This window comes from Physella acuta, unplaced genomic scaffold (genome assembly GCF_028476545.2).
Source record: "Physella acuta isolate Inbredline_101_S28 unplaced genomic scaffold, ASM2847654v3 ptg000230l, whole genome shotgun sequence".
Lineage (NCBI taxonomy): Eukaryota > Metazoa > Mollusca > Gastropoda > Physidae > Physella > Physella acuta.
Window position 1 is genome coordinate 189,026 of NW_026731749.1, and position 288,358 is coordinate 477,383.

The 288,358-nt window shown below is 36.9% G+C and overlaps 12 protein-coding genes, 1 long non-coding RNA gene and 1 pseudogene across 39 annotated transcripts in view; 5 read left to right on the forward strand and 9 right to left on the reverse strand.

Annotated features, from left to right (window-relative positions):
* The window catches only part of LOC131938050 (potassium voltage-gated channel protein Shab), a 55,647-nt gene extending 51,995 nt beyond the window's left edge, over window positions 1-3,652 (reverse strand). For both annotated transcript variants that reach the window (XM_059295915.1, XM_059295914.1), the window contains exon 1: window positions 2,961-3,652. In XM_059295915.1, coding sequence (XP_059151898.1) covers window positions 2,961-3,004 — 44 coding nt within the window. In that variant the 5' untranslated portion in view covers window positions 3,005-3,652. The remainder of the gene's footprint in view (window positions 1-2,960) is intronic.
* A 32,820-nt stretch (window positions 3,653-36,472) lies between these two features.
* Window positions 36,473-42,347, forward strand: LOC131938052 (uncharacterized). Its single transcript, XM_059295918.1, has 6 exons — window positions 36,473-36,574; window positions 40,372-40,449; window positions 40,593-40,774; window positions 41,119-41,222; window positions 41,521-41,650; window positions 41,789-42,347. The coding sequence occupies exons 1-6, from the start codon at window positions 36,473-36,475 to the stop codon at window positions 42,345-42,347; spliced, it is 1,155 nt and encodes a 384-aa protein (XP_059151901.1).
* Window positions 42,348-105,136: 62,789 nt separating this feature from the next.
* LOC131938055 (single-stranded DNA-binding protein, mitochondrial-like) lies at window positions 105,137-105,816 on the reverse strand (annotated as a pseudogene).
* Window positions 105,817-108,890: 3,074 nt separating this feature from the next.
* LOC131938041 (ribonucleoprotein PTB-binding 1) lies at window positions 108,891-120,470 on the reverse strand. Of its 4 annotated transcripts, none has more exons than XM_059295883.1 (16): window positions 120,347-120,470; window positions 118,344-118,410; window positions 117,726-117,947; window positions 117,360-117,610; window positions 116,845-117,027; window positions 115,805-115,913; window positions 114,822-114,902; window positions 113,560-113,672; window positions 113,353-113,412; window positions 112,404-112,671; window positions 111,747-112,224; window positions 111,577-111,621; window positions 111,345-111,429; window positions 111,084-111,170; window positions 109,375-109,872; window positions 108,891-109,271 (listed from the first exon to the last, which is right to left on the reverse strand). In XM_059295883.1, exons 1-16 carry the CDS (start codon window positions 120,449-120,451, stop codon window positions 109,128-109,130), a joined length of 2,796 nt encoding a protein of 931 aa, XP_059151866.1. In that variant the 5' UTR covers window positions 120,452-120,470; the 3' UTR covers window positions 108,891-109,127. The 4 variants fall into 4 exon arrangements, with proteins under 4 accessions (XP_059151866.1, XP_059151865.1, XP_059151868.1 ...); XM_059295882.1 differs by having other exon boundaries at window positions 111,084-111,173; XM_059295885.1 differs by lacking the exon at window positions 108,891-109,271 and having other exon boundaries at window positions 109,673-109,872; window positions 111,098-111,170.
* Window positions 120,471-124,540: 4,070 nt separating this feature from the next.
* On the reverse strand, window positions 124,541-131,192 carry LOC131938036 (spliceosome-associated protein CWC27 homolog). Of its 3 annotated transcripts, XM_059295868.1 has the most exons (12): window positions 131,027-131,192; window positions 130,652-130,758; window positions 129,233-129,298; window positions 128,623-128,832; window positions 127,994-128,236; window positions 127,579-127,682; window positions 127,136-127,205; window positions 126,755-126,871; window positions 126,546-126,667; window positions 126,040-126,170; window positions 125,385-125,616; window positions 124,542-124,955 (listed from the first exon to the last, which is right to left on the reverse strand). In XM_059295868.1, exons 3-12 carry the CDS (start codon window positions 129,272-129,274, stop codon window positions 124,802-124,804), a joined length of 1,425 nt encoding a protein of 474 aa, XP_059151851.1. In that variant the 5' UTR covers window positions 129,275-129,298; window positions 130,652-130,758; window positions 131,027-131,192; the 3' UTR covers window positions 124,542-124,801. The 3 variants fall into 3 exon arrangements, with proteins under 3 accessions (XP_059151852.1, XP_059151851.1, XP_059151850.1); XM_059295869.1 differs by lacking the exon at window positions 130,652-130,758 and having other exon boundaries at window positions 124,541-124,955; window positions 125,385-125,610; XM_059295867.1 differs by lacking the exon at window positions 130,652-130,758 and having other exon boundaries at window positions 124,543-124,955.
* LOC131938037 (protein SREK1IP1) lies at window positions 130,606-139,621 on the forward strand. Of its 5 annotated transcripts, none has more exons than XM_059295874.1 (6): window positions 130,606-130,706; window positions 135,873-135,980; window positions 136,324-136,395; window positions 137,155-137,289; window positions 137,669-137,732; window positions 138,534-139,621. In XM_059295874.1, exons 2-6 carry the CDS (start codon window positions 135,968-135,970, stop codon window positions 139,015-139,017), a joined length of 768 nt encoding a protein of 255 aa, XP_059151857.1. In that variant the 5' UTR covers window positions 130,606-130,706; window positions 135,873-135,967; the 3' UTR covers window positions 139,018-139,621. The 5 variants fall into 5 exon arrangements, with proteins under 5 accessions (XP_059151857.1, XP_059151856.1, XP_059151853.1 ...); XM_059295873.1 differs by lacking the exon at window positions 130,606-130,706 and adding an exon at window positions 131,353-131,476 and having other exon boundaries at window positions 135,879-135,980; XM_059295870.1 differs by lacking the exon at window positions 130,606-130,706 and adding an exon at window positions 131,381-131,476.
* A 187-nt stretch (window positions 139,622-139,808) lies between these two features.
* Window positions 139,809-151,087, forward strand: LOC131938038 (thimet oligopeptidase). Of its 3 annotated transcripts, none has more exons than XM_059295877.1 (18): window positions 139,809-139,885; window positions 145,044-145,222; window positions 145,355-145,494; window positions 145,655-145,773; window positions 145,986-146,117; window positions 146,334-146,371; window positions 146,495-146,607; window positions 147,171-147,225; window positions 147,314-147,478; window positions 147,756-147,917; window positions 148,251-148,316; window positions 148,474-148,578; window positions 148,735-148,842; window positions 149,057-149,130; window positions 149,761-149,992; window positions 150,313-150,444; window positions 150,641-150,757; window positions 150,950-151,087. In XM_059295877.1, exons 2-18 carry the CDS (start codon window positions 145,073-145,075, stop codon window positions 151,031-151,033), a joined length of 1,992 nt encoding a protein of 663 aa, XP_059151860.1. In that variant the 5' UTR covers window positions 139,809-139,885; window positions 145,044-145,072; the 3' UTR covers window positions 151,034-151,087. The 3 variants fall into 3 exon arrangements, with proteins under 3 accessions (XP_059151860.1, XP_059151862.1, XP_059151861.1); XM_059295879.1 differs by having other exon boundaries at window positions 139,879-139,902; XM_059295878.1 differs by lacking the exon at window positions 139,809-139,885 and adding an exon at window positions 144,358-144,495.
* A 480-nt stretch (window positions 151,088-151,567) lies between these two features.
* LOC131938039 (armadillo repeat-containing protein 7) lies at window positions 151,568-158,289 on the reverse strand. 2 transcript variants are annotated; one of them, XM_059295881.1, is made up of 7 exons: window positions 158,202-158,289; window positions 152,996-153,094; window positions 152,668-152,736; window positions 152,399-152,465; window positions 152,070-152,140; window positions 151,798-151,889; window positions 151,568-151,701 (listed from the first exon to the last, which is right to left on the reverse strand). In XM_059295881.1, exons 1-7 carry the CDS (start codon window positions 158,248-158,250, stop codon window positions 151,627-151,629), a joined length of 522 nt encoding a protein of 173 aa, XP_059151864.1. In that variant the 5' UTR covers window positions 158,251-158,289; the 3' UTR covers window positions 151,568-151,626. The 2 variants fall into 2 exon arrangements, with proteins under 2 accessions (XP_059151864.1, XP_059151863.1); XM_059295880.1 differs by lacking the exon at window positions 158,202-158,289 and adding an exon at window positions 157,812-157,972.
* A 10,792-nt stretch (window positions 158,290-169,081) lies between these two features.
* Window positions 169,082-219,049, forward strand: LOC131938056 (microtubule-associated serine/threonine-protein kinase 3). 11 transcript variants are annotated; one of them, XM_059295921.1, is made up of 28 exons: window positions 169,082-170,517; window positions 171,698-171,818; window positions 188,561-188,735; window positions 190,404-190,492; window positions 193,618-193,729; window positions 204,707-204,779; window positions 205,131-205,221; window positions 206,522-206,709; window positions 207,608-207,628; window positions 209,311-209,386; window positions 209,559-209,663; window positions 209,921-210,025; window positions 210,372-210,470; window positions 210,642-210,768; window positions 210,870-210,952; window positions 211,073-211,161; window positions 211,394-211,568; window positions 211,685-211,776; window positions 212,092-212,172; window positions 212,348-212,418; window positions 212,577-212,804; window positions 212,993-213,220; window positions 213,495-213,679; window positions 214,993-215,192; window positions 215,357-215,496; window positions 216,082-216,222; window positions 216,354-216,565; window positions 216,688-219,049. In XM_059295921.1, the coding sequence occupies exons 1-28, from the start codon at window positions 169,280-169,282 to the stop codon at window positions 217,717-217,719; spliced, it is 5,577 nt and encodes a 1,858-aa protein (XP_059151904.1). In that variant the 5' UTR covers window positions 169,082-169,279; the 3' UTR covers window positions 217,720-219,049. The 11 variants fall into 11 exon arrangements, with proteins under 11 accessions (XP_059151904.1, XP_059151911.1, XP_059151908.1 ...); XM_059295928.1 differs by having other exon boundaries at window positions 213,495-213,634; XM_059295925.1 differs by having other exon boundaries at window positions 206,546-206,709.
* Window positions 219,050-223,778: 4,729 nt separating this feature from the next.
* Window positions 223,779-226,729, reverse strand: LOC131938029 (peptidyl-prolyl cis-trans isomerase FKBP1A). The gene is made up of 5 exons (XM_059295852.1): window positions 226,586-226,729; window positions 224,990-225,037; window positions 224,804-224,893; window positions 224,662-224,684; window positions 223,779-224,183 (listed from the first exon to the last, which is right to left on the reverse strand). The coding sequence occupies exons 1-5, from the start codon at window positions 226,620-226,622 to the stop codon at window positions 224,055-224,057; spliced, it is 327 nt and encodes a 108-aa protein (XP_059151835.1). The 5' UTR covers window positions 226,623-226,729; the 3' UTR covers window positions 223,779-224,054.
* A 2,307-nt stretch (window positions 226,730-229,036) lies between these two features.
* On the reverse strand, window positions 229,037-241,457 carry LOC131938032 (alpha-N-acetylglucosaminidase). Of its 3 annotated transcripts, none has more exons than XM_059295855.1 (22): window positions 241,297-241,457; window positions 240,007-240,064; window positions 239,598-239,755; window positions 239,009-239,190; window positions 238,727-238,874; window positions 238,247-238,317; window positions 237,954-238,115; window positions 237,703-237,768; window positions 236,405-236,468; window positions 235,944-236,014; window positions 235,621-235,695; window positions 235,269-235,347; window positions 234,470-234,619; window positions 234,078-234,220; window positions 233,608-233,680; window positions 233,009-233,101; window positions 232,006-232,196; window positions 231,295-231,478; window positions 230,963-231,006; window positions 230,641-230,698; window positions 230,323-230,422; window positions 229,037-229,868 (listed from the first exon to the last, which is right to left on the reverse strand). In XM_059295855.1, exons 2-22 carry the CDS (start codon window positions 240,062-240,064, stop codon window positions 229,708-229,710), a joined length of 2,331 nt encoding a protein of 776 aa, XP_059151838.1. In that variant the 5' UTR covers window positions 241,297-241,457; the 3' UTR covers window positions 229,037-229,707. The 3 variants fall into 3 exon arrangements, with proteins under 3 accessions (XP_059151838.1, XP_059151840.1, XP_059151839.1); XM_059295857.1 differs by lacking the exon at window positions 233,009-233,101 and adding an exon at window positions 233,246-233,335; XM_059295856.1 differs by lacking the exon at window positions 241,297-241,457 and adding an exon at window positions 240,842-240,861.
* Window positions 241,458-244,170: 2,713 nt separating this feature from the next.
* On the reverse strand, window positions 244,171-254,628 carry LOC131938033 (alpha-N-acetylglucosaminidase). Of its 2 annotated transcripts, none has more exons than XM_059295858.1 (22): window positions 254,480-254,628; window positions 253,958-254,015; window positions 253,526-253,683; window positions 252,934-253,115; window positions 252,663-252,810; window positions 252,197-252,267; window positions 251,908-252,069; window positions 251,652-251,717; window positions 251,107-251,170; window positions 250,701-250,771; window positions 250,275-250,349; window positions 249,954-250,032; window positions 249,369-249,518; window positions 248,840-248,982; window positions 248,600-248,672; window positions 248,027-248,119; window positions 247,236-247,426; window positions 246,355-246,538; window positions 246,062-246,105; window positions 245,656-245,713; window positions 245,338-245,437; window positions 244,171-244,793 (listed from the first exon to the last, which is right to left on the reverse strand). In XM_059295858.1, exons 2-22 carry the CDS (start codon window positions 254,013-254,015, stop codon window positions 244,633-244,635), a joined length of 2,331 nt encoding a protein of 776 aa, XP_059151841.1. In that variant the 5' UTR covers window positions 254,480-254,628; the 3' UTR covers window positions 244,171-244,632. The 2 variants fall into 2 exon arrangements, with proteins under 2 accessions (XP_059151841.1, XP_059151842.1); XM_059295859.1 differs by lacking the exon at window positions 248,027-248,119 and adding an exon at window positions 248,264-248,353.
* A 4,989-nt stretch (window positions 254,629-259,617) lies between these two features.
* Window positions 259,618-266,584, forward strand: LOC131938053 (alpha-N-acetylglucosaminidase-like). The gene is given in 18 exon segments (XM_059295920.1): window positions 259,618-259,635; window positions 259,742-259,923; window positions 260,061-260,139; window positions 260,141-260,209; window positions 260,520-260,593; window positions 260,710-260,871; window positions 261,176-261,241; window positions 261,397-261,460; window positions 261,734-261,804; window positions 262,116-262,190; window positions 262,430-262,508; window positions 263,024-263,144; window positions 263,254-263,272; window positions 263,896-264,079; window positions 264,396-264,439; window positions 265,064-265,121; window positions 265,782-265,881; window positions 266,397-266,584. Coding segments are annotated over 15 exon segments (1,275 nt in total). The 3' UTR covers window positions 264,408-264,439; window positions 265,064-265,121; window positions 265,782-265,881; window positions 266,397-266,584.
* Window positions 266,585-267,984: 1,400 nt separating this feature from the next.
* LOC131938030 (uncharacterized) lies at window positions 267,985-269,481 on the reverse strand. The gene is made up of 3 exons (XR_009386270.1): window positions 269,407-269,481; window positions 268,720-268,880; window positions 267,985-268,094 (listed from the first exon to the last, which is right to left on the reverse strand). It is a non-coding gene; the product is annotated as an uncharacterized LOC131938030 (long non-coding RNA).
* Between the last annotated feature and the right edge of the window lie 18,877 nt (window positions 269,482-288,358).

A 288,358-nucleotide genomic window follows, 5' to 3' on the forward strand; every position in this document is an offset into this window, starting at 1 on the left:
GTGTCGTTCTATAAATCTTGAGTGTGTCGCCTTTTAAATCAATCATGGGCGTGTCGTCATATAAATCATGAGTGTGTCGTCCTATAAATCTTGATTGTGTCGACTTATAAATCATGAGTGTTACGTCCTATAAATCATGAGTGTGTCTGTGTCGTCCTATAAATCATGAGTGTGTCGTCCTATAAATAATGAGTATGTCTGTGTCGTCCTATAAATCATGAGTGTTACGTCCTATAAATCATGAGTGTGTCGTCCTGTAAATCTTGAGTGTGTCGTCCTATAAATCATGAGTGTGTCGTCCTATAAATCATGAGAGTGTCGTCCTATAAATCATGAGTGTGTCGTCCTATAAATCATGAGTGTGTCGTCCTGTAAATCATGAGTGTGTCGTCCTATAATTAATGAGTGTGTCGTCCTATAAATCATGAGAGTGTCGTCCTATAAATCATGAGCGTGACGTCCTATAAATCATGAGTGTGACGTCCTATAAATCTTGAGTGTGTCGTCCTATAAATCATGAGTGTGTCGTCCTATAAATCTTGAGTGTGTCATCCTATAAATCTTGGGTATGTCGTCCTATAAATCATGAGTGTGTCGTCCTTTAAATCATGGGTGTGTCGTCCTATAAATCTTGAGTGTGTCGTCCTATAAATCTTGGGTGTGTCGTCCTATAAATCATGAGTGTGTCGTCCTATAAATCTTGAGTGTGTTGTCCTATAAATCATGGGTGTGTCGTTCTATAAATCTTGAGTGTGTCGCCTTTTAAATCAATCATGGGCGTGTCGTCATATAAATCATGAGTGTGTCGTCCTATAAATCTTGATTGTGTCGACTTATAAATCATGAGTGTTACGTCCTATAAATCATGAGTGTGTCTGTGTCGTCCTATAAATCATGAGTGTGTCGTCCTATAAATAATGAGTATGTCTGTGTCGTCCTATAAATCATGAGTGTTACGTCCTATAAATCATGAGTGTGTCGTCCTGTAAATCTTGAGTGTGTCGTCCTATAAATCATGAGTGTGTCGTCCTATAAATCATGAGAGTGTCGTCCTATAAATCATGAGTGTGTCGTCCTATAAATCATGAGTGTGTCGTCCTGTAAATCTTGAGTGTGTCGTCCTATAATTAATGAGTGTGTCGTCCTATAAATCATGAGTGTGTCGTCCTATAAATCATGAGTGTGTCGTCCTGTAAATCATGAGTGTGTCGTCCTATAATTAATGAGTGTGTCGTCCTATAAATCATGAGCGTGACGTCCTATAAATCATGAGTGTGTCGTCCTATAAATCATGAGCGTGACGTCCTATAAATCATGAGTGTGACGTCCTATAAATCTTGAGTGTGTCGTCCTATAAATCATGAGTGTGTCGTCCTATAAATCATGAGTGTGTCGTCCTATAAATCATGAGTGTTACGTCCTATAAATCTTGGGTGTGTCGTCTTACAAATCTTGAGTGTGTCGTCGTATAAATCACGGGCTTATCTTTCTAAAACGAGACATATGCAGACATGCCCGCTCGTATGCCTGAACAAAAACTCTACTTCCCCAACACTAATTTAAAAAAAACGACTCTACTTCCCCTGCCCCACGAACCACCCACACACTATATTCAGTCGTACACCCCCCGGCGCCTCCCTTTCCCCGTACCTACATTTGTTTCACCTGAGCTCATTATGCTAATGACTGTAATTGATGCGCCGTTTGTTCTCCCACCATTACCGCCCTGAGCCTAGGCTTGACATTAATGACACATTATTTCAACACAATTATAATCACGTGACAAATATGTACATTAGGTCGTCTCATTAAAAGGTAATGGGAGGGGGGGAAATCAGCCGGTAAATAAAAAAATCACGTTTAATGATCGCGTATCTGTATATATACGTGTCTTGCATGTGATGTATTTCACATATGTATGTGTACTGGTGTAAATGTATGCGTGTATATGTATAAAAACGGATGTATCTCGCATGTTGATGAATCTATTCACAGGGCTGGATAGTTAATTAAGTCCGTGATTAGTTCATCAAGGTAAGGCGGGTGCACATTGCACATGTTTTCCTCACTGTTTTTAATGGGATGCTAAATTTAATCTTTAAAATAATGAGAAACAAACGTTTCATTACAATTAAAATATGGGAAGTCCTGAAGTTGAACCTCATTTTTATTTGGCTTTAAGTTAAATGCTACTAAGTCAAATTTTTAAAAATGGGTATGTTTTTAAAGCCCCCACCCCCTCCCCGCTGGAGGTGTATCTCCATCCCTACTCTCCTCTAAGGGTTACATGAATCTTTTTAGAGAGGTTGGGGGGGGGAGTTGGCTTAGAGCGCCAAATACTATTTGCACGGTCCCGTCTATTCATGTACAGCTGTGCAAGTGTGCACATGAATACGTGTTTATGTAAATATGTATGTGTGTTCGTGTGTATGTGCATGGTATATTTGTACACAAGGAAAAACACGAACACAGGTGTTACAATAGTGGATACACACGAACATAGGAAGGACACATATAGACTAACACGGACACGTATGTACACGTTCTGTAAGGGATACAAACATATATGGACACACACATGGACATATATGGACACACACAAACACACACAAATATGGAGACGCACATGACCAAAAATGGACATAGCTGAAGATAAAAACTTGGACACACATAAATTCACACAAAGATAGAGACACAAATTGCTACACATGGACATATCTGAGATACAAACATTGACACCTTGACACAAGGACACACATGAAAGAGCTGGACATAAATGGATACACATGTTCATACACATAGACACATACGAAAACAGCTGGACACATAAATATAGACACACACAAACATAGACACACATAAACATGGACACACATAAACATAGGCACACACAAACATAGACACACGAGGACACAGATGGACACACATGAACAAAGCCCGACACACACACACAAACTTACTCATTAGTAACAGCGCAGGTCCCGCATGTGCCAACCTGGATCATGTATACATGTCGCTCAACTTATCCATTCTTTAAATCTTTATCCATCGAGTTCTCATCCATATATTTCATCCATTTATCATCTACTTCTGATCGATTGATCGGAACCAGTTTATTCGAGTCGAAGTGGATGAATTGATTTTGTCCAAGCTCATAAGTTCTCGTTCAGTCATCACATTAATCCACTTTTACATAAAAACTACGAGAATCGATGAAAAAAATACGTAACAAAAAAAAACTTCGAAAAATCGATGGGAATAGTGTATGAATAAACTACGAAAAATCGAAGGGAAATTCTCTTTCCTAGTTAAACCTATACGGAAAAAAAGACGAAAAAACGTTTTCGTTAATCAGAGTTTTAAATTAAGTCCAGCTCGATCAGTCCTCCGCCAACGAGGTAATTAAGTGAATTAATTAATTAATAAATGAGTTGGATACAACCGGGATGGCCGGAGCAGGAGGCGAACAGCAGACGAGAGTAAGTAGTTCCCGTCGCACCCAGTTAAAGGTCGGTGGAGAATTATCGTCAGGTAAACACGACGTGCACACAACTCGATCAATAAGAAATGAAACGATGGCGGCGTTGTACGACGACGACGACGACGACACACAAGCAGCAGACGACGAACCTTAGCTTCCAGAGCCGTTTGTTCAAACAGGAAAAAATCTAAACCTCCTCGGAAGCACCGTGGTTGGATATGACGAAAAAAAAAATCTATTCCGTCTTGGATTCCACGCTTTCCGTATTATTTTTTTTCACTCTCTGAGTTAGATATTTAAAACTTGAGAATCCCTGAGTTTTCTAGTACAACTATACTTATAATTAAACAAATTAAGATTTATTTTGATTTTTATTTTATTGAAATAGAAGTCTAGAACCACAGCAAACGTTGCCAGTACACGCCCCCAGCACACGAGAACTCGGTAGGCTAGAGGCGAGCTCCAGAACGTCGTCCTACGGAGCCAGGAGGGGATCGATCGATGCCTCCATCCAGCTCTGCCGCCAAACCAACACACGAATGTGTGGGCTACACAAAACTCGGGTGGGGGTGGGGGGGGGGGAGGTGAGGAGGGGAGGGGGAGTAGATCAAACAAAGAAGCGACCTAAGAGCCGGGGAGAGGAAGTTGCTGATAAAATATTGAAAGTACAACAAGATCCTGTTGTTGGTTTTTTTTTCTCAAGCACTAATCTGGCGAAAGTAGCCGCCATTTTGTTCTGCGACTAACAGGAATAATTCGCTTGTCTTTGGCACCGTCGCCCACCGCCCGTCGCCCGCCGCTCTTTAATTAAGCGCTTGTGGCCGTCCGTAGTCAGATAATGGCTATTTATATGTTTCTGGCCGTCCATAGTCAGGTGATGGCTATTTATGTTTTGGCCGTCCATAGTCAAATGGCTATTTATATGTTTCTGGCCGTCCATAGTCAAATGGCTAGTTATATGTTTCTGGCCGTCTATAGTCAGATAATGGATATTTTATATAATGGATTATTTTATATTTTCCACCTAGAACATCCCATCACCACGTGACCGGAAGTGTTGGCAACTACCATCCTCATCACCACATCGCCACACGGCAGGGTGAGACACGACAGCTACAGCGACAAGAACAATCAATCCAACGCCCTTGTAAAAGATAAGGAACAATCTAGTGTCCTTGTGCCCTTGTAAACGATTGATACAATCTAGCGCCTTTTAAAAGGCTATTGGAGCAATCTAGCATCATTTAAAATGCTATTGGAGCAATCTAGCATCATTTAAAAGTCTATTGGAGCAATCTAGCGCCATTTAAAAGTCTATTGGAGCAATCTAGCGCCATTTAAAAGTCTATTGGAGCAATCTAGCGCCATTTAAAAGTCTATTGGAGCAATCTAGCGCCATTTAAAAGTCTATTGGAGCAATCTAGCACCATTTAAAAGTCTATTGGAGCAACCTAGCACCATTTAAAAGTCTATTGGAGCAACCTAGCGCCATTTAAAAGGCTATTGGAGCAATCTAGCACCATTTAAAAGGCTATTGAAGCAACCTAGCACCATTTAAAAGGCTATTGGAGCAATCTAGCGTCATTTAAAAGGCTATTGGAGCAATCTAGCGCCATTTAAAAGACTATTGAAGCAATCTAGCGCCATTTAAAAGACCATTGAAGCAAGCTAGCGCCTTTTTAAAAAACCTTTTGAACAATCTATACAATACTCAGGCGAAAAGATTATCAGAAATTAATTTACTAAAATTAGCTACACAAATAGGCCAATATTTTTGTCAAATATTTGTGAATTTTATAACAATACTGCAAAAAAAAAGCGTATCATACAGTTTATATAACCAAGTATACTTTATCACTACACTTCTAGTGCCATGTATAATATATCTTTAGAGTTTATAGTACTAAGTATAACGTATAATTACGTTATATAGTACCAAGCATAATGTATCACTACAGTTTATAGTACCAAACATATTGAATCACGACAGTTTATAGTACCAAACATATAGTATGAGCAGAAAAATCTAGAACCACCACGGCCTCCCCTAGGTGCAAGGCTTACATCCACATCCCCTCTGGTGAGCAGAAAAATCTAGAACCAGTACTCACGTGCGCCAAAGCCCGCATCAAAATCTTTGATGTGAGCGCCGCACCCTGGGGAAATGACCCCGGGGCTTAAAGCAGAATCCACGCACAGCTCTTTGCCCACCCCTTGCTCTAGCCGGGCTTTTGTACGTCGACTAATTCGGAAGCGACATTTATTTTGAGGGTAGGACTGTGGACAAATTCGGAAGCGACATTTATTTTGAGGGTAGGACTGTGGACAAATTCGGAAGCGACATTTATTTTGAGGGTAGGACTGTGGACAAATTCGGAAACGTCATTTATTTTATGGGTAGGACTATGGACTAATTCGAAAGCGACATTTATTTTGAGGGTAGGACTGTGGACAAATGCGGAAACGACATTTATTTTGAGGATAGGATGGTTTACGAATTCGGAAGTGACATATGTTTTATTATATTTTCCGGGGTGAGGGGGACGACGACACTAGTAAAAGTATGTGTTTTCTATAAATATTATTTCGTTTGTAGCCCCCCCCCCCCCTCCCCCGAAGAAATTCTGATTGCGTGGTCTGACGGCATGGTTGGTACTTGGCCCCTGACTACACACAAACTGCATTACAATTCCTAGCAGTAAACCGGGACCTACACCAAAAACAGAATCAACAAACGCCCCATTCACCCCTGACAGCTGACCTTTGTAGTGAGTACCCGTACTCGCTGACCTTTCACTATCCCCTGACGCTTCCAGAACCTTCCGCTGGTGCCAACAACGTGTGTGATTAAGTTAAGAAGCACTAAAGTAATTACATTTTGAGATACGCTGGTTTAATCTCACTTACAACTTAAAAAAATCACACAAGTATAAACGGGCCCTGGGAATTCGACTGTCGAGAACGACAGCCATCAAATATGATCGGCTTCGACGAAATGTCTAGCTTTGTATTTCAATTAATTTTTTTAGCGCAATTTCCATACGGACAATTGCGATTATTAACTCGTCATTTCTGGATGTATGAATGGATGGATGTGTGTCCGCAGCTTTAAGTGGTATCTCCTCCTCAACGAAGCAATATCGAGGACTAGTTCCAAAAGCAAATATGTTAAGCAAGTTCCGAGGATGATTGTGGGCCAAAAAAACTCCCGGAATTCCTTCCTGAATTTCCCGGAAAAGCCAAGAAACCTCGAAAAAATGCAGTTTTTGGCCCATATCTCGACAACCAGACCACTTAGCGACTTGAATTATTTATAAATTCCTGCCATAATTTTGAACAATATTGCCGAAGAAAGTTTTCAAAAATATCCTTTCGTTCGGTCACAAAAAATTAATTAAGAATTTTTAAACTGAGCATCGTGTAGGCCTAGGATGATATTTTTTATTTTAACTGAGCATCGTGTAGGTTTTTAGCGCAAAAAATATCCTTTCGTTCGGTCACAAAAAATTAAAAATTGTTATGGATAACATAAGGAAATTGCGCTTAAATTGTCACTAGACTTTTTATTAACTTGTTTAAGCTATAGCTAAAATTATTGACGAAGGGATTCTATAAAATGTTTTGAATTTTAAGAATTATTTGTAATAATATATTAGTACGGTATTCGCATCGGAATGGAAACGATGTCGTACCGTGGTAGGTCACCAGCTATGGCTATAGATGTCGGTGGTGTCACCACTTACAGTTCTATATGTCGGTGGTGTCACCACTTACAGTTCTAGATGTCGGTGGTGTCACCACTTACAGTTCTAGATGTCGGTGGTGTCACCACTTACAGTTCTAGATATCGGGTGTCACCACTTACAGTTCTAGTTGTCGGTGGTGTCACCACTTACAGTTCTAGATGTCGTTGGTGTCACCACTTACAGTTCTAGATGTCGTGGTGTCACCATTAATAGTTCTAGATGTCGTTGTGTCATCACTTACAGTTCTAGATGTCGTGGTGTCACCGATAATGGTTCTAGGTGTCACTATGTCACCATTAATAGTTTTTGATGTCGCCTTGTCACCATTGATAGTTCAACATGTCGTGGTGTCACCATTCATAGTTCTAGATGTCGGGTGTCAGCATTCATAGTTCTAGATGTCGCTGTGTCACCATTAATAGTTCTAGATGTCTTGGTGTCACCATTAATAGTTCTAGATGTCTTGGTGTCACCATTAATAGTTCTAGATGTCTTGGTGTCACCACACGATCAAAATAAATACGTGTCACCATAAATACCACAATCCACGAAATCTCAATAACACTATCATAATAATAAACTCGATAATTCTAACTCTATAACCCTAAACAACAACAAAATATGAAGTTATTTTCTCTGACAACATAATTGCAACCAAAACCAACCCAACATGATACTAAATATAGTAACACGATTACATAAACATCATGAAAACAACAGTTATCCACCCCCTCCCCCACCCCCCAGACACGTAGCGAGAGATTGATTAAACCCAGTTCTGATATTAAAGCGGTGAAACCGAGTTCGACCAAAGCGCACCCCCCAGCGAGCTATCGATTGGCCAGAGTTCTAATGGCGAGATGATAACACGACCATTTGACGCGACTCGGGACAACAACTCGCTCGGTAGAACGCACACGGGCGCGACATCAAGACAAGCCAAACATTCTTTGATGTGGGGGTTTTTTGTTTGGGTCGTCTACATTAGAGATGATTTCATTCCGTCATATTCACACTTGTTTTGACACCCGTCCCAACACATTAGTCTGTTCATTCATGGTACTACCCCAATCCTGCTGGCATCCCAGAGTTTCTTCCAGGCATCTACACTCCCTCCGAAGAAATTCTACCGCCCCCCCTGAACGAAATGGAATTTATCTAGAAAATATATAAATATATACTTTTGACAGTGTCCGTGCACCCCCGGAGAAAAAAGTCTGTTAGAAACACTGATCCCACCCGTAGCCCTATCTGATACCATCCCCATCCTGCTAACATCCCCATCCTGCTAACATCCCCATCCTGCTAACATCCCCACCTGCTAACATCCCCATCCTGCTAACATCCCCATCCTGCTAACATCCCACCCAGCTACCATCACTACTCTGCTACCACATTAACCTGCTACTATCGCCACCCTCCTACCATCCCCAACTATCTAAAATCCTTACTCTCCTACCATCGCCACCATTCTACCAACCCATTGAGCTACAACTCCACCCAGCTACCATCCCAACTAGCTACCATCCTCACCCTGCTACATCCCCACATTCCCACACATCAACCATCCAATCGAGCTACACTCCCCACCCATCTACACTCCCCACGGAGCTACCATCCCACACATCTACCATCCCACACATCTACCATCCCACACATCTACCATCCCACGGAGCTACCATCCCACGGAGCTACCATCCCACGGAGCTACCATCCCACGGAGCTACCATCTCACGGAGCTACCATCCCACACATCTACCATCCCACGGAGCTACCATCCCACGGAGCTACCATCTCACGGAGTTGCCATCCCACACATCTACCACCCCTCCCATCTACCATCCCACGGAGCTACCATCTCACGTAGTTACCATCTCACGGAGCTACCATCCCACGGAGTTACCATCCCACACATCTACCACCCCTCCCATCTACCATCCCACGGAGCTACCATCTCACGTAGTTACCATCTCACGGAGCTACCATCTCACGTAGTTACCATCTCACGGAGCTACCATCTCACGTTGCTACCATCCCACGGAACTACCATCCCCCACCCATCTACCTTCCCCACCCATCTACCATCCCCCAGCCATCTACCATCCCGCTAGAGTTGTATCAGAACAACGGATCAATAAATGTGGATGAGCTCGGTAAATCGGGCGCGTGCTGTCCAGCCAGGGAGGTCACGTGTTCCGTGTATCGTTGACCCGCGAGAATCTCGTCCTAAAAATAGATGGACACCACGTGGTGATGGGAAAGTCATGAATTTTTTATTAACGCGAGAACCCGGCGAGAAATAAACACAGCCTTTCCCGCGGCCTGTTCAAGTTGCAGACGGTTCTATCAGATTAGAGAGCGGGGCTAGACGACTTAGAAAGTTTCTACCATTTGAGCACCGTAGCACCACCACCATCATACTCTCCTCCCTCCCCCCCCCCCCCCCCCCACCCCAATCTTGTCTGTGACACTATAGAACTTAAAAGTTTTCGTCGAGGGAAAAAAACCAAGCATTTGACTTAACTTGTTCTAGGTCAGGTAGACTGGCTACAACTTGTTTTTGTATGATGGCTAAAACTTGTTTTTGTATGATGGCTAAAACTTGTTTTTGTATGATGGCTAAAACTTGGTTTTGTATGATGGCTAAATCTTGTTTTTGTATGATGGCTAAAACTTGTTTTTGTATGATGGCTAAAACTTGTTTTTGTATGATGGCTAAAACTTGTTTTTGTATGATGGCTAAAACTTGTTTTTGTATGATGGCTAAAACTTGTTTTTGTATGATGGCTAAAACTTGTTTTTGTATGATGGCTAAAAGTTGTTTTTGTATGACGGCTAAAACTTCTTTTTGTAAGACGGCTAAAACATGTTCTGGCTAAACCTGCATTAGACAAAAAATTGTGGATTGTGATTGCATGTGTGGATTGCGAGTGCGTATTATGTGATTGTGTCTAACAGTGGATTGGATGCTAATTTCTCCAACTGTCCCCAGTGGTAACCCATCTTATTGTGTCACCTTCCAACTGTCCCCAGTGGTAACCCATCTTATTGTGTCACCTTCCAACTGTCCCCAGTGGTAACCAATATTACTTGTGTCACCTTCCAACTGTCCCCAGTGGTAACCCATCTTATTGTGTCACCTTCGAACTGTCCCCAGTGGTAACTCATCTAACTTGTGTTTAAAATCCCCAATTTTTCATTTTATTTGATGTAGCAGAACTCGAAGTACCTGCTTCATAAAGCTCCAATTAATTCTACCAATGTATTTAAGGACCTACGTTCTATATTTTGAGGTGTAGGGTAATGTACCCCTCAATATTTTAGTATGTTAAACAATGATCTAGCTTTGTTCTTATGTTATATCTACCTTTTGTGTATCAGCAATATCGCCTAGATAGGTTCTGCTCTTCATCCAGCCCTCCTCCATCCCCCAAACACACACACAAACACAATTCCCACATTCAAGTATTAAATGGTGCATCTACGTATGTGATAATATGGATTTTCAGATCAAATCGTCTCGGCTATTTATGTAGACTGTTTGTTAGATATAATCTGGTACGTGTCCTGGGTGGTGAGTTGTTTTTGTTTTTTGGTTTAAAAATTGTTGGGAATGTGTCATGACAACATTACAATTTGTGTTACCCACCATGGTACAAGTACAAAATTTACGAATCACGATGGCAATGGGTTGTGAGTTTAAACGAGTCTCTAAAATACAACAAGACTTATAAAGTCGTCATTAAATAGCATATATTATATAGGCCTATATATATATATATATATATATATATATATATATATATATATATATATATATATATATATATATATATATATATAAACGTAACTTAAGTATGTCTAGGTTTTTAAAAAAAACAACACCGTTGCAGATTAAAATGTTATGTCGTTATTAAATAGCATATATTATATAGGCCTATATATATATATATATATATATATATATATATATATATATATATATATATATATATATATATATATATATATATATATATATATAAACGTAACTTAAGTATGTCTAGGTTTTTAAAAAAAACAACACCGTTGCAGATTAAAAAGTTATGTAAAACGCAATCACCACTTAACGAAACAAGCGTCCATGAATGGATCAAACAAAGCCGGTCCAATAACACCTACACAAAAATATTGTTCTACAGCACATCCTGGAATTATACAACCCGCATACCGGGACAACACATCCCGGGGAAAAAAATAAAACGGTTTTCCGGCTACACCACTTAGAGCCGGTATGAAACAGCGTCATCAGCCGGTCGATCGAAGCACAATGTGAAAAATCGATAGTGTGACATCTACTGAGTTTTAAAAAAAAAGAGGCTTGACTGCTGGTGAGAGAGATTCAACCGTAGGAGTTGAGATCGTTTCAAATCTAACTCGCTGTATACCGATGTCAAGATGTGGTTGTCGAGCGCCAAACAAAGGCAGGCTCATTGAAGGAAAGCGGCACGGGAGAGATCGATAAACAATTAGGGCGAGGGAAATATAGTTCAGATTTGGAGGTGTGGAGATTTCTGGGTGTTGTTATTTTTTTTTTTTTGGGGGGGGGGGGGGGGGGAGATGCAGGAACAGATATCACATGTTGCAAGGAAGGTCAGAAATTAAGTTGTTTTCAGGGAGATATTTGGGAATGGGGACTTGCCGGGTATCACCGTGCATGTAAGGTCAGGAGTTATAATTTTAGGGGAGATTGGGCAATGGGAGTTTTATCAATGAGCAAGGTCAGGGGTTACGATTTTGGGGAGGTTCAAGATTGGAGGAGTTACGTTATAGAGATTTTAAGGTCATGAGGTAAGATTTTAGTATAGATTTGGTATAGGATAAGCTAAACCATAAAGCTTTCTAAGGTCCAGAGTTGTGATTTTAGGGAAGATTTGGGATTGGAAGAGCTGCATCATAGATCAGGTCAAGTCATGAGGTAAGATTTTAGGGGAGATTTGGTATTGGATAAGCTACATCATAAATTTTGTAAGGTCCGGAGTTGTGATTTTGGGGGAATATTTTGGGATTGTAGGAGTTACATCATAGAGCAGGTCAAGTTATGAGGTAAGATTTTACGGGAGAGGGGCATGATGGTGAAAGGGATAGAAAAATATGGAAAATTGGTATATATGGGAAACCGGGAGATACTAGAAAATGGGATTGTACGGAAACTGAGGTGACACGGAATGTGGGGGATTATTGTGAAATGAAGGTCAGGAGTCGAGGGTTTTTTTTCCGGAGATGTGGGATGAGAGCTTGTGGCTTATGCGGAAAAATATTGATCAGAATAAATTTCCGACAGACACGAGATTGGTGCTGCAGGCTTGTCGAGGGCATTGAGGATTGGGGAGGGGGGGGGGCATGGGGCAGATACACTTGTGGCTTACCTCTTCTTATAGAGGGCAGTGGGGATTGGGGAGGGGGGGGCATGGGGCAGATACACTTGTGGCTTACCTCTTCTTATAGAGGGCAGTGGGGATTGGGGAGGGGGGGGGCATGGGGGAGATACACTTGTGGCCTACCTCTTCTTATAGAGGGCAGTGAGGATTGGGGGGGGGGGCATGGGGGAGATACACTTGTGGCTTACCTCTTCTTATAGAGGGCAGTGAGGATTGGGGGGGGGGGGCATGGGGGAGATACACTTGTGGCTTACCTCTTCTTATAGAGGGCAGTGAGGATTGGGGGGGGGGCATGGGGGAGATACACTTGTGGCTTACCTCTTCTTATAGAGGGCAGTGGGGATTGGGGAGGGGGGGGAGATACACTTGTGGCTTACCTCTTCTTATAGAAAGCAGTGAGGATTGGGGAGGGGGGGGGGGAGATACACTTGTGGCTTACCTCTTCTTATAGAGGGCAGTGAGGATTGGGGAGGGGGGGGGAGATACACTTGTGGCTTACCTCCTCTTATAGAGGGCAGTGAGGATTGGGGAGGGGGGGGGGGAGATACACTTGTGGCTTACCTCTTCTTATAGAGGGCAGTGGGGATTGGGGAGGGGGGGGGAGATACACTTGTGGCTTACCTCTTCTTATAGAAAGCAGTGAGGATTGGGGAGGGGGGGGAGATACACTTGTGGCTTACCTCTTCTTATAGAGGGCAGTGAGGATTGGGGAGGGGGGGGGGGGAGATACACTTGTGGCTTACCTCTTCTTATAGAGGGCAGTGAGGATTGGGGAGGGGGGGGGGAGATACACTTGTGGCTTACCTCTTCTTATAGAGGGCAGTGAGGATGGGGGCATTAGGATGTCGATATGTCGCCATCGTCTGAGAGTTGCCCTAACAGTGATACATACTGCGACAGTTGATATGTGGCCAATGCTAGAGAGTAGCCTAATGTGACAGTTGATATGTGACCAACGCTTGAAAGTGACAGTGGATAGTTAAATTCTTCATCCACAATGTTTTGTGTCTAGTACAGTAGCGGAATCGGGGGAGGGGCTGAACGGGCAGCAGCCTGAGGCCCTAGATTTTCAGTCTTTCGAATTCATCAATATAAGTTCAGTTTTTATTTTCTCTCAGTTTCCAGAGCCCCGTTAAAGTAATGTTATGTTAGTTATAAACTATAAACAAATATGGTTTTGTTGTTTTAATGAAAGTTATGTCAACAAAATATTTGAGATAAAAATAAAGAAAGCGAAAAAAAATCGTTGTGACCAGTTTTTAAACATTTACTTCTATGTTCTTTTTATCTGATCCGTTCTGTTTTCTTCAATGTTATATCTTCTTCACCTATCTCTGATAACCATTTAGACTTTATGGGCCAATCATTAACAGCCTGTCTAAACACAAGCTCTTGCTTTTTCTTAGCTCAAAATGTCTATCAATGGTTGGGTTTGAAGTTAAATTATGTAACCCACTTTTGACCAGTTTTTAATGGAGCAATTTGTTATATTTCGAGATGTACACATATCTAATGACAAGGCAAAATCATATAATTTTTTTTTATTTAATTCATCACTAAAAAAAATAATTTAGCTTGTTGTCTCACTTTACCGCATTTAAACACAAGCTATCGCTCAGTTTGTTGAGTTGGTGTTGACGGTGGTGGTTTACAAATCTGAGAGCAAACCAGGACGCTTATAACTCGCTGATAATTGTCGTTTAGTGGTGATGTATTGTAACCTCCTGATAGCTTGTTAAACACATTAATTGTCGTTTAGTGGTGAGGTATTGTTACTTACACACATAGATTGTCGTTTAGTGGTGATGTATTGTAACCTCCTGATAGCTTGTTAAACACATTAATTGTCGTTTAGTGGTGAGGTATTGTTACTTACACACATAGATTGTCGTTTAGTGGTGATGTATTGTAACCTCCTGATAGCTTGTTAAACACATTAATTGTCGTTTAGTGGTGAGGTATTGTTACTTACACACATAGATTGTCGTTTAGTGGTGATGTATTGTAACCTCCTGATAGCTTGTTAAACACATTAATTGTCGTTTAGTGGTGAGGTATTGTTACTTACACACATAGATTGTCGTTTAGTGGTGATGTATTGTAACCTCCTGATAGTGTGTTAAACACATTAATTGTCGTTTAGTGGTGATGTATTGTAACGTACTGAAAGAATTTTAAAACACGTTTTAATATATCGGAATTCTTACTTAGTAAGAAAGTCATAAATCGAAAGAATATATTTGGTAGTAGTTGCTTTTAAACTTAAACATCAAGTTACTATATTGTTACAGTTCCTAGATTCTAAATAGAAAAAAAATTAAAACATAAAAAAACAACTTTAAACAAGTTCTTATGCTATTTGAGTGAATTTAATTAATCATCACAGCTTGAAATAAAAGCAGATATTAAAAATCAAAACTGCAAGTGTAATATAGAATTAAACATCAGAAGTACAAGCATCAGTTGACACCGAACATCAAAACTTTGAGTGTAATGGGGCATTAAAAATCATAAGTACAAACATCATCTGACATGCCCATTATATTTCATGCCCAGTACGAAAACATACTATCTAATCAGTGAGTAACGAGCGCACACATTAGAAAAAAAAACTTTTCGATATCCCTGCACAGATTTAAGTACCATATTTAAATATGTGATTTCTTTTATAAAAAGACTGAAGGACTGAAGGGGTTCACGAGTATATTATTGATAAAAAAGGGATATTTTTTGTTATGTTGTGTTATATGGAGTTGGTGATACTCATAAACCGTGTTATATGACGCTTTTGTTTTACAAATTCGATTTTATTTGTCTCTCCCCCCCCCCCCATTTTATGGGGGGGGGAGACAAAATAATTTGGATACGTTGCAGGGTGTTTGTAGTGTATGGTAGGATTCCTCAAGTTACAAGTGTATAGGGAGCGGTGTGTGGGGAGCGGTGTGTGGGGAGCGGTGTGTGGGGAGCGGTGTGTGGGGAGCGGTGTGTGGGGAGCGGTGTGTGGGGAGCGGTGTGTGGGGAGCGGTGTGTGGGGAGCGGTGTGTGGGGAGCGGTGTGTGGGGAGCGGTGTGTGGGGAGCGGTGTGTGGGGAGCGGTGTGTGGGGAGCGGTGTGTGGGGAGCGGTGTGTGTTGTGAGATATGATTCCTCAAGTTACAAGTGTGTGGGGAGCGGTGTGTGGGGAGCGGTGTGTGGGGAGCGGTGTGTGGGGAGCGGTGTGTGTTGTGTGATATGATTCCTAATAAAAGCAGCAAAATAGAGTTTATTCTTTTCTTCGACCTCAGCATGTGTACGGATAGTGTGGTTAGCACTATGACCAGCATCTTCACTATCCCGAACAAGAAAGGACCTACCCCCACCCACCCCCACACCTACGGACTCAAGTCCGGATATTAAACTTGATATTTGAGGATAACACAGATTCGACCAAATATCTGCCTGTTTCTCGAGTGTACAGATATAGGCTGTCCATAATTAGCAGCTGTGGCAATTTCAATGCGTGGATCGCTTTGAATAGAGTTTCAAACCTGATACGCATATATAGTCATTTAAAAAATGAATCATTCCGTATGGCTTAAGCTAATGTGAGCTTCGATTCATTTGTTAAGTGCCTGATTAGTATGATATGATGAATGCTTTCTATTCTATAAACCACGTGATACTTAATGTTTTTTGATGGGTGTTAACTGGTAACAGTTTTAATTTACAGCTGCGAACATTGATGATGTAGAGTGTTGTAGTATAATAATTTTAAAATAGATACGATCCACAATGTATATTATATATATATATATATATATATATATATATATATATATATATATATATATATATATATATATATTCATTTATTTATTTGGGATAATAATGACCCAATAAGTGGCTAGTTGCTACAAGTTCTTATGCCATAATAGTCGCAACCCCCTCCCCTGGATATTGTACAGCTAGGGACCCAACCAAGCCTTACCCGCTTCTGGTACAGCCCACACATCCCCCACCTAGGATGACGTGTGTCTAGGATACATCAGCTTACCTATGATGTTTGACACACACATCCTCCATATAGGATGTTGTATGTCTGACACACACACACCCCACCCATGACGTTGTATGTCTTACACACACACCATTATGTGTATCTATCACACATCCCCCACCTATGATGATGTGTGTCTAGGATACATCCCCCACCTATGATGATGTGTGTCTATCATATGTCCCCCACCAATGATGTATGTCTGACATAAACACATCCCCCACCCATGATGTTGTATGCCTAGCACTTCTCACCACAGTACACTAGTCAGCTCAACACCGCGTCCTACCCGGACAAAACGAATGTCACGCCAGCACAACGCAGGTAAACACGTACATTGGATGGGAGAGTCGGCCATCGATTTGTTTACCCAATTCTCGCAGTTTGATCTGGCCTCTGACGGTTATTGATGGTAGAAAAGGACCAGCGTAACGGGTCAGCCCGGGTTGAATAAATCCTGCCCGTTAGGGACCCCCAGGGGTCGCTGAAGGTAAGAGTTTAAATTGGATCATGGGGACCGCTCTTGTTAAAGGGATCGCATGGTTGCCGCGGGCGTGAGGGTTACGGTTGTCACGTGATAGGCAAGGGCTAATGGGTTAGATGTATGTAAGGGTTGGAACTAGCAAGGACCTAGGCTAGGCTTCTAATGGTACAAAGGGCAGTGTTCTAAGCAAGGATTGTAACGGGAGAAAGGGCAATGACTTACGTAAAGCTTTAAACGCCACAAAGGGCAGTGACCTAAACAAGGTTTCAACAGTAAAAAGGGCAATGACCTAAGCAAGGCTTATAATGTTACAAAGTACTGTGACCTAAGCAATACTTCTAATGGTACAAAGGGCAAAGGTCTGAGCAAGACCTCAAATGATCGATACAAAATTAAGACTAGCCCTGTCTTTAGACGTCCGACGTCTACTGACGTCAAAACGTCTCTCAGTGTTTATGTAGATGTAACAATTCTACAGACGCTCTCTTAAGCGTTCAAACGTCCAAAATCAACAGACGTCCTAAGTTTACAGACGTTCTGAGTCTACAGACGTCCTAAACCAACGGACGTCCTAAGTCTGTGGACGCCCTAAGTCTACAGACGCCCTAAGTCTACAGACGTCCTAAGTCTACAGACGTCCTAAGTCTACAGACGCCCTAAGTCTACAGACGTCCTAAGTCTACAGACGTCCTAAGTCTACAGACGTCCTAAGTCTACAGACGTCCTAAGTCTACAGACGTCCTAAGTCTACAGACGTCCTACAGACGTCCTAAGTCTACAGACGTCATAAGTCTACAGACGTCCTAAGTCTACAGACGTCCTAAGTCTACAGACGTCCTAAGCCTACAGACGTCCTAAGCCTACAGACGTCCTAAGCCAACGGACGTCCTAAGCCTACATACGTCTTAAGCCTACAGACGTCCTAAGTCTACAGACGTCCTAAGCCTACAGACGTCCTAAGTCTACAGACGTCCTAAGCCTACAGACGTCCTAAGACTACAGACGTCCTAAGACTACAGACGTCCTAAGCCTACAGACGTCCTAAGCCTACAGACGTCCTAAGCCTACAGACGTCCTAAGTCTACAGACGTCCTAAGTCTACATATGTCCTAAGTCTACATACGCCCTAAGCCTAAAGACGCCCTAAGCCTACAGACGTCCTAAGTCTACAGACGTCCTAAGTCTACATATGTCCTAAGTCTACAGACGCCCTAAGCCTAAAGACGCCCTAAGCCTACAGACGTCCTAAGTCTACAGACGTCCTAAGTCTACATATGTCCTAAGTCTACAGACGTCCAAACCTACAGACGCCCTAAGCCTACAGACGTACTAAGCCTACAGACGTCCTAAGCCTACAGACGTCCTAAGCCAACGGACGTCCTAAGCCTACAGACGTCTTAAGCCTACAGACGTCCTAAGTCTACAGACGTCCTAAGCCTACAGACGCCCTAAGCCAACGGACGTCATAAGCCTACAGACGTCTTAAGCCTACAGACGTCCTAAGTCTACAGACGTCCTAAGCCTACAGACGTCCTAAGTCTACAGACGTCCTAAGCCTAAAGACGCCCTAAGCCTACAGACGTCCTAAGTCTACAGACGCCCTAAGCCTAAAGACGCCCTAAGCCTACAGACGTCCTAAGTCTACATATGTCCTAAGTCTACAGACGCCCTAAGCCTAAAGACGCCCTAAGCCTACAGACGTCCTAAGCCTACAGACGTCCTAAGTCTACAGACGTCCTAAGCCTACAGACGTCCTAAGCCTACAGACGTCCTAAGCCTACAGACGTCCTAAGTCTGTTGAAGTCCAGCCTATAGACACCCTAAGTAGCATTAGTCTGGCAGTATTAGCCCTGATCGTTAGATCAATACCCGTCACCCGTACCTGGGCCCGGGGAATTGGGTCACGCTGCCGAGCGTGGGTTCTAATCTCGTTAATGTTCTCCCAGCTCGGCCGGCCCACAAACACTTGGATGAGAGCGTCTTTTAACGAGATGTTGGTGTCCCCACGCCCAGTGGAGTAACAACTATGGCATCGAGCAATTTCGGTTTCTGTAAACTTGCGTTATGGTTTGAATGTACAGCATATATCCTAAAAATATATTTATTTTTTATTAAATATAAATAAGTTCTAGAATAAATTGCAAACAGCTATTTTACTTAATTTTATTAAATATTTTCTTTAATATAATAAAATTTGGAGACGTAATTATAAATACAGAACTTAATTAAAGAATGTCACTTATCTCCCCTTCTTTTCATATCTGCCGCTTCCACTACCTTAAAAAAAATGCCTATATTTTGGGGATAAGGGCCCCATACCTCCCAGTCTTTAATTGTCCACGGGCCAGGCCACACCTACCGTGGTTCGAGACCAAACCTACCCCGGCGCTAGGATACGCATGCACGGGTGTCAGGCCACACCTACCCCGTGCAAGGCAACACCTACACGCTCATACACGGGAGTGAAGCCACGCCTACACGTGCATCAGACCACGCCTACACGGGCATCAGGTCACGCCTACACGGACCACAATCCAAGCCTACATGAACCTCAGGCCAACCTAGATTTGCGTCAGGCCACGCCTACATTTGCGTTAGGCCACGCCTACACATGCGTCAGGCCACGCCTACACATGCGTCAAGCCACGCCCACACGTGCCTCAGGCCACGCCTACAAGGGCGTCAGGCAGCGGAACAAATCTGTCCAGGGGACGGAACTCTTGTGATTCTCTGACACAAAAAAAAACCAACGGGACATTAAACATTGAAGCAGGGCACGTCCAAAAAAATCTGCTCCTTGGAATAATTTAACAGAAAATGTAAAAGAACAGAAACACTGCTCACGGGATTAAAAAAAACGCAACAAAACTTTACGACTATTTTCTACTAGATTGATCCTAACTCCCCCCCCCCCCCCCCCTATAAAGGAAATGATTTTATTTGTAAAACATGCGGGCTAGCCCAACTGCAAAAGATAAAAAAACAAAATTCCAATAGCGAAATGCGCATCTGTTGCAATGAGTGTTTAAAGCACAAACACGCATATAACACAGGTCCCTATCCTCCGGCCAATCGAATCGTATTCTCTAGCCATATTTCTACGTAACATTGTCTATATCAATCCACTGTCACGTCCACTTCAAGTTCCCCATCACTGCCCAATCAATAACCTGTCGCAAGTTATCGATCACCTATCACTGACCCATCAATAACCTGTCACATCGATCACCAATCACTGTCCCATCAATAACCTGTCACGTGTAATCGATCACCTATCACTGTCCCATCAGTCTCCGTCAGAATCCCACCAATCCCCAACAATACCCCATCGTTCATCTATCACATTGGCAACATTATTGAAGTGAACTGTCCCCCCTGCTGGGGTATGGGCCGCCAAGCAAAGATCTCCAGAGTCCTCTGTCCTGCTGGGGTATGGGCCGCCAAGCAAAGATCTCCAGAGTCCTCTGTCCTGCTGGGGTATGGGCCGCCAAGCAAAGATCTCCAGAGTCCTCTGTCCTGCTGGGGTATGGGCCGCCAAGCAAAGATCTCCAGAGTCCTCTGTCCTGCTGGGGTATGGGCCGCCAACCAAAGATCTCCAGAGTCCTCTGTCCTGCTGGGGTATGGGCCGCCAACCAAAGATCTCCAGAGTCCTCTGTCCTGCTGGGGTATGGGCCGCCAACCAAAGATGTGACATTTTCTCAACCGAACTAGCCCATCTTTGTAGTTTAAGTTTCTAGGCCCCGTCGTCTGGTTTCTTGGTCGACCTCTTCGGCGCCTCCCAAATGGGGATCTACGTGTTTCAGAGTAACGGGAATGAAACCAATGTCAGACGCCTTGTTTTATTAATTACCCGTGTACACAACGTGTTTATACAATTTTTATTGTCAGCTACTGACTTGTCAGAACACACATATACTTAAACAGACAAACACACAGACATATAGACACACCAATTATAGGAACCATACACACTCATACTCATCACACTAAGCACACTCACGCACGCACACGCGCACACACACAGACGCACATACACACACACGCACAAAAACACGCACACAGACTGGCGAGTAAGACAATTATCCTAACGCCGGCTCCTGTTAAATTCTGATCCCTCCCGCCTTAGAAAAGATCGACCTGCGCCATTGAATGCCCTGATGCCCCATTCCGGACAAATTTGTCCACTCCTGTGTAGAACCGCCCCCCCCCCCCCCCGGAATCTTTTCCATCCCCTCCCCTCTTCTTCCCTCCGCCGGACGCTCGCCAGAAATATCTGTGTTAAGTGCCGGCACCGGTCGCCTGCCGGTCGCACAACCTAGTCCTATAGATGTGTCGCCTTGAGCGCGGCAGTGTCGCGTTGAACGCTCGGCATCGCACGGCGTTCGTCGTATAGCGCAGCAGTGTCGCGTTGAACGCTCGGCATCGCACGGCGTTCGTCGTATAGCGCGGCCAGCGTCGCAGTCTTAAGGGGGGGGGGGGGGGGGAATTAATCAACAATTTAACGGGGGGCAACAGCTCAACGTGGACACTCCTTATCATAAGTAGAACTCGGCCTCAGTGACGTCACAACGCGGCCAGATTTGGAAAGGCGTTGCGTAATGATAGGGTGCGGGGTGGGGGCGGGTGTTGAGTGTGTAACAGGGGGGGGGGGGGTCAGGAAAATAATATTGTAAAGTTTGTGACGTCACAGGCGAGAAAGTAAGGCGAAAAATCGATACAGTGTATGAGAGATAAGGGGAGGGGGGGGGGAGGAAGTGGAGAATATATGCAAGTAGATCGTAGAGTAGCTGACAGAATGGATAGTTGTGAATCTATCAGATACTTGAAAAGAGAATCTCTAAATAGATCGCAGAGAATCTATTTGAGCAGATCGCACAGAAGAGAATCTTTCTGTGCAGATACTACAGTAGATAGCCTACCCCAGTAGATCGGACAGTAGACAGTGGACAAGTTTGGACTTTGTGTCAGGTCAGGGTGAGAGAAAAAAAATACGTTAGATCAAATCATGAATATATAAGAGAAGAATTTTTTGGGACCAAACCACACCGGACTTTCACTCCACCCCACCCAAACTACACCGAAATATCTCACCCCCCCCCCCCACCCAAACCACACCGTAATATTCCCCACCCTCAAATAAACCACACCGAAATATTCCCCCCCCCCAAACAAACCACACCGAAATATTCCCCCCCCCCCCCAAACCATACCGAAATACCCCCCCCCCCCCCCAAACCAAACCTCACCAAACTATCAGAGAGTAGACCGTAGAAATCAGATGCCACCGTCACGCTTGTGAGGAGCCCGTGGGTACAATGTTTTTATTGGCCCGACGGGGCGGCCAGTAACTGACGTCATCGGGCTTGATGAGCAAAACCTGATGGAATTTTTTAAAAATTAAAATAAATTAGTTTAGAGAAGTATTCGGCAGTAGATATTCATTGCGGAATATATTGGTCACTTTAATGTGGGGGTACTGAAGGTATGGCCACTTTAAGGTGGGGGGTACTCAAGCAGTGGCGTAGGCAGGGGGGGGTTAGGGGGGTCATAACCCCCCCATAGACCCCTCGGTATATATAAAAAGTATGAGGGCGGGTGCAAATTGAAAGTTTGAGGGGGGGGGGGGGTGCAAATCGAAAGTTTGAGGGGGGGGGGGGTGTAAATCGAAAGTTTGAGGGGGGGGGGGGTGCAAATCGAAAGTTTGAGGGGGGGGGGGGTGCAAATCGAAAGTTTGAGGGGGGTGGAAATCGAAAGTTTGAGGGGGGGGGGGGTGCAAATCGAAAGTTTGAGGGGGGGGGGGGGGTGCAAATCGAAAGTTTGAGGGGGGGGGTGCAAATCGAAAGTTTGTCCCCGGGTAAAAATTGGAACCCCCCCCCCCCCCTTGAGACGATCCTGGCTACGCCACTGTACTCAAGGTATGGGCACTACCATGTGCGGATACTAATGAAATGTTGAATTACACCTCTCAGATCCTAAGACTTGAACAACCCATTAGGTATATTAAGGATATGGTGGAGCGAACGTAGCCTGTAAGGAATGAAACGGCCGAATACAAAAAAAAAAAAAAAAAAAAAAAAAAAAAAAAAAAAAAAACTATACCAAAGTGACAAAAACATCCAAGTTTTTAAGGAAGTGGCATAAACAAAACAAAAATCTGGACATAATAATAGTAAGCTAACCAGTGTCCTGTTTAATAGTCTTCTTATGTCCTACTTTATGTCACCTACTCTAAATGTCCTACCCTAAATGTCCAAACAAATATGTCCTACTGCGCCTAACTCTTAATAACCTCTAAGTCCTATTGTTGTACCCGTGTCTCCTATACACTACAGCATATTTCCTATCCCCAATGTTCAAATATCCGACCTCCTGTCCTACAATTTATGCCCTAACTCATATGTAATAATTTATATGGTCTACAAATATTGTCATGCCATATATGTCCTACCAACTAAGTCCTACCATTTATGTCCTATCATATATGTCCCACCATCTATGTCCTATCATGTCCTCCCATCTATGTCCTATCGTGTCCTACCTTCTATGTCCTACCATGTCTTATCATCTATGTCCTACCATCTATGTCCCACCATCTATGTCCTACCATCTATGTCCCACCATCTATGTCCTACCATCTATGCCCTACCATCTATGTCCTATTATGTCCTACCATCTATGTCCTACCATATATGTCCTACCACATATGTCCTATCATGTCCTACCATCTATGTCCTATCATGTCCTACCATCTATGTCCTACCATGTCCTACCATCTATGTCCTACCATGTCCTACCATCTATGTCCTACCATGTCCTACCATCTATGTCTAGCCCCCAGGTCTACCAGTTCGTCTCGCACATCCTAATGTCCGATCGCAACCCCGTCATCCCACCCCACATAGATCAACCTCCACCCCATCCAACCCCATATATATATCAACCCCCACCCCTTTCCCCTATCTACACCCCCCGCCCCGCGCCAAAGTAATGATTTATATTCTACACAACTCGATTCTGTTATTCTAAACCCATATCGATACCGCTATTACCCCCTGTCTTCCATATTTCCCTCTTTTTACCGTTCCTCCTTCCTCTATTCCCCACCCCCTCCTCCCCCTCCTCCCGGCAATAGTTAATCGATCGATATCACTTTCCGTCCGTTTCTCCGAATCCACCCCTCCCCCCTTCCGGTTTAGATCGATGCTCAACCCTTATCGCATATTCGACCTCTACAACCACGCCCCCTTTATCTTTGACTCCTAAACTAAACCCCCTCCCCTCTAGCCGCCGTCCCTCCCCCACCCCCCACAGACACAAAACGAGGCCTGTGATTATAGATTTTGTTAACTTGTTTGACAGATTTGTACCAATGGTTGGAAGTTGGGAATTTAATCAATGGGTTGGGGGAGGGGGGTGGGGGGGGGGGGGAAGAAACGTCAAAATAACATTTGTAACAATCGCTTTATGGGGGAAATGACAACTTTGTGACGTCGGTAATATATGGGGTTTATAAGAAAGGGGAGGAGGAGTGACGGGGGGGGGGAAGGGAAGTCGGGTAGGGGAGGGAGAGTTAATTGAATGTTAACATACCGATCGTGGTAAGTCACGATTGTTAACCCACGTGATTTGTATAGCACGTCACCAGAGTAGCAGATCACGTGGTTAAAAACTTCACTACTATAGATCACGTGATTTGTGTACACTCCTGGTTCATACAGTCAGCCATTCAGTGCACACTATAATATCTCTGTCTATTTACTCGTCCCATTAGTTTCAGCAAATACTAGATTGTTTTAAATATCAAACATGGCGGACTGAATTGTCAAATGATCAAGTTCTGAGCGAACTAAATGAAGTGTGACCAGGTCATGTTCGCTGCCCAAAGATCAAGTTTTGAACAGATAAATTTCGTGGAACATCAGCGTTCGTTCAACTAAACTTAATTGTCACTAAAAGGAATAATACCACATCGAATTAATTATAATCAGTCACCCTCAAGCCAATGACCCCACACACACACACCCACCCACACCCCCACCCACACCCCCACCCACCCCCACACACACACACATATATATATATATATATATATATATATATATATATATATATATATATATATATATATATATATATATATATATATATATATATATATATATATATATATATATATATATATATATATATATATATATATATATATATATATATATATATATATATATATATATATATATATATATATATATATATATATATATATATATATATATATATATATATATATATATATATATATATATATATATATATATATATATATATATATATATATATATACATATATAAACATATATAGACATATATAAACATATATATATATATACATATATACATACATATATATACATATACGTGTATGTATGTGTATGTATGTATGTGTGTATGTATGTATGTGACTGTTTGTATATATGTGTGTATGTATATGTGTGTATATATGTGATGTCCATGCATGCGCATGTGCGTGAATGAATGAATGTGTATGTAAATATGTGTGTGTATATATGTATGTATATATATATATATATATATATATATATATATATATATATATATATGTATATATATATATATATATATATATATATATATATATATATATATATATATATATTACTCCATATATATTGATGTATATCCACTTGCTGATATTGACTATATGCTTGGTTTTTTTTTAATATTACTTTTTTTTTTCCTTTAGATTTTTAATGGAATTTTTGTTTTTGTTTTGAGACCATTAAGGGAATTAACACATAAAAATCACTTTACTCTTGGATGAAAGATTTATCTTCCCTTGAAATCATTCACATCGTCATAATTTTAATTTTAATAAAAATTTCAATACTTTTCTATAATGCAATTCTTATTGTGAGTTTCACGCACTGTTTATTCTAGAGTTACATTCATTAGAAAATCAATCATCTGGGTAAGCAAGGGCGATATTGTTCTTCGTAGCAGTGGCTTCTATTTTAAGTGGAAGCTAACGGCCTTAATGGCACGGATGCAATTAGTGATGTGGATTGTCGCAGTGGCAGTGGATGTTCGCAGTGACAGTGGATGGTCTTAGTGTCAGTGGATGGTCTTAGTGGCAGTGGATGGTCTTAGTGGCAGTGGATGGTCTTAGTGGCAGTGGATGGTCTTAGTGGCAGTGGATGGTCTTAGTGGCAGTGGATGGTCTTAGTGTAAGTGGATGGTCTTAGTGTCAGTGGATGGTCTTAGTGTCAGTGGATGGTCTTAGTGGCAGTGGATGGTCTTAGTGGCAATGGATGGTCTTAGTGTCAGTGGATGGTCTTAGTGGCAGTGGATGGTCTTAGTGGCAGTGGGTGGTCTTAGTGTCAGTGGATGGTCTTAGTGTCAGTGGATGTTCGCAGTGTCAGTGGATGGTCTTAGTGTCAGTGGATGGTCTTAGTGTCAGTGGATGGTCTTAGTGGCAGTGGATGGTCTTAGTGGCAGTGGATGGTCTTAGTATCAGTGAATGGTCTTAGTGGCCTTAACTGATATTATTGGCAAAGGATGCTATTAGTGGAAATAGATGGAGGCGCTAGAAGTGGATATTTATCTAGCAGTCGATGACCCAGCACTAAAGCGTACCTGGCACAATTACCAGCATCGCTCATCCCTCAACTATTGGCAGAGCTCTCGTGTCAAGTGTCATTAGAGTAAAGGTCGGATCTGGCAGGTCTCATTACCGTCGCTGTCAGGGTTAGAACTGCTGACTTTGCATGAGCAATCTGCTTAAAGTAGCTTGTAAGGAATTGTTTTCGGCTTTTCTTTTACATAGACTGATTTATAATCTACCAGAAAACACGCACACACATATATGTGTGTGCCTATACATATGTGCATATATGTGCATACATATATATGTATATATACATATATATATATGTATATATACATATATATATATGTATATATACATATATATATGTATATATACATATATATATGTATATATACATATATATATATGTATATATACATATATATATGTATATATACATATATATATGTATATATACATATATATATATGTATATATACATATATATATATGTATATATAAATAAATAAATAAATAAATATATAAATAAATAAATAAATAAATATATATATATATATATATATATATATATATATATATATATATATATATATATATATATATATATATATATATATGTATGTGTGTGTCTCAAGTATAGTTGTTAACTTGCCAAAATCGAACCTTTAGACGTTTTGAAATTGGGACCACTTTCTCTGTATTCCAACAACCATTATTCTAGTCATACTCTCCCCCCCCCCTTCCCCTCCCCAGCTATCTAACTTCTTCTGGTCACACAGACGCCCCACCCCTCTCCTCCCCCTCCTCACCAGCAACTAGTGAAAACAGGTGCTTATGTCCGGGCACGTGTGGGCTGAGCACTCCATCGATTTGATTTCTCTCGAAATACAGGGTTAAAAATAGATATTTAGACTTTATACCCTGGTGGCCTTTGATGTGATCACACTTCCAATGCCTGCGTGTGGTTTCCTTCGTGGGTGTTGGGGGGAGGGGGGGGGGTAGGGGAAGGGTCATCCATTATAGACTTCGCGCGATTTATTGGATTTTTTTTTACCCACACTCGTTTCTCTATTGTCCAATTTCGTGAAAATAGATCCCAGACTCATCGCATTAAAAACATTCGAGCTTACCCCCACACACCTCACTTACCGTAAAATAACAAAAGACTTACGACAATTATACATTTACAAATTGCGTTGCTACATTAAGATTCCAATTCACGTCCCCCCGACACTTCACCCAATTTTTAACAAACACCACAAGCCGTAAAAAAAAAAGGTCACCGTTGTGGGATAGGCCACAGAGCAATCGCTAGTATTTAATCTTGTTCTCTCTCGTTCCATTATTGAATTTGGTAAATTTTTTATTCGATTTTAAAGACTTATGTAATAGCTTATTAGATTAAAAATAATATATATTCTTGCACTGTCATCTGTCAAATCTGGAAAGTTGAACACAATCTCTGCATTAGAAGTGGCGTCGAATTTGAGTTACAAGATGTGTCACAAACCCACAAACAGACAATGTAAACTAAATAGAAGCTTATAAAAAACATGCTGTGTTGTAAAGCGTGTGCACTGTGCAGTGTGTCGTGTGTTGTGTGTAATGTGTAGTGTGTAGTTCATCCATTGTGTGGTCACCTGAACCAACAGTTGCACATCGTACCCCATCCCGCCCCTTTAATCCTCCACCTCCCCCCCCCCCCACACACGGCGTGTCAGTCGATACCGCAGGAGTGAGGGTGTGGGGATGGGGGAGGGGCTCTAATACCTACAGTATTGACGGGGGGGGGGGCTCTAATACCTACAGTATTGACCCGGGGGGGGGGGGGGCTCTAATACCTACAGTATTGACCCGGGGGGGGGGGGGGCTCTAATACCTACAGTATTGACGACGTGTCAGGGCTCATCACGTGACAAGAATGGAATTTAAAAGCATTTAATGGGAGCTGTACAAGTATCGATCGCTTATTAGATCTAGTTGATTGACAAGTATCGAGTACTTATTAGGTATAGTTGCCTCATAAGTATCGATTACTTATTAGATCTAGTTTCCCCACAAGTATCCATTACTTTTTAGGTCTAGTTCCTTCACAAGTATCGATTACTTATTAGATCAAGTTCCTTAACGGATGTGTAGACTGATGAGGCAGGGCGGGGGTGGGTGAGTCTATATAGTGTGTAAGGGGGGTGTAAAGGGGGTGTCAGTGTAAATATAGCTCGCTGACAATGTGACGTCACTAGACTGACATGCCACTAGACTGACATGAGTGACATGTCACTAGCCTGACATAACGGAGATACCACTTGAGTGACACGCCACTAAACGGACATGATTCTTCATGACTCTAGCTACAGCCTAACATAAAGGTCCATCGTTCTGAAGTTGTTTACGTACATTTTCAATTCGTTTATTTTTTTTAAGCTTTCAAAACTCGACAACTTCTGCAGCTCATGAAATATGGATGCTAGTCTCGCGTGATCTAGGCTCACAACACGAGAGGTCAGTCATTCTCGATACAATGTCAGAACAATTAGGGCCAAGGGGGTCGACATGTTAGGGGGGAGGGGGGGAACACGTTAGTGGCGATGGACAGGTTAGTTGGGGCGGGGGGGGGGGGAAGGTTAGTGGGGGATGGAATGTTAGTGGGGGGGGGCATGTTAGTGGGGGATGGAATGTTAGTGGGGGAGGTACATGTTAGTGGGGGGGGGGGGCATGTTAGTAGGGGGGGTGGACATGTTAGTGGGGGATGGACATGTTAGTGGGGGTTGGATATTAGTGGAGGGGAGGAATAATTTAGTGGGGGGGGGAGAGAACAGGTTAGTGGGGGATGGATAGGTTAGTGGGGGATGGATAGGTTAGTGGGGGAGGGGGGCGGGAAGAACAGGTTAGTGGGGGATGGACATGTTAGTGGAGGGTGGATATATTAGTGGGGGAATAGGTTATTGGGGGGGGGGACAGGTTAGTGGGGGGATGGAAAGTAAGACTACACTAGAACCCACTTCTGAAAACAATCACGAAGTACTTTCAGCAACAGTGTAAGACGTCCAGTACAATAATAGCATGACAACATTTCGTATTTTAAAAGAAGACAATCATAAAACAATAAAACAAATTTAAATATCTGAAAAAGCAATACCTTAAAAGCACACAAAACAACGATAGGAAGTGGAATATTTGAATATACTTAAAAAGAAACTATTTTCTTGTATTCCTCGGATTTGCTTTATTCACCACTTGTAGAGTTAGTTCCCCTAGTTTCACATTCGTCTGATTTATTCATTGTAACGTTCGCCCTGCGAGATTTAAGTCCCCTCATTCTCGATTCTATTGTTCTGGTTTTTATGCTTATACAGTTGTCTTTAATTCCCCTTGTTGCGTGCTCCATATGTAATTAACTCCCTTTCCATATTGTTTTGTTTGTGTGTTCTTTATTTCTTTGCAATAAATTCAGCTACCTTTTATTATCTTCCAGTGTATTTGAAACATATAATTTTAGGATCGAGGTAATCGTTCACTGTAACATTTACCACAAAGCTGAACAAAAATAAACGAGGAGGCTAAAACCTCAATATCGACGCGAATAACAATGGTCGTAAAAAAAATATAACATCAATTATCAATTTGGTAAAGTTCGACAACCGCTGGGTTCAAGCCACGGGAAGGCATACACATTTGGCCAGATACATTTTTTGAAAAGTTGCCAATTTAAAAAAAAATGAAAATCCAATGTGGCAGCTCTGCTGTAAGCCACGACTTAGTGTAATGGGAGAGTTCATGTCGAGCACAGGGTAGGTCGATAAAACTATTCACGTCTAGTCTCGTCGTGGCACGGGGTTGTGGGGACCGTATTCTCATTGAGGGACGGGATTGTGGGACCGTATTCTCATTGAGACACGGGATTGAGGCGACCGTATTCTCATTGAGGGACGGGATTGTGGCGATCGTATTCTCATTAAGGCATGAGATTGTGGCGACCGTATTCTCAATGAGGGACGGGATTGTGGCGACCGGCTTTAACAGTCGGTGATTGTGGCAAACAATGATGGTATAGGAATAAGTAGAATGTTGAGTGGAGGTGAGGGGGGGAGGTGGCAAGAGGTGATACAAGGCTCTCTATCCATAAAGTAACGACCCACACACAAACATAAACTAACATCATCTGACATGTTCTCAACTTTTATTTATTACGTTATAAAAAAAACAAATGTTTAATTAAATTAGAAATGTTTTTGTTGCTGAAAAATATGTTGCTGTTGTTTTTGTTGCAGTTAAATATTAAAAGCATGTTTTTTGGTGTTTTTTTTTGTAAAAATTATTCCAATTTTTAAAATATTTTTTGAAATCAACATGAGTTGTTGTGTGTGCGTGGGGGGGGGGGGGGGGGGCGGGGTGGCACAACCCAGTTGCTATCCCCATGGGCCCATAAAACTAAAACAATAGTTCAAGCGAAGTTACAACTATTGAAGTTTCATTCGAGTCGTTTTGGTAGTTACACGTCATATAACCTCAAGTTTATGTTTTAAAATTCTATAAAATATATGTCTATGGTGTACATACACATACACACACACATTATATATATATATATATATATATATATATATATATATATATATATATATATATATATATATATATATATATATATAATTGTATTTTAATGCTGTATATACTGTTGAATATGTCACTCTTAAACCCTCAAAAGATCGTAGCTAGTTACTGTAAAATTTGTCCATACTTATGGTGTTTGGCTGATCAGCTAGAGCAGGTATAAAGAAGCTACAGTAAAGGCCATCAATAAAGCGACTATGAAAGTTGTAGAATATGTTACCGCCATACGAGTAAACCATATAACCGTATGCGACGTTTCTATTGAGTAGCTACGTGCGATCTAATCCCAGCCTTAAAGCTCCTGCAATTTTCAAATACCGATACATCATTTCCTTAATACTTAATAACATGGCATGTCAATACTAAGAACAGTAATCAAGTTATTTCCATTCTTTAAAATAACGGCAACGGTTATTTCCCTGTAATAACGGCTATAAAAATAAAACAAAATATAAGTTTTTTTTTGTTTTTTTTTTAAATGAATAAAAGGTTATGATAACCTGCGTTCGTCATCTATTGAATAAAGGGAGCTAATACCGGCCTGACATTTATATAGATATATTTTTGAGATAATCTCAGCAGAATGAGATAAACGTTTTGATAAGTGGTGAAGAGATAGATTCAGAGCCTGACATTCAAAAACCGATAGTGCGTCTCCCACTACACCTCCCCCCACACCGTCACGTCAGCACAAAAATAAACACCTCCACCTCACCAATCTCCCATCAACCCCCACCTCTACATAACATTATACATATCCACCTCCTCCAGCTCCTGTAAGGCCACCCCTGACCCCCTACCGTTAGTTTTAATTATACATATACACTATTCCCACCCCCATCATACCATCCTCTTCCCCCCTCCCCCCGCCTTGTACAATTATACACACCCACCCTAAGACTAAACCACAAACCCTAATCCCACAAAACCCTAAGCCCACAAACCCTAAGACCACAAACCCTAAGCCCACAAAACCCTAAGCCCACAAACCCTAAGACCACAAACCCTAAGCCCACAAAATCCTAAGACCACAAACCCTAAGCCCACAAAACCCTAAGACCACAAACCCTAAGCCCACAAAACCCTAAGACCACAAACCCTAATCCCACAAAACCCTAAGCCCACAAACCCTAAGCCCACAAACCCTAAGCCCTCAAAACCCTAAGCCCACAAACCCTAAGCCCACAAACCCTAAGCCCACAAAACCCTAAGCCCACAAAAACCTAAGCCCATACCACTGCGACACTACCCTACCACGCCACACACCATGCAGTGACGTGTCTAAACACACCAATCGATGACAGGTTTTTTTTTTTTTTTTTTTTTTGCTGTATTTTTTTTCTTTAATCTCTTTTAGTCTGCCTGCATGTAGAGGTAACTGAACTGTCAAAACTTTACAAGTAACTTTCATCTTTGACAAATCGAGGAAGTTTGTGGGGGTTCACCAAAGTATTCAACTTTATATCAGATTTGTGGGGAATCCTACAATAAACACGATCAAAACAACAGAAAACAATATCAATATTGTTTTCTGTTGTTTTCTTGCCCCCCCCCCCCCCCCCCCCTTTAGACTGCCTGGTATAAGGTTGATAAGAATGAGGACCAAATCACCTGACTTAGTACTCCGTCCCTCTGGTAGCTGTGATAAGCTTGCTCCCCCCCCCCCCCCCCAGTGTTTCTTCCAGACTTTTTTCTCCGGGGGGGGGGGGGCACTTGAAATTTTCGGGGGAGGGGGCGGTAGACTTTCTTCGGGGGGGGGGGCGGACACTGTTAAAATTATATATTTTCTATATAAATTATATAGATTTCATTTCGTTCGGGGGGGGGGGGTGGTAAAAACATTTCGGGGGGGCATCGCCCCCCCCCCCGAAGAGATGCCTGGAAGAAACTCTGTCCCCTCCCCACTCTCCACACACGCACAAACACTCTTTGATTACCCTCCCCCACTCCCCATGATTCCCCCAAACCCTCCCTCCAGTGTTCGGTAGTTTTTCCGTGCCCGGGCATCCAGTTAAACCTCACGTGGAGGCTGTCCAGCCGTGACACGCTCAGTGGTTCGTAATCTTTTTGCAGATACCCGACCCCACCTGTTTATACGCGCAATTACCGGACCCTTCTTAATAGTTCTATCGTCCGCACTGACAAAATTCTATCGTGCATCGTACGAGTCGGGTGTGTGTCTTGACCGAACCCCAGAGACTGACACACCGAACCCCTGGAGTTTGATCGAACCCCGGTTAACATCCACTGGTCTAGCGGTTCTCAAACGTCGTATCACTGCGCTCCCTTGAAAATCCTAAGCATTCTGGCACCTCCCAACGCCCACCCTTAACCGACATATCATACACATACACACACACACGCATACACACACACGCGCATACACACACACACACGGAATAACTGAGTTATGAAAGAAAACAACCCAGAGTATTTTATCATTTACACACACAAACACATACACACGCGTGTATGTAAGCGTGTGTATGTAAGCGTGTGCATGTGTGGGTGTGTGGGTGTTAGTGATTGAGTGTGTGTGTATTCATTCGTACACATGAGATAAATGAGGGCAGAGACCTTGGTATTAGTACCAAGACACTTGAATAATTTAAAAAGCAGAATTAAAAGAAGGAACCGTCTACACGGAACTTTAAAGTTGAGTGGAGTGTATAACTAATGAGTGGGGTGTATTACTGATGGGTGGGGTGTATTACTAATGGGTGGGTGTATTACTGATGGGTGAGCTGTATTACTTTGTGTGCCTCTCGCCAGACATACACTTAAGCCACCCCGGCGCGTCTTGTTCATACTTATAAAAATGGTTAAAAATGATACTTTACTTGGAGGGATGATGCCCTGGGAAGCATAACGATGATTAAGCAAACATTTTTAAAAGTCGTCAAATGAGCTAGTTATTACTGATAATGGTTTCTGTTTAAATTATAGGTGAATTATTATTCTCAATTTTTGAATGAATTGGAAAAGTCTTATAAAGTTTTTTATTTCCATTTTTAATAAACTCATAAATAATAAAAAAAATTTCTGGTTTGCTGAATTAGAATTTTGTCATCAGTTTAACAAGTTTTTAGATCATCATGATAGGTTCACTCCCTTGGTCTTTACAAATTTTTAACTTTGAAAGAAATTCACAGAAAATAATCTTCAACATAAAGCAGTTGTAATTATAATTATAAGTTGTTCTTGAAACCATATTACAACAACTTCATGCATTAATTATCAACGAAGCAGCTTGGAGAAAAGTACTTAGCACGGTAGACAGTCAAGGGATTCTTCTTCTTCTTCGTTCTTAATTTTTTGTGTTGGGAAGGATCGAGCCTTATCTGCCAGAGGGTTTGAACTCCAGACTTTTTTTTTCGAATTTATCAACCATGAGCTTTGCCGACTCGACCATGCTTCCATCACAATTAAGGATTACGTGTCAACTGGTTTTGCGCCATTGAGGCCATTGACACCGATTTCGGCCTGCTTTTCTTTTTGGATTTGCTTCTAGATCTATAGCCTTTGTCCAACCAAGAACAAACTACAAGGCAGCAGTTGTTTGATTTTGGAGTTGTCTCTCCTAGAAGAGTGGCTGTCCCCAGCTAACGAGCGTCATCTGCCCGAGGGTTCAAACTCGAGACTTTTCGGTTTAGCAACCATGAGCTTTACCGACTCGACCACGCCGACCCCTAGTCAAGGGATGTAGAATGGGGACTTGCCCACTCCATGCCCTCCACCCACCCTCTACATCTCTACACCCCCCTGTTTGATTTATTCCCACCGACTAAGAGTCTGTCTGTATGGGTACCGAACTCATGACTTCCATTTTGGCGCACGGTTCTAACATCTAACCTTAAGGGACGCAGTCCTGTTGATTCTATTACAGCATGCGGGCTGGATGTTACCAAGTAAATATTTTTACAAGGGGGAATTGAAATCTTTTTTTAAAGTGAAACTAGAAGTAAAGACACTTGAAAATTATTGTGACAAGTACGATCGACAGGTAAAATATAGTGACAAGAATGGTCTACAGGTAAAATCTAGTGACAAGAATGGTCTACAGGTAAAATCTAGTGACAAGAATGGTCTACATGTAAAATCTAGTGACAAGAATGGTCTACAGGTAAAATCTAGTGACAAGAATGGTCTACAGGTAAAATCTAGTGACAAGAATAGTCTACAGGTAAAATCTAGTGACAAGAATGGTCTACCAGTAGCGTAGCGAGGTGGGGGCGTGGGGGACATATGTCCCCGGGCACCGACCTTAGGGGGCGCCAAAATGGGTTGGAAAAATAAAAATGAAAGCTTGTGGGGGGTGCAAATCAAAATTTTGAGGGGAGGGGTGCAAATCGAAATCTTGAGGGGGGGGGGTGCAAATCGAAAGTTTTCCGCGGGCGCCGGGAAGGGTCGCTACGCCTCTGTAGTCTACAGGTAAAAACTAGTGACAAGAATGGTCTACAGGTAAAATCTAGTGACAAGAATGATCTACAGGTAAAATCTAGTGACAAGAATGGTCTACATGTAAAATCTAGTGACAAGAATGGTCTACAGGTAAAATCTAGTGACAAGAATGGTCTACAGGTAAAATCTAGTGACAAGAATGGTCTACAGGTAAAATCTAGTGACAAGAATGGTCTACATGTAAAATCTAGTGACAAGAATGGTCTACATGTAAAATCTAGTGACAAGAATGGTCTACATGTAAAATCTAGTGACAAGAATGGTCTACATGTAAAATCTAGTGACAAGAATGGTCTACAGGTAAAATCTAGTGACAAGAAAAAGAGCTATATGACATAAGTGGACTTTTCCATTTTACTGTAACAAGAAGCAGACGAACAGGAACACTCTACTGCACCTAGCCATCGAAGGAACAACAAGATCACTCTACTGCACCTAGCCATCGATGGAACAACAAGAACACTCTACTGCACCTAGCCATACAACTACTCACAGATCGGCCTCCAGGTTGGGCAGGGGCTGGTACCTGACCTTCGGGTAGTCCAGTGAGATGAGCAGGTTCTCCTCAGACAAACTCTCGGTCAGTGCACACGACTGGCACTGCATGACGCTGGACGGCTCACGGACATCTAAAGGGTCACACCAGGTCACTGGTGCCAGGCAGGTCACGCGAGGTCACGACAGGTCACCGGACAGTTCACTACAGGTCTGTGTCTTCACATGGTTTCAGGATCGAACAGCTGCTTAAGGCTCCATCAAGTTTTTTTTTTAATTCTAGCTCGAAGTTTTATAAAATCGTGTATTTGTTATCAAAAATTGAAAGTGGGTTAATTTATTCCAGAGACCAGAAACCATTTTCTAACATGAAATGTTTATTCCAATCCAGATCTTGAAAGTTTTTATTAAAAAAGTCGCATGTAATATGTAATCGGTTACATTGGTTTTATATAATATAAGGATATATATATATATATATATATATATATATATATATATATATATATATACATATATATATATATATATATATATATATATATATATATATATATATATATATATATACATATATATGTGCATTATATATACATATATAAAGACATATATACACACATTATATATATATATATATATATATATATATATATATATATATATATATATATATATATATATATAAGGGGCGCGGTAATTGAATAAAATTGTTGTTTCATACTAAATGCTATAATGTTCGCCAATGTTGTTGCTAAATATAACATACAATCATCTTGTACCCTTTCACAACGCCGCCACTTCAAGAGTGGTCTAAAAATAGATCCATCAAGAAATCACGGGTGTCCTCCCCTTCCCCGTGGCGGCACCTGACAGCACATGGACACACGAGGTACACGACAACTTTCCTACTGCGCATCACGTGTCGGCCCACCCCGCTGACCCAATCAATTCGAGCCGTTGGACGAACCAAAAATAGAAACCATCAATACCGCTTCTAATGCCGTAAAACAAACCGGAGAATTTATCATCTTTTTACATTCATGACGGATATTGACAGAAAGATAAACATTTTTTTTTTTTACAAATGTTTTATGTCTACGAGACGATATCGCTGAAATAGTAGGATAAATTCGTTTCTTGGAGAGAAAAAAAAAACCCAACGTCAACAATAGACAGGGCAGAATTTCTCTCCCTTGACAGTACGTGCACAAATTGCTCGGGTATTTTTTTAATGCACCACCGTAAATCCGACGCCTTATCTAATCTGTTGGATACACAATTACATTGATTTTTTTTCCCTAATTAAATAAACCCGAGTCAACAGGTAGAATTAGTAAAATATTAATCAGTTATGTGCGTCGGATGTCCCCACGCACAACTATCAAAAACTTGGCGACATGCTGATGTAGTTATCGGTTTGTATGATAGTGTAACTATATTCTATACTAACCAATTTCTAAACTTTCTAGCTACCAGATACAGTCAATAGAAACCACCCACCCACCAGATACAGTCAACAGAAACCACCCATCAGATACAGTCAACAGAAACCACCCACCCACCAGATACAGTCAACAGAAACCACCCACCAGATACAGTCAACAGAAACCACCCACCAGATACAGTCAACAGATACCACCCACCAGATACAGTCAACAGAAACCACCCACCAGATACAGTCAACAGATACCACCCACCAGATACAGTCAACAGAAACCACCCACCAGATACAGTCAACAGAAACCACCCACCCACCAGATACAGTCAACAGAAACCACCCACCCACCAGATACAGTCAACAGAAACCACCCACCCACCAGATACAGTCAACAGAAACCACCCACCCACCAGATACAGTCAACAGAAACCACCCTCCAGATACAGTCAACAGAAACCACCCACCAGATACAGTCAACAGAAACCACCCAGCAAATACAGTCAATAGAAACCACCCACCCACCAGATACAGTCAACAGAAACCACCCACCAGATACAGTCAACAGAAACCACCCATCAGATACAGTCAACAGAAACCACCCACCAGATACAGTCAACAGAAACCACCCACCAGATACAGTCAACAGAAACCACCCACCAGATACAGTCAACAGAAACCACCCAGCAGATACAGTCAATAGAAACCACCCACCCACCAGATACAGTCAACAGAAACCACCCATCAGATACAGTCAACAGAAACCACCCACCCACCAGATACAGTCAACAGAAACCACCCACCAGATACAGTCAACAGAAACCACCCACCAGATACAGTCAACAGAAACCACCCATCCACCAGATACAGTCAACAGAAACCACCCACCCACCAGATACAGTCAACAGAAACCAACCACCCACCAGATACAGTCAACAGAAACCACCCAGCAGATACAGTCAATAGAAACCACCCATCAGATACAGTCAACAGAAACCACCCATCAGATACAGTCAACAGAAACCACCCACCCACCAGATACAGTCAACAGAAACCACCCACCCACCAGATACAGTCAACAAAAACCACCAGTCAACAGAAACCACCCACCCACCAGATACAGTCAACAGAAACCACCCACCAGATACAGTCAATAGAAACCACCCACCCACCAGATACAGTCAACAGAAACCACCCACCCACCAGATACAGTCAACAGAAACCACCCACCCATCAGATACAGTCAACAGAAACCACCCACCAGATACAGTCAACAGAAACCACCCACCAGCTACAGTCAACAGAAACCATCCACCAGATACAGTCAACAAAAACCACCCACCCACCAGATACAGTCAACAGTAACCACCCACCAGATACAGTCAACAAAAACCACCCACCAGATACAGTCAACAGAAACCACCCACCCACCAGATACAGTCAACAGAAACCACCCACCAGATACAGTCAACACAAACCACCCACCAGATACAGTCAACAGAAACCACCCAGCAGATACAGTCAATAGAAACCACCCACCCACCAGATACAGTCAACAGAAACCACCCATCAGATACAGTCAACAGAAACCACCCACCCACCAGATACAGTCAACAGAAACCACCCACCAGATACAGTCAACAGAAACCACCCACCAGATACAGTCAACAGAAACCACCCACCAGATACAGTCAACAGAAACCACCCATCAGATACAGTCAACAGAAACCACCCACCCACCAGATACAGTCAACAGAAACCACCCACCAGATACAGTCAACAGAAACCACCCACCAGATACAGTCAACAGAAACCACCCATCCACCAGATACAGTCAACAGAAACCACCCACCCACCAGATACAGTCAACAGAAACCACCCACCCACCAGATACAGTCAACAGAAACCACCCACCAGATACAGTCAACAGAAACCACCCATCAGATACAGTCAACAGAAACCACCCACCCACCAGATACAGTCAACAGAAACCACCCACCCACCAGATACAGTCAACAAAAACCACCAGTCAACAGAAACCACCCAGCCTTCAAACAACGAAGCCTAGACGGACACAAATATTGATCAGCCTGACGAGGAATGCAGCTGGTGGAGAGGACGAAAGACAAAGTTGCTCTGGTCAATCATGTCTGCAGTTGGTTGAGAAGGTAGGTACGTGGCTGGGTGGGTGGGTCAGTTGGTGATTGGGTCAGTTGGTGATTGGGTCAGTCGGTGGGTAGGTAAATAGGTTGGTGGGTCAGTCGGTGGGTGGCTACTGACGATTGAATACTCATGCCCTTGACCTTTACAGTTGTATTAGATCTGGCTAATGAACGCCCATGCCCTAAATAAGTTTATAAAATTCGTTGACATGACCTTGACATATAAACTTTCATCTATTCTGCATGACCTTGACAATTTCATTTCGTCTGGCGACTGGATATTCCTGACCTTGACCTAAATGTATTTCGTCTGGCTTAAATAAAATAGACATCTGATTGATCCATTGATTGAGCTCAGTTTACACAGGCCTCAGTGTGAGCTATTTGTTGACTTGTCCTCTCTATGTCCAGCTAGCCTGTGGGCATCAGAAGCTTGTGTCTAGCAAGTATATGTTCAGCAAGTCTGTCCAGCAAGTCTGTGTCCAGCAAGTCTGTGTCCAGTTTCCAGCTAGTCTGTGTCAAGCAAGTCTGTGTCCAGCTAGTCTGTGTCCAGCAAGTCTGTGTCCAGCAAGTCTGTGTCCAGCAAGTCTGTGTCCAGCAAGTCTGTGTCCAGCAAGTCTGTGTCCAGCTAGTCTGTGTCCAGCAAGTCTGTGTCCAGCAAGTCTGTGTCCAGCAAGTCTGTGTCCAGCAAGTCTGTGTCCAGCAAGTCTGTGTCCAGCAAGTCTGTGTCCAGCAAGTCTGTGTCCAGCAAGTCGGTGCCCAGCAAGTCTGTGTCCAGCAAGTCTGTGTCCAGCAAGTCTGTGTCCAGTGTCCAGCAAGTCTGTGTCCAGCAAGTCTGTGTCCAGCAAGTCTGTGTCCAGCAAGTCTGTGTCCAGCAAGTCTGTGTCCAGCAAGTCTGTGTCCAGCAAGTCTGTGTCCAGCAAGTCTGTGTCCAGCAAGTCTGTGTCCAGCAAGTCTGTGTCCAGTGTCCAGCAAGTCTGTGTCCAGTAAGTCTGTGTCCAGTGTCCAGCAAGTCTGTGTCCAGCAAGTCTGTGTCCAGCAAGTCTGTGTCCAGCAAGTCTGTGTCCAGTGTCCAGCAAGTCTGTGTCCAGCAAGTCTGTGTCCAGCAAGTCTGTGTCCAGCAAGTCTGTGTCCAGTGCCTAACAAGTCTGTGTCCAGCAAGTCTGTGTCCAGCAAGTCTGTGTCCAGCAAGTCTGTGTCCAGCAACTCTGTGTCCAGCAAGTCTGTGTCCAGCAAGTCTGTGTCCAGCAAGTCTGTGTCCAGTGCCTAACAAGTCTGTGTCCAGCAAGTCTGTGTCCAGCAAGTCTGTGTCCAGCAAGTCTGTGTCCAACAAGTCTGTGTCCAGCAAGTCTGTGTCCAGTGTCCAGCAAGTCTGTGTCCAGTGTCCAGCAAGTCTGTGTCCAGTGTCCAGCAAGTCTGTGTCCAGCAAGTCTGTGTCCAGTGTCCAGCAAGTCTGTGTCCAGCAAGTCTGTGTCCAGCAAGTCTGTGTCCAGCAAGTCTGTGTCCAGTGTCCAGCAAGTCTGTGTCCAGCAAGTCTGTGTCCAGCAAGTCTGTGTCCAGCAAGTCTGTGTCCAGTGCCTAACAAGTCTGTGTCCAGCAAGTCTGTGTCCAGCAAGTCTGTGTCCAGCAAGTCTGTGTCCAGCAACTCTGTGTCCAGCAAGTCTGTGTCCAGCAAGTCTGTGTCCAGCAAGTCTGTGTCCAGTGCCTAACAAGTCTGTGTCCAGCAAGTCTGTGTCCAGCAAGTCTGTGTCCAGCAAGTCTGTGTCCAACAAGTCTGTGTCCAGCAAGTCTGTGTCCAGTGTCCAGCAAGTCTGTGTCCAGTGTCCAGCAAGTCTGTGTCCAGTGTCCAGCAAGTCTGTGTCCAGCAAGTCTGTGTCCAACAAGTCTGTGTCCAACAAGTCTGTGTCCAGCAAGTCTGTGTCCAGTGTCCAGCAAGTCTGTGTCCAGCAAGTCTTTGTCCAACAAGTCTGTGTCTAGCAAGTCTGTGTCCAGCAAGTCTGTGTCCAGCAAGTCTGTGTCCAGTGTCCAGCAAGTCTGTGTCCAGCAAGTCTGTGTCCAGCAAGTCTGTGTCCAGCAACTCTTTGTCCAGCAACTCTTTGTCCAGCAACTCTTTGTCCAGCAACTCTTTGTCCCTCAACTCTTTGTCCCTCAACTCTTTGTCCAGCAACTCTGTGTCCAGCAAGTCTGTGTCCAGCAAGTCTGTGTCCAGCAAGTCTGTGTCCAGCAAGTCTGTGTCCAGTGTCCAGCAAGTCTGTGTCCAGCAAGTCTGTGTCCAGCAACTCTTTGTCCAGCAACTCTTTGTCCAGCAACTCTGTGTCCAGCAAGTCTGTGTCCAGCAAATGTATGACCATTGTGTCCAGCAAGTATGTGTCCGGTGTGTCCAGTGAATATGTGGCCAATACGACTTTCAAGAATAATTTATTAACTGACATCTTTGTCAGTTTAACTTTTTTCTTTGGTGGGGGGGGGGGGGGGGGGGGGTTCTCGTCGGGTTAAACCAAAACTCGTCCTTTGCTGCCTGGCTAAACCCTGGTAGTCAGGTTAAACCCATTGTCACCATCCTAGAGTATCTGGTTAAACCACCTCACAACCTAACCAGGATGATAAAATTGCCAATATCGAGGTCTAAATCGTGATCTTGTTGTTAGAAATGCCTATACTTGTTGCGTGTGTCACGTGTAGTCATTAAGGGTGTGAGGTTATAGAATGTGTGTAAGATGTTTCTGAGATGTGGGGAATGTGGGGAGTTATATGTAGGTTGTGTGAGATGTGTGTGGGTTGTGTGAGGTGTGTGTGGGGGTTGTGTGAGGTGGGTTGTGTGAGATTGTGTGGGTTGTGTAAGATGTGTGTGGGTTATGTGAGATGTGTGTAGGTTGTGTGAGATGTGTGTGGGTTGTGTGAGATGTGTGTGGATTGTGTGAGATGTGTGTAGGTTGTGTGAGATGTGTGTGGGTTGTGTGAGATGTGTGTAGGTTGTGTGAGATGTGTGTAAGTTGTGTGAGATGTGTGTAAGTTGTGTGAGATGTGTGTAGGTTGTGTGAGATGTAGGTGAGGAATGTGATGTGTGAATATATTGCACCTATCATTTGAGGAAAATGCGTGTCAATGATGGTAAATTACGAGTTAAAGTATAATATGCTTTCTATTTTATGGTATTTGGATATTCTGTTCAGCAAGATAAACAATTCTGTTAATGGGCTTTATTTTTTTTATTATGATTTTTGTTTCCACAAAAATTAATTTCACCAGGTATAGGTCCCAGGGTGGGTCAACACGGTAGCAGCCCCCCTTCCCCCCCCCCCCCTCCCTATTCTTCCAGAGCCCCTATACACTGGAAAAAAAACCTGCGGGCCACTACGACAAAAGTCATTTCAAATTTTTTAAAAACATCGTAAAAAGTGTAAGTCAGATTCTCGACGCAAGACTCCATTATACTCAAATCCCTAGCGTCACTAAACTACGTCATCAGCAGACGACTTAATACCTTTAGCGTGTGTCAAAATATAGAACATCGTTTTACGTCTGCGTATATTTACATTTTAGAGTAGAGAGAGAGAGAGATAAAATTTAAAAAACTGTAACCTTACGATTTCACAGACGTATTCACAAAACGAAATAACGAAACAAACCATCCATTAAAAAAACCGAAATAATCTCACACAGAGGTCACGCCTGTCCAGACAGAGGTCACGCCTGCTCCAACATTGCATCGATCTAATCCACATTAAAAAAACTGGAAATCTCATCCAACGCGATTATTTCACCTCTATTGATCTATCGATTACCTAATATATCGTTAAGGCGATCAACTCGAGCGGCGATACCCCAGACAGCGTCGATACTTGCACGTGCACGCTCGCGCCAAATCACATTTTCAGGTCTGGGACCAGCACGTTAAATGTGACCTTCACTGTGACGTCAAGACACTCTAAATGTGACGTCACATCACGTTAAAAGTTACATGGCTTGTCAGGCCGTGATGTAATTACCAGCGGCCTCAATCGTTTTTACGTTTGGTTGAAAGCTGACAAGCAATTACTAAGTGATGAATAGCTTCGTGACTATAACATACAAGAGCACAAATGCGCACACACACACATGTATATATATAAAAAGATATATATATATATATGTTAAAATATGTACATATAAATGTATATATATATGTATATGTCTATATATATATATATATATATATATATATATATATATATATATATATATATATATATATATATATATATATATATGTGTGTGTGTGTGTGTGTGTGTGTGTGTGTGTGTGTATGTATACATATATTCATATATACATATATACATATATACATATATACATATATACATATATACATATATACATATATACATATATACATATATACATATATACATATATACATATATACATATATACATATATACATATATACATATATACATATATACATATATACATATATACATATATATATATATATATATATATATATATATATATATATATATATATATATATATATATATATATATATATATATATATATATATATATATATATATATATATATATGGTTGTGGATGTAAATACGCAAAAAATGTTCTCTGACACAAGCAGCCAAATTTTAAAGTCATTTAACCACAATACACTGTTTTAAAAAAGTGCATGTCCTGCCTAGTTCCACTCTATAGAAGTGATACGACAGCGGTGCACGCTGCACTCACCAATGACACTTATAACATAGCAGGGCTCACCCCTTTGATCGCTGAGTAGGACACTTGTAACTTTTCACCTTAAGGGAATACCACTCTTAATTACACCACAATACCGCATCAAATGTCCACCTTTTAACGTTCACCGCATCATTCAAAACAAAATGACCACTTTTAATTACACCACTTAACCATATCAAAAGTCCACTTTGAACTACACCACAGCCTAAATCAAACGAGAGAAAAAAAAATCACTTTTAATTACGCCACTATCTTCACAGACCAGGGAATGAAATTAATGAATATTGAACAACCTGGGCAGCGGTGGGGCTATATATAGCCCCGCCCGATAGGCTCCAGTTGAAAGTGAGCACTGACAATGAGCACACGTGAATCACTGACTATGAGCACCGTGCTCATCCACTGATCGAGCTCATGCCTCTGGCACCGTGGCACCGCGCGTCATCCGGCGGGTCACGCATGATCGCGTCTTGTGATCCACTCGGGCGGAACCAGGGCAGTGGGATGTGACGCTGCAGGTGGGATTAAAGACGCAAGAAGTGTGTGTGTGTGTATGACTGTGTGCGTGTGCGTGAGTGGGTATGTGTATGTGTGTGTGTCTGTGTCTCTGTGTGTGTGCGCGTGTATATTTGTGTGTCGGTATGTTTGTTTGTCTGTGTGTTCGTATGTTTGTGTGACTGTGTCTCTGTATCCGTGTGTGTGTGTGTGCGTGCTTGCAAGTGTATGTGTGTGCGTGAGTTGGTGTATATGCATGTGAGTGTGCGTGCGAGTGTGAGTGTGTGTATGTGTGTGTGTACGTGTGTGTATGTGTGTGTACGAGTGTGTCTATGTGTGTGTGTGTGTTTACGTGTGTATGTGTACGTGCATGTGTGCGCTTGTGTGTGCGTGTGTATGCGAAGAACATTATTTGTAATCAATCGGGTGACTCACTCTCCTATCAAGATGTTTTCTCCTACAAGAGTACACGACTTGTGGTAGCTTCTTCTTGAAACTGGGCGAGATGTTCTTGACAAACTTAACTTAATGAAACAAATATCAATAGATGCAGCAGTAAAGAAAATGTTAAGCTGCCTTGCATACTGAGTGAACCGTCTATGCAAGGGAGGTAAAAAAAAATCCACTTGCACGAGTTATTCCGCCTTACCGCGCTATAAATAGACATGGGGAAACGGGTTGATGCGGCAAGTGATAGATAGACCTATGTCCGCATCTGACAGGTTCTTATTATTTGCCTGATTAAATACTCGTCCGTCTTAGATCGTATGTCCATGTATCTTTTATCCACTTATCCATCCTGCAATATTCATCCAGCTACATTATCCACTTAATCGGACTAGATTATCCATTGAATTTGCCGTGATCATCCACTGCTAAATCTGCCTAAATTAACTCCTTAATCAGCCTAGATCATCCACACAATTTTACTAATTTATTAAATCTGCCTAGATCAAATAACTCCGATTAAATTATTCATTTAAGTTGCACAAATTATCTACTAAATCTACCTAGATTTTACATTCCAATGCCTGCCCACCTTTCAATTTTCTCCTAATTCCCGTCCTCCCCACCATTCGTCTGTTTAACTTGCTATCCCAAAACGTAAATATTAAATCTATTTGACAGCACAAACCCTTCAAAGTGTAATGATAAAAGCTTTTTATTTGCACATTATTATTTTTTTTGTTTGACGACTGATAAAGGGAAATAACCATTAGAATGTTTACACAACTAGATCGATGAGTTGTCTTTTCTTTGTTTTGCGACCTTTTAAATGATTCCAAAATTTAATCCAGTAAAAGCTTTGACCACAGCGGGCAGAAGATAATTTAGGCAGTGATGGAGTCTGTCAATGAGTGACAACAACAATGGTCGGGGAACAGGGTGGGAAGAGTTATCTGCCCTAGTAGATTAAGTGCCCTGTAGGCTATTAATGACGTCACATGCTAGGTGTGGGAGGGGGATGGCTGACTGTTTTCTTCTACTGACTGTTCCTCATGTCCAGCAACCCCCCCCCCCCCCGCATTTGTGTATATTTGGGGGAATTGTGTAACGGGAAGAGAAGGGTAGGGTGGGTGTGTCGTTTAACCGGGCCTAGGGTTGGGAGAGGGGGTTGGAATTCATGCAGAAGCTCTAACACAGAATAATCCAGACCACGAGTCGAATAGCTGTTTATCCGCCATGATGCCATATTTTTATAGGGAGGGATAAAGTACTGCGGTTACCTTTTAGCTTTCAAAAAACAAATGATTTAAAACCTGCATAATTATTGAATGCCTCCCTAAAACCATCTGTCTGTTTCTATCGAGCCCTTCTTAGGATCAATTATGAAATTTTGAATTTTTTTTTACAACCACTGGATGTATAAGACCTTTCTGCCATTTTTTTTTATTGATGGGTATGTCAGTCTGTAGTTGGTGACATATTTTGTATTGCCATGATGATTGGGGGGGGGGGGAGGGGGTGTTTCTGTTGTCATGGAAAACACAGAGAAAGCTAAAGTTATATTTGATTGTGTTGTGATTGAGTGATTTGTGGCCCAGTTGCACGACAAGCTAACACAGAAAACACCTACACACCTTGGCGATACATTCACATACACACCAAGGCTAGGAACTAACACACTAAGGTGACTCACATATATTGTAAAATATTGTAATCAGTTGTGAATTTAGATAATTAGTTATTTCTGCTGATGCAAATATAGTTTAATTTCTGATAATTTTCTTCATGAGTTTCAGTTGATTAAAGGGAGAATTTCTATTTAGAGGGAAGTCACTGGGATTGTCTTCTTTCATTTGGGTTATATTTGAGTTACACCCCCTGTTTATTTGCTGTGATTTTTATTTCCCTCCCCCTTTTTTTTCGTTTTAAAGAACTCGGTACTAAATTGTTAAACTAGGCAGAGATTCATGGTGGTGGTCATCTCTGTCCTGAACTATACAATTCTGGCCACAACCACACAACACAACAACTTCCAACTCTACCAATCCTACTCCTTGTTTTAAAGCATCTCTTCAGAGGGGCCATGCCCCACCCCAAGCAGTACACCGCCACCACACCGAACAAAATAGATAAAAATCATACAGAAAATATATACTTTAACCTGAATTAATAAAAAAACATCTGTCATATTTTCAAACACTTCAATTGGTATTCTTTAGCCGGACATGGAATTTTGTTTCAATATAAAACAATTATTGACCAAACAAGCACGCAAGGGTTAATATAAAAACAGTTATTGACCAAATAAGGACGCAAGTGTTAATATAAAAACAGTTATTGACCAAACAAGGACGCAAGGGTTAATATAAAAACAGTTATTGACCAAAGAAGGACGCAAGGGTTAATATAAAAACAGTTATTGACTAAACAAGGACGCAAGGGTTAATATAAAAACAGTTATTGACCAAAGAAGGACGCAAGGGTTAATATAAAAACAGTTATTGACTAAACAAGGACGCAAGGGTTAATATAACAACAGTTATTGACCAAACAAGGACGCAAGGGTTAATATAAAAACAGTTATTGACCAAACAAGGACGCAAGGGTAAATATAAAAACAATTATTGACAGAAATGTAACCCAGAGATCCCTAAAGAGCGGGGCGTTAAACCGCCGCACGTGCACGAGTAAGTGAACTTGTTACTCACCCTCGGTGTGTGCTCAGCATCCATGTCGGGGAGAGAGACGCTCGTCTGCAGGAATAAAAGTCATTCATTAAGTCGTCTGATCGAAATGTTTCATGTCATATGGTCTATTATGGTCAGATACATCTCTCTTATGGTCTATTACATCTGTGTTATGTCATATGGTCTATTACATCTATGTTATGTCCTATGTCCTATGGTCTATTACATTTTCTTTAACATCTGTGTTATGCCATATGTTATTACATATGTGTCTATTACCTCTGTGTTATGTCATATGGTTTATTATATCTGTGTTATGTCATATGGTATATTACATATGTGTCTATTACATCTGTGTTATGCCATATGGTTTATTATATCTGTGTTATGTCATATGGTTTATTATATCTGTGTTATGTCATATAGTCAATTACATCTGTCAAATGTTTGCGGGATTGGGAGGGGGGGTCACCTAGGTCAGCCAGGATCCGTAGACTAAATACGTATCCAATAACTAGATTAAAAAAGAAGTATATGCTGTGGTGGAAATAAATAATCCAATTGACTTTGTGTTGTATTTGTTTTTGTACAAGTGCATGGTCTTCCTGAATAATAGTTTGATAATAGAGATACTCCTGGCATGAATGTTAAGTCACCCCCTCAGCCTCCCCCCTCCTCTCCCTGCCTCTTGGCAACAATATCTGCGGAGCTTGTATAAGGCGACACCTAGGGATAAAATCTACATACTGCAGTAGGCGGGACATTAAAAAGTGTTTGCAAACAAATATTCGTCGCACTCAGATAAAGTTAGTGATGGTTAAGTCACATCCATACGACCTAAAATTTACTGTTTGTTAAGTCACATCCGTTTGACCTAAATCTTATGATTGTTAAGTCACATCCGTTCGTCCTAAAAATGAGTGATGGCTAAGTCACATCCATTCACCATAAAATCTAGTGATGGTTAAGTCACATCCGTTCGTCCTAAAAATGAGTGATGGCTAAGTCACATCCATTCACCATAAAATCTAGTGATGGCTAAGTCACATCCATTCACCATAAAATCTAGTGATGGTTAAGTCACATCCGTTCACCATAAAATCTAGAGATGGCTAAGTCACATCCGTTCACCATAAAATCTAGAGATGGCTAAGTGACATCCATTCGCCGTAAAATCTAGTGATTGCTAAGTCACATCCATTCGCCGTAAAATCTAGTGATTGCTAAGTCACATCCATTCGCCGTAAAATCTAGTGATTGCTAAGTCACATCCATTCGTCTCAACCCAAAAATTTAGTGATGGCTAAGTCACATCCTTTTACCATAAAATCTAGTGATGGCTAAGTCACATCCGTTCACCATAAAATCTAGAGATGGTTAAGTCACATCCATACGACCTAAATCTTGTCAGTTCGCCCATGAGGTTAGGGATTATTCTAATCTTGTTTATGGCGGCTTGATACTTTGGGACTTGCTTGTAAGCGAACGTATAAGACGACCACTGTTTTGATCAGCATCTATATTTGTCTATTCCTTGTTGTGGTGTGGGCTAGGATGGGACAAACCGGAAATGAATAATTTACTTATATGGCCAGGATTGAGCATATCATATTTTTATTGTATTGTTATTGGGAGAGAGGAAAAAACTGGCTTGCCAAAATATCTGTTTTATGTTAGTTTTAGGTTAAGAGATAGAATAATGATTAATCACATTGAGGTGTGGGGTGGGGTAGGGGGTTGGGGTCAAAGCTATGCTAAATATCAGATAACATTGAATGATTGTATTGTCTGGTTAATTTAACCTCTGGGTTTACAAAATATTATGTGTAAGAATGTGGCGTTTGGTTAATTTAACCTCAGGGTTTACAAAATATTATGTGTAAGAATGTGGCGTTTGGTTAATTTAACATCACAAAACATACTCTGTCTAAAACTTGCGTAGGCATGGTCCGCCTTTGTCAGGGTTTATTATCGTGTATGATTTTTTATAAGTTTCAAATTTTTATGGGCAACGTTGCGTTTTTAAACTCGTTAAATTTTTGTAATCGTCATGTTGTTTTTTTTAAAGCATTGTCGGCTTTTGTTAGAAGCAATATTTTTATACAACGAAGTTGCATGTCGAAGTTTGTGTGTGTTCAACTGTCTGCTCTTTCTACTCTTCCTTCTTAAATGTCGTAAGCTCACGACAGACAATCGGATGAATACTTTAGTCGTGCATGCTGTAACTACCCAACCAGAAACGTAATGGTTCCCTTAATGCAGCCATCAGACAACCTAATGACATATCTAGATTCATATACATACACACACACATATATATATGTATGTATATATATATATATATGTATGTATATATATATATATATATATATATGTATATATATATATATATATATATGTATATATATATATGTATATATATATATGTATATATATATATGTATATATATATATGTATATATATATATATATATATATATATATATATATATATATATATATATATATATATATATATATATATATATATATATATATATATATATATGTATATATATATGTATATATATATATATATGTATATGTATATATATATATATATATATATATATATATATATATATATATGTATATATATATGTATATATATATATATATATATATATATGTATATATATATGTATATATATATATATGTATATATATATGTATATATATATGTATATATATATATATATGTATATATATATATATATATATATATATATATATATATATATATATATATATATATATATATATATATATATATATATATATATATATATATATATATATATATATATATATATATATATATATGTATGTATGTATGTATATATATATGTATATATATGTATGTATATATATATAGATATATATATATATATGGATATATATATATATATGGATATATATATATATATATGGATATATATATATATATATGGATATATATATATATGGATATGTATATATATATATATATATATATATATATGATGTAACTGGATATCAAAGGCCAAAGCTCTACCCACGCCACCTTTCCCATAAACCACGTTATCACAAATCAACCTGGCCAATGCTATTGATCTGAAGACAGTCCCAAGTGGCAACAGAACACTGAGAGCTATTCACTGTTGAGTCCATATTCGGCCATATTTGTGCTCGCCTGCCAATGTTGGCGGCCACGGGAAAACTGGCCGATCAAAAGATGAATGTTTTACGGACATTGATGCTGCTTTTTTCTTGCGCGGGATGTCCGTCGGTATTGGGTGAAGGATTTTGTATTGTCGTGGCGATCAGGGGGTGGGGGTTGTCTGTTGTCATGGAAACCACAAAGCTAATTAAATCTTTGCGCATGTTGTGATTGTGTCTGTGTGTTGTGTCTCAGGCGACACGTATATTCGTGTAGTGTACATATCACGCTCGATAATGGGGACTAAATCTTGTTGATAATGGGGACTACATCTTGTTGATAATGGGGACTACACATCTTGTTGATAATGGGGACTACATCTTGTTGATAATAGGGACTACATCTTGTTGATGACTACATCTTGTTGATAATGGGGACTACATTTTGTTGATAATGGGGACTACATCTTGTTGATAATGGGGACTACATCTTGTTGATAATGTGGACTACATTTTGTTGATAATGGGGACTACACATCTTGTTGATAATGGGGACTACACATCTTGTTGATAATGGGGACTACATCTTGTTGATAATGGGGACTACATGTTGTTGATAATGGGGACTACATCTTGTTGATAATGGGGACTACATCTTGTTGATAATGGGGACTACATCTTGTTGATAATGGGGACTACATCTTGTTGATGACTACATCTTGTTGATAATGTGGACTACATTTTGTTGATAATGGGGACTACATCTTGTTGATAATGGGGACTACATCTTGTTGATAATGGGGACTACATCTTGTTGATAATGGGAACTACATCTTGTTGATGACTACATCTTGTTGATAATGGGGACTACATCTTGTTGATGACTACATCTTGTTGATAATGTGGACTACATATTGTTGATAATGGGGACTACATCTTGTTGATAATGGGGACTACATCTTGTTGATAATGGGGACTACATCTTGTTGATAATGGGGACTACATCTTGTTGATGACTACATCTTGTTGATAATGTGGACTACATTTTGTTGATAATGGGGACTACATCTTGTTGATAATGGGGACACATCTTGTTGATAATGTGGACTACATTTTGTTGATAATGGGGACACATCTTGTTGATAATGGGGACTACATCTTGTTGATAATGGGGACTACATTTTGTTGATAATGGGGATCATCTTGTTGATGACTACATCTTGTTGATAATGGGGACACATCTTGTTGATAATGGGGACTACATCTTGTTGATAATGGGGACTACATCTTGTTGATAATGGGGACTACATCATGTTGATAATGGGGACTACATCTTGTTGATAATGGGGACTACATCTTGTTGATAATGGGGACTACATCTTGTTGATAATGGGGACTACATCTTGTTGATAATGGGGACTACATCTTGTTGATAATGTGGACTACATTTTGTTGATAATGGGGACTACATCTTGTTGATAATGGGGACTACATTTTGTTGATAATGGGGACTACATCTTGTTGATAATGTGGACTACATTTTGTTGATAATGGGGACTACATCTTGTTGATAATGTGGACTACATTTTGTTGATAATGGGGACTACATCTTGTTGATAATGGGGACTACATCTTGTTGATAATGGGGAATACATCTTGTTGATAATGGGGTCGACATAACTTGATGGTATGGGGATGACATTTTGTTGATAATGGGATTTTAATTTAGTATCGACACTAGAAATTACATTAGTCAAATATAAATATAAGACACACTACATACAAGGCCAAGTACAGACCAGAACGAAGCAATCTCTCATCTTCTTGCAGTTGCGGGTAAACAAATGGTCAGGAAATAAAAATCAGAAGGGGGAGGGGGGAATTGTAATTGCCTGCTCTACTCTTAACGACATTTCTCTCCCCCCCCCCACCTTAGCCCTTCCTTTCCTGTCCTCGTCAGTAATAAACAGTAGCAGACGAGAGATGGGTACATGCGGACTAGCCGGGCACGTGCGCCAAGATGGTGAGCTTGGCCTCCGCTAACTAGATGTCAACTAGCCAAGTGGAACTAGAATTTTGCTCTTTTGTTTTTAAGGGGGGGGGGGGGGGGCGGTCCATAGAATGTCAACTAGCCAATTGGAACTAGAATTTCGCTCATTTTTTTTTTATTTGGGGAGGAGGGGAAAGGGGGGGGGGGGGGGTCCATAGATTTCAGTTTTTCTTTCTTTTTTTCCCTGATACTTGTTTCTTTGATTTGTTAGCATTTTTGTTGAATTTGATAATTTTAAAAAACAACTTTTAAAAATTTAATTTTCCCCTATTTTTACAAAATTCAGAGATGCTTAATGTTCTACGCTACATATCTGTATCTAACTATTGCTCTACCTCCAATGTACTTCCAAACCCCCAGGCCGTTCGGTCATTAAGCCTGTCGACCTTCTCGACCTTGAATTCTCCCATTACACGCCCCCCCAACCCTCTTAACCTCCCCCCCCCAGCAGTCCAATAGCCTGTCTCCCCCCCCCCCCCCCCCCTGAGAGAACAACATCTGTCCCTAGTGCCTGTACAGCTATCATTAGAAGGACAACAGCGTTGTATTACGGTCGCTCGGGCAAATATGCCTCTCTGTTTTACAGCGGTCTCTTATTGATTGGTCCTAGTTGCCAGTAGAAAAAAAATTCTTCACTTATTTCCAATTATTAAACGAACGACAACTCTCATGAACACGAGGTTGGCTTTGCCCAAGTCAAGTCGTGTCCCTTGGCGTTTCTGCAATTTCTCGACGACATTAATCATTTTTGTAGTTTGGACTAACCGTTGTATAGTACACTAAATGGCTCACTTTTATGATATTTAAGTCATTGCCCCTCGTTGTATTTTAAGGTTATCTTCCCACTGTTGATAAATATGTTTATCCATACCATCAATATTTACTTCTCTCGTGTGTTGGGTGATTTAAGATCTGTAACTGCAGACTGGGTCGTTAAGGCGTTTTGTCGTTTCATACAATCAACCCAATGCACACGTTAATTTAAGGTGACGCTTTCGGAACACGATTTTCCTCAAAATCTAATGTTCATCAAGTTTCATCTTATTCCAATAAACTTCCAAGTTTCTAATTGAAATGTGCATCTAATTGCATCTAATTTTAATTTTAATCCAATATTCATCGCATTCTAATGTATATTCAATTTTTATGCAAATCTAATGTAGGCCTACATCCAGATTCATCGGATTATCGTGTATGTCCAAGTTACAGTTAGTTTTATTGTAGTCCTACATCAATGTTTTATCCAATAGTAATATCCATCCAACAACGTTTACTCTAAATCCACTCCACCCAACGAACTCCGATTGAAATATTTCTCTTGACTCGATTCTCTATAAATAAACACCCATAAACGAATCTAAAGTTACTTCCCTTCATGACCTTACATTCTTGACCTCACACTTGCATCGCTTCCCCTTGACGCGTCTATTAGCTTTTCCCCCTTCCCACGCCATCCCTAACGCCGCCTATATTTACGTACACACCTAGTTATGTCACCTTGATCTCCCTAACATCTAATTCACTTTCCGCTAATTATTATCTCGCCTACTTAAAAACAATAATTATTCCACATCACCGAATTTCTCATAAGTTTCCCTCAGGGGCAGTAACTCGGCGAAACCTCATCTTCCCCAGAACCTTACGACAGGCGGCAGTAAAAGAAGCGAGGAATCACCTCTGACGTAATTAAAGAATATTTTTTTCTGATACCCGAGAGTTTTCGGTGGGCAACACGTCACAGACGTGCTTCTGCATTCGGGTCAGATCATATAACAAATGGAGTTGGTTTAATTGTGGGTGTCAGAGATCAGCTTTTGTAGAGGTTTACAGTAATAAATCAGTTGAACGGGGCAATGTATTTTAAAGGTTATTGGTGATTGAAAATATCATGTTTTGTTGGGAATTTTTTTTTTTTTTTTTGTAAAACAAGTTGTGTTCATGTTATAGAAATATCGATCCTTCAGAAATAAAATTGTGTCAGTGTTTTTAAAAAATCAATATTGTAGAAGAAAAAATAGTGTCAGTGTTAAAGAAACATCGATAATTTAGAAGAGAAACAAATTGTGTCAGTGTTTTAGAAATATCGATACTTTAGAAGAGAAACAAATTGTACCTGTGTTTTAGAAATATCGATAATTTAGAAGAGAAACAAATTGTGTCTGTGTTTTAGAAATATCGATACTTTAGAAGAGAAACAGATTGTGTCAGTGTTTTAGAAATATCGATAATTTAGAAGAGAAACAAATTGTGTCTGTGTTTTAGAAATATCGATACTTTAGAAGAGAAACAAATTATGTCAGTGTTTTAGAAATATCGATACTTTAGAAGAGAAACAAATTGTGTGTTTTAGAAATATCGATACTTTAGAAGAGAAACAAATTGTGTCAGTGTTTTAGAAATATCGATAATTTAGAAGAGAAACAAATTGTGTCTGTGTTTTAGAAATATCGATACTTTAGAAGAGAAACAAATTATGTCAGTGTTTTAGAAATATCGATACTTGAGAAACAAATTGTGTCTGTGTTTTAGAAATATCGATACTTTAGAAGAGAAACAAATTGTGTGTTTTAGAAATATCGATACTTTAGAAGAGAAATTGTGTTAATAAAGTAAAGGAAGCGTGAAGCCCCGTGAGATCGATACATCAGGCTGAGGAAAGTTGCCAGAGCAGATGTTTGACGTTGTGTATGTTGTTTTAGTTTGATGTTTTGTGTGTATTTGACGTGTTGTGCTTTCGACGTTTGTATGTTCCACGTTTTCTATGTTCTAAGTTTGTTAGTTCGACGTTTGTATGTTCGACGTTTGTAAGTCCGATGTTTCTATTTTTGACGTTTTGTGTAATCGGTGTTTGTATTTTTGACGCTTTTTATGTTTGACGTTGCGTTTGACGTCTTGTGTGTTCGATGTTTTGTACAATCCCCCAAAATTGTGTGGCCATTTGTTGTTTTTTTTTAATAGGCTTGCTTAAAATGTAAGATTTGTGTTAATACTTTTATTAACATTATCATACTTTTAGCCAACATTTGAATAAGTGGGTAGTTTTTTTTGTGTGCTATTTTTTTTTATCTAACTTGGTTTTTCGTATTTTTTATGTCTATTTATGACGATTAACTTCTCAAAAGTGCTCTCAGTTTTAAATAGTACCTGGCGCAAATTGGGGATAGAAAAATAGCCAGCCACAATCCTTTCAAATCTACACACAACCCCCCCCCCCCCCCACCCTACTTGCTCTATTGACCAACAGGTCTTTAAAACATTCACGCTCAATTTTTTTAACCGTCTAAAGGTCATTATCTGTTATTGACACAGCAATTATTCATGGCGGCCTGGCATAGCCTGGTGCTACTATCTACAAAAATGATCTAATTACATGCTTCAATATTTGATGTGTGGATTACAATGTTTGTAGTGTACACTAGCTATCGTCAACGATTTAAAATTATCAAAAATTCCTTCAGCACTTATAATTTGAGAGACTCATTTCAATTTTTTTTTAAAAACATAATCGACCTAAGTAGTGTATGTTCATAGGTGCGGCTTAGAATCCACAAATTAATATACAATTATATATATATATATATATATATATATATATATATATATATATATATATATATATATATATATATATATATTAGGGCGACATAATGATTTAAACGTACAAACAGCCTACAACAACTGTAGGTAAACGAATGCAACAACTAAAGATATAAAAAGGTGAAGGTCACCTGTAGTTCTCAGCCAATGAACGTCGCCGGAAGTCCGAGATGACCCTGAGGTTCTCCAGGAGCATGACGTGGGACTTGTCCACGTGCTTGATCATGCTCGTCTCATGCAGGGCTAGGTGGCGCCACGGAAATCACCTGGAGCCCAGGCGGAAACAGAGCCGTCTGCTATCATCTGGTAACCTACAGCTCATCCACACGCGGCACCAGGCGCCATTTTGCGGGGGAGTTTAATAAAAAAAAATAATCCACGAATATTTCTGTCTGGAATATTTTTTTTACGTCAGCGATGAAGATCCCTGTCGCCGGAAATGTTTGTTTATTTCCTTCAACATCGTGAAATTTGTGTTTCGTTTTTCTGGAGAAAAAAAAAGAAAAAAATTATCTTTTTTTTTACGATGCTTAAATTATTTATAAAGTATGCTTCAATTTTTTTTTTTTTAAATGACAGACATGAGTCCAAACTAAATTAAATCTGGTTGAGTTTGGCCCGTTCTGCTATGGGAATATTTACTAGTAAAAACCAAAGTTCAGGGTCATTAGTGAATTTTTTTGTCCTTCCGGATGAGATTTTTTTTTAAAGAATAGATTAACGGAAGTGAAAGAGACAAGACTCATGACAATACAATTTACACGTGAAAAACGTGTTTGAGTGTGTGCAAGATTTTCGTGAGACCTTGGGTGGGTGGGAAGCTGAGACAACCAGCCGTCTCGTGGTGCTGGGGTTTTGGCAGCCCGTTTTTCTCTGGAGACTTGTGCAATGGTGTATGCCGGAGTCAATATGCTATGGTCAACTGCCAAAGTCAACTGCCAAAGTCAAGTGCTGAAGTCAACTACCAAAGTCAACTACCAAAGTCCACAACTAAAGTCCACAACTAAAGTCCACAACTAAAGTCCACAACCAATGTCATCTACCAAAGTCAATTACCAAAGTCAACTGCCAAAGTCAACTGCCAAAGTCAACTGCCAAAGTCAACTGCCAAAGTCAACTACCCAAGTCAACTACCCAAGTCAACTACCCAAGTCAACTACCCAAGTCAACTACCCAAGTCAACTACCCAAGTCAACTACCCAAGTCAACTACCCAAGTCAACTACCCAAGTCAACTACTAAAGTTAACTACAAACAGAAATTACGTGATAGTATATCAATACAGCACAACTAGAAAACTAACAGAGAAACTACTTTATATAACCATCAAAACATTTTAGTCTAATACATTTTTTAAAATAAACATCGAGCGTTTGGTTGTTTAAACAACGTGGCTAGCTGTTTGTCGTCTAAACAACGTGGCTAGCTGTTTGTCGTCTAAACAACTTGGCTAGCTGTTTGTCGTCTAAACAACTTGGCTAGCTGTTTGTCGTCTGAACAACTTGGCTAGCTGTTTGTCGTCTAAACAACGTGGCTAGCTGTTTGTCGTCTAAACAACTTGGCTAGCTGTTTGTCGTCTAAACAACTTGGCTAGCTGTTTGTCGTCTAAACAACGTGGCTAGCTGTTTGTCGTCTAAACAACGTGGCTAGCTGTATGTCGTCTAAACAACGTGGCTATCTGTTTGTCGTCTAAACAACGTGGCTAGCTGTTTGTCGTCTAAACAACGTGGCTAGCTGTTTGTCGTCTAAACAACGTGGCTGGCTGTTTGTCGTCTAAACAACGTGGCTGGCTGTTTGTCGTCTAAACAACGTGGCTAGCTGTTTGTCGTCTAAACAACGTGGCAAGCTGTTTGTCGTCTAAACAATGTGGCTAGCTGTTTGTCGTCTAAACAACGTGGCTAGCTGTTTGTCGTCTAAACAACGTGGCTAGCTGTTTGTCGTCTAAACAACGTGGCTAGCTGTTTGTCGTCTAAACAACGTGGCTAGCTGTTGGTCGTCTAAACAACGTGGCTAGCTGTTTGTCGTCTAAACAACGTAGCTAGCTGTTTGTCGTCTAAACAACGTGGCTAGCTGTTTGTCGTCTAAACAACGTGGCTATCTGTTTGTCGTCTAAACAACGTGGCTAGCTGTTTGTCGTCTAAACAATGTGGCTAGCTGTTTGTCGTCTAAACAACGTGGCTAGCTGTTTGTCGTCTAAACAACGTGGCTAGCTGTTTGTCGTCTAAACAACGTGGCTAGCTGTTTGTCGTCTAAACAACGTGGCTAGCTGTTGGTCGTCTAAACAACGTGGCTAGCTGTTTGTCGTCTAAACAACGTAGCTAGCTGTTTGTCGTCTAAACAACGTGGCTAGCTGTTTGTCGTCTAAACAACGTGGCTAGCTGTTGGTCGTCTAAACAACGTGGCTAGCTGTTTGTCGTCTAAACAACGTAGCTAGCTGTTTGTCGTCTAAACAACGTGGCTAGCTGTTTGTCGTCTAAACAACGTGGCTATCTGTTTGTCGTCTAAACAACGTGGCTAGCTGTTTGTCGTCTAAACAACGTGGCTAGCTGTTTGTCGTCTAAACAACGTGGCTGGCTGTTTGTCGTCTAAACAACGTGGCTGGCTGTTTGTCGTCTAAACAACGTGGCTATCTGTTTGTCGTCTAAACAACGTGGCTAGCTGTTTGTCGTCTAAACAACGTGGCTATCTGTTTGTCGTCTAAACAACGTGGCTAGCTGTTTGTCGTCTAAACAACGTGGCTATCTGTTTGTCGTCTAAACAACGTGGCTAGCTGTTTGTCGTCTAAACAACGTGGCTAGCTGTTTGTCGTCTAAACAACGTGGCTAGCTGTTTGTCGTCTAAACAACGTGGCTGGCTGTTTGTCGTCTAAACAACGTGGCTATCTGTTTGTCGTCTAAACAACGTGGCTATCTGTTTGTCGTCTAAACAACGTGGCTAGCTGTTTGTCGTCTAAACAACGTGGCTAGCTGTTTGTCGTCTAAACAACGTGGCTGGCTGTTTGTCGTCCAAACAACGTGGCTATCTGTTTGTCGTCGGGCTAATGTGGGTGAGTGGAGGAGTGGTTAACGATGACGTCAGCTATACTTAATGAGCTAACTGTGTGTGTGGCTCATTAGGGTAATGAAGACAGTTGATTAGTGTTTACTGCGACATCGATGACAGTTGATAACAAATTGTCAGCTCGCGCTTTGTTATGTGACAACACGGCACTCGCTGGTGTTGGGATTTCGACCAGAGGGGGGGGGGGGGGGGGGGGGGGAATTAGCACATACACATGTGCATATTACTTGGAAATACAGACACTAGATGTACAAACTAGATGTACAGAACTGGATGTACATATTAGATGTTCACGCCATATGTACACAGCGGTTCGACACACATCTACACGCTGGATGTACACACTATATGTATATATTAGTTGGACATACAGGCACTAGATTTACATAGCGGCTGTACATACTGAACTAAATGTACACACTAGATCTACTACGTTAGATGTACACAGTAGATGTACACTAGCTCTACGCAGTAAAAAAAAAACATTTTGTTTTTCAAATTTAATTAAGCATAAAGGACGTTCAAGCGATTCTTCCTCTTCTTCGTTTATAATTATTGTATCGTATTTCCTTCGACATAATTGTTATGTTATGCGTAATATGACCCTTTGGGCTCGACTTTAGCCTGAATTTGCTTCCATGGCCTTTGTCCATCCAAGAACAATCAGCGTGGCAGCAGTTGTAGGAGCCTGCAAGGGAATCATAACTCGTGACTTAGGGTTAGAGGGAATCATAACTCGTGACTTAGAGGGAATCATAACTCGTGACTTAGAGGGAATCATAACTCGTGACTTAGAGGGAATCATAACTTGTGACTTAGGGTTAGAGGGAATCATAACTTGTGACTTAGGGTTAGAGGGAATCATAACTCGTGACTTAGGGTTAGAGGGAATCATAACTCGTGACTTAGGGTTAGAGGGAATCATAACTCGTGACTTAGGGTCAGAGGGAATCATAACTCGTGACTTAGGGGGAATCATAACTCGTGACTTAGGGTTAGAGGGAATCATAACTCGTGACTTAGAGGGAATCATAACTCGTGACTTAGGGGGAATCATAACTCGTGACTTAGGGTTAGAGGGAATCATAACTTGTGACTTAGGGTTAGAGGGAATCATAACTCGTGACTTAGGGTTAGAGGGAATCATAACTCGTGACTTAGGGTTAGAGGGAATCATAACTCGTGACTTAGAGGGAATCATAACCCGTGACTTAGAGGGAATCATAACTCGTGACTTAGGGTTAGAGGGAATCATAACTCGTGACTTAGGGTTAGAGGGAATCATAACTCGTGACTTAGGGTCAGAGGGAATCATAACTCGTGACTTAGGGGGAATCATAACTCTTGACTTAGGGTTAGAGGGAATCATAACTCGTGACTTAGAGGGAATCATAACTCGTGACTTAGGGGGAATCATAACTCGTGACTTAGAGTTAGAGGGAATCATAACTTGTGACTTAGGGTTAGAGGGAATCATAACTCGTGACTTAGGGTTAGAGGGAATCATAACTTGTGACTTAGGGTTAGAGGGAATCATAACTCGTGACTTAGGGTCAGAGGGAATCATAACTCGTGACTTAGGGGGAATCATAACTCGTGACTTAGGGTTAGAGGGAATCATAACTCGTGACTTAGAGGGAATCATAACTCGTGACTTAGGGGGAATCATAACTCGTGACTTAGGGTCAGAGGGAATCATAACTCGTGATTTAGGGTTAGAGGGAATCATAACTCGTGACTTAGAGGGAATCATAACTCGTGACTTAGAGGGAATCATAACTCGTGACTTAGAGGGAATCATAACTCGTGACTTAGAGGGAATCATAACTCGTGACTTAGGGTCAGAGGGAATCATAACTCGTGACTTAAGGTAAGGGTTAGACCACCCCTAGCCCAATTAGCTGAGTTAAGGTCCTGATTTAGGCAGAATTGTGACACTTTTGGGCTGGTCGCGGCTACCTCTTACCCTTCAACCTTGCTATATTATACCAGTAGAGGGGGTTCACTATAAGATACAACCAGTAGAGTGGGGTTCACTATATTGTACTAGTAGAGTGGGTTCGCTGTATTATACCAGTAGAGAGGGTTCACTACTAAAGCCAGACTAGTACAGGGGAATGGTGATATACAGTAAGGCCTTTAGATATAAATATAAAGACATAATTATAATATACTAATGTCTGCATATTTATATCTAGATTTATATATAGTTGGAAATGTTTGGGAATTAATTAAAAATTATATTATTCCATTGTTTATTGAGTATTCATTAGTTTCTATTAGTTACCTCCCATGTTTATATTTAAATTATCCAAGGGAATAAGCTTTTTCATCATTCCCAATAGCCGTTATAAATGCTAATACATTCAGTAGTAAAGAAATATAATATATTATACTTCAATATTTATTATGACATTAATTACAATCATTACAATTTTGTATTAATTTTTATATGTTTTAGATTTTGCAATTATCTATTTTGTTTTATTGAGAAAAAAAAACAGGAGCTATTATAAACACTTTATTTGAACTCAGGTAAAAATTTTTTAGATAAATTCTAATGAAAACTGTTGCCAAACATTTTATTTAATTCCAATCACAAAGTACATGCAATAATCCCCCTCCCCCCCCCCCTCCCCCTCGCCCTTCGGCGTACTTCGCCGATGGGGGAAAAATCCCTTGAATTATCATTTAATTAAACTCATTTGATTTTTCAGGTTGTTTTTTTTTATATTTAGACGTTTTGTATTAGATCTATGTATAAGTAAACCATCTTAAATGAATGAAAGTAGGCTTCAAGTAAGAAAGAAATATTACTATTGTTAATCTGTATCAGTCCTCACAAGCCGATGATGAAAACTGTAATACTAAAGCGAACATGCAAGGCAAACTGACGCTGTAAATTACATGTCTGAGAAAAAATAAAAAAACAAAGTACATGCAATCATTAAATCGTCTTAAAACCTCTGGATCAGGGGTCGGCAACCTGCGGTTCCATGCACAAATAGTAATAGTTATTTTATTTTTAAAACTGATAAAATATTGTTCTGCAACACTCGATAATGAAAGATATTATAATAAATAAACAATGAACACTCGCTATTCTACTAGAATATTTAGTTACTCCCTATTTCAATGTACTTTCTATTAAATTGTCCATCCCGAATTGAAACATTCAACTTCATGGTGGATATCACAAAGAAACTAAACGAGCTAAATGTAAAACGAGCTAAATGTAAACCCAGCCTATGCCTTGCTTGAAGAAGTGGATTGTTTTGAAGACACGGAGAGCTGTAAATTACTTAATTTTAAAAAGTCTTTAAAAATGTCACGATTAAACCAATGCTACTATTAAAATGGCCCTCCCCTGGAATCCACAAGGCAGGAGGAGGAGAGGCAGACCAAGAAAGACCTGGAGACGTGACCTGGAAGAAGACACCAAGAAGATTGGATACACCTGGGGACAGTTGGAGAGACTAGCCCAGGACAGAGACGTCTGGAAAGCTCTTGTCAGCGGCCTATGTCCCAGTAGGGACGACAGGCAAACATGACATGACATGACTATTAAAATGAATTACTTCAGCATTACAATAAACAAAATAAAGGATGGATTCACCGAGAGATTTGAGCAATTCAAAACAAATGCAAGCACTCTGACGTTCATCGTAGATCCTCTCAAGAATAAACAAATGAGATTAATTTTGAGCTATTTTGAATTGATGCTGGTTTGCTTCAAAGGAAATTGCCGGATTTGAAAACGACACATTTGTGAAGTGGGAAGTTCGCGGAACTCAGGAGAAAGATGATTTGGAGGCCCAGAAAAAAAATGCAGGTTTCTCTGCACAAGTGGACAGCTCTAAAATAAATGCCGCGAATTGAGGCACTATTATTTGACGGATGAAATAGTCTTCCAGGATGCTACAGTGAGGTGAAGAAGTTGGCATTTGGAGTGCTGACGATTTTCGTGTCAACATATTCATGCGAGCAAGCGTTTTCTAGCATAAATATAATAAAAAGTAAAGAAGCCAAGTAACAAATAAAATCTAGAGGCGTGCTTGAAACTGAAAACAACTTATGACCCAGGTTTAAACAAACTTTGTAAAAACTATTGTAAATAGTATTCAATAATTAGAGTTATATAATTTGATTAAGGGATTTTATTATTCTAGCAGAGCTAGCTAAAATACTTTCATCTTTTTTTTTTTTGCAAAACATGTGTGTTTTTATATAAATAAATACTATTTCAACTTTAAAGCTATTTATTTTTAATTATATATATATATATATATATATATATATATATATATATATATATATATATATATATATATATATATATATATATATATATATAATCAAATACCATAGTATTGTAATAAAAAATGTTAGTGGCTCTTTAAAAACTGGGTGATTTTGTAAATTGTAACTTTTGGCTCTTCCGTCTCAAAAGGTTGCCGACCCCTGCTCTGGATTGGTGAGGTACCACACTTGATTTCTTCATCTTTTAATTTGCCATTATCTCGGAATTTGCCTTCCTCGACCTCTCCATCCTGGCACCGCCCCCTGCATTATTGTACAGAAAAGCCTGTTGACTCGTGTCGTATGTGCATAACATCTCCGTATCCTCACTTAGACTATGTTTAGCAGGTTCTAAAACGACCAATCGCATTAGTGAACTCTCTCCCTGGTTTAACGAGATTTACGAATTTTAAGCGAGAGAGACCGAGACTTACAAGCCCTATTGTCACTCAGCTATAGCATCCCTAAAGTTCATTTAATAAATCATTTCTTGTATTGCGTAATTCTGCGGCTTTACTATTTTAGGCAACCTGTGATAAAATCAATACAAAAACAGCGTTTACAATAATACAAAAAAAAATAAACCTTCAACTCTGACATTGTATGGACCTTTAGACCGATCGAATTAGCCTGATAAACACGTGACAATGTGGCTACATCGCTCACACCACGCAACATCTTGGCATTCAATCTTGAAACTTTTACAATCTGGTAAATATCGAGTGGCTATTTATATACTGAGCCTTTGGACCATGCCAAATGTGTAGGCTGGGTGTAAAAGTGTATCTAATTTGTGTGCTAGATGGTTATAAAAGTGTATCTAATTTGTGTGTATTGGGTGTAAAAGTGTATCTAATTTGTGTGTATTGGGTGTAAAAGTGTATCTAATTTGTGTGTATTGGGTGTAAAAGTGTATCTAATTTGTGTGTATTGGGTGTAAAAGTGTATCTAATTTGTGTGTATTGGGTGTAAAAGTGTATCTAATTTGTGTGCTAGATGGTTATAAAAGTGTATCTAATTTGTGTGTGTGTATTGGGTGTAAAAGTGTTTCTAATTTGTGTGTATATGATTGGTGTAAAAGTGTATCTAATTTGTGTGTATATGATCGGTGTAAAAGTGTATCTAATTTGTGTGTATATGATCGGTGTAAAAGTGTATCTAATTTGTGTGTGTATGATCGGTGTAAAAGTGTATCTAATTTGTGCGTGCTAGATGGTTATAAAAGTGTATCTAATTTGTGTGTGTATGATGGGTGTAAAAGTGTATCTAATGTGTGTGTATGCTGGGTGTAAAAGTGTATCTAATGTGTGTGTGTGATGGGTGTAAAAGTGTATCTAATTTGTGTGCTAGATGGTTATAAAAGTGTATCTAATTTGTGTATGTATGATGGGTTCAATAATCCGGTTTTAAGAATATCCTCGTACTTCACATTTTCTCCACAATTATTTTGCTTTATCGACAATAAATGGCGTGAGTAGAGGGGTAATAATGGGCGTTATGGATTATTCTAACCACCTGGACTACACCCCCATACACTCCACTCCCACCCCAATGATAGCTATCTTACGATACGTTACAACAATTAGCCACGAAGCATTTTCTCCCTTTAATTACAGATTTTTTTAAAATTTTAAAGCCATGATACAGTTTATTACATTTTTTAAAAATCGTTCTAGAACATATGTAGCCTACTACATTTTACGCCGTGCTGGTCAACTTATCCAAATCACCTTTTCATAATCTGTCAACATTACTTACCCGAATCACCTTTTGAGAACCTATCAACAGCTCTTACTCCACTCACCGTATAAATCCACCCATCACTTACCCCAATCACCGTATAAATCCACCAATACCTGCATCAACATGCATTTGAAAAAAAACATACAGTTACGCAACGCGTTGATTGGGTCCGTAGATCGATACCATGCTACCTCTTCCGGACGATTAAGCATCAACCAAAACATTTTTCTACTGCTACAAGCTGGACTGGTGTTGACACGGTAGTTCGATTAACACCACCAGTGGCGCCATTAGCGCCGTCCTGCACCATAGTGTCCGGGCCCAGTGGTGCGGTCAGATACCACCCCGGCTGTAGTCAACCAGCTAATTATAAAACCGGGGAAATCCAAACCGGTGGGTGCGTTCAACATAGCTAAATGCAAGTTTATGTAGTAGACCAACAGAAAGAGAAAGCTAAACTTAGAATACAGAGTTTAGACCACACACGTCTATTTATTTCAAGGTCTTTTAATTTAAACTCTTGATAAGGGGAGACAAATTCGGGACACAATAAAAAAAAATCATTGCGGTCCAGATTGACAATTTTAAGAGTACAGAAGCCTCGAGTTAATTGGTTTAAGCTTGACAATACTTAGAGAGTGGATGGGGAGAAGGGGGGGGGGGGGAGGGAGGATGTTTTATTCTGGCGCAGACTTTCTTGTCTGTAAGTCGCCCTGATTGTATTGTTCTGATCGTATAGCCTTTGTCGTATTGCCCTGATCGTATTGCTCTGATCGTATAGCCTTTGTCGTATTGCTCTGATCGTATTGCTCTGATCGTATAGCCTTTGTCGTATTGCCCTGATCGTATTGCTATGATCGAATTGCTCTGATCGTATAGTCCTGATCGTGTAGCCCTGATCGTGTAGCCCTGATCGTATAACCCCGATCGAATATCCATGATTGAATTGCCGTGATCGACTTGCCATAATCGCCTTGCCGTGATCGACTTGCCATAATCGCCTTGCCGTGATCGAACCTCCGTGATCGAACCTCCGTGATCGAACTGCCCTGATTGTATTGCCCTGCCCGTACTGAACTGACTACATTGCCCTGATCACATCGCCACCAAAGTCATTCGGCGCCGCAACATTTACATGAAGGAGAAAAAAAACCACCACCCCCACCCCTCCACCCACCCACACACCGACCGCCCCGCCCCCACTCATTCTTTTTATCCCATCCAACTAGAGACACTCCATTCTTCTCTCAGTAGCCAGAGTTCTACCCCCAGCTCCTGCCCAAATGTTGATAAGTTCCGGATAAAGGCTTAAGACGTTCAAATTCTTCAGGCGACCTCTCTATTCGCCACCGCCGCTTCCCCGCTCCGCGCTGCTCAGTGGATTCATTTATATTCATTGGCTTGCGCTCGGCACAGATGCAAAAAAATGAAGACCCATTATATAACGCCAATAGGAAGGACATCTTGTTTATAAAAAAGTTGGAGTGGAGAGAGACACGGGACGAAGTCGGGCGCCAATAATATGTGTTCATCTTTTACAAGGGAGGTTACCGGACTCCTAATCATTGAACATCCGACTTGGCAAACACCGGAGTCGAATTGGGGTTTCAGTCTAGAGGGGATCCGCGGTCTGGCTTTTGTTGTCATTTATTGGGATAAGTCTCAAACCAATAAACACAAGATTAGGCGTGACTAAAATACACCCAAAAAAAAGGTCAAGTCTGCTATATTGACCTTTATATGCACCTGGTTTTATGTCGTCATTTCCGCTTTTAAAAAATACATGTTTAGGCATTTCTTCACAAGTAACGAAATCGGGTCCAGGCTTTTGAGATGTTTAAAAAACGAAGACGTCATTTTAAGAAAATTTACGATTGGGGGGGGGAGAGGGATGGGGGTTAATCCGGGTGGTTATCTGTTTCTATTAAACTGACATTTCTAATAGCCACGGGCATGATTATAAATCCTTATTTCACGGGCATTCCTGATCAATACGACGAGAGCAGATCTTCCCTCCAGTCTCTCCCCCTCACACCCCCACCCCCCACCCTACTCCCAGCTCTTAACACTAGTGAAAATATCAAAAACGTAAATTTCAATGTTTCACCTCAACCTTCTAAAGCAGGGTTGAGAATGTTTTGTTCTAGTTGAGCTAAAGCCTAGTTTTGCATTCTCCTACTTCTATAGCTCACATGTATTTGTTTCGTGTACATTAATTGAGAGATAGAGACTATTTTGAGTTGATGTTTTTATGCTGATGATTTTAAAAAAGAAGCTTTGGTGTGAAGATTATTTGAGTCAAGACACCAACACGCGATGGGACGTCACGACCAGACCCTAGACCCACGAGACAGTGTCTCGACCAGACTTAAGACCCACGAGACACTGACTAGAGAAGCCGTAAACTAGTCCCATTAGCCGTTATGGCGACTGGATGCCAGAATATTCCAGCGAGATGACACGTGAGGCATAAAGTCTACAACTGGTGGCGTAGCTCTAGGGAGATATGGGGACATTTCGCCCAAAGTGGGACTCTGGACATTTATATATAACCCTACCTATATATATATATATATATATATATATATATATATATATATATATATATATATATATATATGTGTGTGTGGGTGTGTGTGTATATATACATATATATACATATATATGTGGACTTTTATATATACAGATATACCCTATATATACCCATGTATATAAATATATGCTTATATATATATATATATATATATATATATATATATATATATATATATATATATATATATATATACATATCCTATATATATATATATATATATATATATATATATATATATATATATATATATATATATATATATATGTGTGTGTGTGTATATATATATATATACATATATATATATGGACTTTTATACATACAGATATACCCTATATATACACCTATGTATATATATAAATATATGCTTGTATATATATATTTACAAATCCTATATATATATATATATATATATATATATATATATATATATATATATATATATATAAGTGAAAAGACTGAGTACAATGAGACAATAATCTCATAATTGTCCAAAATATCTTTTTATGCTCACCGTATATTAAAGTGTATAATATAATAAACAGAGTTGCTACTCTTGAGTTTGTAGACTTCTCCTAACCCAACCAAATGAGACCAACCAAATCGTTTAGCCCTTCAATCTACCGTGAAATCGATAGTCCCAATCATGTCAACCTGCGGAGGGTAACTGGGTCTCTTGACCGGGTCCCCTTCACCGGGTCCCCGACTAGTTACCCGCAGTTGGCCATCAGAAAAAATAAGGCTGATCAAGCAGATCGTTAACAGGAGGCGCACCATCAAAGGTGGGGGTGGGGTGGGGTGTGGGGGTGGGAGAGGGGGGGGGGAGGGGTTAGAGGAAACAACCGGGTATAAAACGTTGAGAACAAAGCAAAATAATTTGTAATGATTGATTTCCTGATTTCAAGTACGATAACTGCAACACTTATTTAGACACGGGAGACAAACAATTTAAAATCATGAACACTCATTTTTTTTTAAAACATAGCATTGCATGTTGTGATCGTATGTAGGCATCAGAATATTATACCCATGATAGCAATTAATTTTATTGATTTACCACCGGATTTAATAAACGGAGATTTTTTTTATAATGTACTGAAGGTGGGGGGTGAAAAACATGAATATTTAAATACCCTATAGATAGAGGCATAGCGCAGCAAGCCGACTGTATGTCTGCATGGGAATTTAACAATAGTCGGAACCAGTTAGCAAAACAAGGTGTTATTTTAGACGTTTTGTATTAGATCTATGTATAAGTAAACCATCTTAAATGAATGAAAGCAGGCTACAAGTAAGAAAGAAATATTACTATTGTAAATCTGTATCAGTCCTCACAAGCCTATGATGAAAACTGTAATACTAAAGCGAACACACAACACGCTGTAAATTACGTGTCTGAGGCAAAAAAAAATTAAAAATTAAAAAATTTTAAAAATTTTAAAAAAAGAGAGAGAAAAAAAGAAAGAAGAAGAAAAAAAAAGTTAGTATTTACGAGATAGAAACTAAAACTGAAAATGTGATTAGTAAAAGTTAATTAAAACACGATACGCAAGGCAGAATCTTTCCCACAAAACAAGAGCTAAAAACGCTGGGTGAATAAATACCGTCAATTCAAAAACAGAAAACGTGAATCAAATAGTTACCATCAAAACAAAAACTAAACACTTAGCCTAGAAGTTACCATCAACATAAAAACTAAACACTTAGCCTAGAAGTTACCATCAACATAAAAACTAAACACTTAGCCTAGAAGTTACCATCAACATAAAAACTAAACACTTAGCCTAGAAGTAGGTAGTCCAAACTGGCGAAAAAGTGCGTTTTAGGGTCAGTTTTTGCGGTTTTCAAAAATAAAATTTCACTACTTCTAGTTGTCCTATAAGAATAAAAATTATATGTCAATAAAGTTTAAACCTTTATCTGTCGTAATCTGGTATTTGTATATCTGTAACATATGTTTGAATGTGTTTTATATTTGTTTGAAAAGTATCAGTTACGTCAACAAATTTCACCGTTTTGCGTGTACCGATCGACCCCACACTGTTTCATTTGGTTGCGGCTTCGCGACGAAGCATCGTAGAAGCATAATCTTAATGTCATTTTAAAGAGCGAATTCTAGTCTATCGTTTGATGTATAAATTGAAAACATAACTTGCTTATTTCATTTTAAAAAATCAGTTTTTAAACTTTAAATGACGATATATACACGAAAACAAACTAATTCTGTTTCAATCTTTACACCGATGTAAAGTTCACTTTTATAACTACTTTGTGTTGTAAATTCAAGTCTTTCTGAATTACGGTCGCGAAGCCGTACCCTCAATAAGCATATAACCCTCGAGTCAACTTTCAGCCCCGAGTCAGTTGCTCGCCGAACGGTTTTAAAGGTTGACGACCGATGATGCTAAACGGATTTTACCCTTGCTAGAGCCTTCAAACAAGTTGTAAGTATCATTTTTAAAGTTTCATTTCCATTTTAATAAATGAATTTTAAGTTTGAATGTCAGTTTGGTTTAATTAGCACACGTTATTAATGTAAATTTGAACCCTACTAGTCAACGGTTTTAGCGTGTGAACTACGCTTGTACACAGAGTGTGTTTAAACGTGAAGCTATTTAATTCAGGACATTCTAGGGACTTAAAATATGGATGCACTTAACTATTAGATGCTAGTGTTTACTAATTCTTTAAAATCTATCGAATGGGATTAATGATAGGGTCGTATTACTACAGTTTATCTGGACTATCGCGTCAAAATTATGAATCGACAAATTCAAAATGGCCACCAGACATTTTTGGTTACTATGTGGACGAACTCAATTATTTACAGGGAACGAAGGTTAAATACTTATAAAATATTATTGAAACACAAAAGAAACTTATAATTGTAATAACTATACATTTTTATCAATTTATTTAAAACAAAAGACACTAAAGTTTAAGGACTAATGTGATTAATTTTTAATTTTCTGTTGTGCACTTTGATTCTGATTCCCCTGCTGAATAATGTGAAATGGTCTGCGCCAGTCTCCTTAATAAAATGTACCAGATCAATTTTTAGATGGTGGTGCAATTTAATAAGATTGTACATGTGACTTAGTTTTAAATGTTATATTAGTTGTAAGTGTAAGTAGTACTTCTCATTATTTATTTATTTTATATGCATATAGTAACAATGAAGGACAGTTAAGTTGTCCTATATGATGTTGAGAACTACAGTATGGCACCTTCATCATTGGATATCTCAACCATTGTGGCACAAACAACGAATATTTCATTCAATAGAATTAATGTTCAAAATATACTATCAAGTTTACATTTCTTTAAACAAAAAGGTGTTTTCAGGCTTTTTCATGTTTCCAGCTACAGTCACAGGATAAATAGTAGGCCTACACAATAGGCTAGTAGTAACTCTAATTATATTTTATTAATCACTAAATCAATTATTTATTCCATAGCTGGAGACATTTATGGTGGCCTATCCAGAACTTTCCTTACAAGGGAAGGGAAGAAGGCCAAGCCCCCCCCCCCCCCCCAACTACAGTTCCCAAAACATATCACTTACTCTTGATGCTCAACAAGATCAAGGTTGGGGGTAACTAGACATACAAAGATGTGGAGTTGTCGTTTTAAAAACTGTTCCCCCAAAGCAGTTATCAACCCAATAGGTTTGAATGTAGCAGCAACTGCTGCATTACTTGTAGGCATCACGTCTTTATTAGATTACATTACATTACTCCACTAAATTTTGATTCTGTTTCTCCTGCTCTAGATAACTGTGGCATTTTTTAAAAATAATATTTTAACTCATGTGATTTTTGAAAATAATGAACACATTATTCCTGTTAGTGTTACCAACAAAATAGTTTTAGAGTTATTCTATGTCCAAAGCAAAAAATAAATAAATAAATAAATAAAAAAAAAAAATTTGAAAATAAAAGTGACCAAAACGCATTTTTGTCATTTTCAATTATTTTTTTACCTTAGAAAGACTCATTTTAGATGACTGAAAAAAATTGGGCATATATGTTACAAACTTTGCAGTAACCTTACCAATTTCTACACTTCTATGTTATTTAGTTTAGAAAATATGGGTTCTCAAAAATGGCACTTTTTAAAAATCAGTTTTTTACCAAATTTTGCTTTTTTAAAAATCGCATAACTTTTTTATTTATTAAGATATTTTTATAAAATTTGTGGCATAGAGCTTACAATTAAAAGTTCTTTCATGACATACTCACTCCAGAAGTCTGCAATCAATAGTTAATTTCAGTTTGGACTACCTACTAGAAGTTACCATCAACATAAAAACTAAACACTTAGCCTAGAAGTTACCATCAACACAAAAACTAAACACTTAGCCTAGAAGTTATCATCAACACAAAAGCTAAACACTTAGAAGTTACCATCAACACAAAAACTAAACACTTAGCCAAGAAGTTACCATCAACACAAAAACTAAACACTTAGAAGTTACCATCAACACAAAAACTAAACACTTAGCCAAGAAGTTACCATCAACACAAAAACTAAACACTTAGCCAAGAAGTTACCATCAACACAAAAACTAAACACTTAGCCAAGAAGTTACCATCATCAACACAAAAACTAAACACTTAGCCTAGAAGTTACCATCAACACAAAAACTAAACACTTAGCCTAGAAGTTACCATCAACACAAAAACTAAACACTTAGCCAAGAAGTTACCATCATCAACACAAAAACTAAACACTTAGCCTAGAAGTTACCATCAACACAAAAACTAAACACTTAGCCTAGAAGTTACCATCAACACAAAAACTAAACACTTAGCCTAGAAGTTACCATCAACACAAAAACTAAACACTTAGCCTAGAAGTTACCATCAACACAAAAACTAAACACTTAGCCTAGAAGTTACCATCAACACAAAAACTAAACACTTAGCCTAGAAGTTACCATCAACACAAAAACTACACTTAGCCTAGAAGTTACCATCAATACAAAAACTAAACACTTAGCCTAGAAGTTACCATCAATACAAAAACTAAACACTTAGCCTAGAAGTTACCATCAACACAAAAACTAAACACTTAGCCTAGAAGTTACCATCAACACAAAAACTAAACACTTAGCCTAGAAGCTACCACCATCAACACAAAAACTAAACACTTAGCCTAGAAGTTACCATCAACACAAAAACTAAACACTTAGCCTAGGAGTTACCATCAACACAAAAACTAAACACTTAACCTAGAAGTTACCATCAACACAAAAACTAAACACTTAGCCTAGAGGTTACCATCAACACAAAAACTAAACACTTAGCCTAGAAGTTACCACCATCAACACAAAAACTAAACACTTAGCCTAGAGGTTATCATCAACACAAAAACTAAACACTTAGCCTAGAAGTTACCATCAACACAAAAACTAAACACTTAGCCTAGAAGTTACCATCAACACAAAAACTAAACACTTAGCCTAGAAGTTACCACCATCAACACAAAAACTAAACACTTAGAAGTTATCATCAACACAAAAACTAAACACTTAGCCTAGAAGTTACCATCAACACAAAAACTAAACACTTAGCCTAGAAGTTACCATCAACACAAAAACTAAACACTTAGCCTAGAAGTTACCATCAACACAAAAACTAAACACTTAGAAGTTACCATCAACACAAAAACTAAACACTTAGCCTAGAAGTTACCATCAACACAAAAACTAAACACTTAGCCTAGAAGTTACCATCAACACAAAAACTAAACACTTAGAAGTTACCATCCACACAAAAACTAAACACTTAGCCTAGAAGTTACCATCAACACAAAAACTAAACACTTAGCCTAGAAGTTACCATCAACACAAAAACTAAACACTTAGCCTAGAAGTTACCATCAACACAAAAACTAAACACTTAGCCTAGAAGTTACCATCAACACAAAAACTAAACACTTAGCCTCGAAGTTACCATCAAAACTAAATGAGGCCTTGGTGCCGTCAATGGCTGGCAGAAACAAATTAAAAATCGATAAAATTTATTGGTTTCGCGGAACAAGATCCTTGATTTGGAACTTTCTAGGCAAACGTTTAAATAAATAAAACAAATATAAAAACTAATTTCAATAATAAGCTTTTATATGCACTGAAAATAAGAAACTAAAACAGATTTGCTTTTATTTAATAAAAAGCATTGGTCGTCGATATGCGTATTAGATTTCTTGAACGACCAAATCTTTTAATTAAAGAAAGCAAATTTGTTTTATTTTCAGTGCCTTTAATTTAAATTATTATAAATGTTTGTTTATTTTTGTAATACATACATATATATATATATATATATATATATATATATATATATATATATATATATATATATATATATATATATATATATATATATATATATCACAAAGCCACATTCCAAAGGGCACACGGCGCCTCTGCCAATCTCGTATGTTCATATTTCCAGGAGCCATTTACGGCGCATTGGTTGTTTCCGGCGCATTTAGCGTCATAAAGAACGGTGAAGATGTGGGCTTAAGCTCAATAATTGGGTGGCTGTAGTTGGATCCCCCTCGATCGATTTGATTTCTGGTGTTTGGTGTCAGGTGGAGCAGGGTTTAGTGGTCGCCTTTCAAAGGGACTGTCATAGATTATTCATTGGCCGTGTTGACTTTGTGAGCGCCAGAGGGGGACGTGTTTGGTCAAATTAAAACAAAAATTGATTAATGTTCATATTTCTGAAGAGGTTGGGGGTAATTATTGTGTAGTTATGGTTATGATAGCGTGCTGTGTCTCGGAATGGTGATTAGAAATGCTGCGGTGTCAATTTCTGTTTTGGTGACTAGAACATTGTGTTGTCTATGTGACGAGTGATGTTATGGAGACTTAAATACTGTGTCTATGTATGTTGTTGTGACTATGTATGATGTTGGGAGTATGTATGTTGTGACTACGTATGATGTTGTGACTATGTATGATGTTGTGACTATGTATGATGTTGTGACTATGTATGTTGTGATTATGTATGATGTTGGGACTATATATGATGTTATTATAACTATGTATGATGTTGTTATGACTATGTATGGTGTTGTGACTATGTTTGAAGTTGATACTTTATATGATGTTTGGACTATGTTTGATGTTGGGACTTTGTATAATGTTGGGACTATGTATGTTTTTGTATCTATGTATGTTGTGACTATGTATGATATTGTATGTTGTGTGACTATATATGTAAGGGTTGCGTTACTCATTCATTTGTTACAAAAGTTCAAAAATTCAAATAATTAATAAACAAAAATATACAAAAGTCGAAAGCAAATTAAATAGTATTCAACTATTTTTGTACTTGTCAAAAGCAAGCATCGATCGATGATCACAAAATATGATTCAACATCAGCGTGTACCAACAGGCTGCTGACCCTCATCAATTTACGCTATCAATTTACTGTATTGATATTTTCTATCAACTCGATTATATGAATTTTTTAAAACGCGCGACATAACCCTAACCATAACCCCCAACGTGAACAAATATAAAAGACAGAAAGTCGCCAAGAGACTGTCCAGGTTTTGTAATAGCTTTTCCATGTCAAGCACACTCTGCCTTCTCTTGGACTTTCAATCGATAGTTTGCTCATGTCTAGAGAGGCTAGGGAGGACACAGGTAATTTTTTTAAACTGGCGCGCTAAGGTAGGTTAGCCTAGGTGATGTCGGGTTGTAGGTAGGTTAGTCTAGGTGATGTTGGGTTGTAGTTAGGTTAGTCTTGGGGATGTTGGTTTGTAGGTAGGTTAGCCTAGGTGATGTTGGGTTGTAGGTAGGTTAGTCTAGGGGATGTCAGGTTCTTTGTAGGTTAGCCTAGGTGATGTTGGGTTGTAGGTAGGTTAGTCTATGTGATGTAAGTTGTTGGTAGGTTAGCCTAGGGGATGCCAGTTCAAGGTAGGTTAGCCTAGGGGATGTAGGTTGTAGGTCGTTAGCTTAGGGATGTCAGTTGTAGGTAGATTTGCCAAGGGGATGTAAGTTGTAGGTAGGTTTAACTATGGGTTGTCATGTTATAGGTAGGTTAGCCAAGGTGAAGTCAGATTGTAGAAAGGTTAGCCTAGGTGACACTGGTTTAGCGGATTAGGTAGGCAATATTTTAGGCAAGTTTTGCCGTTGAAGCTTTTCGTTATAGAGTAATATAGAGGTATTGAATAAGTTATGGTTTTAGTGTTTGAATAAGGTTTCGGTGTTGGTTAAGGAAATAGGATTCGACGACTATGTTACAAATTTAGTACCAAGGCTACAATTATGTAACAACTTAGTACTAAGGCTACGATTATGTTACAAACTTAGTACTAAGGCTACTATTATGTTACAAACTTAGTACTACGGCTACGATTATGTTACAAACTTAGTACTAAGGCTACGATTATGTTAAAAACTTAGTACCACGGCTACGATTATGTTAAAAACTTAGTACCACGGCTACGATTATGTTAAAAACTTAGTACCACGGCTACGATTATGTTACAAACTTAGTACCACGGCTACGATTAGGATTAGATCGGGGTATTAGTCTGAGGCTAGATTTAGGTTCCGTTATTGATCTCTATGATTGGCGTCTAGCCATGAAGATTAGGGGAGCTCGTTACAAAAACCTTAACGCACCCAAAACACGCATTTGTAGCGTATGAAAGCTGAAACTATATGTTTAACCAAATTTCCTCTATTATCGGTGTATGTTTCATGTCCAAATGCCAAAATATAACACACCTCCCCATCTCCATTCTCCCCCTGATCACCCCCCCCCCCCCAAATTGGCCCAAACCTCCTTCCAGTCGGTATTTTCAACCTCATTTGAACCCAACCCCGTTCTACAATGAACAACATTTTCCTACTAATTAATTCTGAGTGCCCTCGACCCCCAGAAGTACCCCGCGTTCAGGCCGTGTCAGCCATTAATCCCCCACAATTCCACGGGCACTAAGCTGTAAATGAGAAGCCCTAGTCCCGGGCAGGCCCACACCCACCCGGCTCCCGACCCCGGAGCCGACCGTTGACTGGTAGGTTCCATTAGGAAGACAAATAGAAATCTTTAGCGAAACACATTTCAGGGACGTAAAGTCAATACGGGAAATATGTTTGGAGCTGGTCAGTGTGTTTGTGTGTCAGGCAGGCTGTTGTTGTCGGTGTGTTTTTGTTGACATGTAGACCTAAATAACATTTTGTTTTTTCATAGTAAGGAGGTGGGGGGGGGGGGGGCGTTCATGAATAACCTCACGCATATTGTCGTGATGATGGTGGGGAGTGTGGTGAGGGGGGGTGGAGGTTAAAATGTGTGAGTTTAAATGTTTTAAGTCGTTAAAATTATGATTATTTGGAGATAGTTGATGCCGTTTTCTTTATTGTAGCGGTGGTGGGGAATACAAATCGGTTAAAATTGAAGCTATAATAGATAAAATGTATTTTGTACAAGGCTTAGTTGTGTACAACAGGGGTCTCCAAACTACGGCCCGCGGGCAAGATGCGGCCCGCAAGGTCCTCTCATCCGGCCCGCGGCGATCTTTTTGTCCACGGAATAAATGTTTGTTAGAGGTGGCTGAGAAACTATGCCCAGAAAATTCAAAACAATTTGAAAATGTAGCTTTGGGTGCAAATACCATTGCCCGCCGTGTTGCAGACATTGGTGAAAACATCGTGACTCAAATAGCGAAAATGCAAGCAAGTTTGGCAATTTTGTTAATTGTAATGGATAAGTTCCTGGACAGCTGTTCCACATCTCAACTGCTCATGTTCATTTGAGGTGTGGATGAAGACATAACACAAGAGCTGGCTTCCCTACATAGAATGTATGGCACTGTTACCGGAGAGAATATAGATAGTTAAGAGACATGTTAAAAGATAGAAACACAGAATCGCAAGATTTACCATATTTCACAGATGGCTAATTTGCGAGAAATTTTTCTGAGCAGAGTATTTAAGTTAAGAAAGGAAATAGGTGACTTCATTGAAAGTAAAGGCAAGCCACAAGCTGATGTACTTACTGTCTGATGAAGAGTTGGTATAGAAATTGGCCTCTGCTGCAAACATAACTAGTCATTTAAATTTTCTGAACCTTAAACTACAAGAGATGGAAATTTAGTTTCTGATCTATACACCCACCTAAAGGCTCTCAGATCCAAACTTGTCATGTTTTTGGGACAAGTATAAGCCAACAACTTACACACTCTCAGCAGTGCAAGGTCTTTAGGCTGAAGCAACCACTGAATTCCCCACGTCATTTGCATACGAGATCATCAAAGACTTTAAGCTGCAGTTTCAGTAGCGGTTTTTTTACTTGAATTCAAAGGCAGAAAAGTGAAACTGTTTCAGAACCCATTTGAAGCAAATGTGGCCAGTTGCAAAGATGAACTGCAGCTGGAGGTCATTAGAGACACGTTCAAAGAAGGGCGGGTGGTTTTTATACGTTTTGCAAAAGGAAGATTTTCTTAATATTAAAACTTTTGCATCAAAGTACCTTTCAAATTTTGGAACAAGATACCTGTGTGAACAAATATTTTCAAGATTAAAATACGTGAAGAACAATTTGAGAGCAAACAGGACCTCGGGTGTGTTGTTGGCCACCGAAGTGTATCTTTCAGACTTTTTTTCCGGGGGGTACTTGAAATTTGTATATATTTCTATACAAATTATATTTCGTTGGGGGGGAGGGGGAACGGTACACGTTCTTCGAGGGGGGGGGGGGCGCTGCCACCCCAAAGAGATGTCTTGATTGAAGAAACTCTGGCCCCTGAACTGATATTTGATAGTTAATGCGGCCCTTGGGCTAAAAAGTTTGGAGACCCCTGGTATACAGGATGGAGAAACTAAAAGTTTTTAGTGAAAACTAGTAAACAGTGATCTAACGTGTAGTCTTTATAAAAGTGTTGTTTACCGATTACACAAAAAAAAACAGTAAATACTCAAATGTAAAGTGTAAGTCATTGGTTTTTTTTATAAGAACTCTACAGGTGTTATTATCTAGACCTCTAATTAATTAGCCCAGTATCGTAGAATAGCTATGGAAGCAGTAGGCGTGGCCTATCTCACCTATAATGCAGGTATAAACGGGGGTTGGAGTCATTGCGTTTTAGAGTATTTAACGGCTGTTAATACGTCACGTGCTAGAAGGGATTATCCCCTACTGTACAAAGAATTTAAACAAGCCTCCAATTATGAAATCATTTATGCGATTGATTAATTATTTTTCATGTAAAGAAACAATATGAACAAAGTAAATTACATTTAAAACATAAATTTAAGCTGAGAATTAGACGTGTGTATATTTGAAACAATGTGTGTATGCATGATAACACAGTGTTGACCATAGATCTGTTGTATTTCTATAGTTTTCTAATTTAAAGTTTTTAACATGTCAATTTTCCTTCACGGTATTTGGGAGTAAATTTCTAGGGATTCAATGATGTCATCAACAAGTAAAGATATCCACAGAGAGAAATTTCTAGGGATTCAATGATGTCATCAACAAGTAAAGATATCCACAGAGAGAAATTTCTAGGGATTCAATGATGTCATCAACAAGTAAAGATATCCACAGAGAGAAATTTCTAGGGATTCAATGATGTCATCAACAAGTAAAGATATCCACAGAGAGAAATTTCTAGGGATTCAATGATGTCATCAACAAGTAAAGATATCCACAGAGAGAAATGTCTAGGGATTCAATGATGTCATCAACAAGTAAAGATATCCACAGAGAGAAATTTCTAGGGATTCAATGATGTCATCAACAAGTAAAGATATCCACAGAGAGAAATTTCTAGGGATTCAATGATGTCATCAAGAAGTAAAGATAACCACAGTGTGAAAATAGAAACACGTTACAAACGTTCAGCCTGTTAATGCAGGTTGCTAGGAAACAAAGCTGTAATTAGTTACAAGTCGGAATTAGTTAAGTTTCGCGGCTTGTGGAGAGGGGGGAGGTGGTGTGGTTAATCAATAGAGCACAACAATGCTAACCCGACAGTCACGAGTTCATCTGTTCACTGGAGAATGTCCTTGAGTCAAACCAGCCTTTTCGGGTACCTGGAATTAAACGAATGTGATCTGCACGGAAGGAGATGAACTCTACTACTGTTGCGTTGTGCTATACAAGATCGTAAAAAAAACACCACCCACTATCGCGTAGAGGCAACGTCTTAGTTTATTACTGCCGTCGTCGGTGTTCCGATAAAGTTTTACAATATTTGACAACCTGTCACTTTCGCCTCGTTGACGTGCGACATTTTACTTGGTCCGTTGACGTGCGACATTTTACTTGGTCCGTTGACGTGCGACATTTTACTTGGTCCGTTGACGTGCGACATTTTACTTGGCCCGTTGACGTGCGACATTTTACTTGGTCCGTTGACGTGCGATATTTTACTTGGTCCGTTGACGTGCGATATTTTACTTGGTCCGTTGATGTGCGACATTTTACTTGGTCCGTTGACGTGCGACATTTTACTTGGTCCGTTGACGTGCGACATTTTACTTGGTCCGTTGACATGCGACATTTTACTTGGTCCGTTGATGTGCGACATTTTACTTGGTCCGTTGACGTGCGACATTTGACTTGGTCCGTTGACGTGCGACATTTTACTTGGTCCGTTGACGTGCGACATTTTACTTGGTCCGTTGATGTGCGCCATTTTACTTGGTCCTGTCAAGTCTTTGCCGGCTCCAGAAATTCAGTTACAAAAATCGACGGGATTGGGGGTGAGGGGGGGGGCTGAGAGAGTCCGCCCTGGGCGCCGAAATTTTAAGATACTGCACTTCCTTGATCTAACTGGGTCATCTTGAGACTCAGGGGTCACGTGTGTCTGTTTAGATGGGTCACGTGTGTGTCTGTTTAGATGGGTCACGTGTGTCTGTTTAGATGGGTCACATGTGTCTGTTTAGATGGGTCACGTGTGTCTGTTAAGATGGGTCACGTGTGTCTGTTTAGATGGGTCACATGTGTCTGTTTAGATGGGTCACGTGTGTCTGTTTAGATGGGTCACGTGTGTCTGTTAAGATGGGTCACGTGTGTCTGTTTAGATGGGTCACGTGCGTTTTTTTACATGGGTCACGTGCCTGTCTGTTGAGATGGGTCACGTGTGTCTGTTCAGATGGGTCACGTGTGTCTGTTTAGATAGGTCACGTGTGTCTGTTGAGATGGGTCACGTGTGTCTGTTTAGATAGGTCACGTGTGTCTGTTGAGATGGGTCACGTGTGTCTGTTTAGATGGGTCACGTGTGTCTGTTCAGATGGGTCACGTGTGTCTGTTTAGATAGGTCACGTGTGTCTGTTGAGATGGGTCACGTGTGTCTGTTTAGATAGGTCACGTGTGTCTGTTGAGATGGGTCACGTGTGTCTGTTGAGATGGGTCACGTGTGTCTGTTTAGATAGGTCACGTGTGTCTGTTGAGATGGGTCACGTGTGTCTGTTTAGATGGGTCACGTGTGTCTGTTTAGATGGGTCACGTGTGTCTGTTTAGATAGGTCACGTGTGTCTGTTTAGATGGGTCACAAGTGTCTGTTTACATGGGTCACGTCTGTGTCTCTTTAGATGGGTCACGTGTGTCTGTTTAGATGCCACGACACTGACAATACGTCTAGTCTAAATGCCACGACATCCAAATAAAGAGACGTGTGGTAGAGAAAAAGTGGACAGTGTATTGGGGGGGGGGTAGTGGCTGGGCGCGTGGTGCTCGGTCAGGTGTTAGTTTACACCTGGTATTATTTCAACGCATTCATCAGGCGAGAAACACAATTTACAGTAGCGCCTAGCTCTGTGTGGGCTCGCACACGATATATTCACCAGAGTTAGATCCAAAGTACAAACTTAAGTAACAACAATACACGATATATTCACCAGAGTTAGATCCAAAGTACAAACTAAAGTAACAACAATACACGATATATTCACCAGAGTTAGATCCAAAGTACAAACTTAAGTAACAACAATACACGATATATTCACGAGAGTTAGATCCAAAGTACAAACTTAAGTAACAACAATACACGATATGTTCACGAGAGTTAGATCCAAAGTACAAACTAAAGTAACAACAATACACGATATATTCACCAGAGTTAGATCCAAAGTACAAACTTAAGTAACAACAATACACGATATGTTCACGAGAGTTAGAACCAAAGTACAAACTTAAGTAACAACAATACACGATATGTTCACGAGAGTTAGATCCAAAGTACAAACTTAAGTAACAACAATACACGATATGTTCACGAGAGTTAGATCCAAAGTACAAACTTAAGTAACAACAATACACGATATGTTCACGAGAGTTAGAACCAAAGTACAAACTTAAGTAACAACAATACACGATATGTTCACGAGAGTTAGATCCAAAGTACAAACTTAAGTAACAACAATACACGATATGTTCACGAGAGTTAGATCCAAAGTACAAACTTAAGTAACAACAATACACGATATGTTCACGAGAGTTAGATCCAAAGTACAAACTTAAGTAACTACGACGACGGGGTTAGTTGTGTCAGTGCTTTAAAGACAGCGGTGACGACCATACATGCAGTAAAATGTGACCTAAACTTAAACTTTCTTGTTAGCTATTGGTTGACGTGAAAATAACAACGACGGTGTAAATGGGGTTAATCTATGGAGCAATACTAGCTTTAATGTTGAGGATGCATAGTAAAAAAAAAATTGATATTTTAAAAAGAATGTCTGAGTAGACGAGGGCACGGTGGGGTCGAATGGTAGAGCGTTTGTCTTCAGGCACGAAGGTCTCGAGTTCAGATCTAGTTTCGGATTAGGGAGTCCACCGAGCTCTGATGATAACCTAAATTACGTTGGGGAAAGTAAAGGCGGCTGGGCATAGTGCTGAACACACTATCCCTTCATACTCCGAGGTCAAGAAACACATAAACTCTACTTCAAATGCCCAATGGGTCGCTAGGTCTAAAAAATGAAGTTTTATTTTTTTTTACTCGTAGTACAGACCAAAAAGAATGAAAATGACGATATCGTTCTTCCTGCCTATACAGATAAATCCACATGAAGTATAAACTAGTTGCCCTTGACAAGTTTGTTACCTTGACATGAAGTCAATGTATTGGTCAACACTAGGTCCGTCCCTACTCAATTCCTGAAATACATCATATGCACACATCATACAGACACGTTTTATACATAGAATAGAATCATTTTTTATCTATTACTACGTGTTCGGTAATTCAACTCCACCCCAAACTACTTACTTCACATAAAACGGCGTTACTACTTCTATATAAAGCCTAGACGCCAGGGGCGGAACTACAGTGCCGCCAGACCCCGCAATGCGGGGGGGCCCAGACCGATTGGGGGCCCAAAAATCCTGGCTAAATTATTTTAAATTTTTTTTTTTTTAATAAAAAAAAATTAGGTGGAGGTCGAGTTATCTTTCTTCTACAGTTACAAACAAACACGATAGTCGACAAACGTCTTTGAGAAAAATGCACAGACTATAGCTTGAAGGACCGCCAGACATATAGTCAACTTCAAAGACGTAGCCTACCGTTCTTTTTAGTGTCGTCGATTAGGAGAACAAAAAAGCATTGTTATATTGTTCACATTATTAAAATACATATCTATGATTGTGTGTTTAAACTACTGGCCTGAATTCTACAAAAAATATAATTATCTATTTCAATCTCATACATTTATAATTGCGTTCATTTTTACTTTAACAACTGTATCAATAAACTTGTAAAAGTTTAAGTTATCTCCCTTCAGCGAAGCATCTGAAATTTGACTGTGCCGGCACGCTTTGAAATCGGGCTGGGGAAATGTTGCGGCGACTATCCTGGTCTTCTAAACGACCGGAAAAAGTCGGCACTATTGATGTAGATGTTTATCGGCGCTTTCTTGTCCCATTCCAATGAACCTTCCCAACTCTTTCCCCTCCCCCCCTCTCACCCCTCCCCCTCACCTCTACCCCTCACCACACCCTTAATCTTACAATAAGATGTAATGCATAGATTAACGAACCGTCTATGAACTACTGAACTGTAAACTGACCACTCACATTTTGTTAAAGACACTAGTCAGTAGTTGTTCATTTACCCGATGAACAGGGGCGGAACTACAGTCCCGCCAGACCACGCAATGCGCGGGGGGGGGGGGGGCGTTTAGGGGCCCACGGCTGACCAAAATTAATATTTTTTTTAATTTTGAATTTAATTTTCGTGCATTTTTGCCTTAATATTTGGTTGGTAAAAGAAAAACACTGTAGCTGCGGTACGATTATCTTTATTTTACAGTCACTATACCACGCTCTTCCGCAAAAATTAAATCCATTACACAAACTACAGTGTAAAATATAGGCAACTCTTCAAATTTGAATGACTTCTTTGACTCGTTGCCCCCACCTCTTTAATAGCTAAATAGAGGACACATAACTGTAAGACCGATCCTCCAAAGTGTACTGTCGCGGAACGGGCAGGGGATGGGGACCAAAAAGGGGGTTCAAAAATTGTCGACAGATTTTTTACATATTTAAAACAGTTATTTATAGTTGTATTTTTTAACCATCGTCAAGGCCGAGTTCTATTTCCCTACAATCAAACACACGCTGTCGCCGGCAAAATTCTTTTTAAAAAACAACAGTCCATAGCACGAAATGCCGCTACATATGAAGTGGGCTTTCTTCTTTGCGGCATTGGTAAGGGACCCGAAATCCATTGTACATTTTTTCAATGTTAATGTTTTTGTGAATAATATAATACTAGAAACTTCAGTTTTATATACTATATTATACGTTTACTTGTTTTTGCTTTTACAAGAAATATAGTAAACTTTTAAAGCCTATACTTGGAATAATCTCCCCTGAGTAAGTTTTACAATGGGCGATGCTGACGTACATAGATCAAGGCGTTTTGTTGTCTCTTTCAAGTTTTTTTCCCGAGCCGACCCCTATCCCATCCCTCTTTCTCAACCTCACAAGTATCGAGGAGATAAATGTATCGTTTTTGGACTACTTCCTAACCGTACGATTCACCACTTCAGCACATTTTGTCAGACACTAGACAGCACTAGATCTAGTCAACAGATATTAATTTACTTTCATAGTATTAGGCACATCTAATTCACAAAACAGGGCAGGTAAGATTATTTTTTATATAATTATTTAGAAATTAATTACGTTTAGAATTAATTGAACACTATTAATAGTCAATTACTATTTATAAATGACGTCATTGAGGTGGGGGGGTGTGGGGGTCTGGCTTTTTGTTAGTCCCCCCCCCCTCCCCTAAATCAGAAGGTTATCCAACGCGTGACCTGGCCACATACAGTTGTACATGTGAAAAACATTTTTCTGTCTATTTTGCATTACTGCATCATTCACCCAATCGCCATGAAAACTTGGGAAGCTGTTGAGTACAGCCCCGCAAAGGTTTCTGTCATAGGCCTAACATTTGTACATATTGGAGTGGGGACTCCTAACGGAAATATGTGATTTAGCGCATAAACGGATGAGGTTACTACTTGAATACAACCGGCGGCAGTGTCATCCTGAGCGCATCACATATGAGCAAGTTGGCCCCCCACAGACAGTCATTTAAAAGTTTCCACAACACTAGTAATAAGTCTCGCTACAACACTCGATGACTAAATCTAATTAGGTGTCGCACCAATGTTTCGGGAGGGGAGGGGCGGCTCCAAGAGCCCCGTGACTCCCCTGACACCTGGGCCGTCGCCAAGGGACTTACAGCATGCCTTGGCGTGTCTAGTTGGTAGTGTGGACAAACCCGCGCCCTAAGATCCAAGAAATGAACTGCCGACATTGTTAACATTTAATTCAACTTCTGGAAAACAGGGCACACGGTTGGTAACGTTTTGATGAAAGCCTCATAAAAATCGGCGTCAGTTTGGAGTGTTGGACTAGATTTAGAGAGTCCGTGCTTCTCACATGGAAAACTGAAAGGGGCCAGCTCGTGTGTTGGAAAACCTCTGATTTATTCGTGTACCGGATAGAATTTTTTTTTTTTTAATTTAGAGCGACCTTCCATATATATATATATATATATATATATATATATATATATATATATATATATATATATATATATATATATATATATATATATATATATATATATATATATATATATATATATATATATATATATATATATATATATATATATATATATATATATATATATATATATATATATATATATATATATATATATATATATATATATATATATATATATATATATATATATATATATATATATATATATATATATATATATATATATATATATATATATATATATATATATATATATATATATATATATATATATATATATATATATATATATATATATATAGGGGCCCAAAAAAAAATTCTGCGGGGGGGCCTTTATTTTCTAGTTCCGCCACTGCTAGACGCTCTATACAATCCTTGGAAGCGGGTGTTACTAAAACATTGTATGCTTCGTATTTTGAAAACGTCAGCAGTTTATAGAATGCCTCTATGTCTTTGGGTAGATTTAGCTTTGGAAAATACTAAAAGAAAGAAAATGTGTCGTATTGATCCCACCCTCGTTTATTGGATAAAGGAGAAAGCCACGCCCATTATCTGTTTCCGGTTGACTTACGTTGGATTCTGGGACTGATTTTATCTCACAGGTTGTGGGGGGTAAAGTGCCGTTTTCGCCCTGAATGTATCGTTAAACACTCCATTTAGACTCGACGCGGGAGATTGTCGGTTCTGTTGTAACGTGTGAAAACCAATGGCTCGAAAGGTATCGACGTGTGCACTAGATTAGAATTTCAAACATCAGTGCATTTAATTAGACTTTAGGGCGCCAGGGTGCTCAATCACGCTCTCGCGGGTCAGTGTATTTCATTAGTCGGTAAAATTAAAATGTGTTTAATTAGAATGCCAAACATCCGTCTATTTAACAGGATTGTTAGATAAAAAATATATGTGATTAGACTTTTTGGGATCAGTGTATTTAAATACACCTACTGCAATCAGTAACTTTAATTATACTCTGACAAATACATCAAGTACTTCAGCTATCTTCAGCGTACAGTAAACTAAATTAGACTTACAGCGACTAGTGCACTAAATGAGTCCTTCAGTAACCAATGTATTAAATTATACCTTCAGTGAGCAATGCACAAAATTAGACCATCAGCGTCTAATGCACTAAATTAGACCATCAGCGTCTAATGTACTAAATTAGACCATCAGCGTCTAATGCCCTAAATTAGACAATCAGCGTCTAATGCACTAAATTAGACAATCAGCGTCTAATGCACTAAATTAGACAATCAGCGTCTAATGCACTAAATTAGACAATCAGCGTCTAATGTACTAAATTAGACCATCAGCGTCTAATGTACTAAATTAGACCATCAGCGTCTAATGTACTAAATTAGACCACCAGCGTCTAAAATATTTAAATAGATCATCAGTGTCTAATGCATTAAATTAGACCATGAGCGTCTAATGTACTAAATTAGACCATCAGCGTCTAATGCACAAAATTAGACCATCAGCGTCTAATGCACTAAATTAGACCATCAGCGTCTAATGTACTAAATTAGACTTTTGAGGACAAGTGTTTTATCGATACTGCTGAAGAAGCTTAGCTCCCCCTCCTCCCCCCCCCCCCCCGCCATTCCCCCAAATCAGCTTAGACCCCACAAATTTCAAATCGCCCACTCCCCACTTCCTCCAATCCCCCAGTTCCAATCAACAGTTTTTTTGTTCAACAATTTTAATAGCAACAAAAAGCTAATAGCTCTATTTGACGTGCCTAAAATCGAAATGTCGTATTTCTTGTTTACTTCTCTAAGTTCAAAACTCTCCATCCTACTGTCTGTGTATTCAATTGTTTCTGGTTTCAATACACGGGTCTTTTATTTGTGCTTGTATTACCAAACAAACGAATATTCCTAGGTAAAAAAAAGGGCGTGTCTGTGTTTTATTTTTTCTGCTTTCAACAGGAAGAATATACAAAATGGACACACATTTTATAGTTAAACCTTTGCAATACGAAGTGTAACGATGGTATCAGTAATGAAGTGTTGAAAAAAGGTGAAAAAGGGATTGACAAGTGTGAGCAGTGTACAGTTAATGAAATACAGTATAGATGTTAAAACATACATACAAGGTCATAGGTTAGACAGATGTGGAGGAATGGTAAATGTGTAGAAACAAACAACAAGAAGTTTAAGATTGCAACAAGCAATGAGACACCAGAAGGGCAACAAGCAATGAGACACCAGAAGGTCAACAAGCAATGAGACACCAGAAGGGCAACAAGCAATGAGACACCAGAAGGGCAACAAGCAATGAGACACCAGAAGGGCAACAAGCAATGAGACACCAGAAGGGCAACAAGCAATGAGACACCAGAAGGGCAACAAGCAATGAGACACCAGAAGGGCAACAAGCAATGAGACACCAGAAGGGCAACAAGCAACAGGAGATCAGAAGGGCAACAAGAAGTTTAAGATCAGAAGGGCAACAAGCAATGAGACACCAGAAGGGCAACAAGCAACAGGAGATTAGAAGGGCAACAAGCAACAGGAGATCAGAAGGGCAACAAGCAATGGAAGATCAGAAGGGCAACAAGCAACAGGAGATCAGAAGGGCAACAAGCAATGGAAGATCAGAAGGGCAACAAGCATTATGAGATCAGAAGGGCAACAAGAAGTTTAAGATCAGAAGGGCAACAAGCATTAGGAGATCAGAAGGGCAACAAGCATTAGGAGATCAGAAGGGCAACAAGCATTAGGAGATCAGAAGGGCAACAAGAAGTTTAAGATCAGAAGGGCAACAAGAAGTTTAAGATCAGAAGGGCAACAAGCAGTTTAGGATCAGAAGGGCAACAAGCAGTTTAACATCAGAAGGGCAACAAGCAGTTTAGGATCAGAAGGGCAACAAGCAGTTTAGGATCAGAAGGGCAACAAGCAGTTTAACATCAGAAGGGCAACAAGCAGTTTAGGATCAGAAGGGCAACAAGCAGTTTAGGATCAGAAGGGCAACAACCAGTTTAGGATCAGAAGGGCAACAAGCAGTTTAGGATCAGAAGGGCAACAACCAGTTTAGGATCAGAAGGGCAACAAGCAGTTTAGGATCAGGAGGGCAACAAGCGATAGGAGATCAGAAAGACAGCAAGTAGGCATATGAATATAAGGACATAAAGTATTTCAGCATAAAAAGAGATTGCGAATATTATACAAAAAGACATGCGTGCGTCGTCATCAGAAACATATGAGGCAAAATGTCCAGAATCTAGCATACAATCTAATATATAAAGCTCAGTTTTGTAACGTGTGGCAAAAAAAAAGTTTGTCGTTGACAGTTCTACGGATTTAAGTGTTAGATTTTTTATCGTGCTCAAAGTCTAAATTTACGAGTCAAAAAATTACCATTTTACTTAGAAGAATAATTTTCAATTATGAACGCGACATAAAATTTTTAAAAAGTGTATCGACGTTTATAAAATTTCTAAAATTGTGTCGGAAATGTATTGACTGCAAAGTTACTTCCCTTTAATGAAAAATAAATCCTTAAGAAGAGAGAATTAACATTTTATTACTTTGTTTTTGGTGTTAAGAAAAAAAAAATAATTACACAATTAGCGGGGATTGATTAAGTGCAATGTCGTTAGGTATTTTTAACACTGCCTTTTATTTATTCTATACACTGAAAATACTGTTCAATAATTATTATTTTTTTTTAAAATCAATAACATTTAATAAGCCAGGTCCTACAAATCATATACGTTTATTTCTTTCCATTTACGGATAAGCTTGGAGTATTATCATTTTTGTTCACTAAATTGAAACAGGCGCGTCCGCCGGCGCACTGCACGGTTTGATTTGGCACCCTGGGCTATCATGTGAGCGCTATGCTGCATAATTTTGTTTTAAACAGTGCGATAGACTATGGATAAGAAAGGTTACTATAGTCTTTAAGTGAATCAAATCCGGGCGTCCTCCGGCACCCCGACAGGGTGCTATTTGGCGCCCCGGGCCTTCCGGTGTACGCTATGGTATCTACGTTCGCGTGAGTTCAAAAGACTATAAATAAGTTATGCACTATAGGCGTTTACTAAGTTCAATCAGGCGGTGACGTCATGGTGCGTCCTCTGGCGCCCAGACAGGGTGATTTTTGGGGTCCCGGGCCTCCCGTGTTCGGTTTCGCGCCTACGTTCATTAAAGTGAGTGCAAAAGACTATGAATAAGTTGGGGTACTATAGTCGTTTATTAAGTTGAAGTAGGCGATTCAGCCCCGTGAGCACTTTGCGTTTATATTCGCGTTAGTGTTTTCTTTGTGTTTAGGTTGGGTTTGCGTTAGTGGTTGCGTTTTGATTTGGTTCGTTTTTGTTCTTTCTTTTTTCGTTTTCGTTTGTGTTTTATTTTCATTGGGTTTGTGTTTGTATTTGTGTTTGAGGTTGGTTTTGCGTTTGGATTTTGTTTGTTTTCGTTTGTTTTTTCTTTTGTGTTTTTTTTCTTTGGGTTTGTGGTTGGTTTTGCGTTTGTATTTGGTTTGTTTTCGTTTGCTTTTTCGTTTGTTTTTTTCTTTGGGTTTGTGTTTGTGGTTGGTTTTGTGTTTGGATTTGGTTTGTTTTCGTTTGCTTTTTTCTTTGTGTTCGTATTGGTGTTTGTGGTTGTGGTTGGTTTGTTGTAAGTTTTTGTTTTCGTTTGTATTTGTAATTGTGTTAGCGTTATGTTTGCGTTTTGTTGTTTTGGTTTTGGTTGGTTGTGGTTTGGGTGGGCAATGCCGGGTTTATGATGATTACTAAACACACAGGTGATGATCTTTAACAGAAGGGTTTTTCACAGAAGCCAGAGCAGGGCCTGGCCGGGACGGCTAGTTTACATATAAATAGAAGCCAATTTTCGCGAGGGAGGAGATACCACTCTAAACAAGTGTACATATATAAGTGATGGCGGCTAATCGTGTTCTATTTATGTCAGTAACATAAGATGTGTGCGACCTGTGCTTTACGCTAAAACTTCTCTACTACATAGTTTTAACGCGGTCTCTAGCACCAATATCTCTAGCTGATCTTAGCTACATACACAGTAACGTTTGCCCAGAGACAAGCTAGCGTTGAGTGATCGTTTCTCGTACTGGGCGGCGAGTGCAGAGAGTGCAATATATTGAGTCCGTGAATTCTAGAACTGATGGATATTGGTATCATTGGAAGACCATCAGAAGCTATTTGGTGTCGCCGAGTCAGTAGCCCATGATGTTTGTTCGCTCAACGATACATACACACACATACACAGACATATATAAATATATTTATATAAATATATACATATATAAACATGTATACATACAAATATATGCCCTACATATATATACATTTATATACATTATATATATATACATTATATATATACATTATATATATATATATATATATATATATATATATATATATATATATATATATACACATACATACATGTGAGGGTGGGGATTTTTAGAGGCCGGAACGAATGAATCCAATAACACACAGTTCAAGTTCAACTATAATTGTTCTTTATTTAAATTGATATATATATTCAAGTTTCTACCTAACTGATCTACACTGTACTACTTCTATCTGACTGTTCATTATACCACTAACTACGCACTCCCATGACCAATCCTAACACTAACTGTTCTCTACATTCTACAATCTAACACCTTCTACCTCGCTAGCTAATCATGATCTACCTAACTATCTACATTCCTCGGCCGTCTCTGACCGCTACCTAACAACTCCTGGCCTATCGCTCTACTGCTGACCCACGCCTCAGTGGTCAGCTGACCGTCCCACGTGACCGGTCAGCCCTGTGCGCCCATTGGCCTCTCTAACCAACCAACTAGGCCTATAGTCTGTTTCTGCTAACCTATATCTGCTAAACATGTCTGACGTAATCTTGCGTCATCACATATCTCCCTCCCTTTCTGTAGCTGACAAATTATATTTTTCAGCGTCTGCTACTAATCTAATACATCAACAACTATCTATCTTACTACTCTATTCTATACCTAACATCAATCATATAAATCAAAAACAAAATGGGACAGCACAGTTTACAAAAACATAAAATCTCGTGTCTGTTGTTCTTGAAAAAAAATGTCATTGTTCTAGTTCCTGAAATCTTGTGGTGTGACTGGTGTCTCTGCTTGCTAATGTATGTCTATGTTATGGTATGTGTGAATTCAATCATGTGTAACTCAGTTCTGGCTAGGTTGTCGTGTACTGGCCTTGAGCTAATCTTAGTAGAATGTGTAACTGGTTGAACGGGCTCAGCGAGCAGTGTAAGTGTGTGTGTGTAAGTGTTATGTAATCGCTGGCGTTCCTCTGTGGTGGGTGGGTTGTGGCGAGTTTTGATGTAAATTCCCGTGAGGCGGGTGTAGGCGTAACTTTCGTTGGTCAATGTGATGACGCAACAAACTCAACGCTGGTTGAGATGTCCACGTAGAGTGGTTATACGATGAACTGGAGCTGTCTGATGCGGTGGCGAACAATGACGTAACGTTCCGACGCTGGGAACTTGGACGATGGGTCGTCTACCCTTTGTATGTGCCGACGTAGGTGTACGTAGCTGGCGGTCTGTTATTCAACCCCAGTGCGGGGCGAAGCGGTGGCGATGCGTCCGCTGTCTTGACCAGGGCAATTCTCTGTTAAGCAGGGCTGTTCGCTGTCCAGGTAATTCAACGTAATCAGGGTTTCAGGTGGCGGCACTCTTTGAAGTGTCGCTTCATCCCGTCTCATTCTGAATAAGCGTAGTGGGTCTGAAATTGTATTACGAGACCATGAGCAATGGTTTTACGTGACCATTTTAGTGCCCGCGCAGACAAGTATTCAGACAGAGGTACCTTCCATTAAAAAAAACCTCAATCCCAAATTTAAACGTGCTGAACATTTGTCTGGCGGTACATACAGCATACAAAAATAACATTACAAAAATAACCAAATAAAAAATCAGTACACTCTAATCTAACAACAATCTGTAAAGCCTAATAAACTCAATAGACGTAAACACTACTAGAGCTTAGAAATAGCTTCACAAAAAGAATAGACATGTGAGTGTATATAAGTAATCGTGCCGTTTCAAATAACGTTTGAACTCGTAATCATATAGTGGAGCAGCTCTCACTATCTGACTTTTGACAAAAAACTGGCTGGCTTGACTTAATGACTGACTTCACTTATGACTTCAGTAACTCGACTGACTTCAAATTAACGACTGACTTCACTTTAGACTTCAGTAATTTGACTGACTTCCCTTTGACAACTGACTTCACTTAGGACTTCAGCAACCTGACTTATTTCACTTTAACTGACTTCAGTAACTTCACTTATTTCACTTTGACTTCAACAACTTCAATATGACTTCAAAGACTTCACTTTGACTTCAACAACTTCAATATGACTTCAACGACTTCAATATGACTTCAAAGACTTCAATATGACTTCAAAGACTTCACTTTGACTTCAACAACTTCAATATGACTTCAAAGACTTCAACGACTGACTTAGATTTAACCTTACTTCGACTTCAAAGACTTTAACTTTGACTTCAAAGATTTCAACGACATCACTTTGATTTCAAAGACTTCACTATAACTTTGACGATTTCACTTCTTCACTATGACCTCAACGACTTTAATATAACTTCAAAGACTTTTCTTTGACTGCAACATGACTACGTCACTATGACCTCAACTACGACTTTAACAACATTGACTGACTTGACTGACTTCAAATAGCTTCTTTGACTTCAGTTCTGACTTATACTTCACTGACTTCAATAACACAATTGACTTCAGATTTGACTACACTGACTTCTGACTGTACGACTTCACGTCGATTTCCTCGATTTCTTAGATCAACACAAAAACTCGACTTGACTTCACAATTATGTCCGTTGTTCAAAATCATTTATGGGGACGGTCCGGGTTACATTCCTGGTCATGGGGTTGATGTTCTTGGGCAGTTGCGTGTTATCTATGTGTTGTACTTTCCGTTTCACTAATTCTATCGCTAACTCTGCTTTTGTTCTTGACATGTCTTACTATCTTGACTATCTTGTTTCCTAATCTGCTCTTTATAGATGTTTCAAATTCTTCTCCTGTCTTGTCTAATGGTATGCCCTGTTTATAGCATTGAAACTCTGCCTCCATGGTTGTGTATGTGTATGTGTGTGTGTTGAGGAAAGTCAAAATAACTAAGGCAACAGTGCGTAACAATAGAATGTGTGAGGCAGAAAAACCGCTGGTACAAACTGTCCAGCACGGGTATAAACCCAAACGTTTAAAAAAATAAATGATGGAAGGTACTTATCTTTTTGAATATGTTGACAGTTCCCTTGTGTTGTTATTCAAAATTCGCTCCGGCTGAAGAAACCCGCTGTTGTGATGAGTTAGAGAAAGCAATACACCAGTCATACTCCGTCATGAATAGCTGATATACGTTCTTTCCCTTACTCGACCCGCGCTCCACCAGATGTGAGGGTGGGGATTTTTTATGAAGGCGGTAACGAATGTATCCAATAACACACAGTTCAAGTTCAACTATAATTGTTCTTTATTTAAATTGATATATATATTCAAGTTTCTACCTAACTGATCTACACTGTACTACTTCTATCTGACTGTTCATTATACCACTAACTACGCACTCCCATGACCAATCCTAACACTAACTGTTCTCTACATTCTACAATCTAACACCTTCTACCTCGCTAGCTAATCATGATCTACCTAACTATCTACATTCCTCGGCCGTCTCTGACCGCTACCTAACAACTCCTGGCCTATCGCTCTACTGCTGACCCACGCCTCAGTGGTCAGCTGACCGTCCCACGTGACCGGTCAGCCCTGTGCGCCCATTGGCCTCTCTAACCAACCAACTAGGCCTATAGTCTGTTTCTGCTAACCTATATCTGCTAAACATGTCTGACGTAATCTTGCGTCATCACAATACATATATACATATATACATATATATATATACATATATACATATACATATACATATACATATACATATACATATACATATACATATACATATACATATACATATACATATACATATACATATACATATACATATACATATACATATACATATACATATACATATACATATACATATACATATACATATACATATACATATACATATACATATACATATACATATACATATACATATACATATACATATACATATACATATACATATACATATACATATACATATACATATACATATACATATACATATACATATACATATACATATACATATACATATACATATACATATACATATACATATACATATACATATACATATACATATACATATACATATACATATACATATACATATACATATACATATACATATACATATACATATACATATACATATACATATACATATACATATACATATACATATACATATACATATACATATACATATACATATACATATACATATACATATACATATACATATACATATACATATACATATACATATACATATACATATACATATACATATACATATACATATACATATACATATACATATACATATACATATACATATACATATACATATACATATACATATACATATACATATACATATACATATACATATACATATACATATACATATACATATACATATACATATACATATACATATACATATACATATACATATACATATACATATACATATACATATACATATACATATACATATACATATACATATACATATACATATACATATACATATACATATACATATACATATACATATACATATACATATACATATACATATACATATACATATACATATACATATACATATACATATACATATACATATACATATACATATACATATACATATACATATACATATACATATACATATACATATACATATACATATACATATACATATACATATACATATACATATACATATACATATACATATACATATACATATACATATACATATACATATACATATACATATACATATATATATATATACATATATATATATACATATATATATATATACATATATATATATATACATATATATATATATATATATATATATATATATATATATATATATATATATATATATATATATATATATATATATATATATATGATTGGCGAAGGATCGAGAGAGAAAGGGCAACAAGAAACATGAGAAGTCATGATAGAGTCAGATCTGGCTGGCTGTCAATACGTTTATTTTTACGACGAGCCAGCTGGCGATATTGTATTGACTCCCTGCAGTCCACCTCACTGTTTACGGCCGGTATCTCCCCCCCCCCCCCCCCCCCCCTCCCCGTCCCAGCTTTTTGTTATTTGTAAAGTTATCAGCAGCCACGGTGATAACATACGGAAGTTATTTGAACAGGCTCCATGCTGGGACATTAGTGAGATCGTTTCCGTTGAATTAGCGGGCGACGTCTAGCGGTGGAGTTTGTGAGTTTCGCTCACGTGTTGTGAGCTGAGAAACCAACGACGAAAATGTGTCAATGGTCTGCGTGTGTGTGTGTGTGTGTTTCAAGACACACCAAAAAAACATGAGCTCTAAAGTTTATCGAACTGGCAATATCAAAAGTAATACGTTACAGAGTTACCAGTGGTCTGAGGATGGGTGGGTGTGTTTGTGTGTTTCAAAATACGAAACAACACAATATGGGCTCTAAAGGTTATCGAACTGTCAATCTCAAAAAGAAAACGTTACAAAGTTACTGAATGTTGTGTTAAGTAGTTTGTGTGTGTGTGTTTGTGTGTGTTTCAAAACACAAAATAACAAAGTATGGGCTTTGACGTTTAACAAACGTTAATCGTGATATAATTAATTACAACAGTAGGATTTTCATAAGTAATTTACTTAAATAAGTCAATACATTAATGAGCATTAGCATAGTTTAACTTTGCTGCTAAGATACAAATATGATTAAAATCTTTTGACTATATATATATATATATATATATATATATATATATATATATATATATATATATATATATATATATATATATATATCACTTTCTAAGGTAAAAACCTATTTAAGAATCAACACTTAAAATTAATGTTTAACTAATATACCTTCTAGCCGCTAAACAGGCAATGTAGATTGTAGGCTACTTCTAAATTTGAAGCAGTTAGCACAAAAAAACCTGTTGTATTCATTCAGCTCTGAAATTCTCACCTGTCAGTGCGCCATCCGTGCACGGAAGTGACAATCTTATCCACTGATCGCAGCACTAGAACTTGTTTACATGGATGCTATCCACGAAGTGAGTACAGCTCAAATCACGTGGTTCACCATCGATCCCTTGCAACATGTGGCTCTTGTGTTGTTTGTATCCGTTTTATTCAAACTTGTTTACATTAATTTTTTCTACTTTCGTTTTCTTAATTAAAAAAAAGAAATTCCATCTTATTTTCCGGTTTGTGTTTTGAGAATAAAAACTAAAAACAAGAAGTCTTATTTGTGTAGTTTTAATCAAAGCTGGTTCGATATTGAAGAGCTCCCGTTATGTTGCGACACATATAGGGCCAACACGCCCGCAATGCTAATCAATACGTTCAACCTAATCTCTTCAAAACCACGTTATTAACTTTTTTTTTCCCTTATGTGTATATTTTATCCTTAAAATCCTTTTTTTTTCCAAAAATCCGAAACGATAATCACGTGCAGGCATGTGACATGTCAAGCAGGAGTGACAGACTCAGTGGGAGACCGCGCGGCCCCAGCTTCTTGCCTTAGGGTGGGCATCGGGAAAACCCGACTGGTGGCGCGAAAGGACGGGGGGTGGGGGGAGCCAGCGCGCTGTCTGGCGATTGCGTCGTGGCGTGCACGGGTGTGTGAGGGGGGTGGGGTGTATGTGTGGTGGCGTGTGTGTGAGGGGTGGGGCTGTATGTGCGGGTAGGCGTGTTGTCGCTCACGTTTTTTCTCGGTCGATGGGTTTTCTAGTTACGTTGATAAAAAAATCCCCCACTTCTGTCTGGCTGTTGGATGACAAGCGGTAACTAGATGTTCAAAAATAGTTGTTGGGGACAGGCAAATTGTGCCCGACCAACAAATGCTGGGGACTTGTGCCCGACCAACAAATGCTGGGGACTTGTGCCCGACCAACAAATGTTGGGGACTTGTGCCCGACCAACAAATGCTGGGAACTTGTGCCCGACCAACAAATGCTGGGGACTTGTGCCCGACCAACAAATGCTAGGAACTTGTGCCGACCAACAAATGTTGGGGACAGGCAAATTGTGCCCGACCAACAAATGCTGGGAACTTGTGCCCGACCAACAAATGCTGGGAACTTATGCCCGACCAACAAATGTTGGGGACTTGTGCCCGACCAACAAATGCTGGGAACTTGTGCCCGACCAACAAATGCTGGGGACTTGTGCCCGACCAACAAATATTGGGGACAGGCAAATTGTGCCCGACCAACAAATGCTGGGAACTTGTGCCCGACCAACAAATGCTGGGAACTTGTGCCCGACAAACAAATGCTGGGGACTTGTGGCCACACATACAAGTTCTGGGGACTTGTGGCCATCATAAAAGCGGTACGATACTGTGCCCAAAGCACAAGTGCTGGGGATTTGTGCGCAACATACAAGTAGTAGGAACTTGTGCCCAAAGCACAAGTACCTGACACACAAATAGTAGAAACGTGTGCCCAACACCAACATACATGTGCAGGAGACTTGTGCCCAGGACACAAGTACTAGAAACTCACTAAGAACTTGTGCCCAAAATAGAAATGGTGGGAACTTGTGCCTAACACAATAGTGGTAGGAACTTTTGCCCAATAAAGTCTCCAAACGTAATTTACCTTTTTATATTTAATGTAATTCCTGTGTATCAACCAATGTATAGCTTAATCGATATGGGTAATATACGTTGTATTAATCGAAAAATATTTGATGTTTGACATTAATTTTTAACTTGTTAGAAAAAACGGTAGTTCGTTAAATCGTATCGATTTTTACATTTTTGTACACCGCCATTGGTTGGTCTCTCTCTCTCTCTCTCTCTCTCTCTCTCTCTCTATATATATATATATATATATATATATATATATATATATATATGTGTGTGTGTGTGTGTGGGCGTGTGTGCGTGCGTGCGCGTGTGTGTGTGTGTGTTATGTAGATTATGTATTGTAATATTTTCTTTCTCATCAAATTTAAGCATGTATTCATTTAGTGTTGGAATCCTAATTAATGTTTACAATTATATTTATCAATTTTATAGCATTAAAATGAAACTATTAATATTTCGATCAAAATTATATATTTACAAACAGGACGTAGTACTGGTTATTTAAAACAGCAGTACATTCGGTGTGGTGAGTGTGCGTTGTTGTAGACTCTACAACTTGAGATGTTGATCTGTGGACATAGACTTGACAACTTGAGATGTTGATCTTTGGACGTAGACTTGAGATATTGATCTTTGGACGTAGACTAGATATATTGATCTTTGGACGTAGATTTGATATATTGATCTTTGGACGTAGATTTGATATATTGATCTTTCGACGTAGATTTTAAATATATTGATCTTTGAACGAAGAGTTGATATATTGATCTTTGAACGTAGAGTTGATATATTGATCTTTGAACGTGGAGTTGATATATTGATCTTTGAACGTGGAGTTGATATATTGATCTTTGAGCGTAGAGTTGATATATTGATCTTTGAACGTAGAGTTGATATATTGATCTTTGAACGTAGAGTTGATATATTGATCTTTGAACGTAGAGTTGATCTTTGGACGTAGACTTGATAACTTGAAATTATGATCTTTGGCCGTAGAGTTGATATATTGATCTTTGGACGTAGACTTAAGATAATTATCTTTGGACGTAGATTTGATATATTGATCTTTGGACGTAGACTTGATATATTGATCTTTGGACGTAGACTTGATATATTGATCTTTGAACGAAGGATTGATATATTGTTCTTTGAACGCAGAGTTGATATATTGATCTTTGAACGTAGAGTTGATATATTGATCTTTGAACGTAGAGTTGATCTTTGGACGTAGACTTGAGATATTGATCTTTGTACGTAGACTTGATAACTTGAAATGATGATCTTTGGACGTAGTCATGACAACCCAGCCGTGATTATATTTGTACCTAGTTTCTTCAAGTACTCAGCATTATTACCAGCTGGTGTGTTTATGTACATGTGTACACCATTGCTGCATGTGTACGACCTGGTGTACACTTCCTTTAACAAGCTAAAACAAACCACGTGACACAAATGTTGTACAAGGGGAAATTGGACCTGACACAATATGGACATGATACAACAGTGGGCAGGGGGGGTGATATATTTTTGTATCAAGCGTCTGTAAAGATATGGGGAACCGATCGATAACGCTGGCTTGTCGCCAGAGTCGCTGAAGGATGTCACCACATATAACATCACTGTTTATTACAACGGTGTCACCACATATAACATCACTGTTTATTACAACGGTGTCACCACATATAACATCACTGTTTATTACAACAGTGTCACCACATATAACATCACTGTTTATTACAACGGTGTCACCACATATAACATCACTGTTTATTACAACGGTGTCACCACATATAACATCACTGTTTATTACAACGGTGTCACCACATATAACATCACTGTTTATTACACCGATGCCATCTAGCCAGACCGATCTATCAGCGGGGAATTCTTAATGTTATCTGTTATAGCCACATCATTGCGTTATCTGTTATAGCCACGGCATTGAGTTATCTGTTATAGCCACAGCATTACGTTATCTGTTATAGCCACAGCATTACGTTATCTGTTATAGCCACATCATTACGTTATCTGTTATAGCCACAGCATTGAGTTATCTGTTATAGCCACATCATTACGTTATCTGTTATAGCCACAGCATTGAGTTATCTGTTATAGCCACAGCATTACGTTATCTGTTATGGCCACAGCATTGAGTTATCTGTTATAGCCACAGCATTGAGTTATCTGTTATAGCCACAACATTACGTCATCTGTTATAGCCACAGCATTACGTTATCTGTTATAGCGACATCATTACGTTATCTGTTATAGCCACAGCATTACGTTATCTGTTATAGCCACAGCATTGAGTTATCTGTTATAGCCACAGCATTGAGTTATCTGTTATAGACACAAAATTGGGTTATCTGTTATAGCCACAGCATTGAGTTATCTGTAATCAGAGTTTCTTCCAGGCATCTCTTCGGGGGGCCCAGCCCCCCCCCCCCCCTCCGAAGAAAGTTTACCGACGCCCCCCCCCCCCCCCCCGAACGAGATGGAATTCATATAGTAAACATAAACTTTTACTAGTGTCCGCCCCCCCCCCCCCCCCAAAAAATGTTGACCGCCCCCCCCCCCCCACCCCCCGAAAATCTCAAGTGCCCCCCCCCCCCCCGGAGAAAAAAGTCTGGAAGAAACGCTGTCTGCAATGGGCATAACATTGAATTATCACATGGCCGAAAATCATCTCTGATTCAAATTCAGCCGTGAGAAGCAAGGAAGAAGAAAAAGAAATTAACGGGTTATTTTTTTTTTTATTCAGGATCCTTTTTCGAGGCGAATATTTCTTGTCAATAATGTTTGAATATGGCGACCGTGGTGAGGACAATATGGCCGCTGCTCCATACCATCACGTGGTGTCATGCCGTGCCAAGTTCGACAACCGGAAATGATCAAAGCCAGACGATGACAGACGCTTAGGGTGGCCTAGATTTTTCGACACAATCGGGAGCTTGAAATAGAGTCTACGAGGTAGACTAGATAATCCTTTTCTTGATCGCTGAGCAGAGAGAGATGGAGGTGTGGGGTGGGGGTAGGGGGGGGGGGGGGGGGGTCGGAGGACATGCCTAGAAAATTCTCATTTAAAAGCGTTCGCATTTTGTCTCGTTCAGGGTTAGTTTACATCGCTGTAAGGTGTACATGGCTTCATTGTGCCATGCAACTTCGAGCTGCTTCAACTGTTAAGGATATTTTTGTAAGCATAACGAATAATAACGAATCAGGTTGACTAACTTAAGTACCACGGTGGCGATCACCACGCCCATCCAATGGGCTGATCATCAAATATAGACTCTACTCATTAGGCGCATAATTACATACACTAGCCGTGATAAAACGCCCCCATGCGTCCTCGACACTGACGGGAAGATATGATGATAATCACATCCATTCACTGTGTAGATAATCACATCCATTCACTGTGTAGATAATCACATCATTCACTGTGTAGATAATCACATCATTCACTGTGCAGATAGTCACATCCATTTACTGTGCAGATAGTCACATCCATTTTACTGTGTAGATAATCACATGATTCACATCGCTCACTGTGTAGATAATCACATCCTTTCACTGTGTAGATAATCACATCCTTTCACTGTGTAGATGATCACATCACTCACTGTGCAGATAGTCACATCCATTTACTGTGTGGACAATGACATCCTAACCCCCCCCCCCCCCCAAAAAAAAAAAAAATAACAGATCTGTGCATCCTTTGGAACATTTTTTAAAGTTCAAAATGTAGCAATCGTGTATGATGCATTCCTCTAACTCACGCCCACACACTACACTCATAGAAAAGCATAGCGGAATTTATAAGCCCATCTCACATACACCAATTTCAGGTGCTTGAGGTAATTTATGAACCACACCTTCCCCCCCCCCCCCCCACCAGTGTTTCTTCCAGACTTTTTTCTCCGGGGGGGGGGGGGGCACTTGAAATCTTCGGGGGGGGGGGGGCGGTAAACTTTCTTCGGGGGGGCGGACACTGTTAAAAGTATATATTTTCTATATAAATTATATAAATTTCATTTCGTTCGGGGGGGGCGGTAAAAAATTTTCGGGGGGGCAAAGCCCCCCCGAAGAGATGCCTGGAAGAAACTCTGCCCCCCACCCACCAGCTAACACACACACACACACCCTTACATACAGACCAAAGTGCACACAAGGGAGAAATTACTTCACCAGCCTAGCATTCCTTTCAATAATATATTAGGGCTTATACCGTAAGATTTGACTAAATAATGTATCAGGGTATATATCACCAAGATTTGAGTAAATAATGTATCAGGGTATATATCACCAAGATTTGACTAAATAATGTATCAGGGTATATATCACCAAGATTTGACTATATAATGTATCAGGGTATATATCCGCCTTTCTTGATTTAATCTGTCCCAGCATTCCCTGCACTACTATTTACTTACCGGAAGTAAAAAGATTCCCCAACAGACCGTCTCTATACACGAGCTAGTGGACATTACAGTTCTTGAAATATCAACATTTGGGGTTTATTTGTTGTTTTTTAAACATTGGAGTTTAGTTTGGGTTTTTTTTCAATATTTGGGTTTTGTCGTGTGTTTTTTTCAAAATTTGAGTGGGTTTTTTTTTTTAAATTTTGAGGTTTATTTGTGCTTTTTTTCAACATTTGGGTTTTTTTTTCTACTTTTTTCAACATTTAGGTTTTAGTTGTCATTTCTTTTCCTACCAGTTGTAGACCTTCATGTAATAAACTTCAAAACCTCTCTTCTTCTACCAGCTCTTGATAAACATGCCGCTGAAAACAGTGTTTCTTTCGGGCATCTCTTCAGGAGGAGGGCTCACGAAGCTCGACTGTCGCCCCCCTCCCCCGACCGAACTAGAATTTATATACAAGATACAGTGCTCTTCTCTTCCCCCCCCCCCCCCCCCCAAGAAGAAACACTAGAAATTAAGCCATCAAGACAAATGTAGCTATGATGCAAAAAAAAAAAATCCATGACGTAAAATAAGGACATAAATTTATATAAAGCCATGACCTCAAATAAAGTCATTAAGCCATCAAGTCAAACGAAGCCATGAAGTCATATAAAGCCATGACGTAAAATAAAGCCATCAAGCTAAATAAATTATAATAAAGACGTCAAGTCAAATGAAGCCATGACATAAAAATAAAGCCATGAAGCTAAATAAAGCCATTATGTCAAATAAAGCCATTATGTCAAATAAAGCCATTATGTCAATTGAAACCATTATGTCAAATGAAGCAACCAAGTCAAGTAAAGCCACCGCATCTAGCTGATTAAATTAAATCAAATACCCATACGTTTATCATATCTTTATGAACACCATCCATACAACTGCAACTTCATGTAATACTTGTTCAACCAGAGTAACATGGAACTACAAATTAAAATGGACCTTTATGTACCAAATCATACAAAACTATACAAAGCTATAAATGTGGATGTTAATTTTCTCCTTCACTGTCATTCTGGGCAGCCCTTCTGTTGAGAAACACTATGTTATCAGCAATAACTGAGGTTATGGTCTGTTCTCTTTTATTATCATCCACATATCTTTGGTTTTACAATGATCCCTCTATCAGAATTATGTCCCCTTTGTTGATTCTGGTGGCAACATTTTCTCTGAGACTAGGCCTAAAAACACAAACCCTGTGCCAGTCAGTCTTGGTCATAAGTTCGCCATTAGATGTTCTGTACTGAGCATTAGTTGCTAAAGGAAAAATAAGTGCAGGGTGCTCTTCTGAGCCTCTGGTTTCAGGATCCCTACCAACTCGTCCTAAAAGCGTGACCTTATTTAAACCTCTTTCAGCTTTTCTGGGAGCGGATGTTTCTTCTTCCTCTTGATTGTTGTTAATTTCTGCAGAATTGGATTCTCCAGTTGATGCTAATCTGCTGGACTGTGTAAATATGCTAGCTGTAACCCTCTTTTGTGGTAGTTTCAGCATTTTGAAGCAGTTTTTGTTCGATTCCTAGAGTCTATGTTTATGTTACAATGAATAAACTTAAAGGATCGGGTACAAACTAGACTCGAACTAGATCTATGACCTTCTGCTATTCTAGCCAACACATGCATTTTTTTTTTTGCCTCAGACACGTAATTTATAGCGTCAGTTGTGTGTTCGCTTTAGTATTACAGTTTTCATCATCGGCTTGTGAGGACTGATACAGATTTACAATAGTAATATTTCTTTCTTACTTGTAGCCTGTTTTCATTCATTTCAGGTGGTTTAATTATACATAGATTTAATACAAAACGTCTAAATATAAAGAAAAAAAATAATAATTAAAAACCAACCTGAAACTGAAAAATATCAAATACCCATACAAATCTCTCATGTATAATTTCATCCCTGAGCAAATAATACACCCCAAGAAATGTCGGTGCGTTAAGTATTTACTGTACGACTGCAATAATTAAGGTCCCCATAGCTCATTAACACATTAATATTTTACAAATCTATCTTCGAACTATAATTTTGCTAGGAAAGCTTTAGATAAACCTTTATCATAAAAATAAATAAATCCACAAATAAAATTTCTATCGATTTTTAAAGAATATTATTCAGACTCAATGGATTTTTTTTTTGTTAAATCCTATTATCTCCCTTACATTGCTAGTTTTTTTTTTTTTAGGCATTGTTGAGATCTGGATTTAATTAATTGGATGGATGGAGATCCTTGGTTGTTGTTTTTTTTTAAACTTTTTTATCAAACATATTTCTGATACAGAATATTTTTTAATGAGGCTATTACAATAAAAGCACTTCTCTTAATCATTTCCTACTCGTCTATAGTGACATCTTGATGTTTTATTTGCACCGCGATCACCACATCCTGATGTTTTGAGTTGTACCGCTGTTATAGCTTACTGTAGCATCGACGTATCGATGTCTGGATAGCTGAAGATTACCTCAGATACAGGACAGCAATAACCAGCATTGTCAGTTGTTTGACAGCTGTATTAGCATAAAGTCGGTCAATACCCTCACATCAATGTATTCGATTCCGCCCACGCACGACATGGTCCATCTGTGCCATTCACCCATAGTGTCTCGGTCCATCTGTGGCATTCACCCATAGTGTCTCGGTCCGTTAGCTTCGTCCACACACCACGACCTGTGTTGGCTATATAACGACCCAAATACAATATCCACACATTATTAGCGACCCGTGTATAACATCCACACATAACGACCCGTATACAACATCCACACATAACGACCTGTGTATAACATCCACATATAACCCATGTACAGCATCCACGCATAACGACCCGTATATAACATCCACACATAACGACCTGTGTATAACATCCACATATAACCCATGTACAACATCCACACATAACGACCCGTATACAACATCCACATATAACGACCTGTGTACAACATCCACACATAACCCATGTACAACATCCACACATAACGACCTGTGTATAACATCCACACATATAACCCATGTACAACATCCACACATAACGACCCATATTCAACATCCACATATAACGACACGTGTATAATATCCACATATAACCCATGTACAACATCCACACATAACGACCCGTATACAACATCCACACATAACGACCCGTGTACAACATCCACATATAACCCATGTACAACATCCACACATAACGACCCGTGTATAATATCCACACATAACCCATGTACAACATCCACACATAACGACCCGTGTATAACATCTACACATAACGACCCGTGTATAACATCTACACATAACGACCCGTGTATAACATCCACACATAACGACCCGTGTACAACATCCACACATAACGACCCGTGTATAACATCCACACGTAACGACCCGTGTATAATATCCACACATAACCCATGTACAACATCCACACATAACGACCCGTGTATAACATCCACACATAACGACCCGTGTATAACATCCACACATAACGACCCGTGTACAACATCCACACATAACGACCCGTGTATAACATCCACACATAACGACCCGTGTATAACATCCACACATAACGACCCGTGTATAACATCCACACGTAACGACCCGTGTATAATATCCACACATAACCCATGTACAACATCCACACATAACGACCCGTGTATAACATCCACACATAACGACCCGTGTATAACATCCACACATAACGACCCGTGTACAACATCCACACATAACGACCCGTGTATAACATCCACACGTAACGACCCGTGTATAATATCCACACATAACCCATGTACAACATCTACACATAACGACCCGTGTATAATATCCACACATAACCCATGTACAACATCCACACATAACGACCCGTGTACAACATCTACACATAACGACCCCTGTACAACATCCACACATAACGACCCGTGTATAACATCCACACATAACGACCCGTGTATAATATCCACACATAACCCATGTACAACATCCACACATAACCCATGTACAACATCCACACATAACGACCCGTGTATAATATCCACACATAACGACCCGTGTACAACATCCACACATAACGACCCGTGTATAATATCCACACATAACCCATGTACAACATCCACATATAACGACCCGTGTACAACATCTACACATAATGACCCGTGTATAACATCCACACATAACGTAGTATGTAGTATTTAAAGACAGTAGTCTTTAAATACAATGTTTCTAACATGGGGTTTTTTTGGGGGGAATTTTAACCATCACAACAGATGTTAACAAAATTTTACAGGGCCCCTTTTCTACTTCGTCCTTCTGGCAAAAATGTGTACTTTAAATGTTTAATATTTTTTAAGAGTTAAATTACTTTAGTTAAGGCAAAGGAATATTCCTTTTTTAGAGATACTAGAGCCACATTGCAAATAAGAGAAGGTACAGTTTACCAATAATAGGACAATTGGAAGTGTCAAGAAGCATTGAATATACACCAAATATATTTTTGTTATTACTGGGATCATCTGCATTTGACCTAACAAACAAGTGTGAACAGTTTTACAAGTAGACCACTGGCTCTTAAAGTTAATGTAAGGTAAATGAAGTTTATTGTCATCTTTAGGAGTTTCAAACGGCTTAACCTAGTCAAAGAGAATTTATAACAAAATTTAAAATATTAAATGAACAAGATTAGATGCACGGAAATGATAAGTTTTATTTGATATAATTCACAAGCTCCTTTAAAATCAAAGAACACACAACATTCTAGAATCATGTTACTACAGCTTGGGATGGAACTTTTTTTAATGACAGTCTGGCAATAATAAGCACAAGTAACAAGTAATTGTATGATCACAAATAATGAAAATATGTACATTACAATTGATAAACATAAATACATTTTTAAAAACCACTTAAACAGGCATGTACTCTCTCAAAACAAACGCGAGCGTTTATACGAGTCCATGTAATGTCCACCTAACCCTTGAGAATGTTGTCCGATGTAATCTGTCCCATCAGGGCTCTGTTCTGGTGGTGGCAGCAACTGACTGTGACTACGTTTCTGGCCTGGTGTCATCTAGACAAAAAAATTCTAATTTGCATTTTTTTATCAGGAAACAAGCAAAACAAAAGGATTAATGAAAGCAAATAACATTTTGACAAGAAGAAAGTGAACTTACAAATTTAGATGGGGATGGCAAAAGTCCTGTACCAGTTCCAGTACTCCCAGACAATCCTGTAAATGTAGCTGTGCCCATTTTGCTGCCACTTCCAATTCCAGAATAAGTATTCCCATCATAACTACCACTACCCAATAAACCCATCTTGGTGGAGGATTGATTATAAGATCCCATTGTGTCAGTGGACATGTTGCCTACATAGTTGTTGTACATCCCACTGTTATTTACAGTCCCTGCCCCACTTCCCAGTAGCCCAGCCCCTCTACCTAACATCCCTCCATTGAGAGCTGGTCCATTACCTAACAGACTATTTCCCCCCATGCTACTGCTGTCATCCTGATTACCATACATACCACTTACAGACCCGTATGCATCATAATTTCCATAGCTGTCTTTTAACCCATACACCCCTGCCCCCATCCCAGTCACATAATTATCAGTCCCATATTTATCTTGGCCAAGGCCACTGCTGTTTTCTTTGCTTAAAAGTTGGCCATCCTGCAAAATATCAGAACATGTTTAATTTTGGTGAGTAATAATTATAAATGAATTAAATGGTAGATCAAATGTTATAGATAAAATATATCTAAATTTGGTATCCCACATAGCTTCTATTATAAAGAAGACCTATCTATCTGATGAAATGTCAAATTATTCACTTGGTGAATCCAGGCAAAGTTATCCTTGTTGGATTTTTGCCTGTGAAATCTTGTACTTTTGTCTAATGACTCAAAACCAAAATATTCAAGTTAATTTAAGGAAACTTAATAAATGGCAAGACAAAGGACTGTTTTGATAACTGGATTGCTCAAACACTACAAAGATGTGTTGCTTCCCTGTTGAACACCAATTTAAACAAGCACTACATATTTTTAAATTTAGTGTTAGTTTCAAGCATGACGATTAGTTAAAACTAGCAGGGTACTTTTTTTTATGTAGTCAGGTGTACAAAAGAAGTGTAAGCCAAATGAGGTAACAAAGTAAAATTTGATGAACATTTACTGCAAAAGTAGAAAAAATAAGAAGAAATAAATATTAGCAGTCGTAGTGTTTAAGATCCCTCTGACAGGTAAGTTCATTTTTAATGCCAATGTCCAGGGGATAGCATCCACACATAACCCATGCACAACATCCACACATAACGACATGTGTCCAGGGGATAGCATAGTCGGCTATGAGAGCCTATAATTGCTAGCTGTGAATATCAAGTTCAAGCCTCCAAGCAGAGGAAGCCCATGAGCTGCTGACAACAAACCATCTAGGAGAGAAAACTATATCTAACAATTGCTAGCTTACTGGTTGTTCTTATGAGGACAAAGGATATGGAAGCAAATCTAGAAAGAAAAGCAAGCTGAAATCTTGAGTCTAAGGGCCATATAGTGCAAATCATGTTGACGCATATTTTATGTTAGAGGAAATCCCCCTTCAATATTATATAAAATAAAGAATCAAGAATAGCTGACTGCAAATATTTATGCCACAACCCAACAATGCTTTTTAAAAATAAAATCAATGATCCTCCCATTTCATCTCCGTTAAAATACAGTAGCAGTTTCCAAATTTTTGCCACGTATCCAAAAACTGCCAGTTTGGAAACAGTTGAAGGCGTGTCAAAAAAGATTCAGACTGAAATTTGTGAGAGAAATTAAGTAAAATCTAAGACTTCAGTTATGATGAATGGCCAGCAACCAATGAGTGCTACTTGGTACCTGGAAATTCACACCTGTTGCTTGGTTGTTGTTTTGTCCCATGCCATAGCCTACAGCACCCATTCCACCAGCATACCCAGCATTCATCTGCTGTACAAAAATCAAGATGAGAAAATATTTCACATGAAAGCACTGTCAATTGCCATCAAACTGACTTATTAATATATTAAAATGAAATATTCAGCAAGTTGTTGCTTCAAGTCTAAACTAAAACAAAAAAGGGGGGAGGGAGGGGCCATTATATAACACAAATTAACTTACCCCATAGGACTCATTGCTGTAGCTGTAATCAGTATATCCTCCCATTTTGTTGCTGTAGCCACTTTCATAAGCACCAGTACCCCACCTAAAGCAAAGAATAACAAATAAGAACCTACTGACCTGACTTTTTATTTAACTTCTGATTCAGTCATTTTTTTACTTAACATTAGAATTTAGTTAAACATTTTTAAATTCTGATCATAATAGTTGATTATCTTAAAAAAAATATTACCTATCCATCTGATTCACATTCTCATAAGACATTTCTGTTTTTTTCCTAACGAAATGAAAAGAAAAATGGTCACAAGTGTTAGATCACAGGCAACTGATGAATACTAAAACTTTGAACATAAACAGCTGTACAGTAAAAATCATATGTACGAGTTTGGGTAATTACCATACCTTGTTTCCATATTTTTCCATGATCCTTGGTCTACAGATGTATGTGAGCTGCTTAATGAGGTGGATTTGACATGAGCAGGTGGTTCCCCCAGAAGTGATGATTTCTGACCTGAACCTTTAAATCTAGAATGTCCATCACTTGGAATGTCACCAAGTAGACCTTTACCAGAATTTGTGTTTCCTCCTTGCCCTACAGACATTTGATACAACAGATTTTGACCAATCTGATGCACTAGCCCCTGGCTAATTTGACTGAGAAGGCTTTGACCCACACTGCCTGTTGAACTCCCACTGCCTACATTAAGACCCATGGCTTGCATTATTGAAGCATTCACATTGGCAGCACCAACATTTGCACCCATTAGTGGTTGAGGTGCATCCCCAAGCAAAGAATTGCCTTTTCCACCTAAATGTCCAGAGAGCAGAGGCTGTGGGTTGATAGCCGGCATTGGTCCTAACAGCGACTGCCCTTTACCAGCTGCAATAGTGTTAAAAAAAAAAGTGTCAAAACGTAGGCATTATAAACTTAATTTATTACTTAAATTTTAAGAAAATAAAAAGCTGAAGAATGAAACAAAATTATATTTAACAGATAAGCTAGTAAAATTATCTAAGCAGAAGAAGATGTAGTTATGTAAGTGCTTCTTGCATACTAACCAAATCTATTACTAACATCTCCTTGTTTCATAGTAACCAAAAGTTGACCAAGATTGTTGAGGAGACTCAAGTTGAGATATCGTCCATTAGCTATGAACTTCTTTGTAATGTATCTTAACTTTTCATCAAGAGCTAAGGGTTCAAGCATCTCTTTACCATCTTCTCCAATTAATGGCACCTGATTTAACTGTTGCTTCAAGCTGGTGAGAATAACATTAGCTTGGCCTGTCAGAGGATCTCCTAGAATTGATGGTTTGGGTCCTTTGATCTGTGGAAAATTAGATGCACCCTCACTCGTCTATTTAAACTGCATAACAAATCTATATAAATACCAACAATCTGCCAGATGTCCAGAACTGAATGTGTTCTGAACAATTCTTCCATGGCCACATTAAAATATTTTACCATGAAAATTAGAAATGGTTTTGTATATTTAATAGAGGCTTTGCTACATAAGAAGTTTTTCATTTTGTTGAGTTTTCGCTTTTGCATTGATTGCAAAATTAATTTTGCATTAATTTAGTATCCATGTTAGGAATTTACAGAAGTTTGTTTATTGTATTTATATTTCTAATTGTGTGTCACATTGGACTACATTTAATTAATTTTATTATTATGCTTGTGGCACTGTGTAGCATTGGATATTACTGATGAAAGTGAGCTGGTAGGGAAGACAATGGAATTAGACTAGGGTGTTGTGGGTAGGATTTGTCAGGGTATGTGGAGAGAGAGAGGGTAGAAAGTGAATGGGAAGAGGTTTTTTCAGTGTACTGACTTTATCAAAGTAGACTTGCTACTCTTTGAACTAAGTTTTGATTTAGAGTATCATTAAAATAAACAGCTTCTAATCAAATCAGTCCATTAAGTTCTATTTGTTTTGTTTTCAGATTGAGAAGCCTCATCACTTAATTTTAAAAGATTTGTAAAAGAAGCTACAAAAGATACTTACATCACCAAATACATCTTGTTCACTTAATGTATTCAACTGCTTGGCTAACACACCAGTAAACTGAAGGAAAATATAAAATAGCATTAGTTAAAGGATTAGGTGTTCAATTGTAAAAATGTATTGTTCTAAATGTATTTTCTATGTTTAATCACATATGTACAATAAGGTAGAAATGAAATGAAAAAAAAAAGCAATGCTTCTTTTTACCTGCATTCTTTTAGCAGCTTGTATGTGAATTGCCAACATAACAAGAAGCCCTAACTGCATGTTGGGGTTCATCATTGGACTGAGAGGTAAAGAAGGTGCTGGTCCTAATAAACCTATAAGAAAAAAAAACATTCCTCATACATCAATGAATAGTCAATGTATAGGTATCAGTAAAGCTCTGATGTCACTTTCTACACCTTTATAAAAACAGCCAATGCCAATTCTTTTTAAAAAAATAAAATTCGCACATTTAGTGACCACAGCTGTACTGATGACTAAATGAGGCAGTAGATCAATGAGTCAGACATGATAAAATGTTATTTCATAGAACAGACAGGACAAGATTTCACCTCATTTTGAATTGAGAATGAAGTGATAAGTGAAAGAATATTTCTGGAAAAAATGAGTTGTCTGTCATTGAAAATAGTTATCTGGCTCAACACTATGGCACTGAAGAAAGACGAGAGACAGACAGCAGAAAAAAGGGTATGATAATTATGCACCCAGTATCTGGAAGACAGACGAGAGATAGACAGAAGATTGAAGGGCCTGAAACAAAACAAAACATATTTTTTCTGTTAGTATGACTGCAGTGGCTATAATGTGACTGATCTGTATTTGTGTTTGTCTACATATGTCAAGTCTACCATGGCTATTTGAACCTTGAAAAGGAAGTAGAAGGTGAATTCACTTTTCTCACAGCCAAACCCATCCGCCTGTTCCTGAAACAATTCACAACACTACATCAATCAAATGTGGCATTTTTTGCAATACACCTTTTATCTTGTCAGAAACTACCATGCCTTAAATTTACTACCAAAAGCAGTTGAACAAACAGAGAAAAGTGTTATTAAAAAGGAATAAGGAACACAAAAATGAAAGTTGAACACTAAACACTAACTGTAATGCAAACATACGAATTGTAATTATGTTCATTTACAAAGCTTGGTTGTTTAATGTGATAAATAGTATATTGGTAATTTCAGCAGTGTATTTGAATACAGTGAAAATATTTACGTTTTGAGCTTTGATAGACTTATTACATTGGCTGAATAAAAGAAGAATAAATTTATTACAGAAAAGAAATTGGAAGTTTGTGGCATAAAGCTAGACAAGCAGTTAGATTTTTAAGATAAAAATTGTATCAAATTAAAAAGAACAACATATTAAAAGGAATAAAATGACATAATACCTTTCCAAACTAAGAAAACACTTTAAAATAATAATTGATTAATGTAGTGGAAGATGCATAGCATAACTACCTGGTTTGTTGACTGGTGACATCATTTGTGATACATAAGCCTGCTGTAATTCACCTAGAATTTTTGTGAATTCCCCCATTACTGTAGAAAGAAATAGAATACTTAGTATACATAAAACAATTTAAAAATTGCCCTTGCTAAGTATTACTAAATCATAAATTGTGGCAAAAAACCAAGTCGTGAATTCTGTAAGACCAGAACTATTTTCACATTCTACCTGAATTAATTTTTCACTCATTTTTTAAATACCTACACCATTTAATTACTTTATCCCACCACCCCCACCCACCCCAAATTTACTAAAACCTACACATTTTACATATGATATAATGGTACTGTTTTATTTTTTAAAGAGAGAAAATCGCTTGGTTTTTAAAAGATAAAAAATCATTAGTAACTTTTTACTAGGAAAATATATACTTTTACTGAGAAAATTGCTAAAAAGTGTTATTTTATTTTTGATTCATAGAAACTAAATTATGCAAATATTTCTACCAAAATCAGGGAATGGAATAGTATTAGAATACTTTTTTTTGTTTATTATTTTTTTGTTTACTTATTTTCCTCAGTGTTAACAAATGCTGTTTAACAAAACTAATGTCTAAAAGTACATGACTGACCTCCAGCTAATATATATATATATATATATATATAATACTCAGAGCATATATATATATATATATATATATATATATATGTATATAATACTCAGAGCATTTTAACAGTATGGAGGGGGTGGTGACCGAACACTGGGAAGGTTTTTTTTGGTTTGGTTTTAAGATTCAATAGGCACAAATGATATTGAAACAGAAAATTATTTACCAGAAATAAATTTAAATGGTACTGACCATCCAACAATGATGTAATCATTTTTGTTCACAAAAAAAAACCACTCTATCAAAGATACTACACAACTGTGACAGCTCACTAACATAACACACATCAAAATTAAACATCATCAAAATTCTGTTTAAGATACTTACAGCTGGGATTAAATTTTGTGAGACTCATGACAATAGGATTGCCGGCAATAACTGGCTTGGCAGAAACTGGGTCTGGTAACAGACTGCTGCTCTTTGTCAGTTTATCTCCCTTTGGAAATTTTAAAAAAAAATTGTATTTCTTAAGATAAAGGTTAAAATAATTCATAACTTAAGGGTTCAGAGTTTATGCTACTTTTTTCAGAAATGAAAGTAATAATTCTAGACTTTAACTTTATCTAAGTCATTGTTAGTATGCTAAAACAATGTAAAACCGTACTTAATTTTTAAACTTCATTTACATTCAAAAGCCTGTTTGCTGCCCCAACAGGTGTAACACCACAACATGGGTGTCAAAGACAAAGTTATGGAGAAAATAATTAACAGCCCTGATATTCTCATTTTGGGGGAAAAAAAATTAAATTTATTCCATTCCTGAGTAATTATGATAAAGTAAGATATAAGCAGGTGGTTTGTATTAACTTCCAGTGCAAACTTTTACCAGAGGCTCATAAGTCCAAACTAAACTAATTACTATAATATTCAAAGGGAACTTTGCATATTAATAACATTTATCTACCATGAAAAAAACTACTAAACTTGAATTCACCCCACTCTTCAATGAAATAGTTCAGCTGTATGAGTAAATGCAGTAAACAAATTCAGATAATTTTGTTTAACAGGTGTTGTACTGTACAACGTTGGTTCCATCACCCTAGCCCTCACACAGCTGTGTATACAGGGCAATGTGAGGTCATAAAAAAGTGGATTAGAGAACTACTTGAGATATTTTATCCACAGCATTTTAGCTCCTAGAATAAGATTTTTTTTTTTCAAATAATTTCAGATTCCAATTTGAGACCCAGCCCATAAACAAATGATTTTTCTGGTATTTTTCAAATATGTTCTTAAATTCATTTTCCAGACTATGTACAAAGCCTACTGGCTACAGCTAACAAATTATCTATCAAGTCATTTACTTCAATATAACTGCACCACATTTAAAGAGCTAAAATCTATGTGAAGTATTTAAATCTATTTACATATTTCCACATAATGCGGTTGTTTATCACCACTGCAGATTTGCCAGGTATGCAAAAAGTCATAACCAATGGTCTATCTTGAATCTTTTCATCCCTCAATTTCAACCAGGTCTTTTCAGCATCTTCAGCTGTGCGAAACTCCACTATGCCATAGCCAAGAGATCTATCCCCTTTAGCAATTATCTGTTCAAAGATAAGATTCAATAAATTATATTGTGCAATACACGTATAAAAATTATATTTTGACACTACAGCGGATAAACACTATGATGGTTAAGAATTTTCATAAGTGGTAACATGGAGCTTGCCTAAATTATTTATAAAGTTAAAACTTTTAAAATTTTTACAGACTAAGAGGATCTACATCTACTTTCTAAACAATTTAAAAATCATGATGTATCATAAAATATATTTAAATACCATTAAATTTGTATGTGGTATAAATAATTTAAATTTAAATTATGAATATTTTTTTAAACAATTTTTTGTATATATCTTCTTTTAGACAAACTTACTTGGCAATAAACAGGACTAGTCACAGCCCCAAACATTTCTCTTAATCTAGAAACATCGACAAAATCTTCAGCCATATTTGTGATAAGCAAACATCTAGATTGTAAGCGTTCCCAAGTTTGACAGGATTCTTCAACAAAATCTGCATGTAGTGTCTGTCCTTCTATCACTTTCCAATCAAACTCAGATTTGATAAGTTTAGCTTGCTCTATGTCTGCAGCAAACTCCACAAATCCATAGCCTTTACTGTCTCCTATAATAAGAGCATAATTTTAAATTTCCATGTAGAAGAAAATTTATTATGATTAAAGTAGATGAATTTTTTTATAATATGACCAAATAGGTAAAAACAATCAAACAAAAAATACCTGTTTCCTCAGATCTCATTATGTAGCTGTACTCTACTGCTCCATATTTTTGACACATATTCAGGAACTGTGCATCAGTATAAGAGCAGGGGATATGAGCTATGCAAATCAGCTGATTACTGTAGCCCAGTTTAACAGTAACTGTATTATCTTTGAATTCTTTGCCATTGAGCTTTGCAACAGCATCATCAACCTGATTGCCATTTTCTAATGTAACAAGAGCTGGGAAAAAAACAAATTTCTTAAGTTTTTAAAATACTAACAGCTCTACATTTGCTTTAAAATAGCATGGAATTCCATTCCCTGATACGCAATGCTTGTACCAAAGCATTTGACCTTTTCACAGCAGTACCAAACAGATAGTTTATATTATAGAAATGGATCTATTGTGGACAATGGATGCCACTAACAAAATATTTTCATAAAATCCTACACCCATGTTTAGTTTTGATCAAATAATTCTCTATATGTTATTAACAACTGTTCTACCAAAAACTCTTTGTAACCTTACAAATAATCTCTAGGAAGGAAATAATCATAAAAAAGTAAAACTTATGAACAAGAAATAATAAAAGTATAGGGCCTATATTTTCTGCTTAAGAACAAAACTAAAATTACCTGTATCAAGTGTTTCACTAATTTTGATTTTTTTAGCTTCAAATCCGTTTAGGAATTCATGGAGCTCCTAGAGAAAAAAAAGTGTAATGCATTTTTAATGGAGTGAATGGGATTTTTAACCTTATTTGTCTTTTCATATAAAACACAAAAACAAGGTCACTGATCAGAGTAAATAACTTTAAACTTTATAAAAAATTTAAACTAGGCCTAGGCCTAAATGACTTTTTATTAGCCTACATTTTCTGTGATAAAAATGTAAACAAACAAATTGTTTTTGGCATTTTTTTAAATAAATTTTTTAAAATTTTGCTTAGGCCTGGTTACCAAAAATACTAAAAACATCAAATAGGCCTAGAATCTAGATCTAGATCCGATCTTTAGTGAAGTCCAAAAAAAATATCAAACAGGTCAGATTTTTATAGGCCTAACCGTAGGCCTATTTATTTTTAAATAACATTAGATCTAAATGATTTTTAAAATATTTAATGCGCCTTCACTAATGCCTTAGTCTCGATGATAAATAGACCATCAGACTCCATTTCGCTGAACTGGAGGTGAACCTGAAGCAGTAGGCTTTTTGATAAGAATTACAGAATGATTTTTTTTATTAAAAATGTATCAATAATAGCTAGAACACTAGTAAACTAAGCTAATTTAGCATATTTTAACTTTCTGTGCAAAGTCATTATTACTGAAAAAAATTCCAAAGTCAGGTCAGCCTGTGGCACCCTCCACTGAACGTGACAGAAGGAAAAAAAACTTCACCCGTGACCTTCATTAAAACAGAATTTGCTTTTTTTATTTTTTTCATTTTTGGTAAACATGTGCTTAATCTTACCCAATAAGTGATAAAAATTTGAAAATTAATTTTAATTACTGTTGTAAAGTGAGATAAACAGCTTAATAAACACGTGTTTTCTTGAGGGGGTGTGGCCCGGGTGTGGCACATCGCAATTATAACTTTATATTTCTGTGTTTTATGACTATATTTGTTCACAATCAGCATGCTATGTTTTTAAAATTGATAAAGGGTAAGTATACCAAGTTACAAAATCTGCAATCTAACTAATAATTCATACTTTCAATTTAAAAAATAATAAAAACGATCATCAACGAAGAAAGCGTAAACATTCTATTTTTAGGTGTGACATAAAAAACAGTCATAAATCTAGCCAAATGATTGGATTCTTGCGCTGCACACATTTTCCCGCGCCTCGTTTTCACCAAACAAGAATATAATAAAATGGCATTATTACTTACACCCTCAAAAGCATTGTTTTCACCCAAATTATATTAAACAGTTCTATTTTTATTTGATAGTAAAGATGTTATACAAATTGTATCATATAAGAAAGTTATTGAAGAATGCACCTGCTTTAGTTAATTCGACTTGAAACGCAAGCTAAGTAAGCGTGACTTTCTCTCGACGGCCTCGTTAAATACAAATAAAGAAATTAGGTCAAAAGTACATCTGGGAATTCTTAAATAACAGACTGAAATAGAAACGGATAGTTCCGATGTCTAAAATTAACGATGGCCTCGTTATTATTAGTTTTATCGCTCTACCATTTAGTGAAAGCGAAACTGGTCGCCATTTTTAGTAAGCGCATGAGCCGTGAGATGCCACGAAAATGACAAACCCGGAAGTGTTGAATCGAACGGCCTACTGAAGCAGTGACTCCAGTCAGTGACTGAGTGAGGTGAAAAGCAATGAGTAAAATATGCTAAACTAAAATGGAGTTTTACCCTAATTTGACTTTGTTTACAGTTTACACATTTGAAAATTTGATTATTGATAGGCTCTACTTTATGATAAGTAAATAAGTAGGCTATAAAATTAACTTTAATATTTTCATCAAAATGTACTCTCAGCTCAGCTTGGTGACTGGCGATTGACTGACTTGCTTGACTGAGTGAAGTAAATCGTTTGTCTTAACTTTTGTCATAGTCTTTACAGTAAAATAATGAATCACATAGATATATTTGTATAATAAAGGACTCACCCCTTCGGTACTTGGTGGGAGATTTAACAGTTGAATGTGTCTGTGCTTATTGTACTCATCTTTCGATTTCGAGCGCAACTCAAAGTTAGTACTCCTGGAAGCCATTTTGAGCTGTTAGCTTTGCTGCCCGTACAACATATTAAAAAGTTGCCAATTGTAAAATGTTAAACATTTCCGAACAAATTTGTACTTGCTTTTCGAAAAGACTTTTATGATGAAAATGTAGTGGAAGTTGTTTTTGTTTTTTTTAATATGGAAAAGTGATTCATCTCAATAATGCTTTTTATTTAAGTACCATTTTGAACTCTGCTTAAAGTTTTTATATTCAATACAGAATTTACTTCGTTTCGTCCGGGCGGGCAGCAGAGGTGCTCGGGGGGGGGGGGGGGGGTCAGAGCCTACACCGAAGAGATGTACAAAAGGAATTTTCGATCGTGATACAAAATTGTTTTAGCACACAAAAAAATTCAAAAACAATATTAGGGGTAAGAAACGTCATATCCAGTCTAAGTCCCTAGCCTCCAGTAAGGGAGAAAAAATACATTGTTAAATCTGTTATCAAACAGCTGATCTCTCTTACACAAACACACACACAATCACACTTAAAAATGTGTATTTTCTTCTGCAACATTTTTAATGAACAATTTTTTTAAATTATTATTTTAAGAAGAGCTCAAAATATAATTGTTGCTTTGCTAGATTTATATTCGTATTTTTTATCAATTCAACTTAAATCACTAAAAATGTAAACATTAAATTTAATAATTGTGTTTAATATTGTTTTATATTATATAAATATATTTGTACTAAACTTATAACCTCATATTACTCATAACGTTGTCTTCCATAAATTGAAATGCTCAAACCGACTTCTTATGTGGCAATTCAGTCAAAATACACTTGCTAAATCTAGGACAATTTTCTTACAAAAAGTACCAGTGGCGACATCCGCTGTAAACCTAAAAATAGGCTAGACGTTGAGTCTTAATTATATATTGACATAGAAAAATCTAGATCTAGAAACTGTATAAATGCTTTTAAATATTTACAAATTCTAACGGTTATGGGTAATTTAAAAGTAAGCATAAAGTCTTTAAATAATGAAATACAAAAATATCAAAAGAACCAAACGGGACTCTTTGCTATTGCGTAATATTACCTAACAACTAACAAGGTATTTAGTGAAATTTAAAGTTAAACTTCGTGTTACAGGCTTAGATCTACGGGTTTGGGGAAATTGCGAAAAGCGAAATGGCGAGGCGGGAAAATGCGAGAAGATAATGCCCCTAGATCTACCCACTATGACTCTCAGTACACCTAGGTTTATACTAGATCTAGTTTAGACCAATAATTGCATTGTTTCTACACCCTTCCAGTGTTTCTTCCAGACTTTTTTTCCCCGGGGGGGGGGGGGGGGCAGAGCCACCTGAAGAGATGCCTGGAAGAAACTCTGCACCCTTCCTCCATACACAATCACAAACATACACACGAAGCTCAGCCATCGTTCCCTCGTCGAACCAGTAAAAATATTACACTAAATATAAATAGAAAAAATATATATACTTTGAAAGTAACACCCTTGGAAGTTTCAACTGCCACCCCCTTCCCCCTTTCCACTGGAAAATGTTGGAAAGAATCTATGCTACCATGTCGGCGAATTACGCAGTTCTGGGAGCCCATGTGAATTGGGGCGAGCCCAAATCCGACCATAAATAAAATTTTAAAAATATTTTCATATTTTAATTTTCGTCCATCATTACTTGATAGTGATTTTGTAAAAAGAAACAAGTTAATAAAAAGTCTAGTGACAATTTAAGCGCAATTTCCTTATGTTATCTATAACAATTTTTAATTTTTTGTGACCGAACGAAAGGATATTTTTTGCGCTAAAAACCTACACGATGCTCAGTTTAAATTAAAAATATCATCCTAGGCCTACACGATGCTCAGTTTAAAAATTCTTAATTAATTTTTTGTGACCGAACGAAAGGATATTTTTGAAAACTTTCTTCGGCAATATTGTTCTAAATTATGGCTGGAATCGATTGGTAAATGTTTCAAGTCGCTAAGTGGTCTGGTTGCCGAGATATCGGCAAAAAACTGCAAGTTTTCGAGGTTTTTTGGCTTTTCCGGGAAATCCAGGAAGGAATTCCGGGAATTATTTTGGCCCACAATCATCCTCGGAACTTGCTTAACATATTTGCTTTTGGAACTAGTCCTCGATATTGCTTCGTTGAGGAGGAGATACGACTTAAAGCTGCGGACACACATCCACACATACATCCATACAGAAATGACGCATTATTAAACGCAATTGCCAGTATGGAAATTGCGCTAAAAAGTATTATAACTGTTGTTGAGTTTTCTTTTTTCAACAGTAACTAATAGAAATAGTTATTCCCCTTGGCAAAAAGTTTACCCGCGTAACCCAAGATAGTAAAAAAAAAGAAACTTTTACCGTTGAAGATTTATTAACTGCAGAGGGTGAAATTTACATGAAGGGGTCTGTATTTTGGTACCTTTAACCCTAACCCTAGAGGCGGGTAAGAATTAGTGTTATATTCATATCCTCTTCTTAATAATCTTCGTTGGGGGGGGGGGGGGGTATAGTGTTTCTTCAAGACTTTTTTCTCCGGGGGGGGGGGCACTTGAAATTTTCGGGGGGGGGGGCACTGTTAAAAGTATATATTTTCTATATAAATTATATAAATTTCATTCTGTTCGGGGGGGGGGGGCGGTAGAAGAGATGCCTGGAAGAAACTCTGGGGGGGGGGGGGGGGGTAACGATTTAGGTGGGGCTTATCTGGACAAATACCCACTTAGTTACGGTGGGTCTTGGCTAGAGACGGCTACATATGGATAGGGTCCCTTTATCTTTTTTTTTTTTTTTTTTTTTTTTACTAACGATGCGTTTTAAAATTGTGAATCATCTCTATTTTCTTCGTAGCTGAAAAACGCTAGTGGCCCGAAAGTTTTGAAGTGGGTTTCAGAAAATTTAGACTGTTGAGTTCTAGAGGACCGGGAAAAGTCGGCAATGCTGATGCTCATCATACATGGTATACAGCAAAATAATTAAATAAGCTCGAGCAAAAACTATTAGTAAACGACGTACACCTTTGGGTGTTTTGGACAGGAGCCGCACCATATTAGTCGGTCCTTTTTTGTCGCGGGATCCTATTTTGTCGGGAGTCATATGGGAAAACGAACTGGCTCATGGAGCCATTATGTCATAGACCATTTTAAAGAGAGCTGTATCGATGCCGTCCTTTTGTAATAGGCTCTTTTGATGAAGTCATTCAAACTCTATTGATTCAATAAGGGGGTCATCCATGAATGACGCCACGCTGTTTTTTTACGAAAAAAAAAACGTCACACGTCGTCACTAAAAGCCAGACCCCCCTCTCCCGAAAATGACGTCACACCTCAGCCTATAACCCCTCTCTCTCCAAATTGCTGTTGAAAAAGTGACCCCCCCCCCCTCCCCCTCATCACACACCGTCACAAAATTACGGACCCCCCTCCCCCTACGAGTGTGACGTCATTTATGGACGACCCCTAATAAAAATTTCTCTCTTCAATAAGTTACACAGGCCCTAAGCTATCTAAAGCGTATAGTAACATCAAAACATTTTTTTTTTAAATCCATGCAGATGAATTAATTAGGCCTATTGGTTGTTGCACGCAGGCATAGTACGATTTTTACATCCCCCTTCCACATTATCAAAATATCTAGAGACAATAACACTAAAAAAAAGACATCTTTCCACATCCTTCTCAATATTTTAATTTTTTATACATGGATTCAGTGTTTCTTCCAGACTAAGGGGAGGAGGGGGCAGACACTGGTAAAAGTATGTCTTTTCAAGTATGAATTTTCAAAGTAGATTTCTTTAGTGAGTAAACACATATATTGTGGAACATGATTTTCTACTTAAGTCCTGTGTCTAGACCTACCTGGAATCTATAACCCTATAACCCCATTATATATAGCCTGTTCTAAAGCAAACTTTGGTATGGACTGTTTAAAAGAGACAAAAATTTTAAGTATGCACATTTGAATGTGATGTGTAATGATTAAACTACAATTCCACAAGATGTTTTTAAAAAGAAAACTGAATACATCAATATGAAAGATTTGCATATACAAATGACTGATGAGTAATTTTAAAATACAAGCTCCTTGAAAGTAAAAATAAAACTATCAAGTAGAGATGGCTAATCAAAGTTGTCTTAGTAATTGTTAAAACTAAGCAAAAATATGTAGGATTATAAAACTTTTCAAATCCCCAAATCAAACAGCAGGCAAATAAACAACCAGTCACATTAACTGAAAAGCAGTTTCAATCAAACGTTTAACATTAGATAAAACAAAGTTTATGACATAAGATTAGCATTTTATTAAAACAAATTTTTATACACTTGTATATGAAATACAAATAAATAATGTTTTTTATTTTATTTTTTCTTGTTCTTTTTTTTGCTAGCTTCTCTCCGCCTCTGAGTTAAAGGATTTCTAGGATCATGAATCTCATAGCGATCAGCATCTGTAATGTTGGCATCAATCACTTTTTTCTTGCCTGTGTCCTCAAATTGCAGCTTGTGTCGCATCCTGTACACGATTGATCAAATGTTTTATTAGTTAAATATTGTGTATTGCAGTGTTTTGGAATTGGATGATCTTATTTTTTAAAAACTTGCAAGAAATTTTTATTTTAGTTTTATATGTGTAGAATCAATCAGTTTGTCCATTCAATAGACAATTATATAAATATAACTCCCAAAACATTAATAAAGCAGAACATTAGTTATGATGAACTGGCTAAAAGTATTTAAATTAAGATAAACTAATTTGTTAAAATGTAATCTCTTCTGTGTTTAAAAACATGTCCATGCTGCTAAAATCCTTTGTTTTGTTTTTTCTTTTAAAGCATAAAAAATACATTCTAAAAGATTTATGTAAGTAACAGTTTTTCTTCGACAACTAAAACATAGATATAACCCAAACTATCTCAAAATAAAAAATTAGAAAAGCAATTACCAAGATAAATCACTGGCTTCCTCCTCTGCATTATCTCCAGACTTCTCTTCTCCTTCTGAATCAGAGTAGTCGACTTTCAATTGTTTTACTGAAGACAACTTGGATTGGAACTTCTCTAGTATAGCTAGTGTCTGGGCCTCTCTGCTCTGGCCTTTCTTTTTCTGCATCTTCTTTAAATCTTTGTATTTCTGTCTTTCTAGTTTGAAAGTCTCAAGAAAGTCAGGAGCTTCAGCTAAAGAATATGTAAAAAAAAAAAAACAGCTAAACATTGGAGTTGTATTTATAAAGTGGGAAATTATTTCACAGGTTTTCCATGAGAAATACTTTTTTAAGGGGAATAGATTTATTAAAAACCTAAGTTGATATGAAGCTGAAGGTCAATATTTAGAATATTATTATAAAGGAGATGATATTGATTAACATGAAGGTGTTCACAATGAAAAAAAAACCTAATAAAGTTAACTTGAAATCTATTGGAGGAGTAGCTTTAAATATACTTGACAGAGCATATTATTAAATTAAAAAATACAAACGGAAACTCAAACCACTTACTATTAGCAAACTAAGCATTCTGATTAAAATTAAGAATCATCCAATATTTGAATGTGGAAACCATGATTAAAATGACTGGTTAAAACATGCTAAGCACATTTACCTTTCTTTTCTTCTAATTTTACTTCATCTTTATCTGTTTTTAATGACTGTTCTGTGTTTCTTGTTTCTGCCCTCTTTTTAGATGCCTTGATCTCTCTTTTCAGTTTCTCAGTCTCTTTCTTGATCTCATCCCTAAAACAATTTCAAATGATGACAATAAATTTAAATTGTAAAATATTTAAGAAAAAAACCAACAATAGATAACACTGTTTATAACCCCACCAATCCCCATTTTCAAAAATAAAAATATTCATGACATATTTCTGGCTATTAAGGTACTTGTTACTTGTTAATAGCCGGGGATTGGATAAAATGGAAGGAAATTGTGGAGGCCATATGTTCCAAAAGGAGCAAAGAGGACTAATTCAGGTCAAGTACACTCTCATCAATGCATATATAGCTTCATAAATTCTTAAAGATACAAAATGTTTGGAAATAGAATACAGGAAAAGGAAAACATCCTTCAAGACTGAGGTGTTCAAAATTTAGAGGACTTTAACATCATACCTTCTGGATTTTTTTACATCATCATAGAGTGGTTCTTCCTTCTCTTCATGTGTTACTTCAACGGCATCTTTTTTAAGCTTTTTCCTAACTTCATCAGCTGTTTCTGTATTCACTTCACTCTCCTGCAATTATCACAGTCATTTTACAAACATAAGTTAAAAATAAAATCATACTGCATGGCAGATAGTAAAACTAATATATTAATATACCTGAACTTTTCTTTTGAGGTTTGACTTCTCTAATTCACTTGTGTCTAAAACAGGGATTGAACTTAAATTTGGATCATCTATAAGGTCATGGCTGCTCTTGCTTTTCCCACTCAGTTTCTAAATAAAAGAAAATTGTTTGAATTCTTCACTCTTTAATAAAATACCAGTTGGTTAAATAACACTGCTTTGATTATACCAATCAATTTCTAAATAAAAGAATTTCAACACTGTAAACTTCTCTGTTTGAATTTGAGGAAAATATCTAAATACAATAACATGGCTCTAATTCTCCACTCAAATTTTATTAGCAGACAGCTATTCTCACTTTCATGTTTTTTATCTCACATTTATGACAATGAAAGCAGTGCATACTAGACTCACCTTAACAGCCTTAAATGCCTGCTCCTCATCTTCTTCAGCTTCTTCACCAAATGACAACAAACTAAAATTTCTGTGAAATTAGTTCAGCAATGTTATTTTTTTAAACAAATAATAATTGCATTTTTAATTAATTTTGGTTGATTTAAAAAAAAAATCTTTTTGTCATTTCAAATATTAGCAGTTATTCAATATTTTTATAATTATTATTTAAAAACATGTTGAATGCTTCTGATTGACATTACTATTTATTCATAGTAATAAAAGGTAAGAGCAAAATAATATTTTGGCTATATCCATCAAATTTAAAATTATTTGTATTTATCTTTACTGTACTTAGGTACTCATATTCCTAATATTTTTTTTAATATAGAAGATTGTTAATCATGATACTGCTGAGTAATCTAAAAGTAAAAATAAAACACAACATTTCTCATTGAACTAACTTTGTGGCTTTTGATTTGCTCTTTATTTTTTTCTCCTCTTCTTTTTCTTTCTTTGCTTTCTTCAATACTCTAGGTTCAATGTCATCAAATGGATTGGACAGAATCTAAACAAAATATGTAATCTCAAAATCAAACTGTAGGCCTATACAGACTTTGTATGAGCAACTGGATATACATTTATAGATCAGATAAATTTGAAATAAAACTAAGAATGTAGATATATCTGGATTTCTTTCTAGTACAATGGTATTGTGGGAACCAGGCAAACACTGCCAGACATTATTTATAGCTTTATTATTTTAAAAACTTTAACTCTATCCCTAAAACTCAACGCGGACACATATAGTCAACACAGAGATTACCCAGCATCCAACAACAACAAAAATAATGTTCTATAAAGAACAATTATATTTACCTCAGTACTTATAATAGTTGGAGGATACAATGGTTTTTCATTTCCATCAACAGCAACTTCTTGAAGCTTGAGCATGTTAAATAAAGTTGGACCCGTCACTTTACCAAAGATTGTGTGCTTGTTTTGAAGCTCTGGTGTTTGGTTCATGGTGAAAAAGAATTGACTGCCATTATCATGGGGTCCACAGTTTGCCATGGCCACCAAGCCTCTGCGAACAAACCGCAACCTTGAGTGAAATTCATCCTGAGGAAGAAAAAGTATTGAATCGTAAACTATTACTGTCTAAAAATATTATATTATTTATCTACATGAAGCATGCCATGAATTGGTGACTTACATAATAACAAATTATAATTTCTTCATTTTAAAAACAAAAATAACATTTACCATTTGTAGGTAAAGTTATATTAAACGTGTTTGGGATTTTTAGATAACAAAATATTCAATATAAACTAAAGTACATGCACTTTGTACCTGGAGTATACAAATGTTAAGACTAGATGCTTTACTTTCATTGACTAAGTGGATTCGCGGATTCTTTCTGATAAAATCTTGTTTTAAACTTTGGCAGTCTCTGAATAACTTTTTAGTGAAAATTTAATGTGGAAATTTTTTTAGCTGCTACTCACTTTAAAGGGTTCTCCATAAACGGACTCGCCTCCAGTACCTGTTCCTGTTGGGTCCCCACCTTGCACTATAAAATCTTTAACGACTCTATGAAATATTGTTCCATTATAATAACCTTCCATACAAAGTTGTACAAAATTGCGGCATGCTTTTGGTGCTTCTTTCGACCACAGTTCAATATCTATATCTCCGACTGATGTTACTAAAAGAACCTATATATGTAGAGCAGAATTAAATTTTATCATTTAGAAAATTATACATAACTGAAATATATACTTAAACAATATGACACAGTTTTTTAATTCTATCCCTCTGCTCATTGCTCATGTGACCAATGGATCTTTTTTTTCCTCTGGTTTTCTTCAAACTAATTCACCAAACAGTCTATTGCGATGTCCTATAAACTTTTATTCAACCTCAGTTCAAAATTAGTAAAAATCATCACAGCAGAATAATTTTTTCAGGCACAAATGCAGAGGTAAGAGAAACAAAACTCTAACTGCCCTACAGACTGTCCAGTCTTGAAGAGAACTTAAACTTTCTAAAATTCAGTTAAAAATTTTTTTTTAAATTTAATTTAATACTTGATAGAATCTAATAGTAATAGCCTACCTTCCCCTTGGTTGGTGGTTCTTGAATATATATGTTACTCATTCCTTTAACTAATGGGTATTAATGCTACACAAAAAAGATAAGAGTAGAGTTTCCAACATTATAAGCATTCTTAATGCACAATAAAATTATATGACTTATGTACATTATAATAATGATTATTGTACATTTACTATATTAGGCCTATATATTACTAAAGGCCCTATATATTAAATAATATTAAATCTATATATATAATTCTCTTCTTGGAGATTATAGAAAACACCAAGCTGTAAGCGCACCTAACAGCTCCCTCTCTTCCTCTCCAGGCATATCCCTACCACCCCACCCCCACATGGTCTGGTGAGCTGTGGTTCATGCTAAATTTTTACAATCATAGAGCCGGGTTTAGTGATGGCTATTAGGGCCAGATAATTTAGTTTGAAACGATTTTAAACTTAGGGGAGGTAACTAAGAGGAGGCTGCTTTCACGGGGGGGGGGGGGGGGTTTATAGTCCTTAACGAGCTACTGATAGTGTTTTAAAGCAAATATTTTCAGTGGCAGCATTGGTACTGTTGAATTCACAAATTATGAATTTCTGAAAAGTAGAAAGTAAAACAACTAAATAGCGGAGTATGATACGCCACGGATCGGGGGTATATATAATTCTCTTCATGGGGACCAAACAAGACACCACGCAGCTTAGCCATTCCTACCCCGATTTCTAGGCATATCGCTACCACCCCCATCCCCACCTGTCAGGTGAGCTGTAGTTCACCCCGAATGTTTACAATTGAAGTGACGGCTATTAGGGGCAGATAATTCAGTTTTTAAACGATTTGAAACTAATAACTGATCTCCCCTAAACTTTCTCTAATATTCTTATATAACACTACGGGAGATGGCACATTACAATATAGACATGATTTTTAATCCATTTTTAATTACTTAAACTTTTTAAAACAGAATACAATCTCGTAGAAAAAAGAATTGCACACCAAGTGAACGCCAAATAAAATGTGTATAATAGTGCGGAATATTATTAGTACTTTATAAATTCATACGTTTTTTTTTGAGAAATTGGAAATAGCGTAAACTACTACTTCCGGTCAACGGAAATTACTCAAAATTTGAAAGAAGGCAGAGAATTAGATCTTTTACTTACAAGTGAAATTTCATTTATCTATCTGAAACAGTACTCAAGTTATAGGCTTTTGAAAAATTGAAAGTAGTAGATTAAGTTCCACTTACAGTTATCGGAAATTGCTGACAAGTTGATACAGAACTACAAATTTGATATAATACTTATATATGAAATTTCATCAACCTAGCTGTAACAGTAACACGATACTCAAGTTATCTTGTTTACAGACACACACACACACGCACAACAGGCATATGGACAGAATTGCAAAGTCCAGTTTTTGCGACTGAATTACCCATAAAATGCCAAAATTTTGATATATCTGGATTTTTAATTTTTGCCCGATTAAAGTAAGTCCTCTATGCTCCGGATGTGATGAAGGACTGAGTAAAGCGGTGAAAACTGTCAAAATTCAAAATTTCATGTGATTTTTGTGCTTGATTACAATACTATCTCTATACTCTGTATACTACTGTACTGTATAGTATATAAGAAAGTAAAAATGGTAGGTAGTAGCAGGTAGTACTAGTAAACTAGTATGTAGGCCTATTAAAAATGTTTTCTGTTGAAAATTATTCGGCCAACAACTAAACAAGGCAACCAGTCAGTGAGTTAGTGAGTTACTGACAGTAGTAGTTAGGCTAAATAATAAATAAATAACAGGATAAACCTCAAAATTATCAATAATGCATGAAACAAGTGCTACAGGATCTCGTCTTTTAATTTATTGAAGTAACTTAAATAAAAGTAATGCAGAATGAGAATAGGATAAAACAGTGAGTGGAAATATTTTTTAGCGATAGATCAAGAAATAGTTTTAAACTGCTGGAAAATGAGCACACTGCTTACCGAAAAGACTTGATGCCAACAACATGAGTGTAGGAAGACGTTATTAAACAATAATAAGACTTAGATCTAGTATTACAAAAATAATAGCTTTAAAAAGCATATAAATCAATGAGCTATATACTATAATATAGCTATAATGACTATAATGTAAAAATGTCTATGATAATTTTACTAAAAATAATTGCACTACCTTCAAAGCCTTCAACAATCTTTTGTGTAACATTTTTTGGGTACTTAGTTCAACCGCAAATAAAAAATCAAAATAAAAGAAGTAAGGCAATAGTTAACTAACTTAGTATAGATTCTAGTACTAATACTACTAACTAGATCTAGATCTACTAATAGTGTAGTGTAAACTTTACCTCAATTCTTTCTACGTCTACCTTTTAGATCTAGATTAGATCTAGTCTAGATCTAGATTTTTCTAGATCTACGTAATCTTAAAATCGTTTTAGTTATTAGTGAACTTATTAGTTTATTAGTAGGCCTACGTAAAAAAAATCGGGTAATCTATCGTTTTGGGTACGTAGTAAAATAAATTAAAATCGCCCGCGGCTTCTAGATTTCTAGATCTAGATATAAATCTAATGTACGAAGAAGTTACCTCATTGTCAAGGCTTTAATAGAAGTATATTGTGATATATTTGTGTCAAATATTGTAGATGAATAAATAATAAACCTAAATGATAAATCAAGCATCAATGGCTAAATTTTACTAATTTTAGTAAATAATAGTAAATAGGGCCTATATTAGGCTTTTTGATGAGAATTACAGAATGATTTTTTTATTAAAAATGTATCAATAATAGCTTGCACACTAGTAAACTAAGCCAATTTAGCATATTTTAACTTTCTGTGCAAAGTCATTATTACTGAAAAAAATTCCAAAGTCAGGTCAGCCTGTGGCACCCTCCACTGAACATGACAGAAGGAAAAAAAAACTTGACCCGTGACCTTCATTAAAACAGAATTTGCTTTTGTTTTTTTTTCATTTTTAGTAAATATGTGCTTAATCTTACCCAATAAGTGATAAAAATTTGAAAATTAATTTTAATTACTGTTGTAAAGTGAGATAAACAGCTTAATAAACACGTGTTTTCTTGAGGGGGTGTGGCACATCCCGACATCGCATTGTTTGTAACTTTATATTTGTGTTTTATGACTATATTTGTTCACAATCAGCATGCTATGCTTTTAATTTTGATAAAGGGTAAGTATACCAAGTTACAAAACCTGAGTTTAGGTGTGACATAAAAAACAGTCATAAATCTAGCCGAATGATTGGATTCTTGCGCGTCACACATTTTCCCGCGCTTCGTGTTCACCAAAAAAGATTATAATAAAATGGCATTATTATTCTTACAGAGCATATCTCATGCCTACCATAAATTATTACCAGTTTATTGTAACGTGTGTAAAATTAATGCTTTCAAGTAAAAAATAGCAATAGTCTGGTTAAAAATACCTGCGGTATTTTATAGTTATTTGATTCGAAAGATAAGAATTATATAGAGCTACTTTCACTAAGGCGCCGCTTGCGAGACAAACATAGAAATTAGGCCAAAAGTAGATCCGACAATTCTTAAATAACAGACTTAAATAGAAACGGATAGTTCTGATTTCTTAAATTAACGATGGCTTCGTAATCATTAGTTTTATCGCTCTACCCATTAGTGAAAGCGAAACTGGTCGCCATTTTCGGTAAGCGCATGAGCCGTGAGATGGCTTCAAAACAACAAACCCGGAAGCTGTGAATTCGAACGGCCTAGCCTATATCAAATATGTTAATTAATATGAGTCAGAAATTTACTTTAAACACTAAACAGCAGTGTTTGCGAGTAAGATTTGCTATAGGCCTATACTATAGTTACAGTAACTATATAAACAGCGGCATAAACTATAACAGTAAAATAGAGTGGCTTCCCCCTGAATCTCGCGCTATAAGTATAAGTTTACAAACAAAACGTAGACAAAATGGCTGCTATAGTACATGAGCATGGTTGCATCTGTTGGAAACATCGCTGGTCTTCATTTATTACTGAAAAGTTTTTATTCAATTGTTTAAAAACAGGTGCATAAATGAAACAAGGAAACATTTTTGTATTTTTCAAAATATAAATCCTCCTCAAATGTGAAATAATTATTAAAATTTAAGGAGTCACCTGTTTTTCACATTACTAGTCGCGTGCGATTTTACGTACCCAAAATGATAGATTACCAAAAATCGGCAGAGACTAGATCTAGATCTAGGGTACTTAGTTCAATCGCAAATACAAAATCAAAATAAAAGATTGACCTGTGGTCAACTCATAGTAGTTGCCGTTCAGGATGCTCTCTGTTTTTTTTTTTTTTTTTTTTTTTTTTGCTTTATTTTTAAATTTTACTTGGTAATAATGACTGTTGAACTGTTTTAGCGTTAGGTTTTGGGTTAGGTATACGATTTAGCCAGATTCCAAATATGGGCTGTGGCTATAATGAACCAGGTTCTAATTCTAATGCATCGTTTTCATATCACAAATGACAAACAAGACTAGCATACAAAGGAAAAAATGTCTGGCAACAATATCTTGCAGGTTATCTAAATGTATATTTCTGCAGCTTGGTTTCACAATTTATTTTTTTAGTTGTGCATATCCAACTTATATAGTGAATGTCCCAGTTAAACTTCTAGTTACCCATAAATATGTACTTTATACATTACAATTTAACAAAAAAATAAATTTAAGATTTATATTACTATTTAATTCAGACTGCATGCACAGACAACATTCATTATATTTTATAGAATAGATGGCAAAATGTAGTTTGGGAAAAATTCCTCCCAACATTGTCCAACAATGGACTCTTCCAAACATAGTGATAGATTGTTAGTAGGATTGTAAAACCAGTTATATGTCTGGGGAAATTGCGAGACGCGAAAAGCGAAATGGCGAGGCGGGAAAATGCGAGAAGGGCGCGAAAACGGTCGGTCACGTGACTTTTTTGTCTCGCATTTTACCACAACCCGATACTTACACTGGGTGGTGTTGAAATGCGAAGATTTCTGCGAAAAATTTACAGCACCCGATTTTCAGTAGTATTTGGTCCAGACTTCAAAGACGTTTCGTTTACATTGTTAAAACTTCAGATTTTTCCGTCGCTAGACATACTGATGATTTGTCAACTCCCTCCCCCCCCCCCCCCCCCCAATCTTTTGTGTCGACTTAGAATACCACCTTGTTCGAAACCGACGGAAATACTGCCGACGATAGATCAACTTCTTTCTTTTGTGTGGAACGCCGAAGCCGCCGAAACCGTCTTTGAAGATCGCCGTGCCGCCGCAAACATATTGTGTATTGTTGCATAGAAATGTGTGACGTCACACTATAAAAAAGCAATGTTAGAAAAAGAATTTTAGACGTTTTTCATGTTTTAGAAAACTGTTTTCATAAATTGTAATAGGAATTGATTAAAATACAGAAATTAAACAAGATTTTGGGAAAATATCGATGTTTTAAAAAAAATTCAACTGAATTTTGAGGGGGGGGGGGGGGGTTGTAGACTGAGGTGTGACGTCATTTTAGTGGGAGGGGGGGGGGTCTGGATTTTTGTGAAAATGTGTGACGGAGGGGAGGGGGGTAAAAATTGTCATTTATGGATGACCCCTTTTAGCTATTAAATGGTAGTTTCGTCCATAGCGGACTTTATTCAGATTATCTACAGACGCACATTTTTTTTCCATTATGTTCATATTCGTGTTCTGTGTTAGCACAGTATAAATGGGAGTCTAATGAACTGGTGGGTTGGATGTACTATGTGTGAAAGATGGTGTGACGAGGTGTGTTTGATTAATGCTAGGACTGTTTCAGAAGATTTTGTTTGTAAATTTTGTTTGTAATTAAAATTACTTAATAAAAAATAAATTACACTTTTAAGAATTGTTTATACTTTTACACTTTTTGCAAGTACAACAATCCATGAATACATGTTGCAGAATATCTCTCCTGCTGACAAAATTATACCAATTCACAATGACACAGCTCACGTTTGTATAAACATGAGCGGGCTAGATTTTTAAAATTAATGCAGACTGAAACGGGATTTTCCTCTCGCTAACGAGAGCGGGCGATGACAGTAGCACAGCAACGATGTTAGGATTTTTTAATAGATCTAGATCTAGATATAGATCTATCTATCTTCTTAGTATCTATCTATCTATATATATATATATATATATATATATATATATATATATATATATATATATATATATATATATATAAAATCTAGATAAAAAATAACAACATACAACACTCGTGTTAAAGGGTATGGCTACATGCTAGTTTATTTTAAAACAAAAAAAAATAATTTAAATAAATAAAGATGAAATAAGCATGAAAAAATTTTTTTTTCGCAAAAAGTGTCTCGCTATTTACCCTTGATTCCGCAGGTATGTCTCGCATGATCTTCTCGCATTTTCCCGCCTCGCCATTTCGCTTTTCGCGTCTCGCAATTTCCCCACAAGGATAAAATCACATCCCTCAATAAGTTTTCACACAGTGAATCATTAGTATATTTATTAGTGAAGATCAATTACTTTCTTCATTCAACTCAACAACAGTGACAAATATGCTAAAGTTTTTATTTTTAAAAGCTTTAATAGATCTTAACAATATTGGTCATTTCAGTTTCAGTGTACATTTGAATGTTGGTCAAATCACAGGTGTAATTCAAGATAGCCCCATAATACTGCAGAAATATTTAGAAGTCACCCTTCTTATCAATGGAGTTTCAAGGTAGACATTGTAAATCATTTATTTTAAAAATCATCAAGATATAAATTTAAATTTTAAATCATATAAATCATCACTAACTATAAAATTGTTTATAATTATAATTCTTTAATTTGTGTTTTTACAATGGTAATAGACTCAAGCATGTATTAATTTTGCTTTTCCAATATAAATTAAATTAATAGTCACATTCATTAGATTCCATTTGCATATATCTCTGTGTTGTAGCATCATTATTATTATTAATTAATTTATTGTCCTCATGAAACTGAAATGTTGTTCAAAGCTACCATTGAGCAAGATTTTCTATTTGTTTATTTAATGTATGTTTCTATTTTCATGACAGGCTACATAACAAAATTTGGTTTTGGGAAATCTACAGACAATCTAAGGACCGTTTGCAAAAAATGTGGATATGGTAAGTATTTTATCTAAATAATACAATAATAGTTAGACAATAATTGATTATTCTGGATAAGTTAAACTAGATGCTGTAATGAGTGTTGTGGGTTATTAGATTATACATTGTGGTCATCATTATTTGTAGTTGTTTGCTTATTCAAGTTATTGTGAGATCCAAAAGTAATTGGTGTTATTAGAATGTAATGATGCAATGTAAATATGCAGATTGCTAGTTAAAAAATTCAGGCCCTATTTGTCAGTTTGTGGTAGAGTTAAGCGTTGTTTTATTATTTATGAAAAATATGTCTCTTTAGTGTGTCTGTAGGAATACGCAGTGTCATTTTATTGAATTGGTAATAGACAAGAGACTCATTTAACTTAAGTATAAAATCAAAGACTGGTTATCTGAATAAAAGGCTTAGGCAGAACCTGTATTAAGTCATTCTCATGGTGAAGCTTAAATCTATACATATTACCACAATAGTGGTATGATATTATGTTATAAAAAGGCATGTGACTGTTAGAATACGAGAAGCTGTTAAATAATTTTTGTAGTCGACTGGCAACTGTTCTTGTTCGTTGTTGTAGTGTGCTTCTCTATTTCAAAATATATAATGTGTAACTACATTGTCATCTTAGTCTAAAAATAATATGCTTAGTAAATTATATGCTAGGTTGCAAATGAAATTAAATAGAAATCAGTGCCTTAATAAATAGCTTTTAAAATAATTTTTTAATGATGATTATAGTTAATAGAACGTGTCTTACATTTCAGCTGGTCATTTGACCTATCAATGTAGAAACTTTTTAAAGGCCGACCCAAGCAAAGAAGTTGTTCTGGATGTAAGCAGCACAAGCTCTGACTCTGATGATGAGCCTTTCATTTCTCCACTCACTAAACTAAATAAAGGTATTCAGAGCCTTTCATTTCTCCACTCACTAAACTAAATAAAGGTATTCAGAGCCTTTCATTTCTCCACTCACAAAACTAAACCAAGGTATTCAGAGCCTTTCTTTTCTCAACTCACTAAACTAAACCAAGCTATTCAGAGTCTTTCTATTCTCCACTCACTAGACTAAACCAAACTATTCAGAGCCTTTCATTTCTCCACTCACTAAACTAAACCAGGGTATTTAAAACCTAGCTTACATATTCTGGACACTGTAAGGGATTCTGTTTGAATCTCTGGCTATATGTTTTAGAATAGATCCTTAAAGTTTTAGAAATTTCTTTGTAATGCAAAAGTATAAAGTATATATTTATAGAATGTGAAATATTTATTCAACAGATGAAACCAAAGGCAATTCAGAGGAGCAAAGCAGCCTAAAACATGCACATAAAAAGTCAAGAAGGTTAGTATGAAAATAACTCTTTTGTATACTTTTATTATTCCATTTATGACATCCATATGGATATACAGGGGCTGGGATCTGAAGAAGTCAACTTCTGTGAATGCATGTCCACTGGGAGTGGGGAGTCCAGGCATTGAATTTTTAAATACCAAAATAATAATATGCTGCTGCTTAAAAATATTTAAATAAAATTAAAAACATATAGATTCTAAATCTAAATGGCTGGTGTTTATTTTTTTTAAAGATGAAACTAGCCTAGTAAAGCTGAAGAAAACAATACTTTTTAATTATTTTATTTCTATACCAAAAATAAATGTTAAATACAAGTCACACTCATCATTTAATAATAAATATAAAAAAATTTTTAATCAACTAATTATAGATTCAAAGTTTAAAAAGATAGCAGAAAAGAATAAATCACTATATCAATTAATCATTTATTATCATTGCAAGATACAAAATGTGTTATTGAATATATTTATTGGAAATCAGTTATGACTTAAATTTGTGTGGTGTAATAGAGGTCCAAAAGTATGGGGGAGTGGGGATTTAAAATTTCAATTTTTGAATGAGCTCTATAACAATTTCTGTAATTAAAGTTATTGTAAATGAATTACTTTTGTTTTTTAAAACTTGTTTGTGTTCATAAGCTGGTAATTACTCTGTTATAATTTAAAACCACTTCAATTTGAATGGTTAATCATATTTTAAATAAAGCTATTAGGATTATAGATAACACATCTCATTCAAATGAATAGGGACGTATAAATATAATTTTTGAAAATTCATTTTTAAATTCAGTTCCAGGTCAAAAAAGAAAAAGAAAAAAAGTAAATCTGGCAAAGAAAAAAAGAAAAAGAGATCGCCCAGTAGTGATAGCTGCTCGTCACATGATAAAAAAAAACTAAGATCTTCCAGTAGTGAGGACACTGATGATTCTGCTTCTGAATCTGATGGCAAAATCAGAAAAAGCAGGAAAAAAAGTAAAAAGCGGGCACATGACCACTCACCACATCATGAAAAGAAATCAAGATCTTCAAGCAGTGATGAGACTGATGAATCAGATTCTCAATCTGATGAGAAAGACAGGAAAAAAAGTAAAAAGCGTATGCATGGTTCATCGAATCGCTCAGATCATGAAGAAGAATCAGACCATGATAGAAAGAGGTTGCGCTACAATACTCACAGCGATGATGAAAAAGATTCCAAAACACACAGCAGGGATTATAAGAAAAAAAGAAGCAAGAAAAGTAAAAAACATAAAGAAAGAAGACATAAAAAATAGAATTTAGGCTGGTACATATCTAATGCTATTTTTCTTGTAAGATGAAATAAAAAGTTACTTAATATTTCAGGAAAGATTATTTTTTTAAATAAACAAAAATGCTTTTAATTAAAATGAACAATTTATGAGCTATATATTTAATTTTATCAAGTATTAATATTGTTTAATAACATTAAAACTAAGTACACTTAAAAACAATAATTTAAAGCTAATGAAAACTTTATCTAGAAAATATTGTAATTGCTGATGATTTCAGACCATCTTACTGTCTTCCTCATATTTTATGGATTGGTTTTGCTGTTCTTAATTAAACCAGTTTAACATATGACGCATTATCTATTAATTCAGCTGCAAGTAAAAAAAATTAAATATTAAAGGATTTCAGACAATGCCTTTATAAAAAGCAACATTCCTGACTTTACTTTAGTCTGCTTTATTTCAGGTCTCCTGCTTTTATTGACATGTATTTTTCTTGAAGTTTTGGAATATTTTAATATGTGTACACTGTAAATTAATCACCAAACTAATTAGAATAATGATTATGTTTGGCAGGATTTAGGTCATATTTTTAAAAAAAGTTTTTTAATAAACTTTTTTCCTTCAATGGCTTTTGTTTTGCTTAATTAAATAATTTTGGCTAAATATTCTTCTTTTTTAAAAGGCTCATGCTGAAGAAACATTTTAGCTTATGAATTTATAATAAAATGTAATATGTTAAAGAAATCATTTTTAAAAAAAGATGATGAAAAGCTGCAGTAAATTATCTAGATCTAGATTTTCCGGTTATTAGTATGACCTAAAATTTTTGTAACTCCAGAAATACTTTTAACTTTCGTTTCTACTTTTTCTAGATCTGGAAATTATACAAGTAAGGATCTAGTGTAGGCAAGGATACTGCGTTAAAAACTGTTATTCTTTGCCATCTATGTTAACGTCTGGCCTAGCCCTTAGCAGTTCAGCATCGGCCAAGGCCCTAGTTTTTTAGAATCTTTCTATTTTTATTTTATCTCACTAGAATCTAGATCTAGACTAGATCTACTTCTGACGTGTTTGTGTTGTCTCTTTGTCTTGGTAACCTGGCCACCGCTGTAAATTTAAAATTAGATCTAGATCTAGTTAATATTTAATAGCCTAACTACTAACAACTAACTAGGCCTAATTCAAATTGTAATTTTGTTATGGTTTTTGCTTCTTGGCTGTCAATCGTCTACACACCCTCCACCTCAGTGCTGAGTCACTGAGTACAGTGAGTTATTACTCAAACTCCAAGTTACTGCATGTGCATAGGCCTAATTAATAGGCCTAATATTTATTATTTAATTAATAATAATAAAATAATGGAGCACTTTTAGTATTTTACACCATCTAAGATTCTAAATCTATAATATAATACTGACTATAAGTATAGCCTACACTACTAATACTAATTTAATTAATTACTTAAGCTAGGTTGTCGCTTGAACTACTTTTTACTTTTTAAAGCTGTTGCCAACTGTTGCCTTGGTAATATGGCTGCCAGAAAATAACAATCCACCTTTTCTTTCATTTTTTTTACAAAGTTGAGCGGCCATTTCAAAACTAGAGATCTAGATCTATAATCTAATCAGGGTTCTCCAAACTACGGCGCGCAGGCCGGATGCAGCCCGCGAGGTCCTCTCATCCGGCCCGCAGAGATTTTTTTGTCCACGGAAAAAAATGTTTGTTGGAGGTGGCTGAGGAACTTTGTCCAGAAAATTCAAAACAATTTGGAAATTATAGCTTTGGGTGCAACTACCGTTGCCAACCATATTGCAGACATTGGTAAAATCATTGTGACCCAAATACCGAAAAATGCAAGCAAGTTTCGCAATTTTTCAATTGAGTCACTTCTTGTGTTTATTGGAGGTGTGAATGAAGACATGAACATAACACAAAAGCTGGCTTCCTTACATAGCATGTATGACACTGTTACCGGAGATGATATATTCAATGAGTTCTTGGAAAATAAAGCAAGTCGCTGTCATTAATGTCTGATGAAAAGTATAGAAATTGGCCTCTACTGCAAACATAACACGTCATTTAAATTTTCTGAACCTAAAATTTTCTGGAAAAAACTCTGGCCCCCGAATCGATTTTTGATAGTTAATGCGGCCCTCGGGCTGAAAAGTTTGGAGACCCCTGATCTATATTAATATATATAGTAGTATATGTATCTATATATATTGTAATAATTAGTTTCATCAAGCATATTCTACAACAGAAAAGATCAGATTATTTATATTAATGATTCATTAGTAGAATTAATGTTTTGTGTTTACAATGCAATTTTCCATCTGTGGTTTATTGGTTTATTAAGCTGAGTACAAGGTTGCAGAAGAAAATGTAAGAAATAGCATCTCTTTGCATAAAATAATTTATTGATAAACTTATCTTAAATGTTAAAAATATACCTGAAAATGAAAAGCATGAAAATAATAAGTTGATCCAGACAACAGCCACCACTAAGCCTTCTATTTAGCCTGCCTTTCTTTGAATGGAAATAATTCAAGCAGACTACACATTTCTGCCAAATGATCTATAGCGTCACAACAATACTCCTTAAAAGCTAACCACCCGTATCAGTTATAGCATCGTAGCCATTTAAAATGAAAAGTGTTTTTTCAAAAATAATTTTCTAGGCTAGAAAATGTAGTTTCTGGTTGTTTTAAGCCATCTTGAACAATAGTGAAATTTAAAATCTTAGGAGACACCATAAATTTAGTCCATGTCCAACCCCCATCCTGATGGTACCCCACCTTGAAGTAGTGGGATGGCTTGTGTGCCCCAGCGACCCCCAGAGCTATGCCGGTCAGAGCCGTGTGCTTCTGGCAGGTTTAACCAAGTTGGACAGATATGCACGGGAAGGAGTCAGACCAAACATTCTGCCCTGGTCTTCCAGGTTGAGCTAACTACATGTCCACGTAAAACAAAGCATAGAGAAGTAGAAGTCAAATCTGAAATTAACACAGTCCTTGGAAAAACCAGGGATTGTCTACCTTGGCAGCATGATCAGCAAATCTGGATGACATACATGCTAGATATATAGAGCCTGCTGCGCTTTCACAGTTCTGCGACCCATATGGAAAAATTCTGCCATCTCCAACACAACAAAAATTAGGATACTTAACTCAAATGTCAAGGCAGTTTTGCTATATGGAGCAGAGACATGGAGAGGCTCCAAGGCAAGCACAGAGAAGATACAGACCTTCATGAACAAATGCCTTAGACAGATTTTGAAATCTGTCTGTGGAAGGACAAAGTGCCGAACATAGAATTACGGAGAAAGGCAAGGCAAGAGCCTATGACAGTGCAAATAAGAAGGAGGAAGTGCCGCTGGGTGGGACACACGCTGCGAAAGGCTCACCCAAATGTGACATGTCTGGGAAAGAAGGGAGGGTGCCCAAGACCGACCTGGAGGCGGAGTCTTCTCGAAGAACTGAAGCCAGCAGGTGCCCCAGGGTGAAGTGTCTGAAAGAAACCCTGTATAATTATATTGAATATTGTACCTAGATATATTTGATTTTGCCTAGGCCTATAGATCTACATTATATTTTATATTATATACATTGTATACTTTGTTATATAAACCTACTATAAGGCCAAACACTCTTAATACATATCACTTAAGTCTGAATCCTTACATAGTGTGATATAGTTTATGGTGACCCCCCAAACTTAAACTATTTCAGTATTTGGTTGTCTGCAAAGTCACCTGTTGTCAATGGCATCTGCCCAGTTGACATGGACAAAAACTTTTTTTTCATTTTTTCCTCTAAGTATAAGTAGCCTTGCAAATTAAATATTACACCTGAAATTTATTTTTTATCAGCACCAACACAAAATCTATATGCACAATCCCTAAATAGTTTCTAAGCAATCATTACTTTATTTTAATATCTTATTTATAATATTTAAGAAAAAACATCTAATATTATGATAGCAACATTGTTTCTTTTTTTTTTAAGTTAAGTTTAGAGGTCATTCCTAGCTAAACTCACAGAGGCTTCATTTTTTTTTACGTTCAGTAAATATATCTAATAAATATGTATCATATAATTTATCTAGCAATGAGTTAAGTTATAGCCAGAACTACTTTTGCTTGAAATCAACATTGCCTTAGCATGAAATCATAGTCAGGATACCACAGCGATCTTTTATAATGGCTCTGCTGTAATTGGTGTACCTAAGATATCTAATGTCCCTGAAGGTAAGATGGGTGAAATGTTTGTTTCCAAAGTTTCTAGTCAATGGTACAGGCTTCCTATTAAAGCAGTTGCAAATCTCTACTCTGAGCATGTTGGTTTCTTCTCTTGACTTCAGTTTGTTCACCAATGCAAAACATTTAACATTATATTAAAAGCTGTATTCTCAAGATCAATTGTTCAGAAAACAAATGTGATTGTTCATTTGTGTTGTAACAGCCTGGCTGTTATATGTGCTGACTCAACACATCATTCTCCTGTCCTAAAAGTGATCACTTGACAATATCATGTGGCACTAACTTGTTTATCATTCATAACTGAAGTGGAACAGATAACACAATTATAAAATCTTTTACACAGTAAACAATGTAATCTATTGAGATGACTAGTTGTCTGGACAAAGACTCTTATGTAGTGTCTGATAACTCTTATACAAATAATACATATAGACTACCACATACGCATAGTCATTTAAAAATTTTGCTTACATATAGGCCTATATATATATATATATATATATATATATATATATATATATATATATATATATATATATATATATATATATATATATATATATATATGTGTATATATATATATATATATATATATATATATGTGTATATATATATAATAGAATTGAAATTCATGTACTGAAAACAACTGACAACTCGCTACCCTAGAACCACTTTTTAAACTATTATTTTTTAATGCACTGGTATGTTCTAAATCTATTAAGGCATCATTTCAAAAAAATGTATGGCCATATCTTTCACCATTATTAAACAATTCCATTTTACAAAGCACTTAAAATAAAAACAAAATTTTGAAGTGCAATGAATATTTTAAAAAACTGTGTATATATATATATAGTCATTTAAAAATTTTGCTTACATATAGGCCTATATATATATATATATATATATATATATATATATATATATATATATATATATATATATATATATATATATATATATATATATATATATATATATATATGTGTATATATATATACTCACACACACACATGTAAATAATTATGTATTTCTTTATACACACTGTTTCATGGGTGTATGATGGACTGTGTGTAAATAACATATCTTGCATAACATCCAACCAGCGCAGTTCTGCCTTATCTAGAATAAACATCTTGTTGTTTGTCATTACCTACAAATAGCTTTATTAGAACATTGTTCTGTGGTCACTTTAAAATAAATTCTTCAACAGAGTTAGCTTATTTGTATTGTATTAGCATGTAAGTATACACTTCAATGCAGAATTATTTGTGTGTTATAACTGTTGTCCATTTTTCAAGCTTGAAAATTCCTGTGTAGTGTTCATACTATAAAATGCTGTAAGGTATCATAGTATTGCCTCATCCGCTAATTTTTAATATAATTAAAAGCTATTGATTTTATACTGTTTTTTGTTAGCTTAATATGTTTCTTAAACTCATTTAACTTTTAGATAGCAAGTTGAGCAATCTGTTGCCAGACACATATATAGGCAGTTTTTAAGAATGTTCTTGGTGTTTCTTTGCCCAAGAACATAACTGTCAAGTACACCATGTTGGAGATAAAAATTGTTTTATAATTGAATCACTGAGTATAGTAATAAACTTCTAACATAATATTAATTATTTTCATTGATAAGGTATTTAGACATAATGAACAAATATTGGTAGAAATGTAACCTGCTTGTTAAAATGTCATACAGTCTTAAAAAGTTTCAGTCATTTCTCTTAGTCATCTTTTTCTTTATGGTTGACAGTCCAATTTTAACATATTTTTTTCTTCATTGCAGTTCACTACTCTTTATTTTAAACAAGTAAAATGGCAGCTCCTGGAATTAAGTTAACTTGGAATGTTAAGAAGGAACAAATAAATGTTGATGCAGAGGGACTGATGAAGCGTATGAAAGAAGTATATGATGCAATTGGAGCTCTGTCTAATGATGATGCCAATTATGACAATGTTGTTAAGGTAAATTTAAAATTTATTTGACAACTTCTAAAAGAGCAGGTTAGAAACAGGAAACATAGTGTCAAAAGATTTTTTTTAAAAATGTTCTCAAGAACTAATTGAGCCAATGTTTCAAACTTTTTTAAAAATCAGCCTGCGGCAGATAGTGATTGCTGGTATGCTGTTGAGAGAAACAACTTAGACTTCCTGCAGCATGTGTCGCCAGATAAAGAACTTAGGGATGCCAGTGTGGATGCTGACAAAAAGATGTCTGAATTTGATGTAGAATTAAGGTTTGTAAGCTCCAGACAATACCACTGTGTTTTTTTCTATTTCTATATAAAAATTTAGTATCATGTAGATAAATACATTTCAATTTATTCAATTTACTTTTGAGTAAAAGTTAACGGGTACATATTCAGCAGAATATTGGTATTTGATGTTCATTTTTAGCATGCAGCAAGATGCTTTTGAATCCTTTGTTGCATTGGAGACAAAACCAGATTTTAAATCATGGAAGCCTGAAGCTCAACGCTTTGTTGAACGTGTCATCAAGACCGGAAAACGCAATGGTAAGCATAAAACTTATTCTCTGTGTTAGATCCGTATCAAGTTCATTGTTGAACCAGAGCTAACCTACTGGAAAATACTGTTAAGTTATATTAATAGCAATTTAAACTTGTTTGTATTCTCCATACTGAAGCAAAAAAAAAGTATAATCAATATCTTGCAAAGTCCTTTAAGCGTTTTGTTTTTAAATAACACATTTTTTTTTTTCTTGTAGGCTTACATCTCCCAAAAGAAACACAAGAAAAAATTAAAGCCATCAAAAAACGAATGAGTGACTTGTCCATTGATTTCAGCAAAAATTTGAATGAAGAAAACACTGTCCTCGAATTTACAGAGAAAGAACTAGGTGACTTGTGGTCAAAAGTATTTATTTGATTAAAAGATAGTTTAAGTTGGGCTGGTTCAGGCTGTAGCTAATTAACGATGTGAGGTTGAAATATCAGATGCTTTTGATCAAACAGATGAAGCTGAGAGTTTTCAACTACTAAAAAGTTTTATTTTGATGCCTTTGTTAAAGCTTTAAATATAGTGAAACTAATACTCTTCTCTTTCTTCTTTATAGATGGCTTGCCAGAAGATTTTATTAAAAGCCTAGAGAAGGTAAATTTGAATTTTAAAGGTTTCATCTGACTTAAATTATATGCCGTCTGCTAATTAATATTACCTTTGTGAAATTGATTGCTGCAAAATGCTAGAAACAATATGCATGTATTCTTCTTTCAGGGCAGTGAAGGGAAGTTGAAAGTAACGTTAAAATATCCACATTACTTCCCGTGCATGAAAAAAGCCAGAAACCCTGAGACCAGAAGAATAATGGAGACAGCTTTTAACTCTAGGTGAGGCCTATGAAACATGCTTTAATTCATTTTACACACAAAATTTTAGTTCTACAGAAATGTCACTATTTTTATGCTAAGCACAATAGTGTTTGATTCTGTTATTGTTATCTTAATTTTATGCTAGTTAGAAATTAATGAATGAGAGAAAAAAGAAATTTTGAAAAAATAATAAAGAGAATGTTAAGTAGACCTGTACATTATTAGAATTATTATGAAAACAATCTTTAAACTGTTAGTCAATGTAACCATCAAATACATTTAGAAGATATTACAAGTTTTTTTTGTTTCCTTTTCAAACCTGACGGTCTATAGGGCAAGTGAAGTAGAGTTCACTTGTTTCTGTGACCTCAGCATATGAAGAGTTAGTGTGGTCAGCACTATGCCCAGCCGCCTTTTCTTTACCTAACGTGAGTTAGGTACCCATCAGAGTTGGGTGGACTCAGGTCTACTGACTGAACCCGGATTCGAACTCGAGACTTACGGGTTAGCAGTCCAGCTCTCTACCGCTAGACCACTCCGTCCCTATTACAAGTTTGCTTATACACAAATATTTGTTTCAGATGTATAAAAGAGAACACTCCTATACTGGAAGAATTAGTCAAGCTGAGGCATGAGGTATGATATAAATGTTTTGTAAATTTAATTTTGTTAAGGAATAATATCGATTGAGTTTATAATGAATTTTCAAATATTTTCCCCCCAGAAATCTCAGTTGCTAGGATACCCAACACACTCACACTTTGTTCTAGATATGCGCATGGCTAAAACTCCAGAAACTGTGGCACAGTTTCTCGCATCTCTTGCAGAGAAATTGAAACCTCTGAAAAATGAAGAAATGGCTTTGTTTCTTGCTTATAAAAAAGAAGAGGTATGATTATTCTTTCTTTAAAAAATGCAGGAATCCAAATGTATTTGAATAGGAATTTTTTTAAAGAATGTTGAACTGCATGAATTTTTTTTTTACAATTTGCTTGTTTGGGGGTTGTTTATTTATTATACTTGAAAGCATTTCTCCCAACGGTGAAATTAGAAGAGCATAGACTTTTCTATAATTGAGTTTTTTTCCATATTTACTAAACTGTTTTAGATCCCATGTTATTGTTAAAAAGTTTCTGGTGTAAACTAAATGTCCCAATGAATTCCAGTGTGAAAAATACGGATATGAATATGATGGTGAAATCAAGAACTGGGACCTACGGTACTACATGACAATGGTGGAGGAAAAGAAATATGCTGTGGACCAGCAACAACTGAAAGAATACTTCCCCATGTCGGTGGTAACACAAGGACTTCTGGACATTTACCAGGTTTGTGTTTATAGCTTTCTGTCTATTTAAATGGTTGCATCTTTGGCTAACTGCTCTTGAAAAGTGGCACATATGTTTATTCTGTGTTACCATAAGTAAAAGTGTTAAATGATTGATTGGTTATAAAAACAGGTGTGAAAAGTAATAGAACGTATGTCAGAATTTGATCTACAGAATTGCTTTGTGTTTTTTTTTACTTGATGTGAGAAACAATAACTTCATGTGTGTGTGTGTGTATATATATATATATATATATATATATATATATATATATATATATATATATATATATATATATATATATTTCATGCGAGTTTCCTTTGAATCTGACAGGAATTATTGAGCTTGACTTTCACACAAATACAGACAACTGATGTTTGGCATGAAGATGTTACACTGGTAAAAATATTTTTACATTTATCAATTTATGTAATTAATTAAAATCAATTTGAATTCTGCTTTTGGGTGGTATAATACTTATCGGTTTAAGCTAGTGCATTTTGTTGGTTCTGTGATAGGCATTTTATTTTACTTCTGATTTTTCTCTTCTTCGTAGTATAGTGTACATGATAAAGTATCCAATGACCTTCTGGGTTATTTTTACCTGGATCTACATCCCAGAGAAGGAAAGTATGGACATGCAGCCTGTTTTGGTTTACAGGTATTTAATGTTTGATCACATTTAGCTCACAGTTAGGTTTAACTTTGTTTCATAATTTTTGTGATTGTTCATGTTTTGTGTGTGAATCAAAATCACAGAATCAACCAGCAAGTTTTAAGTTTTTAAAATTAAACCAGATGTTTTTTGTTTTGTTAGCCTGGGTGTGTTGGTCCAGATGGTTCTCGTCAAGTAGCTGTAGCAGCAATGGTGGCAAACTTCACAAAGCCCACAGCTGACCAGCCTTCTCTCTTGACTCATGATGAGGTACATCTACTTATCTTCACATTGCTTTATTATACATCAGGAAATTTTACATTTTATGAAGTACACTTTATTAATCATCCCAGTTAGTAAAACTAAATGTATATACTCATTTTGTTCCGTAGGTGTTAAATTAAAATATTTTTATTCGTTTAAAATGATACACTTGTAATCAAATCTTGCAGTGGTGAAAAAAAGTTAAAATTTTCTTCTTTAGGTAGAAACTTATTTCCATGAGTTTGGCCATGTCATGCATCAAATTTGTGCTCAGGCTGAGTTTGCTCTCTTCAGGTAAGAGAACTTGATTGGATTATTCTATCAGCTACACATATATGAAATTGTACTTATGCAGATGTTGGTTTGTGCATCTCTCTCTAACAATGCTGCTGCTGATGGTGCAGTTTTGCCAACTCTTGCCAATTGCAATAGCGTGCCATTCATAACTGGATATTACAACTATTAACTATTATGAAAGGGTGAAGTTTAATTGTCTTTAAAACTAAAAAGTAAATTCACAATTTGCTTCCCCAGAATCAAATTGTTCTAATTTGTTTTTAAAATATTTATTGCACTTCAAAATTTTGTTTTTATTTTAAGTGCTTTGTAAAATGGAATTGTTTTATAATGGTGAAAGATATGGCCATACATTTTTTTGAAGATTTAGAACATACCAGTGTATTAAAAAATAATGGAGTTAAAAAAGTGGTTCTAGGGTGGCGAGTTGTCAGTACATGAATTTCAATTCTATTTAGGATTTTGAAAATTAATCTGTTTGCTCATTACCCCTTTGTCTTCTTTGCTAATCCTAGATACCTAATATTTCAGCAAAAAAATAAAATAACAATTATCATTGGCTTCTGATATTATCTAAAAATCAAAATCTAAATAATACCAGTAGTACTTTATCTCTTAATGTTTTAGTGGTACTCATGTTGAACGAGATTTTGTTGAAGCGCCATCCCAGATGTTAGAAAATTGGGTGTGGGAGAAGGAACCCTTAACCCGCATGTCAGCACATTACAAAGATGGGTCACCAATTCCAGATGATCTGCTTGAAAAGCTGACCCTCAGTAGGAAAGCCAATGCTGGAGTGTTTAACTTAAGGCAGATAACTCTTGGAACTTTTGACCAGAAAATTCATACCAGTCCCCAGGTTTGTTAACTAGTACCCTATTAATACTATTATTATTTTAACTTGTAACATGCTACCCAAAATATATATGGGACATTTCACATCCGTTTGTAAAGATAACAAAGTCTGGTTTTTTTTTTTTAAATTCATCATTTAATATATATAGGCCTACTGAAATAGCATATAAAATAAATAATTAACATATAATATGATTCAAACCACATCAGTTTTAACATTTGAAAATGCTAGAAGTTTTAAGAAATGTTTATAAATTTGAAAAAGGTACAAAAACATAATTTTCAAAAATGTAGAAGAATTTTCTATACAAATGTCTTCCTTAGGCTGATACAGCTAAAGTCTACGCTGAAACCAGTGAGGAATATATGGAAATAAAAGCCACACCAGGCACTAACATGGCAGCCACCTTTAGTCACCTTGCTGGAGGTTATGATGCCCAGTATTATGGTTACATGGTAATACTTTACAATTATTTCATCAGAACATACCCTAGTCAAATATAAACATAAATAAACAATTGTATTCCATTTTCACTTACTTTTTTTGTTACAACAAATGTTTTGTCTTTATTAATGAAAACAAAAATATTTAAAACTAAACACTTATTGTGAAAATAGATTAACTTATTTGACATCCTAACACCTTTTCTAGTGGAGTGAAGTTTTCTGTATGGACATGTTTGTGTCAAGATTCAAGAAGGAAGGCATCATGAGCTCCAAAGTTGGACAGGACTACAGGAAATGTATACTTTATCCTGGCGGCTCTTTGGTAATACATGTTTCTCATAACTTCTTGAAGTGTTACATAGTTCATGTGGACTTATGTAAAGTGATAAGAAAAATGTATATAACAATAGTTATAAAAAACATGTAGCCATAAGTAAATGTGTCAGAAATTATTTTATTTTTTTTTTGTAGTTTTCTCTACTAAATGTCTTCATTTTAAAAAATGTATTTACAGGATGCTGCAGACATGTTAAAAAACTTTCTGGGACGCGAACCTAATGAAGATGCATTTTTGGAAAGCAAAGGACTTAAGGCATAATTTCTCATATTTTAAAATGAACTAATTATTTATCATTAAATTTATTTATCTCCCAAACAGAATGTAAATTTATGCAGAATATATGTATTGAGTATAAATTTATAAATTATTCTGCTTTAAAATGGTTTGGTCATGTATCATTTTAGGCTATAAAAATTTGTTCACATGTTTTTGTAGGTGTAAGGTGTTATTTATTTTGCTATTGTTACTTAGGGCATTGAAGTAACCAAGAACTAACAACTAAAATCAACCACATTTATATCATTTGCTTTTTAATCTGGCAGCATATATTGTTGTTGGAAAAGTAACTCAGGACCATCAGTTGCATTTTTAAATTATTTTTTCCAGTTATGTTGTGATGAGGAATAAAACATTTTTGTTGCAAAGAAAATTCATCTTCTCTTATCTTTGTAAATTGTGAAAAAACACCAATTGCCGATTTTTTAATATTTCAAGTATTGATCTGTACTTTGACTATGTAGCTTCATTAGTAGAGTTGTAAACTGCAATTAATATTGATCCCGAGCCAGTAACAGGCAGTAAAGTTTAACTGTGTGTATACATATTATTTTAAGATCTGGTGCTTGAAAAAATCAATCGACAAATTTAGCTGTCATTTCCTGTTGAAATTTCTTGGCTTCATCTATCTGGTCTGTTGTACAGTAATCCTAAATTACAAAGTAAAAGACCATTTGAATGTCACATTATGTAATCTACAGAGATACATACTTTATAATGTTGCAGTGCATTATGTATTAACTTACCTGTAAAAATATTTGAGCAAGATTAGCCAACTGCTTATTACTGCTAGAAGAAATTCGCAGCATACATTCTACAATTGGTAGAATTGTGATTTCTTAGATAGAAAATTATAACAGGTTAAATTAAAAACAAGAAAAACTTGTATAACAAAGTGATAATAATTAATCCAAATAAATAAATAAATGGTGAAAGACAGGTAAATTAAAAATGAAAAGGCAATATGTAAACCCTACAGTTTGTTTATAACTATTATACTGTAGTGCTTCAAACTCACCTGCTTTGGATTGTGGTGTAACTAAAAACATAAGAGTTGTGATAGCTGACATGACTGTATTCTCTAATGGCCTGTAGAAGCAAGTTAATAAAAAATAACCAAAGATTTTATTTTCCGAATGCCAATAATTTCTATTTTCCTTAACAAAACAATTTTTATTAACAAAATACAACCAGGAGATATCTTGAAATTTAAAATAAAATGCTGTATAATTTTTTAAATTCTAATAATGAGAAATAAAAATAAAATAATTGTTTGGACTAGGAATGAAAATTATTAACAGAAAATACATTTTATGTAGGCAAAAAAAGAGAGAAAAATAGTCAAACCTTGAAAGACACTTTACTATAAGATCAACTCCGCCAGAGTTTAGAATGTGCTGCTTGAATTCTTTATCTGTTTGGTAAAAATAAATAACATTTTTTTCAGAAAGGCTTGATTTGCTAATTGTATTTAAACCAAACATTTGGTTTAACTATTTCTAACAAAAACAGAAAATGTTATAATTGGCTATGGTTTACTAAAAAAGTTTAACACAAAAAAGGTAGTTTTAAAACTAAAATATTTCAAACATAAAGCAACACACAGTGGTACATACCTAAACAACAGTTGCAAATACCACCTATTCCAAATTCAACTATGCGGTCATTGCTGTCTTCAAGGCAATCTAAAAAAAATTGTATTATATAATTTATATAATAAAGTATTAAATGTTACTGTATAAACATATGCCTTAACAATAAAGCATGTAATTTAACACAAGAACACAAGAAAAAATAAAACAATGAACCAGCAACAACATATAATATGTTGTACAGAGCCCAGCTTCTTAAAATTTTTCTCAGGGATTATAACCCCTCCTACCCTCGCCTATACCACTGACCATGATGTAAGCAAAAGCTAGTAAAATGAGCTGTTTAACTTACCAAGAAAGAGATCTACAATGTTTAATTTTTTAAAGTATTCATAATTGATAGGATCATAAGCAAAGTTGGCTAAATTTGCAAGCACTTGCTCTTTTGCCTCTGAAAATATAAAAGTACATGACTGGTTATTTGAATTCTTTAAGGTAGTTGTTTTGACAAATACAAAATATTTAAACATCATATTGGCTTTAGTAGATAGAGCCTAGCTGTGGTGTGGCAGCTTGTGTACAATGATGACCCCTGAAGCTATAGCACTGGGAGTATACACTCCTAGCAGGTTAAACCAGGCTGGGAAGTAGGGTTAGATAAATGGCTTTAGTAAAAAGTTCTGCTTACTCATATTGCAGTAATTTCTTATGCCTTGTTGGCATTTTTATGCTACCAGTGCCTGACATTAATCAACTCTTTCAAATTCAAATATAGGTGTTAGGTTGTAAGTAATATTGCAAACATCTGCTTAGATTTATAGGGCTAGTCCTATAATAAGACTTAGCTTAGGGTTTGAATAAGGATTTGCATGCAGTATGGTAATATTATTTAACTGCCCAGAGGGCATAGCCAGATTTTCAGGGCAGGGGGAGCTGCAAGGATATCAACAGTGCCATTTTTTCAACTTGTTATTAAAATTAGATCTAAGTCTAGTTGCCTGATCTGTACCACATTTTCTGGATTTACCAAGTAAAAATATTTGTATCATTTAAGGACAAAACTAGATTAACTAACATTGTGATTTTATCTAAATAATAACATAATTTCATTACATTTTTTCATTCCCTTACAGGCAATAAAATCTGCTTTAGCTCCCCACTAAAAATAATCTCTGTATTGGTAACAAGTATTACTTTTGTTAGATCTCAGCCAAGCAGGGGTTGCATTTTATGTCACATTTGACCCTGATGCCCCAGCACCAAAGAAATCAAATCACATAAATAACTCTACTCTATCTTCAAGATTTAATCCCTCCATAAAAACATGTAATCTTTTTGTCCTGCTAAACACTACTCAGGAAGCTCAGCTGTGTAATAAAGTTCTTGAGCTTTTCAATGCCATTTTTTTTTTGCAAAAGTCTTCAAGCACTAGATTATTACATTTTTTTTTAAAACTATACTGCTCAACTGCTAACTCAAAAGTTTTGAGTTTGGATCATGGGCTTGAGTCTGTAGGACTGTAGGATGTCCCTGAGTCCATTCAACTTTAAAAGGTACCTAACTCACATTAGAGAAAGTAAAGGCGGTTGGGCATTGCGCTGACCACACTATTTTTTCATATGAAAAAAGGCCTTTGTGCCTACAATTGTAACCGTTGTTTGAATAAATTTGAATAAATTTGAATTTGAATAAATTTAAATTTGCCATGGTTACAGAAACAGGTGAACTCTACTTCATTTGCCTCATGGGTAACCAGATTTTTAACATTTGAGAACAGTGTGAGGGTGAGTTATCAGTTATCATGAGTTATGTGATAGCAGATGCCAGATACTGATAGTCTAGATATCTAGATCTAGATCTAGAATCTACTAGACTTCTAGACCTAGATAGTTTCATACTCATAGAGTCATAGAGAATGTATAGTAAGTAGTAGCGACACAGTTCAAACTATAACACTATAATAAAAACTGACGGTAACGGTACCGAGATGCCATTTTTTGATGATTTTTTGATTTTTTAAACCAAATCAAATAAAGGTAAAATCTTAGTTTAGCGTCGTAAATTCCAACGTAGCTAGTAATGTGCGATGAAGGTAACTAATGAATATTTCTTTCATTTGGCCATATTTATGTCATATTTTACATAATATAACAGATAATTGAATAACAAATCACAATCCATTACCAAACCAGTCATAAATATCCTGGAATAAACTTTAAACTACCCCGTTTGAGACAACAATGAGGAAATACAAGCTGCGGCCATGTTTTGAAAACAATAAATTGTCTATTCGTATGTCTTTTGTGTCGATTTTGTGGTTTAATATGATTGTTTTGTATTGTTTTAATATATGCCTGGTGGTCGTCCATAAATGACGTCACATTCGTAGGGGGGGTCCGTAATTTTGTGACGTTGTGTGATGAGGGGAGAGGGGGAGGGGTTCAGATGGTGCGACGTCACACTTTTGCATTTTAAAAAAGCAATGTTAGAAAACGAATTTTATACGTTATTTTGCGTTTTAGAAAACTGTTTTAATACATTGTAATAACAATTGATTAAAATACTCTATTTTGACAGAGTTCAGACAAGATTTTGGAAAAATATAGCTGTTTAAAAACAATTCAACTGCAATTTTGAGGGGGGGGGGATTTGTAGGCTGAGGTGTGACGTCATTTTAGGGGGGGGGGGTCTGGCTTTTTGTGACGACGTGTGACGGAGGGGATGGGGGAGGTTAAAAAAGCGTGACGTCATTTATGAATGACCCTCTGTATAGTAATTTTTCTTTTTTTTTTTTAAATATAGTTGACATAAATGACTAATAGACCTTTTCAGACTTAATAGTGTGCATCCAAGACCACAACAATTGTTGGGAGGTCGAACTTTTGAACACTTTATTTGCAGTAAGCAAATCAATATTAGATCGCTCATAAATGACGTCGCTCTTAAGATAGTAATGACAGCGTGCATTATTAAAGAGCAACCATATGAACATATTGTTTCATATAGAAATTGTGATTTGTGGTGGGGAGAGGTTGAGTAGAACTCAGCGATGTGATTTTGGAGACGGGTCAGGTTTTTTTTTTCGTGAAAACAGGGGATGGTTGTGGGAGAAAGACCAGCTGTAGAAGTATGAAGCGTCATTCATTGGTGATCCATTTTCTCAGTGGGGACGATAGAACTATTAAGAAGGGTCAAAAAATGTAAAAAGCTTGCCGAGTCGCATTTCTTGAACCCCTCCTTTTTCATTCCCCCACTTAGCACATCGTCACCGAGTTAACGCTCGCACGTGACGTCATGTACCGGTACCGCCGACCGTTAGGCTAATTTTATAGAAAAAAACAAGCACTTCCTTTTTGACACTTATGCGAGATTTAATTTGATTACATATGTTGGTGTTCAATTAAACAGCCCCTAACATATCTATCACTCGTCCATTTAAACATACGTGGTTATTTCTGCAAGCTTGCTGTCTTGAGACTTTCGGCCCTTTAAAAATGTATTAAGCTCTCACCGTATAGAACTAGACTACACATATTAAGCTCCAAAAGAAGCTTGGTGAAACCAGGATGGCCGTCCGATTTTGTAGCTGCTCTGCGCTTTATAAAAAGCACAATAAACGATAAGATGACACTTATATTAAAGTAAATTATAGTTCTGAATCATGATACATTAAAAGTGATATTCTGAAATTAAGAGCCAGACAGTCAACATGATATTTCAATTTGAGCCCAAGAAAATAAATTTCCTTAAACAATGGAACGTTACTAAATTTTCGCGCAGTTTCGCGAAATTGAATTAAAGTATTTACGACATCTTACAAAGCGCGATAGCCTACTGGTGCTCTAACGCGGCCCATGCTAATGGCCATATTCCTAACGCCCCGCATTAGACGCGGCTTATTCGTCGGCAGGCATTTGGTGGCAAGCCTTTTTGACGGGGATAATGTGTTGAGGCCGTTTTGCCAAATGTCTTAAACTAGCAGGCTTGCAACATTTGTGATGGTTCGTTTTGAGCAAGGTATACGTATACTAATGCTTATTTGTCGTTATTTTGATCGAACAAAGCATTATAGAGGTTCTCCATCAACCACCTAGGTATTTTTCCCCGTTCACCTACTTTCATGAGACCGACACGTCATAAATTGCGGAGCCGCCAGAGTTGACGTCACAAATTTTCACTCACTCCCGTAGCAAATCATATGTGACATCATTTATGGACAACCCCATATTACTCACTTGGGTACTTGATATTGACATTTTGACAACAAAGGATAACCTAAATGTGTCTGGCAGGTGAAGACTTGCGATCGACCAAAATGACAACACACACTTTAAGGGGTGGACTGGTTCATTGTTTTAGATGATGTTTTACGAGGGAAGCTGGTGGATAATACATTTTGTCTCTCTGTATATATAAATGATGACAAACATTTAATGCTGTCAAAATTATGGTTAGAGATCTTAGATAAGGCAGAGTGAAGCGTACTTTTTTTACATTATGACTTGTTGTGACATTGACAACAAAAATATGACGGTGGTTGGGGTTTAATTAAGGTAAAGAGAAGTAAAAAAAATGTCATAAGTTACGATTGAAAAGAAAAACCTGAAATGAAAATAGTGAACATTCAAACAATAAGAAAAAACTCAAACTGTATAGTAATAGTAAGATCTAATAAACATTAGTTTAAAAAAAACGTGATTTAATACATGGATACAGGTTGCATCTCACAATGCTTCTAGAATTAATAAAGTTGTTTGTTAGGAAATTCAGTTTTTAAAGAGCAGAATTAAAAAAAAAAAAATGCTTTGTAATACGGACTATACAACAAGACAATCATATTTAAGTACATTTTCATACGAATAGAAATGAAAGGGAAGCTACTCTAAATTACTTTTTCTTAAGATGGCTGCTGTTTTTAATAGCAAATTTACTATCTCGAACAGGGTTGATAAAAATTAATTTCAGGATATTTAAATTGATTTAACCATTAATAGTGATTTATTATTTAATTATTTATAATATTTTATCAAAATATACGAAAATATACTCATATTTAACGACATATTCATTAATTCACTCTCTCCTACATTACTAGTTTTGGCCGAATTTACGACGCTAAACTAAGATTTTACCCAAATAAAAGTAGGGAGGCGATTAAAAATTATTACCGCTATCATTTGTATCTTGAAATTCTGTTACAAGCGACTGTAAATAGCTTAGTCTCCCTGTTCCATAAGGACCTGTTTTTCTATTGATGTAATCGTGCGAGCTAAACATCTCTGACACTTACTTACTACTTTCGCTTTCTGTTTTCTTCAAATGCGTTTGTTTAGAGTTTAGAGTTACCGACCCTTGAAAAAAAATTAAATTTCGATATGCAACTAGATCTATATATAGGCTACTAGAGTATATTATCATAACATTTTATGTACCATAGCCTTTACAATTCTGTCGAAAAATTAATTAAGAATTATATAATCAATTGCGAGGCAATAAAAACTACTAAAACTAGACCTAGTTAAAAATAGACGTTAAACAAAGAAGGCATGTTTGTTTACCAAGGACTAGAGCTGTTTTTTCCCATCGGGAAACACATGTCTGCACCATGTTGAACTGTTATTGTTCGGGATAGAATCTAGATCTAGAATCTAGAGGGATATAATTTAGCTGCATGCTAATGTCTAGTTATCGCCCCATAGAGATCTGGATTTGGCATAATGTAAAGGTGACGCAAACGCATCCTCTCCATAATTTCGACATAATCCCCCCCCCCCCAGGCGACCAACCCAGGTGCACACCATAAAGTATAAAGTATGGACTTCTGGCATTTTTTTTAATTTGGAAAAAAATAATTCGATCTCAAATTAAAATTAATGAAAAAAATATACGGGCTGCTGAACTAGACACATAAAGCACAATGAGGTGGCACGCTTGGTGTTGAGGTTTATTTCTCTTAAATCTTCTCTTAATACAATATGTCGTTTGCAAAAAGTAATTTCCTTCTAGGATGCTGTCACCAACTCCCGCACTACCTAATTATCGCTCTTGTTCTGTGTTTCTTTCGGGAATCTATATAATTTATATGGGTAAGGTATGCTTTAAGCAGTGTCCGCCCCCGCCACCCTCAGAAAATGTTATGTTTCCTTTTCCCGGAGAAAAAATTCTAAATGAAACCCTGCTTATTCCTGCTCAACAACTTATCAAATAAGAGAGCTCAGCTCTGAGATCTAAGAACACGATTAGTTTTAGAAAAAGAAAAAATACCACGAAGCTCACAGAAACGCAGAGGTTACTTTTGTTTTAATTTCAACATTGTAGTCCCTATTCGGTCAGTGGTTTTTTTTTTGTTGACAATTTAGGCCACTGCGGCATCAGTGGAGCGCTCAAATCGCTGGTTAAAAAATGCCAAAGATCCATACTATGCCACAGGGACCCAAATAACTCATAATAATGTGTACCGGGCCCGGTTTTTCTCTATGTGGCCCTGGCCTCACTGAAACTGGCTGACATCTTAAGCTAGAAAAACACGCTTAGACGAGGGGCACTAGAAATTCTAAAGGATTTATTTTGAGTAGGCCCAGTTCAAACCTAGTACCTAGCATGCCACCGTAAGGCCGAAAATAAGTGTACGTCTAAATATGTTAACACCTAAACAAATAATAGCAGTTATTATACACTATTATAATCGTATACGAAAGATGTTGAGCTATGTTGTGAGCATTGTAAATCATTTTGACATCATTGAATCCGCGTGTTGTGGGATGGCGTGGTCGGGTGGTAGCGCTCGATGGCTAACGCGAAAGTCTCTAGTTCGGATCCCGGGCTTGAATGTGTTAAAAACGTCCATGAGTCCGGGAGATCCTGACTAACGATAGGGAAAGTAAAGGTGTCTGAGCCTAATGCTGACCACAATAATATCCCTTCATATGCCAGGGTCACAGAAACAGATGAACTCTACTTTATCTGCCCCACAGACCATTCATTAACTCCTACTTTTAAATGCGCGTGTTGATTCACGTAGACGTATCTTAGACTAGTCATAACACTCTTTAAATTGATACACGACACATGGGCCTAACTTTTTATTATAATTATAACAACGCACTAAAATTGTTCTGGCTAAATATATAGACCTATATATACTAACTGCGCCGAAACTGAAACAACAATATGGGGAAAAAAACAATCCAGGGGGTAGCCAGATAAATGCACGATCAATGGAAGATTGCTAGCAGCCCATGTTATCATCCCTTTGTCTCCATTAACAAGTAATTGATGTTTATGATTCTTCGCCTAAAAAACAAACAACCAGGACCTACATGTTGATGGATAGTGAGAACGACGCTGCAGGCAGATAGGCTACATTAGTAGTGGGGGGGGGTGGAGGGGGAAGAGAGATCTACGTCTTGATGATTTTCAATCTGGAGTAGGAGCGTTCTGCACGTCGGAAGGACCGTTCTTCTGTAATAAAATTAGGGCCGATGTCCAGTAAATATGTTTGCGTGCATTTCCGGTGATGCTAGTTCCAAATCAATATCGCCAAATTCTGCGTAGATTTGGGATAAAAGAAACTAAACACTGCATAAACTAATTATTCTCCATGGGAAACTACGGTTTGGGGAAGCTCCTTTTAATTTTTTTTATTTTGACCAGGGCTGGGTGACACTGCATCTGAAAGAAATTCGTCACTGTTCACTTCATCATACACTTTCTTTATGCATCTCTTCCTAACAAAAAAACATTGATGCAACTTTACATATAGACTATATTATAGCTAAGATGGTTTTAGCGGTATGGAGAGTCGTCTTGTAGCGACATATAGGTCTATTTCGACTGATTGCAGAGCACGAGATGCACTTATACATGTGAGTAATGTGATTGTTTTGTATTCTTCCCCATCCTGATGTCACACCCCCTCCCCCGCTTCAATGACGTCACCCAGACATCCCGTCCACCGTGAAGCTAAAGACGGATATAGCATCGGAAAGTGCTAATTAACCTCTAGATTGGCAGCATCGAATCTCGTAATCACAAGTAATCACATCGTTTCATAAAGGAAGGGCTGATTGCAAGCGTTTTATGACCCTAACAAAGATGGAGTTTGTTAATAAGAAAAAGTCTCAAATATTTGGAGGGATTGAGTATTCTAGGGGCGGGAGTTCTGTTGTCTAATCTAGAAGAAGCCTCTAGGTCGACACGGAAAACCGCTTGAAAATATGTGAAACACCGAGTTTACACTTGCGACATGTATACTTTACATGTCTAGAACTAGAAAAAAAAAGGTGTAACGGCCGCTTGATGTTGTGTAAAGAATGACCAGCAGTATTCCTCGACACAACGTAGGGGCAGAGGCGTAGCGAGGGGGGGACGGGGGTGCGGACCGTACCGGGTGACACCATTTAGGGGGTGACACCAAAGCAAAAACTAGCAAAATATATAGAGAAAAATTTGAGTGGGGGGGGGGGGTGCAAATCGTAAGTTTGAGCGGGGGGGGGGGGGTGTAAATCAAAAATTGAAAGTTTGTCCCCGGGAAGGGTCGCTACGCCTCTGGGGGGTGACGCCATTAAGTGCCGCACCGGGTGACACCCGACCTCGCTACGCCACTGCGTAGGGGAGGGGATGGGGAACGCCTAGTGACACCAAAATAAAAAAAAATATAGCTAATTATAATGAGAGGCAATGGCATAGTCGGACGGTAGAGATCGCTAATCTAACCCGAACTTCTCGAATTCGGATCTCAGGCTTGAGTGTGTAGGACGTCTCTGTCCACCCAGCTCTAATGGGTACCTGATTCACGTAGGGAAACTAATACGGTCAGGCATAGCGTTCAACACACTCTTCCTCTGGATGGCAATGTCAGTGAAACAGATAAACTCTACTTCATCTGCCTAATGTATCTTAGGCACGTACGGAAAAAAGATAATGATCCTCGTCGCTTTTAATATTATTTATATCGGAGGAATCAAATGCGGTGGACTAGCTGCACGACGGTCGTCTCCAGATTTGCGGACTACCCATACAACTTTTTTCTGAGTGGGGCCAGAGTCTAGACCGTGTTTGTTCATATGTGCTGCAGTCTTGTAGGGCGTGTTCTGTGTTCTCTGGGGTCATGCCACAAGGGCGCCATGCCACAAGGGCGCCATGCTACAAGGGCGCCATGCCACAAAGGCACCAACTTGATGTCAATTGTCGATGATAAATTATAATGCTTTTCACAGTTAGTTTAATACTTCATTAATATTATATATACATCACTAGGCAAAGGTTGACACTGTTGGTATGGGTGTGACACCATTTTCTCTTTTGTTTTAGTACATCTCAATCATTGGAGGAGAAGGGTCTGACTCGACCTAGTGACGCCACTGGGATTAGGGGAAATTTTTTGGGCACCAAGCCAGAGGCGTAGCGAGGGGGGGGGGGGACATATGTCCCCGGGCGCCGACCTTAGGGGGGCGCCAAATTGAAAGTTTGAGGGGGGGGGGGGGTGCAAATGAAAAGTTCGAGGGGGCTGCAAATCGAAAGTTTGAGGGGGGGGGGGGTGCAAAATGAAAAGTTCGAGGGGGTGGTGCAAATTGAAAGTTTGTCCCCGGGCGCCGGGAGGGGTCGCTACGCCTCTGCAACAAGCATCGGCGATCATCACATCTGAGAGTAGGCAGACATTCTTGATTGCGTTCGTCACAATCAAGTGTAAGGCATCTAGACTAGACTTTTTGCCTAATAGCCTACTTATTAGTTTAAGAATGAAGTAACGCACGTTTTTTTTTTCAAGACGGTCTCACTAATTGGGAATAGATTCCAGATATTTTTTGCAAGTTCCAAAATTTTCATATCGTTTTAACAATGATATGCTGCTTAAATTATAAATATTAGGCATGTATTCAGTGTTTCTTTCAGACTCTTTTCTCCAGGGACGGCACTTGAAACTTCCCAGGAGGGGTGAAATAAATTTTCCGGGGGATGGTGCCGACTTTGGTAAAACTATATAATTTCTACATAAATTCTATTTCGTTCGGAGATGATTGAAAGAAACTGCCTATATTGGTGGCAGAGGCGTAGCGACCCTTCCCGGCGTCCGGGTACAAACTTTCAATTTGACGGCCCCCTCGAGAGCAAATTTTCAATTTGCACCCCCTCCCGCAAAAATGCAGCTAAATTGACATTTTAATTTTTTTTACAACCCATTTTGGCGCCCCCTAAGGTCGGCGCCCGGGGACATAAGTCCCCCCCCCCTTCCCCCCATCGCTACGCCTCTGATTGGTGGGCATATAGGCCTATCAGTGGCGTAGCCAGGATCGTCTCAAGTGGGGGGGGGGGGGGGTTCCAATTTTTACCCGTGGACAAACTTTCGATTTGCACCCCCCCCCCCCTCAAACTTTCGATTTGCACCCCCTCATACTTTATATATATATATATATATATATATATATATATATATATATATATATATATATATATATATATATATATACCGAGGGGTCTATGTGGGGATTATGACCCCCCCCCCCAACCCCCCCCCCCCCCCCCTGCCTACGCCACTGAGGCCTATATAAGAGTTATATAACACTACTCCCAAATTCATTGTCAAATTAATAAATTTATAGTATTAGATTCCCATCATTATGATAATTATAACCTACATATTTTAAGAATCATTGCGGTTTAACAACAAAGTGAAATGTTAATAACTGCACCAACATTAAATAATACAGGCTTGATATTATATTTATAGGCTAATACAAATTGTTATAAATCGTTACGTTAGACCACTAATGTTGTAAAAACATAATTGCAGGCCATGATAATCCGGGCTGCACTCCTTTATCTAAGCGTACACTTAACGTGCATTCAAAAACAGCTGAGTATACAACCAACCGTCTAATAGAAAACGTTAACAGAATTAAGAGAGAGGGGGGGGGGGGGGGGTAGAATGAGTGAGCGAGAGAAAGCGACGAAAACTCAATGACACACCAAACGTGTTGTTTAAGTTACCATTACCGAGGGCAAATACAAAAGTTGAAACGACATTCATTTTTTTCAAAATGTATAACAGGCCTAGTGTAATTTCTTGTTTTATACACTCACACTGAAAAAATAACAATATCAGCGATTGTAGTTATGTGTAAATCTATTTGATAATGAATATTTCATTAGCTAAATAATTTCAAAATACGATGAAGGCCAGTAAATGTACTACAGAATGGCATAGATTCTACCACTCATCAGTGCTTTTAACGTCCGACAACTTCACCTGCAAATATGCATCTACATTCTAATCTAGAGAGCTAGATCTAATATAAAATTCATTTATAATAAAAGCCTAGTGGTGTTTTCTAAAAAAAATATCCAGGCTTTTTAAAACGTTGCATCAAAGCTATTTGTTTGACTGAAGATAGGCCTACACATTTTTAATTTAATTTTTTTTTGTTTTCACTGAGTAGGAAGTGAGGTAAGTTAGGCTAACAATGTCAGCAGCAGTGTGTTGTTGTACCGACATGGCGGCAGATCGTCAAAGCAACTCACAGTTGGCAAGCTATTTTCTGGGATATCGCACAACATTCGTAAAGACATCCTTGGGAATCGCTAGTGTGTGTATTTGGATTCAAAACTTTTAAACAATGGACAATTAATAAAATTACATGCTCCATAAGGATTGCTAATCTACGACGTAACAGCAGACGGCACGGCGCAGTGCGGTTATTCAAGCAAGTTTTATTTTTAAAGTTTTGATTCAATGATTTTTAGTGGAGTCTAGACTAGAATCTAGATCTAGATCTCTAGAGATCTAGATCTAGAATCTATCTAGATCTAAGACTCTAGACTATTATTAAGTATTAAGTAAAACCTGCCGTTTGTAAGGGCTGAATGTTAACTGTTAAGTAATTAAAATAAGGTAATCTATCGTTTTGGGTACGTAAAATCGCCCGCGACTAGTAATTAATGTGAAAAACAGGTGACTCCTTACATTTTAATAATTATTTCACATTTTGAGGAGGATTTATGTTTTAAAAATACAAAAATGTTTCCTTGTTTCATTTATGTACCTGTTTTTAAACAATTGAATCAAAACTTTTCAGTAATAAATGAAGACTAGCGATGTTTCCAACAGATGCAACCATGCTCATTTACTATAGCAGCCATCTTGTTAAAGTTTTATTTTTATAGACTTAAAGCGCAAGATTCAGGCGGAAGTCACTCTATTTTACAAATGGCTGCTGTTTATATAGGAAATCTTGCTTGCAGACACTGCAGTTTAAAGTTAATTTCTGGCCTATATTGATATATTTAGCTATTGATTTAGGTTTATTATTCATTTATCTATAATATTTGACACAAAAATTTCACAATATACTTCTATTACAGCCTTGACAATGAGGTAACGTTTTCGTACATTAATAGCCGCGGGCGATTTTACGTACCCAAAACGATAGATTACCTAAAATAATAATATTAGGCCTAGAGATCTAAATATTTCAACTCAATAAAAAAAAAAATTTTGCTATTTTTTGTATTTTACTCATGGCTTTCAATTTTCTTTTCTTCCTCATCTAGATCTAGATCTAGAAATATAGATTCTAAATCTAGATCTATATAGGTCATAGGACATAGGTCCCCGGGCGCCGACTTAGGGGACGCCAAAATGGGTTGTAAAAACAAATTAGAATGTCATTTTAGCTGCATTTTTTCAGTTTCATGAAGGGGGGGGGGGGGGGGGGTGTGCAAATCAAAAAGTTGAGGGGTGAAGGTGCAAATAAAAAATTTGCTCCTAAGGGGGGCGCCAAATTGAAAGTTTGTCCCCGGGCGTCGGGAAGGGTCACTACGCCTCTGTCTTAGGCTTAAGGTGGTACGGTTCACAGAGATTCACCGACTTTGATGACACATAAAAACTTGCTTCTGTGTTTTAACGGGCAAAAAAATAATAAACAAAGTGTGTTTAATAATGAAGCCAGTTGTACTTGTCGGCACCCTAGAAAAAATAAAGTAGATACATGCATCCTCTGCAGCATGACACAGCTATAAAGACATTACATCAATAATTGACAAAACACAAAAACTGATTTACAGTTTGTCTTGTATGATAGATTCTATCATTTTTTGCCAGTATACAGATAACACAATCTAAATCGATTTCAGCGTGTTTCCGCAATTTCCTAACGGTCGATGCTATGAATAGCATGCCAGTACAAATGACCCACCTCTAGCCTATATATATTAATCTCCGACATGAGAATCCTCAAGAAAAACTCTAATGATCTAATCAACTTATAATGTTAAAATGACAGTGAGTTTAGAATTATATTTTAGTCTAGACTAGAGTCAAGATTTAGTAAATTCATCTCCATGTCTAGAGATTACAGTTTGATCAAGTGAAAATATAGGCCTAGTAAAAAACAATGATTTTTCTACTGACAATTTTATTTTGGCCTTAGTGTTGTGAAATGAATGTAGCTTATAGTAAGGGTATAAGAGTATTTGTGTGGTGGATGGATTTTGTGTAGAGAAATAAAAATTGAATAGGATGTAGGGAGGAAAAAAGGGATGTTTTCTGGTAACAGTTTGAAAAATGACACCAACTAATTACAGTCTTTATCTTGTTACTTGAGGGTGTAGTTGTCATCTTGTCCCAAGAACATCCATAATTTAGTGAAGTCTTGTCTTAATGGTGCGCATGAAACATTGTTTCATCTGTTGGAAGAAGTAATCTGAGAATGTTATCTTGCTGTGCCCGTCTTAAAGTAAAATAAAATTGGAACAGATTAACGCTCCTCGTCAAGTTATTATCATCCATAACACTTTGTGACAGAATGTCAAACAAGATCTAAGAATGACTGTAGACAAATGGTATTATAGGGTACTTTGTTAAATTTCTCTCAATGCTATCCAAGAGATATAGAAAAATCTAACAGCTGTAACATTAAGTGTTTAAAAGTTATCTACTATCAATTCAAGGCCAGTAAGCAATTTAAAAAATGGACATTTCCAGAGTTAACAGTATTCTAATTCTCAGTAGCTTCGCGAGCTGAGTTAATGCCCAATATATGCCCAAGTAAATCTGCCCACGTTGTTCCTGTCAAAATTAGTCGTAGGCAAATTTTGTTGTGACTTATAATCATGTACACAACTAATTGCGTGTAGTGGCCAAAATGGAAGGTGCAGACGGTGAGTCAAACAATTGGTTATACAGGGCTGCACTTAACATATTATTAGGTTATTTGTTCTGAATGGTATAAAACAGTTAGTGATGGTTTCAGTTTCTGCATCGTTTCACAGGAATACTCCACATTCATTGTTGATGTTTATTTAAAATTTACTGGATATCAATTGAACATTTAATATTATTATAAATGCACTTTAAATCTATACCAAAACATTGGTAGTATTTTGCAAAGTTCATACAGTATCCTTCTAAGAATATATGATCAAATAAAACTTTAAAATTTTAACAATTTAGTCATGTTTCACAGTGTGAGCCATTTGGTTGATGGGGTTGTGTAAAATATTTTACGTGTTTCTTCACAATATTCTACACAATAATATAAAAAAAAATGTTTGTACTATCTGTCTGTGTGTGAAAGAATTTTATCTCAATGACGAAACAAATATAGCAGGTATTTGATTAGACTAAGGCCTAAAATTTAAAAGTTGTGTTAATTTTAAAATTAAGAAAAAAGACTAATAACTATTCTTGTTAGACAATATTTAATAGGCTGATGATTAGGCATATGACATAGTATTAATTATGCATATCTTTTTAAAGAATTGCATCTTTATTCTTTAGCCCTTAGGTTATTAGTATCATGCTTAAGTCTTAAAATTCTCTCACAGTAAGTAGGTTATCTTTAACATATAATTATAAATAAATAAAGTTTTAGCAATACTTATTTTATTTAAATAATTCATGCAATAAAAACTACAATGTATGGTTAATAAAAACATAATTATAATATTTTTGGACTAGAAAGTGAAGAACTTAATTATGTTTCTATTTCTCGTATACTGAGTATAGAGGAAGTATTGTAATGTAATCTTGCTGAATAATTAGCAGATATTTTGACAGTTTTTGATATTTTACACCTCCCTACTATATCATATACGGAATAAAAAAGATGCATCGTAATCATGCACATAATGTTAACAGATGTTGTGACAAACAGATGTTTTACAACCTTATGGAACGGAAAAACTTTGTTTTGCAATTTTGTCTGTGTGTGTGCCTGTAAACATGATAACTTGAGTGCATTTTCAGTTATGTTGACGAAATTTCATATGGAAGTATTATATTAAATTTATAGATCTGTATAAACTTTTGAGCTATTTCCAGTTTACTTCCGGTTTCTCAAAAGCCAATTACTAGAGCATCGCTTAAGTTAGGTAAACGAAATTCAAAATATATGTATTAAATTGTATGTACAGTATTCTCTCAGCTTTTGAATGACTTCTTGTAACCAGATGTGATACTTTACATTATTTCCTTGAGAACTGTTTCAGTTAGGTAAAAGAAATTTCATATATATATATATTTGTAATATCTTATACTTAGATTATTTTTAATTTTTTAGTGACCTCCAGTAACCAGAAGTGGTTCTTCCGGTTTCTAAAATAATGATAATGGATGTACCTTTTCACGTGGGTTAACAAAATTCTATACATATCATAGGTATAAGATCTTATTATGTTTCCGATATCTAAAATAATATCACTTATCCTGGACTGATTTATTTCAAACTTTTCATGTAGCTAAAGACTTAATGACCTGTGCAATAAAATGTGGCTAAATTAGAATTAGATGTTCTTATTAATTTAAAAAAAAATGAAACAATGTTTCGTAAATAAAGTACTATTATTTCTCTCAATTATGAATTATGCATGCATTGTTTACGTTCATTTTGGTGTGCAATTCTTTTTCCTACCCAATTCTATTTGATTTCAATATACATTTCAATTTCATGATTGCACTAAAAGTGCCATCCCCATTACTATTAAATAAGAATATATGAGAAAATTTAGGGGAGATCACTCCCGCTTTATTTATAATGAGTTAATATTAACATATATCTAGCTACTTGAAGCATGAACAATTAAATTTGGAGCTCCTGTAGAAATATTCTCTAACTCTTATATGTCAGAGCCTGCTTGAGCAGTACTCTTAGACCTGACAGGCTGAAACAAGTTAAATAATCAGCTTTTCTCTCCCCCATTTTGTCCATTGCTAGATCTGTGTGTTTCCACCATGCACTTTTTAGTTAACAATCTACTGTTATACTGCCTTGTTATCCCCACTTTGTCCACCCAACTGGTATTACTTATTGCACTAAAACATTAGAATTAACAACTCAGGGGGATTAATTAAATTTTGATCTTATTACATTGTTTTGCTTTCCAAAAATAATTAAGCTTTATTTTTAATTGGCATTATTTTTATATTTTATTATAGGTTTGGCTTGAACCATATTGCAGTGAATAGGATTCAGTCAATAATAAGAATGTGTTTAAGAACTTTGAAAAAGACTATTATAAACAGAAGACTTGAATAGTTAAACAGTATGGTTAGAGACTCTGGTAAAGTTTTATTATGTCCTCCTTATGGATATCTTACCCATGATGATGCTCAGCTCTGTACAGCTCTTGTAGATGGAACATGGCAAGCTCAAAGAAATCTTTTTGCTCAAGGTTACAGTTTGTCACCACTAGAAAAACTCCAAAAAAGGCAAATCTAGTGGGGAAAGATGAGGATAAAGGAGCTGAACAAAATGAAACACAGGATGTGGTGTCTGAAAATGTGGTTGAACAGAGTGATTTACAAATGAAGGTAGCATGTCTTGGTACAGAGAATAAAGTAGAAGCTAAAACAACATTGGTTGAAGGAGATGGAAATGAAAACAAGAGTAAATTAGGAACTAAACTGTCAGCTGAAAAGTTAAAAGAACAAACTGAACAAAATCCACCAAGTGATAATACAGTTGGAAATACTGGCTTTGATAAGACAGACAGTGCAAAACAAAGTTGTTTGGTTATGACTGAGAAGCCAAATGAAAATGTTCTTAAGGTTGGAAATGAAGCTACAAAACAAGATGTTGAAAGCTCACAGCCAACTCTTTTAGATGACAATGCAGTGAAGAAAGCCACTGTAAAGTTCACAATTTCAGTTGAGTCCAACCCAGAGGAAGATAGCAAAGTGGTTAAATTAGACATAACTCCTCCCAACCAAGAACAAGTAAACCTTCGAAAAGTTTCAGAAATGCCTAAAGAAAGTGTATCATTTCCAAGTCTCAAGCTTAATCTTTCAGAGTCAATGTCATCCCCGGAATGTGGTAACTCTCCAGAAATTCGTTGCTCTACTGGCAGAGTACGGTTATCTTCAGGGGAAAACTCACTGTCATCAACACCAACATCCCGTCCAAGGAGGCAAACGTTTTGCAGCATTTCATACCTCTCCAGGAGAAATCTTTCTAGAGAAAATGCTTTTGAAGATTCAGAAGACGCACTATCAGCATCCTCTTCTGATTTTTCTCCAGGGAGTACCTTGTCCAGCTTGGGTGCAGACAGGTATCATGAGTTCAGTGATGATGCTTCTAGTGATGGCAAGATAAGAGAAAGTCTGGAACTCAGTGATGATGCATGCTCTTCTGATTTACGTGAGCACACACATCTCACTCCAGTCAATAAGCAGCTGCGGATAGTCACATCAGTAGATCGAGCACTTTACCCTCACAGACGTGGATCCCTGTCTTCCCCAAAATTTGAGCGAACACTTAGCTTAGGCAGATCATCTTCAGAAAATCTGGAGCACATTGCTTTTGTTGACTACCTGAAGCGTCTGAAGCTCGGACAATACTTGAAGAATTTTCCATCCAATATGTCCATGTCCACATTTAGGTAAGGCTTCAACTTTTTTGAATTTCGCATTTTATCTTTATTTATGAAGCATATTTACAGATTGGTCAGACCCGAGCACACTGTGTTGGAGTACAGTGTTTTTTTTTAGCCTGGGAATTCCTTATTTAAACACAGTTGAAATTGAAGCACGCTATATTAAAAGCCTCTGTGGCCAGTTAACCCTGCTCTGGTACCACGGGGTCAATATGACACCAGCCATTTTTTGGACCAATTTATTTTGATAACTACCACGATTAGTGACCTCACCTGCCATGTATTTTTTCGTAAGGCCTTCCTAAGTACGTTACACACTGGTTATTCATTATTTAGCTTTATTTTCGCTTCAGGTCTTATAGACCCCATAGAACCTTCAATGTGAGATCTTTTTCCCTTAATATACTAACACCAACAGCAAGCACCACACATTCTCATCCAGGATTGTGCAAGAGAGTGTTACATTTGTCCCAGCTCATGTGACAAGAAAAGCAAACTAGCCTGAAATGAATGCAATCATTTGGTGTGCAAAGAACATACCAAGCTATTGCACAATCTATGCCAGAACTTACATTTTGTATACAGCGGGTTAAAATAACATGAATTTGCTCATGGAACTGTTCAATATTTATTTTGACGTACTAACACATAATCATATCTTATTATGTCAAGGTAAACAATTAATTATAAAAGAGTGCTGTCAAAAAGCCATTTTTTCACCATGGGGTCAAACTGACCCCATGGAACCAAACACATTATTTTTTGTAAGGTACCAGAGCTGGGTTAATTAGTATTTTTTTTAAAGAACTATAAATTGTATTAGTTAAGTACACATTTTTTAGCTTTACTAAGTTACAGAAAAAATGTCAAACGATTCTTGTAATTAAATATATATAAAGCTTATGTTAGAATTAAGTTTTTAAAGTTTTTTTTTTTAATTTTATCGTACATTTTAAATGTATATTTTAGAAAAAAATCAATAAGTGATAGATTCAAGATTGTAGGGATTCAAGAGATCTAGTGTGTAAAACTTCATTATGACTTTCCACAAAAATTTCTTTTAGCTGCAACTGGTTTCTTAAATAAATAGAATGTATATTAATTTAAAAAATAATCAATTAGTCTAGCAGCCTAGCTTTTGAAGCAATTTTTAATTTAGAGATATTTGTTTTATTATCTATTATAGAAGTACATCAGAGCATGAGCTAATGGAAGTATATGGAGTATATGACATGGAAGGAAGAAGAGCTTTAATGAAAGCCATCATGGTGGCTAGAGAAGAAGATGAGAGCGATACAGATTCTTTGGTATGTAAATTTTGTTTTGCTTTCTTCATCACCATTTTTATATAGTTATTGTGTGTAACGGTTATCTTTATGTCCCAAACTGGAATTGGGAGTCTTTCATGCTGTTTTAGCTAATTTTTACCTTTCACCCTATCTTTTTGCACCTTCACAAAAAGTCTGACCCCTTATAGTTTTAGTAACAAAATTTCCAACTCCCCACTCAAATGATCATTATGCTAATTACAGTTTATCATTTTAGTATTTTTATTCTGAAGAGGCACAAAGTAAATTCCTAGTAAAATTTCATCAACCCCCTTCCCTCCCACATAGCTAATTATATAAGCCTTAACCTCTGACCCTTTTAATGAGAGTGTGACTATAAAGCTTTTGTTTTATCATTATTGCTTGATTTTTCTTTATCATTATAAGTATCACATAACAAGACGTCTACTTGTAAGTCTATAAGTATATGTGATTTATGTGTGCTCTAATTCTGTGGAATAAAATAGATCAATAGTGTAGCTGGTGCCACCTTAAGGCTGCATTCAGGAAAGAGATTTTGCAATTGATTTATTATCTGAACACTGCTTGTAATTATGTATAAACATGCTGCCACAGTGGTATGTTCTGGTTATTTCTGCACAAGCTTAATGAACCATAATTTACAGCTGTGAATAAGGTGAATCACTTTATTGATTAATAATATACCATAACCAGTGTGGTGGCATGTTAAGTATGAATTCTGAATACCTGTTTTTAGAATATAACTTAATATAAGGGTGTAGTATGAGTGAGGGGGGTCATGTTATTTTACACTTAGTCAAACTATTACTATGGAGTGAAATAATTGTCCTTACTGCAGCACAAGTGAAATAAACCTTGTTCTATTGTACTGTCTTTCCTATTCAGGCTGGCAATTGGGTTAATGGGTCAGTCCCTGCACCTTTAACAAAATGTCTTCAAATTGTCATTTTGAGTTTTCAAATACATCATAATCAGGGATGTTATGTCTGGAGGGCAACCTGTGTGCTAGTGTTTGTCACACATTGTTCTGCTTGGCTCAGCTCTAATGGTTGGATAAATTATAAGCTTTTCTGTTTCTGAAGTAAATTTGTTGAATGGCCATTTATAAAAAAAGTGTTTCATGTTCAGCAAGCTGCCTTTCCCAGCATTAAAGTACATTTTATCCCCTCTTAATTGGGTACTTGACTGCGAAAGCTCTATTCGTGTATATTTTGGTACATTCTAAATTAGACTAACTTGTTGTTCACTTCAAGATGAGCACTTTCAAAAAGTTTAAAAAGAAAAAATAACCAAAGATGTAACATAATTCTAACATGTTTATGTATGATGGTATTGTGAGCTCATTACAATGCAAGCCAGCTGACAAGCTATCCTATTTGATTAAGCAGCCATATTAAATGTATAAAAATTCAGAATAAAATCACCATTTTAAAATGGAAGGATATAAATTGATTTACATAAAACTTGAGCGTGCTAAATTAACACCTCTGTGTGACTTAATCTGATAGGAACTTCTGTAAATTATTTAAATATAATTTTACAAATGTTTTTCTTATGTTGGAAGTTTAAATCTAGTTTGTATTGTCAGTAGAATTTCCTGTTGTTTTATATTTGTATGGTTTTCTTCCCTTGGCCACTTAAGCCTACTTTAAAATGTGCCTCATTTGGGTGGCAACATCTAAAAACATCTAGTTTATGTCCGTGTTTTTCAGTAGGCTTCTTTTGTTTTGTAAGCGCAGGTGTTATTTAAAAGGAAGTCAAGCAATTATCGTTGAAGTAGTGTTTTAAGTAGCTAGCTCCTTACACAAATGTATTAAAACGCTTATGGTTCTTTATATATTTAGCCTTACTTTTTTGTTATTATGACTATAAGCATAAATCATTCTGACGCAAACGTTTTACTCAAAAATACAAGTTGACAAGTTTAGCAGTTTTTATTCATGCAAATATCGATTTCTAGTCAACCCGTTAAGGTGAAATAGAAATATTAATTCTGACAAGACACTTTAATGCTATACAGATTATCTGGAACTGCACCAAGTTTTCAGGCTACGTGTTAAAGTTCTATACGATCTGTAGCAATTGATATAGTTCCTTTATCTGTGTTTGAAGTGTATATCTTAGAAACTTGGAAATATAAAGTTGTTGAATGATTTGTACAAGGTCGTCAATAAATGACGTCAGATAACGAGGTTAACTTGTGACATTGCCATGTTACGCAGGGGGGGGGGGGGGTGATTGGAGTAAGCTTACATACTTTATTTCATTAATATAAAAAACACCGTGCGGCGTCAATTCGGCCAATGACGAAACGGCCCCGTCAAAACGACCCCGACAAAACGACCCCATCAAAACGACCCCGTCAAATCGGCCCCGTCAAAAGGGCCAGCGACATATGGACCCCGTCATATAGGCTCCCGACAAATAGGCTCCCGTCATTTAGGCTACCGACAAATAGGCTCCCGTTATATAGGCTCCCGACAAAAGGGCTCCAGTCAATAAGGCTCCTGACAAATAGGCTCCCGTCATTTTGGCTCCCGACATATAGTCTCCCGTCATTTAGTTTTGTCCACAAAACGGCCCCCGTCATTACGACTCCCGACAAATAGGCTCCCGCCATTTAGTTTCTCCACAAAACGGCCCCCGTCATTACGACTCCCGACAAATAGGCTAGCGTCATTTTGTCTCCCGACAAAAAGGCTCCTGTCAATTTGGCTCCAGACAAAAGGACCACTGACACAGTGGCGTAGCTACCGTAAAGCTAGCGTAAGCAAGGCATGGGGGCCCAAGGCACATAGGGGCCCTTTTCCCTCATAAAAAATTAAAACTTTTACAATGGAATTTTAATATTTGTTACATATAAATAATTTTAAAAAAGAAAAAGGTTAAAAGTTCCAAAAAGCCCCCCCCCCCCCCCACCCACCGTTTCGGCAGTGGGATTCAGTGTTTGTGGGTCAAACAGAGCCCAATCGTTATAATAACACTACAGGCTATATCACTTTGTCGTGCAAGACATTGAGAGAATCAGCCTATAAATAAACTTTTTAGCAGTAGTAGGCAAGCATAATAATATAGTATAAATACAAAATCAGGACATATAAAATACAAAATGTTGCCTTCAGAATATTTATATATTAAAAAATATCCATCGTAAGTAGAAGTTGATCTCTTCGTTTAACTCCTCTGTAGCCTAACGCAGAGGCGTAGCGAAGGCGAGGCGGGGGGTGCGGACCGCAACGGGTGAAACCATTTAGGGGTGGGGTGACACCAAAGGCAAAAAAATTGTAAAATTTATAGAATGAAATGCCATTTTCCAGATCCATTAGTTAAAGTTAAATAGTCATCTAAGTACAAATCGAAAATTATATCAACAGGGGGGGGGGGGGGGGGTGACACCACGACGTAAACGTAAACTATAAAGAAAACAATGCTACATCCAACTGTATTATAAACAGACTGTAGATAAACATCGTTACTATTAAGTCAGCAGTGATTAAAGCTTAAACACGTACGTGTACCAGTATGTGGCATATATATAAATTTTAGGCCTATGTAGGCCGACACACACACACACACACACACACATATATATATATACATATGTAGGCCGACACACACACACACATATATATATACATATATATATATATATATATATATATATATATATATATATATATATATATATATATATATATATATATATATATATATATATATATATATGCTTTGTTTCCTGGGAGGGGGTGACAATACGAAGTGCCGCACCGGGTGAGACCTGACCTAGCGACGCCACTAGCCTAACGGCTGACGAAGGGGCCCACTGATAATTTTTGCATAGGGGCCCAAAACTCCTAGCTACGCCACTGCACTGACAATACCGTTTCTGTAGAGACTAAGTTGTCCCGGCAAAGCGGTCTCATTGAATATGACATCTGCCAGTGGGACCCCTTCATCAGAGAAAAAGTTGAGGGGGGGGGGGTGCAAATCGAAAGTTTGGGGGGGGGGGGTTGCAAATCGAAAACTTGAAAGTTTGTCCCTGGGAAGGGTCGCAACGCCCCGGTGCGGGGGGGGGGGGGGGGGGGGTGATACCATTAAGTGCCGCACCGGGTGACACCCGACCTCGCTACGCCACTGTGCTTGTAGGTTATCAAAACAAAATGCTGTTATCATGTTAACATCATGTATATCATACATTTACACTTCTGTGCTCGCTTTTAAGCAACAGATCTTTTCTGTTGTAAATTAAACATTATCAAAACTTTAGAATTGGTGGAATTTAGCTGTTAAGGGCTCGATTTATTTGTGAATTAATGTTGTTTCATGAAAAAATAATTTCATTCGGGCATTAAAAAGAGGTTATGGTGGTATTGGAGGTAGGACACAATGGTTACTTTTATGCCAATAGTGGTCATATCATTTATTTTTCTGGAGCCAATATGTCGGGAGTCATTTTGTCAAAAGCCAATATGTCGGGAGCCCAATTGCCGGGAGCCAATATGTCGGGAGCCCATTTGTCGGTAGCCAAAATGTCGTGAGCCCATTTGCCGGGAGCCCATTTGTCTTGAGCCCTTATGTCGGGAGCCAATATATCGGGAGCCGCTTTGTCGGGAGCCAATATGTCCTGAGCCTATTTGTCAGGGGTTAATATGTCGGGAGTCCATTTGTCGGGAGCCTAAATATCGGGAGCCCATTTGTCGGGAGCCTATATGTCGCAAGTCAATATGACGGGAGCCCATTTGACGGGAGCCAATAAGTCGGGGCCCTTTTGACGGGGCTATTTTGACGGGGTCGGTTTGTCGGGAGTCGATTTGACGGGGTCGTATTAACGGGGCCGATTTGTCCCGGGCCGATTTGTACCGGGCCGTTTTGACAGGGCACCAAAAAACACAAATGAAACATTAATTTTTGTAACAAAGAAATTAATTATTGAATTTCAAGAGAGGCTCTGGGTTTTATTTATTTATTTTTGAAGATTGCCAAAAATAGTGTGGAGGGGAAGATCTGCGTAAAATAGTGAGGGGGGGGGGAGATCTGCGTAAAATAGTGTGGAGGGGAAGACCTGCGTAAAATAGTGTGGAGGGGAAGACCTGCGTAAAATAGTGTGGAGGGGAAGATCTGCGTAAAATAGTGTGGAGGGGAAGATCTGCGTAAAATAGTGTGGAGGGGAAGATCTGCGTAAAATAGTGTGGAGGGGAAGATCTGCGTAAAATAGTGTGGAGGGGAAGACCTGCGTAAAATAGTGTGGAGGGGAAGATCTGCGTAAAATAGTGTGGAGGGGAAGACCTGCGTAAAATAGTGTGGATGGGAAGACCTGCGTAAAATAGTGTGGAGGGGAAGACCTGCGTAAAATAGTGTGGAGGGGAAGATCTGCGTAAAATAGTGTGGAGGGGAAGATCTGCGTAAAATAGTGTGGAGGGGAAGACCTGCGTAAAATAGTGTGGAGGGGAAGATCTGCGTAAAATAGTGTGGAGGGGAAGACCTGCGTAAAATAGTGTGGAGGGGAAGACCTGCGTAAAATAGTGTGGAGGGGAAGATCTGCGTAAAATAGTGTGGAGGGGAAGACCTGCGTAAAATAGTGTGGATGGGAAGACCTGCGTAAAATAGTGTGGAGGGGAAGACCTGCGTAAAATAGTGTGGAGGGGAAGACCTGCGTAAAATAGTGTGGAGGGGAAGACCTGCGTAAAATAGTGTGGAGGGGAAGACCTGCGTAAAATAGTGTGGAGGGGAAGACCTGCGTAAAATAGTGTGGAGGGGAAGACCTGCGTAAAATAGTGTGGATGGGAAGATCTGCGTAAAATAGTGTGGATGGGAAGATCTGCGTAAAATAGTGTGGAGGGGAAGACGTCACTTGTTGTAGACGACCTCCTCTTATAATTTATAGTTAATCGTGCAACTTTCTACAGAGTGAAAAGCAAACTTCTACAGTTGCGCTTGAATACAATTAGCATTATCTGTTTAATAATAATACCATTTTTATCCACTTGTTTAAACAACTATCGTTATATTTGTATTGTCAGTTTTTCTAGTTCGAAATCGTATATGTTATTTGAAAACCTGTTACTCTTTTTGCATTTGCATTGTAACAAGGTTAGACACGGCAGACTGTAATTTCCGGCCTCTAAAATATTCATTTAAATAGGGGCTTAAACTAGATTTCGCAGCCCATTATCTAGGCTCTATATTTATAAAGACCATACAAGTGCTGCCGGTGTAGGCGGACCCATGTGAACTCATCTACCCCGCCGCCTAATGGTGGATTTAAAATAAAAATAAAAATCCATTTAAAAATATTACTCATGATCACTTCATGTATAGTTTAAAACTTAGCTCGAAGCATGTTGTCAAGAAACAAAAGTCTGTTCTTTCCTTTACTACTTGTAATAATTTATTATATACACGTGAAACTTAACTGCATTTATATTACTGCAATGTTCGAAGCACTTGTTTTACTGACTTGATGGCTCTCAGGTTTCTTCTTAGGTCATAATACAAGATTTTAAGTTTCAAGAACCGCATGCTTTCTAAATGGCTCGTGCGTGTTTGGAAAAGTGCCAAAAATTGCTTGTCTTCTTAACTCGTGCGCTTGCCAGATGTTTATACCTTACTAGTTTGGCAAATGTAGGGACAAATGATTCCTCCTTTCTGGGCTTAAACTTTTACCTGCGCTAATAAAAATGGAGTTTTTTTAAAAAAAGATCTAAGGGAAGAAACCGTGGATATAAAGTTTTAGTCAGGGAAGACTTCGTTTCATTTCCTTGGAGGAAAAATCTTTTTCAACAGTTAGTTTACTCCCCTGCTTACAAATATGTTTTCGGTTCATAAAAATGAATTCTGGAATTCAAGATTAGTTTTGCTTACTTATCACGATAGAAACAACAGTACCCATTAGGTTGAAAACGTGGTTAACGTATTAAATTCCGAACCGATAGAATAGGTCAAGCTGTAATTTGATCCTTTTATTTGCTATTCTATACTGTCAAACTGCGTGCGTGACAATCTAAAATGTAAATAGTCCAGCTGATATTCAGCCAATTTTTAAAAGTTAGTTCTTCTAAAGTGCGTATAACAATTTAAACAAGACAAACTGACATTCAATCGCCTATGAGGGACGAGTCAATTAGTACTGTCAACCAGTGCATATTGATTTGAATAAGTTAGGCTGACATTCAGTCACTTCTTAAGTCAGTCAGTACCGTCAACATGTTTATACAATATGAATGAGTCTGGATGACATTCAATAACAATTGAGGTCAGTGTTTCTTCCAGACTTTTTTCTCCGGGGGGGGGGGGGGGGGGCGACGACACTAGTAAAAGTATATGTTTACTATATAAATTCCATCTCGTTGGGGGGGGGGGGGCTGGAAGAAACTGATTCAGGCACGAGTCAGTCACTACTGTCAACGAGTGTATGACAATCTGCATGAGTCAGTTAGTATTGTCAACGAGTGCATATCAATTTGAATGAGTCAGGTTGACATTTGAATACTCCCATTGCCGATGGTAGGAATAGCCTCACTTTCTTCTGCCCCTCTCACTTTCTCCTCCTCCCTACCCACAGTCCCCCGCCCCTTTAGCTTCTAGCTTCGATTGGTTTGAAAACCGTCTAAAGAGCTGATTGGATTGGGTGTGAAGATGACTGGCCCATACACTGCGTTGAGAGGATAGAAGCTTATAGATTGGGTCAATGGGATTTCTGACTGGTATATCGGGTTCAGCTAGTATATGACTTATTTATCAGGTTGGGCGAGTAGATGACTTATGCAATAGCTTGAGCGAGTACATGACTTACGCAATAGTTTGAGCGAGTAGATGACTTGTGCATTGACTTGAGCGAGTAGATGACTTATGCATTGACTTGAGCGAGTAGATGACTTGTGCATTGACTAGAGCGAGTAAATGACTTATGTATTGACTAGAGCGAGTAAAAGGCTCATGCATCGGGTTGTGAATAAATGACTTATGCAATAGCATGAGTGTCTAGATGACTTATGCTATATAGCTTGAGTGAGTAGCTAGCTTGAGTGAGTTGATGGCTAAGTGAGTTGATGGGCTGAACAAGTTGATTGTTGAGCAAGTAGATTATGCATAGTTTTAAGTGTTTAGATGATTTAAACGGGCTCTATTAAGTATAGGGTGGAGAAAAGTGTTACTTTTGTATCTAGTAACGATATGATGATTGATATCTTTTGGATGGGTTTGAGATAATCAGTTTAGTTTAAATGATAATTGAATGACCTTTGAGTCCAGTTGAATGAATACATGACTTTCGTAAATGGCTTGTGATTTAGGATGCGTATGTTTGAAGGTTGTTTCAGTCTATAAATAGTTCCAAGGCGGTGCTTAAGTCATTGATGCTTTATTGTGCATTGTGAAAGATATTTTAAGGTTTGATCATAAAGACGTTAAAAATGACAGTTTTATAGATTTGTTTTAAGACGGTTACGTTTCATGCCACGTTTAAACACCTCTTAAAGCATCTTCTATAGATAAAGATACAAAAGCTTGCATGCTTATTTGTTTCTTATCTCTGTGTTTGATTTACGTCACTGGATTTAAATAAATATGTAAGGATCTTTTTATAAAACACTGTTGTAGTAGTTCTTTTTTTTTTTTGCATTATCATGCATTGACTAGTTTAAAAAATGCAACCATCTGAAAAACTTTGCCCTGGTTGCCGCGAGAAAAGGGTGATGGTTGCTGCACTTGAACATGTCTCGTTACCGCGAGCAGTTTTTCTTACCATTTAGTGCAGTGAGATGCAGCCTTTTCATCAGGGATAACTGATTAGTGCCTTATTATACTGAACAGCTAATCAGGGTATTTCGTGCGCGGACGAGCAAAGTTTCCATGCGAGAAAGCTGATCACTGTTATTCGGAGGACCGACTGCTGTAATTTTTCGAGTGATTTACCAGTGCTTTTTCTTAGGGAAATACTGACCCTCCTGTTTCCTTGAACCGAGGGGGAGTGTAAGGGCTTCTGGCCAGTTTTTTTCGTGACGGTCGATTGACTAGTGTGTTATTAAAATTGGCCGCTGGGAAGTTCTTTTCTGTACATGTTGGGAATGGATTGCCAGTGTGCGAGTGTTTTTCTTTCTTTTTTTTTTTAAATGAAAAACGCTGAGCAACTGGGCAGTGAATATTTAAATTTCCACTAATTTTGCTACTTGTGAATAGAATTTTTTTAGTCGAGAAATCAATAACAGACTTTGTAATGTGGCAGAAGCCGATCGATAATGGTCGTGGTTCTACATCGTGTTTCACAGATCAATAATTCATTGAGTTGTTTTAAATTTGCTGTATCCCTAAAGACCATAGATGGGATAATCATATTTCATCTTCTGGTCCCCTATACTCTTACCTGCCTAGCTAGACAAGTTCACGTTTCCAGGAGGGTAACGTAGGAAATGGGGGTTGTTCAATTTTAGCTCTCTCTTCCCCCCCCCCCCCCCCCCCCCCCATCGTTCTTAAATATTTGAAACTCGACTACATTTTGTTGTATCACACCTTAATCGCTTCATCCATCAGCTCAAAAAAATTTATGGTAGACCATCTTTAATTGAAGTATAAAACCATAGGAACTAAGCAGCAATAAGCATTGGCTTTTAAAAAAAAAACCACCAAATATGCTAATACACTTGACCTGTTATAAGCTTAGAGTTTGGCTTCTTTCACTTATCTATAATCAAGGCTTATTTCCTTAGAATCTAGCAGTGTTTGCTTGAACCAAAGGTCATGTCATGTATGCAAACATCTTTACCTAACAAGTTCCTCACCCAAACAGTAACTGATCTATCTTCAGTTTAAAGAAAAGGGTACACGCATCCCTATTTACTAAAGGCGTCGTCCATAAATGACGTTACACACGAAGACATGGGGAGGAGGAAGAGGGGGCGCTTGTAATTTAGTGATGTAAGTAGAGGGAGTTGAAGAGGCGCATGACATAAAAAAAATATAACGTAATAGCTACTAGACACTTAAAAGTAATTATTTTAAAACAATGCAAAATTATTACTGCATTATTTTTTTCTTTCATAAGCAACTACACTGTATTTTTATTATTGTAAAAACGCGAATAAACCTAATCGTCACAACTACGATCCATTAGGAACACGTTATCTTGTTTTTTAACATTTTGAAAACACTAATTGTTTAGTGTGTGCTAAAATTATAAAAATCGTGGAACATCTTTTGTTAACTAATAAAGTATATATTTTAATACACGTTTCTTCTCTCGAAAACAAGAATGATCGCCATATTTTCTGGCTACAACCATGGACAAATGTATATACGAAAAACATGTTCATTTCAGTTTAAGTATGGGGGGGGGGGGGTAGGATTGTAGTCGTGATTTTCTTATAAATGCTTTTTATGAACACTGATGAACAATGAAATAAAAAAAATGTTTAATAGTGAGTAGTTTCAAATATTTACTACATTTAATTAATGGGGGATTACAAATTCGATACTATTGATGACAACGCTAGGTAACCCTAAAACAGACTAAAACTTTTAGAATCGAAGTATCGTAATCGTCGATACCAGCGAAAAAGGAATTCTGGATTCGACCGATCGATCAGAACCATATTAAAATTCTTTAATCTTCTTCATGACATTTGATAAACATACAATCCATGACATGTCTCCACCATAAGTTACTTGGCTAGTGCATAGTCGTATTTGCATTGCTTGATTTATATAGAGGCTTCCGTTTGTCGGGCTAATCAATTGGCGGCCAAAATTCCCCATCCAACTCCTCAACGTGCCGCTGCGTTGGCGGTGAGGAGAGAAACACAGCCAATATTGAATTCTACCGGGACAGCTGTGCTACTTCACTGGATTTATTTCTAAGGAGTTTTCATATACACTTGACGTTAAATGGACATCATGTTTTACTTGTTCGTCTTGTAGTGTACTGTTTTAATTTAAAAAAAAAAGATTTATATTGATCAGGTATAATGGCAATATGTAGAAAATTTCAGTTTGATTTTATCAGTTATGAGCATATGGACAGTGTTTTCAAATATTTATTTAATTCTCGAGAAAAAGTTAGTGTAGACGGAATATCATAGACTGTGTTTAAATAAATCGATTACAAGCATCTTGTTTGTGAACTTCTCGGAAGTATGTGTAGTGGTGTGTGAGGGGAAAAACACACCGAGTAACTTTTGGCACTGTAACGTAACATGAATATAGGGGTTGTCTGCCGCCTTGTGTTGTGCTTGGCGGGTTCGCAGAAACAAAACAAAATAATGTATTCATGTTGTGCGTTGTATTCGCTACTCCGTAATACAAAACATGCGTTGTAGAATAAATCTTTCTCGGTGCACGCCAAGCCGTTACAATAAATGCTGCTGCTGCACGTTCACATTATTTCGAAACTTACACACTACACAATATGCAGTTTACGACTAAACTTTATCAAACTGATATGTTTTATCTCACATAATGTTGATGTTACAAGTCATTTTAGTTGCTATTCTCACCATATGTTTCGATTAGCACTTTAAGACGATATTCAAGTAGATATTTCCTTCTATCTTAATGTCACTAATAACAACCTGTCTACATGCCTGTCCCAACTTCAGTCTTTAGCCCTGGCAAACGACAGTCTTCAACTACTTTTTTTATAGTTAAAAGTCTCTGTCTAAATACACACCAAAAGCATACTACAAGCAATACTGATGAATAAAATATTCTGACCGCTAAGGACGTTGATGTGAGGCGTAACGACAAGTCACGTGGCTACAAGATCTAACATAATCCCCGTCTTAGCATACTGATTCTTCTCCACCTTACGCTTTTATTCACTTCTATTTTTAAAAAGTTATTTAGAAAGCAACGTTACTAAAAAATGTTTTTTTACAAACATATTTTAACCACATTTATAACAATTAAAGAATAATAGTTGTTAAATTTCTATTTTACTCAATTATGTTTGTAAAAAAACATTTTTTTTAGTAACGAGGTGGTTTCATTTATTACCTAAAACGATAAAAATGTCGACTAATTTAGGTGATATGTGTGTGTTTGTAGAAGTGCATCAATGCAGGTTTGTGTCCTTGCTACTTATTTTAAAATAACTTCAAATTTGACTGTGACTGTTGCTTCACTTGTCAAACGCCCTAAAACAAAATTTCATTGATATCTATAGCCCAATTGTACTATACATTGTTGTACGTGTCTTTGTGAAATGAATAACAGCTTTATAGTATCATTTAGTAATTAATTAATTTTTAAAAGTTAAACATTACAAACCATTAAAATGTTTAGGATTTGATCATGATGGTAGACCTAATGCTTCATTTATTATTAAAAAGTCCAGAATAAAAATGCGTACGGATAAGTACACCTTTTTTACAAATATTTTTTGTTCTTGATTACGCATTTTCCCCGACATGCCGTTCTTTTATTTTCTTTTTACCGATTTTAAAACTAAACAATGAATCTATATTTAAGCTAATTTGAAAATATCTCAAGGCCTGCACTGTAGACCAGTTTAAATCATCGGTGACGTTTATGGGGATTCCAAATTAACGAATGACTTAATAGATCTGATAACCTAAGTACCGGTATTTTTAATCTTTTAAGATAGTACACTGAGTAGCTTCCACATGTTTGTTTGCTTAAGTTACTGTGGGTGACATGAGTTATCTTCGCTTTAGTCCAATCAGCGCGCTTGATGTTAAGTCACGGCTGTGAAAATACATTGGTTTGAAATACATCTTTTAAATGTTTATGTCACAAACGACTGAAGCTGAGAGTTATTTATCATTCTTTTTCTTGACAACTATTCGCATAGCTGTTTAAAATAAATTAATCTAAATAACGGCTATATTTTATAGACCTACACGTTTGTATCTAACAATTTATTAGGGCCTCTAATGGAATATACATGCCAATTGCTTGTTACCATATGACCTCTGTGTAATCTGTTAGGGTTGATTTGAAGGGAAACATGTTTCAGTTCCTTAGGGATCGAATCGAAAAGTCTGTTTTTATTGGATACTTACTTCTGATGAAATATACACACCGCATTTCACCTGCTAAGATTGTTGAGTACAGGATGGCGGGTTATGCAATGTGAGAAAAAAAAAAAGTTCTACCTGTTTCTAGCTGCTCTGGGATTTAAAAAACACTTTTTAGTTGCGTCGCTTAGGAGTATAGTGGGAAAGTTTGCACTTCGTGCACTTTTAGGAGTGATCTGTGGATTAAAACAGATTGTGCTAGTATTGTGCTTACTTTCAGTCAAAATATAAAGAAGGCATTGCGTTCTTTTTTTTTTTTAATCAAATGTTAAAATCAAGTATAATTTTGTTTGAGCAAAAGGAAGAAAAAAATTCTTATCCCTCCAGGGTTAAAAGAACCCGACTCTGTTTCTGGTGGTTGTTTATTCGAGGGAAAGACAATATACCCCAATCATCGTGTTTATAGTTCACTGGGAAGGTGCCATTTTATTGATGAGTCAGTCACACGTTCGTAACCGATCTTTATGTCAGACCACGCGTTGTCCTAGTTAAGATAAATAACTGGAGACTTTAATTTGTAGCACGTGTTTTTCGTCTCTCTCATTCTCTCATTTTCATCTCTCTCTTTCTCTCACCGTCTTGTAACGAAAGATAAAAACCAAAAGTCGATGGTATTTTTTAAAAGCTACATTTTCCTATTGAATTAAAAAAAAACGATCCTCAACAGCGATACAAACCAGAAAATAAAATGAAAACCTCCCGACAAAGTTTATCGCCATTTTTTGGCTTCTCTTGCCCGAAAAAAAAATAGTTTTACGAAATTCATTCTTGATCTTGTGTTGCTATTTCTAGAGTATAAAAACTTTTAAAATTTATCCATGTATGTAATTTAGCAAAGGCTTCCTTTTGGTTAATTAGTAGCATTTTAATCTCACTTTTTGTTTAATAGTATTCTTTCTTAAGACGTTTTCCTTTAAGTTTTTGCCGTAGCCTTACATCTAACACGTGTTTTTTAATAACTTAAAGAGAACAGGAAATATGTTTACGACTCTCAGACACCGTGCTAAATTAGCCGCCTAAATGCATAGTTAGGCGAAAACCGCCTGCCATTTTAAGAACAATCACCAAGAACAATTTTCTTCCGGTGATTAAGTGTGAGCTGAACTGTGTTAAGAAATGCCATTTGCTGTTCGCGCTGTTGTCACCGTTCTCAGTGAATGTAGCCGTGGTGTTCGCTGATTCTACTGGAACCTTTGTTCAGTGGACACAAGTGTTTGACAAGATGTGAACTAATACACCCACACCCCTACTCAAGTATGTTTTAGCTGAGTTTCCCCGCACTACCTCTGAAGGACTCTTCTAGCCAAGCAACAATGTCTTTTAAGAGGCAGCGTCGAAGTTTGCCTTGCCTACCCACCAGCCTGACAAACCCAGCCGGGCTTCCTGAGGAATTTAAAGAGTGTGATCGCATCTCCCCTGTGGGGTTTTTGAATGAGCACGGTCGGTTATCTGGGCGTCGATCCGTTTCCCCGGTTCGAAGTCCTCCTATGTCGGGCCACGGTCGAATCAAACACCAGCCGTCTGCCCTAGGGGGATTTGTTGGTTCTCCTGGGTTAAATCGGCTTTCAACACTAGGCAGTACCCTTTCCCAGCATGAAAGTTTGAGAAGATACCACTCTTCCGGGTGTACATACGCAGTTTCCTCTAATAGCTTGAATGCGATTATTGCAACGGAAAGTGCAATTAAACACCAGAATAGCTGTCCAAGTAATCTAGGGTTGCTGGATCGAGCCCTATCGGGGCAGCACCAGCGTGTTCACGCGGTACAAAGTTTGCACCTCAACTCTTCAACTGAAAGCGCAGGCCACTCAAGCGGCAGCAACCAGCATTCCGACGACAACGATAGTGACCTGGAGTCGAAGATTTACCGGCGCAGCCCCGGGCTGGTGCACCAGGGGAGCATACCGTCTTGCCACTCTGATCACTCAGACAGGTCGACAGAGCCGCATCGGTCAGGCAGATCAAAGCTTGTCCGGCAAGCGAGCATGTCGAGCACCCTGCCACCAAACTACCACAGCCCCAACCAGCTCAGCCCGTCTTCGCCGCAACGTGAAAGCCCTGCTCCTATGGCAGGGCAAGCAGGCCTCCGCCCCTGCCCACCGCTTCAGCGCAATGAATCTATGATATACGAAGAGGATGTCCCAGTCATTGTACGGAGACGTGGGTGTATGTTAAGGGTCAGGATAACGTCTTTTGTTGATTGTGATGACGCCGAAGATGGAACAACAGTAAGTAATACTCGAGGGACTCATTGCTTTATAACGTTAAGCTACATATCATAATTAATTTGTGTTGGCCCATTTCACTGTTGTAGTTCACACATTTTATCGCTAAACAAAACCCAATTTCTCCTTAACGGTTGGTTTGTTATTAGTTTTAATGGTTGTTTGGTTAAAAACAAAAACACTGACTGTTGGATTTTAGCCTAAGGCTGCGTAGACTAGGTGATTACGTGCTTGACAACGTTTGACTAAATACGTTTTGCCCGTTTGAACAGACACTTTAAAGTGGTGTTGCACAGAACTGCAAAGTGGAAGCGCAAAACAAATTCATATTTTTAAAATGTAGCCAAAACAAATTTGACAATGTCATTTAATGAGCTTTTAAAAAATCGTATGGCTGAGCTCGCTGTTGCTTTGTTATGAAAAAATTGAAGTCTGCGGCCGATAAAAGAGACGTTTTTCTTGAGATTTAAATTTAATTAGAAAAAATGCCATTCTTCTCTTAGCCAACAGCAATTACTTCCGTTTTTTTTAAACCCGCTATATATAGCAGTTTATTTTTTTTAACGAATAATCAAAATGTCATGTGCACGTTTGTCTATTACCACGTTTGTCTATTACTTGAGCATTTTCTATGGGTTCCTAATGTGGTAGCCGGGTTAAGATGAGCGAGTGTTGCTTGAAAATGATGTTATGTCGGCGTTTCGGAAATGCAATTTAACCATGCATTTTTTATGTTCAATTAAGAACTCGCTAGGAAATATTTACTTTAACCCACACGGGGTTTCAAATAATCGTTCTTTTCAATCATTTGTGCTTGTTCAAGTGAATTACCAATGCCGTCTGGCGTGGTGATGTTATGTTACATGCATATTAAAACAATTTACTTACTGTTTCACCATTATATATTAGTCGAGCGTTAGTTTTTGCCCTTAGTATCAGGTTCAGTTAGCTGACATAAGTCCTGACTCTCATCCACCCCATTTCCGATGGGTACCTGACCAGAGTCGGGGGAAGTAATGGCGACTGGGTTTTTTTTTATGCGGACCTCACAGTCAAAGTTTTAACCTAAGTGAAAGAAACTAGTACATTCTACTTTAGATGCACTTGGGGTCTTGAGGCCTGAGAGGACATAATTTAGTACTTTACTGTCTTTATATAACCAAAATATACCTTTACAAACCAGAAAGTAAATGCTTAAGTTGTAAAGATTTACGGGCAGTGCCACATAATGACCATCCATTTGCTGAAGCGGCAGGTAAATCTCTCACACACTCACGCCCTTTTCAAATATTTATATACACATATGTTTTTAATCCAACTGCAGGTAAGGATATCAAATGACAATTTTGGCACTTGCACCTACAAGCACAGCATTGTAAATGGAAAGCACTATGCATGAAAAATGTTGTAACAGTTACTTTTTACTATGGTGTTGTATTCACTTAGATTACATTTTAAATTACTTTTTATTATTCTCCCCTTCCAGTCTGAGTTTCACAACGTTGGGCCAACGTCCCCATTATTACGCAAGTGTAGAGATGAACTGCCTTTTGCCGGCGGGTTACGACGGCTACAGAGAACTTTATCGGAGGATACAAAGCGACGAGAGAGCATGCCATCAACACCAACAGTACCCCACCCGCCACCCATCATGACCCACCGTAAGTCTCGATACTTTACCACCCTGTGAACCTTACCCTTTGTTAAACATCCAAGTATAAGTTTACATGTGTGTGTAATAAGCCACTGAAGATGAACAGATATAGCGTAACATCATTTGACCAGTACAAACCAGTTGATGTCAGAAAAAAAGATACACAGCATAAACACACTGGCGCAACAATCAATAAAACTGAGACCTTGCCTGTCCTTCATTGAGTTTATCTCCAACGGGCTTTTACGCCATTGATTTAAACTTTTTTTCTCTTTATCGGCATCTGTGGCTGCACTGCCCACACCGTATCGATTTATATCAATTGAGCTTAATCGAACACATGTTGGGCTTTAAAACACATAAATATCACAGGCTATGTCACTAGGATGTCTTTGGGCATTGAATTCTGTTATTAGAATAAAATGATCTGTTTATTTTTTTAAAATATTCTGGCTATCCAAAATTGAACTGTCAAATACAGATACAAAGATAACAAAGGGCCTTGAACAAACGTGTGTTGACTATTGTGTAAGGCAAATAATATGGTCCATTTACTTAACGTTTGAATTGCCTGTATGTGCTATACTGAATACAAGCCTTCTCGGTAGACCTGGCTAAGGGTAGGTTTTTGTGTAAGGATTCAATCTGAAAACCCCGTATTAGGACGTAGGGTGGAAGCTGTGAGGGGGAGGGGGAGGGTTTGTTGCTCTACAGATGACAAGATAAGGGTAGTTGTTTGTCTGGTCCCGTCATGACCTTGGAATCTGTCGGGGAGATGAGGGAGATGAAGGGCTTTTTTTTCTCTGACAGTTTAAAGCCAACATTTTTCTTTTTTTCTACTTAAATAATACATACTCATATCCCAATATAAGATGTACCCAGATGCGGTCACTAATTTAATTTATCAGAAACTACGGTAATAATAAAAAAAATTGACTCAGAAATAAAGCTAATTGTTATCCTATCCGTATTCGCCCCTTCATTGCCGTCACTACACTGTGTTACTATGGCAACCTTGACTCTTAAACAAATAGTGGTCACAACCCCATCCCCCCTCCTTCCCCTACCCCGAATGTTCCTTGTTAGTAATGTTAGGGAACATAAAAAAACTGGTAGAGAATGTAATCTTGTGGCTCACAAGATTATTGGTTTAAAAACTGACCGAAAGTCTCCATGGACTACCCTGGTGACGCCATCTTCCATCTTATAGTACGTGGTAAACAAGGTTGGTGGGGAGGGGGGAAAAACTAACCTTTTTATATTATACAAATAAATATATTACTAACCTTTAGTCTAACACAATTGTCTACCATTAGATTTGATAAAACGTTTATTTGAATTTGATAAGACATGGTTTTGTAACAGCATTATTCTGTTTCAAATTATCTTTGTATGTGACCGTTTGCCCCTTTATTTGTGAACGGTGGCCGGCAAGAGATAAGCCTAACATCAGTTACACAAAATCTCCATCACCGTGGTCTTAGTGATTAGTGTCGAAGATATATGGGGCGGTGATTTGTTTTAAAACCCAGTAACACATCACTGTTTTACATCACTATTTTAGAATATAAAAAAATAAATGTCAATTTTTTTATGTATACTTGTGTCTAATAATTTCTAAATATCCGTGTGTTTTTTTTTCCCTCTGTACTCCAACAACAAATTTTTCCCCCAGATATTAGCACTCACGCCGAGCCGACAAACCTTTTACGGATGAAAACTACAGCCCTTGGCCAGTCTGCTCCATCTCTGACCAACTCTCTGGTAGGCACTGTTTATTACTTGACCTAATTATCTTGGCATTTAGAGAGGAAATGTCAAAACACAATAATTAGTTGTCTTCAATGGAATTGTTTTACAGGAAATTACGTAATGACGTACATTTAAAGTAAATGTTAAGAGTTTGTTTACACATATAAAAATGTTCTGTATGAAATATCGATTATTGTTAATTTAGAAAAAAAAATTGCATTTACAATTTTTATCATACAAAGCATAATCTGTTTTCATTTTAAGGATTTCTGAAATGAACTAGATTTGTTTATAATGTATGTATCAGTAGGTCTTGTGTCTGATCTAGTATTATTGTTGGATATACGTAATTGAAGCTAAGCCTTCCTACACAGCAAGCCATCAGACACAACAAGATTACCTTCCCCTAAGTCTATACTTAACCATCCATCTATTTTTCGGCACGTTATCTTCACATCTCGCTAATCTATGCGTGCAATCCCTTAATCTGCATGTCAGATTCAGTATCATTTTGTGCTCGTTTCTGATCTAATACCCACATGCAATGAATTTCATTATGCTTTACTGCATCAGCTGTGTAGCCTGTATCTCCCAGTATTATAATGTTTCATATATAAGAATTATATTCCGGCCTTAAAAAACTCCCGACAGTCCTACCCAGTTTCGTTCAGTGACGGATCTTTGGCAGATCTCAGTTGTCCGGAAACAGGGGAAGTCATTCTGCCCCCGTTTCTATCATTTTCTCTTAGCTCTGGCTGATGAGATTTTTGTTTTTAAAAAAATACAGCAAAGCTCGACCAACCGCGGGCCGCATAATGTCCCCGTGGACATATGGTGCTGTCTGGGATGCCATAAATTTACGCAACCCAAAAACTTTTTGTTTGTTTTTTCTTCTTCGTTCTTAATTGTAATATTCTTAATTTTTAATTGAAATTCATCCAACACACTAAAAAAATTGCGTCCCAGGGTGGTATGCGCAGACTCCAGACTAGTTTTCTTACTTGATTTGGTTCCATGGCCTTAGTTCAACCAAGACCAATCTACAAGGCAGCAGTTGTTTGATTTTGGAGTTTTCTCTCCTAGCTCTAGACGACTCATTGCCGGTAAAGTGGTTAGACGTAGCTGCTAATTTACATCAGTGTCGGTCCCAGTGCTGACATTGTATATAGCGTCTACACACAAGGCTAGCGTGTGTGACCGTCATGTCCAGTAGCCTGCTTGTTAGCCCACGAGGGTTGTATTGTAAGACCAGTTGTGTAGGTGTTGACACTTTGCTCAGAACGTATGTTCTAACTCTTTAACATTTCACTGCTGTCCGATGACGCCAAACGTTTGGACAACGGGACTTAAGAATGTGCCAATTCTCTTTATTATTTAATGAAGTCTCGCGAGAGTCCCAGACCTTTATGTTATCCCCTGTACGGCCTTTTAGAATTGCATGTGTTTCCTGGTAATATCCATCTTAGAAACTTACTGTTCTCTTCATAATTGTGTAACCTTTAGGTTTCCAATCGTAAGTGAAAATATGAAAGAAAGGCAGAAAGTGCGGTTTGATTCGCTTAAAGGGAAGAACGCTGGTAAATCAATTGACCAGACGCAATGATGGATCGATAATGACTGTGGTGTCTGACGTCAAACAAAAAAATCTATATTTGTTCTGTACAAAATCCTGCACATTCGTACGCTGGCAGGATTTTCATCATTACTGAGTGGAAGTGCTATAGAGCATTATAGAAATGAAGACAACATTTAGCTTTGTTGACACCTCTCTAACTAACCTAATTCTGGCCGCCTGATCTTATCACACCAGCACGGGCTTATTTGAGACGCCTGCCCTCTTTATAACGGATGGCTGTTTAATCATCAGACAGGGTTCGTTGTTCATGCGATGGCTTGGGATAAATCAAAGCAGCCGATAAACATTAAAAAAATGGACGTATTTTTTCTGATTTAAAACAAGCCAGCTCAACTATTAATGTACAAGGCAGCTGGTGCATCTGTTTGATCAGAAATTTGGTGCATTGAACATTTTAAGATAAGCTGCCGGCTCAAGCAAACAAAATCTACGTATGTCAGATTTTGGTGTTGTATCATAAAAAAAAACAACCCCAATTCAGACGAGTGGTTTTTATTTATTGAATAATTTATACATATGGGCCTTTTTAAGATTTTAAATGGGTGTACATCCTAAATATATGAGACGGCGTGGCATAGCAGTCGATAGCTAGACTGTTAACCCGATAGTTTAGAACTCGAATCCAGGTTCAAGTTAGTGGAACGTCCACCCAACTCTGATGGGTACCTAACTCACCTTAGGGAAAGTAAAGGTGGCTGGGCAAAGTGCTGACCACATTATCCCTTTATATGCCCCAAGGTCAAGAAACATGCGAACTCCACTTCATCTGTCCAATGGTTCGTTAGGTCTAAAGAGGATTCTTTACTTTACATCCTAAATATGATTTATGATAGTTCTATGATTTTTCTTCTAATTTTGTTCTAAAATGCGATATTTCTAAGCATTTATCTAGCATCTTTTGTTTCTTAAAAGTTCAAACCAACAATGCTAATTTTCTGATATGTTTAAAACATAAAATAAATCATATTTAGCATGAAAACAAACATTGAGATGTAAGCATTATAAAACATAAACGTCTAGTACTGGCCTAGCTGAATCTGGATATAATCTCCGACTGATAAAAAAACGAGAGTTTGCCCGCAAGTCATGATGGGATTATGGCACAAAAATAAAATGAAAACTAATATCAGCGCTCGAGTTACACAATATCATCATGACAAAAAGATGATGAAAAGAGAATGTTGTTGACGCAATGGAGATTCATAATGTCAACTAAGAAATGTAATAAATGTCAGATGTAACAAATTAACTACGCCAAAATATGATGTTTTGTAACGTTACAGCGGGATCTTACATCTCTAGATATAAATACATTGTTTAAAAAGATTGTATACATGTTAACAATTACGTTCTTGATGATATACTGAAAAATGTTTTTTTTAAAATAGTAATACCCCTCCGCCCCTTTCAGATAAGAATACCTTAAAGTTAAAGTGAACGGCCACAGCATGTTTTCTCCAAGAGCCCACTCTTCAGTTGCTGTTTTTTTTTCTGTTTTCAGAAGGACATGACAGTGACAAGAAGAAACAGCAGAAATTACGGCAGAAAGTCTGTAGTAACAATGACATCACCAACTCTTCCAGCCCGTTGTCCGTCGCCACAGATAAATACGGGTAAGTCAGGGGCAAGGCCAACTACTCATACTTTACTTTGTGTTTTACAGCTAATTCCCGAATCGTTTCCCTTGGTTTATTTTGTGAATGTGTGGGTGTTTCTACAGTTTGACAAAGGCCCATATAAATTATGCTGCTTTTTTTTTTGTAACTGTGTATTTAAAATGTTAGCCACATCAACCAAGATTTTATGTAGCTTTTTTTTTTGTCGATCCACCTTAACCTGGTCATGGATCCTCAAAATATCCTATCTACATCCCACCTGCTTTCACTATTCTCTCTGCTCTAGTCACCCCAGGCTATTGCTTGCTTTGTATCACACACGTTTTTTAAAGGGTTACCTTGACTATAGTGAAAGAAAAGCTATGTTTAAAATCTTGGATCTCTAAGCTCTATGTATTTCTTGTAAGCTGAACAATTATTCTATTTGATTTAAATATTCATCTGTAATGTCTATGTTTTCTCCTCTATCACTTTCCCTCTCTCTACCAACATAGCTAGGCTAAACAGTAAAAATTCTGACGCATTGGTTAAAGCGCTACTCTTTTTAGTCCACCTATGTTGGTTTAAAAAAAAAACCAGCCCTCTCCTTCCCACTCGTTTTTTTTTTCACTCACGTAACTCATGGCGCGTCTGTTGACGTCTTAGAAACCGAAGCCATTGATCGGCTCACAGAAACGTCTAACGCTGGGTGTTCTTGAGGCACATAACAATACAAACATAGGGTGATTGACTTTTTTTCAGGGCGAAATGTAAATTTTACAATACGATTTATGGTGTGATGGAATGGAATTTGCTGAAAGTTATTCTCATTGTAGGCATATTCCCAGACAAACAAAACGATTTATTGCTTCTTTTGTCTTCGGTAACTAGCTTTATCAGAAGACATTCGTGTTTGTCTTTTTAAAAAAATGAATGTTTTTAGTTGGGCTAATATTCCATCTGTTAACCCTTGACTTTATGGTCGATTTGTTGTTTTTTAAAAATGTTTATTATCACAGGAAAAAACGTACATTGGTTACAGACACCCTCTTCCAAACTGACGTGATTGTCCATTTTTGGTCTTGTCTGCCTTCACATTATGTCTAATCCTCTCCTTCACCCTAAGTTGACGTCACAAATTAACCCCCACCCCCTCTTTCTCTTAAAATAACCACAATTCGAAAGCAAATCAGCATGCCTATTATATTTATTTATTTTTAATCTAGGAAACATTAACTATGCTACGTCACATTTTTAACACCCGTCCCCACAGGATGTTTAATGTCAATTAGAATACCAGCTAAAACAGTTACATTTTAAAATATATAAAAGTAACCATAATCATCCACTTCGCTAATGTATACGGGTGTGGTTTACATAAAATGCATCAAGCCACAGGTCAACTCATGATATGCAGGACTATCCATTATGTGCAGAGCTTGCAACTATACCTAGGACTACCCATGATGCTCCAGTCTACCTATTATATTCAGTACCACTCATGATACTCAGGACTACCCATGATACTCAGTCTACCTATTATATTCAGTACCACCAATGATACTCAGGACTACCCATGATACTCCAGTCTACCTATTATATTCAGTACCACTCATGATACTCAGGACTACCCATGATACTCAGTCTACCTATTATATTCAGTACCACCCATGATACTCAGGACTACCCATGATACTCAGTCTACCTATTATATTCAGTACCACTCATGATACTCAGGATAACCCATGATACTCAGTCTGCCTATTATATTCAGTACCACCCATGATACTCAGGACTACCCATAATACTCCAGTCTACCAGTCTACCTATTATATTCAGTACCACTCATGATACTCCATTCTACCCATTATATTCAGTACTACTTAACTTATGATACTCAGACTACCCATGATATTTAGGACTGCACATGATACGGCACGACTTCCCATGATACTCACGCCTTCCCATGATACTCGCGATTTCTCATGATACTAACGACTTCTCATGATACACATTACTAAATGATATGAAATTTCTTTTCTTTACATTTCTAACTTATATTAATAATATGCGTAGAGAGCATCCATTTATGACGTCCACAACAATTTCGGATTTTAGATTCCCCCTCCCACTTTTGACGATTAAAAGTATTATCTACAGCAGGGGTCTCCAAACTGCGGCCCGCGAGGTCCTCTCATCCGGCCCGCGGAGATCCCTTTGTCCACGGAAAAAACGTTTGTTGGTGATGGCTGAGGAACTTGCCCAGAAAAATCAAAGACATGGCTGGAACTAACTGGCCCCCGAACTGAAATTTGATAGTTAATGCGGCCCTCGGGCTGAAAAGTTTGGAGACCCCTGATCTACAGTATAGAGAGAAAAATAATTATGTTTTAAACGGCAAAGTATTAATATATTATTTATTTCAATGATTTTCCCCAGTTCCAATAAAAAACTAATACAACACATGGAGTTTGCGTTTGAGGGCGGGGATGTGGTGGTGTTTAAAATGCTCTGTGCTCGTTTGATGAATGTTAACATTTTATATTAGCATTTATAAGATTAATAAGTCGCAAGGCCTCCTCAGGCTCGTGACCTCAATTCCTGTTTACTTCATCTCTCGCTTACCAAAAAGGTGCTATTTTTATGAGGGTCGTCCCTAGATGACGTCACTCTGTGACGACACGAATTTGTAATAATGCTACAAACTCAATTTAAGCCGTTGCTTCACTTAGGTATTAAAAAAATAATTAAACTCTAATAAAAAAAATACAATAGGCCATCTCTAAGTTGACAGTGCTTAGTAAATATTTTTTTAAAAATTTGCTGTTTTTTTTTAATTGTAGTTGTGAGAAGGGTTGAAGTCGTCATTGTAGGTGTTGGGTCCTGTTTTTTTTTGTGATGCGTGACTTTGGGGAGGAGTGGGCAGAGGGAGGAGTAGGCTGAAATCGTTAAAAATAATGTCGTCGTTTATGGTATGGTTGTCCTCAATGTGGTAATATTATAAATAATGTGCTTTAAAACACTAACCCTGTCGTCGTAAATTTACTTTTTACATGAAGGATACCAGTTTTATGTTGGTTTTTTAAATGTAAACATTTAGATATTCAATTCAACATATAAATGTCCACATGGACCCGAAACTTCACCCCTCTCCCCAAAAATCAATTTTTCTCGGGCCACCTCCCCCTCCGTGTGGACATCATAAATGGATGAATCTAATGTCTCGTAAGAAATAGGATTGATAGTGGGGCGTCTTGTTCTAGCTGTGAACTTTACGTTGTTTAGTGAATCATTGGGTAAAGTCAATATACGGATTATACCATAGATTATACCATAAGATACCATACAATATAGCTAACAGCATGCAGTCCATAAGATAAAGGGATTATAAGACCATTATGCATACCACAATAAAGTATAAGATGAAATGACCCTAATCTGCAGATATTAATAAACATAGTATCATAGACATAAGAACCACGTGTCAGTACTGGATAGCCATTGTTTGACACAGCATTGATGCAGTTTTTTTCTCAACCCGGGTGTACTGCCTAGCAGACAATAAGCTGGCAGCAGACCACATTCTAAATTCTGTATTGCAAGCTTGAAGTGGCAGCTAAGACCGGAAATGGCCTGCAAGTCATGGTGGCTAGAGCAATAATGTGATGTGATAAGGCCATGACGCATACAATGTGCTAACATTGAAACCACTAGATCAGCGATTCCTTCTCTCCCATCCCCACCCCCAATATATTGTGTAGTGTCGATTCGGTATTTTTGGCAAATTGTCACGTGAAAATGTTGGGGTCCGTGTTAGTTTTAATTGTTGTGTTTCAACATGTTGCGAGTATTTTATTCACTTAGCTTAGATTACAGTGATTATAATTAGACATATGTCGTTGTGTTTTCTATAACACAGGAGCTTCTCTTCTTACGGGGACTGCAGTGTCCAGGTTCCACCGTAGAACTTAATAGGTGAATTTTATATTATGTTGTGTATGCCGAGCTTTCAGGTAGAAAAAATTCCACAATCATCGCAGTTACCCATAGGTTATTTCTGTAAGTTAAATGGGTTGAAGACTTAATTAAATAAATCAACTCGCATTTGAAATAGTTTGTTCCTAATACTCTAATGCTCATTCATGCAGTGCATTTCCAGCGGCAAGAATTTTGTAGCTATAAATTTCCTCTTTAAAGATACGAGAAAGTTTATAACCTAAGCTGAAGGATATATTAGTTGCGTTGGAGTTAAAAACTTAGCTCACCGAAGAAAAAAAATGATTACAAACAAGCAAACACCCACACGATGAAATATTAGACTTGTTGGCAATAAAGCCACCTCACGACCGTAGACCTGAAGAAAGCAGGCCAGACCAGTACGCCTGGGTAATATCGAATATTTTAATACATTAGACCAGCCACTTTCACTTTGAGCCTCATCATTTTTAACGTTCTGACATAATAACATTTGCTGGCGATAGCTGCTAGATGAAATGACATTTGCTTTTACCAGTCTCTCTCCGTCGTTTTCTGTAAGCAGGGGAAAAAAGGGGATGGAATATCTTAGTTTAAACGATTTTTTATTGGTTAGATTACCAACCCTTCTTGACTCTCTCTCTCTCTCTCTCTTACATTTTAAGAGGTCAGTTGTCTCTTTTAACTTAAAAATATTTGCCGCAGTCTCCCAGGGGTAAGACATAGAGAAGAGTGCTCGGCTGGCAGCTTCAGTGGGGCTATACGACTGTACCAGCTGTTTATCTGTACCGGTACAGTATTTTTCCCCCATTACAATCAAGCTTTACCAGCTCATATATCGAGCTATAACAGTGGATTATTTTCTTTCCAACGTTGACAATGAGGTTAAACAAACGAGTATGTTTATTCTATTCATCTTTCTGTACGTCGTGTGGTACCCTGTAATGTACACTATCGACTTAGCTATTCACATATTGACCAATGTCACGACGCTGGCGCACGAAGGAACCAGCAAAAACATGGGCACGCCGCTGTCAAATACAAGATTAAACACAATTACCGCCAGGTCAAAATAATATGTGAGCTAGAACAATGTCGGCACGTTTTAATTAGGTCGCCCGCTGGGATTGACGGCCACAAGGAGGAAACGTCTTCAGTGTACCTGTGTCTCAGGCTAAGTTGCTTCTCGTGTCTTGCGTCATTAGATTTCGGTGGCCTGCTTGCCGAGTGGGGCGGTGGTATTGACGTGTCTCAAGCTTTTAATATGGTGACATTTACTTCTTTTCTTGTGGAGTAGTGACATTTACTTCTTGTGATATTTTTCCGGTAGCTTGCTACATGTAGTTTTTGGCATTTGATACGTGACATTTACATGTAATAACATTTAGTCGTACATGCTTCTTATAGCTAGGGTTTGTGACATTTACTTTTAGTTTAAACAATCGCATTTAATTATAGTGATTAACTTATTATAATTATTAATAATATAATTATTAAACCCACGCAGAGGCAGGTGGTGTTTAGACTCGATTTGAATTTTTAATATCACACACATGACTTTAAAAAAAAAAAAGAAAACAGGATCTGTTGAAAAATGAACACAGTGGGTTTTTATTTTTCTATTATAGAATTATAATTCAGTGTTGTGGCCAGGTATAGTGTGCTGTCAGATCTTTATCGACAGTGGACCCAGCACACGTCAGATGACAAATACCTGTAGTTTCAATTTTTCCTGCCCGGAGTAATGAGACAGAAGAGACGCTGCCAGACCGTGTGTCGCATCTATTTATCTTAGTTGTATTTCATGGCTCAGCCACATATTGATTGAGTACAAGCCGTCTTGCATTGTCTGACTATGTGTTCAGTTGATTCATGCAGCTATGTGATGATTCAACATTTCAATTCCGGATAGATACACGCCTTTTCTATTTCATTGTAGTTATCGATTCGAGATTTCTAAAAACATGAAAAATTTAAATTGTGAATGCATTGTGGTAATGTAGTTGATGCGACAGGACCAGTGGGTAAACTAGAAAAATATTCCGCAGCTCGCTGGTTAAAATGGTGTCTTGTTTAGTCGGCGATCTTTAAAAGTTGGTTCGTTATTGATCAAAGCACCGAAGATGGATGATAATATGATTGTAATGCCTACTCTACGGCGGTCCTCACTCCATAATTTGTGGGGATCCAATTCGGAAGATAATCTGCATTTTCATGGCTGGGAGAAACCGAGGAGTCGAAGTAGGTCACGCTGCTACAATCGATCTGTTCTGTTGCCTGATATCTGTGGTAAGTTTTTTTCTCCCAAGGACCGATTAGATTCCGTGACAATAATCATTTCATGCAAATGTACAGAGATTATTATTATTACTCATCCTTTATCCCCTTCAATACGAGCACGTAATACGTGTAGTAAATCATGGAGAATACATCACATGAACAGGGTGTTGATGGAGTGAAGGCTGTAGCGGTTTTGTTGTATATTTTAGCTATGGAAAGTTAGGGTTAGGTAAGCGACATCAATAGCCTAGTGTACTTTATAGTTTCATACTCTCCCATACTAGAAAAACCATAACGAGTTTATCTCTTTTGTATTCTCTATAGCATGTGGTAATCATGGCTTTTTGGTAGGATAAGGGAGTGGTAGATAATGGCAGGCATGATATGTGTTATTGCATAGCTTTCGAGTAGCTGGTTATTTGTATGCAGATGAAATAATTACTATATATAATTACATTTTATATATATATATATATATATATATATATATATATATATATATATATATATATATATATATATATATATATATATATATATATATATATATATATATACATACATATATATATATAATATTATGTTTTGAATGGACTAGTATTTATCCGTGGCATGTCTAGACCCATTAGTTGGCCTATATTGACAAGTATTTATGCCTTTGCATATTTAGACACATTTGTCTGACTATATTGACAACTATGTATGCATCGGCACATATAGATGAGCTGCTAATGTCTGTATTGAAGCGTGTTATACCTTGAAACAACTAGACACGTTGGGCGCTGACATACATTGACAATTACTTGTAGGATGGCGTGTATCTTTTGAAAGACATTTGCATTGTCCCAAGGTATATATCTGCGACGTTTAGTGTAAGAATACCTGTTGGGTGACATGCGTTTGGTGATGAACTATCTACAGTAGTATCTAGATCAGTATCTAGAGGAGTATCTGGCACTAATATAATTCCCACCCTCTCCCTCCAAATCTGGTTCACCAACTAAAACGAGTTATACCGAAAATCTCCGTCTCCTGCTACTTTATCCAGTTAATCCCCAGTAAATCCCGTCTGGTCCAAGATCTTTTTACCAGAAATTTAGCGGCTTCTAAATTATTTTATCCCTGAGGGTTACCTTTTTAAAAAAAAACTGTGCCAGCTCAATTTTTTGAGGGAAGCTCGGGATTTGGCAATGTCCCCGTGATCTGGCCTGGTATTTCTCTGGTCACTGGCCTGACAGTACACTGGTCACTGTTTCACTCAACTGTCCAGACCACTGTTTGAGCATGTCTGAAATTTCACTGGTCAGGTTATTTCGGTGAACTGGCCTGGTATTTAACTGGTCAGGTTATTACGGTCAACTTGCATGACCAGTGCATTGTCGATGTTTCGCTATTCAGTGTCCCAGTTAACAGGTCTGATATTTTACAGGTCAATGTTTCCCTGTCCACAGAAATTACACACATTTATAATGTTTGTTTTCGTGACAGTAATTGATTTCTAAAAAAAAATGTGCTTCATAAAATAGCAGTTCTCCACCATTAACGTCATTATGGTGTTATCTAATTAAATATTTAGATGTGTCAAGTTTAATTGAAAAATCTATTAGGCCTACCAGGAATAACATGTTTCACGGCATCCGTCATGATACAATTTTTAATAGATTCGTAATAGGTAATGATGTTTCATGAACGATGTTGCTAAATGACAGTAATATTTAACACTGCCTTCCCCTGATGGGTCTGTCTTAAAATGGAACGATTGGGGAAAGGGTGCAGTCTTTGTTGAAGGGGCTACAGACCAATATAGAAGTGTTATTATGTTTTGTTTTAAATATAGGGATATTCTTTTCAGCTGAGTTATTCTACTATACTGCGAAATCTACTATCTTTTCACTATAAAAATCTGATTACACGTACCTTAACCAAAACATGTATCAAGCAGTGTACTAAGTATTGTAACCAACATCTAAAGCAATTTTGTAACTATTAATAGTCACTAATTTTTTTTAAAGACAGGTTTCCATTCTCGTCAGTAGGTTTTGGTCGTGTTTAGTTGTGATCAAGCATTAGACTAGCAGAAAAATGTGCAGAATCGATGACATTAAAAGTTACCGTCGTGCCGTTTGGAAAGGGAGGTTTAGTGATACAAACCCTTGCTCGCTGTAATCTGGGAGTAGTGCTGGCACATTTAACAACTACACTGGACATTCATTAAGCGATTCTAATTACTTAGAATTTTTTTAACGGCAACTGTAGTTTTGGATTGCTACACATTTGATGGTATTTTTTAATTTTATTTTGAACACATCAACTTTTAGCTTTAAAAGTTTTACCAACTTTTAAAAAACTCGTATTTAATGTGCGTTTTTTGTTCGTTTTTAAAACAAGTTTACTAAATGTGCCAGTGATACGTCAGCAAAGATCCGTGTATGGCAAAAATTATTGATGTCTCCCCTCCTTCCCCGTGTAAATTGAAGTAATTTTGTGTATAGAATTTCATATCTAAATGTAAAATCAATGGCGGCAAAAACAGCAGCGTTGCAGCAAGAATGAAGTTTGTTGTCGTTTAGACAGAAAGTTTAAGGACTTTACTGTTGTGTTACTCTTTTTTTACTTAATGATACATTTCGTTATTGTAGATCGGCGGGCTTTAATAAAATCGTATTTGAACGCGAATTGAAGGAATACAGAAAATGAAAACATGTATGTGAAATGAACATTAAATAGCAGTCAGTAGATGTCTAAACATGCATTAATGACTTGAAATAACGTTAGTAGACTCAATATTACGGACTATGGTGGACATGTGTTCCCATCACAGTACAACCCACCTGATGTAGTGACAGAGGCGTAGCGAAGGGGGGGGGGCAGGGGGGGTACATATGTCCCCGGGCGCCGACCTCGGGGCGCCAAAATGGGTTGAAAAAAATTAAAATCTCATTTTAGGTGCAGTTTTGCATTATAAATATAAAATATATATGGTGGGGGGGGGGGGCTAATGGAAAGAGAGGGGGGGTGAAAATTGAAGGTTTGTTCCCGAGGGGGCGCCAAATTGAAAGTTTGTCCCCTGGCGCCGGGAAGGGTCGCTACACCTCTGGTAGTGATGAAATTAATGAGCCCTAGAAGTATCCTCAGCGTCTTATTATGTTACCGCGTCATCACTGTACGTCACCGCGAGATTTTTTCTGTCACATTGATGTCACGGGCCCAACTCGTTTTAAAAGACGTCTGGACCTTTATTTTTCTCCTCGTTACGTGGAGATTCATCGAGGTCTCGGAGCGCAAGTCCACGAGAAGTATTACACGTCAGGGAGTGACATTCGACTGGCAGTGTTTAATTAGAGGGCCCGGTATCGGCCCGGGGAGCCAACCATCTATCTAGACTTTATCGATTTTAGACTATTCATTTAACCTACTCATTACACTCCATGCTGACATTTTAGTGGTCTTTTAAAGGAATTTTTTTTTGTCGGTCGTACTCTCAGGGATGTCACGGCATTGGGACCAGATTACACAAATTTAATCAAGTCATTTAAAAAGTAATAAATGGCTAATATTTATGTATAGAGATTGATCTATATCTCCGTAGCTGTGCTGTTGAATAATGTTACTGCTACAACTGTTAGATGAAATGCTTGCATTTTATAATCGGCCTTGTAAAGTTCGAATGCAAGTATTATGTGTAAGAGGGAGGGGGGAGTTGATAGAGAACTTTTAAAAATCGTAAATAAGGTAGTATTTAAAACATGTTTAGAAACGTAATATAACATATTTATAGCATACTGGTTAGACTAAAATAGTCAAATAATTAAATACCCTACTTCGGCTTGGTATACTTGGTTGTTTCGTGAATTCATTCTGGTGAATCAAATCCCCGAAAATGTACAGTTTGGTTGATTCTGGTAGCAACATTTCTTGTGTGAAAAGCAAATATGTCTGAATCAAAAAGAATGTGTTGAAAGTTTGTGCTCTAAAACATGATGATTGTGATGAGACAAGGAAATGGGGCAGGGACACAAGCATGTTTATTGATAAAACTCCCCGCCTCCAGTTATTGATTATTCCCCTGGCGCCGTCTAAGTGATGTGTAGTTGAATGGGGTCAGCTGATCTTGTATGGCAGTGAGCTATTTCTTGAGTGTGAATGTGATAAGATATGCAAACGTCTGGCGTCAATGGAGGAAGATTTGAGTAGCCCTAGTTCTGGTGAAGTTCCGTTACTTACAGTCTCTCAATGTGAAGGTATCCTCTGTGTAGTTTCTTGTCTTTTCTTATAAAAAAAATATTCTGCTATTGACTCACGTGATTTCACTTAGTTACTAGTAGTAAGTTTCCTTGAAAACAATATTTGTGTCCTTAGTCTTTTAGTGTTTGAATTGCGGTGGATTCTGTTTGTTACATTTACATTGTGTAGTGTAGGTGTATGAAATAGCTTTATCTAGACGATTCTTGTTCTGTATCTGCCTCAAGGACATGCTATTCTCTGTTACAAGGTTATTTAGGTGTGTTGGTTTTCTTTGGCATAATTAGAGATACATGTTTTATGACAATGTGTTGTTGTTGTTTGTTTTTTTAGTTTTAGTAATAACAATAATCATATGTGATGGCTCATTTGAAACAGTATTGCGACAAATTTGATTTTCATTCATAGATTTATAGATTTGATCACCTCATTAAAACTACATAAAAACTGTAATAATTGTCAGTTCACTCCATTAACACTATTGTTTGTTTTTTATAGGTTCCCCCCATGAGAGTCCAAGAAATTTGTCACCTAATCAACATGGGCATTTTGCTTTCCAGGCTATCAGAAAGTAAGTGCTGTTTAATGTTTAACTAGAGTGGAAATGGAATAGGTCATCCAGAATTTAAATTTTCATTTGATAAAGTAGAATACAAAGTAAAATCTATTTTATTGAGTGTTGATATCAGTTGAAATAGTTATGTATTTGTTATTTTTGGTATAACTCAGTTTATATGGTTTATGTATATAATAATAAACCTGTATTAGAAGATGTTCAAAGTCTATAACATACACAATTCTCTTGACTTTTTATAGTATATAGTTGTCAATTTTTCCATGGTTTAGGTGAATTAGATTAGTTATATTTAATAAGCTATTTCATCTCTAATGTTAGTTAAGTTATAAACCTTTTTACTCTGAGTGTTAACAGGTGTGATGGAAGAAGGTGGTCTTGTGCCTCCATTCCATCCTCTGGATATGGCACAAACACACCAGGCAGTTCTAATGTCTCGGTGAGTAAAGCCTTTTTTTTTACACTTTTAAACTAATAAGTAATTTAGTGTCTTGTTTATCATCTCATGCTGTTTTCTATCTCCATTTTTTTATCATGTTGGTCTGTCTTGTCTTTTATCTACCCATCCACACTACCATTAGTCCAGGCACTAAAAAAAAACCCACTACAAACAGTTGTCTCTAAAATGCTGTCGTGTGCTATTCTTTTTTAATTTTTAGATTATCATACAAAGAACATCTTTTGTTTCTTTTTATTTTATATATATATATATATATATTTTTTTTTTTTAAATATTTATAAAATTGACTACAATAGTCTAAAATATGTTAGTGCAATTCATTCTGTTATTTCTAGTGAACTTTGAAGACATTGTAAGAAACAGCAAGGATATTATTTGTTCATAATAGAGAGAAAACAGAGGTTTTTATTTCGTAAATCAAAATAGTTGAAGTATGATATGAAATATTAATAGTGATATTTTCAAAGATTTTTGAAAAATGAGATTACAGATTTGGTTACCACAGTGACTTGTATAACATAAAGAAGATCATTCATTTTGTAGTTGTCAAGTTTTTTTGTATTGGGTTAGGACATATTTTATTAGATCTTCAAATTCAGTTATGGTATTGATTGGGACTAGGGTTGACACTGTTGGCTATTTCCTTCCAGAATTAGGGTTTTAGTATTTTTAAGATTTTATCTTGGTTTTCTTATGTATATTCTCTAAAGTTCTGGAGTTTTTGAAGAGCTATCTTTTCATTGATTTGTTTACTTAACTTGAAATAGTAAGTTCTTAGATTTTGTAAAAAAAAAATAACATTTTTATGCAGTGCCAATCAGTAACTGCTCTCTTTATTCCATTATCATTATTCTTGCAATATTTCTGATACATTTCTGTCAGTCTAGATATTTAAATCTTTATTTGTGTAGAAAGCTCATGAAATAAGCCTTATTTCTGTGCATTATATTTTCATTTTAGTCAGGTCTTAGATTATACTTTGTCTTTTTTAATCAAGTCTACATTTTCATAATCCTTTATGTACACATTTATAATTGTATTGTTCTTTACTGTTACATTCATAACATGAAAATCTCTTTCATGAGACCCATTTATAAAAATGACCACAGCATATTTATAATTTTAACACATCCATCTAGTAAATCCATCACATTTATCCCTTACAAAAATCTCTTTTCTACAAACATCCACCACCTACACCTTCATCATACACTTCCATCATATAACTATAATTTTGGTGGTAGCTAACTGAATATTTTTACAATCATTGTTTATTCAGCTCTTCCCCCAATCTAACCCACAGTCACGCTACTCATCCCAGGAAAGACTGCACCAGTTCCCCTCACAGCCTACAGCTGAGGAGCTTCACTTCTTGTCCAGTCATTTTGGCAGTTCAGAAAATATGAGCCATGATGATCAGGAGCTGCACCCTCATACCAACATGAGGCCTAGATCCAGAAGTCTCAGGTTTGTCTAACTATTCTTGGCTTTTAAAGTTTTTGATATTATTTAAACTATAGGAAACAAAAAGGCGGTTTGCAGTTAACAGACTACAGCTAAAACAACGTTGATTAATTTTAGTATGATTAATTTGGGTAACATTTTGTGAATTAGTAATGCCAGCTTAACATTCTGTTCTTGCTACAAATTAGTTGCATCACATGAAAAACTGGTTGTTTTAGATAATTACATATGATAGCTTCTCCCTTTTTGTTTATTTTTCTCCAGTTTTAAAAATAGCATGGCCTATAGAAGTTTTCTTCTATCCTGGTAGCTTTGTTTTATGGGCAGGGTGGGGTTGTAAAATAAGATTAAATACAACCCAAGCTTCTCTGGCTTTATTTTATCACATATTTCTCTTAATATTTTATACAATAGCCCTGAGAGCTAGACATTGTGTTTTTAAGACAGTTTTCAGCATTAAATATAAATGTATGTTCTTACATATATCAGGTTTATCATCCTTTGTAAAAGACATATTTTAGTGCAGACATTATGTTTTGAAAGTTTTTTTTACTTGCAAAATGATTTATTTGTATTTTAATTCATGAAAACTCTTGCTACCTTCCTATTTAATTAACAGTTTATTTTTAAAAATACACAGTAAAAATAAAAAGTTGTTGGGCTTAGGGTCAATATATTTTTTTTAAATTAAAGTTTTTATTTGGCTTTACCCTTTTATTTCTGTTTGGACCATAGCAAGTTCCTGACCCTTTCTCAGGCATGCTATTTTATATTGCTATTTGTAGTGTTGGAAAAAATGTTAGTCTTCAGTAAGATGCCAATTTTAGTTACCATTATTTCAGTTATAGCACAATCATAGCATGATGCATTATTTGATTTGATTTGTGTTTATTTTCTACAGCCTTTCGTGGCTTGCTTTAGAGTAAGATCATTTGTTGTGTTACTGTTGTCATTAATTGTGGTGTTGGCCTATTGGACGCTCAAGGAAAATGGCCTGTTTTTCTCTTGTCTTACATTAAATCCTTATCAAAGATTCATGTTACTTTCTGTATAGACTGCTAATCCTATGAACATTGGAAACATTTCAACTCTGGTTAGTTTGCTTGACATCCCTTGAGCTTTTTAAGACTACCAGATCTTTACACCAGGGACTTCCCTTCTCCTGTTATTAGACTCAACTAAAGAGCTAAAGTGTTTGGTTACATTAGGTCAGTGTAGCTCAGCTAATGTCATGTTGGTGGGGTTGCCAAAATAGGAAGTTAAAACGACCAACCTTCCACAACGTTTTGTGTACAATAAACATTAAATAAAATATTCCAATGTTCATAAAATGTTTAAACCTTAGAGGCTTTTCTAAATAAGTTATTAGTTTGGGAGTAGTTTTTAAAAATTAAAAAGAAAAAGAAAAAAAAAAGCAACTAGTGCTTAGGCTGCTCCAAAATCTGTTCAATTTTAATACATTTAACTAAACATAAAACAAAAATACATTTGTCTAAATCATTGTAAAGGTCTTTGGGGGAGGGGGGTGGGATGTATATTGTCAAGTGTTTATGAGCTGTTAGCATAGGTTGCTGCAGAAAAAAATGTTTTTATAGATCCCTATCATAACTGTGTACTGACATCCAGATTTTAAAATTATTTTACTGTTTTGTTGCAATTTAGCACATTGTATTGTTACACACACCTTGTTAAACACTACTTTATTTATATTGTTGTTTAAGTTTCAGTCCTCTAAGGTTTAATCTTGACTGCTGCTTTTGTGTAACTGAATAATCAAGAGAATTTTTACAATTTCATGCAAGATATAAAGGATATCAGTTTATATCTTTCTTTTTTTACCAGTTGAAGATTTATGTTCATTTGCTTGTTGCAGTTTATCATAAATAGCATTTTAATCATTAATGTGTATCAAGGCTTGATACACAGGAACATTGCATGCACCATCATTTTTTAATTTATTTCATGCTTTCAGTCAGCTACATTTTGTAGTTGACTAATTGCATTAAGATGAGCCTCATTTAAACTAGTTTACAAAGCAGTATCATTAGCATGTATTAAGCTTCAATTAGAGGTGTATAGTTTTTAGATATGTTCTGATAACTACATAGAGACTATTTTTTAGATAGGTGCTTAAAACACAGGATACAATAATACTGGAAAAGTGTATTATACATGATACAATAACTTAAAAGATGTTAAAATGACTGTTTTAAAAAGTATTTTCTGAATGTTATGTTGTCAAGCCAGTAAGTAAAGAAAGCTGCATATCTGATCTAAAATCTGTTAACTTATTGTTATGTCAGCAGTTCGTACTGTATGTTTTTATATTGTGTTCAATTGTAAAGACATTCATACTTTCAGGTTAATTAAAAGCAACTTGTAATTTTTTATGAAGTACAGTATAGTCATCTGGCTGAATTTTTTTTTAAATTGCCTCTCAACACTTTCTAAAGTCATTTTTTCTTCATTTTTTTTAAAAATTATGCTTTAAAGAACTTAAGTTTATGGGCACATTGGGTAATTTATTTTCTGTAAATGTAGAAAATATTTATGTTGTAATCTTTATAAATGAAGTATAAGAAAATTTTTTGTAATGGTAAGCAGCAGCCCGGCAAGGTCTCCTGGTGTGGAGTCTGAGATTATCATGATGAACAGTGTATACAAGGAGAGATTTCCCAAGGTGACATCTGCTTTCTATCTTCATTCATTTAGTATCAGTTGATAGAATAAATTGATCTCTTTAGTAAAGTTGTCATATTCTTACCTTACAAAATGTTTATCCGTTAAATTACTTACCATACTTTTATCTGTTTAGTTGAGTTTTGACTTATCCTACCATACTTTATCTTCAGGCCACCATTGAAATGGAAGACAAATTGAAAACTTTTATTTCAAACAACGCAACATTGGACATAGCACAGGAGTCAGATGCCATACTTTGTTTTTTGCACTATCAGGTACTACATGACATTAAATGTTTCATTCTTTCAGATTAAATAGCAAATATTGTTTGAACTTCTTGTAATGCATTAGATTCACAAGATGCCTCTCTTTGCTTTCTTACATATTCTTTTAACTTCTCATGGTTTTGATCTTCCTGTTTCTCTTTCTGTACATTTTTTTCTACCAATGGATAACTTTGTTAATTCAGTGTTATGCCTCTAAAGTAAGAAAAGTCTGTAGTGATATTTTACTGAATGCTCTTTGTCTGTAGGTTCTTGAACTGGCCAGAGACTGCCTCAACAAATCTGCAGAGAAAATGATAACTAAAGCTTATTTTTATGAACTGTTGGATAATCTCGAGAGATTAGCTCAGGATGTAAGTTCTTGTTCACACTCAGGATACATTTTCAGTCTAACATTTTAAATGATGCAAGCAGAAAAGGATTAAATAATTTATTAGAAACTATTTTAGAAGTATTTATAACAACTAAAAACAAAACTAAAACTTTAATAATTAAGAACATGTTGAAATTATCACGTGTGCACCACCTTAACTAATCATACTTTTTAACCATTTTTTGTTTAGTTTAAACTTAATAGTAAAGCAAATTAATTAGCAATTTTTAATGTTTAAAAAAATCAAAACTTTGATTAAAGAATTAATAATTGCAGTCATCAGCTGTTGGTTGAACATTTCAAGAAAATATTTCTTCCCATTTCAGGCAAGGGAGCGTTCTATGGAGGCCTACAAAAACTTGTACCCCCTTGTGAAACAGTTGCTGTTGATTGTCTCACGCCCACTCAGGCTGCTTGAATGTTTGGTATGTAACATGTTGCTAGGGTTCTGTCAGCCAGGTTAGATATCATGCTTGTTGTAGATATTGTCACATCACTTAAGTTTTAGTTTCAAGCAATTTTCTTCTATTGATATCAATTTGATACAGAATTTTTTTTTCAATAAAGTATCTAATTGTTCTAATGCCTTTTATTAGGAGTTTGATCCTGAAGAATTCTACATGTTGTTAGAGGCTGCAGAAGGACAGATCAGACAGATAATCAAAGATGACATTCCTCAGTACATCATATCTAAACTAGGGCTTACTGGGGATCCACTGTCAGGTTGGTTCAGATATCATCTACTTCTGCTCTAGTCTAAATGGTGGCATGAGATTGTGAAAGGTTTTGGAATATGGTTTTTATTAGTGTTAAATATCTTGCAGGGTTGACCCCAGTAGATCATTATGATGCACCAGACCAGAGTACAGAAGAAGCTGATGGAGATAAATATGAAGAAGATACAGAGGTAATTCTAGCTAGTAGTGATCTCTTTATCTCATGGCTGAGATGTAGCCTAAGAGTTGTATTAGAAACCTTACCCACTGTTACCATGAAACCAATTAAAACATTGTTTTCTTCCCCCCAGGATCATGAAGTTACTGGTGTAACAAAGGTGAAGCAGCCTTGTGAAGATGATTATGATACAATGAAGCTTATAAGCAATGGAGCTTATGCGTAAGTTGGTTTGGATAAACATCTCAACTGTCTGGCTTGTTATTTGGGGTTTTCATGGTTAACCACAATATTGAAAATGGGAATGATATGTATTCATGATAATATAATGTTGGTATTAGATATATTTTTTTAGTTTGGTAGAAACTTTTATACTTAATTTGAGTAAAGAACCAATAAAATGTTTATTATTTATCTTTTGTTGGTTTAAAGTTGTATTTCTTTTGTTTTACAGTGCTGTTTATCTTGTCCGGCACAAAGTCACACGTCAGAGGTTTGCCATGAAAAAAATTTGTAAACAAAATCTGGTCCTGAGGAACCAGATTGAGCAAGTCTTTCTGGAGAGGGATATTTTATCCTTCACTGATAATCCTTTTGTTGTCTCCATGTACTGCAGTTTTGAAACTAAGGTCAGAATCCATCCACTTGATCCATCATTTAAATAGGGGCTATTTATTATCGCATATTGTTTATGCTTTTACATTTTAACTTTCACATTGTTTGATACTTGATAATTTGTTGCTAGAAACATTTGTGCATGGTGATGGAATATGTTGAAGGAGGTGACTGTGCTACACTGTTAAAAAATGTTGGATCTTTGGCTCTTGACCTTGCCAGGTAAAAGTTTGTTTTTTCTCTGCCATGTCTGCTGCATTTGGTTATTTTTATTTGTTGAGCCAGTGACTTAATATTAGAAAGGATGTTTCTCAATGCTTAAATAGTCTTGAAGTTAGTATTGGTGTCAGAGTATCGCTGTTTTGTATAGTTTGTTATATGGTACAGTAAATGTGTAAAGGGTTTTGTTAACTTGAGAATAAAGATGGGATTTTTTCTTCAGGTGTAGTAGTTGCATGGGGTTTAGAACAGCTTGAAAAGTTTGGCTTTATTTAGTTGGAAGTGTCACATAATGTCAGCATCAACCTCTTTCCACAGGATGTACTTTGCTGAGACTGTACTAGCCCTCGAGTATCTACATAGTTACGGTATTGTGCACCGTGATCTTAAACCTGACAAGTTAGTTTTTTTTTCTTATACCATTATGTTTTTGTGCATACCTTAACTGCTCAGATATAATCACTACAGCATGGAGGAAGTCATGTTAAGCTAATTTTCATGGAGTATAGTAATTATTTAAGCCTCTGTAGTTCCTTTCTGATTTTAGTATCTGACCAGAAACTTGTTTCTACAGCTTGTTGATCACAGCCCTAGGTCATGTCAAACTGACAGACTTTGGTCTCTCTAAGATTGGTCTCATGAGTTGTAAGTTTTTATACACATCTGTGTGCAGTTGTTGTGTATCTGTCATATGACATCTCATTTTTATTTTTTGCACTGTATCACTATTCATCACGTGTCACATTTTTTCCTGATTATGTTATAAGTGGCAGCGTTTTCATCCTCTTCTATCAATCTTTCAGTGACAACAAATCTTTATGAGGATGCTCTGGATAAAGACTGTAAACAGTTTAGGGATAAGCAAGTTTTTGGCACACCTGAATACATTGCACCTGAGGTTATCCTGAGATCAGGCTATGGCAAACCTGTTGACTGGTGGTCTATGGGAATCATCCTGTATGAGTTCCTTGTGGGCTGTGTCCCATTCTTTGGTGACACTCCAGAGGAGTTGTTTTCTCAAGTAATAAATGGTAAGTCTTTTGTTTATTCTACCCTGAACTGTTTATAATACAATTTTTTGCTTTACCAAGCAACCAGATTCACAAGTTATCTATCTATCTACACCACCATCTTTTACTTTGTGTAGTCTACATTTTATTAGAGAAAGATAAAATATTGTTTGATGTATTTGTAACATTAGCTTGACTTATACCTTCAGAGAACATTCAGTGGCCAGATGAAGATGAATGGCAAGTGAGAGATGATGCTAAGGACCTAATCCTAGGTCTGCTTCAGCATGATCCTCTTCAGCGACTGGGAACTGGTGGAGCCCAGGAAGTGAAAGAACATGTGTTCTTCATGGGCTTAAACTGGGAAAATCTGCTGCGCCAGAAAGCTGAGTTTGTTCCTCAGCTTGATGGGGATGATGATACTAGTTACTTTGATAGTAAGGTTTTTTTTTTGTGTCCATTTTTACTTAGATAAGTTGTGTAGCTTAGCTGGTAACCATTTTGATTGTGTTTTATTTTTGCTAATTCTTGTTTAATATACATTGTTCAGATGATACTAATTACTTTAAGTTGACTGAAGTTCTAAGTCAAATTGATTAGCTGACAGGAGAAAATTAATATTTTTTTATTCCAAATTTTGTGATCAAATTTTTAAAATCAAATTTTTGCAATTTCACAAGCTAAGACAGTCCAAATTTATGTTTTTTACAGGTCGCATTGACCGCTATAATCATGAGCTGGACACAGAGACTGAAGATGATGGTGAAGAGATATTGTTTCAGAGTTTTTCTTCTTGTTCCCCTCGCTACTCACGTGTGTACAACCGAGGCTTGGAGCCACTGATACAAGATGTAAACATGGCATTTCTCAGCCCTTATGCTAACATACCTCCACAGGTCTCTATACTTATCGTAGTAATATTGTGGCCAGCGTGGATGGCCTCTATATTGTCAGCATTCCTGGTTGCATTCTTGTATAATGTTGGCTGAATCTCCCACCTGTCTTGTCACACCTTTGAAAGGCGCTGGTTTGTTGTAACACTGGACACAAGGCTTTTACACGTGTCATGTCCAGTTTCATGTGTAACTTGTTTCTATGGCCCCCATTTGCTTGTAACACACTTCCTGACTCAGTTTTGTTCATACACACCTGATCTACTGGGTTTGGCTTGATTGTGGAATGACCTGCTACAGCCAGTATCACACCTGTCCTCTACAGCACTTGTCTTGTTATAATTAACCTCTAGCCTGTTTGCACTGTAACTGTCTTACTCCAGCTGTAACTGTCTTACTCCAGCTGTAACTGTCTTACTACAGCTGTAACTGTCTTACTCCAGCTGTAACTGTCTTACTCCAGCTGTAACTGTCCAATTGCAACTATAACTAACCATCTTACTACAGCTGTAAGTCTTACACTAGCTGTAATTTTCTACTTGCAGCTTTAACTAGCTTACTTCAACTGTAACTGCCTTACTACAGTTGTAATTGTTTTTGCTACAACTGTGACTGTCTTGCTATTGCTCTCTTACTTTAGTTGCTACTGATGTCTCTAAATAAATACCTGCTTGTGAACTACTTGCAATACATATCTCACTACACTTGTCTTGGCACATTAGTTAATTTCTAACAGCTGACATGCTACTAACAGTTCTTTCCTTACTGTAACTTCACATGAAGTTATTGCACCTGACTTGCCAGTCTCCAGTGGGTCTCCTCTAGTGTTGTCACAAACTCCGTGTGCACATGAATGTTGTCACAAACTCCATGTGCACATGTGATATGAACATCTGTGTTAATGTCATCTGAGCTTGCTTGTTGCCCTCATCAGTAAACTCATGTGCACAGAGGAACAAAGCATTGCCTCTAGTTTCTAACTTAAATATTAGGTTTACTCTATTTGTGTGTCATAACATTTAAATTTTTAATTCTCGTGTTTTAAATTTTAAAAAAAAAAAGGTCACAGTAAGTTTAAAGCATTTTATCAACTAAATTTATTTTCATCATCTAAGAAATGTGTATTAATAAGTCAACATATTTAGCAAATTTAATCATTTTAACAAAGAATTAATTCTGTTCCTTGTGTGTAATGAATGTTGTTTTTATGATTATTGTTTGTACATTTTAATGTTGTAGTATTTTTAAATCAACTAATTGAATTTTCAGGATGAATTTTTAAAGAACAAATCTCATTTAATTAAATATTTTAATAGGAATTAAGAGAAAGGCGGCGACATTCAAGTGCAGATGATTTTAGAGCTCGTGTGCTTGAGAGGCGGGCCCTTGAACGCAAAGATTCCAATCATTCAGAGGGATCAGAAGGGTCTATGGAAATGTTGAAAAGAAAGGACAGTGTTTTGTCAGATACAACAGACAGTGGCGGACATGAGGAGGTTCTCAGTAGCAATGAAAGGTTGGACATTGTGTTGAACCTACTCTAGAGAAACTTATTCACTGACTTAGTCATATACACTGCTTCTTCATTCAAAATATTCATTCAGGCTTCATATTGTACACAAATAACATGTACTAACACCTGATGAAACTATTTGAAGCATCTGATTGTGTACATTACAGACGTGCCAGTGACAACACAACAGATTCCTCACAGACAGACAGCGACTCATGCAACTCTCCACAGATCAACAGGGCTAATAAACTGATCGCTACTAAGAGTGTCATTCCTAAGTTTGCCATTTCATCAGAGGAAGATAAAGGTTTGTTGAAAAGATTGTTATTGTGTTTTAGCTGCCATTTAATAAATAGTGTAATTTTTTGGGCAAACTAGACTGTTTAGTTTGGTGCCTGTAATATTGGAATGGTTGGTTGGTTCAGGAAAAAAACCTGTTAAGGGGCTGTCTATTAGTTATATCTCACTTGGAGGCGTCAGAAGGTGTGGTAAAAAGAGAATTTTTAAATACTAAATTTTAGCAGTTATTTTTCATTTTAAAGATGTAAACTGTAAGTAAGAAACATTGGTCAGTATCATAACTCTTGGCCAAGCTAAATTTATATTTTATGAAGGACTCCTATTTCTTAAACATAAATTATGATGTGTTAGGCTAAAGTGTGATGTAATTTTAGTGGGAAGGGGTGATCACAAATTTGTGATATGGTGGGCAAAAATTATCCAACTAAGGTGTTGGTTGTTCTTTAGTGTTGTTGTCAACCACAAGTATCTGGTCAGATTGTAATGGTCTGGCCAGTGTGTTGTATATAACTGATCAGTGTGTAGTGATATGATCTTCATGTAGACAAGTTAGTTAGCTAAATGTTAAAGTTACTGTACTTTCCTTTTCTAGAATTGTCACCTGTTGATGAGGGTAAAGAAGGAAGTAAAGAACAAAGTAAAGAGAAGAGTGAACAGAAGAGAGAAAGCAAGCTGCCCATGCAGAAATCAGTCTCAGCTAATGCTTTAACTTTGTTGATTACACCAACTGGAGGTGAGAGGAACATTTGTAGCTCTGTTAGTTCCATGCCATTAAGTTCCTTTTTAACAAAGCTCAAGTAATTCTACTGTATCTTCCTCCAGTTTTAATATCAGACCTTACATCTATTTTGTTTAATGCACCAGATGACTTAAGCACACCTAAAGCTGCTTCACCTGGTGGATCAAGTACTAGCTCTAGAGATGGCTCACCAAGCAGGGACACCTCCCCTCTAACGCGGAGCCTAAAGCCACCTATTATATTAAAGAGAGGAGCTCGAGGATTTGGATTCAGTTTCCGTTCAATCAGAGTTTATATTGGAGAGTCTGATGTCTACACGCTACAACATATTGTTACTGTAAGCTATTTTTCTTGTTTGAATTTTGTCAGTTAACATTTTTATATAAAATTATTAACAACCCACATTGTTTCTTTAAAAAGTTACGTCAATGATATAAATGAATGAATTTTGTCTTGTAGGAGGTGGAACCAAACAGTCCAAGCTTTGAGGCTGGCCTAAGAGCTGGAGACCTAATAACACACATCAATGATGAGAGTGTTCAGAGTCTTCTGCACACTCAAGTTGTCCACCTGTTGAGCTCTGGAAGTATTGTCAACATCAGGGCCGTTCCACTGGATAAAACAACCATCAAGGAGGGCTCCAGGCGCAAGGGCAACCCTGGTAAAATGGCAAGACGTAGCCAGAAGAAGAAAGAGAAGGTGCAGGAGAAAAAGAAAGGAAGAAATTTGCTGAGAAGGCTGAGCAGCAAAAAGTCAGATCCCCCCATTTTCCCCCATATGCCCCCAGGCCGTCAGCAGTTTACACCTCTGAATAGGTCAAGCTCATCAGGGGATCATCACACAAAGCTAGGCCGCTCTCCTCCCATCTCAGTTCCTTGGTCCCCAGACTCTTCTCAGGCCGGATCCTCCACATCCAGCTCCCCCAGCTCTAGTGCTCCCAACTCACCAGCCACTCAAGTAGGTGCCGCTCACTTTGGCAGACCCAGCTCCTTGCATGTTGCCAAGCATAAGAAAACTGGCAGTCTCAAGTCTCCCCACAGGCGCAAGTCAGTTCACAACTTCCCACTTTCTCCCCTGGCTCGCACCCCATCCCCGTCAGCCACAGTCCAGTCTCCAGCTAGAAGTCCTTCCCCGTTAGCCCTGCCCCACAGTCATCAGGCTGGCAGCTCCACCCAGCCCCAACAAACTGTGCCATCTCACATCAACAATCTGCACTCATCCCCTGTTCCCTCCTGTAAGAAGTCGCTGATTGCTCCCTCCCCTGCCAAGCCTCAACCCTCCACTTTGTCCAAAACACCCCTTTGCCGACCAAAAAGTTGTGAACCGGGATCCCCCATAAAAAGAAGAACATCATCACCAGAGAGGCTGCACCCAAGTTCAGCAAATCAAAGACAAGCTAGTTCTGCAGGCAGTGGAGCTCTTGACAAACTTCCTCCTCCTCACAGAAAAATCTCTCTGCAAGAAAAACAGCACCACTCGGATCCAACATGAAATTTTTTGGGGGTGAACTGGTTTTACTACTTTACTTTCTTGTGCAATGTTTACATATTCATTCTTGATCATGTTAGAAACATGTTCCAGTAGTTTTGTGCCAGAGGGTCTGTGAAGTTAGCAGACCTGACTAATCATACCAGTGTTTCTACATACTGTTGAGAGGTATCAAAGTTTTAAATATGTACAATACATCTGTCCAGCTCACAGACTGATTGTTGCTTGTTTTATCTGACATGACACTATTTTATTCACGCTAAAAAAAATTGTATTTTTGCTACTTGGTGTGTCTCATGCTAAGTCGCACTGATTGGGCAGATTTTCCTCTGGATTTAACTGAATGGACTTGCAGGACTTGATTTTTATCTGGAGCATGTAGGGCTTAGCATATCAAAGGTCTAGTCAAACTACTATGGAGATATTTTGAGTGTCACCATGTTAAATCAGGGACTTGATTCTACCAGTAAACTTTCTCAACTCACAACAGGCTTGATCTTCAGAATGTTAAAACCTTGAAAATATTTATTGCTGCCCTAGAGGTGAATGTACTGGAGCAAAAAGTTTTTGATGAGCATTTTAAATCTAACTAAATGAACAGAGCTAGTCTCTAGTTGATTCTATCAGTATTGAAGTCTGCAAGGTTGTAACATTATTTATCTTGTCAATTAATTATCACGTTGTAACACCTTGACCATTTAAGGTGCATGACCCTTGATGAATGCTGTACACTTATATGTTAACAAGTTGCAGATTTTTAACATGATGCCCATTTACTGACAAGTGTATATTTACAATCATAAGATAAAAGTGAAAAAATATTTGTACATTTGAAGTATTGATCTTTATATATATATATATATGGTTGAGGAATTGAACAATGGCAAGCTTACATAAAAGTAAAGACAAAGAGGTGGTTAAAGTATATGTTACATAAATGTATGACACCTTAGCTGTGGTAATGCACTTTAGCATTATGTTGCTCAACATTTGTACAGACACTAACTGTATCCTTACCTTTCACTAGAATTAGAAAGAGGATAGCATCAATGCAAATCTCTGTGTTGCTATGTTCTTTTTTGTTCATATAAGATCCCACTTGGACTCAGGTGGCTGGTATTGTGAATTGTTGCACACAAGATGACCATTCTGTTACCTTTGATATCTGTCCATGTCAATGATGAAACTTGCTGGTGCCCTTCTGTTTTGTAGTCAAATGTAGTTCAATTGATTGGCTGGCAGTCTTGACATCTTCCTGCTGGTGTTGTTTATATATATATCTCCTTGTCATCCCACCTATAGAAACTTCAACAAACCACATGGAACATTTTTTTTTAAAAATAAGTATGCAAGTTTACAGATCATGATTTTATATTTTAAGTAGCAATGTAAGGTCAATTGAAATACTTACATTTTATCAGATTTTGTAAAGGTAGTGTAGCTCTTTGTTATTTTTATTACTCATACATTTTCCGCCAGTATATGCCATACTCAACAATAATTAATCTGGAAAGGTGTATGCAAATGAAGCTTAAGCTTGATAGATGTTGATAAATGACTAATAGCTAATGCAGATAAAAATAGCAAGCTACTAATCAGTTTTAGTTATACAAAATTTTAAACCTGCTTATAGTTAGTTAGGTTACAAGATGGTTTTTGTTTATAATGAGCTAGAAGAGACACATCTAATGTATGGTGTAGTGTAAAAACATTCCATCACCCCTGTGAGACTACTTTAGTGTTAGATTAGCCTGATCCTATACGCGATATTTTAAATTTAAAGAGAGAAAAATCATAAAATCTTTAATCATTTAATGTAAAATGGTATTGGTAATGCTGTACAATCATTTGTCTCATACTATTTTAGCACACATAGTTGTTTCCCATTGATGTATATGGTCAAAGTTGTCCCCCATTGATGTACATGGTGAATTGAAATGCTCCACCTGTGATTTGTTTGAGCTGCTTTCATTGTTATGTGGGCTTTCTCTCCAACACTTCTATAGATGAATCTGACTCCAGCATTAGAGCAGATGAATCAGTCTAATCACTCCAACATTGGTATAGTTTAATCTAACTGGAATAGATTATTCTATCTAATGGTTCAACCTTGGAATAGATTACAATAAAAGCCATTGTTGTCATCTGGTAAAAAGAGTTTTAAGTTGTTTTATTTTCTAAATGTTTCTGTGACGTCTTAAGGTGAAAATTTACATGGCTATGATACCTCCTCCTCCCCCCCCCCCCCCCCCCCCCCCCAACAAATATTCAGTCCTTAAAGTTTAACTGAAGACAGCAGGTTTGTCTTGGGAGGTTGAAAAATCACCAGGGGAACGGGATAAAATGGAAAGGATATGGTTGAGTGCTTATGCTTCACAAGAAGTAAATAAGATTGCGTCAGTTTAAGGATTGGGTATTTGTCAGAAATAAATTAATCATATTTTTCAAATGTGACAGGATTTTGTCACAAAACTATTTCTTCGTCGCCCACTACTTTAGATAAATGGGAGATCGTTGCCATTTAGGGTGCCGGGGGGGGGGGGGGAGGAGGCCACCTCTAGACCTTTACACACCCCAGCCTTCGCCACAACTAGCAATATTAAAACTGGAAGATTATTTTTGTATATCTTGAGGCAGATTCAGCCTAGATCGTTTTAAAATTCAGTATATTAAAAGCTGCATACTTTTAAAGTAGGGCCTGTGTACAGTGTTGTATACTGTGTTAAACCCACATATTCCTGCTATATAACAGCCTTTTTACACAATAAAGGCTGACTAAGAGGTCAACATCTTGAATGATAAGCTGGGGGGGGGGGTACTGATACGTAATCTAAATCAAGTGGAGAATATCGTACGTCAAGAAGCTGAAATGTGTTAAAACACAACACATAGTGCGATTGCTGGCACTAGTATTTAGACTTGATATGGCCTTTTAAGTCAAAAGATTATGTCAGTGCCAAATATGATTTTAACATAAGAGGGTTACACTGATATAAAATCAAGAAATAGATAATGACATTATACATCTTTAACCTTGGCTAATTTTTTCTTTAATAATTGTGGGATAAAAGTTACTGCTGCTAAGCCACGGTCAGCAATATTCAGGAAATGACCAGCACATGGAGTATACAAAGCTTACTTGTTGTTAATCATCCGATATTAACTCTTGCACCCTTTGTATTTGCCATTCGACATTTACTAAAAACGTAACGGAACATACCTCACAATAATAGCTAGTTGATTTATCGAAGTCGGTCTGGAGTGGAATCTACAGATAAACTGAAGTACATTGCAGCTCTTAAATCATCCAAGATGTAGTTTCTTACTTTATGTGGGTAAATGCATCACATATTGTTTTAACTAGATGAGATGTGACATCTAATTGTAATGCTTAATTCCCTATTTTTTTTACATGGCTTTCTAGAAAAGGATCAAGCTTTGTTGTAAAATGTTAGTTCGAGTGATTCAAGGAGGTTGTCATTGTTAGGAGAATCAAATGTTTCCTTATCTCCTCCCAGATGAAAGCCACACTCTGCCATAGTAGCTATGATTGCCGCAATTGGTTCAAGAACATTTTCTCAGTGTTGCCGGTTGTAATTTAACTGTTCTGTTAGTCAGAGGCGTAGCGAGGGGGGGGGGGGGGCGACATATGTCCCCGGGCGCCGACCTTAGGGGGGGGGGGGGCAAAAATGGGTTGGAAAAACAAATTGAAAGTTTGAGGGGGGGGGTGCAAATGAAAAGTTTGAGTGGGGGTGCAAATGAAAAGTTCGATGGGGGGGGGGTGTGCAAATCGAAAGTTTTGTCCCCGGGCGCCGGGAAGGGTCGCTACGCCTCTGCTGTTAGTTGACAGTCAATTGTTGAGTCAGGGATATATGGAATAGGCCTATTACCTAAGCTGATTCATGGTTTACGTAAAGAAAAAAATGCTGAATGAAGTAGGCCTATATCACTCGGACAATGTGGGGCCACCAAGAAAAGGGGGGGGGGGCTATAGCTTGTACATAAATCCTGCGCTGTCTGTATCTCCGTCTTACACCCCCCCCCCCCCCCACACACACACACTTGATAGGATTGTTGTTGTAGTCATTTTCCAAGTTGTGGATCTTTTAAAAAGTAAACTTTTTAAAAACTCTGTCCAAACACATCCACTTTGAACTACCCGCCCCCCTCTCGCGTGGACTTACACACTACATCAGTTTCGTTAAAAAAATGTTTTTTTTTCTTCTGAAATGCCGTTTAATTCTTATAATTTAGATTAGCCAACCGTGACCTAACCGTTGAGCGGTAATTTAAAACAACAACGCACACACTAACACTGTACTTAGGATAATTTAGGTCTTCTAGTTATAATGGTGTTAGATTTACCGCGTGAACCCAACACCCACTCCCTCCAAAACCTTTTATCACATACCCCCTCCCCGTGGACGCCTCAAAAAGGTTAGATGACCGCTTGATATAATAAAGTTGTCATCTATTCACTGCGACGCCACCGCCTGATAAAAATACCACGTTTTAAAGCCTACTTGTTTACACTGTGCTAAATAATGGCCGGTGCTGAAGTTAGATTCGTACTACTTGAGAGGTAACCCAGCTGCACCAAGGATACAGTCACAAACAAATGCACGCCTCAGGACCTAAGTTCGCAGAACGTCGATAAGGATGAACGCGCGCACACAAATCGCCGTGGTTGAATTCCGACGAATTCGTCTGTTTATAAAGACCTGCGTCATCACCCCGTTACCTGATGAAGCCCACTACTGAGCCCTATTTTCTGTAGCCCTCTGCTAATTAAGAATTCTATATACTGTAGGCTACAGTGTTTCTCTTAATACTATTAGTCTAAAAAAGTCATGTTTATCATCTAATTGAAAACAAACATGTTTCGCGTTGGTAACTATGGCGTTTAATGTTTCGCAATCCGGTAGTCGATGAAGTAATTAAAGATGAGTGTTCAGTGCGATATGTGATGTCTGATCATATAAAGTGGAGCAAAATAGATTTCACGATGAGGCTAGAATGAAACCCAGTTCTTTCAACTCCTACAAACACTTAAAACAGTTTAACCTGACAAAAGCAACGTGCAAACATGGACGGATCCATTAAAAAATTAAATCTGCATTGAACAAGCGTAACGGTTGGACCAGCACACGATTCTCTCCCCTGCTGGAGTAAATACAGCGCGGCGCTAGGCTCGTGCACAGGTGATTCGTCAGCTAACTAGGCGATGTCTAATCCCAGTACTCGATTGTGTCAATATATGGCAAGAGCCGAGGGTAGGAAAATGAAAACGGATGGAATTCGCTAAGTAAGAACAAGCCGCATTGCGACACGTAGTGCAAACCCGCTAGTGAGTAGTAGGCAGCACTATTAATACTGGCATATTATTATGCAACTTCTGAATGAATCTGGACGTAGTTTAATTAAAAACACCATTCCGCTGGTAATCTGCAAAGGTGTGTAGCTAATATTTATCTTGAAATCTCACACCCTCCTATATCTTGTGAAAATATTGAATAATTGGCAAATTAAAAAAAAAAGTTCATGCCGTGCTCAAACACACACTACCTTACTAAATGAAACATTTCAGCGCAGAAGAAATAAGACGAACGATCTGGATAAAAACAGGTCAATTACTTAATTTTTGGTCCAAGATAGATCAAATTTCTCACTTGTCATACTTTGTCCACATTTGAAATATATTACTCTAATAAGAAAAATCTAAACAAACCAATTTTTATCATAGTATTCTTCAATCCAAACACATTTGACTGACCACAAATATAGGTCTTGGTTTTTACAGTCACAGTTGTTATTTGAGGTGACAACTTGCAAAAACATAATTTAGTGAACTTGTTTCTTCACGATCACAATTCTAAATTAGCAGTTAAGCACATTGTCTGGGAGGGTGCATGAAAAAGAAACGCTTGTCTTTGCAATAGTACACTCAATTCAAGACTATACACCTCCCAAGTGAAAGCCTTAGACATAGAGATAAGTTTTTTTTTCTTTACTTTGATGCTTTTACTTACTTTCATAACTGATAAACAATAAAAACAAACAAATTATTAAAAAAGGAGTATTTTAATTGTGAAAGAACTAATTTCTTTTATTCATTATGACAATTAAAAAAAAATACATTCACTTTCGACTCCATTAAATTGCCAAAATGTTCTGAAAGGTTAATGGATGCTAGAACACATCACAAAAAACACCAAATGAGGAAGTGGTAATACCACATGAGAACAGCTAATTTAGACTTATGAAACAAACATGCTGTTTTTTAAAGATTAAAAACAGCCATACAAAAAAATAATCTATGGATGTCTGTCATGAGACTGTTACTTTATGTTAATGAGCTCAACATCAAAAATCAATGTGGCATTTGGTGGAATCACTCCAGCTGCACCTTTATCTCCATAAGCATAATCAGGGGTGATGGTTAGCTTTGCCCTCTGACCTTTACTCAACTGTAAATAAAAAAAAAAGCAAAACATGATAATTTTACATTTATGAGCCTTAAACTTAAAGAACATGTCAACATATACAATTATCCCCCCCCCCCCCCAGCAAGAATTACAATATGAAAAAGAAAACCATCATTAACATATTTTAAACACTAAAATAAAACTTTCTCCTTAAATTAAATGCAATTAATATTTGCTTCAAAACCTGCTCAGTATTAACAATAATTATCTGCCCCTTATTTGTGTCTGTCATCTGTTGTATATTTCTTAACATTCACTTTCTGATTATTTTTCTTTTTGAAGTATTTAATTAATCTAATAACTGACTAAAAATTAATAATAAGAGTGCTGTCATTGGAAATGCACTTGTATGTGACATACTTAGAAAGAGATTAGGTCAAGATTGAACTAAAAGATTTGAAAACAAATGAACAAAAAAACTTTATGACCAAAGTAAAAGCTAGTAAAATAACAGACATACCTGAGTGAAACCCTCATCCCAACCTGAAAGAAAAATTAGAACATGTAAGTCAAGACAATTACTAAACTGAAGTTCACAAAAACGATTATGAAAAACGTAATAAAATTCCCTTCTCTATCCACTATTAACACATCAATCTCACCTCTGATTACTTGGCCCACACCGATCTTAGTCTCAAAAGGCTTGCCACGATCCCTGGATGAGTCAAACTTTTTACCATTTGTCAGTGTTCCTATAGAAGAGGAGAGGCCAATGAAAATGTAACAAACTTGGTAAGTGGCATAATTTTTATTAAAATTTAATTTATCTAATGCAGACTTAGGCCTACCTGTGTAGTGTACAACAACTGTGTCACCTTTCTTGGCAAATGTTTTACCTGGAAAATTGCAAAGGTAAAATTTTTTTAATGCAAAGTAAAAGCTTTCATTAACCATTAATGACCCATAATGCCTGCAACGCCCACTGCCATCCGCTTACAATATGCATAGAAAAATTAAATTTGTTTCATAAAAATTTGCCCTACAATCAGGAAGTTGGATAATTTCAGCATCCTCCAGTTTACCAATTTCAACTGTGATTTTGAAATAGAATATTAGTCTCTTTCCATCCAGAAATTTTAGACTCATCTGTCCTATTAATAGTAGGTTTAAAATAAAAAATAAAATAAAAACATGCTTAAAAACGTATCTAGGCATGTTTTTTACAAATTATATATCTTAAACAAAACCAAATTGATATTTAACTGTTAAATTCAATGTATAGTTGTTTAGACAAAAATAAATAAAATTGACTACCTTAAGTGACCTATTTAGGTCTGACATTTTCTATTTTTATACTGTACTTCTACTGAATATATTATATTCTATTTAATACTGTTAGAAAGCCAGATTTAATTCCAAAATTAAGCAGTAGTTTTTATCTTAATTATTAATTTCATTTAGACAAAAGCGAATATTTTGTGAAAGAGTTCACTGTTCAAACAGAGTTATGCGCCAAGGGTGGTGTTTTGGTAGAATAAATGGGTCATTAATGGTTAAACATAAAAATTAAAGCCTTGTCATAACATAGACTAAATACTGTGAATGACAAAAGGAAGCAAACCAAAATGCAGATAAAACTGCAGTAACTGGGCCACAATTAAAAAACCTGACATAGGCCTATAAATAGGAAAAAGACATTCACCCATCTCTTTCCTGATGTTGATTGCATTTCCAGATTCTTTTTTGTATGCATTAAGTATTAAAAAATAAAGGCATAGAGAAAATGTGGATTAGGCCGACATATGACATATATTATTAACCAATAGGCCTAAATATTAAATAAAGGTGGATGGGCATGGACGGCCATGGTGCTGATCACATTATCTTTCCACCAAAACTGCTGAACTCTTACTTCATTTGATTAACTGTAATGTTCATAAAGTTGATAAAGGGTACTTCTAGGTTTTAAACTATAATTAATTAATTTAGGTTGTCCCAATGAATAGACCCCAGCAGGAAAAGCCTGAGTGGAAGGTTCCATTAAAATGTGTTAAAATACAAAATTAAAATAAAAATACTAAAATAGTGAACAGAAATTGAAATATGATCAGAATTTCTATTAATTTAGAGGTAGGTATTACTATTAATGTAGGTATTCAAAAGTACATCTAGATTCTAGAACTAGGTCTGATCTAATCTATCTATAATCTAGATCTAGAATAAAAAACAGTTGGAATTTATTTTTCATTTATGATTTTTCAGCAACTCGCCGCCACCAGTAGAAATCTTAATGTAGAAATAGAATTCAAGATCATTGTCCTGGCCTAGAGAATAAGACTGAATTTACTCTGATAACAGCGTATTAATATTATTGTTACAAAAAAAAAAGAAATCTAATGTTAAATATGAACTGTTAATTTGTACAAGTGTGAAATTAATTTTACCATCGCCAGGTGTAATGGTCTCAACCTCGACTCCCATTTCCTAATTTATGGCAGCTGAACGGCTTTTTCTTCCCTGTGGTACGTAATGTTTTACGACTATCTGGGGTTAGAGGCTGATTTTTTCAAAGCCGGAAAAAAGATATTTGTAAAGACTTGCGCGCCACCTGAGACCAAAAATGTTACCAAAATATTTTTTTAAAGCAATGTAGAATATCTATTTCGTCTAGATGAACAATAATTTCGGATATCAACGACAGTTAATGTTCTATAAAATATTATAGTAATTATTATTTAGATTTTCCAACAGTATTTACTTGTACACAAGAATAAAAACAGAATCAAGATCTAGATTTTCTAACAGTTTAGTTTTTGTTAAATTTTAGTGTATTTTCACAAAGAATTGTGTAACTGTAATAGCTTAAAAAACAACGTTTAATCTTTTCTCATGTTACAAATCATACATTCAATCTTAAAACCTCGTTGCTTTTAAAATTAATTTATAAAAGCCTTCTAGAATCTACGTGTTTTTATCTGAAGTTGGTCTACCAGTTTGAATGATTGCCAATTTGGGTTTTAAAGTAAAATTGTACATTTGAAATATTTGTTAACAAACCTTCTAAACCCTAACTAAATTATTTAATAAAACACATAAAAAACCTTTATAATTATAAGCTTTTAAATGCACTGAAATAAAGACCATAAATTTGCTTTCTTCAAATAATAAAAATTTTGGTAGCTAAAATACGATATTTCGCGAGCGAACAACAATATTCAATATTTATTCGTAGTTTGTTTTATTTTCTAATTTTTACGGTATTTAAAAGCTTATTATAATAAAGTTTTACATGTTTTTTACGTTCTATTAAAACGTTCTTTAAACGAAGTCGACACCACATTCGACTGCCTGTCACTTTTTAGACTGTGTTCGCCTTTCAGGCAAGAAATGACACCGTCGTCTGGTAGCTGATCCAGCGATCGCTATTTATCGTGTTATCTCCCCTAATTAAATTTCAATGACTAATGTAATGTCTAAATTCTAAATTAATGAGATATTGCATTGTCACTGGAAAATAATGTATCTGTAAAGTTAAAAAGTATAGCTTTATTAGAACACATAATAATAATAATAGTAGTGACACTTTCCAATACAGAGAGCCAATTGTTTACTTTGTCCATGTCTGGTTCAACCAATGGTTGGTATCAGATCACTGGTTGTTTAGAAATGTTTAGTTTTAGCAGTTTTATGATAATGTCCCTTGATAAGATGAATATTTAAAAGATGCTACTTTATATTGAACGAGCCGACTCGCGGCGTATCATATGCCGCTATTTACCTGTTTTATTTTCTACTTTCAGTAATTCATAATTTGTGAATTCGACAGTACCAACCCCTCCCCCTGTGAAAGTAGCCTCCTCTTAGTTACCTCCCATAAGTTTAAAATAGTTTCAAACTAAATTATCTGCCCCTAATAGCCGTCACTAAACCCGGCTCTACGATTGTACACGTTTAGCGTGAACCACAGCTCATCAGACAATGTGTGGGTGGGGTGGTAGGGAGCGCACTTACAGCTTGGTGTTTTCTAGGGTCTCCAAGAAGAGAATTATATATATATATATATACAGATTTGTGTGACAAGCCTTTTGTTACTTGTCAGTTAGTTGGTTGAACTAAAATTTTTATGAAGCTGTTCCTAGCAATTTAGCAATAATCAGGTCCCAGCTTTTCATAACAACTATATTAGTCCTATATAGAAACAATTATGTAGCTATCCATTAAAATATAAATTCTCTTTTTAAATATCTCAAAAAGCTTGGCTATTGGGAATCAGAAAATCATGCCCAGCCACATTTGGATAGCATAAGGATTATTCCCTGTAACCCCCTCCCTCCATCCCCCTGAATGCAAATGAAAAAATATAAACTTAAGGCCTATACAAAAAATATTTACTTTAACCACGAAAATTTTAACCCGACCCCTAAATTTTTATGTAAGTTATTTGGTAGGTTTGCCTGTCGCCCCTCCCGGGACATAGGCCACTGACAAGAGCTTTCCAGGCATCTCTTGCCTGGGCTAGTCTCTCCAACTGTCGCCAGGTGTATCCAATCTTCTTTGTGTCTTCTTCCAGGTCACGTCTCCAGGTCTTTCTTGGTCAACCTCATTTCTTTTTACCCTGTGGATTTAAGGTGAGGGCTTGTCTTTTTATGCTGGATACAAAATTAGCCTCGGATGATGTTTATTATCAAACCTCATTTCTACTGCGTCATTTTTTTCCTTCTCAGTAAGTAAAGTCTGTACCAATCACAAGACAATACTTCAAATGAATGCAGTTTCCATCATTTAACTTCTATATTGGTGATGATAGATTATGGCGGGTTACCTTAAAATTCTAAAATATCCACAAGCAAGTTAAACAGCAGAAAACATTTATGGGTTAAGTATAATATTTGACTAGCTACTCAAATATATTTTTATTACTATGCCTATTGAAAAGGAAAGACAATAGAAAAAAAAATTAAAAGGACATATTCAAGATATGTCTTACAAAAGCAATACACAATTTATGCTAACATTTATAAAAAAAATTATTCAAATAACCCACCAAAACATTTGTATGTAAAACTTGTATAAAACTTATTAAGAATCCAACCCAAACAAATTGTTCAAATAACTCGCATCATCAGTAACTTGAGATTAACATCTCTGGTGTCTTGGAATGTATCAAGCAACAATTTTGAATATTTTCTGACACCTCAAGGCTTGCAACATACTGATCATTAACTTATGACAAACTTTCATCGTCTACATCAAATAATTGCACCATTGGTATGAATAAAAACCATAAATCGGAGGTCATGCATTTGAATACAAAAAAATTGCATAGTTAATTAATTATTAAAAAAACATTTAAATAATAGGGGCAGGGAGCATGTTAAATGATATACGCATCATGTAAAAAATAAAATTCAACATTAGCATATATTAATTAATTAGAGGATCAAACTGAACAATATAAAATGATTCAATAGCCTGTATTGAACAATAACAAACACAAGCCTGTATTGAGCAATAACAAGCATCATCAATGAATACACTTTATCAAGTAAATAAAATATTTCAAAATCTATATTTTTCCAGAAAGCTTTGCCATTTTCCGCTCATAAGCATTCTTGTATTTTCCACCTTTTTCCACCTGTGACTCTTGCCAGAGCTTGGTAAAAAATGGATCTTTGGTCATGGGTCTATACTTGGAGTGGAAGTACATGGAGATTAAGATTGGGTTTCCTGAAAAAAAAAATAGTTTGGCATCAGTTACAAAGGTGGTTTAATAATCATTTAAAAACGTTTTATATCAATATCAACAAAAAAATATTTTAAAAAGTTAGTTTCATATAGGTGAGAAAAAAAAGCTGATGGAAACTGCCTAGATTCCTTAGAAAATTTTAATACATTTAAAAAAAAACTGCATTGTTTATGTATATGCAGAAAAGAGTTTTTTCAATTACTGCTAATTGCCTATTATTTTTATAACTTAAATGTATTTCTAAAGGCAATCAATTAATTTGATTAAAGAAAGTTTTAACAGAAGAAATACCCAGCTCCTAAACGAAAATAGCATTGACTAAACCAGCACTGTGATGTAAAGTTTGATTTAGACAGGACTATTAGCTTTTGTGATGAAAAGTTTGATTTAGACAGGAGTTACTGTGATGGAAAGTTTGAAAAAAGGATCAGGCACCTGTAGGTGTTGTTGGGTACTGGTACTGTTGTAAAGTCCAGGGAGCCTCTACTTGTGCCATGATAGCTTTAGAGAACACATTGCCATCCCAAGCTGTTCCCTACAAGACAAAACACACAGGTCACACAATTTTGTGATGTAGCATAGCTCTGAGTAGACAAAGTTGAAATAAAGTAACTTGTTCTTTAGAGGACCTATAACATATAAGTATCAATTGACACCCAAGCTTCCCATCAGTGAGTGGATGCTGGGCATACTAAATGCCTCCACTAAAAGATTGCATTGAAATTAAGAAACTGCTCACTAAATGGTACTTACATTTTGGAGAAGTTGAACTAACCACTGTGTGAAGAAATCAAATCTAGGCTTGTAAAAACTGAAATAGAAATTAAATAATTCATATATTTGTGATTATCGCAATAAAAATGTTAGGTTACATTATTTGTCTAACAGACTGATATTACAGCAAACTTCTTACACACTTTCATGAAAATATTCTCTCCTTAAATGCAAAGATTGTTAATTTAAAAATATTTAAAGACCAGCAGAGTTCTTCCATAGAGTCAAGTTTGACAGTTATTTAAAAACTATTCAACTGTTATAACATCTACTGAACAAAACTCATTTCCCCACAACTTACTCTGCTGTTACACCTGCCCATTGTTTAGATGCATAGTCACGAATCTGGAGAAAAAAAAAGCACTTTTTCTATGTATTTTATTTGACAGTTGAAAAAAATACTTTTTAAGATACAATCCATAATGAATTCAAATTTCATTTTGTATTGTTTGTACTTCCAATATGATACACAACTACTTTGTAATTATTTTTAAATTGTATATTCTGATAATTATTTGAAGTGTCTCAGTTGATGAAACTTGTATTAAGCAGATGTAACCATACCTCTAAAATCTGCTTTTCCATATTTATGTGAAACACATGATATGGTATAAAGTAACTCAAATGTCTTACCTCCCCATTGGGCCCCCACAGTGTTATTTGGTTGCGAGCATTATATTCATACAACTTTGACTCGTCAGCATCTGTAGCCCATGACCTGGCATCAGCTATCCAGGTCCCCAGCAGAAAACGTTCATTGGCTGAAAGCAGGTGGTCCAAGTCTGCTAGAAGATCTACTAGGCTGGCACCAGCCACCCTAAGAAAAAATGGACAGATGTAACATTACACATGCTACATGGCATTGTAACTTGGACCTGATGCAAATGAGGATAGGCGGTCTTATTCCTTTTACCCCTTCTGTTAAAATCAAACAAGCCTATGTCTTCATAAATAGATCTCATTGTTTATTCCTAAAATAAAAAACAATTTTCACCTATCACTTCTTCCTGTCTCATGTATGATTTCAATCTTTTGTAACCTAATCTTTTGTAAAAGAAAATCTACCAATTCTGAGCAAATCTTATTATTAATTAAAAATTGAGCTACAAAGCAACTAGGTCTACATGATCTATGAATTTTCTTCTGACTGATGTTGACCTTGATGTGTAGATGGGATAAGCGATCACTGACCATTACTGAATGATTGGCTGGATTTGACCAAAGCGCAACATGAACAACTAAAATGCTTGCGCTGATTTGGCCTTAAAACTAACAATGTGGGTTGAAGTATACAAAGATTTGGGTATGGCTAATATAGTAATAAATAAAATCAAATAAACTTACTTAACAGCATTAACATTTTTGTTATTAAAGCCAGTATTAAGGTCTGTGTAGAACTTTAACGCAACAGTCTGCAGGCAGTTTCTTGTGATATCAGTGATGTCATAATGGAAGAGTTGACTGCCTGCCAGGTCTCCTGAGGCTGCCAGCATAGCATCCCAAACTTTATACAGATCTTCAGGGTTGTACCAGACCTGAGGGGACAACACATGCACACATAAATATTTAGAAAATAAAAATACAAAGGGAAAAGTTTCAAGCAACCAAAAAAAAAACAACAACCCAAGAATAACAGTCAAATAATATGTAACAAGTAAAATAACATTTACCACTTTACTGTGACTTAATTCTACAACTTAATTTAAATGAAAATCTAAACTTGTGTTTGATAAACTAGCTTAATAATACTGAGTGAATTGAAAATAGAATTATAAATGTATGAAAATATTAAGCCAAAAAGTGTTTACAAAATGAATAAAAAAGAAGAACAAGCAGCTCTTGAAAACAATTTTTTGATGTTTTTAACTTAAACTTTTAAAGAATTATGGTCAAACATCACATTAAGTTCAGAAAAAGATTAGAAGGGACCATGAATAGTTACACTGAACATTAAGTAAACAACAACATTCACATTACCACTTCTATTGCATGTTTCAATAATTTATATAGACATTAAAACATGGAGCAGTGCTTTTTAAAAATATTTTATAGAGTAACAGGAAGTACATCTGGCATCTATTACAGTATTAGTGAAAGTAACATAGGGGATTTTTTGAGTACTGTTTCCTGCCTGTAATATACAGGCAGTATTTACATTTAAAAAAAATTAAAACTTTTTCTTTTTTTTGGTTAAAATCAATTATTTTTCAAAGCTTTCATTTTTCGTGTGTGATCAGGAAAACACAAGTTAATTAATCAGACAATTTGAATTTTGATCACGTCACACCCAAATATCCTTTTTTTAAAATTTATGTGTTACAGTAGGTTGACCTAATCATTTACTCACATTTGAGTGGATGTCAGAATTGGTGGTAGGTCTCTGGGTGATTAAGACATGATCAAAATCCCAAATTTTAGACGTAGCATTGTAAACACTGCTCTGACAAAGACAGAAAGAAAAACATTCAACCACAATCAAACAGTTATCAGCTGGCCCGTCTCACAGCAAGTGATCCACAAGACTGCTGCTGTAATGGAACATGGATCACTTGCCTCTTGACAAGCCAGCAACAGGACAGCTTACATGTTGCCCAGTATAATTTAGTGCTGGACGCCGGGAAACGACAGCAGTGTCATGGTCACTGCGACCATCTGTTACATTGTAGACACTTCTCTGTAAAATTGTAGCGTTAGGTATAGGTATTATAGGTATAGGTCAAGTTGATGTCTTTTCTGTATGTTGACTAATTTAATTAATTATCAATGATTTCAATTATTTTTAGTAGCTTATTGGTTTTCTGTGATGCTGTTATGATAAGTTTTTATTAAAATTGAAGCATAAGAAAATCAGTATAATTTACAATATTTCTTAAAAATGGTAATGAAAGAAAAAAAACATTAAATTACTGGATGGTATAAAAAGTTTTAAATTTTAATTCCACATACCATTAAAAGTTTCCACGCCACGGCAGCATCTGCACTGTCTGCACCATAACGCTGGCGGGAATACTGCGTCACCCTAAAAGATAGGAATAATTGCTAAGCAGCAATACTAAAACTAATCATTTGCAAAATTACCACAGACAAAAAAAAATTATTACAGAATGATCATACACAAAAAAAATATCACTAACTGATCATCAACAAAAATTATCACTAATCATACACAAAATCACCACTGATTGATCATGCACAAAAATTACCACAATACAGGAAATACCACAAATCATAAACAAAGAGTCACAGTTGATCATAGACAAAAATTACCAAAACATACAAACATTACCACTGATCATACAAAGAATTATCACTGATCATACAAAGAATTATCACTGATCATACAAAGAATTACCACTGATCATACAAAAAAAACCCACTGAACATACAAAGAATTACCACTAATCATAAAGAATTACCACTGATCGATGTCTCTGGGCTCTGTCCTCCATGAGTTTTCCATCATAAATTCATACATGACCTCATTCTGGTGAATTCCTTCAGGTGTTAGACCAATCCCTATCATTGTAGAGTTAGGGAACTGGCGACCAGCAAATGGACCCTACAATTTATCAAATATATGAAGTATTTTGATAAGATGGACACAATTCTTATCACTATAGTAAAGTTAGAAACATATCATCCAGGGTGATGTTTAGGGATAATTAGGTTTGTTGATTATTAACAGCGTTAACTAAAAAATTCAACTGCTATTTTTGTTACTTAACAAAATTTTGTTGCCTTTTCTGAAGCATAAAAAAATTATGTACTTTATGCTTTAATTATAATAACATTTCTTGTAAAATTGTACCTTGTTAATGCTATCAACAGCACCATACAACTCCATTGTTCCCCCAAAGTTATGCAACATACACCAAATAAACGGCTGGCCATAGTAAGATTCAAATCTTTGGTACAGGGGTCCATTCTCTGAATCTAAGTCCAACACAATCATTCGTCCCTATGTAACAGAGGACGAAATAAAAATGGAGAAAAACTTTAGCCATTTCTAAGATGGAGAAAACAGAACATTCTGTATGTAACTGAGAAAATGTAAACATTTTTAGTTACTGGACATTATGTTGACAGTAACTGACAAATACAAGGCAGGCAAATGTAATGCAAAAATATCCTTTCAGTTTCAGACCTAATGGTCAATAGGGCACGTGACATAGAGTTTGTCAATTTTTTACCTTGGAAACCGAATGGATAGTGTGGTCAGTTCTATGTCCAGATGCCTTTACTTTTCCTAAATCCGGTAAATCAGCTTTTCATCAGAGCTGGGTGGAGCGGAGGTCTGGTATATGAATCAGACCTTTAGGTGAGCATTCATGTGCTCTACCACACAACCACACCATCCCAAGTCCGAGTCACAGATGTGTTGATATTAACAAATTTGTATGGTTCACATTCCAATTCTGTAGAGCATACCTTAGCCTAGCTGGATATGACAGTGGTCTAAATAAAATTGCTGAAAGTGCTGTGTGGGGTGTTTAGTGGGCTTTGGCCTCAAGACTCCTTCATTTGTCATGGTCATAGGTGAACTCTATATAATGTGATCAAGTTTGAATCTTCCCTGTGTTACATGTGGGTTTTTGTTCAAGTCTCACCTGTGGTACTGAGGTAACAAGAGCTTTGACAAGGGTTGGTGTCCAGTAGGAATCATAAAACAGCCATCCCTGCATTAACCTAAATTTCAGACAAAAAGATGATGCAGTCACAAAAAATGTACTCTAAACCAAAACTAAAGTGTCTGGTCATTCAACAGCACAAAGCATACTTAGTTTTTATATACCAATGTTCACAGATCTGTGTGTATATTTATACAGAACAAGAAATCCAAGGAAAAAATGAACAAGATATCCAAGGCAAAAATGTCACTAAAAAAACTTCAAAATAAAAAAAAACTTGAAACAAATTATCTTAACAGATGTATGTGCTCATACAGAACAAAAGATTTACCAAATAGCTTGTGGGTCACCAGCCAGCATCCCATAATAGACAGCTTTTCCAGCATTGCTAATGTATGTAGGATCACTGTAGGATAAAATAACCATAATAAAATCATATGCATTTAAGATCACTAAAGTATGCAGGATTACTTTGCAACAAAGACATTAAAAATGATGTATATATGAAGTCTGTACAGTAGTATAAATTAAACATAAAATAAAAAAACAATATATAAATTATAATAAAGTAAAATAAAGTAAATTATCTTACCAAGTAGATGGAAGTTAAAATAAATTCAACATTAAATGACAGATTTGTGGAAAAACATTTACCTAGATGTTGGGGTCATCTCATTAAAAGTATCAGCATTGTAGATGTGATCTGTACCAAACTCATTGGCTTGCTGTTGAGAAAACATTGGCATTAACAAATTACATATGATAAAATACTGATCTGATTGTAAACCTGATTAAATTGCAACCTGATGTAATCTTTCGTGTAACCGACAACTCTAAATATACATGTGAAAGCTTTTCATGATATGAACCGATCTATTGTGAACAAATAAATATTTGTAAGATAGAGTAATCATGTAAAGGCTTCACAATGTTTATGCCCTAATTTGCATTGATAATGATAGGCAACTCTCTTGATTATACATACATACATATATATATATATATATATATATATATATATATATATATATATATATATATATATATATATATATATATATATATATATATATATACCTACAAACTACACAGCTTATCAAGTTTTTATTACTTACAGCTTCAATAAAAGCTTTGCTGATTTTGTTGAACAAAGGATCTTGAAAATCCAACAGGTAAGTTCTGAAAGATAAAAGTTTTTTTTTCACTTAGTTTTAATAAATTAATAATTCATATTCATATACAGAAATATTATTAAAGAATATACATAGTTAGGTTATTACTTAGAAAACAATATTTAATAAATTTTAGAGATATAGGCCTATATGTAATTATATATATATTATTCAAATTTGATAATTTATGGGTTCACTTTTTTCATCCTTAAATGTAACACTGGGGCTCATTAGAATTTACTGTCATGTTAAAGGAACAATAATCAAGAATAAATTAAGTCATTGGTTTTTAACCTGGGTTCAATCAAACCCCAGGGATTTAGTGAGTCAGTCTCAGGGGTTTGTCGAAAGTCAAGACACACACCTCACTAATTTGATTTGCAATCAGATTTTATCAGTGCTGATGACAGAACTAGGGGCAGCAAGCGATGACAGTATGATATAGTAGCGGGACATAGTAATAAAGTGTGCCAGAGCTAGATAAGATCAGAATCTTGATATTTCTATATTGTGGAACCCTTGTTTTCACGACACACATATGCCATCAATCGTGTCAAGGCCACCTATACAAGTAAGTGTTGATCCTGTATATATAAGTTGTGACATACTTTTAATTTCTATAAAGCAGTTGACATGTGATTGACGTGATTTCTCTCTTAATATTTAAATCTTTATGTCGAGAAAAAAACAAAAGTGATCTGACAAATATGCACAATATGGATTCACATGGTTATCAGAATTTGATGGTAGTCAGCATCCTAAATGCATGATTTGCATTTTGCAAAATGCCAAGTTTAAAACTAACAAAGCAAAGAGAACACTTCCTTAAGCTGCATGAAAATGGAAAATACTAGAACACAAAACTAGCTGAATTCAAAGTGAAGCATGCATTTTAAAATTGGAGTCTAATTTGAAGTAAATATTCCTTATAAAGTTTTTGTTTTTGGGTGAAAATCTTATTTTAATGGTTTTGTTCTTTTAACACAGTGATCTTGATGCACAGATAATTTTGTCTACCAAAAAGCTATATACCTATGTTTTAAATTTGGAAAAAATAATTTTTGGGGTTCTTCCATATCTCTAAAAAGGTTATGAACCACTGATCTATGCTATCAACCAAAAACTTCTAATTTTAGAACACAAGTCTCATAAAACATGAACACAAATTTCTGGAGAATTACAACAATATCCCTAAACTCTGTATAAAATATATTTTATAAGATAAATAAAGAAACACATACCCTGAATAAGTTGTATTAAAGTTACTCCATGTTCCTAACCTGCTGACCTTTGCTTGTGGAAAAATTCTGAGTTTAAGAAAGGAATTTAATTATACGATGTACATAGTATGTTATTTTATAACAAAACTAGAAAACAACAGAAAAATTATAATTCATAAACAATATTAGCTCAAATAAAACATTTTTTAGATTGTTAAAAGAACTGGTGAATAATAACATTTTTAAAAACTAAATCAAATATAAAAAACTACCTTGTTATTCCACTGGGCACATGTCCAGCAAATGCAGGTAACACAGGTATCATTCCAAATAACCGCATGCGCTCAAGTATCTGATGTTGTAAAACTAACTTGTTGGTTATCCACATCTGTGGGAGTGGACCTCCCCATCCTTGGATGTTACCCATTCTAGCCCTAGAGGGAAATACATTTTTCTTTACTTAACATTTTGTATAATCCATTTGAAATTATGGGCATATTAAAAACAAGAAATAAAAGTATAGATAAATCAAATAATTTAAATGATACTAATTAAAACAACATACCAAGCTAGAAAAGCTGGACCACCAAAAAATCCATCCATATCAGCTTGTGTGAATCCCAAACTCATGTAAACCTAAAGAGAAAAAGTTGATAGGTCATTATTAAGGTGAAATTTATAAAACATAACAGTAAAAAGAAACTGATTCAAATTCAAGTTAACTAGATAGTGAGGGCCATTTTTAGACAGTAAAACACATAACGAAAATTAAGAAAGAAACAGGTTCAAATATGTCTATAGCATCACGATTTTAGAGGAAAAAAAAGTAAAAAGTATTTTATTATAAAATTTAATAGATTTTTAAAAACTATTTTGAAAAAGAACACCAGTTAAACAGGAAGCAATTCCAAATTTAATTTTTTTTATACAGACAAGAGGCCTACCACAATATTTAGTGGAATATTTATAAAATCTAGCTTAGTTAGTTTAGCTTGCCTAATCAAACACTGATGCAATGTATTTTGTTTATAAGAAATGGACTTGCCCTTTGAAAAATAGCCTCTTGGCCTGTAAATGCAAGAGGCAAATTAATTCCTTGCATAGCCATCCAATCAATTTCTTGTTCCCAACGTGGCCATTGCCAGAATGCCATTGTATAACTGACTGTACAAACATTCTGATAATAACGGAACCTGTCATAAAAGAATAATTTACGATTTTTTACTTCAATCAAAAGTAACAATATTCTCATAAACCAAGATGATGCTTAAAAGGATATGTTTACTGTTGATTGTGAATGACTAAAGTTAAAAACATAACAGCTTACTTGTCATTGGTGGTAATTTTGATAGGAGTGGTTATAACTGGGAGAGTTGGAGGCAGCTCAGTTTGTTGACCTGCCCATGTGCGCTGACCATTACAATAATATTTTAGGTAATAATAGAATCCCATTGAAGCAGAAACACCACTTGTACCAGTAACCTCAATTCCATTCTCTGTAGATCTTAACTAGAAAAAAAATGATTTGATGGCAAAATTAAATATGGCTCATGATCAAAGCTTGTTCCAAAAAAAAACTATAAAAGTTAGAATGGGGTAGAACACTTTATTAAGTTTTGTATTCCATATTTTTAAAAAAAAATTATGTTTTAAATACTTTTTGGTTAATAAAAAAAGCATAAAAACAGTACATCAAATTATTAAAAACATTACAACTGACAACTAATTTTTGATCTGCCCCCATGTGTTTGTATTAAGGCATGTAGGCTCTCATTTTTTTCTAATCCTGTTGACCCAATAAAGCAACACTCCAACTGAGACATACAAATTAGCCAATACATAACTTCACTCATCTTGAGCTACATCATTGTTTAAAATGGTTTAAGATAGTTTAAGATAGCTGATTAAAACTTTACCTGGAATGTATCTTTATTGTTTGGTCCAATACTTGGATCAACTATAACATTAAATTCAGAAGCTCTGTCCTTGATTAATCTACTGATCAAATCCTTTACAGCTTGGGCTTGTTGTTCAGGGGTTGCTTTTGGCTTTATGTGGTTAAGTTGTGGGAAATCTACATGATGGCAGTAACAACAGAAATAAGTAATTTTAAAATATTTACTGTAAGATCTTCTATTAAAAAAAATGCAGTTAGAATCTTTTAAAAACAAAGTATATCACTTTTATCAACAAGATATCAACATTTGCTTTTCAAAAGCTATATAAAAGGTAACAATAAAAAAAACTTGGCTTAATTACAACTACCCTCGGTGCATTTGTTTTCATTGGCCTTTTAATAAAGCATCACTATAAAAAATTACCTACCAATAAGGGCTGTTACAATTGGCATGAACACCATCACAGAAATGCAAAAAAGCTTCATCTGCAAAATTATTTAAAATTCAGTACATTTTTATCATGGAATGGGGTGGACACAATTACTAACCTGAAGTGTCAAACAAAATGTTAAAAAATAATAAAGAGAGATAACAAGATTAATTGGTAGGGATATATGATCAATTAGAAGAGCTTTATTCACTGATGTTTTCACACTGATATCCAGATGTTTTCCTAGGGATACAAATGGTCGACTTGAAATATTGACCAACTAATGATTTGTGATTTTCTTTGCAATTGTGAATTGATTTGTATTATTGTTTTCAGTTTATATTTAACTCAATGCAACAAGCCTGTCAGTTGGTTGAGGCCAGGCCGGGGGACGTTCTGACCGCAATTCAAAGGGACGACTCGAAATATCATCAGAGTTGGTAAGGGTCTAACTATCTATTCTAAAGTAGGTATTAGTAAATTTTAATGATTAGTAGGATATATATGAACATCATATATAATAGGCCTACTATTTATTAATATATATTGATATATGCCAATTTAAAGGACAGTAGTCTTGAGTAGTGAAGTAGGCTAATAATTTACAGTATTTTAGACAAATAATAAAATATTGACAAATATGAAATAATATAAAATAATATGAAATAAGATAAGATGATAAGACATTGATTAAAATTTTATAATAAACTTATAGTTTTAAAATGAATATTGAATAGGCATAGGCCTATTTGTGTGTAAAATAGTGTAAATTATTACTTTATTATTTTATTAGCCTACTTCATTCTACTTACTACTATAGTTAAGTACTTACTCTCTCACTCAGTCTACAGTCTTGAGTCTACTGTACTCTAGTCTCGAGTCTGACTCTAAGTGTACTTCAAAATCAAATTCTAGGACCAGGCCCTAACTTCTAAGTAACTAGATCTAAGTACTGGGGGAATTTTTATACCAGTTGAATCTTCTGAAAAATGGGTGTATCGGCTATCCCTAACCCAAACCCTGGTCCTACCATACCCTAACCAAAACACCCCTCCTTTCAAAGGAGTCCTTTGTTATTGTTTTGGGAGAGTCGGACATCACTATCAGTCAGTCCAGTATCTATAGTATCTAATATAGTCTATCTAGAATCTAGATCTAATTTTTTTTTTACAGTTTAAGTTTTAGTTAAGTAAGTTTTACGACATTTTACGTTTTAAGGCAAAAAGGAATGAAAAAAAACAACTTAAAAATCTGGTTCTTAATTATTTTTCGTAAATAAAACAATACCTTGTTATGGAAAAAAATAACGAATTTCTCGTATGTAATCAATTTCTTTATACGAAATGTCTGAATGTTATGTTGCTCAAAAGAAACTCAATAAAGATAAGAAAATGTTATTGTTGAATGGACTTCGCCATTTTCAGCAAGTCACATGATTCGATTTTAGCAACAATCACGTGACGTTATATGAAATGATTATTCTGCAAATCGTTCTTGGTCATTACCACGCCCCCCCCCCCCCCCCAGCTTGTACAGTTAGAGTTAGAGGCATAGGGGTGGACTCTTGATTTTGTGCCCTCCCCCTTTATATACATATAGGCCTACATATATTAATAACCGGCATAATGAGAATTACTAGGCTACTATTGAATGCCTTGTATTACTTACATGACGATACGCTTAATATCAATCAAAGTATGAAAAATATAGGCATATCAAATATAATTTTTACTACACACATGCATTTTAAGAAAATGTAACGCCTGAATGTTTAAAACAAGCAAAACAAGAAACATATTAAAGAGAAACGATTAAAAAACCCAAATTGACCCTTCCCCCTAATCCCCTAAGGCAATGTTTCGTGTTGTTATATGATCAAGAGACGTCGTGTTTCTTCCAGACGTTTTCTCTCGTGTTGGTGGGGGGGGGGGGGGGCGTAATTAAAATTTCGGACGACGACGACACTGGTAAAAGTATATATTTTCGTTATAAATTTTATTTCGTTCGAGGGGTATAGGGACCCATTCCGGCGCCCGTTGCCAAATATCAATGTTGCGCCCCACATCGATTTAAACTAGTTTATAAAGGCAAGTAGCAGTCCCACCCCCAGATAGACTGGATACATTTTTGGGTCGTTTTTTTTTGTCTGTGTGTGTGGAATTTTGTCTTTCGTGTTTCTGTTATTCTAATATTTCAAGGCACAGTTCGCAACTAATTGCTGAACGCCAAGAGTAAATATTAGGCCCAGATTTAGGCCTATAAATAATATAGGATAACCATATTAGATTACCATATCCGAAAGCGATAATTCTTAAGTGTTTATAGATCTGTATATTAAAAATCTCGAAGGTCGAAGATCCGTTCTCTAATTAGGCCATAGTTGTCGATCCATCACGTGATATTAGCATACTTCATGAAAATGGCGATCTCCAAGTAAATATTAAAATACAGACATTTACAATAAAATTGGATTGAAGTAAAAAATCTTAAATAGTAATAGCGTCAGCTACTTATCAATTTAATACAAAAGAATGAACTTTAGCACCATATTTAAGGTAACGTTAAAAGAGTATGTGTGTAGGAGGGGTTGGGGATTGGAGAGGCTAAGGGCACTGTTCAATGTGGCGATGTGCAGAGGGGAGGAGACTTTCGCGACATTGTAACAAGGGAAAGGGGAGCCAAGAAAGCATGACGTCACAGTTTAGCATTTAAAAGTATATGTTAAAAAATTAAATGTTAGCATTTATTTAGCATTTTATGAAGATGTATTGAAGAAAGTGTGTATGTGTGTGTGGGGGGTGGTAGGGGGGGGGGGTGGTGGTGGTGGCAAGATTATGTGTCACACAATTTATGGATGAGGTAGGGTGCTGGTATTGGTATAGGGCAATAACTAAAATATCCTAGATTAGGGCCTAGTTAACAATGTCTGGTTTTCAGTCCTTTCTTTAACACTTTTCAAGGCTTTTCATAAATACACGTAAAAAACTCCCTTTTTCTTGTTATCTCCCCTTTCAAAATGAATTTAGTAATCTTTTAATAAAATTTCATTGACTAATCTAATGTCTAATTAAATTAATGAGATATTGCATTGTCACCGGAGAATAATGTATCTGTAAAATTAAAAAAAAGAGAGTTTTATTAGAACATAGGTCTAATAATAGACATTGTGAGCTAAATAAAAGCTTTTCAAAAAACATGAATACATTTTAAAAGTAGTGATATTTTTTAATACAGTGAGCCAATTATTTACGTTGTCAATGTCTCATTGTCTGGTATCGCTGGTTATTGTTAAGTTAACAATATAAAGGATGTTGCTTTATATTGAATTGTTGTGACAAGACCTTTTGTTACTTGTCAGTTACTTAGTTGTTGGTTGAACTATAATTTCTATGAAGTGGTTCCTAGCAGTAGCAATTTAATTTAGCAATAATGAAGCTATATCATGACAGCTATATTAGTCCTATATAGAAACAATTATGTAGCTATCCATCAAAATATAAAGTTTAAATATCTCGAAAATCGTAGCTACTTGTGAATCTAGAAAATGTGTCATAGGCATAGGTATCAGAAAGCCATGTCCTGGTACATTTGGATGGCAAAAAAAGGATTATTGCCTGTACCCCCCCCCCCAAATGCAAATGAATAAATATAAACTTTAGGCCTATACAAAAAATATATACTTTAACCACTAAAATTTAAGCCCGACCCCTAAATTTCCATGTAAGTTATTTGGTAGGTTTGCCTGTTGCCCCTCTCGGGACATAGGCCACTGACAAGAGCTTTCCTGGCATCTCTTGCCTGGGTTAGTCTCTCCAAGTGTTCCAAAGTGTATCCAATCTTCTTTTTGTCTTCTTCCAGGTCACGTCTCCTCTTTTCTTTTTACCCTGTGGATTTCAGGTGATGGCTTGTCTTTTTATGCTGGATACCAAATTAGCCTCTGATGTTTATTATCACACCTCATTTCTACTGCGTTGTTTTTTTTCCTTCTCAGTAAGTAAAGTCTGTACCAATCACAAGACAATACATCAAATGAAGATTTGATTTTAAGTTTAACTTCTATATTGGTGATGATAGATTATGGGATATCTTAAATTTTTAAAATATGCACAAGCAAGTTGAACAACAGAAAACATTTAAGGGTTAAGTATAGTAATATTTGACTAGAAACTCAAATATATTTTTATTACTATGCCTAATGAAAAAGAAAGACAATAGAAAAAAAATTTAACATTTATAAAACAAATTATTCAAAAAACCCAATAAAACATTTGTATGTTAAACTTGTATAAAACGTGTTAAAAATCCGACAATAACAATTTGTTCAAATAACTCGCATCATCATTAACGCGAGATTAAAATCATTAACATCTCTGGTGTCTTGGAATGTATTAAGTAACAATTTAATATTTTCTGACACCTCAAGGCTTGCAACATACTGATCTTTAACTTTTGACAAACTTTCTCTTCTATATCTAATAATTGCACCATTGGTATGGATAAAAACCATAAATTGGAGGTCATTCATTTGAATACAAAAAAATTGAGCAATAACAAGCGTCATCAATGAATACACTTCATCAAGCAATGATAAGGTCTGTATTTTAAAATGAAATATTTCAAAATCTATATTTTTCCAGAAAGCTTTGCCATTTTCCGCTCATAAGCATTCTTGTATTTTCCACCTTTTTCCACCTGTGACTCTTGCCAGAGCTTGGTAAAAAATGGATCTTTGGTCATGGGTCTATACTTGGAGTGGAAGTACATGGAGATTAAGATTGGGTTTCCTGAAAAAAAAGTTAGTTTAGCATCAGTTATAAAGGTGGTTTAATAATCATTTTTAAAACTTTTATTTTTATATCAATATCAACGAAAAAATGTTTTTAAAAGTTTGTTTCATATATGTGAGAAAAAAACTGGTTTGGTTTTAGTAAAAAAAAAGCTGATGGAAGCTGCCCTGATTCCTTAGAAAATTTTAATACATTTAAAATACAAAAAAAATGCATTGTTTATGTACAACCAAAAAAAGATTATTCTTTTCAATTACTGCTAACTGCGTATGGCGTATTATTTGATAACTGAAATGTATTTCTAAAGGCAATCATTTAATTTGACTAAAGAAAGTTTTACCAGAAGAAATACCTAGCTTCTAAACAAAAATAGCATTGACTTAACCAGCACTGTGGTGTAAAGATCAATTCATACAGGACAATTAGTTATTGTGATGTAAAGTTTGATTCAGACAGGACTATTAGCTTTTGTGATGAAGAGTTTGATACAGACAGGATGATTAGTTAATGTGATGGAAAGTTTGATAAAGAGATCAGGCACCTGTAGGTGTTGTTGGGTACTGGTACTGTTGTAAGGTCCAGGGAGCCTCTACTTGTGCCATGATAGCTTTAGAGAACACATTGCCATCCCAAGCTGTTCCCTACAAGATAAAACACACAGGTCACAACATTTTGTGATGTAGCATAGCTCTGAGTAGACAAAGTTAAAATAAAGTAACTTGTTCTTTAGAGGACCTTTAACACATTAGTATCAATTAACAACCAAGCTTCCCATCAGTGAGTGGATGCTGGGCATACTAAATGCCTCCACTAAAAGATTGCATTGAAACTAAGAAGCTGCTCACTAAATGGTACTTACATTTTGGATAAGTTGAACTAACCACTGTGTGAAGAAATCAAATCTAGGCTTGTAAAAACTGAAATAGAAATTAAATAATTCATTTAATTGCGATTATCGCAATAAAAATGGAAAGTTACATTATTTGTCTTACAGACTGGTATTAATAAAACATACTTCTTTCACACTTTCATGAAAATGAAATGCAAAGATTGTTTATTTTAGGCACTATAAATATAAATACTGATCATACATACATATATGACTATTATTGTTTCTTAAATTTCTTTGGCTATTAATCTTGTTTGTCACTTTATACATTTGAAGACCAGCAGAGTTCTTCCATAGAGTCAAGTTTGACAGTTATTTAAAAACTATTTAACTGTTATAACATCTACAGAACAAAACTCATTTCCCCACAACTTACTCTGCTGTTACACCTGCCCATTGTTTAGATGAATAGTCACGAATCTGGGCGAAAAAAAGCATTTTTTTCAATGTACTTTATTAGACAATTGAAAAAAAAAACTATTTAAGATATAATCCTTAATGAATTTAAATTTAAATTTCATTTTATATTTTATGTATAACCAATATGATCTACAAATACTTGGCTATTATTTAAAATTATATTTTCTGATAATTATCTAAAATCTGCTTTTCCATGTTTATGATTAGGCAAAACACGTGATATTGCTTAAAGCAACTCAAATGTCTTACCTCCCCATTGGGCCCCCAGAGTGTTATTTGGTTGCGAGCATTATATTCATACAACTTTGACTCGTCAGCATCTGTAGCCCATGACCTGGCATCAGCTATCCAGGTCCCCAGAAGAAAACGTTCATTGGCTGAAAGCAGGTGGTCCAAGTCTGCTAGAAGATCTACTAGGCTGGCACCAGCCACCCTAAGAGAAAATGTACAGAAGTAATATTACATGATGGTATTCAAATGTCTGACTTGTTTCTCTTTAGATGTAACAAATGGTGTTCAAATGTCTGCTTCATTTTCTTCACTAGTACAGATGTAACATTACACAAAAGTATTCAACTATCTGGTTAATATCTTGTCTATACAACAAAATGTTGAGACTGCATGGCATTGTAACTCGTACCAGATGCAAATGAGGATAGGCGATCTAATTCATTATTCCTTTACCCCTTCTGTTAAAATCACACAAGCCTAAGTCTTCAATAATAGATCTCATAGTTTATTCCTAAAATAAAAAACAATTTTCACCTATCACTTCTTTCTGTCTCATGTATGATTCCAATCTTTTGTAACCTATTCTTTTGTAACCTAATCTTCTGTAAAAAAAAATCCACCAATTCTGAACAAGTCTTATTATAAATTAAAAATTGAGCTACAAAGCAACTAGATCTACGTTATCTATGAATTTTCTTCTGACTGATGTTGACTTTGATGTGTAGATGGGATAAGCGATCATTAATCGTTACTGAATGGTTGGCTGGATTTGACCAAAGCGCAACATGAACAACTAAAATGCTTGCGCTGATTTGGGCTTAAACCTAACCGTGTGGGTTGAAGTATACAAAGATTTGGGTATGGCTAATATAGTAATAAACAAAATCAAATAAACTTACTTAACAGCATTAACATTTTTGTTATTAAAGCCAGTGTTAAGGTCTGTGTAGAACTTTAACGCAACAGTCTGCAGGCAGTTTCTTGTGATATCAGTGATGTCATAATGGAAAAGTTGACTGCCTGCCAGGTCTCCTGAGGCTGCCAGCATAGCATCCCAAACTTTATACAGATCTTCAGGGTTGTACCAGACCTGAGGGGACAACACACACAAGAAATATTTAGAAAATTAAAATACAAAGGGAAAAAAACAAACAAAAATAACAACAGGAAAAACAGTTATAATGTAACAAGTAAAATAAACTTTACAACTTTAATGTGACTTAATTTAAATGAAAATCTAAACTTGCATTGGTAAACTAGTTAATATGAAAATATTAAGGAAAAGGAAAAATGTGTTAACAAAATGAATAAAAAAAAGAACAAGCAACTCTTGAAAACTATTTTTTGATGTTTTTTTTAAAAACTTCTATTATGGTCAAACATCACATAAAGTTAAGAAAAAGATCAGATGGGATCATGAATATTCACACATAACATTAAAGAAAACATACAGTTTATTATACTTATAATATACAGGCAGTGTTTACTTTACATTTAAAAATTTTAAAAAGACTTTTTCTTTATTTGTTAAAATCAATCATTTTTCAAAGCTTTCATTTTTCGTGTGCGATCAGGAAAACATAAGTTAATTAATCTGATAATTTGAATTTTGATCATGTCACACCCAATAATTCTCCTTTTTAAAAAAAAAATTATGTGTTAAAGTAGGTCGACCTAATCATTTACTCACATTTGAGTGGATGTCAGAATTGGTGGTAGGTCTCTGGGTGATTAAGACATGATCAAAATCCCAAATTTTAGACGTAGCATTGTAAACACTGCTCTGACAAAGACAGAAAGAAAAACATTCAACCACCATCAAACAGATATCAGGTAGCCCGTCTCACAGCAAGTGATCCACAAGACCGCTGCTGTACTGGAACATGGATCACTTGCCTCTTGACGAGCCAGCAACAGGACAGCTTACATGTTGCCCAGTATAATTTAGTGCTGGACGCCTGGAAATGACAGCAGTGTCATGGTCATTGCGACCATCTGTTACATTGTAGACACTTCTCTGTAAAATGTAGCGTTGGGTATAGGTATTAAAGGTATATGCCAAGTTCATGCTTTTTCTATAATGTTAACTAATTTTATTACCAATTATTTATAGTAGATATGATTTTCTATGATGCTGTTATGATAAGTTTTCATTAGAATAGAAGTATAAGAAAATAAAAAATTTACAATATTGCTTAAAACTGTTTATGAAAGAAATAAAAAGATTGTATAAGAAGTTTTCAACTTTATTAATTCCACAAACCATTAAAAGTTTCCATGCCACTACAGCATCTGCACTGTCTGCACCATAACGCTGGTGGGAATACTGGGTCACCCTAAAAGATAGGAATAATTGCTAAATCGCTCCAACTTATCAAATACAAAATTACCACTGACTGGTCTAATAAAGACTATTACTGATTGATCATACACCAAATTACCACTGACAAAAATACGACTGCCTGATCATACAAAGAATTACCACTGATCATACAAAAATTACCACTGATCAATGTCTCTGGGCTCTGTCCTCCATGAGTTCTCCATCATAAACTCATACATGACCTCATTCTGGTGAATTCCTTCAGGTGTTAGACCTATCCCTATCATTGTGGAGTTAGGGAACTGGCGACCAGCAAATGGACCCTACAATGTATCAAATATATGAAGTATTTTTATAAGAGCCACAGTTTCTATCTCTACTGTAAATTTATAAACATATCATCTTTGATAAGGTTTAGGGATAATTTAGTTTGTTGTTTTATTAACAGTGTTTACTTAAAAAAAAAGCTTCTGGGCATAGTGCTGACCCCATTATCCCTTTATAAGCCTAGGTCACAGAAACAGGTGAACTCTACTTCACTTGCCCCATAGACCATCAGGTTTGGAAGGGGAACTTTACTTTACTTAAAAAATACAACTGTACTTTTATGTTACTTAACACAATTTTGTTGTCTTTTCTAAAGTATAGTACAAAAAAGTACTTTTGTCTTAATTATAATATTATAATATATTTTCTTCTAAAATTGTACCATGTTAATGCTATCAACAGCACCATACAACTCCATTGTGCCCCCAAAGTTATGCAACATACACCAAATAAACGGCTGACCATAGTAAGATTCAAATTTTTGATACAGGGGTCCATTCTCTGAATCTAAGTCCAACACAATCATTCGTCCCTATGTAACAGAGGACAAAATAAAAATGGAGAAAAAAAATTAAGCCATCTTTAAGATGGAAAGAAAATAGAACATTTCAAATGTAACTATACATTGAGAAAACATGAATATTTTTAGTTTCTGGACAATACATTATGTTGGCAGTAACTGACATGTATACATGGCAGACCCATGTAAATCTAAAAATACACTTTCAGACCAGGTGGGTAGAGTTTATCAATTCTTAATTTGTAAAATGAATGGATGGTGTGGTCAGTTCTAAGTCCAGTTTTCTTTACTTCCCTAATGCAAATTAGGTATCCATCAGAGCTGGGTGGACTCAGTGATGCAATACAGCTGGGTCTGGTATATGATTCCTTTTTGTCATGGTCATAGGTGAACTATAAAATATGATCAAGTTTAAATCTTCCCTTTAGGTTTATGTTCAAGTCTCACCTGTGGTACTGAGGTGACAAGAGCTTTGACAAGGGTTGGTGTCCAGTAGGAATCATAAAACAGCCATCCCTGCATTAACCTAAAGTTCAGACAAAAAGATGATGCAGTCACAAAAAATGTACTCTAACAAAACAAAAACCAAAAGTAAAGTGTCTGGTCATTCAACAGCATAAAGCTTACTTAGTTACCATAAACCATTGTTCTTGACAGATCTGTATATATATTTATACAGAACAAGAAATCCAAGAAAAAAGTCACTAAAAAAACTCACAGCAAATTATCTTAACAGATGTATACACTCACACAGAACAAAAGACTTACCAAATAGCTTGTGGGTCACCAGCCAGCATACCATAGTAAACAGCTTTTCCAGCATTGCTAATGTATGTAGGATCACTGTAGGATATAATCACCATAATAAAATCATATGTATTTAAGATCACAGTAGCATAAAGTCTATCAACTAAAGTATGCAGGATCACTGTGGGATTAAAAATCAGCATGTTAAAAACTTATGTTTTTAAAATCATAATAGCATAAAGTCTCTAACAACATGTATGCAGGATTCTGGGGAATACAGTAATAACAACTAAAGTATGTAGGATCACGGTGCAACAAAGTCATTAAAAATAATGTATATAGGAATTCTGTACAGTAAAAAAATTGACATTGAATTATATTACTAAGTAGATAGAACTTAAATTAAATATTAAATGACAGATTTATGTTTTGTGGAAAAACATTTACCTAGATGTTGGGGTCATTTCATTAAAAGTATCAGCATTGTAGATGTGATCTGTACCAAACTCATTGGTTTGCTGTTGAGAAAACATTGGCATTAACAAATTACATGCGATAAAATACTGATCTCACTGTAAACCTGATTAAATTGCAACCTGATGCAATCTTTCGTGTAACTGACAACTCTGTTTAAATATACATGTGAAAGCTTTTCATGATATGAACCGATCTATTGTGCACAAGTAAATATTTGTAAGATAGAGTAATCATATACAGGCTTCACAATGTTTCTGGTTTCTGCCCTAGTTTACATTTATGATATATATATATATATATATATATATATATATATATATATATATATATATATATTACAAATTATACAGCTGTTTAGCAAGCTTTTATTACTCACAGCTTCAATAAAAGCTTTGCTGATTTTGTTGAACAAAGGATCTTGAAAATCCAACAGGTAAGTTCTGAAAAGTAAACTTTTTTTTTTACTTAGTTTTTATAATAATTCATAAGTCATTGGTTTTTAACCTGGGTTCAATTAAACCCCAAGGGGTGGGGGTCAGTCTCAGGATTTGTTGAAGGTTCAATCAAACCCCAGGGGTTTTGTTCTTTTAACACAGTGATGTTGATGCAAAGGTCATTTTGTCTACTAGTAAGCTATATACGTTTTGGGGGTTTATCGGTTTCTCCAAAAAGGTTATAAAACACTGAAACCTTTGCTATCTACCAAAAATTTCTGGTATTAAAACACAAGTCTTATAAAACATGAACACAAATGATAGCACAATCATTTCATTAACTGACCAGTGATGACCTTTACTTGTCTTGTATATTTTATATTTTAAACTAATTCCTAACATTGCTGTTGTAATTACTGGAGAGTTACAACAATATCCCTAAACTCTGTATAAATATATTTTGTAACATAAATAAAGAAACACATACCCTGAATAAGTTGTATTAAAATCATTCCATGTTCCTAACCTGCTGACTTTTGCTTGTGGAAAAATTCTGAGTTTAAGAAAAGAATTTAATTTTATGATGTACATAGTATGCTATTTTATAACTTAAAATTATAAAAACAACAGAAAAATTCAAATTCTTAAATAATATGAAATCAAATAGAACATTTTTTAGGTTGTTAAAAGAATTGGAGAATAATAACATTTTTAAAAACTAAATCAAATATAAAAAAAACCACCTTGTTATTCCACTGGGCACATGTCCAGCAAATGCAGGTAACACAGGTATCATTCCAAATGACCTCATGCGCTCAAGTATCTGATGTTGTAAAATTAACTTGTTGGTTATCCACATCTGTGGGAGTGGACCTCCCCATCCTTGGATGTTACCCATTCTAGCCCTGGTGGGAAATACATTTTTCTTTACTTAACATTTTGTATAATCCATTTAAAATTATGGGCATATTAAAAACAAGAAATAAAAGTAAAAATAAAATAATTTAAATGATACAAATTAAAACAACATACCAAGCTAGAAAAGCTGGACCACCAAAAAATCCATCCATATCAGCTTGTGTGAATCCCAAACTCATGTAAACCTAAAGAGAAAAAGTTGATAGGTCATTATTTAAGTGAAATTTATAAAAAATGACAGTTAAAAGAAACTGATTCAAATTCAAGTTAACTAGATAGTGAGGGCTATTTTTAGCAGTTAAACACATGAAGAAAAATTAAGAAATAAACAGGTTCAAATATGTTCATACCATAACGATATTTAAGAAAATAAACATAAAAAGTATTTTATAATAAAATTAAACAGATTTTTAAAAACTATTTTGAAAAAAAAAACCCAGTTAAACAGGAAGCAATTCCAAATTAAATTTTTTTAAATACCAAAATATTTAGTGAAATATTTATAAAATCTAGCTTAGTTAGTTTGGCTTGCCTAATCAAACACTGATGCAATGTATTTTGCTAATAAGATATGACTTGCCCTTTGAAAAATAGCCTCTTGACCTGTAAATGCAAGAGGTAAATTAATTCCTTGCATAGCCATCCAATCAATTTCTTGTTCCCAACGTGGCCATTGCCAGAATGCCATTGTATAACTGACTGTACAAACATTCTGATAATAACGGAACCTGTCATAAAAGAATAATTTACAACGATTTTGTACTTTAATCAAAAGTAACAATATTCTCAAAAATCAAGATGATGCTTACTGTTGATTGTGAATGACTACAGTTAAAAACATAACAGCTTACTTGTCATTGGTGGTAATTTTGATGGGAGTGGTTATAACTGGGAGAGTTGGAGGCAGCTCTGTTTGTTGACCTGCCCATGTGCGCTGACCATTACAATAATATTTTAGGTAATAATAGAATCCCATTGAAGCAGCAACACCACTTGTACCAGTAACCTCAATTCCATTCTCTGTAGATCGTAACTAGAAAAAAAATTGATTTGATGGCAAAATTAAATATGGCTCATGAGCAAAGTTTGTTAGAAGTTAGAATGGGGTAGAACACTTTATTAAGTTTTGAATATTTAAAAAAATAAAATTATGTTTTAAATACTTTTTGGTTAATAAAAAAAGCATAAAAGCAGTACTACATCAAATTATTAAAAACATTACAACACTAGAATACCCATGCCAGACTAATTTTTGATCTGCCCCCATGTGTTTGTATTAAGGCTTGTAGGCTGACAATTTTTCTAATCCTGTTGACCCAACGAAGCAACAGTCCCACTCAGACATATAAATAGCCTATTTATAACTTCACATATCCTCATCTTCAGCTACATCATTGTTTAAAATGGTTTAAGATATTTTAAGATAGCTAATTAAAACATTACCTGGAATGTATCTTTATTGTTTGGTCCAATACTTGGATCAACTATAACATTAAATTCAGAAGCTCTGTCCTTGATTAATCTTCTGATCAAATCCTTTACAGCTTGAGCCTGTTGTTCAGGGGTTGCTTTTGGCTTAATGTGGTTAAGTTGTGGGAAATCTACATGATTGTGGTAACAACAGAAATAAGTAATTTTAAAATTTTTCCTTCAAGATTTTCTATTAAAAAAAAAATTAAGTTATAATCTTTTAGAAACAAAGTATATCACTTTTATCAACAAGATATCAACATTTGCTTTATAAAAAGCTATATAAAAGGCAACAATAAAAAAACAACTTGGCTTAATTACAAAATTACAACTACCCTTTTCAAATTAGTGCATTTGTTTTCATTGGCCCTTTAATAAAGCATCACTATAAAAAAAATGACCTACCAATAAGGGCTGTTACAATTGGCATCAACACCATCACAGAAAAGTAAGAAAACTTCATCTGCAAAATTATTTAAAATTCAATACATTTTTATCATGGAATGGGGTGGACACAATTACTAACCTGAAGTGTCAAACAAAATGTTAAAAAATAATAAAGAGAGATAACAAGATTAATTGGTAGGGATATATTATATACGATCAGTTAGAAGAGCTTATTCAGTGATGTTTTCACACCTGATATTGATATCCAGACGTTTCTAGGGATACAAATGGTCGAATTAAAATATCGACCAACTAATCAAGTCTTTTTAGAGCTAATTAGACAAACCCCGATAAGGGTGGAGGGGGTGCAAATCGAAAGTTTGAGGGGGGTGCAAATCGAAAGTGCCGCACCGGGTTACACCCGACCTAGCTACGCCACTAAAAACTATTTGAGTTTTGAGTAATAAAAAAACTAACTTAAAAATCTGGTTGTTCTTAAATATTTAGTTCTAGACTAGTATTTAGTAAATAAAACAATACCTTGTTATGGAAACAAATAATGAATTTCTTGTATGAAATTAATTTCTTTATACGAAATGTCTGAATGTTTGGTTGCTTAAAAGAAACTCAATAAAGATAAGAAAATGTTATTGTTTAATGGACTTCGCCATTTTCAGCAAGTCACATGATTCGATTTTAGCAACAATCACGTGACGTTATACGAAAATGATTATTCTGCAAATCTTTCTTGGTCATTACCATTACCATGACACTGGTAAAAGCAGAGGCGTAGCGAGGGGGGGGGGGGGGGGGCGGGGGGGGGGGTGCGGACCGCACCGGGTGACACCATTTAGGGGGGTGACACCAAGGCAAAAAATAGCAAATAGCAAAATATATAGAGAAAAACTTGAGGGGGGTGCAAAATAAAAGTTTGAGTGGGGGGGGGGTGCAAATCGAAAGTTTGAGGGGGTGCATATCGAAAGTTTGGGGGGGGGGGGTTGCAAATCGAAAATTTGAAAGCTTGTCCCCGGGAAGGGTCGCTACGCCTCTGGGGGGGGGGGGGTGACACCAATAAGTGCCGCACCGGGTCCATACCCGACCTCGCTACGCCACTGGGTAAAAGCATATATTTTCTTTATACATTTTTGGCAGAAATTGATGTAAGTGTTTCATTCATTGCTTTCCTTCAAACACTTAAAGGGTTATATTGCCTTGGTTTTATTAGAAGTTGAATTTGTATAATTCTACGTGCTAACAAACAGTTGTTTCACTCTACATTTTCAGATGGATGTGACATTTGCTGCATTTAGGACTGGAAAGGGGGGGGGGTTGGCAGAGTTTCTTCCAGGTATCTCTTCGGGTGGGGGGGGGGCGCAGTCCCGTATAATTCTGCGTGCTAACAAACGGTTGTTTCACTCTACTTTTTTAGATGGCTGTGACATTTGCTGTATTTAGGGCGGGGGGGGGGGGGGGGGGCGGCTGTAGACTGGGTACATTTGTGGGTCGTTTTTTTTTGTCTCTGTGTGTGGAGTTTTGTCTGTTCAAACGTGTTTCCATTATTCTAATATTTCAAGCAGAGGCGTATCCAGCTTTTCGTTGTAGGGGGAGCGAAAAGAGCAACAAAAAAAAAGGCGCCGAATTTTTAACACCTTCTATATACGAGTATTATATATATATATATATATATATATATATATATATATATATATATATATATATATATATATATATATAATTACTAGCTGTATGTCATTACTTCGCTATGATGTAAAATAAATTCAAAGTAGCACTCTGAAGAAATAAGAAAAAACACACAATGTAGGCCGACAAAACAAAAATTGTATCAATATATATATATATATATATATATATATATATATATATATATATATATATATATATATATATATATATATATATATATACACTACAACCAAATACTATGAACGTAACATTATCTGTTTTGTAATTCTTGTAAAAATTTTCTTACATAATAATTCGTGAGAAATTATTTAAGTCAAGTGAAATAGGGGAAATACTCACTCTCTTAATATAAATATGTATATATCTAAACATTTAATTATAAATGTCAAAACAAATAAATAATTACTTTAGAATATAATGAAATTTTTTACCACTATTCGTGTTTACAAAATGTTTTTTTCTATAATCAGAAATTAATATATCGTCATCATAAATGCTAAAGTATTACAGCATAATGAAAGTTTTTAAAATCAGTGTTGGTATAAAACCACGCTTTTCGATGTAATAGAAAAACACTCGTAATAATAGCCTACATTTAACTATATATTGGGCTTTGGTTCAAATCGTATAATCTTAATTACTAAATTAACTACTGCTTCTTTGTGTTCTTTAAAGATAATTTTTTAACATAGTGATAGGTATGGATTAGATCACTGTATTGATCACACACTTTTTTACTGGTAAATGCAAAAACAATACTCACAGAGTTTTACGTTTAAAAAGCTAATTTTCTGGCGGCATGGTACTTTGGTACATCATTACGCTTTTTTCTACATGTACTTAACAGATCAATTCGGGGTGGGTTGGGGGGAGGGTGGGTGGGTTCAACTTCATTCACCACTGTCAATTATCCAACCCAGTGTATACCTAGGTGTGACATTAATGTCGCTCTACACAGTTGTGGTGGTGAGGTGTGTGTGGGGGGGGGGGGGAGATAACCAACTCAGAGTGAACATAGCGTCAGTTTTTAGATGACTGTTCTAAACATACATATATATTACACAAATATATATTACAGAAATAGATTTAAATAAGTAGCAGTGGTATTATGACAATATTTTTTTACAGAGGGGTCCATGGGGGAGGGGGGTTTCCAAATATAAGTTTCCAAAAAGGCGCCACTTTGCGGAAAATGGCCAGAGGGGGAGCGGCTGCTCCCCCTGCTCCCCCCCTGCGTACGCTACTGATTTCAAGGCATAGTTCGCAACTAATTGTTCGCAAACAGTAACTACTAGGCCTATATGTAGGCCTATATTATAGGATAACCAGATTAGATTACCATATCCGAAAGCGATAATTCTTAAGTGTTTATATATATATATATATAAATATAAATTAATATAATAAATAAATCTCGAAGGTCGAAGATCTGTTTTCTAATTAGGCCTAGTTGTCGATCCATCACGTGATATTAGCATACTTCATGAAAATGGCGATCTCCAAGTAAATATTAAAATACAGACATAGTTACGATAAAATTTGATTGAAGTAAAAAATCTTAAACAGTAACAGCGTCAGCACATATCAATTGATTACAAAAGAATGAACTTTAGCACCATATTTAAGGTAACGTTAAAAGAGTATGTGTAGTTGGGGTTGGGAATTGGAGAGGGTAATGACACTGTTCAATATGGCAATGTGCTGCTCGTAGAAGTGGGGTGGGGTGGAGAAGGTTTAACTAATAAACGCGGTAAGCATTTTTTCCAAGAACGGTTGTCCTTAAATGACGCCACACTTTAAAAAAAGGGCCGGGTGCAGAGGGGGTGGTAGGGGAGGAAACTTTAGCGACATTGTAACAAGGGAAAGAGGAGTTAAGAAAGCATGACGTCACAGTTTAGCATTAAAAAATATTTTAAAAATTAATTGTTAGCATTTATTTAGCATTTTATGAAGATTTTTTGAAGATAGTTTGTGTAAGGGGTATTGGCAAATTCATGTGTCACACATTTTATTAATGAGGTAGGGTGCTGGCAATAATTAAAATATCCTAGATTAGGGCCAATTTAACAATGTCTTTGGTTTTCAGTCCAAAATTTTGGCATGTTTTCCTTTCTTTAACACTTTTTAAGGCTTTTCAGCAGTCTCAGATGAAAAGGTAAAAGGTGATTTTTAGCGCAATTTCCATTCTGGAGAATTGCGTTTATTAACTCGTCATTTCTGGGAATGTATGGATGGATGAATGTATGGATGTATGAATGTGTGTCCGGGCTTTAAGTCGTATCTCCTCCTCAACGAAGCAATATCGATGACTAGTTACAAAAGCAATTATGTTAAGCAAGTTACGAGGATGAACATAGGCCAAAAAAATTCCGGGTTTCTTTCATGGATTTCCCGAAAAAGCCAAAAAACCTCGAAAAAAATTCAGTTTTTGGCCCATATCTCGGCAACCAGACCACTTAGCGACTTGAAACATGTACCAATCGATTCCTGCCATAATTTAGAACAATATTGCCGAAGAAAGTTTTCAAAAATATCCTTTCGTTCGGTCACAAAATATTTTTTGAATTAATTAAAATTTGGACCGAATTAGTAGGCATGTTTTTCCAACCACACCACACGCGTCATCACGTTCAATAGCTGCGCCATCACGTTCAATGGCTGCGACATCACGTTCGGTAGCTAGGCGCGCAATGGTTTTTAGTCATGTTACTCTATTGTAAATAAAACATGTAAAATACTGAAAAAAAGATTAATAAAAAACGTTTTAATAACTAACCAATGGTTTTACTAACCCTGCTCTTGATTTACGCTACGACAGAGCTATTTTTAGATAACATAAGGAAATTGCGCTAAAATTGTCACTAGACTTTTTTTAATTAGATCTACTTGTTTTTACTAAAATGATTTGATTCTCACAAGATGTACGGCTTATGTCATTTTAGGGAGTGTAATTCCTTGAAATGTTGTTTGATGGTAGTTTAAGAACATATTATAATAATGTCATATGGTATGAGTGAAAAATTCCTATTTTGTGACAATGTTATGATGTAATTTCATGTAAATACTCTGTTGTTATTCATGTTTGACCTCCTTTTTTTTAAACAGATGAATGTTTTCCTGTATGTGATGGTATTATTGCCTTCAGTAACAGCTGTCATTGGTATGCCATTGGAATTATTTGGTATTTGGTTAACTTACTATCCTTTCTGTAAAAATCCCCTACATTGAATAATATCAGTCCCAAGCCATAAATAAATATTAAAACACAATTGTTAATACAGATTACCTTTTTTGACAAGTCCTTAATATAGATTACCTTTTTTTTGCAAAGCTGTTGTTTCTATTCATGGTAGTTAAATTAATGTCATTTATTTATATTCTATCTTGCAATAATTATTTAGGAATTAATTATTTCTGTTGTTACAGCCATCATGTAGATTTCTCACAACTCAACCACATAAAATCAAAAGCAACCCCTGAGCAACAAGCACAAGCTGTAAAAGATTTGATCAGTAGATTAATCAAGGACAGAGCTTCTGAATTATAGTTGATCCAAGTATTGGACTAAACAATAAAGATACATTCCAGGTAATGTTTTAATTAATTTTGTTGATACATTTTTATCATTAGTGGTGTAGTTAGAGATGAGGTAGGTCAAGTCTATCCATCTATAGCAGCTTTCTATTTATGTTTCAATGCATACCTTGGGTGAATAAGGTAAAGAAAAAATGTAAAATATATATATATATATATATATATATATATATATATATATATATATATATATATATATATATATATATATATATATATATATATATATATATATATATATATATATATCCCTAAACACATATAAGAGCAGAATTTGATTGACTCTGACAAAAGTGCACTAAGTTGTATATACACAGCTGCTTGTATAAAGCAATTTTCCAGTTAAGATATTTAAAACTAATGATCCAAAAATATACTGCATGAATACAATTTCATTAGTAAATTATAAATGCTACCTAAATAATTTAGTATCTCACTTTCTAGATCACTGATTGGATCACTTTGTCATGCAACATATTTAATTTTGCCTTCATTTTTTTCTAGTTAAGATCTACAGAGAATGGAATTGAGGTTACTGGTACAAGTGGTGTTGCTGCTTCAATCGGATTCTATTATTACCTAAAATATTATTGTAATGGTCAGCGCACATGGGCAGGTCAACAAACAGAGCTGCCTCCAACTCTCCCAGTTATAACCACTCCCATCAAAATTACCACCAATGACAAGTAAGCTGTTATGTTTTTAACTTTAAGAATTCACAATCAAACGTAAACATATCTTTTCAAGCATCGACTTGATTTTTGAGAATATTTTTACTTTTGATTAGAGTAAAAAATCTTTGTAAATTATTATTTTATGACAGGTTCCGTTATTATCAGAACGTTTGCACAGTCAGTTATACAATGGCATTCTGGCAATGGCCACGTTGGGAACAAGAAATATGATTGGATGGCTATGCAAGGAATTAATTTGCCTCTTGCATTTACAGGCCAAGAGGCTATTTTTCAAAGGGCAAGTAGTTTTTTTTTTAACTCAATGAAAATTGAGTTAAATACTTTTAGTACTAAATAATTTTTTCTGCAACTGTTGAAGCTTGGATTGTTATCAAACCATTATCTTTCTCTAGATACTCTCAAGAGATAAGTACAAAATACACATTTCTTTTTTAAATATTTTTTCTTGAAATTTTACTACATTTAATTATAAACTATAGTTTTTATTGATGTGTTAAAACCAAACAGATTCATCAATGATTTCAAAATTAATACAAAATTTAGACATTCACACAGACATTCATTTTTAAAAACATTACCTTTGTTAGGTTTATATGAATATGGGATTCACACAAACTGATATGGATGGATTTTTTGGTGGTCCAGCTTTCTCGCTTGGTATGTCTTTTTTCAATAAAAGTATCATGGAAAAGAATGGGTTGATACTTTTTGCTTATTTTTGATACAGTATAAAATTTACTAAAGAAATGTTAATTTGAAAATTGTTTTTCCTACCAGGACTAGAATGGGTAACATTCAAGGATGGGGAGGTCCACTCCCACAGATGTGGATAACCAATAAGTTAATTTTACAACATCAGATACTTGAGCGCATGAGGTCATTTGGAATGATACCTGTGTTACCTGCATTTGCTGGACATGTGCCCAGTGGAATAACAAGGTGCTTTTGAAATTTTATACATTCCAACTTATTTTCATTAATATTTCAAAGTTTTGTCGCAATTGGTTAGCTTAACTTTCAAAAAATCTAACAAAATAACATTTATGTAAATGTTCTTCTCTGAGTATTTTATTTTTATTAAATAAAAACTTAAATATTTACTTCTTTGTGTTAATATCATTAAAATAATTTTTAATTGTTAAAGTTTGATTTGATTTAAAATAATAAAAGATTATCTATTTTAATTTTAAAATAAATTTTGTTGTTCTATTGGCATTTAAATTTCTTCCCTTAACTGTTACAGAATTCTCCCACAAGCAAAAGTTAGCCGTCTTCCAACATGGAGTAATTTTAATGAAACATATTCAGCGTAAGTGTGTTTAGTTTGGTAAAAAATGTTAAATACAAAGACATAATATTTATGTCCTAAAAATATTAATGAAAACCATAGAAATATGTACATGACATTATTATAAAAAAGTAGGATCCATAAGTCTCGGATTTATATTTTCACTTACCTTTCAGAACTTACCTTTTGGATTTTCAAGATCCTTTGTTCACCAATATCAGCAAAGCTTTCATTGAAGCTGTGAGTATAATAAATAGCTTGGGTTGTTAGGAATTATGCTGAGATGACTGTTTTTTTCTAAATAAATATGACATGTGGCAAAATCAAAAGTCAACTTTAATTTAAAAATCTAAATTATATTATAGGCCCTACTCAAGTCAATTGCCATGAACTGTGGTGAAGCCTTCATTGCCTTACTTTTTAATCTATTTATCCTGTGACTTTATACTGGAGTTTATTCAACCTGTTATCTACTAAGAATAATTTTTTCCATTACTTATGTTTTCACAACAGCAAGCCAATGAGTTTGGTACAGATCACATCTACAATGCTGATACTTTTAATGAGATGACTCCAACATCCAGGTACATTTGTTATATTAGACCTAAAGCTCAGAGTTCAAATAAATAGAATTTAACAAAACTTCCATAAATTAGGTAAGATATTTGGGGCTGTTCTCTTAACAGCTTGCATGAATTAATATTTTCTATTTTGTTTTTACCATGCTAATTTTATCCTACAGAGTTTCATCATACTTTAGTTGTCAATAAATGTATTCCACAGTCATCCTATTTACTTAAGTTGTTATGACAGTATTCCTCAGGATCCTGCATACATATGTTGTCTTAAATACATAAGTTGTTATCATGCTGATCATAATAATTATATCCTACAGTGATCCTACATACATTAGCAATGCTGGAAAAGCTGTTTACTATGGGATGCTGGCTGGTGACCCACAAGCTGTTTGGTAAGTCTTTTGCTCTGTATGAGTGCATACATCTGTTAAGATAATTGTTTTCATGGTTTTTTAATTTTGAGTTTTTTTTAGTCACTTTTGTTTTCTTGCACATCTTGATCCGTATAAATACATAGATCCGTCAAGAACATTGTTTTATAGCAAGTTTTGTTATGTTGAGACCACTAAATTATTTCCATCGTTTCTTATTTTGTTATATTGCTCTGTCAAAAATGTTTAATTAACTTTAGGTTAATGCAGGGATGGCTGTTTTATGATCCCTACTGGACACCAACCCTTGTCAAAGCTCTTGTCACCTCAGTACCACAGGTGAGACTTTAATTTTATCCAAGGCCTGTCACACTTAATACTTAAACTTAATCCAAAGTCTGTTGAATGTCCCTTTTAATACTTTATCCCACAGGAAAGATTTGAAGTTTATATTGACCCAAACCTCAACATTTGAAAAAACTTTATGGTATCCAGAAACTTCATGGGGCAGATGAGGTAAAGTTCTAAATTTATGGGAATATTTTGTTATGCCCCACCCGGGCCCTAGAATGGGGTGGATCCATTGGCATCATATGTAGGCCAAACTCAGTGTTGGAGCCTGAACAGAAGTTGAGTGTTATTCATTGCATGGGCTGCCACTCAATCACACAGCTCCATTCTGATCTTAACACTTTATTTTGCTTTTGTAATTTTCCAGCTCAAAATTATGGGATAAAGGCGGGGAAAATTAAATAGTTTTTGTTTTCCTGATGTAAGGTCCATGTTTTAAATTGCCCACTGTCATCACAAACTTTGTCATGCTACAGATTAATTTTTCTGTACCTCTTCACCAGGAACGGTTGATTGTGTTGGACTTAGATTCAGAGAATGGACCCCTGTATCAAAATTTTGAATCTTACTACGGTCAGCCGTTTATATGGTGTATGTTGCATAACTTTGGAGTTATATGGTGCTGTTGATATCATTAACAAGGTATACACATCTTTTAATATTTTTATCTGTAAAAACATCACTCATTTCATTTAAAAAAATGTATATTAAAGTATATTTGTACACATCCAAGCTAGATCTGTTTACCCAAAGTATCAAAGCAAAAATAGTTGTCAAAATGCTTTGGGAACTTTTAATGGTATGTATTATTAAAGTTTAAAAAGCTAATACACTAAGTTAATAAATATTTGGATAGGTAATCTATTTAAAGTTGAGGGTTTTTAAATTAGTTTCAAAAGCAAAATTAATAAATAAAAAAAAAACTTGATTTATTTGTTGCAATAATTTTTAAAACTTTAAAGTAATTTTAATAAAAGCCTAATGGAAAAGCAATTAGCTTTAATAAAAAAAAATTATTTACCATTATCATCCATTAGGGATGTGGTGGTGTTTCTAAAACAAACATTCTTATTTCTGCTATGTTTTAACCCCAAAGAAGGTGAATTCCTGTCGGCCTTTTGACTGTCTGCCTTATGGCTGTCGGCCTTATGTCCTATTGGCCTTTTGGCTCTCAGCCTTTTGTGCATGTCGGCCTTTTGGATGTCGGCCTTTTGTCCTACACCCCCAACTAGATAGTTAAATAACACTGTGTAAAGTTACATCTGTACTAGTGGAGAAATCAATCAGACATTTGAATACCACCATGTAATGTTACTTCTATATAGAAACAAACCCGACCATTGAATATCACTGTGTAATGTACATTTTCTCTTAGGGTGGCTGGTGCCAGCCTAGTAGATCTTCTAGCAGACTTGGACCACCTGCTTTCAGCCAATGAACGTTTTCTTCTGGGGACCTGGATAGCTGATGCCAGGTCATGGGCTACAGATGCTGATGAGTCAAAGTTGTATGAATATAATGCTCGCAACCAAATAACACTGTGGGGGCCCACGGCGCAGGTATCTTCTTTTTATTAGTTATATGCTTATATGCATGGATTCAGTATTTCTAGTTGAAAGTGGAAGCTGTTTTCGATGATGACCATTATTTAAAGCAAAATGGCATTTAGTTAAATAATGTACCACTTGATTTAACAACAGTGGAGTGTGTTCCTATTCTAAATTTCAATTTAAATGGTAATACATTTTATTTTAAAAGTTATTTGTAAATTATAATTTCTTTTAAGTGTTTACTTACTTGCATTACTTTCATATTATAAAGTACTGCTAATAATATTCATGTTTATTTTGAAAAAAATGATGCTATTTTTTTCAGATTTGTGACTAAGCATCTAAATAATGGGGAGGAGTAACAGCAGAGTAAGTTGTGGGGAAATGTTTTTTGTTCTGTAGATGTTCAAACAGTTGAATAGTTTTTAAATAACTGATGGTATAAAAAGTAAAAATTGAATCTAAAACTCTTTTGATCTTAAACTGTATTATGTAAAAGTGAAGATTTAATAGAAACAAAAAAAAAGGGTCAGTGTGGTATTATATTTGATCATCTAGTCCAGGGGTCTCCAAACTTTTCAGTCCGAGGGCCGCATTACCTATCAGATTTCAGTTCGGGGGCCAGTTTCTTCCAGGCATGTCTTTGAATTTTCTGGGCAAAGTTCCCCAGCCATCACCAACAAACGATTTTTCTTTGGACAAAATGATCTCCGCGGGCCGGATTAGAGGACTTCGCGGGCCGTAGTTTGGAGACCCCTGATCTAGTCAGTACATCCATTCTTTTAAATCTTTTTCCTTGTAATTACTTTCACTTAATTAGTGGCTAATTTTCTTTTTTACCTCATGCCATGACAAATTTGCCTCCCTCATCTCTTTATTTTAAACATTTCTGGCCTTCATCTCTTCTTCTTTCCCTGTGGATCCCACTCAGCTAGACAAATGAACATTTAAATAGTTTTTATTGAATAAATGATGAATATATTAATGTTTCAGTTTTTACAAGCCGAGATTTGAATTCTTTGCTGATTGGCTAGCTCAGCTTATACAAAATGTAAGTCTCAGTCTAGCTAGGTGTGGCTCACTGTTGTTATGGCATTGTGGTAGTGGGTTAGTGGTGTTGTTATTTTGTTGTTAATCATTGTTGATGGTTAGTGCTGTGTTTTGTGGTTGTGGTGTTATGTTGTTGTTGATGGTTATTGATGGTTAGTGCTGTGTTGTGTGGTAGTGGGGTAGTGGTGTTGTTATTTTGTTGTTGATGGTTGTTGATGGTTAGCTGTGTGGCTTATGGTAATGATGTGGTAGTGTTGAAATAAAATTGTTGTTTGTGGGCTCTGTGGTGTGGTGGTGCAACAATCAAGGGGTTCTCATTACCTCAGCATCTTTAAAGTACCTGACAATGTTTGGGTAAATGAAGCCCAGCTGGGCTTAATGCTGACAGCACACTCATTTTAGTTATATATCTTGGCCTTGACAAAACACAGTTTGTTGTTAGTCATTGTATGAACTTTGACCTTTTAAATCCATTGATTGACACCATGATAAATAAACTGAACAAGATGAGGGTGTCGTGGGTGGATGATGTAAATTCATATAAATCTTCTTTTGGAGTTGGTGTTATATCAGTACTGTAAATGTTGATTTACTTTATTTCTACTTCTGTCTACTTGTAGCTAAGTTACAAAGAAATACTTTGAACTATTTTATCTTGTAGGGAACAGCTTGGGATGGCAATGTGTTCTCTAAGGCCATCATGGCACAAGTAGAGGCTCCCTGGACCTTACAACAGTACCAGTACCCAACAACACCTACAGGTGCCTGATCTCTTTATCAAACTTTCCATCACATTAACACCTTGTTAAACTGAGCGACTGCTTTTTCTGTCAAAGTTTTGAAAATCCCTAGCCAGACAGTCAGACAAAATCTCAACCAGAAAAACTGACATTTCGGTCTCACACTCTCTACCACAAACTTACCGTCCATACATATAAATACATGTAAAAAAAACTAGGTCACCAAGGCCTATTTGTCTTGTGGTGAGTTTTTATATTTTAGTTTTGTACATTCTAATTTAATAATTCTAGTTAAAATTGTTTTGGTGAAATAAAATTATAAATTAAGAAATCTTTGTCAAAAGAGACTGACAAGGTTGTTTAAAACATAACCTCAATGCATTTAAGAAAAAAAAACACACAATTAACTTTTTGCAAAATTTTTCTAAATTTTTCAAACTTATTTGGCTTTTTATTGAACCCAAGCTTTTTTTCTGGAAGAAAACTTTTAAAACATAATTTCCAAACCAGGTTTTACACAGGAAACCTTTTTTCAGGAAACCCAATCTTAATCTCCATGTACTTCCACTCCAAGTATAGACCCATGACCAAAGATCCATTTTTTACCAAGCTCTGGCAAGAGTCACAGGTGAAAAAAGGTGGAAAATACAAGAATCCTTATGAGCGGAAAATGGCAAAGCTTTCTGGAAAATATAGATTCTGAAATATTTCATTTTAATACAGGCCTTGTTTTCCTAATGAAATGCCGTTTTTTGTTGTTGTTCAGTAGAAACACATTAATGATAGAAGTAATTATTGCATTTTGTTTACATTATAATTGTGTTATATAGTCCACAACATTCCCCATTTACTATTTACTGTGCAATATATTTAAATTATTTGTTTTTAAATTGATGACTTCTATCTTTATTTTTATAGGCCTATTTAAACCAATTGTGCTATTAATTTTTTTTAATAGAAATAACAGAGCAAGGTTTTAGATTTCGGATAGGCTAAAGCAAAGTTTCCTTTCAAACCTAGTGGCCCATAGGGCAAGTGAAGCAGAGTTGACCTGTTTCTGTAACCTCGACATAAGCAGGGATAATGTGGTCAGCTTAATGCCCAGCCATCTTTACTTTCCCTAACATAAGTCAGGTACCCCACAGAGCTGGGTGGACTCGGGGATGTTCTAAGATTCTAGCCAGGGATCGGAACTCAAGACTTCCAGGTTAACAGACAAATGCTCTACCATTAGGCCACACCGTCCACATCTGAAGGTTAAAGGTCACTATGTACTGATATGAATAGGTCCTACTTAGCCTAACCAGGCCGAAGATAACCACAAGATGTAACTATATCAGTTGAAAAGCATGACCTTACAGTGATATCATTCATGAAAGTGTTGCTAGTACGTCATTTCAATACTCTAATGATGTAATCATGTAATGTTAATATGATGCAAGTTATTGCAACAGTTTCTGTGTATCTTGGTTTTTTTAATAACCGTATAATTTATTTTAAGTGCCCCACATTGATGTTGATTGTTGACTAGTCTTGCACATAATCAAATGTTCCAACAATGCTGGCTCTATAGGAACTGTAGACTGGATGCAATTCTTATTATACATTTAATTTACAAAAAAAAAAACATAAAAAAAAAACAAACAAACAAAATATATATGTTACTTTCAATATATGTGGTGTAATTTATGGGGTAGTGGTGTTATTACCTCGTTGTTTATTGTTGTTGATGGTTGATTGGTTGTTGATGGTTGATTGGTTGTTGATGGTTGATAGTTGTTGATGGTTGATAGTTATTGATGGTTGATAGTTGTTGATGGTTGATTGGTTGTTGATGGTTGATTGGTTGTTGATGGTTGATTGGTTGTTGATAGTTGATAGTTGTTGATGGTTGATTGGTTGTTGATGGTTGATTGGTTGTTGATGGTTGATTGGTTGTTGATGGTTGATTGGTTGTTGATGTTTTGCTGTGTGACGCAACTATGTAGGGACGCTAGGGTATAATGTACGTGAAAAAAACTACTGCTCGGTTGTGAAAGACACTGGGTTATTATGTGAGTTACCTGATCATTTGATAATGAAATAAACATAGGTAGAGTTTAGAAAAACATGAACAAAAACTGATTACAATTTTCTGTTAACTTTATTTTAAAAGTTATATGACGGTAGACGATGAGCGACTCAGCCAAAATTTAGTCCCAGCCGTAGTTGTCGTCCCAGTCGTCGCCGAGCCACTGTGGGGATAAAGTTAAGGATTGAGGATTAACTTAACACGTTAACATTTGGTTTATGATGGATGTAGGTCGACATGTTACTATTTGGTCAATGATAGATATACAGGCCTGCATGTTAACAATTGATCTAGGTCGAGAAAAGGTGTATAGATGTTAACTTTTGATCTATGATAAATGTATAGGCCTGCATGTTAACAATTGATCTAGGTCGAGAAAAGGTGTATAGATGTTAACATTTGATCTATGATAAATGTATAGGCCTGCATGTTAACAATTGATCTAGGTCGAGATGTATCGATGTTAACATTTGATCTAGGATAGACACAGCCATGTTAACATTTAGTCCAGGATTGAAAACTAATCTTGCTCAACTTAAAATCTTCAGACACTTTTTTCCACTGAATTTTCACGGTAAAGCCGTATAGTGTTGATTGACAGTAAGCCGATACTACAGCAGAAAACTGGATGCCGTGATTTCAACTTAAAGATGTAGTGTTGATGCTGGGGGAGGGTCAAGGGTGGCCCTGTCTCCCCGTGTGGCATTGTTTTCATAACACACATCAACATGGCGGGTGGAATGCAAAAAAAAAAATGCAAAAAAGTTTAAACCGGGAGTGCCACTCACCCATCTGCCTCCCCATGGCCTGTAGTTGTTGTATCCTCCCCACCTGGGGTACCTCTGGTAGCCTCCAAGGCCCCGGGAATAGCCGCCCCAGTACTGGCCCACAGCGAGGGTTACCAACAGGGCCAACACACACAGCACTAATGCAGCGTTCATACTGTCGGCTGGCGACAGCAACATTAGCACAGGTTTACATGGTTATTATATACACCCCAAACAAAAAAAAAACAAAAAAAAAAAAACAACTAACAAAACAAAAATAAATAAATGACAAAACAACCATTCCTCCTGATAAGAAAACAAAAATCATCACAAGAAATACAGAAATACTTAGAATGTAGTGTTTCCTGGCCAGGATGTAATATGGTAAGATGTATTTTATTTGGTGTATGTAATAAGCCCAACTGTCTCACAATGGTTCAGCCAAAAATTTCAAAATTACCCGATTTCAACCAATCAACGTGTAGTCTCACACAAGCTCAACCAATCTACGTATACTATCACTTTGGACCACAAATTAGCCTATATAGTTAAATTAACTAAAGCAAATAACTCTTAAAACTCCTAAAAATAAATGTATGAAAGCGCATTTTTACTTTCAACTCTTGTAGAAATAAACAAATCAGTTTTAAAGAAAAGTATTAAATAACAAAAACTTTTAAAATTTTTATAAACCATCGCCTCGCTTACCTGATTAGTGAAGGAAGAGGGTATCCAGAAAACTCTAAAACCAACTAAAGCCCAACATGACCCTGGGACTTAAATACCCACGGGCCGGTGTGACCCACGGGCCACTCCCCCACCCCACCCCACCTGACCGACAAACCAACCTGTTCCTGGTGTTCTCATCACGGAGTGTCAAAACTTCATCCAGCGGCGGTCATGTTGTTTCAATCAGAGATTTGTCAGACGACGCGTCAAGCTGTCACCCCCCTGTCAATATCTGACACATTTCTTAGGCTTATAATCATATGACATAATATCTGAATGTAAGGTTTAATCTTTATGACATGTGTTAACACGTTCTTTTTAAAACTGTTTTGCAAATTAACTTCAAGTTTGTATTATTTATTTTCTTTGCATTTAAAATCTTCTTTTTATATGTAAAAATACTATTTATTTTTATTAACATTAATACTGGTGCGCAAGCGAGGGACAGCAACCCATCTAGGGGAGAAAACTCTGAAATCAAACAGCAGATGTTCTTGTGCAAATATGAAACGATGGAAGCACATACAGAACAAAAGCAGACACACAAGTCCGAGTAAACCGCCATGCGGCGCAATACATGTTGACGGGATAGGCTTAAAATTATGCTGGAGGAAATCCCTGCCAACGTGGATAAAACCTACATCTAACTTTACCTTACACCTAACCCATATATATATATATATATATATATATATATATATATATATATATATATATATATATATATATATATATATATATATATATATATATATATATATACACGTAACTATGGTATTTTTATATGGTGTCGCGCTTCATTGATGAAAAAAAAACGACATTAGTTGCCTCAAAATCAAGAAAAAAAACAACTCAGATTCTCTATTGCAGAAAATCTTGAGATTATTAAAATTTCTGATTATCTGAAGCTTTAGTACAAAAATCTACTTTGTTTAAAACTGCACATAATGCGAAGTATGCTAAACCATGTTTTACCAAATTTTTATCGTCCATTAAAAAATATGGATATAACGTTACAATCAAGATGATACGATTAACTATATTAATGGAAAGACTGGTGCATTGTTTAATTAGAAAAAAAAAAGAATTATTGTTACTTAGCGTTCGTTCTCATTTCACACGCTTTAATCAATTGAAACCAATTAATTAAACAGCAACAGGACAAGGTAGATTTAGAATGTCCCCCTCAGCGAATATTTTAGCAGTGACGTCGCGTCAATCACAGCATTCAAATTTCACATCAGAACCTCGAATGTAAGTTATTGATTTGTTTTTAATCTGGTCCAAGTTTTTAAATATTTTGATATCTAAATAAAATATTTCAAGGCTGTTGTTAGTTGCAAGAACTACGTTTAATCAAGAGGGCGGAAGTGACGTAGACAGAGGTTCTAAATTGTGTGCATTGGTGGTCGTCTGCAAATTGTGGTGGTTGTTTTGTATGATACCGTGATGTTGATTGGCTGTTGATTACACGTTGACTACACGTTGATTACATGTTGCTTATATGGACCCCAAAACACATGGAGGAAAGAAATGAAAAAAAGTACTCACATAATGGAAAAAAAGACATAATCATAAGGTAAAGTTTTTAAAAGGAATGGAAAAAACAACCTAAACATTTGGTAAAGATTTATAAAGAGTGTAAAAAAAACCACACAAAGGAAAGATTTTGAAAAAAAAAAGACATAAACATGAGGTAAAGATTTGGAAAGAAATGAAACCCGGGCATCTTGAGACTCGCTTGCTTGGAACTTCCAACCCATCTAGGGGAGAAAACTACACATAAATAAATAAATAACGCTAACGCCTTCCAGATTGTTCTTGGGTGTCCAGAAAGAAAAGCAGGCTGAAATCGGAGTTAATGGGCCATTTGACGCATACTTTATTAAGAAATAATACTTAATTTTGTTGGAGGAAATCTCCTTAATGTTACAACTAGGAAAAAAGAAAAAGGAAAGCATGACATAATTTTGTAAATGACCTCTGCTCCTCTGAGAGTTGACAAAAATATGTTAATTAGACTACATGTGGATTACATTACACCTTGATGACATGCATAACGATGGCACGCTGATCGCATAAAATCACATACAGACTCTAAACTTGTATGTTGTCTTAAGGAGGCACACACGGATTTAAGAAAAACGTCTGTGTAATACTAAGACAAATCAGGCTGGTGTTTTAAAAAGTTGAATCTCCTTTTTATTCTGTACATTGGTTGAGTTCTGTTTATGACGCATTATTTTCATTTGCTGAGTGAGTTATTTAACCAAGTAGGTTAGGGGGGGGGGGGTGGAGGAATGGTTTTATGGGTGGGGGTTAGGTCTGGAATGAAATATTTTTGCCCATTCATTATTTTGTTTTGTCTACGAGTACATCTGCCGAGTTTAATGTATGTTAAGTCCAACCATCGATTAAGAAAATGTCATGATTTAAAAAGAAAAATAATTAACTTAATTACAATTCATTATCTTTATGTATTGCAATTAAATATATTTCCATAACAGAGTGAGGTGTTCATCAACTTAGCGGCCAGTGGATCAATACAAGTTTTCTCTCCAAGGGTTGGTGTGTTTGTGTGTTTGTCAGTTTGTTGTATATGAGTTCGAGTGGGTTTGTAATGTGTGGTTAAGTTTGCGGTTGAGTTTGTGTGTGTGTGTGTTGTATCTGTTGTGTTGTGTAAGAAAGAGTTTGTGAAAATGTGTGGGAATTGGTGGGTGTTTCGTTGATGGTTTGCGTGTGTGTGTGCTGTTTCTGAGTGTGCTTGTGTGTAGGCGTAATGATGACGCGTGGGAAATAAAAACGAACATGTAATACACAACGATTTCATTTTTTGCTTTCATAAAAAAAAAAAATTACTCTTCAAAAATTGCTAAAAAGTGGCAGTGAAGTGAAACTATTGAATCCAAATTATATTGTAATGCTCCTGAGCTCTAAATTTTGTTACCTAGAATCGCCATGTAATGTAGATGGCTGTTTTAATGAGTTAAATTTTTTTTTACACATTTTTGTTGTACCTCATGTGCATGATTCGTGTGCAGATCTAAATCAACATAAACAACTTTATAAAATCAGGAGCTGATGAAACAATAGTAAAGATTCTCTAAAATTCTGATGCTGACTTAAAGTCCCTTTAATTAAAACCTAGAAACGAAGAAACACATGTAAAAATAACTACATGTGAAAATAGTTTTTGTTTTTGATAGCATGCTGTGTATAAGTATATATCCTTTTTCGAACCTGACGGTCCATGGGGCAAGTGAAGTAGAGTTCACCTGTTTCCGTGACCTTGCCATTTGAAGGGATAGTGTAGTCAGCACTATGCCTAGTCGACTTTACTTTCACCAACGTGAGTTTGGTACCGATCAGAGTTGGGTGGACCCAGAGACCTTCTACTGACTTGAACCCGGATTCGAACTCGAGACTTTGGGGTTAGCAGTCTTGCGCAGTCCATATATAATATTTCGTTTTTAAATAACCTATGTTTCTGTTGATGGATGGTGGATGAAAGGGAGTGTGTGTGTGTGGGGGGTGGGGGTGGGGGTGGGGGGTGGGGGGTGAGCTCGTTAAGTCTTTAAGAAACCCTTAAAAAGAGCGTAGCAATAAAAACAACAATCCTAATAAATCATAAATTTGTGAGTAAAAAAAACCGACGAAACGTAAACAGGCAAATATTGAAATGAGAAAAAAAAATCCCCGAGTAAATAAACAAATGACCCGAGTGTGGGGAGGACAGCCCGAGGGTGTGATCAATGGAGGACTAATGAATGTTAGCATAACTTAGCAGACGACAGGATGAGAGAACGAACCCGATGCGCATGCGCAGGGTTAACGAGTTTCTAACTTCAAAGAGCCGCTGTGTCTTGCAATGATGCAAGGGGTGACCCACGGAGCCGGATGTTGACATAACGTTTTATGTACCAGACTGATCTAGTCTCACCTCCTCACCCCCCGCTCAACTTGTCATCCCCCCCCCACTTGTCATACAACTCACATTGGATTATGAAGTGAATGTTTTGGGAACTTGCAGGGGATCAACAATTTAATGAATCACATATAGAGTCTAGTGACAGTATGACATACGGAAAACCTGACAGGCAGTATGTTAGATGTGTTGGGTGGGTGTCTGACATATCGTATAATTATTATGTAACAAGTGGACTAAGGGTTCTCGGATGTTGGAAAATATAGGGTTTGTATAGGGGAGGGGGGTGGTTGTACAGAATCGAAGAAAGGAATTTATGACAACGAGACAGTTACATTGTTGGAAGTCAAGACGCAATTTACCGACATTAATGGAGGCTATGACACCGGTTGATGTCACAGTCACAGACAAACTCTACCTCACCTACACAACCAACCCTTAAATCCGAAGCTGTACCTCACAGGTCAATAGATTGTGCTGGTTTCTTTTTTTTTTTTAGATTCAACAGATGAAGTCAGCGTTACGTAACCGATTCCAATTCACCAGCAGTGATAAATCGTTCAACGTCAAGTCATGATAAACAATCTCCTGATTGAATTAGATGTATCCATCATTAGTCAACTTTTTAATCAGCTGTGTACATCATTGTTTCCTTATTTGATCAGTTGTGTACATCATTGTTTCCTTATTAGATTAGTTTTGTACATCATAGTTTCTATATTTGATCAGTTGTGTACATCATTGTTTCCTTATTTTATCAGTTGTGTACATCATTGTTTCCTTATTTGATTAGCTGTGTACATCATTGTTTCCTTATTTGATCAGTTGTGTACATCATTGTTTCCTTATTTGATCAGTTGTGTACATCATTGTTTCCTTATTTGATCAGTTGTGTACATCAAGGTGGAAATTGATTGCTATTGTTGCTGAGGATGAATTAAGTTAGAGTAGCAATTCTGTTACAATGTTCATACAATCAAATTATTTATACACACATGATCATAAAATAATCACACATTCTCACATACGAAATCACACCATTGTCACACGTACGTACTTGTGACACCATATTAAACATTAATCACATTTCGGAATCATACATATATGTTCGCACATAAAATTATCACACAATAATCACAATGATCAAACAATAATCACACAATAATCAAACAATAATCACACAATAATCAGGTAATCATCACACAATGATCACACAACAATCAGACAATTGCCCCAGCCCCATTTTAATTACATTTCCATTTTGCCGAAGCCACGGCAACTCTTCCTTTTCTCCCACAGATTAAATTCTAGCCTACTTTTTCTTTACGGTCTTCTTTTCCCGCCCTGACGTCTTAAACCGCCAAGATCCAGCCCGCTAGGACCGCCAACTGATAAAATCAAATCAGCAATCAATCGCTCCCAATCTTCGGCCAGCAGGGGCTTTAAATTCTTCACGATAAATGGTCGGAGTTGTCGTTCGTGTTCCGTGGCTCCACTATAAACGTCATTGACTATTTGATACGGCAGAGTAATGGGACTTGACACTGGTCACATGCCGACCTGGATATTTTTAGCAGGACGCGCGGTTTCAGTTGCTAAATTTAATAAGTCATGGCGGTTTCTGTTGGGTGTGGAGGGGTAAGTGTAAAGAAGGGTGGGTAGGTGTTATGAGCGCCCGTACGTTGAATCATGGGTGGAATCAACCCCATCCCATCCCTTAGTTGGAAAAAAGTAGGGCTATATGAAAGCATTATATGAAATCATGATCAATGTTTCTTTCAAGCATATCTACTCCGGGCAGTGGCGTTGGCAGGGGGGGGGGGGGTTAGGGGGGGTCATAACCCCCCCCCCCCATAGACCCCTCGGTATATATAAAGTATGAGGGGGGTGTAAATCGAAAGTTTGAAGGGGGGGGGGGGCAAATCGAAAGTTTGAGGGGGGGGGGGGTACAAATCGAAAGATTGAGCCCCCCCCATGAGATGATCCTGGCTACGCTACTGACTCCGGGGAGGGGGTCGTTGTACAGCCCGAATACTTCCACCCCCTCTCCCGGACGATGAAATTGATGAAAAATATAACGAAATTTTTTATTTTTAACCTGAGTCCCCATATTACCCCTGGGAAGTTACCGGAAGTAACAAGTACCCTCCCCCTCTCACACACAGAGTGAAAAATGAATGAAAATCTATCTCAAGCTGTAGTATATATATATATATATATATATATATATATATATATATATATATATACATATACATATATATATATATATATATATATATATATATATATATATATATATATATATATATATATACATATAGATATAGGCGTTGTGTGTGTAGGTGTGTGTGGGTGTGTGGGTGTGTCTGACAGTTGTAAGTAAAGTTATGTAGGAATGTTTGTGTGGATGAATATTGTGGCAGCATATGTAAGAAGTTGCATCTTAAGATGTGTGGTTGTCGCTGATGGTCCCCTCTCCCCCTTCCCTAAAATAAACAACTCGGTCACTAAGTAAAACTGTAGAAGCTACCTTTAATTCTACCACCAATTGCGCTGAAAAAAATTGGAAGCTAAACATTTAACGGATCTGATGGTGCAAAGATTGAAGGCTTCCATTTGTTTTTGTCTGTGCCGGTATGTGTACCGTTTGGGACGGTCCCTGGGGGCTAGGTCTGGACTTGTTTGAAGTGGTGGGGGGGGGGGGGGGGGCTGGAGCACTAGCGTTCCCCGGAAGTGACGAGTCAAAAGAAAAGAGGAACACGTTTGACTACGCGGTGTCTGGCGATCACACGAGATCACGCGAGATCACGCGAGATCAAAGCGTGGCCCGAATATTTATTTCATTACCTCTTGTGCAGCGGTGTTCCATCGATCTTCGTCATCTAGGGATATTATGGGATATCAGACTTATGGGATATCAGACTTATGGGATATCACACTTATGGGATATTGGGCTTATGGGATATTGGACTTATGGGATATTGGGCTTATGGGATATTGGGCTTATGGGATATTGGACTTATGGGATATTGGGCTTATGGGATATTGGACTTATGGGATATTGGGCTTATGGGATATTGGGCTTATGGGATATTGGACTTATGGGATATTGGGCTTATGGGATATTGGACTTATGGGATATTGGGCTTATGGGATATTGGGCTTATGGGATATTGGACTTATGGGATATTGGACTTATGGGATATTGGGCTTATGGGATATTGGACTTATGGGATATTGGACTTATGGGATATTGGGCTTATGGGATATTGGACTTATGGGATATCAGACTTATGGGATATTGGACTTATGGGATATTAGACTTATGGGATATCAGACTTATGGGATATTGGACTTATGGGATATTAGACTTATGGGATATTGGGCTTATGGGATATTGGAGTTATGGGATATTGGACTTATGGGATATTGGGCTAATGTGATATTTGACTTATGTGATATTGGACTTATGGGATATTGGGCTAATGGGATATTTGACTTATGGGATATTGGACTTATGGGATATTAGACTTATGGGATATTGGGCTTATGGGATATTGGGCTTATGGGATATTGGGCTTATGGGATATCAGACTTATGGGATATTGGATTTTTGGGATATTGGACTTATAGGATATTTGACTTATGGGATATCAGACTTATGGGATATTGGGCTTATGGGATATTGGGCTTATGGGATATCAGACTTATGGGATACTGGGCTTATGGGATATTAGACTTATGGGATATTGGGCTTATGGGATATTGGACTTATGGGATATTTGACTTATGGGATATTGGGCTTATGGGATATTGGACTTATGGGATATCAGACTTATGGGATATTGGACTTATGGGATACTGGACATGGGATATTGGGCTTATGGGGTATTGGGGTTATGGGATATTAGATTTATGGGATATTAGACATGGGATATTAGACATGGGATATAGACCTTGTGGGAAATTAGACTTACGGGATATTGGATTTATGGGATATTAGACATGAGATATTAGATAAACTTATGGAGTATTTTACATGGAGTATTAAAAATGGGATATTTTACATTGGAAATTAAAAAGTGATTTTAAACATGGGATATCAAAGATAGGATATTAGACATGGGCTATTAGGCCTGGGATGTTAGATCAGGGATATAAGACTATAAATATTAGACATGGGATATTAAACCTGGGATAATAGACCTGGGATGGGTGAACCAGGATCCCATCTGTAACAAGTACCAACCGATACACCGCTACATTTGTTGGTCAACTCAACTTTTTACAATAGTTCATCGTGACGAAGACCTGGGGCCGAAGCTTAATGTCTTTTTTTATCCTAGGATGAAGCTGCAAACCCTTTTTGTTGATGAAAACAAAAAACACGTTTCATTACTACTGTTGGGATCTTATTTACTCGTATGAAGTCTAAAAAGAATGATAAGTTTTCGATAACGTTAATTAAAGGCAGGTTAAGTCTTTGATATGTGTGGCAGATAGCGGCATAAAATTCTAGAAGAGAGAATTTGGGCTGGTCGCGAGGTGGATGTGGGCTAGTCGCGAGGTTGATGTGGGCTAGTCGCGAGGTTGATGTGGGCTAGTCACGAGGTTGATGTGGGCTAGTCGCGAGGTTGATGTGGGCTAGTCGCGAGGTTGATGTGGGCTAGTACCGAAGTTGATGTGGGCTAGTCGCGAGGTTGATGTGGGCTAGTCGCGAGGTTGATGTGGGCTAGTCGCGAGGTTGATGTGGGCTAGTCGCGAGGTGGGCTAGTCGCGAGGTCGATGTGGGCTAGTCGCGAGGTTGATGTGGGCTAGTCGCGAGGTGGGCTAGTCGCGAGGTCGATGTGGGCTAGTCGCGAGGTTTATGTGGGCTAGTCGCGAGGTTGATGTGGGCTAGTCGCGAGGTTGATGTGGGCTAGTCGCGAGGTTGATGTGGGCTAGTCGCGAGGTTGATGTGGGCTAGTCGAGAGGTTGATGTGGGCTAGTACCGAAGTTGACGTGGGCTAGTCGAGAGGTTGATGTGGGCTAGTCACGAGGTTGATGTGGGCTAGTCGCGAGGTTGATGTAGGCTAGTCGCGAGGTTGATGTGGGCTAGTACCGAAGTTGACGTGGGCTAGTCGAGAGGTTGATGTGGGCTAGTCACGAGGTTGATGTGGGCTAGTCGCGAGGTTGATGTGGGCTAGTCGCGAGGTTGATGTGGGCTAGTCGCGAGGTTGATGTGGGCTAGTCGCGAGGTTGATGTGGGCTAGTACCGAAGTTGACGTGGGCTAGTCGCGAGGTTGATGTGGGCTAGTCGCGAGGTTGATGTGGGCTAGTCGCGAGGTTAGTGTGGGCTAGTCGCGAGGTTGATGTGGGCTAGTCGCGAGGTTGATGTGGGCTAGTCGCGAGGTTGATGTGGGCTAGTCGCGAGGTTGATGTGGGCTAGTCGCGAGGTTGATGTGGGCTAGTCGAGAGGTTGACGTGGGCTAGTCGAGAGGTTGGTGTGGGCTAGTCGCGAGGTTGATGTGGGCTAGTCGCGAGGTTGATGTGGGCTAGTCACGAGGTTGATGTGGGCTAGTCGTGAGTTTGATGTGGGCTAGTCGCGAGGTTGATGTGGGCTAGTCGCGAGGTTGATGTGGGCTAGTCGCGAGGTTGATGTGGGCTAGTCGCGAGGTTGATGTGGGCTAGTCACGAGGTTGATGTGGGCTAGTCGCGAGGTTGATGTGGGCTAGTCGCGAGGTTGATGTGGGCTAGTACCGAAGTTGACGTAGGCTAGTCGCGAGGTTGATGTGGGCTAGTCGCGAGGTTGATGTGGGCTAGTCGCGAGGTTGATGTGGGCTAGTACCGAAGTTGACGTGGGCTAGTCGAGAGGTTGATGTGGGCTAGTCACGAGGTTGATGTGGGCTAGTCGCGAGGTTGATGTGGGCTAGTCGCGAGGTTGATGTGGGCTAGTCGAGAGGTTGGTGTGGGCTAGTCACGAGGTTGATGTGGGCTAGTCGCGAGGTTGATGTGGGCTAGTCACGAGGTTGATGTGGGCTAGTCGCGAGGTTGATGTGGGCTAGTCGCGAGGTTGATGTGGGCTAGTCGCGAGGTTGATGTGGGCTAGTACCGAAGTTGACGTAGGCTAGTCGCGAGGTTGATGTGGGCTAGTCGCGAGGTTGATGTGGGCTAGTCGCGAGGTTGATGTGGGCTAGTACCGAAGTTGACGTGGGCCGCGAGGTTGATGTGGGCTAGTCGCGAGGTTGATGTGGGCTAGTCGCGAGGTTGATGTGGGCTAGTCGCGAGGTTGATGTGGGCTAGTCGCGAGGTTGATGTGGGCTAGTACGAAGTTGACGTGGGCTAGTCGAGAGGTTGATGTGGGCTAGTCACGAGGTTGATGTGGGCTAGTCGCGAGGTTGACGTGGGCTAGTCGCGAGGTTGATGTGGGCTAGTCGCGAGGTTGATGTGGGCTAGTCGCGAGGTTGATGTGGGCTAGTTGCGAGGTTGATGTGGACTAGTCGCGGGGTTGATGTGGGCTAGTCGTGAGGTCGATGTGAGCTAGTCACGAGGTTGATGTGGGCTAGTCGCGAGGTTGATGTGGGCTAGTCACGAGGTTGATGTGGGCTAGTCGCGAGGTTGATGTGGGCTAGTCGCGAGGTTGATGTGGGCTAGTCGCGAGGTTGATGTGGGCTAGTACCGAAGTTGACGTAGGCTAGTCGCGAGGTTGATGTGGGCTAGTCGCGAGGTTGATGTGGGCTAGTCGCGAGGTTGATGTGGGCTAGTACCGAAGTTGACGTGGGCCGCGAGGTTGATGTGGGCTAGTCGCGAGGTTGATGTGGGCTAGTCGCGAGGTTGACGTGGGCTAGTCGCGAGGTTGATGTGGGCTAGTCGCGAGGTTGATGTGGGCTAGTCGCAAGGTTGACGTGGGCTAGTCGAGAGGTTGGTGTGGGCTAGTCGCGAGGTTGATGTGGGCTAGTCGCGAGGTTGATGTGGGCTAGTACGAAGTTGACGTGGGCTAGTCGAGAGGTTGATGTGGGCTAGTCACGAGGTTGATGTGGGCTAGTCGCGAGGTTGACGTGGGCTAGTCGCGAGGTTGATGTGGGCTAGTCGCGAGGTTGATGTGGGCTAGTCGCGAGGTTGATGTGGGCTAGTCGCGAGGTTGATGTGGACTAGTCGCGGGGTTGATGTGGGCTAGTCGTGAGGTCGATGTGAGCTAGTCGCGAGCTTGATGGAGACCTAAAGTCTCCTGCTGGTGAAATGCCGGCCCGCCCCTGAACGGCGTGAAAGATGTGTTTTGGTTGTCTCGTGGGAAATGACCAAAGTAAAGGCAAAGCTCCGGCTATGGGTACTGGGGACATGTTCACACACACACACACACACGTCCGTCGTGGGTGGTGTGGGTGTGTAGGACTGGGAGGTGTGTGTATTGGGGGAGGACTGGGTGGGGTGTGTGTGTGTGGGTGATGACTGGGTGGTGTGTATGTGTGTGGGGGAGTGAGGATTGGGTGGGGTGTGGGGGTGAGGACTGGGTGGTGCGTGGGGGTGATGACTGGGTGGTGTGTATGTATGTGGGGGATTGAGGACTGGGTGGGGTGTGTGGTGAGGACTGGGTGGTGTGTGTGTGTGGGAGTGAGGACTATGTGGTGTGTGTGTAAAGGGGGGTTGAAGACTGGGTGGTGTATGTATATGTGTGTGTAGGGGGGTGAGGACATGTCTGTTGGTGGTTGACAGAGTGAAGGATCATGCACATATTATATAACACAACAGAGGTAGCTTATATAGCACAACAGGGGTAGCTTATATAACACAACAGAGGTAGCTTATATAACGCAACAAAGGTAGCTTATATAACACAACAGAGGTAGCTTATATAACACAACAGAGGTAGCTTATATAACACAACAAAGGTAGCTTATATAACACAACAAAGGTAGCTTATATAACACAACAGAGGTAGCTTATATAACACAACAGAGGTAGCTTATATAACACAACAGAGGTAGCTTATATAACGCAACAGAGGTAGCTTATATAGCACAACAGGGGTAGCTTATATAACACAACAGAGGTAGCTTATATAACACAACAAAGGTAGCTTATATAACACAACAAAGGTAGCTTATATAACACAACAAAGGTAGCTTATATAACACAACAGAGGTAGCTTATATAACACAACAGAGGTAGCTTATATAACACAACAGGGGTAGAAGGGTGACTATTATATTGGTGTATTATGTTACGTTTAGTATGCCCGTGAGTTTATATTTTTTAATTCTCATCATTGAAACATTTCTGCTCGGTTGAGTGCTTAGAGGAATGATTTTCCACCGCTGAACAACAAATACATGCGTTTAAACACAACACAGTTATGAATTACAAGGTTTTTGTAGTAGTAAATTGTGTGGCATATGGTTTGTGAGGGGGGGGGGGGGGGTAGTAGGTGACGTATGATACATCTCAGCCATAATTGAACTTGAATTTTACCTTTTAACATGATAACTTGATAAATTAACCCTAACATTACAAAAGTCACAAAATAAAAAAAAAACCTATGAAATTGCAGTTTTTAACATTTGATCTAAGTCTTCAAAAGTCAGTCAGGTAAATTTAACTTCAGCTATGTGCTATTTTTTAAAAATTCTTTTACGTTTTAAGGAGTGGTAGTGATGTAATTTAAAAAAAATGAGTAATCATGCGTCACACTAGGAAACAACTATAAGAAAGCTGCTTTGATATGCATATATTTAATTTTATATAACGATAAAACTGCATCCTTGTTGACGATCAATTACATTCTGAAAAAACTTTATATATATATAAATAAAAAATAATTAATAAATATCTAGTTTAAAAAAATTAAACTATTGTCAAATGGTAATTGTAAATTCTAGTAAGTATAAAAAATAGATAAAAGTTCACTTAAGAATATTTATATTTATATTAATAGCACAATAAATCATGCACCCCATTTATTTTATTGTAATTAAATTATTTATGAATTAGTTAACAAATAATGTGAGCTTATTCATAAATTGTTTCCCTTTGTTTGGATAAATTATAGATAGGAAACAGCTTACACAAATCAATATTTGAAAAAAATTGTTAGGCTTATATTTTATAGTTGTTTTAAAGAAAAGCTACTGTTGGAAGCAAGCAACTTTCATTGGGTGTTAACTTGGTTACAATCTGAAGGATTTTGAAAGATATTTGTATGCCGTCACGTGTTGAGCAAACGCTTTGAAACCAGCAACCTTAGCTACAACGGTTGCGCTGTTTCCGATGTAGATATTTGAAAGCGTGAAGTCGAGTACTAAATAAACTTGTCACAAAGATATGCAGGCAGAGACTTGGAAGACAACAAAGACGACCATTGATAAAGTCCAGACACTTATGAAGACACTCAGAGAAGATTACTCAAGATCCGCTGGCCCGACATCCTCAGCTCCATTCAACTATGGCAAACAACAGGACAACTTGCAGCTGGAGAAGAAATAAGGAAAAGAAGATGGGGTTGGATTGGGCGCACATTGCGCAGACCGCCAAATAGGACACACACTGCGCAGACCACCAAATAGGACACACATTGCGCAGACCGCCAAATAGGACACACATTGCGCAGACCACCAAATAGGACACACACTGCGCAGACCGCCAAATAGGACACACATTGCGCAGACCGCCAACCAATACCACCAGGCCGGCATTGGGGTGGAACCTGCAAGGAAAGCGCAAACGACCTAGAAATACCTGGCAACGGGACCTGGAAGCAGAAACCACATAGGCTGCGTCTGGTTGAGTCAGGTTGAGAAGACAGAGGACTCTGGAGGTCTTTGGTTGGCAGCCCATACCCCAGCAGGACAGAGGACTCTGGAGATCTTTGGTTGGCGGCCCATACCCCAGCAGGACAGAGGACTCTGGAGGTCTTTTGTTGGCGGCCCATACCCCAGCAGGACAGAGGACTCTGAAGGTCTTTTGTTGGCGGCCCATACCCCAGCAGGACAGAGGACTCTGGAGGTCTTTTGGTTGGCGACCCATACCCCAGCAGGACAGAGGACTCTGGAGATCTTTGGTTGGCGGCCCATACCCCAGCAGGACAGAGGACTCTGGAGGTCTTTTGGTTGGCGACCTATACCCCAGCAAGACAGAGGACTCTGGAGATCTTTGGTTGGCGGCCCATACCCCAGCAGGACAGAGGACTCTGGAGATCTTTGGTTGGCGGCCCATACCCCAGCAGGACAGAGGACTCTGGAGGTCTTTTGCTTGGCGACCCATACCCCAGCAGGACAGAGGACTCTGGAGGTCTTTTGATTGGCGGACCATACCCCAGCAAAGTGACGGGCAGTGATGATAATGATGAAAGATATGAAGAGTGTAATTTTGAGTTTTAACCCGTATATGGGACAGTTTCTGTACGACAAGCCTACAACTTGATTTACCGACGCTGTACATATTAAACAGATAACTTGATTTACTGACGTTTGTAACCACAGCTGTCCAAACTTCCGATAACCGAAATTTATTTTGAGATTCTTGAGATACAATTTTACCAACACGCTCTATCGTATTTGGCCAATCCCGGTAAAAAAAGCAATGCTCCTGGCATGCTCGAGCTGAAAGAAGAACCAAACATTTCTTTCAGTCGTGGGGTTTAGTCTACCAGCTGGGGTTCCGAACTAATGACTTGTGCTTTAGGAAGCAACGGCACGTTCTAATATTTATTATTAGACTAATTCACTTGTAGCTGAATGTTTTTGTGTCGTCTGCATCTCTTTATATGCCGAGGTCACAGAAACAAGTGAACTCTACTTCACTAGCCCCATAGACCGTCAGGTTTGAAAGGGAAACTTTAACTTTTAAAAAAAAAGCATCTCTGGTAGGTTTTTCATTCCCTCCCGAGGTACAACTCAATTATAACAATAACATTTATATACTCAAATTTTAAATACCTAGCTACAGTAAGATAAAAACAAAACACAAGTTACGACGTAGAACACAGAACAAGTTAGATTGCGGGACAGTATAAGTTACGACGTAGAATATAAAACAAGTTACGTCGTAGAACACTGTACACATTACGACGTCGGTCACAGAACAAGTTAGGTTGCACAAGTTACGGCGTAGAATATAAAACAAGTTACGGCGTAGAATATAAAACAAATTACGACGTAGAGCATAGATAAAGTTAAGTTGTGAGACATTGTGCAAGTTACGACGTAGAACACTGTAATTACGACGTCGATCACAGAACAAGTTACGACGTCGATCACAGAACAAGTTACGACGTAGAACACAGAACAAGCTACGACGTAGAACACAGAACAAGCTACGACGTAGAACACAGAACAAGCTACGACGTGAAGAACAAAACTAGACTTCCAGAATAACATAATTTCCTGTCTGGCTCCCAACGCTGATGTCATATGCTACATCAAAAGATATTCTTCTTCCGGTTCATTGCGCATGTCCACTGTTGCTTGAGAAATATTCAGCGATTTCTTTTTCATAGCGAGAGGCTTGCGGGGGTTAAAGATTATATTTCATGAAAGGATGGTGTAGCAGATATTTGATGAAAGGATGGTGTAGCAGATATTTGATGAAAGGATGGTGTAGCAGATATTTGATGAAAGGATGGTGTAGCAGATATTTGATGAAAGGGTGGTGTAGCAGATATTTGATGAAAGGATGGTGTACCAGATATTTGATGAAAGGATGGTGTAGCAGATATTTGATGAAAGGATGGTGTAGCAGATATTTGATGAAAGGATGGTGTACCAGATATTTGATGAAAGGATGGTGTAGGAGATATTTGATGAAATGATGGTGTAGGAGATATTTGATGAAAGGATGGTGTAGCAGATATTTGATGAAAGGATGGTGTAGGAGATATTTGATGAAAGGATGGTGTAGCAGATATTTGATGAAAGGATGGTGTAGGAGATATTTGATGAAATGATGGTGTAGCAGATATTTGATGAAAGGATGGTGAAGCAGATATTTGATGAAAGGATGGTGTAGCAGATATTTGATGAAAGGATGGTGTAGCAGATATTTGATGAAAGGATGGTGTAGCAGATATTTGATGAAAGGATGGTGTAGCAGATATTTCATGAAAGGATGGTGTAGCAGATATTTGATGAAAGGATGGTGTAGCAGATATTTGATGAAAGGATGGTGTAGCAGATATTTGATGAAAGGATGGTGTAGCAGATATTTGATGAAAGGATGGTGTAGCAGATATTTGATGAAAGGATGGTGTAGCAGATATTTGATGAAAGGATGGTGTAGCAGATATTTGATGAAAGGATGGTGTAGCAGATATTTGATGAAAGGATGGTGTAGCAGATATTTGATGAAAGGATGGTGTAGCAGATATTTGATGAAAGGATGGTGTAGCAGATATTTGATGAAAGGATGGTGTAGCAGATATTTGATGAAAGGATGGTGTAGCAGATATTTGATGAAAGGATGGTGTAGGAGATATTTGATGAAAGGATGGTGTACCAGATATTTGATGAAAGGATGATGTAGGAGATATTTGATGAAAGGATGGTGTAGCAGATATTTGATGAAAGGATGGTGTAGCAGATATTTGATGAAAGGATGGTGTAGCAGATATTTGATGAAAGGATGATGTAGCAGATATTTGATGAAAGGATGGTGTAGCAGATATTTGATGAAAGGATAGTGTAGCAGATATTTGATGAAAGGATGATGTCGCAGATATTTGATGAAAGGATGGTGTAGGAGATATTTGATGAAAGGATGGTGTACCAGATATTTGATGAAAGGATGATGTAGGAGATATTTGATGAAAGGATGGTGTAGCAGATATTTGATGAAAGGATGGTGTAGCAGATATTTGATGAAAGGATGGTGTAGCAGATATTTGATGAAAGGATGGTGTAGCAGATATTTGATGAAAGGATGGTGTAGCAGATATTTGATGAAAGGATGGTGTAGCAGATATTTGATGAAAGGATGGTGAAGCAGATATTTGATGAAAGGATGGTGTAGCAGATATTTGATGAAAGGATGGTGAAGCAGATATTTGATGAAAGGATGGTGTAGCAGATATTTGATGAAAGGATGGTGAAGCAGATATTTGATGAAAGATGGTGTAGCAGATATTTGATGAAAGATGGTGTAGCAATATTTGGTGAAAGGTTGATAAGGCAAATATTTGATGAAAAGATGGTGAAAGGTTGATAAGGCAGATATTTGATGAAAGGATGGTGAAAGGTTGATAAGGCAGATATTTGATAAAAGGACGGTGTAGCAGATATTTGATGAAACTTTGCTGTCAATGTAGCAGGTTTATGATGAAAGGGTGCTAACGTTTTAAAGTCCATACCACTTATTTTCTTACCTCCCCTTCTCTACATCAGGCTACCATTTTTTTCAAAGCGAATTTAAAAAAAACAACTGTCAAATAAATTAATTAATTGGCTTCTTAAAACCCCAAATGCAAAAGGGTCTTAAAGACTTATAAAACATTTATAAGGATTGGTTATCACGTGACTTCAAAAGCCGTATGTAGTATCTTCCTCACTGCTTTAAAATATTTGTTATCAATCATTTTTATCAAGGTCAAACACACAAATTACAAAACCCCCTATCCATGGCGAGGCCAGTAATCACAATGGCAAATGGATAATTGAAGGACCGTGTTCACAAGGTTTCACTGATTCTCATTGTTTGAGGCTTCGTCGTTTTCCTGATTCCCCCCCCCCCTCCCCCCGCGTGTTGCTGCCTGTTGTTGTCCAGGTATTGTTCTACATCTTCATGGTATTGTCACACTCATCTGTTGGCCTGCAATCAGATAAAACCCTGGATTTGGTCCACAACCAGACTAGACCCTAGATTTGGTCCACAACCAGACTAGACCCTAGATTTGGTCCACAACCAGACTAGACCCTAGATTTGGTCCACAGCCAGACTAGACCCTAGATTTGGTCCACAGCCAGACTAGACCCTAGATTTGGTCCACAACCAGACTAGACCCTAGATTTGGTCCACAACCAGACTAGACCCTAGATTTGGTCCACAACCAGACTAGACCCTAGATTTGGTCCACAACCAGACTAGACCCTAGATTTGGTCCACAACCAGACTAGACCCTAGATTTGGTCCACAACCAGACTAGACCCTAGATTTGGTCCACAACCAGACTAGACCCTAGATTTGGTCCACAACCAGATTAGACCCTAGATTTGGTCCACAACCAGACTAGACCCTAGATTTGGTCAACAACCAGACTAGACCCTAGATTTGGTCCACAACCAGACTAGACCATAGATTTTGTCCACAACCAGATTAGACCCTAGTTTTGGTCCACAACCAGACTAGACCCTAGATTTGGTCCACAACCACACTAGACCATAGATTTGGTCCACAACCAGATTAGACCCTAGATTTGGTCCACAACCATACTAGACCCTAGATTTGGTCCACAACCATACTAGACCATAGATTTGGTCCACAACCAGATTAGACCCTAGATTTGGTCCACAACCAGATTAGACCCTAGATTCAGGATTTGGTTTGGCAGTCCAAAATTCCTTTTGTTTAAACGTTTCTCGACTCCAGGTCTATTCAATATTCCAGATTAGGTTCTAGGTCTAGAACTTGGCCATTCGACCCTTCACTTTAGAGGTCCGAAATTAGTTATGAAACACCCCATTGTTCTAAAGGAAAATTTTTCCGACTGATACACTAGAAAATGGCCTAGATTAACTCTACTTCACCTAACCGTCGACGAGCAGAAGGTAAGGTTATATTTTCTTTCACAAACAGAAATCTATTTTGGCAGTACGTTTTTTATAAGCTAGGGAATCTATAATAATAGTTTCGCTGTCTGTCTGGCAAGAACGCTCTGTCTGACAAGAACGCTCTGTCTATAATAATAGTTTCGCTGTCTGTCTGACAAGAACGCTCTGTCTGACAAGAACGCTCTGTCTGACAAGAACGCTCTAGAGAAAACACAAGCAATTTAAAAACATGCACAGTAATTCGAAAAACGAAATATGACGTCGACACATT

Excerpts from the sequence above, each read along its gene's own strand:
- LOC131938056 (XM_059295921.1), top strand. The coding sequence starts at position 169,280 with ATGGCAAGCTCAAAGAAATCTTTTTGCTCAAGGTTACAGTTTGTCACC. Across the intron at positions 170,518-171,697 it reads ATGTCCATGTCCACATTTAG|AAGTACATCAGAGCATGAGC; the intron begins GTAAGGCTTCAA and ends TATCTATTATAG. Across the intron at positions 216,566-216,687 it reads CGCTACAACATATTGTTACT|GAGGTGGAACCAAACAGTCC; the intron begins GTAAGCTATTTT and ends TTTGTCTTGTAG.
- LOC131938038 (XM_059295877.1), top strand. The coding sequence starts at position 145,073 with ATGGCAGCTCCTGGAATTAAGTTAACTTGGAATGTTAAGAAGGAACAA. Across the intron at positions 145,223-145,354 it reads ATTATGACAATGTTGTTAAG|CCTGCGGCAGATAGTGATTG; the intron begins GTAAATTTAAAA and ends TTTAAAAATCAG. Across the intron at positions 148,317-148,473 it reads GGCATGAAGATGTTACACTG|TATAGTGTACATGATAAAGT; the intron begins GTAAAAATATTT and ends TCTTCTTCGTAG.
- LOC131938039 (XM_059295880.1), bottom strand. The coding sequence starts at position 157,920 with ATGTTTAGCTCGCACGATTACATCAATAGAAAAACAGGTCCTTATGGA. Across the intron at positions 152,141-152,398 it reads ATAGTAAAGTGTCTTTCAAG|GCCATTAGAGAATACAGTCA; the intron begins GTTTGACTATTT and ends TTGCTTCTACAG. Across the intron at positions 151,702-151,797 it reads TTGCTCAAATATTTTTACAG|GATTACTGTACAACAGACCA; the intron begins GTAAGTTAATAC and ends TTTGTAATTTAG.
- LOC131938052 (XM_059295918.1), top strand. The coding sequence starts at position 36,473 with ATGACGCTGGACGGCTCACGGACATCTAAAGGGTCACACCAGGTCACT. Across the intron at positions 40,450-40,592 it reads AGCAAGTCTGTGTCCAGCAA|TCTGTGTCCAGCAAGTCTGT; the intron begins GTCTGTGTCCAG and ends GTGTCCAGCTAG. Across the intron at positions 41,223-41,520 it reads GTCCAGCAAGTCTGTGTCCA|CAAGTCTGTGTCCAGTGCCT; the intron begins GTGCCTAACAAG and ends GTCTGTGTCCAG.
- LOC131938033 (XM_059295858.1), bottom strand. The coding sequence starts at position 254,015 with ATGAAGTTTTCTTACTTTTCTGTGATGGTGTTGATGCCAATTGTAACA. Across the intron at positions 250,033-250,274 it reads GGTGACCCACAAGCTATTTG|GTTAATGCAGGGATGGCTGT; the intron begins GTAAGTCTTTTG and ends TCTGAACTTTAG. Across the intron at positions 246,539-247,235 it reads AAAAATGTTAATGCTGTTAA|GGTGGCTGGTGCCAGCCTAG; the intron begins GTAAGTTTATTT and ends ATTTTCTCTTAG.
- LOC131938032 (XM_059295855.1), bottom strand. The coding sequence starts at position 240,064 with ATGAAGCTTTTTTGCATTTCTGTGATGGTGTTCATGCCAATTGTAACA. Across the intron at positions 236,469-237,702 it reads TTTAATACAACTTATTCAGG|AACTTACCTGTTGGATTTTC; the intron begins GTATGTGTTTCT and ends TTTATCTTTCAG. Across the intron at positions 235,696-235,943 it reads GAGATGACCCCAACATCTAG|TGATCCTACATACATTAGCA; the intron begins GTAAATGTTTTT and ends TTTATCCTACAG.
- LOC131938037 (XM_059295874.1), top strand. Across the intron at positions 136,396-137,154 it reads TTGCAAAAAATGTGGATATG|CTGGTCATTTGACCTATCAA; the intron begins GTAAGTATTTTA and ends CTTACATTTCAG. Across the intron at positions 137,733-138,533 it reads GCACATAAAAAGTCAAGAAG|TTCCAGGTCAAAAAAGAAAA; the intron begins GTTAGTATGAAA and ends TTTTAAATTCAG.
- LOC131938041 (XM_059295882.1), bottom strand. The coding sequence starts at position 120,451 with ATGGCTTCCAGGAGTACTAACTTTGAGTTGCGCTCGAAATCGAAAGAT. Across the intron at positions 112,225-112,403 it reads AGATGTTAGTAATAGATTTG|CTGGTAAAGGGCAGTCGCTG; the intron begins GTTAGTATGCAA and ends ACACTATTGCAG. Across the intron at positions 111,174-111,344 it reads ACAGCAATGAGTCCTATGGG|CAGATGAATGCTGGGTATGC; the intron begins GTAAGTTAATTT and ends ATTTTTGTACAG.
- LOC131938029 (XM_059295852.1), bottom strand. The coding sequence starts at position 226,622 with ATGGGAGTCGAGGTTGAGACCATTACACCTGGCGATG. Across the intron at positions 224,894-224,989 it reads AGTTGTTGTACACTACACAG|GAACACTGACAAATGGTAAA; the intron begins GTAGGCCTAAGT and ends CCTCTTCTATAG. Across the intron at positions 224,184-224,661 it reads GGGATGAGGGTTTCACTCAG|TTGAGTAAAGGTCAGAGGGC; the intron begins GTATGTCTGTTA and ends TTTTATTTACAG.
- LOC131938036 (XM_059295868.1), bottom strand. The coding sequence starts at position 129,274 with ATGAGTAACATATATATTCAAGAACCACCAACCAAGGGGAAG. Across the intron at positions 127,206-127,578 it reads AGCAAATCAAAAGCCACAAA|AAATTTTAGTTTGTTGTCAT; the intron begins GTTAGTTCAATG and ends CTAATTTCACAG. Across the intron at positions 125,617-126,039 it reads AAAATTAGAAGAAAAGAAAG|CTGAAGCTCCTGACTTTCTT; the intron begins GTAAATGTGCTT and ends CATATTCTTTAG.